At 36.3% G+C, this 288,358-nt stretch overlaps 3 long non-coding RNA genes across 4 annotated transcripts, besides 1 other annotated feature; 1 reads left to right on the top strand and 2 right to left on the bottom strand.

Annotated features, from left to right (window-relative positions):
* Nucleotides 1–55,500: 55,500 nt before the first annotated feature.
* LINC01695 (long intergenic non-protein coding RNA 1695) lies at nt 55,501–168,074 on the top strand. Its single transcript, NR_126012.1, has 6 exons — nt 55,501–55,806; nt 58,177–58,284; nt 71,820–71,928; nt 114,025–114,090; nt 120,451–120,566; nt 164,294–168,074. It is a non-coding gene; the product is annotated as a long intergenic non-protein coding RNA 1695 (long non-coding RNA).
* LINC01697 (long intergenic non-protein coding RNA 1697) lies at nt 146,559–235,754 on the bottom strand. 2 transcript variants are annotated; one of them, NR_126010.1, is made up of 5 exons: nt 235,631–235,754; nt 181,399–181,618; nt 153,546–153,638; nt 148,460–148,854; nt 146,559–147,478 (listed from the first exon to the last, which is right to left on the bottom strand). It is a non-coding gene; the product is annotated as a long intergenic non-protein coding RNA 1697 (long non-coding RNA). The 2 variants fall into 2 exon arrangements; NR_126011.1 differs by lacking the exons at nt 146,559–147,478; nt 148,460–148,854; nt 153,546–153,638; nt 235,631–235,754 and adding exons at nt 182,849–182,902; nt 193,647–193,765 and having other exon boundaries at nt 180,904–181,618.
* Nucleotides 235,755–260,958: 25,204 nt separating this feature from the next.
* Nucleotides 260,959–270,805, bottom strand: LINC00314 (long intergenic non-protein coding RNA 314). Its single transcript, NR_027246.1, has 2 exons — nt 270,736–270,805; nt 260,959–261,471 (listed from the first exon to the last, which is right to left on the bottom strand). It is a non-coding gene; the product is annotated as a long intergenic non-protein coding RNA 314 (long non-coding RNA).
* Nucleotides 265,823–265,989: a silencer, noted in NCBI's record as "fragment chr21:29390498-29390664 (GRCh37/hg19 assembly coordinates)". NCBI's record gives its function as "represses an EF-1alpha promoter that drives an FKBP-Casp9 reporter gene in an ReSE screen in K562 erythroleukemia cells {active_cell/tissue: K562}" and the evidence as "EXISTENCE:reporter gene assay evidence [ECO:0000049][PMID:32094911]".
* Nucleotides 270,806–288,358: the final 17,553 nt, after the last annotated feature.

Here is a 288,358-nt window from a genome sequence, read left to right as displayed (position 1 = left end):
TAACAATGCAACAATAACTACTAAATCTAGATCTTTTTATCTTCTGCCCAACCTCCCCCAAAATGCTGATGTTCAGAGTATTGTACAGTAGACAGACAATCCATCATGTCAAATGTGCTGGCAGACTGGCTGACTTCTGCCTTTATGGAATTCAATGCCTTGCCAAGTAAATAAATATAGTAAAAAACACAGCCAAAATTAGATATGCCTTTAAATAAGTTATTATAGGAAATTTGCCAAGAGCTTTTTCTTTCCCGTCTCCCAGACTGCCTGTGTGTAAGGTCAAAAGGTCAGAGTAGATTCTGCCTCGCCAGTTCTAACATCACATCATCACATAGTTCCACTCTGCTTCATGATCCTTCCTGCTAATCAAAGCAAGCCTGTGGAGTCTGTTCGAAGTTACTGAAGAATTATTTAGCAATCCTGCCAGAGCTCCTCGCCTATTGTTCACAACCAGGAGTGTTATCTCATCTTTGGGCCAAAGAACAGTTTATCTTTCCTCAGAAAGACAGATATGAAAGCACTTAAGGGGCACACACTCTCTAGCCAATCATGAAAAATCACATCCAAAAGCTATTTTGCAACTTCTCAGCTACTGGGTCAATTTGTCCGATATCTAAATAGTTCCTCCTTTTGTTAAAGAAATTTCCTGCTTTGAAGAAAACATTAGAGATGAAAGGTTACAAAAACTTGGTGGAGTGAGAAGAAACTTGCATTGGACAGAACGCATAAGGAGATGCATTCCCTTTAAAATCAAACAAGGAGGAAGCTTTTGTTGCAGTTAAACTGATCCAATTTCCATTATGTTTAAAATGATTTTTGTTCAGAAGTGTACAAACCAAAGGTGTTTACTAAAAAACTTTACCACTTATGGTATTATTTTAAAAAAGATAAATAAACGTACCTCTTCTAAATATTTAAAACATGAAATATTTATCTCAAATGCGAATTGATTTTTGACGCTGATTATCAAGTAGAGGTCTTGACTGCCGCACACTGAAGTGTAACTGCCTTTCCATGCAGGCATGACCAGAGCATAATTAATATCCCACATATTTGAGGCACAGAGATCTAAAAATCTCTATGTAGCACTGCCAGGAGCTTGAAATCGAGGAGCGAAAAGTATTTGAATAGCCAAAATTAACATTGCAAAGCCCTGACTTGAAAGCCAATGTAAATCCTACAAGTGAATCCCATGCCATAACTCATCTGATTAACTTGATTTTTACATTTACTTTCCCCATTTTAAGCACAGAAAAGGACAGAGAGCAGGCTGGGTCCATATTACTATACTTGCTTTACAGATGAGAAAAGCCCAGACTTAATGAGGTTAACTATGTTGCCCAAGTCCAAACATTAAATGTTTTAGATTTTAGGGAATATGATCATAACTTGTTTAATAAAGAAGATAAATTCAGAGACCCTTAACCATCAGAAACCCCTTTCTCCGTATGTAAAGCGGAGGCATGTAAGTGTCTTTGCAGGTTGGTGTCTGTCCAAGCGAGAGCTGGCTTTCTCTGGCCCTTCAGCTGCCAGCTCCGTCTGCCGGTGTTGCTCGATCTTGGAGGTTTTTTACCAACTTGTGATAAGCTATTGAATAGGATCAGAATAGGGCTAAAGAAAGTCTATACCAGGGAAGTGGTAGCAGGATTAAAATGAGAGACTGATTTGAAAAATGTTTTAGAAACAATATTTGAGACTTATCAAAAAGTAAGTATCCATCATCTATTCCTTTTTGGGAAATATCTTATGGATGGATGATATGAGATTGACAGGTATAATTTCCAATGATTTATATTCATATGACTCATAAGTTTGTTTTTCATAAATAGCTTCCATTCATATTTAAACTATATGATTTTATAATAAATATTGAATTGTTCTGTACATATATAGATTTTATGACCAAACTATACTGTGACTGGATTTCTGCTTTAGACAAACTGAATGTTAGATTAGGCTACACACCACCTGATGTGTCTTGATGATACCACTCTTAATGAACACAGCCCTTTACGAAAGTGACCAGCATCACAGATAATGCTATTGTATTAGTCCAGCCATCAGCTATTTCTCTTTATTAGATCTCCCCTGAAGGAACCAAGGACTTTAATAAGTCATTCCCTTATAAAGTGACCATACAATTGTAACACATGCAAATACAGGCTACTGAGATTAGTCTTGTGTAATATTGATCTTGTAGTCTTTACAGAAATCAGAGACATGTAAAGAGGTCACAATCTCTTCGTCTATATTCTTACTGGCAGTATCTTCTTCCTCCATTCAAAAAGTCTCTTGCACACAGTGTCGTCGATATACAGTTAATCTTCATTATTCCTGAATTTGCCTACTTGTTACTTTATTTTATTTATTTATTGATTTTATTATACTTTAAGTTCTAGGGTACATGTGCACAACGTGCAGGTTTGTTACATATGTATACATGTGCCATGTTCATGTACTGCACCCATTAACTCATCATTTACATTAGGTATATCTCCTAATGCTTTCCCTCCCCACTCCCCCCATCCCACGATAGCAAAGACTTGGAACCAACCCAAATGTCGATCAATGATAGACTGGGTTAAGAAAATGTGGCACATATACACCATGGAATACTATGCAGCCATGAAAAAGGATGAGTTCATGTCCTTTGTAGGGACATGGATGAAGCTGGAAGCCTACTTGTTAAAATGTATTTGCAACCCCAAAATCAATACTTGCAGTGCTTTCATAGGCATTTGTGGACACACACAGAGAGAAAAATTAAGTCACTCCACAGGTTTCACAGGTTCCCAGCTGATGTTGAAAAAGGTGATGCTCTGCCACCTCTTTGCAGCCCTGCTTTTAGTAAATGAGTGTCTTTTTCCCGATCTTTTTTAGCGTCATGTTTTTCACATTTTTGTGCTTTTTGTCGATAATTTCTCTGTTTAAATTGGCCCCTCAAATGTAATGCTGAACTGCTATCTAGTGTTTCTAAGTGCAAAAGGTGTGCCTTCTGGAGAATATATGTGTGTTAAAAAGGCTTCATTCAGGCATGTGTTATAGTACTCTTGGCTGTCAGTTCAATGTTAATGAATCAACAGCATAGTACATCCAGAAAAAGGAAGAGAAAATTTTCTTATCTCGATAAGAGGTTACTCTGGAAAGAGCTAAAGTTAACATTTATAGTTCATAATGAAACTATAGAAAAGATGGAAAACTGGCTAAATTTGTGGGCTCATGAGATGACAACCAGTAAAAATGTGTAGGGGACAGCTTTGTTGTGAGGCTGAAAGTCAAAAAACTATGGTCATGTAACCCAGGGTCAGGACAATGTTAAGCTCTTTGTGGCTCATGCTGAGAAGTTTACATATTTTGAAAGGCAATGTGTCATGAATATGTTAAATTTTCAGGTGAGAAAGGTTCTGCAGCTTAGGATGCTGTGGAAGAATTTTAAGAATACCTGCTAAGTGGGATACAGAAATAGGATTAGGTGGGAGAGCAGGTTTTCTATTCTTATGAGACTGACTAGTTTTAGGAGGATGTTGACAAACAAATATTTATACTACAAATGGTGTTTAGGTTGAGGAAAATGTCTTGGGCAGAGGCTTGTGGGAAAATAACTCTGGATTACCCTAGGAGCAGTAGTTTAGTATTTTCTAATTCAGTGTTCATGGTGGCTTTATAGAACCCATTACAGCAAATAGTAAGAATTGACTGTATTTGTCTTAGATATGAAAGAAATACTCTCTATTCTCCAAAACAGATTTCCCAAACTGTATCACAGAATATTAATAAGTGCTATTAAAATTCTTAGTTCTTCAATCAAATAATAAAGAAATAAATAATAACAAAAATCTGAAATCCCATAATTTTGTAAAACGCTGGCTAAAGTAAAATTAAATTACTTTTTCTTTCTTTCTTCTGGATTTTTATTTTTAGAAACAGGGTTTTGCTGCCATCCCAGCTGGAGTGCAGTGGTGCGATCATAGTTCACTCCAGCCTCAACTCCTGGGCTCAAGCGATCTTCCTATCTCAACCTCCAGAGTAACTGGGACTACAGGCATGCAACATCACACCAAGCTAATATATTTATTTTCCTGTAGAGATGGGGTCTCACTATGTTGCAGACTGGTCTTAAACTGCTAGCCTCAAGCTATCCTCTCCTGTGGCCTCTCAAAGCGCGGGGATTACAGACATGAGCCACCACACTTACCTATTCTTTCTTTTTTTTCCTTTAATTTTTAAATTGACAAATAATAATAATTGTGCTTATTCATGGAAGGTACCTAACATTGTTTCAATACATATAATGTATAGTAATCAGATTAGGGTAATTAGCATACCTATTATATCAAACATTTGTCATTTCTTTATGTTGGGAATGTTCAATGCATTCCTCGTTTTAGCCATTTGACTCTATATAATATATAGTAATATATTATTGTCAATTATAGTCATCTTACAATGGTATAGAATATTAGAATGTATTCCTCCTATCTAACTGTAATTTTGTACCCTTTAACAAATCTCTTCCTTTCCTTCTATCTTTCCCAGCCTCTGGTATCCTCTGTTCTACTTTTTACTTCTATGAAATCAACTTTTTTTTTTTTTTTTAACTTCCACGTATGACAGAGCGTGTGGTATTTCACTTTCTGTTCCTGGCTTAATTCACTTAATATAACATCCTCCAGTTCCATTCATGTTGCCACAGTATTTTATTCTTTTATTTATGACAGTATTTTATTCTTTTTTATGGCTCAGTAGTACTTTTTTATGCATTTTCTTTATCCATTCATCTGCTGTTGAGCACCTAGTTTGATTCCATATCTCAGCTATTGTGAATAGTACTAAAATAAACATGGAAAACAAATTTTCCCTACTAAATTTCTCAAAGCTGTTGAAATAATAATCTGTAAAGGGAAATCACATGTAGCTTTGCCTGAACTCTTTTCAACATCTGTGTTGTGTGGAATAGTAAAAAACACTTCTTTAGCACTTTTTATGTGCCAGTCATTCTTCTAGACACTTTTCTATATTAACACATTTTATCTTCACAGTCACTGTATTAGGATAAGATCTATATATAATCCCATTTTCAAGATGAGGAAATTAAGGCAAAGAACCAAGCAAGCTGGCTTTCCTCCCTGTACTCTTAAGTTCTATATCGTGCTAAACATTTTTGAGAAAATAATGTCTTAAACATAGAAGAATCAAATACTAATCACAGAGTGCAGTGTTCAGGCTTTTCTGTGATCTCGACCCCCCTGTCCAATCACAGGTCCCTTTCCCCTTATACACTGCATTTACTAAAGTCTGTCACCCACTGACCAAGTCGTGTGCCTTATACCATTGCCCGTATTCCATATTCAGGGACTCAACATCCTTTTCTTCAACATTTCAGCTCCCAGTTGTGCAATGAAACCTTAAGCTGACTCTTCCAAAAAAGATACGGAAGTAAAACAAAACTGGAATCTGACTTGTTATGATTGCAGTTTGGAGAATGGTTTAAAGAGAGGGTATAGTACCTTTAGGATATTTTGGATTCAGGGATTTGTTTATGAATTGTATTTCGACAATATATTCTGATTTCCTAACCAAACTCCTTGAAAACAAGGGCTATGGATTGGATTCTTCACTCACTCCAAGCCCCAGTAAAATCTGAGAAAGTATCTCAGATATTGTATATCTTAATTGTATATTGTATATCTTAATTGTATATTGTACATTTTAATATCTCTGATATTATATACATTATTAAGTCAAAATAAGGCAAATATTTTTATTAATAAAAATGCTGATATGTACAAATATATTTTTGTTGAAACATTTATCTCTCTTAAAATATTTTATTTAACTCAGAAATAAATAGATTATATTGAGGACTTAAAAATTTTATTTTATTTTAGGCTCAGGGGCTACATGTGCTTGTTTCTTACATGGGTATTACATGGGTAATTGTGGGGAACGCAATTCTAGTGTGCCCATCACCCAAGTATTAAACATTGTACCAAATAGGCAATTTTTCAATCCTCACTCACCTCTTATTGTCTACGCTTTTGGAGTTCCCAGTGTCTATTATCTCCATCTTGATGTTCATGTCTGCCCATTGCTAAGCTTCTACTTATTAGGGAGAATACATGATATTTGATCTTCTGCTTCTGAGTTAGTTTACTCAGGATAATGACCTCTAGCTCCATTCATGCTGCTGCAAAGGATATGATCTTATTGTTTATTATGGCTGTATGATATTCCATTATCCAAGCAACCATTGATGGGCACTTAGGGTGGTTCCATGACTTCTCTATTGTGAATAGTGCTGCAATAAACATCCAAATGCAGGTGTCTTTTTTTATATAATGCTTTCTTTTTCTTTGGGGAGATGCCAAGTAATGTAATTGCTGGTGGAATGGTAGTTCTATTTTTAGTGCTTTGCGATTTCTCTATACTGTGTTTCATAGGGGTTGAACTAATTTACATTCCTACCAACCATTTTTAAAACTAGAATTTGGCAATAAAAATAAAACAATGATTATTAAACAACATTTAGTAGAAAAAATAATTCTTAAGTTGGTGTAAATTTGAGGCTAACCATGAGCTAACAGAGTTTAAGTAAGCTTTCAGAGTTTTGTGTACATACAAAAAGATATATTGTGCAACAAGTCATACAGAATTAGAAAATCAATTTTTATCTGCTTAGGAGGTAAGCCAACCATAGAGAAGACATTGAAAAAGACTTGAATAGTGATCAAATTTGAGTCCACAGTAAAAGGATATATGTCTGGTGAGAATTTAAGCTTAACAAAATTGGATGAACAGTTTTTCTCTCGGTACTTAGAAACAGGTAGCAGTTTTTCAGTCATATAGATTTATCTGGTTCATTTTTTTCACCATTATTGGCAGCATGTTAAAAATGCCTAATTCCTGTTAAGTAGGTTGAGACACTTCCATTTTACAAGTGTGGATTTATCTATTTTCTGAGTGACTTTCCTGCTACTAAGATGGGAGAAATGACAAAACTCAGTGTCAGAGATGCCTGGGTTTCAGCTGACCCTCACTGAGAAAATGAGATCATTGAGAAAATTCCTTAATCCTTCTGTATTAAGGAATTAATTTCCTATTGTTGCTGTAACAAATTACTATAAACTTTGAAATATAAAACAATACAAATTCATTGTATTATGTTTGTGGAGGTCAGAGCCCTAAAATCCAGATATTGTCAGGGCTGCATTGCTTTTGAAGGCACCAGGGCAACATCTGTTCCCTTGCCTTTTCCAGCTTCTGGAGGCCACCTACATTCCTTGGCTCACAGCCCCACTCTCTGTCTTCAAGATCAGCAGCATAGCAACTTTAACTCTCTCTTACTCTTTCTCTCTGAACTCTGCTCCTCTCTTCACATCTTCTTCCTCCTCTCATTACCTTATAAGGGATTTTGTGATAACATTGGCACACCTGGATAATTCAAAATAACTTTTCTATCTCAAGACCCTTAACTTAAATCATGCCTGCAATATCCATTTTGCCATGTAAAGTAATATATTCACAAATTCTGCTGATCAGGACAGGCATGTCTTTGAGAGAACATTATTCTGTGTACTATACACTCTAAGTCTCATTTTCATCATGTATAAAATGGGAGTCATAATTAGTGCCTCAGTCTAGCATTGAAATAAGCTCTTAACATACAACCTGGCATATAGAGGGTATTCAATTCCACATAATTATTTTATGAGTCTGTGCGGTGATGCCTTATTTGTTTCGCATTGTCTCAGAATATTTTATTTCTTGCTTTCTTCTTATATGTCTCACTATGTTGAATCATCATATTTCAGGCTTTTATTTATTCAACAAACAATTATTGACCAAATCAAATGATTGAATGTTTGTATTTCCCTCCTACTCCAAATTCATATATTGAAACCCTAATCCCAATGTGATGATATTTAGAGGTGGGGCCTTTGAGAAGTAATTAGGTCTTGAGGGTGCAGCTCTCATGAATGGGTTAGTGCCATTATATGTAGTGCAGAGAGCTAGCTCTCTTTCTGTCATAGGAGGATGCAATGAGAAGTTGGTGATCTGCAACCTGAAAGAGGGCCCTTATCAGAACTCAACCAAGCAGACATTCTGATCTCAGGCTTTCAGCCTCCAGGACTATAATAAATAAATTTATATTGTTCACAGGCCACCCAGTCTATGGTGATCTTTTGTTACAACAAAGTCTGAGCTCAGGTATCCAGTTAGTACCAGTGCTGGATTAGAAGCTAGTGCCCTATGCTGGGTCCCTAAGTTTTCCAAAGCCGAGTTATTTCAGATTGCACCTTTCTTCTTGAGATTTATCATGTCCTTCACTGGTCTCCCATTTTCAAAACTCTCTTTTCCAGAGTTTGGTTCCTCACTGCTTTCATCCGTGTACCTTGCTTGGTCTGGAGGAATGTAAGCATTTCCCATGCCTCAGATGGCTCTTTGACTAAGAGTGGCTTCAGGCTTAATTTGGATAGCAGGATGCTGGAGCGCTCCCCTAGCATTACCAGCTCAGCACTCATCAGGAGGTCCTGCCTCATCCCTCATTGTTGGGGGCTGGAGTCTTGTTTTGATATATGCAAAGAGATAGGCCAACAATTAAAAACACTGGTGATTTAGTAATGCAGTCTAAGAGCTGAAAACATTGGAAAGAAATATTAGGGAGGAAGAGGTGTCCACATAGGCAGCAACGAATGAAGGAGCCCAAAGAGGGAACACAGTGGTGTGCTGAGGGAGATACAGGTATTCCATTTGATGCCATGAACTGGGTGAGGTGAAAACAACAGGCTTGTGCAATTTCATGAGCAATTTCATGCACTGTGTGTGGTGGTGGACTCAGGCAGCACCTTCACCTGCTCAGAAGGGCACAATTGAAAGGAGTTTTTCTTTGCTCTTCTCTGACTCACAGTAAGTCCTTGGAGGTGTTAGCTGATTTCTTATACCTGTCCTCCAAGCAGGCATGTAATCAGAAACTCCCCAACAGGAGAGAGTTCTAGAGGAAGGTCTGCTAGATACAGATTTTTTGTAATATTCTTGGTGAAGATTGACGCAATGAAATGGAATGCCCCATAAACATACAAAATCTGCTTGGGCAGATGTGAAAATTTATCAGTAGGGATAGGAATTAATCAAATAATTATATAAATATGTATCAAATTGCTAGATTCTAAAATTTACATTATTCTTTCTTCTCTTTTAACATCTCTGTAATAGTATTGCATCTCAATTATTGACGGCTTGCCAGTAGTTGTGCCATGGTAGTTGCGATTAATTGCCTATGCATAAGCATGAAAATTTTCAGAATGGATGACAGCAATTTCCCAGAGACAAAAGTGGAAAACACTTTTAAGAAGTACTACACTATCAATACTCCTGATGACACAGCAGATATTATTGTATGAGCAAGCACAGGCATCAACCATTCTGACTGGAAAAGTAGTGCAGATTATTTGGGCTCTGAGGGATAATGAAGATATTTTATACATACTTTAATCAACATTTTTGTTTTTTGAACAAAGAATGCAAAGTACAAAAGAATGTAATATTATAAAATACAAGTAGATAGGGCTAAACAGCTCATTCTTTAAGATAAAACAAAAATTCTAACTAATAAGAATGTGAATGTCACAGTTTGATTGGCAATAGTTTTATTAAATAACGTAGACTTAGATTTGATGAAGTGTAGTGATAATTAGCACAATTGCATTTGCGATATAAAGAAGTATGAAATGGAATGAAAGTAAAAAATGGAGAGATAAATTTAGGCCTATAATTTAGAGAGAGCTATCCAGAAGAAGTGGCATTAAGATAAAATTAAGTAGCGTTATAGACAAAACTTTACAGATAATCAGGGTTTCACTTACTGATGAAGTAGAGCGGGTGGTCATTGCAAGCCAGAGAAGCATTCTGTGTAGAGGCCCATATGAAAGAAGGTGTCATGGTCTAGAGCAAGTAGGGCTGTGTTGGGCAATGAGCCTAGAGAGGGAGAGAGTGGTCGCTTGCTGAAAGGCCATGTTATGTATTTTGGACTTTATTGTGAAATCATTGAAAAGCCATAAAGGCTTTAGGCACTTGTGTGATCAAACTAGTTTTGTGTTTTGTAAGTTCACTGTTTTTGCAAGGTGGAGGGTAGCTTGAGGGGTGAATGATGGTGAGGCTGGGATTCACTTAGGCGCTTCTACAATCATTCAGGGGAAAAATAATGGTGACTGCACTAGAACAGTGACAGTGGAAACTAATGGAAGTGGAAAGACTTGAGAGGTCATTGAAGGTAGTGAAGGCCAGCCTTATTTTTCAGAGTGGATGGCGGTGATGGGATCCAGACTTCTGATAATGGACACTTCATCCTTAAAGTTGCAATGTTCTCCTTTACTCTTAGTGGGTGATTTCGTGTTCTAGTAGAGTGATAGCATTGAGAATGGTTAGAAGTGGGGAAACTGGTGAAATATTTAAGAAGTATTAAATACAGGATATCTTTGTATATGCAGATTGTGAATAAAATAATTAACATCTGTAAACACATGCAAAACAAGGTGAATTATGATGCCATTTTTGAGATAAGAACTGGAGGAGCAGATTCAGGAGCATCTACAGGGAGATTCATTTTGAACAACTGTGTTAGGAATCTTTCTGATATCTAAAGGAGATGTGAAACAGGTTTTCATGTTTATAAATATATAGATGTAGAACTCAGAAGAGACACCCAGAAAGCTGGAGATATGAATTTCTAAGTAGATGGCAATTAAATCCACAGAATAGGCTAAGTATGCTGAAGTGGACTGAATGGTGTTTATGGTCACCACCCCAAACCAAATATGTCTGTGTCCTTATCCCTAGGACTTGTGAATGTTAACTTATTTGGAAAATTGGTTTTTTAGGTATAACTAAGTGAAGGATCTCAAAATAAGATCATCTAGGATTATCCAGGTGGGCCCTAAAACTAATGCCAAGTAACTTTATAAAATACCTAGACCCAGAGAAGAAGGCCATATGAAGATGGAAGCAGAGATTGGAGTAATGCAGCCAAAAGCCCAGGAATATCTGGAGCCACCAAAGGCTGGAACAAACAAGAAACAGAAGCTCCCTTTGATCCTCTGGAGGAAGTATTCCAGGCTTCCGTCCTCCAGAGCTGTGAGAGAATTCATTTCGTGTTTTAAGCTAGCAAATTTGTGCTGATTTGTTATAGCAACTTCAGGAAATCAACACAAATGTCTAGGATGAAATTTCAAGGTGAGAAGGCAAGAGGGCCTGGGTTCTTGAGAAACTTCAACATATCAAGCCCTCTATGGGAGGTTGAATTGATGAAGAAACAAGATATAAACAGAGAAGAAGGAGAAGTGTGGTGTCATGGAAGCCAAGGGAAGGAAACGCTTCAGAAAGGAGAAAGTTGGCAGCTGTATCAAAAGCTGCCGAACTATGAAGTAATGGGGCTCTAAGTAGTGATTCACAAGTTTAGCTATATGGATCATATTAAAGCTCCTCTAGGTATAAGACAGGAGAGTTTAACAGAAATTAAGGTGTAGCAAAGTACCTCTCTGATTATTATTCCCTTCTTGTAATGTCAGGCTTATGACTTGCTTATAACAAATAAAAGTGGTAGAAGGGATGCTGTGTGACTTTTGTGGTTAGTTCAAAAAAGATTAGTTTCACTTTAGTTGCTGGAACCCTTGTGCAAGAGCCTTGAGCTGTTATGCTGTGAGGAAGCCCAAATAGCTCACATAGAGAGACCATATGAAGATGGCTTGAGAAAACATAGAAAGAAAGATATTTCTAGGCCTACTGCACCAGGCCCAGCTACCATCTGAGTGAACATCATGAGAGACTCCAAGCCAGAAGCGCTCAGCTGCAACCTTTCTCCTGACCCACAAAATCCTTGAGAGCTGATATTAATAAAATAAGTGTTATGTTTTAAGCCATTAAAGTATTTCATACAGGAATAGTAATCAAAACATGAGGTAAGCAGTTCTCATGTAACATACTGAAAAATATGTTAAATGAAAAATTACATTGCCATTATATAAATCCATTCTCCATAAGAACACAAAAGGGAATTTCAGAGCCAAATTATCACTTTAAAAACTTTTCCCATAAAGGTTTTGGTCACATTGCATTCTGGGAAACTTCAGAAAAGTGCTTTATTTTCTCATAAAATTAATAGTAGATCAAATATAAATGCATAACTTAATAATTTACCTTTTAATTTTCAGCACACACATGGCATTATTCCTGAGGTAAGGTTGTCAAAAAGTTATGGAAAAATTAAGCCCTCTGGCAAAATGTCAAATCTGAATGGATGCTTATGCTGAATCTACAAACCTTTGTCAAAAAGCCCTTAAAACTAAACATGATTCAGAATTCAAATTTTTAAAACATTACGTAACACCTCTAACAGTCTGAGACAGTACCCCATAATATAAAACAATAGACATATTTAGCAAAATGTATTACATGTACTCTAATTTAAATAAATATAGACTATACATGAGTTCTTATCAGAAAATTGGTTTGCAGCCAAAATAATTTGGAAAAAAATGGTTTTCAGGACATTTTGGAGTTTGGAATCATGGATAAGGAATTGTAAACCTACTTCTGTCCCATTTTTCTTCCCTCACTTATTTTCATAAGAAACTGAGTGCTGATGGAGAAAGCTGCAACCACAGGGCAAATGGTTTGATTATATGTCAATAATCATGATGCTCAAAGGAGACCTTGAAACCACCTGGCATTTCTATCAAGTTTCTCTTGTGTCTCATAAAAATTCAACCAACTTTTCCTATTCATTTTTGGTAGATGAATTCATGTTGTAATTTACACTGAAAACAAAAGCCATTCAGTAGAGAATTTCTCATTTTTCTGATATCAAACCTGACTCTGTTACTATAATAAAAAGATTTCCCATATACCTTGTGTTTGAGGCCACTTGTACCCTGTGCTTGAGGTCCTAACCCCTGCTACCTTCTCAGAACCCCCACACTATGTAGTAGCTCTTTCTTGTATTGAACAGGGTAACTCTTAATTCTCTGTTTTTCATTATTGGATGGGTGATGATGAATTAGCTAGCATTGGAACATTGGAAGATAAAATAACAAGATCAAGTTTGTTTATGTGTTTGTGAGATATTAAGTAATTGTTGTATAGATAAATTATTTCACACATAAGTTATCTGTGAACGTTATTATTGAAGATTTGGACATGGGTGAAATTAACTCTTTTGAAAGTGTAGAGTGGAAAGGAAAGAGGGCTTAGATTGGGGCCATGAGTTTAGTGACAGGAAGAGTAGATGCTTTTAAAAGAGACAGAAAAAATAGCCAGCTAGGGTGAAATCCAAGACATCATAATTCATACAGAAATTAGACAAAGCTTTCCAGAAATTTGATGTAAAGGGAAAGTTAAAGCTGTAAAACTGTAACTGGAGAGAAATGAGGCGAATATGTAGGCATTGTTTTTCTTAATCCTTTTCATGTGGGAGCACACTGTACCATACAATTATGAATGAGTTTCTTCCAGGGGACTAATGCACTCCTAACTTTGGTTTCCTTCATTCAACCAATAGATTTTTGAGTCCTCGGTTCTCTGTCAGGCTGGGAAACTGAAGCTGAATAAGACATACTTGATGATCTCAAAATGCGCAGAGTCAAATGCAGAGCTTGACATCTGGTAATTTTTGTTGTAGGATCTTGTTACCATATCTGTATGACTATGGGGGAGTAAAGGTTGAAGACATCTTTAAAAAGTGAAGAACAATATAGTTTTATAAAACAATTTATAGTGTGATTCATGATAAAGTCTAAGACACCTTTGAAATTAGAGAATGAGTGGGGGAAGTAGCATAAAGGCAGCAAATCACTCTAGTTATCTAAAAATGGTCACTGAATGGACAGACTGCAAAACCTGAATTTTTCGCTTTTAGACTTATATAGTTCAGGGTATCTGATATGGTTTGGCTGTGTGCCGACCCAAATCTCATTTGAATTGCAGCTCCCATAATTCCCACGTGTTGTAGGAGGAAACTAGTGGGAGATAATTGAATCATGAGGGCAATTTCCCCCATACTGTTCTTGTGGTAGTGAGTAAGTCTCACGAGATCTGATGGTTGTATAAGGGGAAACCCCTTTCACTTGGTTCTCATTCTCTCTCTTGCCTGCTGCCATGTAAGACGTGCCTTTTGCCTTCTGCCATGATTGTGAGGCCTCCACAGCCACGTGAAACTGTGAGTTCATTAAACCTAATTTCTTTATATATTACCCAGTTTTGGGTATGTCTTTATATAAGCAGGCTGAAAACGGACTAATATAACATCTTCCTTCTTAATATACTATTTTTGGCAAATAGTGGGCTCATCAATAAGTGTTTTCTCCGTATTCTCACCATAAAAATCACATTTTGAGCTAAAATATCCCGTTATGATCAGAGGAATCAATATCATGATGCAGACAAAGCACTTCTAATGTGCTATATATTCCGGCATTCTCCAGTGCATCTGTGGGATAGTCTAACAAATTAAAAATGTTATTTATCTTCCTTCACTTTGGGCTCATTTAATATTGTGCTACAAACAAAGACAATTTCAGGAGAGTTATTGTATGTGAATTTATCTCTGGTTTCTTGAGTGTTCAACATTTATGTTCTAATTTATTTCTCAGTGGAACAGATATTGCTCATCTTTTGGATTTAAAGCTTTTTGGAGTAAGTGACATCAGAAAATGGGTTTCCTTTTCTGTTATCTTTAAGGAAGGATAATTATCATGTAATATATGATGTGTTTATGGTTTTCTGTGGATGTTATCTAACCTAAAACATGAGTGATCAGCAAGAAGAAAAGCAGATGGTGAAGTATCTGGTTTGTGTCTGAGAGCAAGTATATCAGAGGGCTATAAAGTCTTGAAGTGTGGGCCACTTGTCATGCTCACTGGCATTTGGAAAAGAGGCCCTTTAAACCTGAAATCATTAACAGGCATTTATTTGGGAAGTTTGAGAGTAGAAAATATATGACAAAAATATTATCTTTCTCGTGCCTTTCATTTGGATTGTTTTGCATTTAATATACACACACACATACACACTGAGATAACAATACAGAGACTGCAATGAATTGATTATACCAAATTTAAAATATAGGACATTTAAACTTTAGTTACCATGAATTACAAGTTTTATAGAAATTAATGTGGAATTTTGTTTTTAAAGTTCATATGGATTTCACTTTGTCGTTACATTTTTAAGTTCTTTGGACTGGAACTGTGTTTTATAGACTTTGGCATAGAACTCTCCATGAGCACATAGCTCTGACCCAATTTCAACATTGAATTATAATGATATTTGTCTGTCTGCCCTCTCACTATGAACGCTTGAGAGTTTAATCTCTGTCTCGTTGTATCCTGATGCCTTTTGCATGCCATGGTTCATAGTGTCTTCAATAAGCGTTTTAATTAAAAAATAGGTGTTTATACAATTATTATAAATAAATGCATACTAAACAAATATATCAAGGGTTACCTTGTAATTTACAAGGTATTTTTCATTTCTTATAGTATCCGGAGTGAGAATATGTAGGCTACATTTTAACTGCCCTTTTTGCAGTGCTTTTATCATATCAAATTCTAAAATAAACCTGAAATCCATTGTTTAATAGTTACATTAAGCTTTATATATGTTTACATATGTTACCAAGTCAGTGGGTATTTATAGAGCTATTAATTCATTAAAAAGTGCGTTTATAATTTTATTTTTAACAATAATATATTGTAAATATGAACTTTCTTCAGTACATTTCTTATGAAGAGTGAGTAAACTGAATCTTATCGCAACTTCATATTTAAAGTTGAGCTATCTTAAAACTACTATATCGCTAAATATAGCAACAGGAGACATCATTACCACCTGTGGCCTTTAACTGAAGATACTAGTGAATTCAAACTGTGGAGCTGAACTTATATCTGATCAAAATGATTACATTCTGTCTCAAAATGCCTTCCCGGATGACACTCCCAGATGATCTGCAGTATCTTCCAAGAGTTGTTTGCTAATTGAGGTATCTTACATGCATTTACATGCCCAAATATTTAATAAACTTCCTGATTATTTTTAAATGTGTATGCACCCATGTAATCACCACTCAGAGCAAGGCATAGAATATTTTAAATATCTTAGAGGGCTCCCATGTGTTCCTTCCTACTCAGTACTCCTCTCCAGAGTAGCTACTTCCTGGCCAACATAGTGAAACCCTGTCTCTACTAAAAATACAAAAATTAACTGGGCGTGGTGGCAGGCCTGTAGTCTCAACTACTTGGGAGGCTGAGGCAGGAGAATCACTTGAACCTGGGAGGCAGAGGTTGCAGTGAGCCGAGACCGCGCCACTGCACTCCAGCCTGGTGACAGAGCGAGACTCCATCTGAAAAAAAAAAAAAAAAAAGAATTAATCCATCCAGCTGTATGCAGCAATAGTTCATTCTTTCCCGTTTTCTGCTTTAAATTTCATTCTATACTACCAACGTGTGCCACAATATATTTACTTATCATATTATTCATGGATATTTGGGATGTTTCCAGTTTTGTACACAATGAATAAACTCTATTATGAGCATTCTTGTGCATATATTTTGTTGAATGTTAAGTACTCATTTTGTTTAGGGACATACTCAAAAGTGAAATAGCCAGGACATAGAAAATAATACCAAAATTTTTTTTCAAAGTGATTGTATCAGTTTATCCTCTCATGAGCACTGTAAGAATTCTAGTTGTTTCATATCGTTGTTGACACTTGATATTGCGAGTTTTATTTTAGTCTTTTTTGTGGATGTATCTTAGTATGTCGCTGTGGGTGTATTTTGCATTTTTCTGATGACTAATTATGTTGATTACCTTTTGCCTGCTTTCTGGTTTTATGATATCTCATTTTGTGCAGTGCTTGTTCAAATTTTCCATCTCTTAACTGGATTTTTTTTGTCTTTTTCTTATTTACTTACAAGAGCCCTCTATGTATTCTAGATACTATTTCTTTGTTGAATTTATACATTGCAAATACTTTCTCCTAGTCTGTCATTTTTCTTTTCACTTTTTAAATGGTGATTTTCAGTGAACAGAATTTAATCCTAATTAAGATCAGTTACTGATAATTGTAATGAGGGCCAATTTATCAATCTTCTAAAAAATGTATGTATGTCATATTTAGAAATCTTTGTCTATTCATATATATGGATGTCTTTAAAAATACAGTAATATCTGGCTGGGTGCAGCAGCCCACGCCTGTAATCCCAGCACTTTGGGAGGGCGAGGCAGGTGAATTACCTAGGATCAAGAGTTCAGGACCAGACTAGCAAACATGGTGAAACCCCATCTCTACTAAAAAAAAAAAAAAAAAGAATAAAACAAAAACAAAAACAAACAAACAAAAAACCCCCACAAAAATTAGCACAATGAGGTGGGCCTGTAGTTTCACCTACTTGGAGGCTGAGGCAGGAAAATTGCTTGAACCCGGGAGGCAGAGGTTGCAATCAGCCGAGATTGCGCCACTGCACTCCAACTTGGGGACAGAGCAAGACTCTGTCTCAAAAACAAAACAGAATAGACCCCAAAACCAAAACAAACAAACAAAAAAATACAGGAATATACAATTGGCCCAGTACAATGTTTGCATATATGCCTCATGAAGAAATCAAATATTAATACATGCAACAACATAAATGAGTTTATAAAGAATTATACTAAGTTAAAGGAGGCAGCGTAAAAGACTACATACTGAATAATTTCATTTCTTTGTAATTCTAGAAAGGGAAAAACCAGGATTTTAAAATATAGGGCAGTGCTTTTCAGGGACCAAAGTATGAGAGAGGGGAGGGATTGCAAAGGGCCATGTAAGAACTTTTTGGAGTGATAGGGATATGCTGTATCATGTTACAGTGTAGGCTGCATGACTGTATACATTAGTTAAGACTTTGAACTATGCATTTAAAATTGGTACATTTTATTTTAAAGCAGCAGTACTTGCTAAAGAACAGTCCAGGGCATGTTACTTTATTATATTTTCTAATCTTTGAGTATTTTTTTAACATCCAATTTAAACTGGAGTAAGTATCAAATATAGAATAAATATCACTATTGCCAACAATTAACCTAAGGAATGAGAAAGTTAAGGTTGTCTAGGATAACACAGCTAATAAGTGGCAAAACTGTGAATTTGAACCTGGATATATCTTACACAAAGGACTCATGTCATTGATTACTAGGTGATTTTTGCAAATAGGTTTTGTACCTTGATGGATACATTTTTCACATCATTCTATTTGTAAAAATAAACTATTATTCATATAGCATAGAAAAATGACTTAGTTCCCTCGTATCAGACAGTAAATATTGTGGAATTTTAGCTGGGCAAAGAACAAGAATGTTGAGGGATTAAATATCTGCTTTTTTGGATCCATGAAATTTGTTGTTCAGATAGACTATTTTGATTTGTTTTGTGTGTTAAATAACCTTAAGCCTCTTTAATGTGGATTCACCTAATTTAAACAACAGTTGATTTTTTGAAAGTCATCAGCATTTTTCAATTCAAAATAGCTATACTAGTAAAAGTTATAATGTCCATATAATAATTTCTTTATCTCCTAAACCTCTTAATGTCTACAAAAATATGTGCTCTACCTATAATTATAGCAAGACTATCTCTAGTCAGTTGTAAACTCATCAGTAGTGTTGCTGCAGGACTAAGAATCAATGTATCTTTTGAAAATTATAAATCACATATTTAAAATTGGCATAAAACTTTTTTTTTCTATTTCTAAAAGCCTGATACCATGTTAAAGATGTGTGATTGTGAGGTAGGTTTCTATTTTTTATTTTTCCCTTCCCTGACTTACATGCAATATTTGTTTTTATTATATAATTTTTATTTATATATATTTATTTTATTATTATATTTTAGAGACAGGGCCTTGCTCTGGCACCAAGGCTGGAGTGCAGTGGCACTACTATAGCTCACTGTGACCTGGAACAACTGAGCTCAAGCAATCTTGCTGTCTAAGACTACAGATATGCACTGCCAGATCCGGCTAATGAAAAAAAAAGTTCGTTTTTGTTTTTGTTTTTTTGTAGAGATGTGGTCTTTCTATGTTGCCCAGATTGGTTCTGAACTCCTGGCCCTAAGTGATCCTCCCATCTAAGCCTCCCAAAGCAGTTTTTGTTTGCTTTTTTTTTTTTTTTTAACTGAAAAGGACCTGCCTAAGTTTCTTCCAAGTCTCAAGGGAAAGTTTTATTGCTGAATAACAAACACTTCAAGTATTAACCTATAACTATGTCTGTTTCTTGTTTTTTTTATCTTTTTTTTTTTTCTGACATAGGGTCTTGCTTTGTTGTCCAGGCTGGAGTGCAGTGGCCTAATCTCTGCTCACTGCAACCTCTCCCTCCTAGTTGAAGCGATTCTCCTGCCACAGCCTCACAGGTAGCTGGGATTAAAGGCACCTGCCACCATGGCTGGCTGTAAAACTATTTTTTTAATGGCTTAGTTACATAAACTGTTTTTAAATAGTTGTAACCAAAGTTTTTTTTTAAATTTTATTTGTATAGGAAAAAAGCTAGTGCATTGTATCTGGATTTTATTTGCTAAATATATTAAAGAGTAATGTTAGAATTATATATTTTAAATATTTATTAGAAAGCATTTATTGAGTGTTTATGACACTTTTTCAAAAACATATTGTCATGGTTAATTTTAAGTGTCAACCTGGCCAGGTTATGTTGCCCAGTGTTTGGTTAAGCACCATCTAGTTATTGCTGTGGATATTTTTTAGATATGATTGACATTTAAATCAGTAGACTTTGAGTAAAGTGGATTCCCCTACGTAATGTGGGTGGGTCTCCTATAATTATTTGAAGGCCCCAAGAGCAAAAACAGGATTCCTGAATGAGGAATTCTCCTTCAGAATGAAATAATACAAATTCTCCTTGTGTTCTAGCCTGCTGCCCTTTGGAATTTACACCCAAGGTTGCCACATCAACTCTTACCTGAAGTTTTAGCTTTCTGACCTGCTCTACAGATGACAGGCTTGCTGGCCCCTACAATCACATGAGCCAATTTCTTAAAATAAATCAGTCTTCAGGCCGGGTGTGGTGGCTCACCCTGGTAATCCCAGCACTTTGGGAGGCCAAGGTGGGCAGATCACCTGAGGTCGGGAGTTCGAGACCAGCCTGACCAACATGGAGAAAGCCCATCTCTACTAAAAATACAAAAAAATTAGCCGGGCATGGTGACACATGCCTGTAATTCCAGCTACTCGGGAGGCTGAGGCAGGAGAATGACAAATCCAGGAGGTGGAGGTTGCAGTGAGCCGAGATCGCGCCACTGCACTCCAGCACTCCAGCCTGGGCAACAGAGCGAGACTCTCTCAAACAAACAAACAAAAAGTTAGTGACGGATAGCTTAGATCAGCTGCTGTAGCTGAAGTGAAGAATTTCTTTCCATGTTTCTATGGGTGATTTTCCTAGAGTTCATATTTTGGAGTCTCCATATATTATATGTATGTAAATATGAGGTTGTGGCTATAAGGACAAAACACCAAAGATGTTTATAGGATAACAATAAATCTAGAGGAGCAAAACAAGAGTCTTGGAAGTCATTGGTGGCACAACTCACCTGTTTCATGGGGTTTTAGGACCAAACCATATTGGTATGAGCCACGTGAATTTGTCTGAATGTTCTTCTACATCTGTCTTGGAAAGCTTCAGCAATGATGGGTGTTGAATTGGAGATTTGTGGCTATACCACGAATGTCTTCTACCAGAGACATGACTAAAACCAAAAATAAAAAATATACCTTATTTAGTTACTTGCAAGAAATCAAAAATTGGACTCATAGACAATTCTTCTTGAATTTAATGTGATCTTAAATGTCACCTTTTTGCTTTCATAAAACTACAGCAATGCCATTTTGACAGTTCTCACAGGAACTCACTAGTTATCCATCTTCCAATTGCCACACACAGAAAAGGAAATATCCACTGGAAATGAACCTGATCATCTGGTCACCTCTTTATTTAAAAAACATCAAACAACTGTTAAAAGAAAAACTTCAGCTGAATTAAATTTAAAGGAGTTGAATTGAGCAATGAATGATTTGCGAATGGCGCAACCCCCCGAATCACAGCAGATTCAGAGAGACTCCAGGGATGCTCGTGATCGGAGCAAATTTGTAGACAAGAAAAGGGAGGTGATGGACAGAAATTGGCAGTAAGGTACAGAAACAGCGGGATTGGTTACAGGTTGGCGTTTGCCTTATTCGAACACAGTTTGAACACTCAGCAGTCTATGAGTGGTTGAAGTATGGCTGCTGGGATGGGCTAAGACTCAGCTATTGTTATAGGCGCATACTCCTAAGTTAGGTTTTCAATCTTTTCTGCCTGTTAAGCTAGGTTACAGTTTGTCCACAAGGACTCAAATATAGAAATACAGACTCTTTCTCAGGGCATATTAGTTTGCTTTAACACAACAAAACCAAATAATAATAAATAACAGCAACAAATGTAGATGTTCTTAACATTCCCAAAGCTGTTGATATAATTAAATCATCTTTTGAAATTATTGAAATTATTATTATTTTTTTAAATTTATTTTTATTTATTAATTTTTTTTGAGACAGAGTCTTGCTCTGTCGCCCAGGCTGGAGTGCAGTGGCGCGATCTCGGCTCACTGCAAGCTCAGCCTCCCGAGTAGCTGGGACTACAGGCGCCCGCCAATGCGCCTGGCTATTTTTTTTTTCACCTTGTTAGCCAGGATGGTCTCGATCTCCCGACCTCGTGATCCGATCGCCTGCTCCTCCCAAAATGCTGGGATTACAGGTGTGAGCCACCGAGCCCGGCCTGAAATTATTTAAATTATTGACTGAGGTTGTTGGTTTTTCAAAGTAAATGTATCGGCTTAGTGGATTCTTATTTCTCTGAAAAAGCAGTAATTTGGGGCATTATGTTTTCTAAAATGAAAAAAACTGGATTTTGTGTTCCTAGTCATACTTCAGTGCTTATTTTGATTTTTAAATAAATACACCATCTGGAAGTTGATGGAGTCAAAAGAAAAAGTTTAATGACTAAAGGCAAATCAAATATATTCATCAGATATTATGATATTGCTATAGGAAAAAGTTTATAATATATATTTAGGTTTATTTCAACTGAGAAAAGAGTGACTGCCTATGCTTCTAGATTACTTACTACTAAAAAGTTTCATAGAAAAAAATAGCTGTTATTTAAATCAACATGACTCAAATCCAATTTCTTTTAGTCAACTTTATTAATGCGTTTCAAAAAAAAAGTAAATCGTTGACCAATTCTTGGGAAATTAATGAGTCTGTTGACAACAATTGATTTCAAAACAATCCCAATTCACTCATCAGCCAACTGACAGGAACTAATTCAAGTACCCTGGTATTTGAGGATTTGAGAAAAGGTTTGGAAAATTTTATTGAACTTTGTATTTCCTTTACCCTTTTCTTATTCTTTAAAGCACTGAAAATTTTTGTTAGATGCCAAATTCTTGGGGAAAAATTCACTTTTTATTACACATGCACACGATTTCTAATCAACTTGAGCCCTTTAGGGATTGCTATGTTTATAAATAAAAATGAAACCATCATTGCAGCTCACTCTTCTTTTCCATGATGTGTAACTTTTTGTTTCTTGGCTACAATTAATAACAATTCACTCAGGCTTCTCTTATGTAACTGTCATTTTATTGAACTAATGACTCAGAAAGTTTTCTCTTTATGTGGTGAGGTTTAATTCTGCTTGATTAGTTCCTTTACAAAGATTCCTTTGAAGGTTTGAATGTTCTCCTATAAATCATAATCTTAAAAAAACTCTGCTGATCAATCATAAAACAGAAATCTAGATTATCAATAGACTATTGAAATGATGATTTAATTTTATTCAACTTTAATGATCTTAGTATATTTTGGTGATCAGAGATATAAAATTAAATAAGGTCTCTTAGGAATGAAACTTAAATTTTTAAAAGAATGATCCATTTCTTTTGCAAGTAAGTCCTCCAGGACAAAGTGAAAATATGGATTTATATTTATTAGGGATTTTAGGAATGTTAAAAGTTTTTGTCATTGACTTAATTGTTTACCAGCTTCCTATAAATAAAATTGATTCTATAGAAGCCAACATGTGGAAATAAAGTAATTTCATATAGTTAAGATCATGGGTTCAAGAGTTATAGTCTTGAGGCCTAATTCTGTCTTCGTCACTTACCAGCTGTGTGACTTTAGGTACTTTAACTTCCTTGTGTTCCATTGTTTTTCTTCTGTAAAATGATCTATTTCTTAGAGATAGATTTGATGATTAAATGAGATAATACAGGTACCTGGAGTATGACAAACCTCAACTCTATGATATCTGTTATTATTACATCAAAAGCTAACTGAAATTGTTAATATTTTCATTAGGTGAGATACCAAATTTTTAGCTTTGCCAACATAAGCATAATATATTCATGTGGATAGCAATTTGTTTAATTTTTATTTAACCTTCATAATAACTCTAAGTCATAATAAATGTTATCCATTAGACTCCTAACATCCTAGTGCATCATACAATGACTTTATGTCAAGAATATTAGAAATTTTAATCACCGACAAGCTGTAGATATTCACTGAGCATTACATATAAGACACCATGTTTTAACAAGTTACTTTAATATTGGCTAGTTATTGAGCACATCCTTTTGTAAAAGCCATTAATAGTACAGAACATGTATTTTTTTTAAATGTCTCTAAAAGTATTGAAGATTAGATTAGCCAATGAGGAGCAACTGGGACAAAATTGTAGGGGAAGCAGGTGTCCAGATATGTGAGCAGGCACGTAGAAATAAACCCACTTTTGTCCCAAAGGCATTGAACGATCTAAGTAGATTTGGGCTTCATATTTGTGGCCTTGAAGAATCAAGGTCTTGAACCCATCAAGGTGGGAAATGTAGTAAAGACCCTCCCATCATTAAGCTGGGTCATTAAAGAGTTACACGCTTAGGGCATATATGAGCTTAGGAGACAAAGAAAGGTAGAAAACAGTCCCTGAAGTTTTGCATTCACATCCTGAGATTAGTGTTTTCAGTGTCCTCAAACTATGAACTTGAATTGAAGAATTCTCAGACTCTTAGTGTACCTAGAAGCAAAGCCAAATCATCTTGAGGAGGGCAACCTCATCTAGTCCTTAAAGAGTCCTGTAAATATTCTTTTTGTAAAATGGGCATATCCTTCTAAGACAACTGAGTACACAATAAAACAAAATATCATGAGCAAGAAACAGCAGGAAAAAAAAAGAAACAGAAGAAATAGATCTGCATGTATTTTAAATGTAGTGATTACAGATAATAAAAATTCACTATTCTTACTCTTTTAAAGAAATAAAACACTAGCTTTAAAATCTGGAAGAAATGGGAAATATGAAATGAAGCATAGCAGATTTGGGGAAAAAATCAAATTGGGGGCTGGGCACAGTGGTTCACCACTATAATCCCAGCACTTTGGGAGGCTGAGGCAGATGAATCACGAGGTCAGGAGTTTGAGACCAGCCTGGCCAGCATGGTGAAACCCCATCTCTACTAAAAATACAAAAAATTAGCTGGGCATGGTGGCATGTACCTGTAGTCCCAGCTACTTGGGAGGCTGAGGCAGGAGAATTGCTTGAACCTGGCAGGTGGAGGTTGCAGTGAGCTGAGATTGTGCCACTGCACTCTAGCCCAGCCTGGGTGACAGAGCAAGACTCCATCTCAAAAAAAAAAATTGAGTTTCTGGAAATAAAAAATCAAATAACTAACAGAAAAATCTCAATGGTTTGGTTGAACATCAGAATACTACAATTAAAGAGATAATTAGTAATCTAGGATCTATATCCAGAATGGTGCACAAGGGGCCAAAAAAGATGGAAAACATGAAAAAGTGGTTATGAGACATGGAGGTTCTGAATATGCTCCAACATGTTTAATTGGTCTTTAAGAAGAGTAGAGAGGGGAGAAACAGTGGCAAAATGTGAAGAAGAAGTAATAGTTAAGAATTTTCCAGAAGTGATTAAATATACTTGTTCGCAGATTCAAAAAGCCCAGTGAACTCCGAGCAGGAAAAATAATAAGAAATCTACACTGTGATACACCATAGTGCACATCAGTACATCAAATACCTGAAGGAAGAGCTGCATAACAGTCAGAGATAAAAGGGAAGGTTTCTTTCAAATGAGTGAGTACTAAGTTGCCAGCTTATTTGTCCACAGTTGATGTGTAACCCAAAGAAAACTTCCGTTCTATAATTTCATACTTTGCAAAATAAATTTCAAGGATAAAGATAAAGTTAAAAGAAGCTGAAGGAAAGAGAGAGAGAGAGAACAACAACAAAAACTGAGTTTGTTGAGAATATACCCTTGATTCATGTAGAGGGACAGTGAGCTCAGACGTAAAGTATGGGAAGCAAGAAAAATGAAATGCAAAGAAAGTGGCAAATATGGCTAAACTGAAACCAGAGTTTCTCAAGATCAGTGTGATTGACATTTTGAGCCAGGAACTCTCTGCTGTAGGGAGGTGATATAGTTCGGCTCTGTGTCCCCACCCAAATCTCATCTCGAACTGTAATCCCCATGTATCTAACAAGATACCTCGTGGGAGGTGAATGGATCTTGATGACAGTTTCCCCCATGCTGTTCTTGTGATAGTGAGTTCTCATGAGGGCTGATGATTTTATAAATGGTAATTTCTCCTGCTCACTCTCTTTCTCTCCTGCTGCTGTGTAAGATATGCCTGCTTCCTCTTCCATCATGATTGTTAGTTTCCTGAGGCATCCCCATGCATAAGGAACTGTGAGTCAGTTAAACCTCTTTTCTTTATAAATTACGCAGTCTCCAGCAGTTCTTTTTAGCAGTGTGAAAACAGACTAATACAGGAGCTGTCCTGTTTATTGCAAGTCATTTAGCAGTATTCTTTTCCTCTCCCGCTAGATTCCAGTATCACCTTTTACCCTTAGCTCCCAATTGTGGCAGTCAGTAATGTCACTGTGTTTTGCCAAATATTCCTTGGGGTCAGTTTTGAGAATTCCTTATCTAAATGTAAGAATCACTAATCAAAACAGATATTCATTTATAAAACAATAATAAAATGTCATATAGTTAAAAAAGATTGAATTAAAATTTACAACAGTAATATAGAAATCAGAAGCAGGAAAGAGATCCAGTAGAAGAGGATAAAAAATAAAATAAAAATTAACCAAGGGAAAGGAAAAAAGGAGAGAAAGATAAACAGGACCAGCCAAAGATAGAGAAGTCACCAATTAGGAGCAGGGACTCAGGCCTAGATAAAGGAGTATTAACATTAAAGGAAAATTTAATAAATGCTCCTGTTAGAGACAAAGATTTGCAGATTAGGCTAGCAAATAGAATAAAACTGTAACTTTGTCCTGCTAATGACAAACAAATCTAAAACCAAAGGAAGTAGATAGTTTGAAGGTAAAGAAAGAAAGAAAAGATACATCTTGAAAAAAAGGAAGCGAAGAAGGCTGGTGTAAATATTATTATCAGACAAAATAGTTCTGAAGCATCGTGGATTAATCAACATTTGTCTTCATTGTCTCAAATCTGTGATGCAATGGAAAGAGTTAGCCTTTTGTTGTCCTTTCCTGACGTGTTTGTACAGTCTGTTTTGTGCATGTAAAGCCAGAAAAGAAGCACAGCAGAGGAAGAACAGGATTTTACTTTAGCCAGGAGCAAAACTGATAACATTGATGGCCACAACACTTCCAGCAAGTCCAACACCAAAATGGACTGGCTTTCCTCTTAATGACAGAAATAAAAACATTTTGGAAAATATACATCAAAACTTATTGAATGAGAAAGCAGGACTGCTTTGTATTGAAAACATTTCTTAATTAAGAAGTCACTTATAAAACTGTGTTAAGTAACTTTTAATGACTCTATAATTATGGTCTGTCTTTCTAACTCTCTCTCTTAGCTTTGCCTTTCTCTCTCTCACACACAATAATAAACAGGAACCAGCATATGGAGACATTTATTTCGTACTCCGTTCAGAAGAAATCTGAACCTGTTTAAAAAATTGTTTAGCATAACCCACAGAATCATCTTCTTAATTTTATTTATTTTGGCAAAGATGCTGTCACAGATGTTCATTATTAAAAAAAGAAAACACGTTAGTAGAAGAAGGCTCAAAGTGGAGTAGAGGAGCGACACGTGAAGCGAAGAATCCACATAAATTTTATAAGCAAGTTTATTTGTGACCTGGTCATGGGTTAGCAAGTGTATTTTAGCAACTTGTAGGAGTCTGGTTTCCTTTTAGAAGGCTGAGGTAAATTCACTTATCCCTAGTAGAAGCTATTGAGATAATTGAGTAATCTTTAATGGAAGGGGGACAAAATTGCACCTAGGTAAAAAGGCCTTCAAAGAGATGTTCCAGAGGATCTGGGGAAGATAAAAAGCCCAGCCTGCTCTGTTATCACTTTCTCATACCAGTGTACCTCCAACACAGCCTAGGGAATTTGGACCTTGAGGTTACAGTCTCTCTTCACACGAAAATTCTGCATGACCTTGTCAACTCAGAGCAGTATGATAAACAGCCCAGAACTCCTAGGAATGACCATGTTTTAAAAATACTATAAATAGACTCTGGTTAATTATTAAGCTCTCAAGGCTGTCTAGTTAGTGAGCAATGAAACTAATAACCTGAAAACTCATTCCTATGCAGTTCCAAAGCCTCTGAAATTTGGATCAACTTCCTCCCTCATACTCATTATTAACAGTGCTTCTCGGTTTCCATCCTGTATTACTGAAAGTGCATGTTTCTTTACATGTCTTCATACTCTTTGCATTGCTAATAAGAGCTCTGTGTATACGGGCAGCTTCGAATTTGATGAAAGCATCAAAATTACTTCCTCACATATAAATATAATTTTAGTAAGGACCTACATTAAACATTTCATATAGACCCATATGGTTTTAAAAATTTGTTTAGGATTGCTAAAATGTGCAGTTTCAGTTTTATATTATATTATATTATATTATATTATATTATATTATATTATATTATATTATATCTTTATTATTCTAGTTTTACCACCAAATATCTTTTTTGTTACAAACATTAGACTTTTAGTCCCTAAAGGAAGTTATTTCCACTGTTATGAGTGCCTTAGACCTTCATTCTCTTCAAACCTCAACTCCCCAAATCTCAACTCAATATTTTTTAAAAGCCTGTTTAAGAATAGCTTATATTATATTCAGATACACCAATCCAAGAATGATAATATGAAACAATGTCTTTGTTTTAGAGACCTGTTCCTCCATAGCAGGACTGGTGAATGCATTTGTTAGGCAGAACTTTTCACCGAATAATGTTCACAGTAACTGGATCAGGCAACCACTCTTACCATAGGCTACTTTCCAGGACATATTACACTTGTTATATGGAACCAGCCATGACAATGGTTTTTGTTTAGATGAATTCTGCTTTTGGGTCCAAAAATATGTTTAGGCTCACAAAAATATCCACTCTCTTCCTGATATGAATAGGTTCTGCACAAAGTTACCACACTTGTTTTATCTTTTCTCTAGTCAATATCCATATTTATCCTAGCTCTAAAATGATGTCCTCTCTCATAAAAGATGATGAATTTTTCAGTTATTTGTTCTGAGTTATCTTTCCAGGAATGGTGATTACTACTAAGCTAATTCTGCTGTTACCACATTATGTGAAAGGTCTGCTTATATCTTACATTAAAGAAACAATCTAAGTGTCATGTTAGGTGTTAAGCAGCCCTGATACCTTGCCTCTATTTGTCTCACCTTGACACATACATTTTGTGTTGTCTAATATTCTTGCAGAATGAAACTACTTTTGTGTGTGTGTGTGTGTGTGTGTTTATATATATTCAAGAATAAGGGGTAATCAGAAATATGACAATAGTATTTCAGAGTGGTAATCAGAAATATGACAATAGTATTTCAGAGTGTTTGGCAGAAGGCATTTTAGTGATCAACTTTTTATAGGTATGATGTATAAGACCCAGACAGAATAGAGATTTGTATTTGCATTACATTCTGTCTTGATATGCAGATTAATTCAACAAGTGTACATAGAGTCCTTCCTTTGTTTTATACCCTATTCTTGGAGGTAGAGGAAAAAAATCATCTTCCAAAGGTTGACTTTCTAGTGGGGAAGTTAACTGTGTTCCTTTGGTTTGATTTCACATATGTGGCTTTTAGACCTGAAGCTTTATGAAAATAGAAATTCCTGTCTTTATTTGCTTATGCATCTTGAATATCTACAAATGGCCCTCGAACATAGTATATATAGTTGTTCTTTGGCATTCATGGGGGATTGATCCAGGACCCCCACAGATACCAAAATCTGTGAATGCTCAAGTCCTTTATATAAAATGGCATAGTATGGGTGTGGTGGCGCACACCTATAATCCCAACTACTCAGGAGGGTGAGGCGGGAGAATCACTTGAACCCAGGAGGCAGATGTTGGGGTGAACTAAGACCATGCCACTGCACTCCAGCCTGGGCAATAGAGCAAGACTCTGTCTCAAAAAATAAACAAACAAACAAACAAACAAATAAATAATTTAAAAAGGCATAGTATTTACATATAACCTATGTATATTTTCTCATATGCTTTCAATCATCCCTAGATTACTTGTAATAACTAATACAACGTAAGTGCTATATAAGTAGTTGTTATGGGCCTGTGAGTTTAGCCCCATTGAAGGTAGATTTAGCATTTATTTGAATTGCATAGATTTCTAAAGCACTTTAACATTCATTTTGGTTAACACTACTAAGTGATTATATGCTCTGGATGAAATATACCTTAAATGCATAGGTGAAATTATAACTTCATTATTGCTATTTAAAAATCAAAGCTAATAAAACAATGTATTTTTTTTCACAGTGTAAGACCAAATGTAGACTTGAAAGTTAGTCACGAAATGCCATCAGCGGCACATCTGCATAGCGTGCTGAAAGGAGGAGGCAAAAGAGGCTCAAAACACGCCCTGAAATATGTCAGGGTGTCCACAGCACAATACTCCACTAAGTGAAAACATTCCAGAAAGTGATAATTCTGTCCCATATCCATAATAAGGATGGAACAAACATGCAAGACGAGGGGGATAATTTGGAGTTTTTAATTTAAAAAAAATTTCTTTTCCTTGCTATCTTCTCCTCTGGGAAAATAAGTTCAGTCCATTATAGGCAAAGTCAAAATCATAATAAGGAGCCACTATATGGTAAAAATGTATGCATAATAAGTGCAGAGTATTGTTTCAAGCATTTGAATTGTGTTTTTAATGTGGAGGCAATGGATTGAGAACAGTGTATGCTACAAAAATAAAATTCGAAACAGAAAAATACCTCCTCCTCATATATTTCTATGGGAAGTTTTACAGAAAACCTTCAAAGATGCGTTAGAAACGCTTATAGATTGGGAAGTAAAAATGACTCTTAATTGCTAAGTGAGCTACAACTCCATTGATAGTATATGAATAATCATTTTCTGGCTGTACACTTGCTTTCAACAATATCTCATGCAGTGGCCGGAATGACTGGAATTACTGCTCATCAATGAGTCATGTTTCAATTAGTTACACTCCAGAATGTTCTGAAATTGTGAAAAATATCTCTATGTACTGAGTATGATGAATTAATTCTATGACAAGTTTATGTAATTAAGTTCCACTCCCATCTCTCTTCTTTTTCACACATGGAGTTAACACATTTTCCCCCTTTTTCTCAGTCTGATCTTGAGATGAAAAACATGGTTTATGTCTCTCTAAGACATTTGAAAGGTCATCCATTTGCCACACACTGAGATGATTTGACAGCAAAAGACAGACACTATGAAACCCGTTGTTTTTTTCTAAACATCTTTAGCTTTACATTAATATTATTTAAAAAAAGGAATGCATTTTAAACATGTTTACAGTGCGTGAGAAGAGTGGAACCAGTCACAATACTCCACTGACTAGACTTTCTTCCCCAGAAGACAGAGCCAGTAAATGTTTCATGATGCTGTCAGTTTCAGTGAAGTTTATAGGCACAGCCTGCATACTGACTTGAATAAGGTTACCAGACTTAACAAATAAAAACACAGGACACCTAGTTAAATTGGGATTTAAGATTAATAATGAATAATTTTTCAGTAAAAAGTTCCAACTACTGACTGGTATCCTGAGTATTGCATGAGACATACTGAAAAAGTATTGTTGTTTAACTCATATACAAATTTAACTAGTTTTTTTTTGTATTTTATCTGACAACTCTAGAACTGAAATACACAACGAAATAAGCTATTTTCAGCAATATTGATCAGAATGACCCTCTGGAAGAGGAAGCAAAATGCCACATGTGAGAGGCTTTGATGTATGATTGGGCCAGTACTATGGCAAATTAATTGAGACAAAGCTAAGTTTTCCAGAAAAGGCTTACTTAGCTCAGTATGTATCATTTGCTACAGTGAAAGTCTGCATGCAACATTCCCCAATGAGTATATATTGTTTGCTAGTAAAAATTCATTTCATTCAACAAATATTTATTGAGTGTCTACTTTTGCCAAATCTTCTAAAAGCAGTCTGTGGAGTTTCTTATGAAAAAAAGAAAAAAAAATACAAATTTAGAATTGAGATGTGTTCACGTCACCATAAACTGACAATGTGGCGATGTTCACACATATCTCTTCGTAACTAAACACTTTGCCTTCTTTCCTCTTTATTTATTTCTGATTTTGATTTGCTCGTTACCCTATGATTTAGCTTCCCATCTGCATGAAAATGGATGACGTGATAATACTTCCATATTTCACCATGGTTATTTTCACTATCGGAATTTCATTTTTTATCATATATCTTAGATGATTTTGATCAGATGGTTGTATGTGTAAGGTCTTGCCACACAAATAAATTACAATTTTCTTAATTACTTTAGTAACTTGTGGTATCTGCTTTACTGAATGTAGAATAAACTTTGAGAAACATTTTAATTTGCTTGAAATTTTACTCAGAAATGTTCAGGATAATTGACAAGTCAGTTAACATCGGCTTTATTTTTAGAAGAGAAAATGTAATCACGGATAGCCAAGAGAGATTTTCCTCATGTTATTACTTTAATTTTTGTATTCAGATGAAATCACACACCTTCCTTATAGTTGGCCTTGTAGACCAGCCTGGAACCTAGAAAGCAGACGAAAATTACATTTCATTCATTAAATAGGAATTGTCATTGATATATAATGATAACTCATTTTGATTGTTTTTAATTTTTATGACTTCAGCAATGACTTAAATGCCCAATGGAAACTTCAATTGTACCAACATGAAGAGTTGTCTAATAACCACAGCCATAACGTACTGCAACTGGAATAAGTAGTGTGGAAGCCTTTCATTCAGATCCCTTGTTGCATTTACAGTTGGCGACTTTCCTATAAAATTGGCAAATGCACATGGACTTCTCTTTTCCATTTGGTTCTTATCACCGTACCTTTACTTATTTATTTTGTCATGCTTCTCATAAACTATTGGATTTTCTTTAAAAGGTAGTTCATTTTTTATTCTTTCTTGAAGCCTAATTTCATTATATGCATTGCCCTTTTACCCACATTATTCTTTAATGATAGGATCATCAATAAACTTAGTGACTTTACATTTAATAAATCATTAATTAAGTACTTTAAATTATTCTTTTGTGAAAGAGACCAGAGAGTCTCATATGCTGATTAAGACTGAGTAAAATAAAGAGTAACCTGAATCTTGAAACAATTTTGAGGAGCTTTTGACCCCAAACACCAACCCAAAAGGAGATAATCCTTTGCTGTGGTTTTAAATAGTGTGGTGCCTAAACAACATGATAAATGTACTGACATTTACAGAGGCCCCAATTAGAGCCAAGATATCTTAATGCACTCTTTGGCATCTCAAAGCACACATACTCCATGTGAAGAACTTTTCGTTTTACAGTGCGAATGTAGCCTACCATATGGGCCACAGCTCTTTCCTGTTTAGCACTTTCTTCCAGCATCTGTTGAGACATGCTCTTTTGTTTTGATCTCTTCTTTCTTAACTATACGTAGACTACGTATTTTTTTCAACAGTCTTTTATCTATTTTTTTCTCATTCTAATCTTCCAATATCCATCTGAAATAAAACAGGAAAGGCATTTATGTCCATCTCACTATTTGTAGCAGTAGTTCTTACGTGTAACTAACCTACCTACAATATTTTCCCCCATAGCACTGAATATATCTGCTTACTCTTAAGTTTATTTTCAGGGAGAGTGGATTGGGGATATGAAAAAAAAGAGGTATATTCATTTTTTCTCAATGTTGATCTAGACAACATGTACTGCAGAGTGACTTTCACTTTGGGAAATACCACTTAAAGAAGTATAAAATTGAATCGCATAGTACAAATAACTTTCTGAGAATCACTAATATGTGTGGTGACTGTTTCGTTTCAAAGATATTCTCAAAAACAAAACCCAGAGATTCTTTCTGAATCGAGTGTTTAGAATTTGATGTGACAACCAATCATAGTGCATGGCAATCTTTATCGAACAGTTTAGTTGTTAAAATGCCGTGAATGGTGGCAAGTCAATTAGTTTGATAATGGATGTATTTACATGTTTTTTGAAAGTTTTAACTGTTCTTAAATTGTTGAAAATCATACTGAATTCGAGTTAATTTTCCTTAAAACTGTCACTGATATGTTGAACTCATGTGGATTGGATATCTCTTTTAAATCCAAATGGGCAAGTGTTCATTTAAATTTAATACATTTTGAAATGCTCATTGATGTATAAATTTACAAGACTTCTTTCATGATATTTTGTGATTTCTCAAAATTACCTGTGTAGGAATTCTTTTTAGTGTTTATTAAGTTGTAAAACTTATGATGGATTTGGAAGTAAAATGTAAAATCAAATTTGTAAAACAGATGTAATTAGCATTGTATAAATAATTCAGTCATGTTTGGTATATTTAAATTTGTTATTTTAATTGAGTTGAATTTCATCACATCATATTAATTTCATATCCATTTTACTGTAATTACATACATGTCATATGATACATTTATTTTTGTGATATAAACAAAAATTAGTGCTTTAAAATAAGCATGCTTCCAGAAAAAAATAGGTTTAAGGGAGCTGATTACACACATATAGAATACCAAGTATAAAAAAAATAAGTTTAAGGGAGCTGATTCCACATATAGAATACCAAGTATTTGAATACAATACTGGTTATTTTAGGTCACATATTTAAAGTATATTTAAAATATGTTATCTTCATTATAGTAATGTTATGTCTATAGAAGACATTGATTGACATTTTTTAAAAGTAGAATAAGAATTTAGGTATATTGCCCAGAAATTTAAGCACAGATTTTTTTCTAGGTTTTAATTTTTTCTCTAACTTTTGCACTTGTCTTCTTTCCACATCTAAAATTAAAATCAATTCTTTTAGAAATTCATTTTTATTTTGTTTTATATTTGTTTTCCCAAATTATTTAATCTTTTTTCCATTGAAATGACAAATTTTCACAATTATATTTAATCTGTTCATATGTAAATTAATGTATATGATTATGATAACAGCTTTGAAGAGAATGACAAATGTAGGAAAAACAATTGACTTGGGAGCTACCACTAAAATGAGGAGGGGAGCAGTCTGCAAGCAAACCAGCACAGGAAGTGTGATGGGGGAATAGAGAGGAGTGAGCAAATGGTTAAACAGAATTCCATTAAGAGAGTTCCTATTCAACTGAAAAAATGTGAAGGGAAAAATAAAAATGTAATTTTTCAAAAATAAATACTGGATACTTTTGATATTCCTTTTCAGATGTATATGGGCTATACTTAGCTGATATTTATTGTGTTTATCCTGTGAAGTGGTGGTGAAATATTTTATCTTATCTAAATCTCAAGAAAACAGAATACAATTCAAGAATGCCTGTTTGAAATCGAATAAAATATTAGCAAAAGTTGTAGTTGAATAATATTTATTCCCTAGAATGAGTACTCAAGTTATAGGTGGCGGCAATGTTTTCAGACCAGAATATTTCTTAATAACCCCCATAACTTCAAAACAAAGTTATTAAACTTAGAGTTACTAGATTGAAGATAAAACCTTTTCATGTATTATTATAATCATATATTGATGTCATAGATTATATCCAAAGTTTATTAGCATTATAAGAAAAAATTGATAATGATTTCAATTAATCTGAGCTAGTTAATAAAACTAAGTATTTTTTTGTAGAAAGTTGAAAACCTATAGAAAAGCATAGAAAACAAAATAGAAGGGGTTACCTATAATCCCACCATCTAGTTATAACAGTGATTACTATTTTGGTCTTAGCCTTTTTTCCTATATGTATATGTATGTATGCATGCATGTGTATATATGGATATATATAACTCTGTTTATGCATGTGTGTGCATCTGAATTTTTTAGTAGAACATACTTCTATGCAGATGGTTTTTTACATCACAGTTACCACTGTTTTGTGTGGCTTGAGAACATATCTCAATAATACATGATATTTTAAAGCTTCAGTTCTGAATTCTGACTGCCTGAGATGGAGTGCTGATTCATCTTTTGCTAGTTGTGTGGACTTGACAAGGTAAAGGGTCTTTGAACCCTCAGATTCTTATTTGCCAATGTAAGAATAAAAGAAGAATAATAATAATACCTAGCTTATAGATTTCAATGAGATGATGCATAAGAAATATTTGGTTTAGGAAATATTAAATTGCTCTTTTTAATGGCAACTTAGTGAGCCAAGATTATCACATGCTTTAGGTACACAAATACTTGCCTTTTCACATAAAATTCTTTATAAGTTAGAGGGCAAATATGTACATGATGATACACTAATTCTCAAAAGACTGATCATTCCATTTTTTTCTAGTCATTTATATAAAGCAACTAAATCATGAAAGAATAAACTTTACAGTAAACAAAAACAAAAATAACAACCAACTCAATTAAGAAATGGTTTCTTTAGAAAATTAAACCATAAATTCTCTATTATTTATGTGGACTTGTATTTTTCTATGTTATATTTACTCTTTTTAAGGAATACCTGTCGCCTATTATGACAAAAGAGACTGTATCTTTAGTATTCATAATCTGAATTTCCAGAATGTGATCATGGTTTTCAACTGGTTGCTAAGCCTATGTTGATAGAGAATTTAACTGACTAACGAAGCATAAAACATTGTTGAAAATTGTCATTCCCAGTCTAACACAGTGGTTAATATTTTACTGACTTACCTGTTTTTCCTGTTCATGCTTACTGAGTCCTTTAAATCCTACAATTCAAAGAAATCAATTGACTGAAAGTGTAACTATTTGCAAGCATGTCACTTCTGGGAATTTTTGTGTCCACAATAAAATCTATGTTATTTTTTACACCAACTAACATTATTGGAAAAGATTGAGTCATGCAATTTCCCTTAATTTTTAAATGCCTCAATAATGTATTACAGAACCAGGAACTTCAGGTATTCCCGAAGACAATGTGGTGAAATCCCCATGGTGGGTTACCGGCTGAGTTTTCAAATATCACAACAAACAATTATTTTAATTTCTTCTTCTTCTATTAGATCATAGCTGAGCATGTAACTTACAAGAACATCTTTCTTTTCCCATCTTCACGTTCTTCTGACTTTCTTCAGTCCTGTGAGCCCGTTGCCTCTTCTTAGTGTACCTATTCACAAGTGTTATATGGAATAAGAAAGATCTGGAAGTGGTATTATAAAGCATTGAAAACTTCAATAATCTAAACCATAATGATTCATGTTGAAGGATTCAAACTATTTTTTCCTTTGTGTAAAACATCTTTGGGCTGTAGGTATTCTCATGGAATTATCTGGAAGGCTAATGTGGGGATACCATGATCAAAGGCTCAAAAATCTCTAAGGCAGTAATGAGCAGGGATAAGAGCCTAATGATAAAGAACTTTATTTTAAGCATGCATCTATCTTGGATTAATAATCTACTAATTTATGTGCTTCTTGAAGGCTGAGATGTTTTATTTTTCTTTGTGTTATGAATATATTGTCTGGCCCATGATATCAACACAATTAATACTTGTTGAATAATTAAATGAGTAAAAATTAATGTTTGAATCTAACTTTTCCCTTGATAAGGAATGCTTTAAATATCCTGACAAATGGTTATTCAAATTAAATTTAAATTTAGTATCAGAATGGACATAAATCTGGGACCAATAGACACTGTGGACTACTAGAGGGTGTAGGGAGGGGGTGTGGGTTAAGAAATTATCTATCAGGTACTATGCTTACTATCATGGTGATGGATTCCATATTCCAAACTTCAGCATTACACAATGCTCCCATGTAACAAATATGCACATGTGGCCACTGTATCTAAAACAAAAGTTGAAAATGTAGAAAAAAAATTAGTGTTGGGAATCTTAACATTAAACAATGAGCCCATTTTGTCTTTGGGCACTGGACCCCATTCCCTTCACTATTATCTGGAAGGCCTTGGGAAGGAAATTTAAATGTCTAGAGCATCAGTTTCATTGTCTGTACATTTACTATCACATCATAAATATTTACTTCAAGACTATTATGAGAATTAAATTATTTAACATATATAAAACATTCTAGTATTGTTTTGGGCTCACAATTTGTGCTAAGTTCATTCAATGGCAAATGAATTATTTTTTCTTTTTAATTCAGTTGCTCAAAACAGTGTCTTCATATTTCTTTTTTAATTTTTAATTTTTGTGGGCACATAATAGGCATATCTATTTATGGGGTATGTTAGAAGTTTTGGTACAGTCATGTAATACGTAATAATTACATCAGGGTAAATTAGGTCTCTATCACTTCAGGCATTCATCCTTTGTGTTTCAAACAATCCAATTATGCTATTTTAGTTATTTATAAATGTATAATTACATTATTTTTTACTATAGTCACTCTGTTGTGCTAGCAAATACTAGGCCTTATTCATTTTTCCTATTTTTTGTGTGTGTGCACATTAACCATCTCTGCTTCTCCCTACCCTCCTGCTAACCTTCCCAGCCTTTGGTAACCATCCTTCTACTCCCTATCTCCATGAGTTCAATTGTTTTAATTTTAGCTTCTGTAAATAAGTGAGAACATGTGAAGTTTGTTTTTCTGTACCTGGCTTATTTCACTTAACATAATGACCTTCAATTCTATCCATGTTGTTGCAAATGATGGGATCTCATTCTCTTTATGGCTGAATAGTACTCAACTGTGTATATGTACCACATTTTCTTTAACCATTCATCTGTTGATGGACACTTAGGTTGCTTCCAAATCTTGGCTCTTGTGAATGATGTTGCAATAAACATGAGTGCATATGTCTCTTGGATATATTGATTTTCTTTCTTTTGGGTACACACCTAGCAGTGGGATAGGTTTTTGGTGGAGTGTTTAGGTTTTTTCAAATATAAGATCGCATCATCTGCAAACAGGGAAAATTTGACTTGTTCCTTTTCTATTTGGATGCCCTTTGTTTCTTTCTCTTGTCTGAGTACTCTAGCTAGAACTTGCAGTACTATGTTGAGTAACAATAGTGACATTGGGCATCCTTGTCTTGTTCCAGATCTTAGCTAAAGCTTTCAGTTTTTCCCTCATTCTATATGATACGAGTTATGAGTCTGTTGTGTATGGCATTTATTATGTGAGATATATTTCTTCCATACCCACTTTTTTGAGAGTTTTTATCATAAAAATATGTAGAATTTTATCAAATACTTTTTCAGCATCAGTTGAATGATCATATGGCTTTTGTCCTTCATTCTGTCAGTATGATGTATCACACAGATTGATTTGTGTATATTCAACCATCTGTGCATCCCAGGGATTTATCCCACTTGGTCATGATGAATGACCTTTTTAGTGTGTTGTTGAATTTGCCTTGCTAGTATTTTGTTGAGGATATTTGCATCAATATTCACCAGAGATATTGGCCTGTAATTTTCTTTTTTTGATGTGTCTTTTCTGGTATTGGTGTCAGGATAATCCTGGCTTCATATAATGTGTTTGGAAGTATTCCTTCCTCCTCTATTTTTCAGAATAATTTAAGTAAAGTTTCTTTATATTTGGACTCTGTCATTCTTGAACAATTGGTTTTTTTACTTGGATCTTTTGTTTGCCTTTATTGTTTAAGAAGTTATATATATGTATCTTTAAATTATCATTAAGAGGTGACTTAATCAAACAATTTAGGGAATGAGACCTATTTTCTTCCTGAAGAATTTTTGGTGCTATATTACCTACTGTTCAAATCACCTTGTGATTTCTTTTCACATTACTCTTCACTTGGATCATTCTCTCATTGTCCAACTTCTTGTTTACCTAGATTATATGTATGTGTATGTATGTTTGTGTGTGTGTATATATATATATATTCAAAAGATACTTGTGGACACTAGAGCTTTGCAGCCTAAAATATTTTCTTTTTAAATCTTTAAAAATTTAATCTAGAATTCTAGATTAAATCTGTTTTTTGTTCTTCCTGACATGCAGTGGTACTAATGAAAAGTCTGATGCCAATCTGATTCTCTTTTCTCTGTGTTTTTTTTCTCTTGCAACGTATTTTATTATTTTCTTTTGGTGTTTTGAATTCTGAAACTTCAGAATTATCTCTCTGGCTTTCATTTTTCCGATAATCCATGGTGTCCTTCAATTTAAATATTCTTCTTATAGACTTGTTTTCTATTATTTCTGTAATTATTTATACTCACCATTTGTCTCTTTTCTTTCTTCTGGTTCTCCAGTAGGTATATGTTATACTTTCTTATCAATGGCATTTAATTTCCTAACATTTTCAATATCTTAGTGTTTTAAATTTTCTATTCTGGAATATTTCCTTGTCTTTATCATCCAAATTATTAATCAAGGACTACCCACTTTATTAAGTATTCCTTTTGATTCTTTTAAAATTAATGTTAGCACTCATACTTTTCATTTCCAATAATTATTTTATGTTCTTTTATTGTTCTTTTATATGTCAGCCTGTTTTTATGTTAGAGATGCAATATGTGCTAAATCTGAGTTTACTACCATGGATTAAACACATTATTCCAATTTTTTCATTATCTCTGTTGACATTTTATAACTGTTGAAGCTAATGTATCACTCATATCTGTGAATTAGCTTCTATGCTGATTGATCCCTTTGCTAGCAGGGTTTGCTTTGCAGTTTTGTAGGTCTGTTGCCCTAAAGGCTCCCTCCTGGGTGATCAGAGGCCTGATTGTGAGCCATTCCAGTTGTCAGGCAAGTTTACCTTTAGATTATGAGGCTATAGAACTTGCAGGCTAGAAATACCATAGGGTGGAGGACTTAGTTCAGGGGTGGTGTACTTTGATTAATTTTGTTTCAGGTAGAGCTGCTTTTCCTTTTCTGTCCTCAATAACTAGCTCCATTGAGGAGATTCAGAGCCATCCTCTTCTGTTTTCTACTCCTCTCACTGACTACAGCTGCCACTGTAAGACATTCAGAAAAATCTTCTGCTCAGATTAAAGGTGAGCTCTTCAGCTGGAGAAGCATCTATGCTCAGCTGCCCTGCACATGCTGAGGAGGGGGTAGAGGCTGAATGACTTAGAAGCTTTGTAAATGAATCTTTACTTAAGTTCTATCACGGTCATCTCAAGCTCTTTCCTGATCTCTGTAACTAAAAACTCCACATTTAAAGCCATTATTTTATTTTATTTTATTTTTATCACTGAGAAAAGTTTCAATCACCTGCAACCCTCATCCATGCATATATTAAGATGTGGTTCCTTTGATCTAGGTTATCCTTCCGTACAACCCTACACCCTTAATATTTTCTAAAGTCAACATTTCTTACCTTCTCATGGCAGAAACTCTTTTCAACTTTTAGCACTTTCATGGATCTATTTACTTTTTTTGGTAATATGCCTTTGTACTCATTTTAATAGTATATTGAAAAATGATTGTTTTGTATGATATATTATAAAAGGAAAAGTAATATTTGATAATTATCATTTAGTTATGGACACAATTTGCAGATGTTGACGTCTGTGTATCAGACAGGTTTTTTTTTGGCAGAAAGAGATGGTAACTGAAGAAAGTTTAATAAATAGTGATTACTTCCAAACGTTTGGACCAAGTACAGGGAAATCAATGTAAGATAGAGTAATCCCATTGGGCCTGGTAAAAATGGGGAAGTATTATACCCCAAGGCCTTAAAAGGCATTAAAGTGATAAGAAAAAAGAATGGTTATTAGAAACCAACAGATAATGGATGAAAAGTTTGTCTTGTAGGAGCTGTGGCCTTTGGTAGGTGCATGAAATCAACCCACAGGAAGGAAAAGGGGAAATAAATATTCATCCCACTCTTTTCCCTTCCTCTGACCTTCTGATGACTCCCATTAACTGAACCCCACTGGGAGTCAAAGGGCAAGAGAGCTCACTGATGTCTTTTACACTGGTTATCCTGTAGGAACACAGGGCAGGGTAGAGGAAGATGGAGAGCAGATCAGGAGGGTCAAATGGGAAGTATCAAGCAGAACTCACCTTCTGTACTCTTGTATTTTGTCCAGATGGAGTGTTATGTGCCAAACATACATTCCCAGCAGCTGTGTTGCTAGCAATGCAATGATCTGTTCATCTGAAGCTTAAAACAGAAGGCAGCACCAGTGTTCTCAGATAAGGTCGGAAAGTGAGGAAAAGGGAAAGTGAAAAATAATTACAATAACATTTTCCCACTGTGGTCCTATTTCTGATGCTAGTTATGAGGCCTAAATTTGATAATTATAGCTTCCTTTCTCCACTACTCAGTCTGTGTTATTTTACTTCTGCCAGCAGCTCAGATGAATGGAACTCTTTACTTGCTGGAGTGATCCTGAATGATCTGGGTCCATGGTGGTCCCTATCTTTACTGTATTTCTATAGCTGACCAAGACCCTTAGGCAAGAAGGTACTGAGAAGTACCCCAGTACATCCCCTGGGCTCCATGCATAGGCCTTTTTGTCCCAATTGTGTAGCAGAAACCCAGGTTCATCTTGGGAATTGGAATCAGTCACTTCAGTCAATGAGTAACCTCCTTCTCTTTTTGTGGGTTCAATCATATGGGGAGCCCTGACTAGCCAAGACGAAGTCTCAGCTTGAAAATAAACAGACTATGACTGTGTTCTCTGGTGGAAGTATTTCTTTCTTAAGGACTATGACTCCAAACCCATTTAACCAAAGGTTTTGGGGACTGGAAGTAAATATTTTTTTTTAGTGAGTTATTTTGGTGATAGTAGAATGGCCCTCAGACTCATATTTTGGTGGCTTTTCCTATAAATTCTGGTAATGGGAGTGATGGCTCCATATAATAAGAGCTAGTTTAAGTCATATAACATCCTGTAGGACAAAATTTCAACCAGACTGCTCTCCATTTCATGAGTTAATTTAGTTCTTAGTTGGCCATAACATTGTTATATCAAGCCAGCACCTTTTGGGTTTTGGAGCATGTGGTAAGACCAGTAATATTTATGGCTATGAACCCATTGTTGTTTCCTTCACTTTAGAATAAGTCTCCTTTTTGGGGATGTTATTTGAGTTGGTGATGGACAAACTTCATAATGGAGACCCTTTTGGGGACAGAGCAGAGCAAAGTAGAGAGTGCGTGTGTAAGGGAAAATGGAACGTATTCTAGCACACAAGGAAACTTTACTGGTTGGAAAGAGAAAGAAAAACAAGGAGGAAGAAGAGGAGGAAGAAATATATTGGATTAAGGTTGATTAGAAAATGCCATTTTGTTAGGGGAAAGAGCAGATAGGTTAGCAGTAAGACAAAATTCTTTTGACTTTTTTTTTAACAATGAGAAAAAAAGACAATATGGGTTCCAGTTAAGAAGCAAATGTTAATGGAAAAAAATAATAATAGATCAACTCTCCTGAACTTCTAAGAAAACATGATAGTAACATGAGAGCAATATGGTCGTTGCCCTAAAAGTAGTTCTGTCAAATTGTTGTTATCCAAGACAGTAGTCCAAGAAATTTCCTTCAATTATTGAAAGAACTTCCATTCAGTCAACTGAGTACCTATCATGTGCCATATACTGCCCAATGCTCCTGGTATACAGGAATGAAATGCCCTTGTCCTCAAGGAGCCAACAGTCTGGTAGGTAAACAGACATGCAAACCAACATACATGAAACGAAGTGTTTATTCCTTTGCTCAAGTTGTTGTATGACCAAAGAGGGAAAAGTTAGCTCAACGTGCTGGGATGGGAAGGGAGAAAGGTCATGTGGTGAGTTCAGGACAAGTTGTATATAATATTTGACTATTGGGGAAAAAATGTATTATATAAACAATAAAGGGAGAAAAAAATTACAAGCCAAGATAAAAGCAACTGGAGTCAAGGGAGATATGAAATATTTAGGCCAGCAGTTCAGTATGACCAACATAGATAATGAGAGAAAGAAAAAAGTAAGGAGAACAGGCTGTGGAGGAGGGAGGAGGCAGGAGGCTCATATAAATTGTCCTTGTTCTTTCCTTCACTATTATGTACAAATGACTGGGATCTGAATGTTCTTAAAATCAGTATCTATGACAATCAGAAAAGCCAGGTATATATCTTCCCTCTCATTACATGTTATAATGAAAATAACATTCTAGATCTTGCAGTGGTTATTATCTTTATACTCAGGGACCTGTTGTTGAAAATAATTTGTGTTGTAAGGCCCCTAAAAATTATTAGGTGAGTCATTTGATTTGCTAAAAGCTCAATCATATTATATTCTTAAAAACATAAATTTGTCTGTTATATTAATCGCTGATAAAAGTTATTGCATTGTTTTTCAAATTGATTACAAATATTTCAAATATATAGCAAATATGAAATTACCTAATATTAGACTGGGTTATTATTTGTTAATAATAGCATCAATCTAAAATAACATGTAGAATACCTAAAAGATTTGAGGCAGAGAAAATCTGGAAGATGGTATGAGAGTTTGAATCTGTTTCTAGATTTCTTTGTCAAAGTCTCTAAGAATGTAAGTATTGCTATGAAATTATGAGGGCATTTATATATTAGGAATGTTTAATGTAATTCATTTTTTACCATGATTTTAAATTTTTATTTCATGTAAGATTTTAAAAAGCAAAGCCAAAATGCTTTTGTGACTAGAATGTTATTGACTATGTGAAAAATAACTAAGCAGTTAATATTAAAAAGGTACTTGAAGTTCTTAGAATTTACATTTATCTCTGGCATATTGAACCTACTCAATATGACTTACCTATTTTGAATGTCAGCTTTGATTAATGCATTACTAAGTTGAGTGATGCTTCCTGGCTTCTATTTATAAAATCGCAATATATGGCAAAGATGAACACAACAATTTACTCAAAGCACTTTATGAAGTTTCGAAGAATTCCATTATATTGTTTCAAAACTTCCACGAACTACTATCTATCTTCTATGTCAAATACTTTGGATCACTGAAGACAAAACTAAAACGTGTCATTTTTGGAGGGACATGTGAAGACTGTTCATAGTTTTTTCATGTTTTCATTACAAGAGTGTGAGCAGAGTCCCCAGGGCCTGAGGCTGTGACATTTGGCCATGCTTACATTCTCCAAGAGAGCTTGAGAACAAACAGTTCAAGTGCAGACATGACATATTCCTAAACTTTATTTGGCAAGGTTGCAGAAATGTTTTTAGCAACTGCCATATTATTTAGTTTTTATTTTTTTCTAACACCACTGTTGGCAAAATATGCCTACATAACTGCTCCTTTTTTCCTGTTGTAATGTCTTACATGTGAAAATATATTTTGTACAGACACAGAGCATGTTTTAATCTATAAGGAAAAACTGTAAACATGACCCTAGAGTAACAGTTGTGGATTGAGTTTTCTTTTCTTCTGCCTGACATTCTAGTGCCTGAATTAACAGAGTTCAAAACATTTTAATATACAGCATTTGTGTACATATTTACACACACATACATACACACACTCTGCCTCTCTCTCTCACACATACACAGACAAGAATTCACATATTTGCATACATAGTTAATGCACTTCACTTTGAAATGTCTGCATAAAATCAAAAGAGGGAACAGCTTAACTATGAAATTATGAACATCAGGGGTAATACTCATGAAATATAATGTTTTTCTAAGCCAGTTGTCCATTCAGCACCTTCCAAATGTAGATATTCTATGTAAGCAGTTTATGTTTTCCTTTTCCTTGTAAAGTCTGCTGTTTGTTTCCTTTAGTGATTTTAAAGACAGAGCCAATGTGACGTTAGCTTCTTTTTAGGAGGCTCTCTTCAGCCATTCCTTTTCACTTTGTACCATGCATGCCACTTGATCTGGATTTTTTTTTTCTGGAAGAAGTTGAAGTATTTATTCTTTTTAAAAAAGTAAAAATAAGAGTTTTGTCCAAAAATATTTGATCATAAGTTGTACCCTGGGAAAAGTCACTATATAACCATTTAGAACATCCTCATCTAATATATGAGCAACATAATGTTGGTAGAGGATTAATTCTCTATCCATAAAGTGTTGTCTAAGAATACTTGTATATTCCACTAATATGCAAAATTATAACCTCCCAAATTATATTAAATATTAAATAAAATCTGTGAATTGTATTCTTTTTCTGATTAAAATTTCAAGCTTTAGATCTACTTTTCTAATTAAAAATATTATGACATATTATCAGTTTAATGAAACCTCAAATAACCAACATTAAATAACCATACACATTAGCTGACACAAAAGTGATTTTTAGAAGTACATGTAGGAGAGTTACATATAACAGCAAATTAACACATTTCTATTTAAAATTCTTTTAACATCTGGACACTACAGCAATGTCAAGGTAAAACTTCAATATATTTCAGTATCTTTAACAGTGCTGTAATATAATGGAGTATGAGTAGTTTCAATGCTACTAATAGGAATTTAATATAATAGCCATGATTGGTGAAGAAAAGAGACCTAAGAAATGACATTTCAGTATTTCTTCTGGGACCACTAGAGTATTGACTCACAGTTCTGCCCATTTGCTGCCAGTGTGGAATTTGTGAATTCAATATCAGCTTTATAAATGCTTTCAACAGACAGACTAGTAGAGATGGGTGTGTGTGTGTGTGTGTGTGTGTGTGTGTGATATAACCTCTTTGTACGTGCTCTACATTAAAGCAAGAGAACAGTATAAGGAGAGCTACTCTCTCTGACTCCCATGTTGCTGCCTTCTGGCTGAGTTGGACGGCTGGTGGCAATGAAGAGCATCTGGATGTGCTTCAGTGACTTCTGGAATATTCAGCCTCAGTCCTCTCAGTGTCACAGTTCCAAGAATGAAGCAAGGACTTTGAAGGATGTCTGGCAGGCCTTTGGATAAGTTATGTAATACAATATGGGTTGTTTTTTTTTTGTCTTTCAAGCAATAATGTTTAATGAGATTTTTGTCAATTATTTGTTATCTGTGCAAACTTGAGCTTTTGCCCCACTCCTGGCTGCTGGTTTGGTCTATGAATTGTCCTAATCATGCCATGGTGCATTGAGCGTTCATTTATGTTCAGCATCTGGACCTACTCTATAAACCTTTGTCTCTCTCAGGGGCTAGAGAAATATGTTTGCTCCTACCCCAGCACCTAGGGAAACACTTCACTTAATTGGGTATGTGCTGGAGTCTGGCTCCGTCAGCGATCATTTGGGCATTTATTTTTAAGGGTCAACTTTTAAAACAACCACAAATATTACATAAGTGTGGAATTTATGATAACTGAAAAGTAGTACCGCTGTTAAAGAGTGATTGGATAATCATGTATGTTGTGTTCATACATTTTACATATTTCACATACTATAATTAAGAGACTGGACAAAGCCATTTTTTATTCTTTCTTTTTTTTTTTCTTTTCTTTTTTGAGACAGGGTTTCATTCTATTGCCCAGGCTGGAGTACAGTGGTGTGATCATAGCTCACTGCAGCCTCAACCTCTTGGGCTAGGGAGGTAGTGATCTGGTAGTGGTCCTCCTACCAGATTACCTCCTCCTTCCTGGTTACCTGGGACTAAAGGCGCACACCACCACGCCCAGCTAATTTTTATAGAGACGGGGCTTCCCTGTATTGATCAGGCTGGTCTCGAATTCCTGGGATTAAGCCATCTACCCATCTCAGCCTCCCAAAGTGCTGAGATTACAGGCATGAGCCACTATGCCTGGCCCATTTTCTATAGCAATCAATCCAACATTGGAAGAATGCTATTTCTTGCATGAAACCATCCTGATTATCTATATCTATAATCTAGACAGAGAAATTTTTTTCGTATCTTAAAATTTTTGATATTGAAATATTAAATTTTATAAATAATAGTTAATATGTCTAAATATGACTTTAAATGTACAAATAGGAAAAATAATAACTAACAACATATAAAACTTACTATGTTTTATATGTATGTACTACTTACTTAAAAATCTACTACTTACTAGATTTTTTTGAGTCAATTTTACTTATACTAATTTGTTTAATCTTCACAACAACCATATGACAATAGGCATCATTGTTATCTACACTTTACTATTGAGTATTTGAGGCACAGAAAGATTATGTCAACTTCTCAAATTGCACAATTAATGAGCTATAGAGCAGCAGTTCCAACCCAGGTTGTTTAGTACCAGCGTTGATGTTTTTAATGACTGTGCTACAATGTCTCACCACAGAGTGAGGGCTAACATAAAACAGAAAATTCAATACTTGGTAAAAAATAAATAAGATAGATAAAGTCATTAATATTGGTTCTGTCCAAGTTTGACCTTTGAATAATTTGAGCTATATCACTGTCTCTCTCACACACAGAGATGTAATGTGGTTCTTAATTACGCAAACAACCTTAAGCATTGCTAAATATATAGGAAAATAAATTTAGAAAGTAAGACATACTTTGAAATATAAAGTACTTGATATTTGAAAAAGGTGACTGACAATGTTATAAAAGGTAAAAGTAAATAATATATTATTTTACTTATTGGTTAATTAATGACTAAAACAATCTAATTCCTACGTGCATACTACTGTAGTTAGTTGAGTATGGTCATTTTTGACTTTCAAAGTTGTTCAAACATAGTGGCAAGTGTCCAAAATGTTCATAATCTTTTAAACTTGATTCACATGTTGCTTCTTACAGAAGAATACATGTTTCTTAAGAGGTCCGAAGTGAGTTGGTATTCTTTAATGTGTCAAGTTTAATTTTCTGCATCAAACATAGCTTGAAAATTTTAAAAGCACCTCATATTAGAAATTAAGACCTAAACACCAGAAGATATTACATTCAATACTCTGGTGTTTCATTTATTTGTAATAGACACCAGGCCATTTTTACGTCTTCAGAGTATATCATCTTAGCCCAATGTTCCTTTTTAAAGAGGAAACTTCCCCTTTGTTATTGCAAGGATAAGCAGTTTCTGAGATAAGTTCTTGGCTGACACACATCTAGGAATAATAGAAGTACATTTCTGGAAACAAATACAGTATTCAGATTTTATGCTATTTTATGTTCTTCCCTTCAGGGCGGCAAGGTCTCCCAGGCTCTGGGTGGGTCTAGAAGTCCAGTCTAGAAGTCAGGGACTAGAGTAAAAAACCTTAGAAGTTTACCTTGTGGCTGAGCTGGCACTCACACCACAAGACACAGCCCTTCCCACTCTTCCTTCCCCTTTTCAAAGACAGAGGAACCTCACCCCATAGACCCCACCACCCCAGGCCACAGAGAGTACTGACAGACTACCACCTATGTTCCCTTAAGGATCAAGGTTTTAAAAATCAGCTTGTGGTGAATGCTGCGAGGCCTGGGACTCACCCTAGATGGCAGTGGACTCCCTTCTGGCCTAGGGCAGGTCCATAAGTGTCATCCAAGAATCAAGTCCTGGAATCAGGGAACCCAAGTGGCTGCTTGGTGCCCTACACCCCTGTGACCACCCTGGCACCTAAGGTGCAAGACAAAGTTCCCTTTACTTTTCCCTCTGCTTTTTGCAGGCAGAAGGAGTTTTGCCCCATGGCCACCACAGCTGTAATGTGCTGTAATGTGGATTTATATACCTTTGATTTTTGATGCTATTGACCATTGGATGGGGTTTTTGGGTGGGTGTCCCTTTTCTTGATATTGATGTTATTGTTTCTGTTTGTTAGTTGTCTTTCTAACAGTCAGGACTCTCTTCTGCAGGTCTGCTGGAGTTTGCTGGAGGTCCACTCCAGACCTTGTTTGTTTGGGTATCACCAGCGGAGGCTGCAGAACAGCAAAGATTGCTGCCTGCTCCTTCCTCTGGAAGCTTCATCCCAGAGGGGCTCCCACCTGATGACAGCAGGAGGTCTCCTGTATGAGGTGTCTGTCTACCCCTGTTGGGAGGTGTCTTCTAGTCAGGAGGCATGGCGATCAGGGACCCACTTGAGGAGGCAGTCTGTCCCTTAGCAGAGCTCAAGCGCTGTGCTAGGAGATCTGCTGTTCTCTTCAGAGCTGACAGGCAGGAACGTTTAAGTCTGCTGAAGCTGCGCGCACAGCCACCCCTTCCCCCAGGTGCTCTGTCCTAGGGAGATGGGAGTCTTATCTATATGCCCCTGACTGGGGCTGCTCCCTTTCTTTCAGAGGTGCCCTGCCCAGGGAGGGGAAATCTAGAAAGGCAGTCTGCCTACAGCAGCTTTGCCAAGCTGTGGTGGGCTCCACCCATTTCAAACTTCCCAGTGGCTTTGTTTACACCGTGAGGGGAAAACCACCTACTCAAGCCTCAGTAGTGGTGGACACCCCTCCCCTTGCTAAGCTCAATTGTCCCAGGTTGACTTCAGACTGCTGTGCTGGCAGCGAGAGTTTCAAGCTAGTGGATCTTACCTTGCTGGGCTCTGTGGGAGTGGGACCTGCTGAGTGAGACCACTTGGCTACCTGACTTCAGCTCCCTTTCCAAGGGAGTGAATGGCTCTGTCTCACTGGAGTTCCATACACCACTGGGGTATGAAAAAAAAAAAAAAACAACTCTTGCAACTAGCTCCATGTCTGCCCAAACAGCAGCCCAGTTTTGCACTTGAAACCTAGGGACGTGGTGATGAGGCACACGAGGGAATCTCCTGGTCTGTGGGTTGCAAAAACTGTGGGAAAAGTGTGATATCTGGGCCAGATAGCACAGTCCCTCACAGATTCCCTTGGCTAGGGGAGGGAGTTCCCCAGTCCCTTGCACTTACTAGGTGAAGCGACACCACACCCTGCTTCTGCTCGCCTTCTGTGGGCTGCACCCACTGTCTAACCATTCCCAATAAGATGAACCGGATACCTCAGTTGGAAATGCAGAAATCACCCATCTTCTGTGTTGATCTCACTGGGAACTGCAGACAGGAGCTATTCTTACTCGGCCATCTTGCCAGATCCCAACACAATTTTTAAGTTGCGCAACATTTTCAAGCAAATCTACAAACGTTATTTCTGACACTTTCTCATACAAAAGCCTCATTCATTCATGATTTCAACGAACCAATCAACACATTTATTTGTCATTTATTATATGCCAAGTGTCAGACAGTCTGGAGATTCTGGTGAATAATAAGCTTTCTGCCTTCATACAAAATTCTTTTGAGGGATACAAACAACTAACTGTACAATTACAATACAGTCCATTAGGAATTGTGCTTTGTAACATGGGAACGTACACACAGAGTCTAGACTGCCTGAGAGGAACTGGGGGTAGAATTAGCCAGTGAAGGAGGCTCTGGGAACAAGGATAGTTTTCCAGACACTTTGAAGAATAGAGAAAGAAGGCATATTTGAAAATTCAAAGAGCAAGCCCCGTAATGCAATGGTGAGAATTAGGGTTTTGGATTTAGACTTGTCTGAGTTCAAATCTGAGCCTCATCATTTCGTAACTGATGTGGTATTGTGTGACATGACAAACATGGCAAAGCTTCCTTTTCTTTTCAAATGATCAATTTGTGAAAAGAAAAGAAAATTCATTCTATCTGGAACATCTTTAGCAGGGATTGAAGGTGATTTGTTCCATAATGCATTAGGGACAGTATCTGTTATATACCAAGATCTTGATGAGTTGTGGCTAAGCTGGAGAGAGCTGGTATGAAGAACCCAGAGAGGGCCGACTGGAGGGCTTGGCTGGCAGTGGTCTTGTGGGTCATGTCCAGAATTTGGATATCATCTTAAGAGTCATGTGAAGAATCTGAAGGGCTTTAAGCCACGATGTTACACAATCAGATTACTATTTTGGAAAAATTTGATATTCAGATGTAGTCACATGGCAACATAAAAATGAAAAATATTTTATTTTGTAAGAAATTGCAAAGATAAAACTGAATAAAAACAAATAGGTAAATGTCAGCAAAAAGAATTAATACTGTTTAGAAATTTATACGTTATGTATTATTTTCCTATAAATAGAAAAGGCTTGACAGCCAAATCGTATCTTTAGAGACCCACACATGTTAGAGGATGTCTTTGGACCACCAAACTGTTACATAACTTGTTTATAATTCTAAGAAAAGCACATTACCATTCCAGTTGTTGACATATCCACATATGCAGAAAAGTAAAAGTCACATACCCAGAAGATGGTTAGAAATCTTGCTTGCAGTATTGTAACATTTGCAATTTTTACATATTAATACTTAGTTATTTTCTTATATTCTTGAACCAAGGTTTATGTGAAAAAAACTTTATTTCTACTGTCACATCTTATTTATTTTATTTTTATGTGTTGTCTTACCACATAATATAAAAGTATATATTCCCTGTTGGATTATTTGTTCTTTTCTATTTCACTGTGTAGGATACATATTAAATATTATTGATATTGCACTTCAGATGTGTCCACATCATAGTTCTCTGGGTTGAAATTAGTACATATTGTTTTCCTTCCATAATATATAACTTCCAGTGTTTTTCAAAAGTATGGTTCAAGGATCAATCATGTACAAAAAACCTAGGGAAGTGGAGTCCCTATTGTAAATGTAGATTCATTATTAACCCCACAGGTTTACTGAATCAACATATTTTGGGGATGGTGTCCTGAGACCTGCATTTAGAAATTACGTAAGAATCCACTCAAACTAATTTAGTGGATTCTCATCAGCTCTCTAAAGCTTATTTAGTGGATTCTTATGCAAATTCAGGTTAGCAAACTACTTCAGAATATGTGTGCAGCTCTTTTCTATTAAATAGACCTGGACTATCTCATAGTTGTTATGTCTGTAAGTCTTACTTAACTGGTAAAACAATAACCATGATAGAGTATCTTGGTTTCTGATAAGTTAATCAGAAATACAATCTCATAAATCATTGGTGGATAAGCTGATAATATATAGACTGATTAAATAATGTTTGCAAGGACAGAGAGATGAAAATTTGAACATTATCAACTTGAAAAGCATCCTCAGATGGTACTATGGACTAAATGTTTATGTTCCCCCTAAATTCATATGCTGAAACCCTAATCCATAATGTGATAATATTTTGAAGTGAGTCTTTTGGGAGTGATTAAGTTATGAGGGTACAGCCCTCATAAATGGCATTAGTGCCTTCATAAGAAGAGAGAGGAGAAAGATATTCTGTTTGTCTACTACATGAGGATATAGCCAGAAGCTGGCTGTCTGCAAACCAAGAAGACAGTACTCACCAGAAACCAAATGCGGCAGCACCTGGATCTTCAGAAGTGTGAGAATAAGTCTATAATTTAAGCCACTCAGTCTATGGTATTTTGGTATAGCAGTCCAAACTGGCTAAGACAGATGAAATGCATGTGGCCTCATCTAACTTATTTGTGTGCATGTGTGTTATTTTATTTAAATAAATTACATGTAGTATTTTCATATTGCCCAAAGCTAGAAGGGATAGCTAATTTGTAAGAATATTTAAAAGGATATCCATAGGCTGAAATAAAATTGACTATATGAAAATTAAACTTCAAATGTGAAATCCTATACTATTTTGAAGACATTAGCTATATAAATCCAGGATGTGTAAAGAGGTGGACTAAGGACAGTTTATTTGCAAAAGACAGGTAGATGGCTTTTGATCGATTTCAAACTCCATATAAATTAATAATATGAAGTAGTTACCAGGCATAGAGAAATTGTTTTAACTTTAATTATAAGTTTGTGCAGCAGTAGGGATAAAAATTATCATAATGCCATCAACATTACATAATTCTAATTGTTGCATATTCTCTTCCAAACCCTGGCAACACAAGTAAATAAGTCAAATAGTTTAATCATAATGTATACATCATTGTTTAAATGTAGCTATGTCTATTTAATATCATATAATTAATGTGATTTTAAGCTTCATTTTTTCTAATGTAATGCCCTAGGTAAGGAAAATCATAACAGACTCTTGGGCCATGAATCACCCTAGCATAAAGAAACTTCTGGAGATGAGCTATGAAATGGCATGGAGTTTGGAAAGAAAGGAAATAGACAACATCCTGCCAGGGCAAAAAAGATTAGGGAATCGTGAAAGCTGTTTCTATTAATATCTACTTGAATGATCATTTTGTGAAAGAGAAATTACCAAGTCTTTCAAATTTTTTCTTTTCCCTGTTTCTAGAAAGCATAATAAGGATCAATTGGTTTCAATTCAACAAATTCTCATTGGTCCTCTATTAAATTCCAAGCATTGGGCTTGGTGTTTAGGGCTACATACAGGAGAACACAGATCTGTCTGACTTCATAAATATTACAGACTGGTAGAAAAACAAACTTAAACTCTTTGTCAACTCCTTTTAAAACTTCTAAGGTGAATTTCCAAATATTTCCGTTTTATAATAGTATCTTAATGTATGATTAATGTCTGTTATTTTATATATTTGTCATACATATTTCTGTTTATATAATAAAATACATGTTAGTAAAAATGAGTCTTCAGAAATGTTCACATACATTTATGGAAAAGATATGTTTTAGAGGCAAAGGGAATTTAGCGCACAATTACTACAATTGGCATTAATATTAGGATGTGATAATAGTTCCAAAGGGGTTAGTAAAATTAAAACGTTAGGCACTGATTGATACGTAGGAAAATTGAATTGGGCAATCTAGCCACTAATGACAAAACATGTTTGCAATAAGGATGATTCAGCAAAGAATTTACTCCTGCTTAGTAACAGTTGCAATTTTATCTTTTGAGATATAAATGTGCATATTTGCTTTATAACTGTTGTATGACTCAGAGTTTAGAGTTATCTTTTATCCTTAGCTTTATAAGCAGTGTATCCAATAGCAACATATGTAAGACTTGCGTTTTACATTGTATACATTTTACTTTGCATTACATTTCAGTATGATATCATTACAACAAAACAGAGGTTCAAAAATACAGCATGATCCTATATTAAATACAGACTTCTGGCAGTTTTAAAAATATTAAAGATGTGTAGTTTATTGTTTTAAGAAGTCCTCAAAATGTATTACCTAGTAAATCCTCTTAACTATGTTCTGTCACATCTTCTATTTAAGAAAATTGTTTTTTCAGTTTGTAATCACTCTATACAATATGTTCATTTTATGAAGCTTTGATTAGAAATGTAAGAATTTTATATATTATAATTTAATTGCATTATTCTCATAAAACATTACAAGATTGACATTGCATTACCTCACAATTTGTTTTATAAAATTTTAACCTTTGATCTTTAAATTGATATGCTGAGGGGATTAAATAACATTAACAAACTTGTCATGGATATGAAATTCACTTAGATAAGACAATAAAATATTGTTTTTTTAAATCAACAAAGTAAAATTCTTAGAAAAATAAGCTTTGCTCTTTAAATATATTTCTGAATTGTATTCCTGTCTGATAACTTTATTTACTAGAGTTGTGGATCTGTAAATGCATGATAAAATGCCAGCTAGTTAGCTTAAATTGCCACTATAAAAATGAAGAAGGGATACATGAAGCTACTTTTAAAAAGTCTTTATAAGCATGTTAAAGTATACAGCATTTGCTGGATAACATTCTTCTCATGGTTCTTAAATTCACTACCAACAAAAAAAGTAACAGCCAAAAGTAATTAACCAAAGAAACACAATTTAAAATTATGTAGAGAGTATGAAAAATCACCAGTATTTTACCTTCATTGATACTTACTCTATACTTTGCACTGTATACAAGCATTACCTCATTTAATCCTCACAAGAGCCATTTGAGGTAGCAACCATTATTACCTTCATGTAACTGAGGAATCTTAGGTTAAGTATTTAGCTGAATGTCAAGCAGTTAGAAAGTGTTATTAACAGATAGGTCCTTTAGCCCCTAGAGAATAAATTCTCTATGTCACTTTCACATGCTTCATAGCCCTCGGGCTACTGGGCACTAAGAGGCAGCATTCAAGGCATTCACCATTCAATAAGCCTTTAATGAAGTCTTCTTTGCATTTATACCAAACTAGGAGATATCCCTGTTTCTAGTTCTCCTCCCTCCCTCTGTCACCTCATCTAATATAGATCATCAAGATAGGTTGAAAGGGGAGTTCGTAGTCATCTCTTCTAATCAGGAGATCCCTGAAAGCCGAACATTTAAATGTTCTCTTCTTGAAATAAAAATACCATAGTTTTAGTTAGGAATGTGCTATGTTGAAAATAACAGAAAAACTGACCTCTGTGGCTTAAACAAGTAAGGATTTATTTTCCTTCCGTAGCTGGAGGAAGGGAGGTGCAGCTTTGGCTCAGCTCTTAACAGTGCAACATCTAGTGCCTCTATAGTTCTCTTGGACACAGATGGCTGCTTTCGAAGAAGAAAGAAGTGGAAAGTGATGGTGAGTTCTATGATGTCATCTTTCATTAGAAACAAATAGCTTTCCTAGAGCAACTTCACATTTCCTTTGAGGTTTCATTGATTAGAACTGGGTACTCTCGCCATGTGTAAGCTGCTAGAAAGGATGGAAAACTAGGGGTGGAGTGCAGCTTTAGGCTTATACCAGTGTTTCTCCATGGAAGCACTTTTGATGTTTTGAATGAATAATTCTTCAGTATGTTAGATTGTCTCATGTCATGTTCACCAAGCTAGTTCCTCTTCCCAATAATTTTGAAACCAAAAATACATCCACAGTATTCAAACCACTCCCTAGGGGTATAGAATTGTCTCATTTGTGACTCACTAGATTACATAAATTGTCTACTATCACTTAGGTCTGGGCACTTTGCTAGCACAAATAAAATAAAGATTTGTAACAAAAGAAAAAGAAAAAAATATATACATAGGGGAGGCAACATTCCCTGCCTCATCTACCAGATTGTGTAGATTTCTTATTCAAGTAATAAAATGTAAAATTTTAGTGTTTTAAAGCATTTCATACCATTTAAATGTTTAACATTATACATAATAGATTCCCCTCTTTTCCTCTCCCCTTCCTTCTTCCTTCCTTCCTTCCTTCCCTCCCTCCCTTTTTTTCTCTTTCCTTTTCTCTTTCTCTTTTATTCTTTTCTTTCTCTTCCTCTTCTCCCCTCCGTCTTGATTTTTTTCTTTCTCCTAACAAAGCAGGCTTATTACTATTCACACTTGGGGAAAAACAGTCCAAAACGGTTTACTTCTGACCTTTTATTTCTGTTTTTGGAAGCAAATAGAAATTATAAATTATTCTTGCTGTTAGTAGAACTTTCCTGTGTTTTTCATGATGATCTATTATCATGAAATGAGCACTTAGTGTTAAACTCTGCAATCTATCCTCAAATATGTTTCAGAATTCTTTCTTTTTCCTTCCTCCCTCTCTTTCCCTCTCTGAACATTGGGTCCTAAAAATACTGGGTGAAGCAGGACATAGACATCCACAAGGGAGTTGGGGAGAGGTGTAGTGGCTCAAGGTGAGGTTTCAGAGTGAGAGGACAGCCCGTAACGGGTGGGTTGCCCTGGACCAGGTGGCGGAGCTGAGGAAGGGCCTGGCGAATTTCAGGCTGGCTGGACGTCACAGCCCAACTCAGTGCAGGGTGTCACAGCACACAGTAGAATGAGAAATTGTGTCTCACAGAGGGTCAGCTTAGCTGGGGGAGCCAGAGTGCTAAGGTGAAGGGAAGGGACATGTATATGAAGCGAGCAGCAAGTGAATACAAAGTCGGACCTATGCTAAGAGAAGCCTGAACTGTGGTGTCAGAACACGAGACCCCCAGTTAAATTTAAACTTCAGATAAACAATGAAACTATACTGATGCTTTTAAAGAAATAATAGTTATACATATAAGCAGTATAACTTTTCTTGGGACACACTGATACTACAAAATAATTCGTTGTTGCTCTGAAATTCAAATTTAACTGAGCATCCTGTATGTTACCTGGCAAGTGTTCTACAAGGGGATAAGGGACTTCATGTGGCAGGCAGCCCAGGCTTCCAGGGTTGGGTAAGCAGTAAACCTGGATGGATCAGGGGTCATGGCAGAGGCAGGAGTTTGGTTATATACAGGGCATCTTATCAAATAGGTAAATATGTAAGCACAATGAGATCTGGGTTTCTCATTGTTGGAGAAGGAGTTTGCATTTATGGAAAGAAATAAAGAAAACCAGAATAGGCCCTGTGAGGTTAGATTGGAATTAGTTATTGGTATGAACTCACGGTTTTCAGGATTTATAGCTAGATCTAGAAATACATATAGATGTAAAACTCTGTGTCTGTATATGTGTGTGTGTCTGTATGTGCATGTGTGTATGTGTTTGTGTGTGTATACATATATTCACGAGGCTTCCTTCCACTTGGAAGGACTGGAGTAGCAATACTTCAAAAGCAATAAGCACACACTGTACACCCAGATCTTGGCTTCTCCAGGGGCTCTTGAGAAATGACTGATTCCAGTGTTGGAGCAGGGCAAATATTAGATGAACCTGGTATATCTTGTTGAGCCAGGAATGTTGGAAACATGGCAAAAGAAAAAGAAAGCACCTTGAAAGAACTGCTACTGGCCCAAAAAAGGTTCATTTGAAGATTAAAATAAAAATTTTGTTAAATAATTATAACCCACCTAATAAAAATTGGAAACTATGAACCAGTATAGGTATAAATAAATGATATGGTTTGACTCTGTGTCCCCACCCAAATTTCATCTTGTAGCGCCCGTAATTTCCACGTGTTGTGGGAAGGACCCAGTTGGGAGATGATTGAATCATGGGTCTCATGAGATCTGATGTTTTTTAAAAACAGGAGTTTCTATGCTCCAGCTCTCTTTGCCTGCTGCCATCCACGTAAGATGTGACTTGCTCCTCTTTGCCTTCTGCCATAATTGTGAGCCCCCCTCAGCCATGTGGAATGGTGAGTACAATCAACCTCCTTCTTTTGTAAATTGCCCAGTCTCAGGTATGTCTTTATCAGCAGCATGTAAATGAACTAATACAATAAGTAAATGAATAAGTTGAAATTTTTGCTGAGGAACAGGGTGTTTACTTCCCACAAAATACTAATTGCAAAGGGATAGAGAATACAATGGAGAGGCCTGGCAGATATCACTTTAGTCAAGTGATAAAGGTAATAGGAAGTTGGTGAGAAGACAAATCAAACTTGGGCACAATGTGATAGAATGAAAGGACACCTCATCACTTCTGTCTTATGCCTACCAAAGATGCTAACCTGAATCTAATATCAAGAAAACAGCAGGTAAACCCACATTGAGATAAATTCTACAAAAGCTAATGCTTGTAATATTCAAAAGTTCAAGGTCATGAAAGTCAGCAAAACTGAGCAGCTGTGTCAGAGTGAAGGGGACTAAAGGAAATATGGCAGCAAAACATAACATGCCATTCTGATTTGGACTTTTCGGTACACTGGATATTATGGGGATAATTGGTAAAAGTTGAACAGGGTCTGAGAATGAGACTGTAGTAAGGTATCAACATTAGTGTCCTGATATTGATGGTTATATTATGAGTATGTATTCTCCCTCCCTCTTTCTCCCTTCCTCCCTTTCCCTTTTCTTTCTTCCTTTCCTTTCCTCTTCCTTCCTTCCCCCTTCCTTTCTTTTTTCTTTCTTTCTTTCTTTCTTTCTTTCTCTTTCTTTCTTTCTTTCTTTCTTTCTCTTTCTTTCTTTCTTCTTTCTTTCTCCTTCCTTCCTTTTTTCTCTTTCTTTCTTTTTCTTTCTTTCCTTCCTTCCTTCCTTCTTTCTTGTTCTTTCTTTCCTTTCTTCTTTCTCTCATTTCCTCTCTTCCTTTATTTCTTTTTTATTTGTTTGTAAAATCCCTTTTTCTGTAGAACACACACACAAATTTTCACAAATATCTGAGTGTAATGAAACATCAGGTTGGCAACTATTTTTAAATAATTCAGAAAAAAGTGATTTCTACCATACTTGCAAGTTTTCTGTAGGTTTGAGATTCTTGTTCACCTAAATGTTTTAGGTGTTGACTGCTATAATTGCTATTAAATGCTTGAATACAGGTACAATTTGATTAACTGGAATGCATGAGGTATGGTATTTTCATTAATTGAACTTAATGGTTAACCAAGAGAGAAATAGAAATTCCCTTTTCATTCAATCTTTGTCTGGCACATTTCCAGATATATTAATATGTGTCACTGCCTTAGAAAGTTGAGTAGAATGCTCTTGCAATAAAGGTACTTGACAATCCATCCGCCCTATGGCATGTCATCTATCAATGTCATTTATAAAGTCATTCAGAGGTGCTACTCAGGTGAAACAGACGGCGATAAATCTGTGAACGTTCAAAAGATATGGCTTCTAAAACTGCTTTCATGGGTAAATCCTTGATACTGGCTAAGGCAAGCAGGAAATCTGGTTATAGTTCAATGATTCAGAAAGTGTGGTTGTCTTATCAAAAGTGGTGTCGAAATTCTCCTCCCATCTCAATTTGATAAAAACTTCTGGCAATATAGACATTAGGTCTTCCTCTAATTCCTGAAATGGAAAGTGCTATGTGCGTTATGTTATTGGGGTTCTGTGCCTCAGGGTCTTCATTGTAAAATAAAATATTGATAGTATTTATTTCACAGAGCTCTTATTCAGGTCATGAGAATAAAGTACTTGGATTGAAAGAGCTTAGTAAAAAGTGGCACAATTAGACAAATAAGATTAGTTGATAGAAATCACTACAAGTACCTCCACTTACAGTTTTTATCCCACTGAGGATGTCAGAATCTTAACTTTAAGTTAGTCAAGAGTTTAAGAGTCAAGATATCAAATAGTCTGATATCTGAAAAGGGTCTGTTTATAAAACTTGAAGAAAACAACAGAAGGTTTTTTTTTGGATATGAATGAACATGCTCCACAAAATAACCAAATTTACTTTACTGAAATTCAGAATAAGAAATGAATGCTGATTATATGGAATAAGGCAAGACAATATGTAACAGGTTTTTAAGTTAATTTCTTCCTTCTCCGTTTTGATGAAAGCACTGCATTTGCATGATTTGATTTTTATGTAACAAAGCCTATATTCATTATGTTGCAAAGGAGCAATTCACTCTGCCGACACCCTGACATTTGTCTCTGTTAGCCTGGGGAAGCATCAGGCCCTCTCTTTGCATGGGTTGCCCCTGAGCTCAACAGTTCTTGTTAATCTGGAGGATCTGTGATCCTACAAGTCCTTACACTGTTTGGCATGGGCTTTTGCTATCATCTGACAATAGGAAGAGTGTCTTCCCCATTAAGGGCAAGCACAGGTTTACATATATTGATCCTTATTATTAATTGTTGAAAATATTGAGGGAAATTTCATGGGTGAGATTGAACAGGGTAGGGAAGTATTTTCAGTTTCTGCTCTGTAATATGGACATTCAAGTCATTATTACTGCTGAGTTGCTAGCATTTTTCAAGCTGTCTTTTAGCCCAGAACAAGTCATAGTTTTAATATTTAAGTCACAAAGATCAGCCCATATAAAGAGAGAGTTTTAAGATTAAAAAATAATACTCTTCCTATCTCTGCGGTGCTTCCCTGAAATTTTTGCTCATCACTCAGCCTCTTTCATTGTTGTAGTCATCATTCAGGGATCACTGGGTGAATGAATAAGTTTTATGCCATCCCTTTCCACCCCTGATACTTCCCAAAAGGAAACATCGTTAGGTACTTATGCCAGTGTTTATACATAGAATTAGAAAAGCAAAAGTTCTTTGTATAATTTATAGTCATCATTTCATATTTAATAGCGTACAATCTTTTTTCAAATTGAAGTTTTAAAATAACTTAATTTGTTTCAGCTTGAATTAATTTCATTGGGATTATTACAATGCCATATCTGCAAAATTTAAATGTTGAAAGATGGAATTAGAGAAAAGAATAATAAGATTTTGTTTCAAAGTTCATATGAATGCTACTGATAAATCATAAATGAAAAAAAATTAAACAAACCAGTATAAAATTTTTCTGTCATGACTGCATTGAATGTGTGGTAATGGAAACTTGGTAAGCAGAGGCTGAACTGGAAAGTGGTTTATTTTAGATATAACAAAAGCCTGGAAGTGGAGTGTTCAAGGCTAACACGGCAAATGATAGATGTGAAATACCCCTGTTTTATTCAGTTTCTCAATCGGCCATCCTTAGCACATGGCCTTCAACCTCAGGCTTCTCTGCTTCAGCCCGTCATGTCTGTGTTCCAAGGGGAGAGAGAAGGACAAAAGCTTAAAGGCTAAGTGTGTAACTGTCAACTGAGGCAAACTTTCTCACCAACTTGAAGGGAAGTCACGCTCAAAGACTTCTTAAATCCTGTTGGCAAGAAGCACGGTATATGATTACTCCAGTGGCATTGAATTTTGCAAAGCTAAGTATTTTAAACTGGGCGTATTTCTAACTCCCAGAAAAGTAGAATTCTCTGATTAAAAGAAAGAAGAATAGACATCTGTCAGGACACTAGTAGTGTTGGCCACGAATGTCTGAATTTAGATAGATCCTAATAAAAATAACAATCATCAGGTTTCAGAATCTTTCTTCAAATTTGATTAGTGAAATATGTATCCCTTCCTACTACTTACTGAGTGAGAGAAATTTTCCATAGATAAGATAAAGTGTGACTTCATACATGATCATATTTACTTGGTAATCAGAGTTGCTTGTTTATAATACTTATAATAATTCATTTCCTGATAAATGGAGAAGAAAGTACATCCAAAATGACCTCTGTTGTTTCTTTTACATTCTTCTGTAATTTAAATGTTCTATGTTTCTGGGATTAATAGATAGAAGGAGAAATTTATGTATTAACAATTATTTAATGGTAACTCAAGTATTTGCCTTTACATTATATATACTATTATTTAGATTTGGAAGGACAGCAAAATTTGAATTTTATTTGTTACTTTATGTGGTACCAACAATACAAATTTAAATATATTTTTAAATAGATTTTAAAACTAATGTGATTCATTAGAAATACATGAAGTGTTGACTTTATAAGTGTTGGATCAATTAATATTTTTGTGTGACTTACCTTTACTATTGACAGCTTTTATTCTGATTTACGAAGCAAAACAAAATAGCAAATTTGGGGTACATTGGAGCACTTATGTTGAGTTACTCCAGACAAATTATTAAATAAAGTTAGTTATTCATGTATGCATTAATCAAATAATGTATCTCTTTTAAAATTAATTATAAAATTAACGAACTGTTTTCTATTGTCTCATTTAAATATTTGTTCTAACTGACATTAAGCTAAGTCCTAACAAATAGAATATAGTCTAGTTTTCAGCAATAATCAATTGTTTGTGTGTGTTAGTGTGTTTTGAGTAGAGGAGGTGATATAGCAATTGGTAGTTTGGTAAAAGAAAAGATAGAAAAAGAAGCAGCTCTAAAGTAAAAATTTAAAGCTGTGATGCTATCAAAGTTGCACATATTAACTATAAGAAAAAGCCATTTAAATTTGCATTGTGTGTGTGTGTGGGGGGGGAATGAAGTCAAGAGAAAATATTAAGTTACAAAAATAGGGGAAATATAAAAAACTTACAATGCTCAAAGGTAAAGAAAAAACAGAGTTTAAAGGAAATAAAGGTAGTAAGTATATATTTTTGAAAAAGAAAATCCTAGTTAATGGTAATCGCTGTCCCTGAGATATAATACCCAAGAAAAAATAGAAAATTAGGACTGAAAGATATAACAGATGAAAGTTTCCCTTACATGAAGGAAGGACTAATTTTTTTTTAGGTCAAAGAGAAACACTATCTTCCAGAAAGTATGCATAAAACCTGACTTGTATTGGACATATCTTGGCAAGTTATCAACATTCCAGGATTAAAAAAAAAATCTTCAGGAACCCAGGCAAAAAAGCAAGACCGACTTCAAGAATGAAATAAAAAAAAATTCTAGCTATATGCAGAACCAAAAGAAAATGGGTAATTGTTTACAACGTTCTGAATGAGCTAAGAACATCACATGAGCCAAATTGATGTCATTTAAGCATGAAGTCAACATTTTCAGTATTCTAAGAATAGCAGCTAGCACCCACTGAATAGTTGCTCTGGGTTAAGTCCTTTTCTTTGGCCTTTACAGGTATTATTGCACTCAATCCTCATAATAATCTCACGAGAGAAGGTACAGTTGTTATGAACAGGTAACTCAATAGACCTCTCTGTGTCACCTAGCATTTCTCTGCTTAAACACTGGGAATTGGGGCCTGTGGTCAAGCAGAGCCTAAATTTGCAGAAATGGAAAAATACAGAACTTGCAAACAGGTTGTGATGGTTAATACTGAGGGTCAACTTGATTGTATTGAAAGATACAAAGTATTGATCCTGAGTGTGTCTGTGAAGGTGTTGCCAAAAGAGATTAGCATTTGAGTCAGTGGGCTGGGGAAGGCAGATCCACCCTTAATCTAGTGGGCACAATCTAATCAGCTGCCAATGGTAAAGCAGGCAGAAAAACGTGAAAAGGGGAGACTGGCCTAGCCTCCCAGCCTACGGCTTTCTCCTGTACTCGATGCTTCTTGCCCTTGAACATTGGACTCCAAGCTCTTCAGTTTTGGAACTTGTACTGGCTCCCCTTGCATGGTCTCCACTCCTGCCACCCTGCCTTCTCTTCCCCAGCCTGCAACAATGGCCTCAGAAGGAGTTCCCTATGATCATTTGACAGAGGAAGAGAAGACTATGGCCAGGTTCACAGATGGTTCTGCATGACATGCAGGCACCACCTGAAAGTGGACAGCTGCAGCACTACAGCCCCTTTCTAGGACATCCCTAAAGGACAACAGTGAAGGAAAATTTTCCCGGTGGGCAGAACTTCGAGCAGTGCACCTGGGTGTGCACTTTGCATGGAAGGAGAAATGACCAGATGTGTGATTATATACTGATTAATTGGTTGTAGCCAATGGTTTGGCTGGATAGTCAGGGACTTGGAAGAAGCATGATTGGAAAATTGGTGACAAAGAAATTTGGGGAAGAGGAATGAGGATGGACCTCTCTGAGTGGTCAAAAACCATGAAGATATTTGTATCCCATGTGAGTGCTCACCAACGGGTGACCTCAGTAGAGGAGGATTTTAATAATCAATTGGATAGGATGACCTGTTCTGTGGACACCACCCAGCCTCTTTCCCCAGCCACCCCTGTCATTGCCCAATGGGCCCATAAACAAAGTGGCCATGGTGGCAAGGATGGTTGTTATGCATGGGCTCAGCAACATGGACTTCCACTCACCAAGGCTGACCTGGCTGTGGTCACTGCTGAGTGCCCAATTTGCCAGCAGCAGAGACCAACACTGAGCCCTCGATATGACACCATTCCTTGGGGTGATCAGCCAGCTACTTGGTGACAGGTTGATTATGTTGGACCTCTTCCATCATGGAAAGGGCAGAGGTTTGTCCTCACTAGAATAGACACTTACTCTGGATATGGCTTTGCCTATCCTGTATGCAATGCTTCTGCCAAGGCTACCATCTGTGGACTCATGGAATGCCTTATCCACCATCATGGTATTCCACACAGCATTGCCTCTGACTAAGACACTCACTTTATGGCTAAAGAAGTATGGCAGTGGGCCCATGCTCATGGAATTCACTGGTCTTACCTTGTTCCCCATCATCCTGAAGCAGCATTGAGAGAATGGTGGAATGGCCTTTTGAAATCACAATTACAATTCCAACTAGTGACAATACTTTGCAGGGCTGGGCAAAGTTCTCCTGAAGACTGAGTTTGCTCTGAATCAGTGTCCAATATATGGTGGTGTTTCTCCTATATATCCAGGTTTCATGGGTCCAGCAATCGGGGGGGGACGTGGAAGCGGCACCACTCACCATCACCCCTAGTGATTCACTAGCAAAATTTTTGCTTCCTGTTCCTGTGACATTACGTTCTGCTGGCCTAGAGGTCTTAGTTCCGGAGGGAGGAACGCTGCCACCAGGAGACACAACAACAATTCCATTAATTTGGAAGTTAAGATTGCCACCTGGACACTTTGGGCTCTTGCTACCTTTGAGTCAACAGGCTAAGAAGGGAGTTACAGCGTTGGCTGGGTTGATTGACCCGGACTATTAAGATAAATCAGTCTACTACTGCATAATGGAAGTCAGGAAGAGTTTGCATAGAATGCAAGAGATCCATTAGGGTGTCTCTTAGTATTACCATGCCCTGTGATTAAAGTCAGTGGGAAACTACAACAGTCCATTCCAGGCAGGACTACAAATGGCCCAGACCCCTCAGGAGTGAAGGTTTGGGTCACTCCTCCAGGAAAAAAACCATGACCTGCTGAAGTGCTTTCTGACGGCAAAGGGAATACAGAATGGATAGTAGAAGAAGGTAGTCATCAATACGAGCTCCAACCATGTTACCAGCTGTGGAAACAAGGACTATAATTTTCATGAGAATTTCATTCTTCTTTTGTTAAAAACATGTTTGTCTATGTATACACTTGTACTAAGAAAATATTTTTATTTTATTTTATTTTATCATGTGACATAAGGTTTATTGACTTCATATCAGCATTTAAATATTGTTAACTTTTTGTATTAGTATTTGGGTTGGGGATTGGTGCATTTCCAGTTGTATGAAGGATAGTTGTATTATATCAGGCAGAATTACGACCTTATTATTATCTTTATTTGGAGATTATGATCTCAGGAGATGTGTATGGGTTCAAGTTGAGAAGAGGTGAAGTTGCGATGGTTAATACTGAATGTAAACTTGATTGGATTGAAGGATACAAATTATTGATGTTGGGTGTGTCTGTGAGGGTGTTGCCAAAAGAGAATAACATTTGAGTCAGTGGGCTGGGGAAGGCAGATCCACCCTTAATCTGGTGGGCAATTTAATCAGCTGACAGCAAATATAAAGCAGGCAGAACAATGTGAAAAGGAGAGACTGGCCTAGCCTCCCATCCCACATCTTTCTCCTGTGCTGGATGCTTCCTGACCTTGAACACTCGACTCCAAGTTCTTCAGTTTTGGGACTCAGACTGGCTCTCCTTGCTCTTCAGCTTACAGACAGTCTATTGTGGGACCTTGTGAACATGTAAGTTAATATTTAATAAAGTCCCATATATATATAATGTTATATTATATATGTTTATTTATTCTATTAGTTCTGTCCCTCTAGAGAACACTGACTAATACACAGGTCAATGGAAAAGATGAGTGGGGCCAATCCTACATCTGCCCTTTGGATATTGGAGTCAAGTAGTCTAGCATATGGGTACACACCATCATATATTGGCCATTGGTTCAGTGCATAAAGCATCTCCTGGACCAGAATGTCCAGCTCCACAAGAGAGGCACAATCAAGGCCTGGCTTAAAGACAGTTCTCATCTCAGGTCAAGAGGGACACAGCTGGTGGTGTTTAGTAGATAAATTGATAGAAGTGGAGCCAAGGCATTTATAACTATAAGACAAGCACTTGTCATTACTGGGTTCCCTGCAGATGGAAAACAGAACAAGCCATGGAGGCCCCAGGGATCAGGCAGGGCCAAGAGGATCTGATGGCGGAAGGGGGAGCACATCAACAAGACCTTACAAGGCAACTTGCATGGATGCTCTGAAGCAACTTTGAGGTCTCCTTGATGAGGAAAGTTGGCTCAACCTGCTGTAGAGGTGAGTCATTTGTTTGAAGTTTATTCATATTTTATGGCCTCTTTTCAGGTGTCTGACCCTCTTTCCACACACACAAAAATCTTATTTACTTACTTTATTGATATTCCTCTGCAGTTGGAATACATTTATTCTCACCATCTTGGCTCCCAAAATCTGTGAATCTGATACCATTTCCTATTCTGATAGTATAATGCCACTCATACACGTTATATCCTTATTTCAGCATAATGTTTGATGGGATCTTTTCTGGTATCTTTTTTCACAATCTCTAACACTAAAACTTAGTGTGTCTTGCAATTTTTTACAAACATATTTTTCATTTATATCAAGAGGACTTTAATTTTTGTGATAGTATAGATTAATTTCATCAGTTCCCCCGCTACTCCGGGTACCATTTAGAACTATTCCTAGACTAAAGTCTGCACTGAACTACAGTAAATGTTTAGTCTAGTTTTAGTAGTTATTCCTTTTAAGGACAAATCCCATCATGTACTGGAGTTCACACAAAATGTTTTGAGTTCTGTAGATATCTTCCTGCTAAGAATTTTAAATTCCAAGGTATAATTTGGGGAGATAATTAATTACACCAACATTGTGTCCTATTGGAGGAAAGACCATTTGCCATTTTTCCCTATGCATATTCTACCTATGCTCACCTAATTCTTAGCAACTTCCTCTTGCTAGCTCCATTCCCAACCCAAGGAAAAAAGATTAACCTGCTTATTCAAATTCATAGATATTGATTGCACACAATTACTAGAGGACATTGCCATTGCATGCACAATCACTGGTTATATCTTCAAAGTGAGGAGTCTAGGTCTGGAACTTCTCATTGTCATTTTTTTTTTTTTTGTATTGTGTTGTAGAATTGGTAAGCAATGTTAGGAAGTCCTCTTAAATTTTGGTGGCCTTTCTCTGTCTTTCATGCTGTGTCTGAATGGGTAAAAAAAAAACCCCTCCAGCTATATGTTTTTCTCTCACGCAGGTATACCTGAGCCTTCTGCTCTCAATATCTAAAATGTGACGTCTTAACATGAGAGAGGTGTTTAGGAGGTCCCTTTCTGACTTAAAGCCTAAGTCAGAGGCTTCAATTTACTTTTTCACCAGCAGAATTAGTTGCAGAATCTTGCAACCAACAAAATGACCTTTATTCCTGTTCTGTTTTGTTCATTCGTTGCCTTACTTAGTAACCACTTGGGAGAGATTCTTGACAGTGACATAGGATTTAAGCTTTCCTAGCCTCCTGACTGCAAAATGATCATAATACCATCAAACGCTATCCCTGACTTCTAAAATTGCTTCAAACATTTGATGAGCAGTTCTGTAGTTATATATAAGTCAAATTTCTACGTTAGCTTTTGCTACCTGAGGACAGAGAGCATGAATTTTATTTCTTATCCCAGGCAGCAGGTATAGTGCTTGTACACAGAAGGTATTTTTCCAGTGAGTCAGAACATAATCCCAAGTATATCATTTTGAAATCATATTTCTCAGATATTTGAAGTTTCTTATAAGGAAGTATTTAATTTATAATACCCCAAAAGGGATTATGCTAATTTTAAAGATGAGGAAATTGAGACCCCAAGAGATTAAAGGGTATGTTTAAGTTTCCATGAAGAGGAAGTGGCAGAGTTGAAATTCCAATGTAGATATGCCCAGCTCTAAAGCCAGCTCTTGGCAGAGCATCGCTGTTTCTAAGCTAGCCCGAGGGTACAGGGAGTTTTCAAATTCTCATCCTTAGTCAGCCAACATTATCTCATGCGACTCCATATCAGTTCTCCTGGTTCTGGGCAGCCACTTGGACATTCTTGATGATGAAATATTTTGGTCTGTTGGCTGTTATGCAACCATAGTCAACTAAAAAATATCCTTATGAGAAAGTGTCTTCTCCATTATGCTGTTTATTTACAAAAGTCTTGGAGTAAGATGAGAGGGAAAAGGGGAGACAGGAAATCAAGAAGTTCCGTGAAGGCAAAGCAGGAACATTTGGGAGAAAGAAATGAAATTCCAGCATTTTATTAATATTTAAAAATTGTTACATTGTATTCTATTGGTAAGAAATCTCTATATTCTCAGGCTGGTCACTTCTGTATGGCAGAAGTCAAAGGTTGAGTCTCCACCTTCAGCAATTGCCTCCGGCTTGTGTAAAGTTTTCTCTCTACAAGTATTCATGATTGAAGGCTGACTAGAGAATGCGCCAGGAAGAAAATAAAAGCCAGTTCTATCCTGTGCCTTTAGTTATGTACAGTCTAAATTGCACATTAGACTTGTCTACTTTGAGATAATCCTCTCTATAGTTACGATGAGCTAATGGAGTGTAGAGGATTGGCTTTTATTGTTAAATAAATATTGCTAATTTTGGTCACGTTTCCTTAGTCTAACCATTCTCTGAATCATTGTAAATAAGCAGAAAAGCAAGGGATGAGTAGCAAACCTTTTGTTATTGTGTATTTATTTCTTTGTTGACTGTTATATGATTGAGTATATTTGTTTTAGTTCTACAAAAACAATGGAAGCAGTTTATTAGAATGCAAGCAGTAAATAGGGGAAAAACATAATTCAGGATGTTAAAAAATAGAAATACAAACAACACATCAGGAAAAAATTGTATAAAAATATATATGTCATAATTTTTTAAATGGTTGCTAAAATTATGCCTACAGATTTAGCTCCAAGCACTCTGGCAGCAAAAGAAGAAATGAGAAAATATATTACTTAAAAAATTTGTATCATCTAGGAGAAGCATACAACTTCTTTTAGTTGTTATTAGAGTGGCAACCATACCTAAGCCCTATTGTTTGTGTACATGGGTTCTTAATGTTTTCTCAATGAATGCTTTTGATTTGCAGGCTGCAGCCAGTTGAACTCGTGCTTTCTAGGGCTTTAGTCCCCTCTTCTATGAAGATTGCTCCAGACCAAATGTGCACCCCTCTAGTTACTGTGGAACACAACACATGAGCAATGGCCACCAGGTTTCATTTGAGATCACGTGCCATTGAAACTCTTTAGTGATACGAGAACCAAGACTGCTTTTTGTCTTCTTGCTTCCTATTTCTGTCCTATTTCTTCTGGAATTCTAGATAATTATGAGCTACGATTTGCCCTATCCTTCTAGATTACAATGTGATGAATTCCTGCTGATTAATTTATATCTCAAATGCATGGCATTGTGAATTGGTACTATTTCTGTTCCTTTGAAGGAACACCCAATATTTGAAATCACTCTAGAGCTAGAAAAGACAGCAAAGTAAAACAATCTGGTCCTGGAATATAGTAACTTTTCCCAGGGAACAGTAAGAGGGAAATATGCACCAAAGAAAAATTCTATTTTTTTTACTTTCATTATTATATACCTGAAGAAGATATTCTTATTTACAGGTGGGTAATTAACTTATAGCAATTCTAGGACATCAGGAAGCTCATCCTGCAAATTCCCTCGATTCAAAAATAATTTGAGTCAGTAGCTGAGGTTTCAATTCTTTCATTTAATTGGTTGAATCTCATTGGCTTTTTTTTCCAATCACTAACACGTTAGTGTAAATATGTTGAACAGATTCTCTCAAGCCAGAGAATTTGTTCAGAAAATCTCTCTTATATAATGAAGGACACACGACAAATTAAATAGATTTGGATGGGAAGAAGTTGGAAAAAGTGCGTTTAGAATTGATTTAATGCATAACAGCTGAACCCTTAGCTATAGGACAGCTCAGCCAGGGTTCTGATTAGTATCTGATTCAATGTCAGATGCATGAATGATGTAAACTTCTGTACTTACTTCATATCTTTTGAAAGTCCTGACTTGTAGAAAGATTTGGAAATTTTGAATCATCCCAAAGCATTTCTAAATGCTCATATACAAAACTATTATTTTTTGTATTTTTAAATAGCATAGAAGTCAAATGAAAAAATAAATGATAGAGAATATTACCTTAAGTGTGCCATATTATTGACCTTCTTACATGAAAAGTCATTTTCTAAAAAAATACGATACAAATCTTTTCTTTAAAACAACAGGAAACTTTAAATTATTTAAATAATCATACCTACTCTAAAATAACTAAGTGACTTACTCAAGCTTTCTTGTTAGGGATGTCTAACAACTCTAGTGAGTTACATATAGTAAGCTGTCTTTTATGAAGTCAAAATAAGAAAGATATTTCTATAATTCTTCTTTGTTTTCTTTATAACAACCTATATTATAAAAAACTTTATCTTTTTCTTTTTCTTTTTTTTTTCTGAGACAGAGTTTTGCTCTTGTTGCCTAGACTGGAGTGCAATGGTGCGATCATGGCTTACTGCAACCTCCGCCTCTCAGGTTCAAGAGATTCTCCTGCCTCAGCCTCCCGAGTAGCTGGGATTACAGGCGCCTGCCACCATGCCCAGCTAATTTTTGTATTCTTAGTAGAGATGGGGTTTCACCATGTTGGCCAGGCTGGTCTTGAACTCTTGACCTCGTGATCTGCCCGCCTCAGCCTCCCAAAGTGCTGGGATTATAGGCGTGAGCCACTGAGCCGGGCTGCAAAACCTTTATCTTTAACAGCACATGGATGGCTATTGACAGTTCATAAACAAACAAAAAATAAACATTTCACCTAAAGATTTGATCATCTGTAGGAGGCCTATGTAGTATAGTCATAGAACATTATGACATTATATGAGCATTATAAATATAAATTAAACACAGTCTTTAATATGATTAATATTGTCATCTGGCTTTTGTTAATAATTTTGATAACCACTGAATGGAAACAAAATGAGATTTCAAAAGTGCAAATAATGTGCAATTTTTAGAGAAGGTAAAAAACACAATTTCTTTTTTCCTTTAGTAGGCCCACAGCCAAGCCATTGAGAGACAAGTCCATGGGAGACAAATTAGCTCATGCAGCTGAGATGTCCTGGAGATTTTCCACAGCACCACTTGGCCAGTGCCTAGACAAGGTAATTTACCGTATCTCTAAATGTCCTACTCCCAAGAGCACATTCATCTTGCCTCCCCTTGAAGCAGATCCCTTGAAGAGTTTCATGTTTATGAACATGGAGTAGTATCGTTTGGCCAGCAAAATTAGGAAATGAATTGTGTTTTCAGTAAACTCATCTATTACCTTACTTCAGAGTGATTAAACTCATAGTGCTTGATGAAAATAACCAACTTAAAATGAGGAATGAGCATAAAATATGGTTATGCCCTCAGAGTTCTACCTGTGACAAGAAATGATAATCAAATCAGCTGGGCATTATCAAGCAAAATGATGGTAAGTAAAATAGATATAATTTTAGAATCATCATAAAATAATGAAAGAGAATACTTTTATTTAGGTTTGTTTTGATACCAACAGGAATCTTTTTTCAAAGTCTGAATCTCATTAGAAAAGGCATGAAAATACACTGAAAGGCATTTATAGATTTAAAAAGATGTTAGAGGGCTTGAGGAACTTATAGACAAACATTATTATTTTGAAAAGAAAATTGGCCAAAACCTTTTGAAATGCTAACCTCAAAGAGAGAAATGAGTAATGTTAGTTAAGAGTTTTGATTCTAATCAACCTAAATGCCCATCAATGATAGACTAAATAAAAAAAAGTGCTACATATATATACCATGGAATACCATGTAGCCATAAAAGTAATGAGATGGTGTCCTTTGCAGGGACATAGATGGAGCTGGAGGTCATTATCATTAGCAAACTAATGCAGGAACAGAAAACCAAATACCACATGTTCTCATTTATAAGTGGGAGCTAAATCCTAAGAACACATGGACACATAGATGGGAGCAACACACACTGGGTCCTATCAGAAGGTGGAGGGTAGGAGGAGGGAGAGAGGATCAAGAAAAATAACTGTTGGTACTAGGCTTAGTACCAACAGTTGAAATAATCTGTTCAACAACCCCCCGTGACACAAGTTTACATACATAACAAGTTTACGTATATAACCAACCTGCACATGTACCCATGAACTCGAATTAAAGTTAAAAAGGAATTTTGATTCTTAAGAAAGTGGGAGAAAAGTTAACGAGATTAAAATATTGATGAAATACTTTGAAAAGATATTATATAAATATGTATTGTTTTTCTGTGTCTAAACTTCTTAAAACTAGAAATAGTTTAATATTAGAAATTTCCTAAAATATTAATGATACACCACAACACTCTGTTGAGTATTTTTTTTTCCAATTTATACCCAGTTTAAAGAAATCATGGTTTCTACTTTGTACTTAGAAAACTACCTCTTTTTATCTAATCCATTATATGTAGTCAAACTAAGTGTGTCAAATGCACATTTATAGTGCATTTGCACTATAGTCAAATGCACATTTGACACATTTAAGTGTGTCAAATTCACTTTGTGGGCAAAATAAAGTATGGGAATGGTGTGTTTTTCTCCTGACACAGATCACTACTTCTTCATGATAGACACAATCATTTCTTGTGTCTTATTTATCTGCCTTTCTTTCACCTGCATGATTTTTTTTTATTTCTGATAAAATTACATTTTTTAATTATTGAAATGTTTATCAACATATCTGTTCTGATCCAGAGCAAAGATATGGATGCTCATAAGTTTCTTATAGCAGAGAAATTACAACGGTTTGTGGGGAGGGGGTTACTAATAGCAGCTTCTGGAACAACTGCAAAGGCATTATAGGAGGTGGGGAAAACCACGGTTAAGGCAGGCTCTAGATCTTTTATTTATGTATGGTTCTAGAGGTTCTGATCCATTGGGCAGAAAAGCAATGAAATAAAAACATTAAGAGAGAGATACAGAGGTAGGTGTGTGGTGGGTGTGAGGAGGAGAACCAGATGGATGATGGTTCAGGCACAAATTTGAAAATGTATTTGAATTTCAAATCCAAATACATTCCCCTAATATGAAGAAAAATCTATTTACATTAAAAAAATATCTGTAAGAATATGCAACACATCTATTTCTTTCCTTCCAAATCAAGTAGTACCTAAAGGACCCAGCAAATAAGGAACAATGCGTCTATTTTTAGAGAAGTATATTTTCCGAGTTTGTTCCTTGCCAATCCAGTATTCCATACTTTTCACTCTGACTTAAGGTATCTGCAACCACATTCTTGTCATCCAGACGATGGCATGGTGATATTTTCTCAAAGCCTTGGTTTAATTACTTGATTAGTTGTTACCTACTCACACATTGGGCTTTTCTCACGTTTTCTTTTGTTTCAGAAAATGTATTTTAATGTAAAACATACCAGGCTATTCTTTGGTATGACACCTGACGGGAAGCTTGGATCAGGTTGAGTATGGCAGAAAGTCTCATGCATCATTCCTGTGCCTAAGTGACAATCTCAGTTGAGACCTTCAGGTTTTCCCACCTTATCTATCTCAACGACTGGGTTCCTTTCCACTTTGCCATTCCTCATCCCTCCACTGACTGCCATATTGATTTTTCAAAATGTAAATATAATTATGTCACTCATCTTCCAAAAGTTCTTAAGTAATTGCTTATAACCCACAATATGATAGAAAAACTGAGAGTGGTGTAGAGGATCCTTTAGGCCTTGGGCCTGCCTACCTGCTCAGCATTATCTGCTCTACCCTCATTAACCCCCTCTGCACTGGCTATACTGAGAAATTTGGTATCCCCCAAAGTTATCATGACATGCTGCCCTTTTGGCTGGCCAGCTCTTGCTACCTGCTGCAAGAGAACAGCTACTCTCCCTTCAAGTCCAAATGTTATCTATCCTGTTGAATGAGAAATATCATTAAACACATCTTTTTCCCTTCTGTGGCATCTTGTGTGTAATTCAGAACACCAGTCATTGTTGTCTTGAAATTCTTCTAATCCAGCACTTTCACATAGGGGTCTTTCAATAATTCCTTGCTGAAATAAAGAATAAATGAAAAATAAACAGGTGCTTAGCAAATATTAAGAACATCAGAAGTTTTGTTGCTATCTTGTACCAAGTTGCTGGAAACGTTTGAGATCACATATAATATAATCAATATCTGCATATGGCTGGAAATTTCACTACCAGATTGTCATCCTACGACGAAACATTTTTTGAAAAAGATTGTCTATGTCAGATACACCTTAGTTTGAAAGCATTTTAAACTTAATTAATCTAACTTCTATATTATATTCATGAGAAAAATCAAGTTCAGGAAGGTGAAAGCAATTCACTGTGACACAGCTGAAATTAAAGGTGGGGCAGAACTAAACCAAGGTATACAGATATTCAGGCAATCATCATAATAAAAAATGAGGTCTTTATTATGAAAACAAATAGATGAAAAAAATTACAAACGGGTTCTTATTTTTATTCACCTAACTTATATAGTCATTAAATGTCTATTGTCGCTATGTTCAGGACACCATGCTACCTACTATGAATGTTACGGTGTTATGGATACAAAACAAATAGCACATAGATTCTTCACTTAAAAAATTCATGTTTCACCTCTCGTCTCCTTTCTCTCTCCCTTCCACTATCCTTCCTCTCTACCTAAGAACACTTCATAGTGTCCTAAGTTGGACCTTCAGCTAAATGATTTAAGTAAATTTAATGGTGGAAAAAATAAATAAGCACAGCACAGAGAATCCTTATAGTCAGGCTGTGGATCAGATTCTATCTCTAAGCTCTGAGGCCTTAATAAGTCAATTTATTTTTATGAGCTTTGGTTTATAACTCTGAGGGGTCACAGTGATCTCTGCTTGTCTCTGCCACAGGCTACTTTGAAAAGAAATGATGGAAATGCTTCATTTCAAAGCATTGGCTTTGGCGTCAAAGAAGCTGGTTTTGAATCTCTGCTCTGTTACTTATTAGCTGTATGAGTGTCTCTTCATGTTGAAAATGGGTTATATTTTCCACCTTATCATTGTTAGGATTACCAATATCGTAAGTAAGGATAAAGGTCTGATGTTTAGGACAGTCTCAATTAATATAAATCTTACTCATTTTAGGAATGTTTGGGAGAACTTTATCAGTCCTAAAGTTCTGTAGACACCTTAGAAATTATTTCTCCCCAGACACATACTATCTAAAGCCTGCCATTGACGAGATGGCTGGCCGAGTTGCATTAGTCTGGATATTGGTGGTCTTATGATTTCCTTCCAGAATCCACATCTTAACTACAAAGATCAGCAATAATGCTGGGTGCACATAAATGGCCTAGGAGCCTGAGGCTATGTGAAATGAGGACTACTCTGGAGTAAATTGTCATGTTCAAAAAGTAAATAATGAGTCAGACCATGCCTAATTCCACAGGAAAGAGATTAGTTGCAGCAAAAAACATGTGGAGTTAATTTAGTTAGAAAAGAAAAAATTAACATCTTGAATTCCACACAAAGACTCGTACTCCTTGGAGTTTGTGGGATTATTTACAGAGCCCCGCTGTAACCCTGCATAAACGTAGTAGGTAGGTTATAAAGCAGCAAATCAAGGATGACTATTGTTCTATTGTTACAGTGAAGGTTTCTGTTTTATATACATTATAAACCTTATTCCACATATGTAGCCTTTACTGATATGGGACCTAGGGACTTTTGAGGGAATTGAAACAAGAAGTGAGATTTACATAATGCTCTCTCGAGTTCCATTTTGGCTAAATTTTAAGACATGATTTAAAAATAATGTATACTTGGAACGAGTCAGAAGAGAGCGCTTGTTTCTACAATGTGGACGTCAGCTGTAGCTTGCATAATATAAATCTTTTATTAATTCAGTGTCCCAATTGACTGCTAAATTTTGTCATTCAGAACTTGAAGTTGCTTTCAAGTTTGCTTTTTGGGATAGTTCCTGCAATTACTATGAATTTTCATAGTTGTATAGATCCTTGGCTTCATCACTTTTACTTTCTTTTGTATTTGATGCAGGAAGAATAGAATTTGCTTCTGGCTGATTCCATCTGTAGACTTGTCCCTAAGCCTCTGTTTTATTCTGCCATGTTCTTGGACTTTTCTTTCTCTCCAGCCTTAGATAAAAGGCATCTTTTCCCAAGTGCCATTTTCAGTGTTGTTGTTGTTGTTGTTGTTTTAAAGAACTTTCTGCAAATGGTTGTCAAAGGATCTTCTATGACACAACACTGGAACAGACAAAAGAAGCAGTACTTCAGAAATAACCAAATCATCACTATTATGCACTAATCTAGCTCATCTAGCAAAAGAATTACATAGGACCGGGCGTGGTGGCTCACGCCTGTAATGCCAGGACTTTGGGAGGCCGAGGCGGGCCGATCATCTGAGATCGGGAGTTCAAGACCAGCCTGACCAACATGGAGAAACCCCATCTCTACTAAAAATACAAAATTAGCCAGGCTTGGTGGCACATCCCTGTAATCCCAGCTACTCGGGAGGCTGAGGCAGGAGAATCGCTTGAACCCGGGGAGGCAGAGGTTGCAGTGAACTGAGATCGCGCCATTGCACTCCAGCCTGGCAACGAGAGCAAAACTCTGTCTCAAAATAGAAAAAAAAAGAAAAAAAAAAAAAAGAAAAGAAAAAGCAAAAGAGTTACATAAAGAGATTGTCTAATTTATTATATTTCCCAGGGTTTTCTCCATAGCTGAAGACCCTTGCATTTTCTTATAATAAATCCAAGGTAGTAAAATCCTCCTTTACTTGAATTATTTTGTTGTTCTTCAGTAATACATTTGGCATTCGTAAAATGCTTTTTTTTGCAAACACTTTGAAATTAATTTTTTTTTTTTGAACAGAGTCTTGCTCTGTTGCCCAGACTGGAGTACAGTGGTGCAATCTCAGCTCACTGTAAGCTCCGCCTCCCGGGTTCACGCCATTCTCCTGCCTCAGCCTCCCGAGTAGCTGGGACTACAGGCACCTGCCACCACACCCGGCTAATTTTTTGTATTTTTAGTAGAGATGGGGTTTCACGATGTTAGCCAGGATGGTCTCGATCTCCTGACCACGTGATCTGCCCACTTCGGCCTCCCAAAGTGCTGGGATTACAGGCATGAGCCACTGCACCTGGCCTGAAATTAATTTTGTTTTAATCAAGTAATGTATTTTTTAAGGTATTAAAACTTTAGATGCATATTATTTTTTCTTAAATTCCTGAAGTTTAAAATGGAAAGATTTTACAAAAGTGGATTAAAATTTCGTTATATAATGCTATATGTTTACATAAATATTATTTGCAGCCATATACACACACACTATATACATGTACACATATACATTAATTAACGATTTAAATTCTCACAATCCAAAATAAATGGTTCTAGATTCATAATTATGTCAGTCACAATAATCTTTATGTTTTCTGTTTTCTCCAAATTCTCAAATAATACTTTAAAAATTACTACTTTTTTTTTTTTTTTTTTTTTTTAAGACAGAGTCTCACTCTGTCACCCAGGCTGGAGTGCAGTGGTGCGATCTCAGCTCACTGCAACCTTAGCCTCCTGGGTTCAAGCGAGTCTCCTGCTTCAGCCTCCCGAGTAGCTGTGATTACAGGCTCGTGCCACCACGCCTGGCTAATTTTTTTTTAATTTTTATTTTTAGTAGAGACGGGGTTTCACCCTGTTAGCCAGGAAGGTCTTGATCCCCTGATCTCATGATCTGCCTGCCTTGGCCTCCGAAAGTGATGGGATTACAGGCGTGAGCCACAGCACCTGGCTAAAAATTTCTACTTTTTTATTAGTGCTATGTAACAGGCAATACATCATGTGCTTTTCACATATTCATTCATTCATTCTTCACAATAATTCTCAGTCATATGAACTATTATTCCTATTAATACCAAGCTGAGAGACAAAGTAACTCAACTTCCTACAGCTTTTGAGAGGCAGAGAGGAATTATATTCTGTCCTTTATCTTAACCACTACATTGACCATTTTGTTTATCACATTAACTTTTATTATAATCAAAGGGATGTAATGAAAAACACCTTAAGAAACTCAAATACAACACAATCGTAGTAAGCCCATAGAGTATACATCAGTAATACAGAAGGAATAAAGGACAGTAAAATATAGCTATTTTTTATTCTAAGCAAATGATGGAAAAACACTATTTCATGAAATAGAAACATTGGGTTGAGATTAATAATTTGAAATATGGAAAGCTTATTGGTATATTTTCAAATAGCAGTTAAGATCTAGGCAGAAAAATAAAACCACTTTAGGTTTTTCAAACTGAGGTTATTTGATACAGGAATTGGGGAAAAGACTTGAGAGCGGGGCCACCCAGAAATCAGCAACAACAAGGAAGCTGTTAACATCACACCTGAAGGTCAGTGAGAGCAGGTGTTGTTACCATTGGAATCCAGAAATCATGGCTGCCTCCCAGCTGCTTGTAAATAGGAGTGATGGGCTGGAGAAAAGAGCTAGAGGCACAGAGGAAGCAGCTACAACCAGAGACATCACAGGAAGAAGAGAGAAAGGGAAATGCCCTATCTCCTGCCTCTAGAATTACAATCATTGCATCCAGCCTTCTGTTTCAGATCCAACCTGGAAACCTGACGCCAAGGGCTTCATAAACAATGTAAGTTCCTGAAAAATGCAGTAAAGCTAAAGATGGGCACAATGTAGATCTGAGAGAAGGCAGTTCAGTTATCCTCCCTCCTCCACAGTTCACCAAAATGTAACGGGGTGAATTTGGATAAATCGTCAAACTACTGTGAAACTGCTTCTTTATGTAGAAAATAAAAATATTAGATGCTACCCCTGCCTCATAGGAATATTGAGTGAAGCAAATGAGATGATTGGTATGAATGCTTTGTCTATGTGGCAAGGCTCAATAAAAATATAAACTTTTACCATGTTGGTATTTAATAAAGTACAACAGTTCTTGTTCTATTGATTAAAGAACTCTAGCAACAATTGCAACTGGCGAGAGCTTTTATTGATCATTTTATAACAATTTTTAAAGGTATAATTATCTTTTTTTAACTTTTATTTTAAGTTCAGGGCTACATGTGTAGTTTTGTTACATAAGGCAACTTGTGTCATGAGGGTTTGTTGTACAGGTTATTTATCACCCAGGTATTAAGCCTAGTACCCATTAGTTATTTTTCTTGATCCTCTCTCTCCTCCCATCCTCCACCCTCCAATAAGCCCAGTGTGTGTTGCTCCCCACTATGTGTCCATGTATTTTCATTACTTAGCTCCCACTTATAAGTGAGAACATATGGTATTTAGTTTTCTGTTCCTGTGAGTTTCTGAGACTACTGACCTCCAGCTCCAGCCATACCCCTTTAAAGACATGATCTCATTCATTTCTGTGGTTGTGTAGTATTCCATGGTGTATATGTATAAATCAATAAGTTGTAGATTTTAAAATAACTTCATGAGCTTATATACCTACAAAAATATATGATTATTTTTATTTTCAATTTTTGTGAGTACATAGTAGGTGTATGTATTTATAGGATGAATTAAATGTTTTGATGAAAAACATGAAAAACACGAAATGTTTTAATATAGACATGCAATATGAAATAAGCACATCATGGAGAATGGTGTATCCATCCCCTCAAGCATTAATCTTTTGAGTTGCAAGCAATACAATCACACTCTTTAAGTTATATTAAAATCTACAATTATTATTGACTGTAGTCACCCTATTGTGCTATCAAATAATAGGTCTTATTCATTCTTTCTACCTATTTTCTTTGTACCCATTAACCATCCCAAACTTTTCCCCAACCCCTCACTACCCTTCCCAGCCTCTAGAAACCATCCATCTACACTCTATGTCCATGAGTTCAATTGTTTTGATTTTAAGATCCCACAATTAAGGAAGGACATGCAATGTTTGGCTTTTTGTGCTTGGCTTATTTCACTTAATGACCTCCAGTTCTATCCATGTTGTTGCAAATGAATGGATCTCATTCTTTTTTATAATTGAATAGCATTCCGTTGTGTATGTGTACCACATTTTGTTTATCCATTTGTCTCTTGATGGTCACTTAGATTGCTTCCAAATATTAGCTATTGTAAAGAGCGCTACAACAAACATAGAAGTGCAAACATCTCTTCAACATACTGATTTTCTTTATTTTGCTTATATACCCAACAGTGGGATTACTAGATTATACGGTAGCTCAGTTTTTAATTTTTGAGGAATCTCCAAGCTGTTCTCCATAGTAGTTGTACTAATTTACATTGCCACCAACAGTGTTCAAGGGTTTCTTTTTCTCCACATCCTAGCCAGCATTTGTTATTGTCTGTCTTTTGCATATAAGTCATTTTAACTGGGGTGAGATGATATCTTATTGTAATTTTGATTGGCATTTCTCTGACGATCAGTGATGTTGGGCACCTTTTCGTATGCCTGTTTTCCATTTGTATGTCTTCTTTTGAGAAATGTCTATTCAAAATCTTTTGCCCATTTTTGATTAGGTTATTAGATTTTTTCCTATGGAATTGTTTGAGCTATTTATATATTCCAGTTATTAATCTCTTGTTCAGATGGGTGGTCTGCAAATCTTTTCTTCCATTCTGTGAGTTGTCTCTACACTTTGTTGATTGTATCCTTTGCTGCACACTACAGCACTACTGTATATTCTCACAAGCAATATATGGTTGTTCTAGTTTCTCCATATTCCTGCTTTTAAAGCTTTTTAAGCTTAAGCTTTTTAACTTGATGTAATCTCATTTGTTCATATATGCTTTGGTTGCTTGTGCTTCTGGAGTATTGCTCAAGAAATCTTTGATCAGACCAATAACCTGGAAATTTCCCCAATGTTTTGTTGTAGTAGTTTCATAGTTTGAGGTTTTAGATTTAATTGTTTAATCCATTTTGATTTGCTTTCTGTATATGGTGAGAGATAGGGATTAACTTAGCCAAAGAAGTGAACGATTTGTATAATGGAAACTATAAGACACTGAAGAAAGAAAACACTGAAAAATGGGAAAATAGTCTATGCTCATGGATTGGAAGAATCAATATTGTTAGAATGTCCAAAAATGTTCCAAATAAATCTACAAATTCAATGCAATCCTTATCAAAATACCAAGGTTTCATTGGTATTTTGTTTCATTCTTTTGCATGTGTATATCCGGTTTTCCTGGCACCATTTGTTGAAGAAGAGACTGCCTTTTCCCCAGTGTATGTTCTTGGCACCTTTTGACCAAGAACCGCATTGGCTATTCTGGGTATTTTGTGGTTCTATATAAATTTTAGGATTTTTTTTCTATTTCTGTGAAGAATGTCATGGATATTTTGATAAGGATTGCATTGAATTTGCAGATTGCTTTGGAACATTGTTGGACATTTTAACAATATTGATTCTTCCAATCCATGAACATATACTATTTTCCAATTTTTTTCAATGTTTTCTTCAATTTCTTTCTTCAGTGTCTTATAGTTTCCATTAAACAAATCGTTAACTTCTTTGGCTAAGTTAATTCCTAGGTATTTAATTTTCTGTGTGGCTACAGTAAATGGGATTACTTTTTAAATTTCCATTCCACATTGTTCACTTTGGTATATAGAAATGCAACTAATTTTTGTATGTTGATTTTGTATCCTTTGACTTTACTCAATTTGTTTATCAGTTCTAATAGTTTTCTTTTAGAGCCTTAAGGTTTTTCCAAATATAAGATCATATCATCTGCAAACAAAGGTAATTTGATTTCTTCCTTTCCAGTTTGGATTCCCGTTATATCTTGATCTTGTCTGATTGCATTGGCTAGGACTTTCAGTACTATGTTGAATAACAGTGGAGACAGTGTGAATCCCTATTGTGTTCCAGATCTTAGCAGAAAGGCTTTCTGCAATTATCTTTATTTAATGCTAGAACTAAAGGATATATAGATATATATGTTTCTATATTTATATAAACACATAAAAGTTTGAGATCTAACATGAGGTTATAGTTTTATTGAATATAATATACTGATTTAATATTTGTATTTTGGAGGAAATTAGACTACTTTGTAAATAACATGAATTTTGATGCCTCTACATGATTAAGTTAGACTATCTGATAACTTACATTAATAATTTTAGAAACACTTTCTGGAAAATTTGTACTGGCAGTATGCAGGCAATATAAAATGCATTAAAAGTTGTATTCTGTAAGTTAATGATGTAAATTTAAGCTGTGTGGTGAACTTGAAATGCATTTTTGCATAAAAAATCACAAAACATTCTAGTAATAGCAAATTTTATCCACAATGAATTACAAATACTGTTTGAACCTAGTGTAAAATCAAATGTCATTAAGTAACTTGTCTTTTAAACATAAATATGTTTAAACACACAAAAACACTACTCAACCAAAGAAACAGACGGTAACTAAGATTAGCATTTTGAGGAACTGCCAAACTGTTTCCCAGAGTGACTGCATTACTGTATATTCTCACAAGCAATATATGGTTGTTTCAGCTTCTCCACATTCCTGCTAACACTTGTGATTGATTGTCTCTTGTTTATTATAGCCACCCCACTTGGTCATGGTGTATAAATATTTTTATGTATTGCTATATTCAGTTTGCTAGGATTTTTTTGAGGATTTTTGCGTCTATATTGGCTAAAGTTATTTTCTCTAGTTTTCTTCTAATGTCTTCATCTGGTTTTAATATCAGTGTAATATTTGATACATAGAATAAATTGGGAAGTCAGTTTATATATTATTTACATATTTTGAATTATATATAATTTGAAAATATTTTATCCCATTTGGTTTGTAGTTGTTCTTTTCATTTTCTTTTTTTAAATAAATAATTCTTTTTAAAAAAAATTTAGCTTTAGGGGATACATGTACAGGTTTGTTATATGAATATATTGTGTAATGGTGAAGTTTGGGCTTCTAGAGTACCCACCACCAAAATAGTGAACACTGTGCCAATAGGTAATTTTTTAACCCTCATTCCGTCTCCCATTTTGCCCCATTTTAGAGTCCCCAATGTATATTTTTTTCATCTTTATGTCCATTTGTACCCATTGTTCAGATCCAAATTCTAAGAATATGTAATATTTAAATTTATATTTTTCAGTTATTTCACTTAGGATAATGGCTTCCAGTTCCACCTATGTTGCTACAAATTACATGATTTTATTCTTTTTAATGGCTGTATATTATTCCATGGTGTGTGTACATTCCATGGTGTGAGACATTTTCTTTATCCAACCAACCATTGAGAGACATTTAGGTTGATTTCAAGACTTTGCTATTGAGTATAGCACTGCAATAAACATACTAATATAGGTGTCTTTTTGATATAATGATTTATTTCACTTTGGGTAGAACCGAATAGTAGGATTGCTGGGTTGACTAGTAGTTCTATTTTTAATTCTTTGAAAAGTCTCCATACTGTTTTCCATTGAGGTTTTACTAATTTACATTCCCATAACTGTGTATAAGCATTACCTTTTCTCTGCATCCATGCCAATATCTGTTTTTTTTTAACTTTTAATAATAGCCATTCTTACTGCTGTAAGATGGTATCTTACTATGGTTTTAATTTGCATTTATCTGATGATTAGTAATGCTGATTATATTTTCATATGTTTGTTGACTGCCTGTATGTCTTCTTTTGAGAAATGTCTGTTCATTTCCTTTGTCCATTTTTTAATGGGGTTATTTGTTTTTTTCTTGTTGAGTTGGTATTGAGTTGTTGGATATTAGTCATTCATCAGAGGTATAATTCGCAAATTTTTTCTCGCATTCTGTAGGGTGCTCATTTATTTACTCTGTTAATTAGTACTTTTGTTGTGCAGAATCCTTTTAGTTTAATTAAATTTCTTTTGTTTATTTTTCTTGCATTTGCTTTTGAAGGCTTAGTTATAAATTCTTTGCCTAAGGCAATGTCCGGAGAAGTTTTTTCTTGATTTTTTTCTAGGATTTTTATAGTTTCTGATCTTCCATTAAAGTATTTAATCGACCTTGAATTAACTTTTGTATATGGTGAGAGATAGGGGTCTAGTTTCATTCTTCTGCATATAGCTAACCAATTTTTCTAACACCATTTATTGAATAGGGTGTTCTTCCTACATTGTTTATTTTTGTCATCTCTGTTGAAGATCAGTTGGTTGTAGGTATGTGGCATTATTTCTGGATTTTCTATTCTGTTCCATTTGTCTATGTGTCTATTTTTGTTTCAGTACCCTGCTGTTTTGGTTACTATATCTTTGTAGTATAATTTGAAGTCAGGTAATGTGATGTTGTTGGCTTAGTCCATTTTTGCTCAGGATTGTTTAAGCTATTTGGGCTCTTTTTTTTGGTTCTATATGATTTTTAGGATTTTTTTTCTAATTCTGCAAAAAATGACGTTGGTAATTTAAAAGGAATAAAATTGAATCTGTATATTGCTTTGGGCAGTAAGATGATTTTAATGATATTGATTCTTCCAACCCAAGAACATGGGATGTTTTCACATTTGTTTGTTCCAAGTATGGTTACTTTCATCAGTGTTTTGCCGTTTGCTTTGTAGAACTCTTTCATCTCCTTGGTGAAATATATTTCTAGGTAATTTTTTTTGTGGCTCATGTAAATGGGATTGTATTCTGGATTTTGCTCTCAGCCTGAACATTATTGGTGTATATAAATACTACTGATTTTGTAGATTGATTTTGTATCCTGAAACTTTACCAGTCATTTATCAATTCTAGGAGTCTTTTGAAGGAATCTTTGGGGTTTTCTAGCTATAAGATAAGGTCATCATCAAACAGAGATAACTTGACTCCTTCTTTTCCAATTTGAATACCTTTTATTTTTTTCTCTTCCATAATTACGCTGGCTAGGACTTCCAATATCATGTTGAATAAGAGTGGTATGAATGTACCGGCTTCTTTTGTCCCAGGTATTTATTTGGAATGTTTTCAACTTTTCCATATTCAGAATGATCTTGGCTGTGGTTTTTGTTATACATGGCCCTTATTATTTCAAGGTAAGTTCTACTGATTTGTATGTGATGAGTGTTTATATCTGAAGAGAAGTTGGATTTTATTGAATGCTTTTTCTGCATCTATTGAGATGATTATGTGGTTTTTGTTTTAAATTCTGTTTATATGGTGAATCACATTTATTGATTTGTGTATGTTGAACTATCCTTGCATCTCTGGAAAAAAACCCACTTGATTGTGATGTATTTCTTTTTCATGTAATGTTGGATTTGGTTTGTGACATAGTTTAGTTCTGAGCCCCCAACCAAATCTCATCTTGAATTGTACTCCCATAAGTCTCATGTGTTGTGGGAGAGACCTGGTGACAGATAATTTGAATCATGGGAGCAGTTTCCCTTCTGTTATTCTCATGGTAGTGAATAAGTCTCACGAGAGCTGATGGTTTTATCAGGGGTTTCTGCTTTTGCATCCTTCTCATTTTCTCCTGCTGCTGCCATGTAAGAAGTGCCTTTCACCTCCCGCCATGATTCTAAGGACTCCCCATGTGGGATTCTAAGTCCAATTAAACCTCTTTTTCTTCTCAGTCTTGGGCATGTCATTATCAGCAGCATGAAAACGGACTAATACAGTAAATTGGTAGCAGTAGAGTGGAGTGTTGCTGAAAATGTACCTGAAAATGCGGAAGTGACTTTGGAACTGGGTAAGAGGCAGAGGTTGGAACAGTTTGGAGGGCTCAAAAGAAGACAGGAAGATGTGGGAAAGTGTAAAACTTCCTAGAGACTTGTTAAATGGCTTTGACTAAAAGCCTGATAGTGATATGAACAATAAAGTCCAGGCTGAGGTGGTCTCAGATGGAGATGAGAAAATTGTTGGGAATTGGAGCAAAGGTGATTCTTGTTATTTTTTAGTAAAGAGTCTGGTGTCATTTTTGCCCCTGCCCTAGAGATTTGTGAAACTTTGAACTTGAGAGAGATGATTTAGGGTATCTGATGGAAGAAATTTCTAAGAAGCAAAGCATTCAAGAGGTGACTTGGGTGCTATTAAAGGCATTCGATTTTAAAAGGGAAGCAGAACATAAAAGTTCAGAAAATTTGCAGCCTGACAATGTGATAGAAAAGAAAATTCCATTTTCCGAGGAGAAATTCAAGCCAGCTGCAGATATTTGCATAAGTAATGAGGAGCCTGATGTTAATCCCCAAGCCACAATGGAGAAAATAGCTCCAGGGCATGTCAGAGACATTTGTTGCAGCCTCTCCCATCACAGACCCAGAGGTCTAGGAAGAAAAAATGGTTTTGTGGGCAGGGCCCAGGGTCCCTGTGCTGTGTGCACTCTAGGGGCTTAGTGCCCTGTGTCCCAGCTGCTCCAGGCATGGCTGAAAGGGGCCAATGTAGAGCTCAGGCTGTGGCTTCAGAAGGTGGAAGCCCCAAGGCTTGGCAGCTTCCACATGGTGTTGAGCCTGCAGGTGCAACGAAGTCAAGAATTGGGGTTTGAGAACCTCTGTCTAGATTTTGGAAGATGTATGGAAGTACCTGGATGCCCAGGCAGAAGCTTGCTGCAGGAGTGGGGCTCTCATAGAGAACCTCTGCTAGGGCAGTGCAGAAGAGAAATGTGGAGTTGCAGCCCCCACACAGAGTTCCTACTAGGGCACCACCTAGTGGAACTGTGAAAAGAGGACCACCAGCCTCCAGACCCCAGAATGATAGATCCACCTGAACGGTGCACCTGGAAAAGCCACAGACACTCAACTCCAGCCCATGAAAACAGCTGGGAGGGAGGCTGTACCCTGCAAAGCCACAGAGGCAGAGCTGCCCAAGACCATGGGAGCCCACCTCTTGCATCAGCATTACCTGGATGTGAGACCTGGAGTCAAAGGAGATCATTCTGGAGCATTAAAATTTGACTGCCTCGCTGGATTTTGGACTGGCATGGGCCCTGTAGCCCATTTGTTTGGGCCAATTTCTCCCATTTGGAATGGCTGTATTTACCCAATACCTGTACCACCATTGTATCTAGAAAGTAATTAGCTTGCTTTTGATTTTACAGGCTCATAGGCTGAAAAGACTTGCCTTGTCTCAGATGAGACATTGGACTGTGAAATTTTGGGTTAATGCTGAAATGAGTTAAGGCTTTGGGGGACTGTTGGAAAGGCAGGGATTGGTTTTGAAATGTGAGGACACGAGATTTGGAGGGGTCGGGGTAAAACGATATGGTTTGGCTTTGTGTCCCCACCCAAATCTCATGTTGAATTGTACTCCTATAATTCCCACATGTTGTGGGAGGGATCCCTTGGGAGATAATCTGAATCATGGAAGCAGTTTCCTCAATACTGTTCTCATGATAGTGAATAAGTCTCACGAGATCTGATGGTTTTATCAGGGGTTTCTGCTTACCATGTTTCTCATTTTCTCTTACCATCGCCATGTAAGAAGTGCCTTTCACCTCCCACCATGATCTGTTGTATCATGATTCTGAGGCATCCCCAGCCATGTGGAACTGCAAGCCCAATTAAACCTCTCTTTCTTCCCAGTCTCAGGTATGTCTTTATCAGCAGCGTGAAAATGTACGAATACAGTTTGCTAGAATTTTGTTGAGAATATTTGCATGTATGTTCATCAGGGATATTGGCTTATTGTTATCTTTTCTGTTGTGTTTTTGAGTGATTTTGTTATCTGGTGATACTGGTTTCATAGAATGCATTAAGGAGGAGCCTTTCTCCTCAATTTTTTGGAATACTTTCAGAAATATTTGTACCAGCTCCTCTTTGACATCTGGTAAAACTCAGCTATGAATCCATCTGGTCCTAGGCTTTTCTGTTGAGAGATTTTATATAACTGTTGGAATTTAATTAATCATTATTAGTTTGTTCAGGATATTTATTTATTTCTGATTCATTCTTGATGGTTGATATATTTCCAGAAATTTATCCATTTACTCCCGGTTTTTGGTTTTGTGTATGTAGAGATGGAGAGATGTTCATTGTAGTCTCTGATGAGCTTTTGTATTTCTGTGGTATCAGTTTATCAGTTGTAATATTACCCTTATCATTTCTTATTGTGCTTATTTGAATCTTCTTTCTTTTTATCTTGGTTAATCTAGCTTGTGGTCTATCAATTTTTTTCATTCTATGGAAGAACCAAGTTTTCATTTTCTTGATTCTTTGTATCATTTTTCTGGTCTCAATCTTATTTACTTCTTCTCTGATCTTTGTTATTCCTTTTCTGTGTTAGCTTTGGATTTGGTTTGTTCTTGTTGTTCTGTTTCCTTGAGGTACAATATCATGTTGTCAATTTGAAATCTTTCTATCTTTTTAAAATAGGCAATTAACACTATAAACTTTCTTCTTAGTACTGTTTTGGCTGTATCCCAAAGGTTTTGGTCTGTTGTATCTCTGTTTTCATTTAATTTTTTTAAAATTTCTGTCTTAATTTAGTTATTTACTCAAAAGCCAATGAGGAGCAAGTGTTGTAGTTTTCATGTATTTGTGTAGTTTTGAGAATTCCTCTTGGTATTGATTTCTTTTTCTGTTTTTTTTTTTTTTTTTTTTTTTTTTTTTTTTTTTTTGAGTCAGAGTCTCACCCTGTCGCCTAGGCTGGAGTGCAGTGGTGCGATGTTGGCTCACTGCAGCCTCTGCCTCCCAGGTTCAAGCCTCAGCCTCCCAAGTAGCTAGGACTACAGGTGCGCACTGCCACGTCTGGCTAATTGGTATTGATTTCTAATTGCACTGTGGTCTGAGATGATACTTGATAAGATTTTGATTTTTTTTGAATTTATTGAGACTTGCTTTATGGCCAGGCATACAATGAATTTTGTAGAATGTTCCATGCACAGATGGGAAAAATGTATATTCTGTGTTTGTTGGGTTGAGTGTTCTGCAAATGAATATTAGGTCCATATGGTCTAGAGTACAGTGTAAGTCCAGAGGTTTTTGTTGTTTTTGTTTTTGTTGATTTACTGTCTCTGTGATCTATCTAGTGCTGTCAGTGAAATGTTGAAATTCTCCAGTATTATTGTATTGCCATCTATCTCTTTTCTTAGATGTAATAGTATTTGTATTATGAATCCATGTGCTCCAGGGTTGGGTGCTTATCTATTTAAGATGGTTGAATCTGCTTGTTGTTTTCAATGTTTTATTATTATATAATGCCCTTCTCTCCTAGAAATGCCTACACATCATAGGTTTGGTCACTTTACATAATCCCATATTTCTCAAAGTCTTTGTTCATTTAATTAAATTCAATTTTCTTTACTTTTGTCTGACTGGGTTAATTCAAAAGACTGGTCTTTAAGCTCTTCATTTCTTTCTTCTGCTTGTTCTAATCTGTTGTTAAAGTTTTCAATTGTAAGTTGAAATTTCTTCACTGAATTTTTCATTTCTAGAGGTTCTGTTTTTTTTTTCTTTTTTTTAACCTATATCTATCACATCTTTCATATCCTAAATTGCCTTTTTGGTTTATTTCTGTTGGTTTTCAACTTTCTCTTGGATTTCACTGAGCTTCCTTACAATTCACATTTTGAATTCTTTATCTGCCATTTTAGAAGTTTCATTTTGGTTAGAATCCATTGCCATAGAGCTAGCATAGTTCCCTGGGGGTGTTGAAATACTCTGTCTTTTTGTATTGTCAAGAGTTTTTGTGCTGATTTCTTCTCATCTGAAGAAGCTGTCACTTCTTATTTTTGGAATTGCTATCATTTAATTGGGACTTTAAAAAAAATGTTTCTCCCTTGAGGGGCTGACTGTAATGTATGTTGTATGTGATCATTTGGCTTTGTTTCTGGGTGCTTTCAGGGGACCAAGGCTCTGTGTGGGTTCATTTGTTATAGATAGCTTTTGCCTCATGGCTTCCTCAAATTCTACTTGTTGTAGCTATGTACTGGGTGGATGAGCTGACTCACTATCTTCTGTGGGGCTGGGAATGCAGGTGTCTCAGGAAGCTTCTTTTGTACCCTGGTACTGTGGCCTTCTGTCAGCAAGGTTTTTATTTGGTATTGCAGTTTGGTCTCCAGTCCAGTAGGTGGTGATTTAAGAGCAAGGGTTAGCTTGCCATCGGGAACACTGATGATGAGTGGAAGCACCCACCCCGACAGGATAGCAGAGGAAGTTCTTGGTGGGAGGCACTGAGGTCTGGGGTGAGAGAGAAGGGGCTGTCTCAGCTCTTTGTCCTGAGCAGGAAGAAACATGATTTAGTTCACTATCAGGCCCCTGTTAGTGAATAGGGCTCATGAACTTCAGTTTAGATATACCCTGTCCTTTCTCTCTGGGCCTCAATGCATCTGAGGTCTGTGGGAAATGCCCCTCTTGTGGCTACCTCTGACATGGACTCAGGGCAGAACACCTTCCCCCCAATCCAAAAAAAAAGGAGCTCTGAAGCTGCCCTCGATGGCAGGAATGCTGCCACTTGGTGTAGGGAGCAGGAGATTATCCTACACTTCCTGACACCCAGGACCACAAGCACACTTTCAACCTGGGTGCAGCAGCCATGAATAGCACTGGAAAGGCTGTCTCTAAGCGCACTTGTGCCAGCCCCCAGCAGGAAAGGCCTCAGCTGTGTCTGCAGCAGTGTGAGGGAGTAAGAGGTGGTACCCTCTCCATGTCTGCTCCCAGCCACTAGTGCTGCTTGTCTGCTGGTGATATGGTTTGCCTCTGTGTCCCCACCCAAATATCACCTTGAATTGTAATAACCCCACGTGTTGTGGGAGGGACCTGGCTGGAGGTAATTGAATCATGGAAGTGTGTTTTTCCCATGCTGTTCTTGTGATAGTGAATAAGTCTTATGAGATCTGATGGTTTTATAAAGGGGAGTTCCCCTGCACATGTTCTCCTGCCTACCTCCATGTAAGACGTGACTTTGTTCCTCATTCACCTTCTGCCATGATTGTGGAGCATCCCCAGCCATGTGGAACTGTGAGTCAAATTAAACCAGTTTCCTTCATAAATCACCCAGTCTCAGGCATGTCTTTATTAGCAGTGTGAGAACAAACTAGTACAGCTGGGACAGAACAATGCTTCCCCTCTTGGGAGAACTGCACTATGCTGTGATTCCTTTATCCCAAGGGGGATTTGGTGAGGCACGCTCCCCTCCCCTAGGGGCTGTCCATCCTAAGGGCTAGATCTCCAGGGAATCACTGGTCCCCCATGACTGCCAAAGCCAGAGCAGATTCTGGAGAACATTTGTGGGGCATCTGGGGATAAGGCAACCCTGAGATTCCCCAGGTAGTTGTCCTTGATGGAGGCACAACCAGTACAGTGTCTGCTGCCTCAATTTGGGTATGACGGAGTGCTAGTGCACTTGCAGGAGCTGGTCACCTGGTGCTCTGCCCCCAGGAAGCTCGCAAATTGTCAAGGACAGTAGTCCTTGAGTCCTGGGCTCAAGAGGGCAGAGAGGCTCCTGGACAATTCAGTGGTCAGCAGTTTGTTGCAGGGGAGAGGAGAGAAAAGAATACCCACCCCTATCCTTTGCATGGGACTCCAGGTTCCCTGGAGTCCAATCTCTGCCAGATTCTTGCTGCCTTCCCTTTCTGCACTCCAGCTTCTTCCCATGGGTTGTCTGACAGGTTTCAGCACTCTTTCCTCAGCTTTCCACTCCTGGAATGACCATTCACTTATAATTTTGATCTTTCTGAGGGAAGCTTGCATCTTTTGTCTCTAGTTGGCCATCATTTCCCTGCTTCCAGTACCACATTGTCTTGATTACTGTAGATTTGCAGTAAGATTTGAAAGTAAAAAGTAGAAGCCCTCCAACTTTGTTCTCCTTTTTCAAGATTGTTTTGGCTACCTGTTGGTCACAGGGTGACAGACGCTGTGGTGGAGTTATCTTGATCTCCTGCAACAGAGCACATGGAGCAGTGAAAAATGGACCACTGTTCATTTTCTTGATGATATTCTTTTGCAACTCGAAAGTTCAATTTTCATAAAGTTCAAATTATCATTTTTTCTTTTTTTTACCTCAAATCATGATGTATGCCTATGTTTCCTTTCAAGAATTTTATAGCTTTTATATTTAGATTTCATCCACTTGAAATATAAGGAAGCTGACCAAATTCATTCTTTTGCATGTAGATACCTTTTGCTGAAATGTCTGTTATTCTCCCCATTGAATTGTGTTGGGATCCTTGTTTGAAATAAATTGGCTGCAAATTGTAAGGGTTTACATCTGGACTCTTAATTAGATTATATTAATGTATTTGTCTATTCTTATGCCACTACAGCACTGTCTTGATGACTGTAGCTTTGAAATAAGTCTTGAAATGAAAAAGTGAAACTCCTTTAACTTTGTTCTCCTTTTTCAAGATTGTTTTGGCTACCTTTAAATTTTCATGTGAATTTTAGGATTAGCCTGTCAATTTCTGCAAAAAAGCCATAAGTTACTTTGATCGACATTTTGCTGAATCTGTAGGTCAATTTGAAATGTATTGCCATTCTTCACAATATTGTCTTGTGATCCATGAACATGAGTGTTTCTAATTAGATGTTTCTCAGTTTTCATCAACAGTGTTCAGTAGTTTTTACAATATTTATTTTGCACTTCTTTTTTACATTTATTCCTAAGTATTTTATTCTTTTTGATGGTATGGAAAATAAAATCATTTTTGTCATTTCATTTTAGATTGCCCATTTCTAGTGTGTAGAAATACAGTTGATTTTTCTGTATTCATTTTGAATTTTTTTAATGAAATTCATTCCTAAAGATTTTATTATTTTTATGTTATTCTTAATGGGATTATCTTCTTAATTTTGTTACTTATTCATCAATAGAAATAAAATTTATTTTGTTTATTGCTTTATACTCTGCAAGCTTGTTGAGTTCATTTCTTAGTTCTGATAGTTTTTTTAGTGGCTTCCTAAATATACATATTTTTAAAGAAGAGTTATGGAAGCAGAGACTGCCGGTATACATCAATGCCTATTTTCTCTTCTCTACTTGGTTCCATGTCTAAACTGAATTTCTCAACTGAATTTCTTGTGTGGCCACAAGTCTGGGTTCTAGCCAGACTTATGTAGTGGGTTAAAGTGGCACACACTGCTTTCAGGTAGGATCTAAATTCTTCTGGGCCATCCCATGGTGCTCCACATCCCTTTACTGCAGACAATGATGAGGATGTAGTAAAGAGTTCTGATGTCTGAGAAAATGGTAGATAATACAAACATTAAGGAGCCAGAATTTAAACTCTAATGGAGTAGACCCTTTCACTCCACTATAGACTAAATGTTGTCACTTACCCCCACCCCCATCAAATTTATATGTTAAAGCCCTAACCCCCATAGGGACTGTATTTGGAAATAGGTCTTTAGGTGGTAATTAAGATTAGGGTGAGGCCCTAATGTGATAGAATTGGTGGCCTTATAAGAAAAGAAGAAAAATAAACAATCTGACAATGCATCTTAAAGATCTAGAAAATCAAGAGCAAAACAAACCCAAAAGTAGTAGAAGAAAATAAATAATAAAGATCAGAGCAGAAAGAAATAAAATTGAAATGAAAAAAAGAACAAAAAAGATCAATGGAACAAAAAGTTGCTTCCTTGAAACCCTAAGCAAAATTGACAAACCTTTAGTCAGATTAACTGAAAAAAAGATAAGTTTCAAATGAAATCAGAAATGTAAAAGGAGACACAACAACTCATACTGCAGGAATTCAATGGATCATTAATGGCTACTCTGAGCAAATATATACCAATGGATTGAAAAATATAGAAGAAATAAACAAATTCCTAGACACATGCAACCTACCAAGATTGAACCAAAAGGAAATCCAAAACCTGAACAGACCAATAACAAGTAATGAGATTGAAGCTCTAATAAAAGGTCCCCCAGTAAAGAAAAGCCCGGTACCTGGTGGCTTCACTGCTGAATTCTACCAAACATTTAAGGAAGAACTAATACCAATGTTACACAAATTATTCTGAGAAATAGAGGAGGAAATGCTTCCAAACTCATTCCATGAGGCCCAGATTACCCTGATATGAAATCCAGACAAAGACACATCAAAAAAAGAAAACTACAGACCAATACATCTGATGAATACTGATGCAAAAATACTCAACAAAATACTCGCAAACCAAATGCAACCATACATTAGAAAGACCATTCACTATCAATGGGGATAGGAGAAACATACCTCATCATAATTAAAGCCATATTCTACGGACTCACAGCTAGTTATCATAAAGAATGGGGAATAACTGAAAGCCTATCCTCTAGATCTGGAATTCTGTAGTAAAAAATCTAGTAATTCAATGAAAAAGTGGGCACAATATTTTCATAGGAATTTCTCAAAGAAGACATACAAAGGCAAACATAGATATGAAAAGGTGCTCAACATCACTGATCATCAAAGAAATGCAAATCAAAACTACAAATTACATATAACCTCACCCCAGTTAAAATGGCCTATCTTCAAAAGACAGGCAATAACAAATGCTGGTGAGAATGTGGAGAAAAAGGAATCCTTGTACACTGTTCGTAGTCATGTAAATTTGTACAGGCACCATGGAGCACTGTTTGGAGATTCCTCAAAAAAACTAAAAATTGAGGTACCATATGATCCAGCAATACCACTGCTGAGTATATACCCAAAAGAAAGGAAGCCAGTATATCAAAGAGAATCTGCATTCCTATGTTTGTTGCAGCACTGTTTACAGGAGTTAAGATTTGGAAGCAACCTAAGTGTCCATCAACAGAGGAATAGATAAAGAAAATGTAGTACTTATAAACAAGGGAGCACTATTCAGCCATTTAAAAAAAGAATGAGAACCTGTCATTTGCAACAACATGGGTGGAACTGAAGATCATAATATTAAGTAAAATAAGCCAGGCACAGAAAGACAAACATCACATGTTCTCATTTATTTATGGGATATACAAATCAAAACAATTGAACTCATGAACACAGAGAGTGGAAGGATGGTTACCAGATGCTAGGAAGGGTACTGCGGGATTTAGGGGGAGGTGGGGATGGTTAATGGGTACAAAAATTAGAATGAATAAGACCTCTATTTGATAGCACAATAGGGTGACTATAGTCAATAATAACAATTATACATTTTCAAATAAAGAGTATAGTTGGATTTTTTGTAACTGAAAAGATAAATGCTTGAGGGAATGGATATCCCATTCTTCATAAGTGCTTATTTCACATTCCATGCTTGTATTGAAACATCTCATGTACCACGTAAATGTATACACCTACTATATAACCACAAAAATTAATAATAAGAATAACAAAAGAAAAGGGAAAAAGAGATCTCTCTCTCTCTGTCTTTCTCTCCACCATTGAGGACACGTCAAATAGTGAGAAGGCAACTGTCTATAAGCCAAGTAGAGAGCCCTCATTAGAAATCAAATTGACCAGCATCTTTGTCTTGAATTTCTAATCCTCCAGAACTGTAAGAAAATAATGTTCTATTGTTTAAGCTCCCCCATCTGTGGTACTTATTATGGCTGGCTAAGCTCACTGGTACATACTCCCATAGTGCCAGTCTGCTTCAGACCATGACATGAACTAGCAGTAAAGCTAAATTGTCTGAAACCAATAAGACTTGGAGTTGTTTGCTAAAGTAGTTAACGTGCTCTGACCAATATGGTAACAGAAGCAAATATGTGGAAAGATAATAATAAAAGAACATATGATAGCTGCCACAGATTTCAGTATTTTGACGATGACTGTAACTCAGTGAGCAGGAAATTTACCATAGGATTTGAACATGCAGAATATTACCTCTAGGTTCTTCAACAAAGTAGATAGTCATTATGTTGCCTCATAAAACACTGAGAGGAAAAAGAATGACAATTTTTATTTAGAAATTCTTCAAAAGAATGTTCTGTCAACCATTTGAAAGGCCAAATTCGATCTAGCAATTCTGAGTCTAGAACACACCAGCTGTTTGTTCTTTCATACTTGTCAAAATAAGAAAGTCAGGGAAAATTATGAACAGAGGAATATGTTCTAGCAAGTATACTCTTGGTGTGGGGACTGAAACAAAAGCAGTAAAAGAAAAATTGGGTGAGCTGTTGCACACCAGTTCTTAAATTTGAGGTCCATGCCTGATAAGTCCATTTAAACCATGGCTACAGTATTGAGTTGGAAATTTTTGTTTATTTCTCAAATAAAAAGGTATGTTTTCAATTGTATGTTTTTAAGAGGGGGAATAATCATAGCATATTTGAGCCATTGCATATCTACAAAGATTTTCATGTTGACATTTTGGTGAATAAAACTTGATTAGTTTGTTAATCACAATAGAGTAGGCTATGCTTTAACAGTAAATATGACCCCAAATCTTAATGGTTACATAAATATGTGTAGGCCGAATAATGCCTCCTCCTTGCCAAAGATGTCCATATCCTAATCCTAGAAACCTGTGAATATGTTACCATGATAACAGGAAATTTGCAGATGTGATTAAGTTAAGAATCTTGAGATGAAGAGATTATCCTGGCATACCTGGGTAGCCCCACTATAGTCACAAGGATCCTCCTAAGAGGGAGATGGGAAGGTCAAAGTCAAGAAGTGTATGTGGTTATAGAAGCAGAGGTTGGAGGAATGTGCTCATGAATTAAGATGTGGGCAGCCTCTAGAAGCTGTAAAAATCAAGGAACATCTTGTCCTCTAAAGTCTTCAGAGACAATGCAGATAGGCCATCATCTTGATTTTAGCTCTGTGAGAACTGTTTGTACTTTTGGTGTCCTCCAGAACTGTTAGATAATAATGTGGGGTTTTTTTTTTTTTTTTTTTGTATTTTTAACTCACTATAGATTTATGATAATTTGTTATAGGAACAACTGAAAACAAATACAGGAAGTTTATTCTTATGAAGATTACAACACAAATACATGTCTGATTGTTTTTCTTCCAGTAGTAATTTATGATTTTATTTTATTTTATATATTTCAATTTAATTTAATTTTAGACAGGGCTTCACTGTGTTGCCCAGGCTGGAATGCAGTGGCTCAATCCTAGCTCACTGCAGCCCCGAAGTTCTTGGCTCAATCGATCCACTTGCTTTAGCCTCCTGTGTAGCTGGTACTACAGGTACACATCACCACACTTGGCTTATTTTTAATTTTTTTTATAAAGGAAGGGTTTCACTAGACTGCCCAGGCTGGCCCTGAACTCATGGCAAGTAATCTTCCCACCTCAGCCTCTGAAACTGCTCACATTACAGGCATGAGCCACCATGCCCAGCCACTTTTCTTAGAATTGATCTGCATTCCTTTGCCTTTTGTATTATCCTTTAGAATTTGATCTTTCTGATGTCTTTTCTCTACTTTCTGAAATATTTCATTAAGTTGATTTTCTCAGAATCATATAGTAGGTTGGTATAAAAGTAATGGTGGTTTTTGCCATTACTTTTAATTTTACCTATTAAAATGTAACTATTTTTCCACAGTGTTCATTATGCTGATTTTTAAAATATAGATGTTAAATATAGTATTAAAGTTTAATCTGAAGTGAATATGTAATATTTATGCTTACCTGTCATCATTATAAATAATTAGAAAAACCATTAAATATTTCATAGCATTTATATGAAGATACAATTAGGTAATATGTGTAAAGTGTTCAGCACCAAACCTTCAAGCTTAGAAATGGCTGTTGATTTACATTATTTACACTTGGGATTATGGCACTTATTGAACTTTTTCTGGGAATAGAGATACAAAGATGAATAGAACACCAGTCCTTTCTTTGGAGTGCACAGTTGTATAAGAATAAATGGACATTTAAATAGATAGGTATAGGACATAATATGTGTTAGGTGTTAGAGAAGGGTTCTATGCTACATATATTTATTACCTCAAAAATTAATGTCTTAATCAGCTGGGTTTATAGTAAGATGGTAAATGTGTCCCAGGTTTTTCAAAACTCTTTAGTTAAACACTTTATTTACTAAAAAATCAGTATCTAAAAGCAGCCAAAGAGTTTCCATTTGAGTAAAACCTGAACAATGTAATTCATAATTCATTGTTATAATTTGAGAACCATTTTCATGTTCAATCTCCAGTTTTGTTATTTCAACATTTGTGAGTCTTTGGATTTTGCCCAAACCTTAAAGCATTGTTATTTTTACTAATTATAATTTAATATAATTGGCAAACTACAATGTCTAGTTCAGCATATCTGAAATTAGGTGACTCTATCCCACTGATTTTAATAAACTTGCCAAATTTTTCTCTAAAGCATATGGATAACTATTGAAGCATGATTTCAAAAGGGTGATCTAGCATTCACCTCTTGAAGAGATTTCTGTTTTTGACACATCCTGTTTTCTCATATGGTATATATTACAGAACTTAAAACTATTATTGCAATAATTATTACCTCTTGTGACCAAGGGAGTATTTATAAAATAAGTGTTAGGGTTTAAAGAAAAACAGTCCTGAAGCACTTAAAAAAGCAGATTTTCAGTAATCTTTGCAACTTTACCCTATGCAGAATTATTTTCCAGGATGACTGGAATAAAGCCAAAGCAAACATTTTCAAAAGTATATAAGTAATATCTATTCCTCTTTTATTTCTACAGATTGAGTTATTTAGTCATTATGGTGTCTATTACCTAATAATTAATAATGGCAAATGACCACAGTTAGATTTAATTATTTTAGACCTTTTAATATTCTTAATAATCATATAAATGAAATTGATAAAATTAATAGTTGTTTGAATACAATAGTTTGCATTTAATCAACATTTTATAATTTTCAAGCCAGTTACATATCCAGCATGTTATTTCACCTTTACAATTACTCTGTAAGATAAGAAATATGTTAAAATACCTATTTTACACAAAAGCAAACTCATGCCAAAGAGTTAAGCAACCTAAAATAGATCCTAAACAAATTAGTTATACATTTGAGAATAGAACTACTTTTGTTTATTCCAAAATATAAAATAAATCCCAGTGGTCTTTGTAAAAAGTATACCCTAAAAATGTATATAAAAATACATACAGTAACTTGAGCCTGGGCAACAGAGTGAGAGAGACTCCGTCTCAAAAAAATAAAAATAAAAATACATACAGTAACTTTTGAAGCAAATGGTGGTTCTATCATGTTGATCTACCCCAAAATTCTCAATATATCTCATTATCCTTATTTCATTATTACATCCTCATTACAAAACACAGCCACGCTCCAGATGACTAAACTCCTCACAACTATTTTTAAAATTTTATTTTTTATTGATACATAATAGATGTAAATATTTTCGAAATACATGTAATAAGTTAATTCACGTAAACTTCTTGCATTTGATAAATATCAAATCAGTGTAATTGGGTACATCCATTGCCTTAAATATTTGTCTTTTCTTTATGGTAGGCACATTTGCATTATTCTCTATTAATCACAATAGGCTAGGCTATGCTGTAACAGTAAATATGACCCCAAATCTTAATGGTTACATACATGTTTGGTAGGCAGAATAATGCCTCCTCCTTGCCAAATGTCCATATCCTAATCCCAGAAACCGGTGAATATGTTACCATGGTAACAGGAAATTTGCAGATGTAATTGGGATACATCCATTGCCTGAAATATTTGTCTTTTCTTTATGCTAGGCACATTTGCATTATTCTCTACAAGCAATTTTGATATATAAAATAATTATAAATTATAGTCACTGATTTATCAAACACTGTCTTATTTCCTCTATCAAACTGTATATTAGTACCCATGAATCAACCACTCTTTAACTTCCTCTTCCCCTTAATTCTTATGTATAACTACTAGAAGTGTCATATTTGCTCCAGTTGGGTTAGGTGTTTTGTATACCAGCATAGTTAACTTTTAAAAAAAAAACTACAAAACTCTTTTTCCAAAGTGGTCGTATTTGTCCATTTTCACACTGCTATAAAGAGCTTCTTGAAACTGGGTCATTTATAAAGAAAAGAGGGTTAATTGAATCACAGTTCTGCATGGCTGGGGAGGCCTCATGAAACTTGCAATGATGGCCAAAGAGGAAGCAGGCATGTCATACATGATGGCAGGAAAAAGAGAGAGCAAGCAAAGGGGGAAATGTTCCTTATAAAACCATCAGATTTCATGTGAATTTACTCACTATTATGAGAACAGCATGGGGGCAATGGCCCCCATGATCCAATTACCTCCCCTCAGGTCCCTCCTCCAACATGTTAGAGATGAGATTTGGGTGGAGACACAGAGCCCAATCATATAATTCTGCCCCTGGCCCCTCCCAAATCTCATGTCCTCACATTTCAAACACAATCATGCTTTCTCAACAGTCCCCCAAAGTCTTAACTCATTTCAGCATTAACTCAAAAGTCCAAGTCCAAAGCCTTTTTTGAGACAAGGCAAGTTCCTTCTGCCTATAATCCTGTAAAATAAGAAACAAGTTAGTTACTTCCAAGATACAAATACAAAACAATTTAGTTGCTTCCAAAAGAGTACAGGCATTGGATAAATTCTCCCATTCCAAATGGGAGAAATTGACCAAAACAAAGGGGTTACAGGTCCCATGCAAGTCAGAAATCCTATGGGGCAATCACTAAATCTTAAAGCTTTGAAATAATCTACTTTGACTCCATGTTTCACATCCAGAGGATGCTGATGCAAGGAGTGGGCACCCACATCCTTGGGCAGCTCTGCCCCTGTGGCTTTGCAGGGTACAGCTCCTGCAGCTGCTTTCTGGGCTAACATTAAGTGTCTGCAGCTTTTCCACACACATAGTCCAAGTTGTTAGTGGATCTGCCATTCTCGGATCTGGAGGATGATGGCCCTCTTCTCACAGATCCATTAGGCATGCCCCAGTGGGGCCTCTGTGTGGGGGTTCCAATTCCACATTTCCCTTTTGCACTGCCCTAGCAGAGACTCTCCATGAGGGCTCTTCCCCTGCAGCAGACTTCTGCCTGGACATCTAGGCATTTCCATACATTCTCTGAAATCTATGTGGAGGTTTCTCAACTTCAATTCTTGAATTCTGTGCACGCCTAGGCCCAACATCACATGGAGACCAAGGCTTATCGATAGCACCTTCTGAAGCAATGGCTCAAGTGTTACCTTGTCCCCTTTTAGCCATGGCTAGAGCTAGAGTGGGTGGGACACAGGGCACCAAGTTGGGATACTGCACAAAGAAGTAGGCCCTGGGCCTTGCCCACAAAACCAATTTTCCCTCCTTGGCTTCCAGGCCTGTGATATTAGGGGCTACTGTGAAGGTCTCTTACAGGCCCTTAGGAGACATTTTCCCCATTGTCTTGGCTATTAACATTCAGCTCCTCATTACTTATGCAAATTTCTGCAGCCAGGTGAATTTCTGCACAGAAAATGGCTTTTTATTTTTGTAACATAGGGTCGGGCTGCAAATTTTCCAAACTTTTATGCTCTGTTTCCCTTTTAAGTATAAGTTCCAATTTCAGATCATCTCTCTCAATTTCAAAGTTCCACAGATGTCTAGGGCCGGAGCAAAATGCTGCAAGTGTTTTTGCTAAAGTGTAGCAAGAGCAACCTTTGCTCCATTTCCCAATGAGTTCTCTCAAACTGTTCCCAACCTCTGCCTATTACCCAGTTCCAAAGTCGCTTCCACATTTTCAGGTATCTTTATAGCAGTGCCCCACTCCTGGTACAAATTTCTCTATATTAGTCTGTTTTTACACTACTATAAAGAACTGCCTGGGACTGCGTAATTTATAAAGAAAAGAGGGTTAATTGACTCACAGTTTTGCATGGCTGGGGAGGCCTCAGGAAACTTAAAATCATGGAGGAAGGGGTAGCAGGCACGTCTTATATGGTGGCAGGAGAGAGAGTGAGTGAAGGGGGAAGAGCCCCTTATAAAACCATCAGATCTCATGAGAACTCAATCACTATCATAAGAACAGCATGGGGGAGACTGTCCCCATGATCCAAACACCTCCTACCAGGTCCTCCTTTGATACATGGGGATTACAGTTCGAGATTTGGGTGAGGACACAGAACTAAACAATGTCAGTGATTATACTATTTCACATTCTCACTAGCAATGTATGAGAAATCTAGTTGTTTATATGCTTACTCACATGTGGTATTGTCAATCTTTTTAACTTTAACTATCTTAATAGGTCTGTGGTATTATCTCATTTAGATTTTTATTTTCATTTATCAGATGGATAATGTTGTTGAACTTATTTTCATAGGCTTGTTTGTTTCTTATTTGTTATCTTTGTGAACTGTCTTTTACAATCTTTGTCCATTTAAAAAGAAACTTGTTTTGTCTTCTTATTGAATTTTAAGGGCTCTTTATACATTATAGATACAAGTGCATTGTCAAATATATTTGAGATGTATTGAATATAGTTTGTCCTAGTCTGAGGCTTTCATTTTTAACAGCATGTTACAAAGAGAAGAAATCTTTAAGTTTGATTAAGACTAACGTCATTTTTTTGTTTTTGTTTTCTTCTTTTACAGTTTGTGCTTTTTGTGCCTTCTAAAAATTTCTTGCTTTTAAAGATTTGATCAAAAATAAAAACTACCAAATATTGTATAATACTAAGCATTTGAATCTGGGTTTCTTGGTGTAGATTAAAAGAAAAAAAGACATGCACAGTAGCAACTACCAAATCTGAAAATAAGTTAATCCTTTCTGTGTGTTTGCTGCAATTAAACTATTTTCACAAACAATTTATACTGCTCTAAAGGTCTATGTTTGTTTACATAGGAAGTGTTTATTTTTCCAAGAAAGTAAATTTATTGATTTTCTCATATGTCTCACAGACGCAAAGAAAAAAAAAAGGTTTCTTGAATGGTAGAAACACATTGGTGCTCTTTAGAATCATTTTAGTCTCAAACATTATACTACACACTATACATAGAAGCTAGTCCTCTGATACAATGTGACAGTCAATACACAGCAACATCCGAATAAGAATAATGCCAACAACTACAACACTATTCATCATTGTACACATACAAACTACTGTGATTACTACGAGCAGAGTACCTGGTAGCAAAACTCTGATTTCTATTCATTATTACAGTCAGATGGCAACTATCCATATTCAACCACAAACGTGTGTTCTTGTGATTTTTATCTTGTCTAACTCTTCAGACACTTGGCCACATATCAGATAAACATCCAGGTAAGTGAGTCTTTTACTGAAGTGAGACCAACTCAAAATCTTTCCTTATTTAGCAGTTGTACAACGAATACAACTCCCTCCAAAATAAATATAAGTATATATATATTTTTCAATTATACAGACTACTCCAATAGCATTTTTGGTTTTTGATTATTTTGTTTGTCTGTTTGTATAGAATATAGTTGGACCAGAAAAGGTATCCAATATAGGTAACATTTATAAAATTAAAAATAATGGTCAACCCAGCAATCCCATTACTATATATCTCTATCTCTATCTCTATCTATCTATCTATCTATCTATCTATCTATCTATCTATCTATCATCGATATATATGTATATATATAGAGAGAGAGAGAGAGAGTAAATGCAATCCAAATCTTGAAGAGGTATCTGCACTGCTATGTGCAGAATAAAACTTCTGCAGCTTTATTCACAATAGCCATAATATGGAATCAAGCTAAGTGTCCATCAACAAATGAGTAAATAAATAACATATGGTACATATACACAATAAACTACTATCTAACCTTAAAGAAGAATAAAGCCCTATTGCTTGTGATAACATGGGTGAACATGGATATGTTATGGTAAGTGAGATATACTAGGCACAGAAAGACAAATACTGCATGATCTCACTTATGTGTGGAATCCAAAAAAGGTGAACTCATGAAAGAGTAGAATGTTAGTTACCAGAAGTTGGGAGGGGTGAGGGCATTTGGGGAGATGTTGGTAAAAGAATACAAAATTTCAACTGGAAGAAATAAGTTCAAGAGATACATTGTACAACATGGTGACTACAGTAATAACAATGTATTAGATTTTTAAAAGAAAGTAAGACAGTCATGTTTAAGCCAAATCCCAGAATGTAGTTGTTGGGTGTTGGTGATATTTGACTAAGGCTTTCTTCAAGTCCTTGATAGGGTATGTATTTTATGGGCAATTATGTTGTTAGCAATTTTTCCAAAGTAATGATTCTTGATAAGTGATGCAATCAGAATCCTGTAATTTAAGATTAGTCTGTATGTGTGATGTGATATACTGTTGTGTATGTGTGATGTGATATATGCTGTTATACCATTATAACAATATCACAGATAAGTGACTTGATAAGTTATTTGATGTGTGATGTGATATACTGTTAACAGTCACTTATTAAGGAACAGTCACTTATTAAGAACTTACAAGTGCAACTAGTAACTTCATGTTCTTTTTTGTAAAGCATTTAAAATACTTGTTTACTATTCTTTTAAAATAATATAATTACAAAGTTAATACACATTCATTTCAAACTCTTAAACAGTCAATGATGCATACAAAATATATTAACTATTTTCCACATCTTGAGTACAGAAATGTGAATATTCCCAAACACTATAGGTTTTTTTGCCCTATAGAACATTAAACAAATGTCTCATTTGAAAAAAAGAAAAGTATATCAATAAAACAATATATCACATCACACATATTAATATGCTGTTGTATCTCTATAACAGTATATCACATCACTGTTATATAAATATAACAGTATGTCACATCACACATACAGATTAAAACTGATAAAGATAGTAAGAATTAAAAAATAATAATGATCAAGCCCATTTCCATAGCTGAAAAGAGAAACAAGTTAATTCAGTGGTTTTTGTTATCTTCCATAACAAAATCCTATCAGAAAGGTAATCCTGAAAAAGTTAAGTCCCCTTTTCCTCAAAGTGGTAGGTATAAATGAACATTTTGGGCCTTGTTTACAATAACTAATAGCTATAAAGTATCAAGAAGACAACCTCTGGGATTATTGTTTCTATTGATCATAAAGCAATTGCATGTCTCCTTAAAATATTTAGTTGTATTACCATTGCATGAGAATTGTAAAATAGCCTAATGGGTGGTAAGCAAACATAGTTACATACGGAACCATAGAGAATATGGCAGTATTTTTTAAATTACAATTTGAAAGTCACTGTTTTAAGTTTTAGAGAATTTAGCCTGTTCTCATTTTGTATTGTAAGTGAAATTGTTTTAGTCCTTTTATCTTTTTTGTGTTTATAATTTATTTTACTATGTTGTCAATTTTCTTTTTGTCTTATATAGTCTTTGCTTGCTTGATTAGTTCATTTTCTGTTTCATTTTTTAGATTCTAACTATGCTTTTAAATGTTTGAGCCATAACTTCTATTCCAAAAAGTCAAATTAAGCTTGTTCTCTATTGTCGATGAAAATTGAAGAAAAAAACAAACCCCCTCCAAGATGTTTTATTTTTCAACTGTTTCCACACCATTGATATTAATTTTTTATAACCTCTTTACTTCTTTACTACCAGAATAAGACATTAGGAAGATTTTAGCATTTAATCTATTCTTTCCATCAACTCCCAGATTTATTCAAGAGAGTTAAAAAAAAAAAAAACCCAAAAAACAAAAAACAAAACACATGCACACACAAAACCTGGCCTTACTCCCAAGTCTCCCTGGATACACAAGGAGTTTCTTTTCTTTTTTTTTTTTTTTTTTAATTATACTTTAAGTTCTAGGGTACATGTGCACAACGTGCAGGTTTGTTACATATGTATACATGTGCCATGTTGGTGTGCTGCACCCATTAACTCGTCATTTACATTAGGTATATCCCCTAATGCTATCCGTCCCCCCTTCCCCCACCCCACAACAGGCCCCTGTGTGTGATGTTCCCCTTCCTGTGTCCAAGTGTTCTCATTGTTCAATTCCTACCTATGAATTTACAAGAAAAAAATAACCCCATCAGAAAGTGGGCGAAGGATATGAACAGACACTTCTCAAAAGAAGACATTTATGCAGCCAACAGACACATGAAAAAATGCTCATCATCACTGGCCATCAGAGAAATGCAAATCAAAACCACAATGAGATACCATCTCACACCAGTTACACAAGGGGTTTCTTTCCCTGATTCAGACTCTGTGACTGGAGTCTGCCAGTCAAAATATTCTCTTTCATTCTCACTCCATTCCATTTCCAATTCCACTGGTATCAGCAGGGCTGCTTAGGTCTTCCAGTTCCAGACTTTGTAAGTGGGAAGATGTTGCCTTCAGAAATGCAATGATTTACAAAGGCATCTTCTCTGCAGCTGCACTCCCTGCTTGTGCCAGAAACGAAAGGGAAAACATCTCCTACCAACAGTTTTATTTAGAGTTCTCAAAAACAATTCAGACTTGATATGCTGAAACAAAAACTATCTTACCTGCCCTCATTTAAACCTAGTTCATTTCTGGTATTCTTTTTCTCAAAAAAGTAAAACCATTAAATTATGCAAGCTAGAAAGTTTGACAGTCTCTTCCTTTTTCTTCCTATGTTCAAACCACTGCCATGACTTGTTGAATTATCACTCCTAAAGCATGTAGCCTCCATGAATTATATACTGCCCTCAGAGGATTACAATTGGTACTTTTTTGGAGGGGGATTAAAAAAATGTTTTAATGTACAAAGAACAGTCATACACACACTACTTAATCAGATACACTTTATACCTTTGTATTAAAATTTTCATAGAGGAGGGGCTATTAAAAATGTCTAAGAAGTTGAGTGTTCCAATAGTTTGGATGTTTGTCCTGCCCAAATCTCATGTTGAAATGTGGTCCCCAGTGCTGCAGGTGGGGCCTGTGGGAGGTGTTTGGGTAATGGGAGCAGATCCCCCATGGCTTGGTGCTGTCCTTGCAACAGTGAGTGAGTTCTCATAGGATCTGGTTGTTTAAAAGTGTGTAACAACTCCCCACTCTCTCTCTTGCTCTCACTCTTGCCATGTGACTAGCCTCCTCCTTGAATTAGCCTTTTCCATGAATTAAAGCTCCCTGAGGCCTCCCCAGAAGCCATGCAGATGCCAGTGTCTTGCTTGCTGTGCAGCCTGCAGAACTGTGAGCCAATTAAATCTTTCTTCCTTCCTTCCCTCCCTCCTTCCTTCCTTCTTCTTCTTTTCATTCTTTCTTTCTTTCTCTTTCTTTCTCTCTTTCCTTCCTCCCTCCCTCCCTCCTTTCTTTTCTTTTTTCTTTCTTTCTTTTTCTTTCTTTTTTTTTCTTCTTTCTTTCCTCTCTTTCCTCTTTTTTTTCTTTTTCTTTTCTTTTCTTTTTTTTTTTGACGGAGTCTTGGTCTGTCACCCAGGCTGGAGTGCAGTGGCATGATCTCGGCTCACTGCAACCTCTGCCTCTCAGGTTCAAGCGATTCTCCTTCCTCAGCTTCCTGAGTAACTGGGACAACAGGCACCTGCCACCACACCCAGCTAATTTTTGTATTTTTAGTAGAGACAGGGTTTCACCATATTGGCCAGGCTGGTCTCTAACTCCTGACCTCAGGTGATCTGCCCGCCTCGGCCTCCCAAAGTGCTGGGATTACAGGTGTGAGTCACCGCACCCAGCCAAACCTCTCTTCTTTACAGATTACTCTGTTTCAGTTATTTCTTTGTTGCAATGCAAGAATGGACTAACAGAGAGTGATTAGAAATAAAGGTGGTAAATACTGTCCAAAACATAGGTAGAATTTGTCCATTTCGTTCATATCCACTGCTACCATCTTGAACAAGGTTACTATTATTTCCTGCCTTGAAACTGGTAATAATCTCTCTATCATAGTCTCTCTTTATCCAATCTGGTTTCCTTTCAATCTCTTGGAAACATGCCATCGCATTTTCACATCCAATTATCTCACTAACAGCTTAAAACCTTTCAATGGCTTCCCATTGCTCTGAGGCTAAAAACCAAATTCTTACCTGGCTTATATGGCATATTATGATTTTTCTTGTATTTTTGCAGCCTTGTCCCACATTACAATAACCTCTATATTCTGCAGTTGGGCCATATTGCCCTTCTTTTAGCATCTCACATGTGCTATGCTCCCTGTACAACAGTGATGACAGCGCATGTATCTCCTCACATCCTCCAGATCTCAGCTTCATGATTCTTTCCTCTAAGATGCATTTCCTGACTTCTTAATCTGTGTCAGATTCTATATTATAATCCTTTTGAAACCATATTTCTTTCATTCAGAGCAAATATCAGTTTGGATTTACATATGTATATTCGTTTAATATTCCAGTCCTCGCTAAACTGTAAGTTTCATGAGAACAAAATGGTGTTTTTTGTTTTTTTACATCATAGCCCCAGCACTTACCCAGTGCTGGGCACATAGGAATGAGGCAAATTTCTTTGGAAAAAACAAATGAGTTAATAAATGAATACATTTGCTACACTTTATTTTTTAACCCCGTTAATGTCTTTCTGGTGCTACTGGAGTATAACCAAACATCCTTCATTTCAAGATTTTCATGATCTTGGCTCCTGTATGCCTTCTCAACTTCTCATGGCACTCTTCTTTTGCTCTCTTTTTGCTCTATTTTATTTTATTTTTTTTTTTGATACTTTTTGGCTCAGATGCATCATATACACTCTTACCCTGGGGATTTTGCCAGCATTCTTTATGTTGCTTCTAATTTTCCTATGGATGTGAGCCACATGAGTAACATAATATTGGCCCATGTTTAAGTGGTCCCTCCCAAAGAGGCATTTCTTTATCACTTTATTGTAAGTTGTCTCAGTCACTCTCATCATTTTTTTCTATAACCTGTTCATTTTTACTGTTTTATTTATTAATTTATTTTCAGCAAGTAACATTATCTAGTAGGGTGCAGGCTAGTTGGATTTAAATACTAGGCAGAAGACCTGAAATAGGACTCAGTAGAGGAGAAAAGAAGTCCAACATCCAAACGACACTCAGAGGGAGAATCATTCACAGAGAAGACTAAGAAAGGGCAATTTAAGAGAGGTTACTTGAGAGGTTGGGGTGGGAGAATCCCTTGAGCCCAAGAGTTAGAGGTTGCAGGGAGCTATGATTGCACCACAGCACTTTAGCCTGGAATATAGAGACCCTGTCAAAAGAAAGAAAAAAAAAGGAAAGAAAGAAGAAAAGGAAAGAGAGGAAGAGAAAGAAAGAAAGGAAGAAAGAAAGGAAGAAAGAAAAAAAGAGAGAAAGAGAGGGAGGGAGGAAGGAAGGAAGGAGGGGAGGGAGGGAGGGAGAGAAGGAGGGAAGGAAGGAAGGAAGGAAAGAACGGAAGGAAGAGAAAAGAAAAAAAGGAAAAGAAAAATAATAAAATCTTGAAAGATTCCTTTAGTAATGCATCCCAAAACATGATGATCGCACAAGGTACTACCAACCCTCAGGTGAATTACACTTCTTACCTAGTCATTATTATTTTATCCATTAGAATTATTCATGTAATTGTGTTTATCCAGTTTACCTTTACATTTTTTCATCAAATATTCTCTGAAACTGGAGATTTCTCCATGTAGACACAGTTTATGCAGACACCAAATTCTTTTAGAAGTGTACATTGCACTACAGCCTTGAAAACAAAAATGTACATAAATATACAAGAAATTTTCTATTGTATTTTACTCTAGAGACAAATTTGAAAAGGATACAATATTCTATGTAAAAATTTTAACTTTCATAAGAAGTTATATAAACATTTGTTCACACATTAAATTTCAACAATATTCATTAATTGAAGTTTGACAGTGGATGAGTGAAATGTGAATTATTTGAGTCTAGTGGTATCTTTTTTCTTTTTATTTATATCCTCCAAAAGTCAGTGAGGATCAATTTCTTCTTTTATTTGACCAATTGGAATTTTGAAAAGTTTGATCTTGAATAAAATGTTTACCACGATCAAGCTAAAGGCAGATACCATTTTCTGCAATCCTAGTTGAGCTGGTTTGGCTGTTGCTGTATTCACTGACACTTTTCCCTTCTTATTATACCATTAATACAGCAACACTGATAGCCCTGCATTTTAAAGGAAAGAAGTCAATCTTAGAATCTTAAATGCAAGTTTCAGGAGTACATATCTTTCTTTGGGTACTAAAACAACTTGGCAAATTAAAGCTTAAAGCCCGTTATTAAAGCTACTGTTCTGCAGCTTCTCAGAAATATAATTGTTCAATTATTTTTGGCTTCATAAAGGTTTTGTGTGTGCATATTTTTAAAAATACCACCATAGATGTAAATCTTTTGAGTTTCATTTTAAAATGAGAAATGAGATTTAAACATTAACACAATGTCTTTAGTAAACAAGCTAGAGAAATACAAATGGACCATCACCATTAAATTAGTTTTAAAACTAGGTTTAAATTTACGTATTTGGTAAATCAAAACTCATGGAAATAATAGCTGTTCCACAGTAAGCTGTGGCAGGTCTATTTTTTTCCCACACAAACTGACAAAATGTTTAGAGTTAAAAGGAAAAAAAATGTTAAAGTAGTTATATATATATATATATATATATAGTGGAAAATTTTCATGTATTAATATTACAGTGGGATAATTGGCTGCTTTCAGCCCTTAATCTTACTTCTTAATATGTGCCTTTTAAATTTTCTTCATTTCCTGGAACCAGAATGTGTTTATAACTTTTAAACATGCTTTGCCTTTCTTTACATTTCTTCTTAGCACAGGTAATCAACATATCTAGAACACGTGCATTCTGGGAATATTAATTCTGAAATGAAGGTTAGCGAATCCTCCTAGCTCTGCTTCACATTGAGACAAAGAAATTTGAAATGTTTCAACTGACGTAACTTCTAGACTACTCTTCTCCACACTTTTGAATGGGCTCTGGAAAGAAGGGCCAAGAATTTTTCTTCTATTTTACATATCAGGGTTATGAGCTTAAGCGATAAGCTCTCTGAAAATATTTGAAGAGTCATGGAACCCACTGGATTTGCTAAGCCTCCTGGCTTGTGACTTTCTTAGTTATGGTACATTTTGAATCCTGTGGATTTGTAGTGCTGGCCAGTTAAATCCATCATCATGTTTTCTCTCTCATTGTTGAAAGACTGAAATAAGATGCACAGTGAATGTGTACTCAGTTTTTCCTTTTTAAAGTGAGAATGTGTGTTAAGCAATGCTAAATTATTCACCCTCCAGGAGGAATTGTGTTTTCTAGAAGGGGAAATCATGGTTTATTAAGCCACATTATCATGAAATTTATTTAAACTCACAGGAATATTATTTAAGAATAATCTTCATGCTTCAGAGAGCCAGTATCAATTTCATGGAGAAAAGGGAGGGCTTTATTATTGATGCTTTCCAAAACCAAAATAATGTTTCTATAATCAAGCATAGCTAATTCTAAGAATAAATGTAAGTTAAAATATCAATTGATTTTCTATGGAAGGTGTGTGTGTGACACTAAAATTGTTTGAAATAAGAGAAAATTGGTTATATATGTTTTGCTGCTGTTTGCAAATAGAAACATGTCTTAGCATTTTGAGGACAGCTTAAAATGCACCTGAAGTCTTCATTAGTTTTCTAGCATTCACTATGTCTTTTAGAAAATTATTTTATTTTTTTTCTGCTCTCTCACATAATGTCTTCCAAAGCTGTGATAGCAGTTTTGCGTAATTGCATTCAAATTACTGTAAAGTACGCCACACTATTGATGAACTACCTGGAAGCTTTGACTTGTACCTAAAATAACACATTGAGTAAAATTTTTAAATTTTTATTTCACAAGATACTTGGAAAGAAATACTGTATTATAATTATGCAAATTTTAATATTTAATATTTAACATGCACTACTTTTCCACTTTTAAAATTATACATTCATATAATGTTCACATTTTCAAATAGGAGAAGGCTCTCTCAACTGAATAGTACAATGTAACACGTGATTTAGGAAACTCATTTACTCTTTAAGTTATGAAAGTCATTCGTAGCTTCCAATTATACCTCTCGGATCATTAATGGATAATAACATACAAACACATATTGTTTACTTTCCAACCACTTGAACCAGTTCATTTTTTCATTAGTACCATGCCAGTCTGTTCATATCTGCCAATTCTCCCTCTCTGGAAAATATCTGTGTTAAGCCAACTTCAACTCACAAAACTTTAACATGAAATTGCAGAACTTGGCTGTCTTAAAACACATCAGTACTTTCTTGTGCCTTTGGTACACTTTCTGCTTTTGATATTTTTCTTGAAGGCAGAAAATAGCTATTAGTAATTAAACTTTAAAAATATATTAAAAAGTTGTAGTATTGCACTTGCAACTTTTAGAAAATAATCATATTTTACAACCAAATTATGGACACCTAGACTTTAAATAAATTTAAAATTTCACCTTATTCTTCATAAGTGACACATACATTGGACAGTCAAGAGGTCTGAAAATTTCAGACCATATTTAGATGGCTGAAATCAGAGTAGCTGCTATCATCACCAACACATGGAAGCTCAAGGAAGGTTTTTATTTGATGACAACAATGCAACAAATTGTAACATCCTGTCCAGCTGAGATTCTTTTGTAGCAGGGTTATGAGTTTAACAATGTAATGAAGGTAATCTAATATTGACACATTCAATAGCGTTTTTCCTTAAGAAGTTTACCGATACTAATACAATAGTACATTAGTTAATCTTCAGTTTCTTCTAAGGAATCAAAGTTGAATTGAATTGCCTACTTAAATTATGGGGCACTGCTTTTATTTAAAATAAAATTTGCTCTGGAGAGGGAATAACTCACCTGTTCTAGTTTTGCTCTTTCTCATGGAGATTGGTGCTCAGGAATAATATGATTCTTTTCATTTAATTCATGAAATATCCTTGTAAAAATAATCACACTTGTCCCTCAAGCCCGTTAAAGGCTGCTGGGCTGCTGATTTTTGCTTATTAAAACTAAAACTCAGCACTCAGCATGCTGATTTTTTTTTTTTTTTCTGGGAGGAGGGTGGTGAGATAAAGTTTGCATAAGCATAAAGTCCTACTATGTTAAACTGCTGTTTGCTAAAACATTCTGACCCAGAAGCATAAAATTATACCTCCTTTACCCCTAGAAAAAGGGAACTTTTCTGAACAGTCTGTGGTCCAAGCCTATGCTTTTAGAAACGCTGTATTAATGATTTTGTTGAAAAATGTGCTTATAATGCAAATGTGCTTATGCAGTTTTCATCCTTCTGTTCGGTGTATTAGTGATAGAACCACAAAGTATTAATCGGAACACTGGTTCACTCAGCTTAAGACTCTATCAGCCTTCCTTGCATGTAAGTTTGATCAAATGACTAAGTTCTGGCTGCTGATTTATAAACAAAAAATGATCTCTGCAACTGAAGTGTCATGTCTTTAAAAGATAGCTTCTTATTACATCTTTTTTTTCCCTCCTTCTTGCTGGTTAGAGGCCATCTTTGAAGAAGTAAACAAGTACCATACACTAAAGGGATGACAGAACAACGAAACAAAAGGTATTCTGATCCTGGATGATACCTAGGTCTTTTAGATCTACGTAAGATTAGTCTACATTTTAAGGTACACAGTATCAACCTTTGTAATTGTGAAACATTTGAAACACAAAGAAACGCACATATAAAACATAATAAGCACGCATGTCTGAATCACCCAGAATTAGTAAAAGTTAACTTACTACTAAATAACATAAACCGCTATAAGTAATTTTTCTTTATCTTTCTTTTCTAAAGAGTAAGTGTTGTTTAGTATTTGCTGTGTATTTTTCCTACCGTGTTTTTGTACAGGTATTCCAAATGCATGTATCCAACAAAAACATAGTATTTTTATTCCGTTCAAAATATTTATATAGAGCATGTTATACTTTAGATCTTACAACTCTCCTTTTTTTCACCCACTCGTGCATTTAATTAATTAATTAATTAATTAATTTTGTGAGACAGAGTTTCACTCTTGTCACCCAGGCTGGAGTACAATGGTGCAATCTCGGCTCACTGCAACCTCCACCTCCCAGGTTCAAGCGATTCTCCTGACTCAGCCTCCTGAGTTGCTGGGATTACAGGAACCTGCCACCATGCCCAGCTAAATTTTTTTTGTATTTTTAGTAGAGACGGGCTTTCACCATGTTGGCCAGGCTGGTCTCGAACTCCTGACCTCGGGTGATCCACCCGCCTCAGCCTCCCAAAGGGATGGGATTACAGACATAAGCCATCATGCCCAGCCTAATTCATTTATTTTTATCATGTTTATAGAGGTATTTTGAATCTCTTTGTCATACTTTGTTTACTTACCTTGATTTCCATTGCTTTTCATTAATACAAACTATTTTCTGTTCATCTAGTAAAATAATTTGGTTGATTCTACTACGTAACTTTACTTATTTGTGTTACACTTTCTATATCCATACTTTTAAAGATGAATTTTAAAATACATACATTATTAATAAACTATAAGGTAAATTTAAACATATCTATTTTACTCTTGAATGATGTGACAAAATGAGTATAGATTTTTTAGACCCACCCAGCTTATTTATATCATTTTGATGATTAATACTTATATAGGCTTATCAAAAATCTTCCTTGATTTTTTTTCACCATTAATTCTTGTAGACTACATCTTTGTGGGTTTAATTTACTTTTCGCCCAAGAACACGCTTTTGTACTTCCTTCAGTGACCCAATAGTAATCAAAGTCCAGCCACAGGAGAGGAAGTAATATGTTCACTTTACAATTCTTCCCCTGAAACACACACACACACACACATACACACCCACACACACACCAATTAAAAAGTAAGATATTACCTGTAAGTTAATGACCTTTATCAATGTTTAAAGGGGCCCTTGAAACTAAACCCCTCCAAGAAAATATAAATGAGTGGATGTTTTTGATAAAAATTTTGCTAAATAATCATAAATCTCATAGAGAGGGTTAATTTCAGAACATTGAAACCATATAAAGCAAATTTATAACATTAGATAGAAAGTAACAAAGTACGTTTACAATAACAGAAATATATCTCTTACAAGAGCTCATAAAGAATGCAGAAAGAAATCTACAACAAATTGAATGAAAAGAGCAATTTTTCTGTTTCTCATTTTTCTAAAACATTAAGCATTTTCATAAAACATATAATTAAACAGCAGTACCTACTTATATTTTCACGCTGCATTTTTATTTTATTATTCTTTTATTTGATTATACCTTTTATTTTAATGTAAATTATTATCCTATAAGTGGTTCTCCATTCTAGCTATGTCTGAAATGCAGAAATATGTATCATTGTTGCGATGTCAAATTGATTTTATAATTGTTTTGCTTAATTCTTTGTAGCTTAAAGAGCTTCTTGTTAGTCTACTACTCTGCATTCAGTTGAATTGAAATTAACACAGTTCTGTAGTTAAAATTATTCAAACAATTATATCTGTTTGTTGTTAATTATATGGATACAAAGAGGTCCATATGTCATTTTTAGCTTTAAGGTTCCAATCAAGAAAGAGCAAGATGTATGACTACTTAAGATGAAGGACATACTATTGTTAATGAATAAACATGAAAGGATAACTTGTTTTCCAAGTATTGATATCTACATTTTATAAAGCCAACCCAGGTAGATGGGTATTGTTACATATGTCTAATTATATTATCAAAGCTGCTGAGTTCACTCATTTAAAAAATTATGAACACTCAGAGTGTTCCTGCTATGACTAATTTCTACTTTGTTTAAATAGAATAAAACTTAGGTAAGTGAGAAACATGAGAATTATCCTCATTACTTTCTATCTCTTACCACTCAAATCTAAATGATCCCTAAGTTAGGTCTGCTTTAGAATGTGTCAAACATATATATGACTTGCACAGGAAGTAGAATATTATCTTCTTTCAATTCATCATAAAACATATGAAAGTATTCCTCCACAATCCTTGCATCTCTAAGGTACCCTCTATCCCATCCTACATCTATTCTTAACAATTTTTAAAATGCAAACTTAATTAGTTCCCTTTCTTGCCCTCAAGACATAATAATTTCTCTCAAGAAGATCCTTTATCACACTAGATTTTAATTACCTGTCTGTCTACTCCATTATATTTGCAGTTAAAGTGTCTACTTTCTTGCTGGTCCTTTATACCTTTGGAGTCAGCACACTGGCTTCCATATCTTAGATCTCAATAAACAGTTTTGAATTACTGAGTGTACTGATTGCCTTGAAATTGCAGATGGCTTTAGTAAACCACTTTGTGTTTGTGTGTGTAGATTACAGCAAAGCTTTCTGCTTTCCTTTCTTGCTCTGATACCCTCAAAATTATACTCTGTTCCTGGGATTCCAGAGTCTTCTGCCACAACCAAGGTATGATAAAGCCTCCTGGCACTTGGTCATTTTACAGAGTTTTATAGCAATGCAAATCTGTTGGGTTTCAGTAAAATTTCCTACTTTTCATTGGATTAACCCAAGTCTGAGTTTAGAGATAGATTCAAGCAATAGACTCTGTATTGTATCTAGAATTTCTCTTCCTTTCGAATATCAATGCCTTCCCGTCAAGGTGCACTTGTTGTAAGTAGGCTCTTACCAGTTAGGATGTGGATTTTCCTGGAGGCACTTTACTTCCTAAAAAGAAAAGGAAATATCTGACAACCAATAATGGTACATTTCACTCGCATCTGTGTGAAGAGACCACCAAACAGGTTTTGTGTGAGCAACAAGGCTGTTTATTTCACCTGGGTGCAGGCGGGCTGAGTCTGAAAAGAGAGTCAGCAAAGGGAGATAGGGGTGGGATAGGTTGAGATAGCCGTTTTATAGGATTTGGGTAGGTAAAGGAAAATTACAGTCAAAGTGGGGGGTTGTTCTCTGGCTGGCAGGAGTGGGGGTCACAAGGTGCTCAGTAGGGGAGCTTTTGAGCCAGGATGAGCCGGGAGAAGGAATTTCACAAGATAATGTCATCAGTTAAGGCAGGAACAGGCCATTTTCACTTCTTTTGCGGTGGAATGTCATCAGTTAAGGCAGAAACTGGCCATCTGGATGTGTATGTGCAGGTCACAGGGGATATGATGGCTTAGCTTGGGCTCAGAGGCCTGACATTCCTGTCTTCTTATATTAATAAGAAAAATAAAACGAAATAGTGGTAAAGTGTTGGGACGGCAAAAAATTTTTGGGGGTGGTATGGAGAGATAATGGGCGATGTTTCTCAGGGCTGCTTCGAGCAGGATTAGGGGCGGCGTGGGAACCTAGAGTGGGAGAGATTAAGCTGAAGGAAGATTTTGTGGTAAGGGGTGATATTGTGGGGTTGTTAGAAGAAACATTTGTCATGTAGAATTATTGGTGATGGCCTGGATATGGTTTTGTATGAATTGAAAAACTAAATGGAATAAGAGAAGGAGAAAAGCAGGTATTAAAGGACTAAGAATTGGGAGGACCTAGGACATCTAATTAGAGAGTGCCTAAGGAGGTTCAGCATAGCCTTGCCAGCAAAGATTATTTATTTACTTTAAGAGTTAAGAGTGGCGGTTTGGGGATAGCACGAGGAGATCAGCTGTGATGGCTTAGAGAAACGGTGTAAACCGGCAGTGTAAACAAGAGCAGGGCATTTATGAGTAGTTGAGAATGGTGAATAGGAGTATGACTAGACAGAAGATAGTAGGGATGACAAGTTTTTTGGGGCGCAGTCTAGGTTGATCTGGTGTCTGGGATGAGACTGGGGCCTAATAAAAAGCGTCTATACATGAGCTGAAATGGGCTGTACCTTGTAGCATTCCGAGGACAGGCCTGAATTCTGAGAAGGGAGAGTGGTAAAAGTATTGTCCAGTCCTTTTTAAGTTGGTGGCTGAGCTTGGTGAGGTGCGTTTTTAAAAGACCTTTAGTCCGTTCTGCTTTTCCTTAAGACTGAGGAGTGTAAGGGATATAAAGGTTTTACTGAATACCAAGAGCCTGAAAAACTGCTTGGCTGATTTGACTAATAAAGGCCGGTCTGATATCGGACTATATAGAGGTGGGAAGGCCAAACCGAGGAATTATGTCTGACAGAAGGGAAGAAATGACTGCGGTGACCTTCTCAGATCCTGTGGGAAAGGCCTCTACCTATCCAGTGAAAGTGTCTACCTAGACTAAGAGGTATTTTAGTTTCCTGACTCGGGGCATGTTGAGTAAAGCTAATTTGCCAGTCCTGGGTGGGGCAAATCCTCGAGCTTGTTGTGTAGGGAAGGGAGGGGGCCTGAATAATCCCTGAGGGGTAGTAGAATAGCAGCTGGAACACTGAGAAGTGATTTCCTTGAGGATAGATTTCCACAATGGAAAGGAAATGAGAGGTTCTAAGAGGCGGGCTAGTGGCTTGCACTATAGCATAGCCTGCCTTTGCTGGTGTGTGGCGATTAGGCCTGGTGGAACTGCCATCAATAAACCAAGTGTGATCAGGGTGAGGAACAGGAAAGAAGGAAATATGGGGAAATGGGGTGAATGTCAGGTGGATCAGAGAGATACAGTCATGGGGGTCAGGTGTGGTATCCGGAATACTGTGGGAGGCCGAATTGAAGTCCGGGCCAGGAACAATGGTAATTGTGGGAGACTCAACAAACAGTGAGTACAGCTGAAGGAGCTGGGGAGCAGAAAGTATATGCATCAGGTGTGAGGAAGTAAATAGATTTTGGAAGTTATGAGAACTGTAGAGAGTGAGTTGAGCATAGTTTGTGATTTTTAGGGCCTCTAAAATTATTAAAGCAGCGGCAGCCACTGCACGCAGACCTGAGGGCTAGGCTAAAACAGTAAGGTCAAGTTGTTTGGACAGAAAGGCTACAGGGCGCGGTCCCGGCTCTTGTGTAAGAATTCTGACCGCACTAACCATGCCTAGGAAGGAAAGGAGTTGTTTTGTGGAAGGGATTGAGGTTTGGGAGATTAGTCAGACATGATCAGCAGTGAGAGCACGTGTGTTTTTATGAGAATTACGCCAAGATAGGTAACAGATGAGGAAGAAATTTGGGCTTGACTGAAGTAATGGCGGCTGTCTGTGAAGCCTTGAGGCAGTACAGCCCAGGTAATTTGCTGAGCCTGATGGGTGTCAGGGTCAGTCCAAGTGAAAGCAAAGAGAGGCTGGGATGAAGGGTGCAAAGGAATAGTAAAGAAAGCATGTTTGAGATCCAGAACAGAATAATGGGTTGTGGAGGGAGGTATTGAGGATAGGAGAGTACATGGGTTTGGCACCATGTGGTGGATAGGCAAAACAATTTGGTTGATAAGGCACAGATCCTGAACTAACCTGTAAGACTTGTCCAGTTTTTGGACAGGTAAAATGGGGGAATTGTAAGGAGAGTTTATAGGCTTTAAAAGGCCATGCTGTAGCAGGTGAGTGATAACAGGCTTTAATCCTTTTAAAGCGTGCTGTGGGATGGGATATTGGTATTGAGTGGAGGGGTAAAGGGTGATTAGGTTTTAATGAGATGGTAAGGGGTGCATGATCAGTCACCAAGGAGGGAGTAGAGGTATCTTATACTTGTGGGTTAAGGTGGGATGCAAGAGGAGGATGCAAAGGAGGCTTTGGATTGGGAAGAAGGGCGGCAGTGAGATGTGGCTATAGTCTAGGAATAGTCAGGGAAGCAGATAAGTGTCTCCACCTAATAAGGGAACTGGGCAGGTGGAGATAACTAAAAGGAGTGCTTAAAAGAGTATTGTCTAAGTTGGCACCAGAGTTGGGGAGTTTTAAGAGGTTTAGAAACCTGGCTGTCAATACCTGCAACAGTTATGGAGGCAAGGGAAACAGGCCCTTGAAAAGAAGGTAATGTGGAGTGGGTAGCCTCCGTATTGATTAAGAAGGGGACGGACTTACCTTCCACTGTGAGAGTTACCTAGAGCGTCTGTGATGGTCTTGTAGGCTTCCGAGGCGATCCGGCAACATCAGTCTTCAGCCGCTAAGCCAAGAAGATCTGGGAAGGAGTCAATCAGAGAGCCTTGGGCCAGAGTTCCAGGGGCTGTGGAAGTGGCTGCCAGGTGAGTTGAACAGTCCGATTTTCAGTGGGGTCCTACACAGATGGGACACAGCTTAGGAGGAATCCTGGGCTGTGGGCATTCCTTGGCCTAGTGGCCAGATTTCTGGCACTTGTAGCAAGCTCCTGGGGGAGGAGGTTCTGGAGGAACCCCTGGCAGCTGCGGTTTGGGCGTTTGGAGTTCTTGTGTGCTGGAGATGTGGCTGGGGTTTGTCTCACAGTGGAGGCAAGAAATTGCAACTCAGAAATACATTGCTACTTGGCTGCCTCTACTCTATTATTGTATAACTTGAAGGTGAGGTTAATTAAGTCCTGTTGTGAGGTTTGAGGGCCGGAATTTAATTTTTGGAGTTTTATTTAATGTCAGGAGCGGATTGGGTAATAAAATGTATATTGAGAATAAGACGGCCTTTTGACATTTTAGGGTCTTGGGCTGTAAAGCGTCTCAGGGTTGCTGCCGAACGAGCCATGAACTGGGCTGGGTTTTTCATATTTGATGAAAGAGCCTAAATGCTAACTGATTTGGGAGAGGTCGGATAAAGAAAAAGAAGCATTAACCTTGACTATGCCTTTAGCTCCAGCCTCCTTTTTAAGAGGAAATTGCTGGTCAGGTGGAGGAGGGCTAGTCGCGTCGCGGAACGAAACTATAAGCCGGACTGGGTGTGAGGAGGGGAGGTGATAAAAGGATTATAGGGTGGGGGAGCAGAGGCTGAGGAAGAATTGGGACCTGGCTTGACCTGGCTTGGCCTGGCGAGGAGCAGCCTGGGGAGGAGGAGAGAGGTCAGATGGGTCTGTAGAAAAGGAAGATTAGAAAGACTCAGCGACGCTTGGGGTTGGGACTGAGAGGACAGGCGGGAGGGAAAGAAGGAGGATTTGGGATGAGTCACATTGGGAACAGAGAGTACGGAGAGAACAATGTGTAAAAGAATGCCTGGACGTCAGGCACCTCAGACCATTTGCCCATTTTACGACAAGAATTATCGAGATCTTGTGGGATGGAAAAATCGAAAGTGCCGTTCTGTGGCTATTTTAGAGCCTTTGTCAAGTTTGTATTGGGGCCAAGCGGTGTTGCAGAATAAAATAAGATGCTTAGATTTTAGGTCAGGCGAGAGTTGAAGAGGTTTTAAGTTCTTAAGAACACAGGCTAAGAGAGAAGAAGGAGGAATGGAGGGTGGAAGGTTGCCCATAGTGAAGGAGGCAAGTTTAAAGAGAAGGGTAGAGACACGGAGAAGGGGGTGGGGAGCAGCCCTGGGCTGCAACGTGGGTGAGCAGCCAAAGCAGGCGTCCTTGCAATTGACTTGCCACCAAGGGAACATGGGCGAATGATCAAGGAAGGCACCCCTGCGGAGATCAGACACCAGTGGAACGTGGGTGAATAATCCAAGAGGCATCTCGGCGATGATTAAACACCAAGGTAAGGCTGTCTTCCCGAGTCCGTGACCGGCGCCGGAGTTTTGGGTCCACAGATAAAATGTGTCTCCTTTGTCTCTACCCGAAAATGAAAGGAACTGAAATTAACAGAAGGGAGAGATTGAAGTGTGGCGCCAAGCTTGAAAGGAGAAAGAGGTTGAGGGATAGTGAGGGAGGTTGGAGAAGAGAGTAAAAAGAGGCCGCTTACTGGATTTGAAATTGGTGAGATGTTCCTTGGGCTGGTCAGTCTGAGGACCTGAGGTTGTAGGTGGATCTTTCTCATGGAGCAAAGAGTAGGACAGGGGATTGATCTCCCAAGGGAGGTCCCCTGATCCCAGTCACGGCACCAAATTTCACTCGCGTCCGTGTGAAGAGACCACCAAACAGGATTTGTGTGAGCAACAAGGCTGTTTATTTCACCTGGATGCAGGCGGGCTGAGTCTGAAAAGAGAGTCAGTGAAGGGAGATAGGGGTGGTGCCGTTTTATAGGATTTGGGTAGGTAAAGGAAAATTAGTCAAAGGGGGTTGTTCTCTGGCTGGCAGGAGTGGGAGGTCACAAGGTGCTCAGTAGGGGAGCTTTTGAGCCAGGATGAGCCAGGAGAAGGAATTTCACAAGATAATGTCATCAGTTAAGGCAGGAACAGGCCATTTTCACTTCTTTTGTGGTGGAATGTCATCAGTTAAGGCAGGAACCGGCCATCTGGATGTGTATGTGCAGGTCACAGGGGATATGATGGCTTAGCTTGGGCTCAAGGCCTGACAGGACACATAAATATGATTTTCAGGAAGAAAGTCATCAAATTTTAAATCACCCCTGAACCATGGAAGGCAAAAACTCTGGCCTTAATGTTTTAGGAAATAAACAAATAGTTTCTTAATATGCTGCTGAATATAAAATTATTTTTATTTTCTTTTTTTTCCATTCTAATCTTTAAATTTTTCTCCTTTTGCCCAAAAAGTTAACAAAGACAAATTATAAATCTTTGCATATACAAAAGGCTATCAAAATGATGGAAAAAAGGATCTCATCATTTAAGTTTTCATGATTTATGAAATATTTCAAAGATTTGCAAATAACTGACATTGTTATAATCCATAAAATAGTGTAATGCTAAAACTAGAAACCACAGAGTAATACTGTCCAGGTATGAATTCTGTATGTGCTACTTATTCATTGGTGACCTTTGACAATGTATAGCATCTCTCTAGACTCCATTTTACTCATCTGTAAAATGAAGGGTATCTTTCACATAGAGTACTCATAAGAATTAAATGCATTATAGAACAATGAAGGAAACATAGTAAATTCAATATAAGTGTTAAATAAACAGGTTCAGTGGCATTCATGTACCTGCCACCTACCCTAATTTATCCTATTTTCACATATTTGCTTTAGATTTTCTGAGCATAAAACATTACAAATATTGTTTTAGTTAATGAATTGCTTCATAATATATCGCTCCCAAAATAAGTGATGTAAAACCATAACATTTATTTTCTCACAGTTTCTGAGGCTCAGGAATTTAGGAGTTGCCTAGTGGGATGCTTCTGGCTTGAAGTCTCTCACAAGTTTGCGGCCAGAGGTGCAGTCATCTGAAACTTTCACTGGGGTTGGGAAATCGAGCTTCAAGTTTGCTCACTCACATGACTTAGCTAGGAAGCCTTAGTTTCTCCCCACATGGATCTCTCAATAGGGCTGCCTGGGTGTCCTCACAAGTCAGCTGGCTTTCTCTCCAAGTGAGTGCTCTGAGAGACAAGATGAAAACTACAAATATCTTGTATGGCTTATCTTTCTGTGTCACATCTATCATTTCAACAATGTTTTATTCCTAAGGAGTCAGTAAGGACAATCAGATTCAAGGGGAGAAAATTAACTCTGTCATTTGATGAGAAAGCATCAAATAATTTGTAAACATGTTTCAAACCACTATAAATACAATTGAGCCTCCTATTCCATCCTGACCATCCATTTCCTTTACCTCCTTCTGTAGAAGTGAGTGCTATCCTGAAGTTGATATGAGTTGCATAATCTCCCAAATCAAGCTGGGTACAGGTGACATATATGCCCAAGATGCAAATTCCCTACTGTATCTGATTGTGAGTGCCTTACACAGCCAGAGCTATTGCTGCAAATTGAGACTAGCCTCTTCTATTAGCCTGGGTATGCAGTACAATATCATTAAGTGTATCATGAAATATTAAGGTTTATCATATGTGCTATGACATAAAAACCATTTTTAAAGAAATAAATAGTTCCAGTGATCCCTGAAGCCAGAAACATTGCATCTTTAGCCCTTAAGAGAGACAGAGAGAGCAGGAAGAGTGGCAGCTTGGAGACTGTAGGTGGGAGGAAAAGGAATTGCCAGTTCAGTAAACTTTGTCAATGCATTATTCTCCCACTTCAGACTTCCGAGGGCCACATTAAATTTCATGGCATTTAAAAATACGTTTTTTAAAACAAAAAAAGTTCTATCCTAGAACTTTATTGTTGTGGTGTTACAACTTAAAGAACCAGAGAACCAGATCATCTTAAGGTAAACAACATTCTTTTGAGAAAGACACATGATGATGGGAACAAGGAACTAATTAATCTTGAGATTTAAATCAAGGAAAGAGCAATGGGTATGGTTTCTGTCACAAGGAACTGACAGGAAGTACATAGATAAGAAGGCTACTACATTTTTGACGGAAGTATATTGTGATTTTGTTGATGATTCCTGGTTGATAACTCCCATAGCCCCTTTTATACCCTTCTATTATAATGCTGGGGCACTTTAGGCCTCAGGAGCAGACCTCATGGAACAGAAACTCTCTTTCTCTCTCTGAAATTCTCCTGTCCTTCTTCCACAGGCAAGACTCTAATCTGATTGTAGTTCAAAATATTCTCATTCCATCAGGGCATGGTGGCTCACACCTGTAATCCCAGCATTTTGGGAGGCCAAGGCGGGCGGATCACTTGAGGTCAAGAGATCGAGACCATCCTGGCTAACATGGTGAAACCCCATGTCTACTAAAAAATACGAAAATTACCTGGGTGTGGTGGTGTGTGTGTGCCTGTAGTCTCGGCTACTCGGGAGGCTGAGGCAAGAGAATCGCTTGAATCCAGGAGAATCGCTTGAATCCAGGAGGCAGAGGTTGCAGTGAGCCAAGATCGTGCCACTGCACTCCAGCCTGGCAACAAAGAAAGACTCTGTCTCAAAAAAAAGAAAAAAAAAAAGTTCTCATTCCAAAGAAGGTCCCTGCTCCTACCCTAGAAGAAAGAATGCTACACAAAGAGGCCAAGAAAAGTCTGAAGAGACAAGCCTCATTGGGTTTAGATTATGTGTTATTTGTCCAGTCACATTTCTACACGGTTGTCAATTGTGACTATGTAATGAAGCCTCCATAAAACCCCAAAAGGATGGGGTTCAGGGAGCCTCCAGATAGATGAACATGTGGAGGTTCCTAGAGGGTGGCAAGCCCAGGGAGGGCATGGAAGCTCCATACCCCTTCCCCCATACCTCACCCTATGCATCTCTTCATCTGTATCCTTTGTAATTTCCTCTATAATAAACTAGTAAAGAGAAGTATTTTCCTAAGTTCTGTAAGCCACTCTAGCGAATTAATTGAGCCCAAAGAGGGGATTTTGGAAGGCCCAACTTGAAGCCAGTTGGTTGGAATTTCTGGAGGCTTAGATTTGTGACTGGTGTCTGAAATCAAGAGAAGTTTAGGGGACTGAGTACTCAACATGTGAGATCTGACAGGTAGATAGTGTTGGAGTTAATTGGAGGATACCCACTTGGTATCCACTGAGGAGTTGCTTGGTGGGGGGAAAAGCTCCCTCCGCTCACATTTGGTCACAGAAGCCTTCTTTTTTGATGTTTGCTGTGGGTGAGAGGAGATGAAAAACATAGTTTGAGAGTTGTTTCTAAACAATTGTCAAGGAGATCTGGCTGTTTCACATCTAAAGCAAGACTTGGGTTTCCATTATCATGAGATGGTCACCTTCTAAGGAATTCCCATTTCAGATGTGGACAGGCAGATTCACGGACAAGGAGTACCTTATCAGAACCTAGGGTTTACATGGACATGTGTAAGGGAGATTTTTCCCCAGAAAAAGAGACAAAGGTCCAATCAAGAATCTCTCAGAACCCTAAAGTAAAGTGTTTTCAAAATAGCTACTCAGTGAGATTTCAGAATATCACCAACCAGTGACTGCTGTATGCCTTCTGACTTTCTCCTTTGGATTGGGCATGTTTATTGTGGGTATTCTCCCCCCATGTCAGGTATGTGGTGGCAGACAACTTGCCATTTTAGTTGATAGGTCATTGGACCAACAGGGGCCATATCCAGATGCATGAGAAACTACTATACATTCTTGATGACCCTGGTCTTCAGCCATATGCAATGATGAGATAGGACAGAATAGAACCGATTCCTTTGTGGAGATGGAAAGTATGTTCAAAACATGGAAGGAATGTAATAGTTTGGCAACCAGAATAGTGGACTGTTGAAGAGACAATGTCTTTGATTCAGCATAGCATATACCTGGGTCTGGCCAATAGGAGGTGGAGGGAAGTGATATAAGTGAATTTCAGGCCTAGATTCGAACATATCTCACATGACCCTCCAATTTGACAATGGACATGAACCTCCTGTGTTTTAGGTGGCAGAGCTACAAGATCACTAGAACTTTGGTAGGTATTGTGCATAATGTTTGTTACATAGAGACACATGTATATACTTATACATACATATACTTAGATTTGTAATAGGAACACTTCCCTATTAATTTTATATGTTCCTTATAGCCAATACTGTGTGGATGTTGAGAAAGTAGGAAATATTTCTGAAGACCATATTACTAAAACAGTCATCACTGGGAACTTTTGGGAAGGGTGAGCCTGTTGAGTTTCTTCTCTGTAAAATGTGGATTAAAAAGACATAATTTTCCTGCTATTTGGAGGATTAGCAATCATACATGCAAAACACCAAGCAGAAAGCCTGGTATGTGCAGTGTTGATAATTGCTAAGTATTAGTGGTAATGCTCTTGTATTTTCAGAATTGAGAGAAATTATGAAGAATATATTATTTTTCAAATGGTGCAAACACTGTCTCATCAAATGAGATATTAGGTTCAATTACTATTCTGGCTCTCATAGAATGCATCATTTGACAATTGTATTTCTTGAATTTTCACATCTAAATGTTAGAAAATAGTTGCATAGAGCTTACAGGACATATGTTCAACAATTTTGAACACAAAGTGAGATTTCATCTTATATTTGTACTACTTGGGGGTCCGACTCAGTTGGATCCAGCTGTGGGGCGCAGATGTGTTAAAGGATGGAGCAAAAGGAGAGGAGTAAAGATGCAGATTGCAGACCTGCTGTGGTTTGTTTGAACAATTATTCAGAACTCTGGCACAGTTCATCCTTGAACAACGCATTAGTTATGGGCGCCAACCGCCAACATAGTAAAAAACACCACATATAACTTTTAACTCCTCAAAAACTGAATTACTAATAGCTTACTGTTGACTGGAAGCCTTATTGATAACATAAACAGTCGATGAACACTGATTTTTATGCTATATATGTGATATACTGCATTCTTACAACAAATAAGCCAGACAAAAAAAGTTAATTAAATCATAAGGAAGAGAAAATATTTTTACTATTCATTAAGTGAATAAAAGTCTTAATTCTCATTGTCTTCAGGTAGAGTAGGCTGAGGAGGAGGAGGAAGAAAGGGGGTTGGCTTTACTGTCTTGGGGTTGGCAGAAGGAAAGAAAGTCTGCGTATAAGTGAATCTGCACAGTTCAAATCCCTGTAGTATGAGAGTCAACTGCACTTGCTCTCTATTGTATGAATAGAAATTCTTCATATTCCACATCTGAAAATATAAAACCAATTTATATGCAAGGTTGTACAACATGCATTGTTTAGGAGAATTGCCTTTGGGGCTGGATCATTTGGCTGTTTCCTTTTATTGTACATTTTTCTCATTTTTTTCCCCGTCTGGTTTAGATTGTTCTGTCTTCCTTTGATTGCTTCTTTTTCTACTGTTATTCCTATTACTTTAACTATTTAGCAGTTTTATAAAGAATATAAGAAAACTGTAAACATTGATTAGTCTTCTAACAATATGTTACTTACATGTACAAAAAGAATAAGCAAATAAAAATATTTTTTTCAACTTTCTATAGTTAAAAATAAATTATTTAATGATACTTTTGAAAATAACTGATATCAAACCCTTATAAAACATTGTCATCAGCTAATTGTAAATGGATGAGAAACATATGAATTAAGTTTCCATCAAAAACACACACATTTAAAAATTTAAGCACACTTTATTTGGCAAACGTCTTTTTGTATTTTTCCAACTTCAAAATATTTGAAAATAATTTGAGTGATTTTCTGAACATAAAAAGTCATAAGATATTTATTTTTGTGAAAATTCAAGGAAAAATGCTGAAAAAAGTCATGATGTGATTTCTACAGGAACAATTATCAAGCAAGTAATGCTGTCATCCTGATAACTTCTTGGATTGTTTCAAATGTAATTACCTGAAGGAAATGAACAGCCTGTTTTGAAAACCAAGGGCAGGTTGGAAAACAGGAAACTATTATGAACCAAAGTTATGAAATTATGCTGCTTACTTTCAAATATGAAAGAACAGAATCTTCCAACTTATTTAAAAATACATTTCATATTGCTAATAGCATTTATTAAACTTAATATAAGAAAATAAAATGTACTGTATCATTGGCTTCAAATAATTGTTAACCAATTTGACTTTGCCTCTTGTGATATTAAACAAAATTCCACTGGAACTAGTGGTGACCATATCAGTCAGGACCCTCGTTAAGGGATAGAAATCTTCCTTCACCAGTCTTAGACACAAATGTTCAATACACTTTTAAAAATAAAAAGAATATATGGGATCACACAATTAAGAACTCCTGGTCCTGGGCTGATTTTTGTTATGGCAGCATCCAGAGTCTCACTTTCTGACTAATTTTTCCTCATTTATTGGCTCTTTCTTAAGACAGTATTTCACAAAACAGCATGAGAAGCTCCTGGCTCCTACGTTCCCAAAATAATAACATCAGGGAAAAACAAACACCTCCTTTTGTACAGTTCTAGCAAAGAGCCTAACATGATCGTGGCCATGCTGTGTGATGTGTTCATCTGTTCTATTTGCCTCAGTCATCAGGAGATCGTGGACACACAGGGAGCAGGGGCGGTGCCAGCCAACCAGATGTCCTGGGGGGTGAGGGTCATTAATTTCTCAATAATTAGGACTAGTATTTCCAAAAGAAATAAAGGATACTGGACAGGTAATAATCTCAGTGATTATTTAATATTGTTCTAATACTCTCTACTTACAAAGTCTATAAAATTATTTATACTATCTATTATTCTGATGCAGTGTGTTATAGCAGTTACTTTTCTAAACTGTGACAAAAAGGAAAGATTTCATTTTCCCTGTCTGGTTAATTGTATTTTCTTTCAAAACAACCTGATGTATTTGAATTGAAAAGAGCTAGAAAGAGTTTACCCTTCATGGGTGGAACTTTTTTCTTAGTTCCTATTTCTTTTTCTTTGAGATTTCCTTTGTGGTTCTCTTCCCTCTTCTCTTCCCTTCAATTCATCGATGAGGCTGGTACCGGAAGCCTGGCCCTGAGTATTCATTCAGGTAAGTAGGGCTTCCGCCTCGAAAGGCTCCAGGTTGAGATAGACAGACAGGACTCTCAGAGAAGGGAGATGTGGATAGAGTGACTGAGGCTACTGCTTGGGCTTAAGAAGAAATTTCTTCTTGGATATTTGGTGGTTTATTTGTTTTCCTGTACTACTCACATCATCAGAGTGGTAAGATTAAAAGCCAAAGTCAACAAAATCGGAGAAAGTCCAGGGAAAAGCAGCTTAGGGAGTAAGGTATTCAGCCTCCAGAATATGTGAAAGGCATTGTGGAATCTTGTGCTATTAAGATTACAAAAACAGATTGCAAGCCATGGTGTCTTAGTCCATTAGAGCTGCTATAACAAAATACGATAAACTGGGTGGCTTATAAACAAGAGAAATTTATTTCTGTCAGTTTTGGTGGCTGAGAAGTCCAAGATCAAGGTACCGGCAAATTCAGTGTCTGGTGAGGGCTCATTTCTCTCATAGAAGCCTTCCAGCTGTGTCCAAGGAGCTCCCTGGGGTCTCTTTGTTATGAGGGTGGAACCCTCATAACATCATGACCCCCCAAAGGCCTCACTTCCTAATACTAACACTTTGGAGAAGTAGGATTTCAACATAGGAATTTTGGAGGGGCACAAGTATTGAGACAATAGCACCTGGCTACTGATGAAGTGTCCTGTGTGTTTATCTCCTTTTACCACTTCTGTGATCAGAAGAAGACTGGGGGAGGATTCTGACCTCATATTCGAGATTATCATATCCTCTTCGATGATGGAAATACTAGTCATATAAGTTGCCCTTTATGTAGTTTTACAAAATATCCCTTTGGAAAGAACTAGAACACATGAAAAGGTAGTGAGACTTGGTTTCTGTGTCACTATACTCCATGAATGTGATTATTGAAACAGTTTCCTAAAGTCTTTTCCCACTTGGAGTAGGCAGCTACTGACTCTCAAGACGTATGTGTTTTATAGGTCTTGAGTATTTGCATACACGTCAAAAATTAGGTCAAAGGGAAATGGCATGAAAAAAACAAAAGCACAGTTTAAATTTCTAATAACCAGACCAAGCTATCAAAGCTATTTTTTTATTATAATCAGGTTAAGAGATTATATGTTTTAAAAGTTTGGCATTTTTTAAAAACAAGTGATCAAAATTATGTATTAAAAATAAGAGACCACAGGTTATAAAAGGAGGATTATCCTTAAATATAAAGAGCTTTTAAAAAAGTATAAATAAATCAGGGTGTATATTAAGTATTCAATTTGCTTTGCGGCTTCTTGAACAATTTAAAAGGGAACATTTTATGAAGAAAAGGAAATTAGTGGTGATTTCTTAAAAAATAAAATTTAAAAGATATTTTCTGACATTTTTGTCATATTTTGAAAGAATTCTATTTGTATAATATTAAGTATTTTAATCCTCTTTGCTTATTTTACATTCCATTTTTAACAAACTAGGCAAACAATGTTTTTGTTAGTGGTAATTAATCTACACATCCTGTTTGTGTTTTAATTTAAACTGTTCTCATGGAGTTAAGCAATATTTCTGTAATTCCTGTTTTAGTTTATGAGTGAGTCAGAAAATATTTACTATGCCGAAATAGGTATAAGAATAACAATTGTTGTAGTCCTTAAATCATCAATCATTGTCACCTACTGTATTAGCCCATCTTCACACTGCTATAAAGTATACCTGAGACTGGGTAATTTATAAAGGAAAGAGGTTTAATTGACTCACAGTTCTGCATACCTGGGGAGGCCTCAGGAAACTTACAATCATGGTGGAAGGCAAAGGGGAAGTGAGTACCTTCTTCACGACGTGGCAGGAGAGACAGAGAGACTGAGGAAGTGCCGCACTTTAAAACCATCAGCTCTCTTGATAACTTTCTTGCTATCAGGATAATGGCATGGGGGAATCTGCCCTCATCATCCAATCACCTCTCCACTACAATTTGAGATGAGATTTGGGTGGGGACACAGAGCCAAATCATATCACCTACACTTCTTGAAAATCTTGTTAGTATAGATATATCAACACTTAAGCACTCTTTATTAGTATGACATGTATTTTTTAGTATAGTATATAGACACATAATAAGGCAAATAATTGCTATACTAATACTAGCTAGCATTTCTCTAACACTTTTTTGTATGATAGGCACTATTCTAAATGTTCTAGATGTGTGAACCTATTTAATCCTCAAGGCAACTTAATGAAATAGTTATGATTATTATCTGGATTTTGTGATGAAGAAACTGAGCACAAAAAGTTTAAGCACTGGCTAAAAGTCATGCAACTGTGTAAAATCCCATCATTTTATTTGCCATACTTTATTATTTTCTAAAGTTGTTTTGAGCATGCATTAGAAGGGTGTTTAAAATTAAAGTGTTACTTTTATAACAATTTTTGTAAGTAATATATATCAATTATATCACACAAAATATACTAAATTTGCTTTCTAACAATAATACAACTTCCTAAAATTAAGAAAAATAAGGAAATAAAAAACAAGTACTGCCATGTGTCACTTAGTGATGAGGATACATTCTGAGAAATGCCTCGTTAGGCAATTTCATCACTGTACAAACAACATAGTGTTACTTATGCAAACCTATTTGGTACAGCCTACTACACACCGAGGCTACATGGTGTATATAAGTCTATTGCTCCCAGACTACAAACCTGTACAGCATGTTACTGTACTAAATGCTATAGGCAATTATATCACAGTGGTATTTGTATACCTAAACATATGTAAACATAGAAAAGTACATTAAGTATAAAGTATAAAAGATAAAAAATGTTATACCTCTAATAGGGCACCTACCATGAACAGACTTTACTGAACTTGAAGTTACTCTGGGTAAGTCAGTGAGTGACTAGTGAGTGAATATGAAGGCGTGAGGTATTACTGTACAATACTGTAGACTTTATAAACACTATACATTTAGGCTACACTAAATTTATTAATATTTTTATTTAATAATAAATTAGATACATAACATTTTTGTTTATAATTAACTTTTTAAACTTTTAACTCCTGTAATAACAGCTTAATACATGAACACATTGATAGCTGTAGAAAAATATTTTCTTTCTTTATGTCCTTATAAGCTTTTTTCCATTTTTAATTTTACTTTTAAAACTGTTTTTGCTAAAAACTAGAAAACAAAAATACACATTAGCCTGAGACTACACAGGGTCAGGATCATCAATACTACTGTCTTCCACCTCCATATCTTGTCCCACTGGAAAGTCTTCAGAGCCAATAACGGGCATGGAGTTGTCATCTCCTTTGATAACAATGCCTTCTTCTGGAAACCTCCTGAAGTTCCTGCCTGAGGCTGTGGTACAGTTAATGTTTTTCTTTTTAATTAGTAGAAGTACACTCTAAAATAACAATAAAAACTATAGTAAATACATAAACCAGTAACATGGTCATTTATTATCAAGTATTATATATTGTACATAATAGTGTGTACCACTTTTACATGTCTGGCAGCCCAGTAGGTTTGTTTATACCAGTATCACCACAAACATGTGAGCAATGCATTGAACTGTGTAGGACGTTACCATCGCTACTGTGTCACTAAGTGATGGAAATTTTTCAGCTCTCTTATAATCTTATAGGACCATTGTATATGCAGTACATTGTTGACCAAAATGTCATTATATAGTTCATGACTGTTAAATATTTCCACAGATATACATGTATGGTTTATCAAGCTTAGAATTAAAATAATCTCATTTAATTAGGAACCTATAATCATTCAACAGACATTTGTTAGACATTGCTTTTATTCATGCTTATTTTTGGATAAAGCCCATATTTGAAGCCATGGTGTATTAGATTGGTGCAAAAGTAATTGCTGTTTTTGCCATTACTTTCAATGACCACAATTACTTTTGCACAAATTACCTTTGCACCAACCTAATAAATAGAAAGATAATTCCTTCTAAGTAGACGGAACAATTATGCTTAATGTTTTTTTTTCTTTTTCTTCTTTGTTTCCCACTATTCCTTTATATTTATGCAGTATATATTTTATGTTTACAGTCCTTTTGTGATATTACAACTCTCTGGTAATCAAAAGATCTTTGGTTAGTTATAAAAATGCCCACTTCCGTGTAATAGTTAAAACATTAGCTACTTTGAAGATAGGGTTTATCCGTTCTCCTTGTTCAGACCTGCCGCAGAGGGGGAAGCTGGCAATCCGAGTCAAGTGTGCAGCTGCTACTACTCTTTCTCTACTTTGTAATTCTACTACTTTCCTCCATAGCAATGAGGTTTCGTCCCCCATAAAGGCCAGCATCCAGGGAGCGAGGGGAGGGGCTTGTGTCCTACTCCTCTGGGCCTGAAAACAGTGTGAAGCTGACTACGTTTCTACTGTGAATCCTTTCTTGTCTTCATTCCTTACCCTTAGAGTCAAAGATGCTCCCTTTTCTGGCCTCTCCCTTGCTTCTTTCTCAGGCCCTGCACATCTGACAGCAATTGTAGTTTTTCTGTTTTTCTACTCAAGTCTGTTTGCCCTTTGGGCATCCCTCCTGAGCACGCACACACACACACACACACACACACACACGCGCGCGCGCGCGTGCTCGCCTTCAGTACTGAAGCTGGGAGTGTGGACCTCCCTTGATCAATCTCACTTTCTTTGGTTCACCCATCAACAGCTGTCTTGCCTTTTCCTCACCTGTTAGATATGATAGGCAGAGCCCAACATCAATTGACCTCATCTAGCAATTATAGGAAACACATGTCAAGCTCTCTGAGTTGTCCCATTGAAGATTCCCTCACTAGGCTTGAGGCAAAAATGGCCACCCTCCACATCTCCTGCATTGGACAGAATTCTCTGAAGAAAATTTCTCAAAGTTCAACTCTCTCTTTTAAAAGCAAGGACAAAAATCGTTACCAGGTTTGGCCAACTACTTTGTAAGCGCTACATAGAATCTGGGAACTTCTTTGCGATGGGATATTGCTTCCTGGTATCTCAGCAAGGTATTTTAACATCATGCTATATATACAGCATGATGTTCAGGGTATTGGGCCACCAAAATGATATATATCATTTACCAGTGTTTAGGCTGAGCCCTAGACTAATCACATTGGTGCAGGTATGGCTTAGCAAGTCCTCACCCCTACGCCCCCACTCCCACCCCCTAGCGTAGCTTTACACACCGGCCTCCAATTATTACCACTCTCCAGAGCACACACCTTGGCTGGGAGCAGCGCCTCACTTAATCAGCATCTGCTCACTGAGTAGTGCAGCATATGTAGCACTAGTACTGATTAACTTTAAAGTGAGTTCATCTTACATAGATAAGTAGGTGAGAAACAACGGATTTTTAAAAACCCAACCAAAAAAATGAGAGCAGCTTTCAGCTCTCATAATATCTTCTGAAATGTGACCATGAAGACTAGTTATAGAAATTCAAACCAACCCAAACTGAGTCTTTCTTCCCAAAATAGCATTGCCAGTGTGCATGTGTGTATGCATATGAGTGTATACCTAAGTGTAGGAGAAGGAAGACACTTAACCAATCACATACAGTATTAGTTAGAATCGTCACGTACTTTTTAATTAAAGGACTGAATCCCAGCTCAAACTTGCTTAATCTAAGGGCCAACAATATATTATTGCTGAGTAATCCAAGTGTGGCTCTTCAACCTGGATAGAAGCAGCAGCAGGACAGACAATATTGGGTTTCTTCTGTTCTTCCTGTCTTCTGTTCACCTTTTCTTATCTCTAATCTCTTTCCTAGTTGTCCTCCCAGGATTTCTTTCTTGTGGGTGCCCTTTTTGCAGCGTAAAAACCCCAGGGGAAGAGGTAGCAGTCACAAAAGAAATCCTAGGGAGGAGTTATCAGCCTGCAGGCTCTGTTTGGCCAGGCAGGGGACATGTGCCAACATTGTGCTGGAAATACTCCAAATACTCTAGAGTAGAGGAGGAGTGTGCTAGGGAAAGTGTGTCAGTTTGCAGCGGTTACCATGACAGAGTACCATAAACTGAGTGGCTTCAACAAAAATGTTTGAAATGTATGGTCTTAGAGTTCTGGAGGCTGGAAGTCCAAAATGAAGCTGTCAGCAGGCTTGGTTCCTTCTGAGGTCTGTGAAGGAGTGAGCTGTTCGAGGCCTCTCTTTTTGGCTTATAGATGACTATCTTCTCCCTGTGTTGCTTCATATTATCTTACCTTTGTGGGTGCCTGTCTCTTTGTCCAAAATTCCCCTTTTTATAAGACACAAAATTCCCCTTTTTATAAGTCATATTCAATAAAATCCCACTCTAGTAATCTCATTTTAACTTGATTACCTCTATAGAGATCCTACCTCTACATAAGATCACGTTCTGAGGTACTGGGAGTTAGGACTCCAGCATATCTTTCTAGGGGTACACATTTCAACCTACAACACACTATAACTTAAAAAGGGAAGTCAGCATTGACTGTATGAGGACAAATCTCAACTATCATACTCTATTATACACAAATTTACAGAGTGGCAAATGTGCAAATGAAAGCAACTAAGGAAGTGGTAATCATTCATTCTCTTTCTCTCTCCCTAAATATATACACAAACAGACTTTCCTCATTTTTGAACTTATAAAATGTAGATGGTTCCCAACTTAGGACGGTTCAATTTACAGTATCTTGACTTTATGAGGAGTTTTATTGCCATTAAATGTATTTTCAACATATCAGTTTATTGAAAGTAATTCCATCATAAGTAGAGGACCATATATATTTATGCATATATGTATATGTATGTATACATACATATGTATAATATATATATAACATTATATGTGTTTGTGTGTATATAAACTTCTTTTATTTGTGTGTGTGTGTGTATATATATATATATATATATTTTTTTTTTTTTTTTTTTTTTTTTTTGAGACGGAGTCTCATTCTGTCTACCAGGCTGGAGTGCAGTGGCACAATCTTGGCTCACTGCAACCACTGCCTTCTGAGTTCAAGCGATTCTCCTGTCTCAGGCTCCAGAGAAGCTAGGACGGCAGGTGCCCACCACCACACCTGGCTAATTTTTGTATTTTTAGTAGTGACGGTGTTTCTTTTGTATTTTTAGTAGAGACGGTGTTTCAACATGTTGGCCACGCTGGTCTCAAACTCCTGACCTCAAGTGATCTGCCTGCCTCAGCCTCCCAAAGTGCTGGGATTACAGGCATGAGCCACTGCACCTGACCCATTTTTATATGCATTTATGGTTTCTAGTTCTAAGAAAATCTTTTATTTGATAGTGTTCTGTGTATATATCCTCTACAATTTTTGCCTCTGTTTATTTTAAATGTTCTTCTTCAGACTTTGAAAACTATTCAAAAGCAATAGTTCTTTATAAGTATTTATATAACAAAATAATCTTACAGCATTCATTCTAATAAAATCAAGTATTTATGAAGAAAATAACAGTATGTATTTCTTCCCCATATCCATCTAAACATTTGTTCTACAGTTTCTAAATTAGAGAAGAATTAGCACCTCAAATGAAGCATGCAATTACATCAATAAAATTGAAGACTTTTTTTTTCAAGAAATCATACAAAACATATTGAATAGTGCATTATATTTGTTAGTATGTATGATTCTTTTCTATTAATTCCTTAACTGTAAAGTCCAGACCTTCTTTATCAGAGGCAAGGTATTGAACTTTACTTTGCCCTTAACAGCTCCCCAGGAAATATTTTCATGAATGAATGAAAGAAATGACAAGTCATTCATCAAGTAAAATGAAACAGCATTCTCATCTTTATTTTTTCTAAAGGAAAAAGAAGGTAATTAAGGGAGAATTGAAAAATACACACACATGCACAGAGTTTAGAACTTATTTTCCATTAAGATAAATCACATCTTATTCTGAAGAAACCTCTGGGTATTTTTCTTGTTGTAGTTGCTGTTTGTTTCATTTTGTTTTTGAATAAGGAACTCAAACAATACATGTTGAATTGAAACTTGGCCATTTTTGGATACATATAAAATACGATTTAAACATAATGTATGTGGAATGGCTTACTTCAAATGTTAATAGTTGTATGCCCATGGACTTAAAAAATTTATTATTGGAAACTGCCTTTCCAAATAAAACTCTTTCAAACAAAATTTCCTCTGGAGGTGTTATGAATTATTACGTGCCAGAAGATGTGCCCTCCCAGCATGTGATGATGTTCGTCTTATTTCCAGATGTTCATATCATCCCTCTTTACATAAAACAGCCCCAGGAAAACGACCGTGTCAAAGATTGGAAAAGCAAATATCCAGGCATCCAGGTTCTAGCACTATCTACCAATAGACTAAGACAAGATGGAATGGGTGATCCCACGCTCCGTTTTTTCCCTCTGAGATACTGTAGTCCTCTTGATTTCAAGTCCACTGTTAAAGTCTGTGCTATGCACATTCTGTTGTTGTCCTGTAATTAACATTATTGTCATAATCTGGGATTAATGATGAGTCCCGTTGTCCTCAAAATGCCTTGCGTTATGCTTTAGCAGTTTCAATGTATCTAAACTTTTATTTTCTGGAGTCAGTTTTATTATTTAAATCTAGAAGCCTATTACATTGTATTAAATTTAAAGGAGCCATTACCCCCCTCTGTGGGAAGAACACAATGAAAGATAAGAGACTAAGCCTGCTTCTAAAACATATCATCAGTTCACTAAAGGTGATATATGAAAAACACATGAGCCTAGAATTCACAGAGATCCGAGACCCGGATTCCAGACACACTGTCTTCTGGTCTATATCATTTTAGAGCCAAACAGCAAACATTTTGCAGGACAGAATTCCCTTTAGTAAAATAGAGATTAAAATAACTATTCACATTGTGATGAAAAGAATTATATACAATGACAGAAAGGGGCCTGGCTCACAATAGTTTTCTAAATGTCCATCCTTTCATTTGCCTTATAAAACAAAAGAAAATTATCCTAGTAAGAGTAAGAAAACTTATTAGTGATGCTTATATAGACTTTCATTTACTCTGTCAACCTTTAAATGCTTTGATTTTTAATCACAACTATGAAGTCTTGCACAATTAATAATATGGAAGAGTGAAGAATGAATAAAACATAGAAAAAAGTAATGAAGACCTTCAATTAAGTCCAATGCATGTTGAAAAAATTTGAATTGGGGAGAAATTTATGTATTGTAGTAAATTACAAAACATAGTTTTGCTATGATTCTGTTTATATGAATTACTGGTAGAGAATATGGCCTTGATCTGAGTGTCAATGTCATTCTTAATTTTTTATAGAAAAATCAACATAGATTATTAACAAATGATTTGATACATTTTATGTAGGTTTTGTTAGTCTTTGGATTTACAATTTGTATTCACCTATGAGATTATTCCTGGAAAAAATATAAAATTTGTCTACATATCTTCACAAACTAAACAAATTGTAGAAAATTTAAAGACAAATCTAATACATTAAAGAAATTCTGTGAATACTTTATAAAACATGAAACACCCAATGTCAAATAACGCAACCTTAATGCAATAAATCAAATGTTTGTGTGTCCTCAAAATTCATACATTAAAATAAAACCTGAGTCCCAGTGAGATGGTATTTAGATGTGGGGACTTAGGGAGGTGATTAGGTGGTAAGGGTGGAGCTCTCAGGAATGGGACTACTTATAAAAGAGACCATGGAGAGTTCCCTTGTCCATTACACCATGTGGAGACATAGTGAGAAGACAGGAAACAGGTTTTCCCCAAGCACCAAATTTGGTGGCGCCTTGATTTGGACTTTTCAACTTCCCAAAATGTGAGAAATATATTTCTGTTGTTTATATTCTGATAGAAAATTACTATAGTAAATATCGATTGAGTCTGTATTACTAAATAAATACGTTACTAAATTAATACGTTAATTAAATCATTTTAAACAAATAATTTCAACTGATTAATACTTTAAAATTGTTTAAAAGAATATGTATTTAATTTGAAAATTTTTTTCCTCTACAGTACTTATTTTAAGGGAAATCTTTTAAAAAGATATTATTGGAAAGTGTATGCAAATTGTACCCCACAATATTAATTAAAATGTGCAGATATATCTTGGCAATTACAATATTGAAGGCAGAAAATGACTTGAGGTATTTATTTTAGCATTTAGTAAAGGAAGAGATACTGAGAGAAAAATCATCTTTTTTCTCCCCAGTAAGTCTATTTCATAGCAAGCTTCCAGCCAAATCATTTTCCTTTACTTAATTTTTTGCTGATCTTTCATTCTCTTAAAAATCCTGAGAACTGATAAAATTCCTAAAGAGTAGAAATCAATTTAATTATTGTAGTATGGATATATTCAAGGTGATCAAATATGTGATAATCAGTCAGATTTAAGCAATATCTTTTAAATACAAGTGCTATAATTGATGCATAATTAAGAATGATTAAAAGTAGAATTGATAAGGTGGTGCAGTCTATTTCAGCTGCTATAATTCATAACCGTAATTTAAAAAGTACAATATCAGTGTGATTGAATTATTAAAAATTCACTTCTGCATATAGACATATCTTTAATAATAGATTTTCTGGTAAATACCTTAATCCCTCTGGTTATAGCTAAAAAAATTATTAATATTTCACATCATGGCTGTTTACAGCCCAACCTTTAGAAAGATTTCATAATAAATTGCCATACTGGGCCAACGAAATGGCTTGTCTAACCCAGTGTTCTGTTTCTGAATGACACCAAAGGACATTTAATTAAGATGGTATTAAAATTGGCCATAGAATTTATCCCTGGAGAATCCTACTGTTTATATTTTTTCATCCAAAAATAAATTTTCTCTTATGTTTACTTTTTCTTAAGCCAGTCCCTTAATCATGTCAAAATATTTTTCATAATCTTGTGACTTTGCTTTAAAAAACACTTGTGTGTGCACACAATACAGATACATGCTTATTCTTCTTTTCTCACTCATTTTGCCCATTTAAAAATATGTAGACAGACTAGCATGAGTTTTCCATGCATGTATGACCATGACTTATATTAGGGTTAGTATTTTTAAAAATTCCTAATGAGAGTCTGAACGCTACTGCTGGGAACAAGCTGAAGAACACTCACCCCATAGTTTCTACTGACTAGAAAAAGGCAGATGGGTAGAATGAGGCTGGTTCCTTTTTAAATAGATGGCAACGATGGGGAAAAGGGCCCCTAAAGGCTGTCATTGGGAGCACATTCCTGAAGGACATGTTGAAAGATGAGAAAGTCTTCACCCAGTAAATAAGCAATGTAAGTTCCGATGGAGATTGCAGCCTGAGCAATTTCACGAAACTCAAGGTATGTTCAGGGCAGCAGAAAATGTTTATAGTATGATTGGTGTATAAGGTGCATTTGAGATGTTGATATGCTTTGCCTTTGTGTTCCCATCCAAGTCTCATCTTGAAACTGTAATCCTCAGTGTTAAAGGAGGTACTTTGTGGGGTATGATTAGATCATGGGGGCAATTCCTCTTGCTGTTCTCATGATAGTGAGTTCTCAGGAGATCTGATGGTTTAAAAGTGTTTGGCAGATCCCCACCCCCCAGCTCTCTCTCTCTGTCTCTCTCTCCTGCCACCAAGTGTGATGTGCCTTGCTTCCTCTTTCCTTCAGCCATGACTGTAAGTTTTTGGAGGCCTCCTGAGTCATGTGGAACTGTGAGTCAGTTAAACCTCTTTTGTTTATAAATTACTCAGTCTCATGTAGTTCTGCATAGCAGTGTGAAAATAGCTAATACAGATGTGTAACTGGAAATGTAGATAATAACATTATTCAGATGCCATCTTTACCAATGTTTATCAAATTTTTAAAATTGAAAATTGTAGTAAAAAATGCATCTGACTTTGTAACCCAGGACTTATATACATATAGCTCTCTCTATAGCCAGAAACTCTTTGCTTTCTATAGTTCTGATAGACACAGATTTCAATTATCAGGCCTTATTTAGTTAAATAACATCAGTCCCCTGGCAACAAGGTTCAAATTTTAATTACCAGGATATATTACCTGGAAAAAATTGCTTAAAGGACAAACTTTACTGCTAGCCCTACAGTGCACAAATCACTGTACATCATTACCAGTGACCAGTCATTGTGTCATTTCTTTCGAAGTCTGTCAGTGATTGGTCAATGAAGATCTGTTACTCAGTTTACCCTTAAATACCAAGGCATGTAGTTGTGTCCCTCCTTATTTCCCAGTGATGGAAGTTGGTGACAGCTTACAACAAAAGTATGAGCAAAAAAAATGAGTTGGTCAGCAAAGGTAAATGTGCAGGAAAAAAAAAAAGTGGTAACACTGTAAGTAAAATTTAAATTAAATGTAAGCAAAGTTATAGAAGAAATAGCTAAGGGTGAAAATATTGACACAGCTGATGTTTGAGAGACTTTAGTATGTAGTCAAAGACACTCATTGAAGATGAACTTATTAATGTAAATTAAGAAAATGGTTGTGAGCCGGGCACGGTGGTTCATGCCTGTAATCCCAGCACTTTGGGAGGCCGAGGGAGGGGTGGATCACGAAGTCAGGAGTTCAAGACCAGCCTGGCCAAGATGGTGAAACCCCATCTCTACTAAAAATACAAAAATTAGCCAGACGTGGTGGCGGGCGACTGTAATCCCAGCTACTCTGGAGGCTGAGGCAGGAGAATCGCTTGAACCCGGGAGGTGGAGGTTGCAGTGAGCCAAGATCACACCACTGCACTCCAGCCTGGGTGACAGTGTGAGACTCCATCTCAAAAAAAGATAATAAATAAATAAATAAATAAATAAATAAATAAATAAATAAATGAAAGTCATTGTGAAGGCAGTTATGAAGATGTCTGAGAGAAAGTGATGTCAGGAAAAACCTTCACATGAAAGGAAATCTCAGGATTTTTTTCCAGATATTGAAAGCACAAAGGATAAAATCTTGAGAGTTGGTCCAAGGTTAGATAGGAATATGAGAAGTTGTCAATGCATAGAAAAAAATGCTCACTCTGTATCATTTGTTATAAATAAGAAGTAGAGGACAAAAACTGTTGATAGATTTTATTTATATTTTAAAATAAGTATAGATTCACAGAAAGTTTCAAAAAACATACAAGGAGCCCCCATGTACCCTTCACCTAGACTCTGCAAATGGTAACATCTTGTATGACAATAAACATAAAAACATATATAAACATGTACATATGCAGTTCTATGCAATTTTAGCACACATGTAGCCTTCCGTAGCCACGACTCCAATCACAACAGTTCCAGCAGCATAGGAACCATGCTTCCTTTATAATCATACCCACCTCTTTCCCCCGAAACAACTAAGTCCTATGACCATTAATCTATTCTCCTCCTCTACAATTTTGTAATCTTGTGACTATTTTATAAATGAAAATATACAATTTGTTACCTGTTGAGATTGCATTTTTTTTCATTTAGTATAATTCCCTTAAAGTAATACCCAACAATTTCCATCCAAGTGTTGAGTGTATCAACAATTTATACTAAGTTTTTTACAAAGAAGTAAAGTACTTCAACCTCAATGTTTCAAGTGTTTTAAATTAAAGAGTACTAGGTAAGACTAGTTTTATTACCTTTTAATTCTTTGTAAATTTATAACCAACAATAAGAGAGATTGTAAAGTCTTGACAAACATCATTAAAGATTACGGTACAATTATAATTTTTCCCATTGATTATTAAAATCACTTTTCATGGTTTCAGTTTGTACAGTCCATTTGCATACTACTTTGAGGAGGGTGAACTTTCTGTAGCATATATGTATGTGTATGTATGTATGTACCTCTTTATCTATATGACTGAGATATATGTATATATACATTACTGAAACAAAGTTTTCATGGGCAATAATTTTTACATGCATTTGTTTTCTATTGCTGCCATTGAAGTTACCAAAATATTAGTCGTATAAAACTACAATAATTTATTACCTTGTTGTTCTATAGGTCAGAAGTCTGACAAAAGTTTCACTGAGCTAAAATCAAGGTATTAGTGGGATTGCATTTCTCTTCAGAAGATCTAGGGGAAAATCTCTTTCCTGCCTTTTCCAGCTGCTAGAAACCAACCACATTTCCTGGTTTGTGGCCCCTTCCATCTTTAAAGCAACCAATGGCGAATAGAGTTCTTCCCACACACCAGGCTTCCCTGGTTCACTGACAACAGGGAAGCCTGGAAAGGTTTTCTGCTTATTAGGACTGCTGTGATGAGATTGGGACCACCTTGACAATAATCTACTCATATCAAATTATTTAATCGTAATCACGCCTGCCATATATGTTAACCTATGTATAGGTTCTGGGAACTAGGACATGTACATCACTGGGGGATTTTTATGCTGGGTAGGACATTCCACTTTCTAAACTCTAAAGATTTAAGACTATCTCACCTACAAAATTCATTAACCGAAACCAAGTTCCGCAGAATTCTGGACTCACTACGGCACCAACTCAGCATCCAAAATGTCACCTCACCCACTCAAAAGCTTCAAATCACATAACCTAAATTATTTAATTTATGCATGAGGAAAGCTCTGGTATAATCCATTCTGAGGTACAATTTCTCTTTATTGTGAATCTTTGAAAGTGAAAACATAAGTTACCTGTTTCTGAAATATGATGGTAGGGCAGGCATAGGATAATAGTTACAGACAGTCCTGTTTTCAAGAGGGAGAAAATCCTAGGTAAAAAAACAATCACTTGTCCCAAGCCATTTCTAGATTCTGCTAGAGAAATTAGGTTCCTAGATCCAAGACTAATACGATGTTGCTTTTAGCTTTTCCTTCTAAACCTGTGGCTTCCTCCTCTGAGTCCTTTCATGTATATGAAAAGTGGCAGATCTTTGCAACTGAGTAGCTGTGTAAGCTTCTTTCCTGCCAGAATTTTGGAGGTTTAATAGTCTTCTTTAATTTCGTATTTTCTCTGTTCCTTTCAATACAGACTGACAGTGTTTCTCCTGATATAAAATTCTCAAGAACCAAGTGGGTCTCCCATGTATGCCACAGGGGTTCACTCCATAATATGAGACTCTTTCAGAGATCTTTCTTAGATAATCAGTCTTCTATTTTTGCCTTCTGCTGAGATATGTGAGGGACAGTAACCTTAAGCTTCCTCGATGCTCTTTGGTTTGATTGAGGAAATCTAATCTCTTCAAAGAGCCCTTTATATTTGAGTACTTTTGATCTTTTTGAGGCATTAGCAAATTGCTGAGGTATAAAAACAGAAGGTTACTACAGCCGTGTCCTAGGCTTTTTCTTTAGATTATCTATCCCTGTTACTGAGTTTCTTTATTTTAATATCTTTTGCAGTCTGAATAAACTGAGAATTTCCAAAATCATTATGTCTTGGTTTCTTTTTGTTTAAACGGTTCTTTTCTCAAATTATCTCTTTCTCATTGCATTTTGCTATGAGAAGAAACAAGAAGCCAGGCGGCTTCTTCAACCCTTTGCTTGGAAATATCCTTACTTACGTATTCAATTTCATCATTTACAAGTTCTATTTTTCACCTGAACGTAGGACAACTTTGCTAAGTTTCTACCGCTATATAATATGGAAATTCTTTCTTCAAATTTTTAATGTGTTTTTTATTTCCTTCTAAGCCTTCACCAATAGTACTTTTTATGTCCCTATTTTTACTAAGTCTGTTCATGCTGATTCATGTATGCTCTAACGCAGTCTATGCCTTCTCTACCATGCTCTTCTCTTCACTTTCTTCTAAGTCCTTTCTAGCAGAATCATTAACAACCACATTTCTACTAACAATGTGTTCAAAACAATGTAAGTTTTTCTCGGATGACCTTCAACATTCTCTTAGCCTCACTCACTGCCGAATTCCAAAGCCACTTTGACATTTTATAGATATTTGTTACAGCAGTATATAACTCTCAGACATCAAAATTTGTATGAGTTTCCTAATGTCGCCATAACAAATTACCACACATGCATGCAGTGACTTTAAAAACACAAGCAGCTGGCAATACACTCTTCCTAGCAATGCTTCCTAAACAGAATGGACAGTATTCCCTCAAGTTTCAGCTGAAGTCCACCTGCTCCAAGGGACAGAAGCAACAGTGATTTTCTCTTCTGTCCACATTATGCTCATTAACTGCATGACTCAGTGCTATTTACCATGGGTTCTGCTGTATCGCTAGTTATTTATCTTCATAATATGTGAAGTTATCTAAAGAATACAATTAGATAGTTGAGGACAGGAACTTCTGGCATTCCTAGAATTTATGAGTGTTTTTATATGGTAGCCAGTCTGAATCCATTTGTGATGATGATGAAAAACACAACAGATAGCTGGATAGTTAATGTAGGAAACTTTGCTTTATGAAATAAAATTTTGAGAAAGCTAAATATATTTTCCTAACATTGAATCGCTTACGTGTGTTTTATGTAACAACTTATTAATCTCTAATTTTTAATAAGTACAGCTATTATTTATAAAATATTTTAGCTTATAAATAATTTTAACACACTATATCATTTGATCTCAAACATGTAAAAATACTTATTACACAAAGGAGGAACATAGAGTTACCACTTGATTTCAGTTGTGTTTGCTGACTGACGTAGGGTCAAAGAATACATTAGTAGCACTACTGAAACATAACTCTATGGTATATGATTCTAAAACCTGTGTTTTTCCCACTATGCTATATGTACATTCTTATTTCATGAATTTAGACTACATTTAATAACTGACACACGTACTATTTGTTCAACAACAGTTAAGTTCTTAAGAAGTAATGATGGTGCAAAAAGAAAATTTTAATCTTGCCTAATTCTTAATGTAATCAGTAAAAATATAATAATATTGTATCTGACAGAGAGGGCAATTATTCAAATTTTAAAAGACATTCACATCATGAGTAGTTGAGATAAATAACTATCCTGAAAAACCACTGACCATAATGAGTTATTGTTAGCAAGATTTATATTGTACTTTTGAAGTTCTTCTAGAGGCACACAATCAACCATAGGTTTTATCTAACAATAGTAAAAGTAATCCCAAAACATAAAAAGTAGTTGCTGTATTGAAAAGTATATTATAGGACAATAATTAAATGGATGATAAGGAAACCTTGTTACAGGTGATTCACACCACTTCAAAAACAGCAAAAGAAAAAATTGATATTAACATGTACCAATTATAATGCATTATTATGAAATATTTAAAATGGGGAATCCAAGATGACATAGTTTTTAACTCATCCACATACTGGAAGTTTAGAGAAACTCAGAATTTCTTATTTCTTTTTCTTTTTCCTCCATAGCATAAAAGCTTTGCTAATAAGAATAAATATATATATTGGAGTTTTAGTGTTTGATCCTGTGATCAGTTGTAACCGTGTGTCATAAAACTCTCTCACAGATTCCATCTTTCCCAAATCTTCTGATCATAACACAGATTGCCATATAGACTTCCCTTGTAAGAGAATATGCTGGCCATAAGGCAGCAAAGTGAACTTGCAGTTTCACTTCTTGTAAATTAATGCATTTGCATTGACTTCTATAAAATAATCTCTCCTGAATTTTTTTGCTTAGTCAACTTACTGTGTGCAAGCAACAGAAATTGTCTCTGGTTAACTTTTACAGCACAATTAAAAATTGTATGAAGAAGCATACAAAATTTGTATGAGGCTGAATCAGCCTCATTAAATGGTCAGTGATTAAGGGAATTTATGTAGGACACTTCTTTTGGATTCTTGCTGGCACCACAGGACTGTCGATGCTGTCAGCACTGCTGTGCTGTGCTGTGAATAATTCTTCGTTGCTCATGTTCTCTGTGTTCCCCATTCCAGATTCAAAGTCTTAGGCAGGAACATCTTATTGGCCAAGTCTGTTGGGAGGTAATGGGAGTAAATATCTCAGAAAGAGAAAGTTCGTTTGGATGCTGAGTGGCCAAAAAATGACAATTTTCCATGAAAGTAAGGTCGATCTGACGTAAAGTGGTAACAATCATCAAGTGTCTGGATTTAAAAGGTTGAGGACCAAACATTTTTCTTTCATTTTTTATTTCCATCAAATGACAAGTTCCCAGTGATGGGAGGGATCTTAAATATCATATAGTCTGATACTTCTCCAAGCCTCGATTGGGCAAGAAAAGGGTAGTAACAACAAATGATTTCCCTTTGATAGTCTATTTTATCTATTTATTTTAGGTGAGGGGATGATTCCATTTTGAAAAAAAATTTCTTATGTTAAACTTTTGTTCTTTAATATTACTTTTACCTCTCAGAGCTACAGAGGAAATAGATCCAATTACTCTAAACCTAATCATCCTTTTGAATAAAACTTATGCATGGCTTTCGTATCATTTGTGCAAGTAATAAATCCCAATTTACATAATGTTTTTCCTATGACATGATTTTGACTCCGTATTTCTGCTTCTGCCATTCCTGTATTGCCTTTTTCACACACACACACACACACACACACCCCACCACCACCACCACTACCACCAGCACACACACAACACATGTGCATGCATACCAACATTTGCAATACTAAGATGTGAAAATACCAACTGGAAAAGGTTTGACACGTACACAGTGTGGAAGGGCTAGCACTTTACATTTCTTTTTTTTTTTTTTTTTTGAGCTCTGTCACCCAGGCTGGAGGGCAGTGGTTGGTTTCAGTTCACTGCAGCCTCTGCCACCCAGGCTTAAGCAATCTTCCCACCTCACCCTCCTGAGCAACTGGGACTACAGTCACATGCCACCATGCTTGGCTAATGTATTAGTCAGGATTTTCTAGAGGGACAGAACTAATACAATATGTGTATATATGAAAGGGAGTTTATTAAGGAAAATTGACTCACATGATCATAAAGTCAAGTCCCGTGAGAAGCCATCTGCAAGTTGAGGAGCAAGGAAGCCAGTGGTGGATCAGTCTGAGTCCCAAAACCTCAAAATTAGAGAAGCTGACAGTGTAGCCTTCAGTCTGTGACCAAAGGCTCAAGAGGCCCTGGCACACCACTGGTGTAAGTCCATGAGTCCAAAAGCTGAAGAACGTGGAGTCTGATGTTTGAGGGCCAGAAGAATCCAGCACGGGAGAACGGTGAGGGCCAGAAGACTCAGCAGGTCTGCTCTTTCCAACTTCTGCCTGCTTCATTCTAGCCACACTGGCAGCTGACTAGATGACACCCACCCAGATCGAGGGTAGGTCTGCTTCTCCCAGTCCTCTGACTCAAATAATAATCTCCTTTGGCAACACCTGCACAGACACACCCAGAAACAATACTTTGCATCCTTCAATCCAATCAAGTTGACACTCAATACTAACCATCACAGTTAATTATTTAATTTGTTGCAGAGACAAGTTCTCACTATATTGCCCAGGCCATTTTTGAACTACTAGGCTCAAATGATCATTCCACCTGGGCCTCCCAAAATGCTGGGATTATAGGCATAAACCACCATGCCCAGCCTTAAATTCTATATGTCTATTAATACCTTAACATTATTTAGGTTTTCTTGAAGGCCATATGACACCATTCATTTCTGTTGGGCTTTTCCCCACATATTTTTTAAGGGTTCTCTTCTTGAGTCGTGTCTCTCGTTTCCTGTATTTTATTTTTTTAAATCTCCATTTATGGTGTGGACTGAACCTACAAACTAAATCAGTGGTGTGGTTAAAATTCTAGTCTTGGAAACTGAACCTGCAATCTAGCTTGGAGGCATTCTTTCCCCAAATACTGTCACCTAAAAATATGTTAAGAAAATTGTCCATGTCTTTATTAGCTCTTGATTTAAAAAAAACTGAACAGGACAAGTTCAATTATAAATTCCTGGGACATGTCCTTCAAAGTCCCTGTTGGTTGATATTATAAAAGAATGTAATGGGCATCTTTTGGAAACAAAGATCCATCACATTTTGTGTGGTGTTCTCAGCTGGTGGAGAGGTGTCAATATCCCTGCAGAGATTTAAAATATACACGTTTCTTTTACAACCTAAAGATCAGAGAGCCTTCCTCAGAACCTTCATGATTTATGCGGTGTGAGAAATGGGTTGGTATTCGATTATTTTCTGTTCTAACTCATTCATTCATTCATTCATTCATTCATTCATTCGCTTATTACATGCCAAGGCCTATTCCATAGTCAATATTATGTAGTTAAAGAAGGGTCATCTGGCCGGGCAGGGAGCCTTATGCCTGTAATCCCAGCACTTTGGGAGGCCAAGGAGGGTGGATCATGAGGTCAAGAGTTCGAGAACAGCCTGGCCAACATGGTGAAACCCTGTCGCTACTAAAAATAGAAAAAAAAAAAAAAAAAAGCCGGGCATGGTGGCACTTGCCTGTAATCCCAGCTACTCAGGAGGCTGAGGCAAGAGAATTGCTTGAACCTGGGAGGCGGAGGTTGCAGTAAGCTGAGATTGCACCATTGCACTCCAGCCTGGGCAACAGGACAAGACTCCTTCTCAAAGAAAAAAAAAGTCGACTTTTTACCAAATTGATATTTCTTTATGAAACTTCAAGAAAGAGTGAGGATTTTCCCCTGATTCAGGGCTAGATCGATAATGCAAATTAAAAAGCATTAAATGTATATGATTGTTTCTCACCTAGATAAGAAAATATCTTTTTTTAAAAATTATACTTTAAGTTTTAGGGTACATGTGCACAATGTGCAGGTTAGTTACATATGTATACATGTGCCATGATGGTGTGCTGCACCCAGAAACTAGTCATTTAACATTAGGTATATCTCCAAATGCTATCCCTCCCTCCTCCCCCCACCCCACAACAGGGCCCGGTGTGTGATGTTCCCCTTCCTGTGCCCAAGTGTTCTCATTGTTCAATTCCCACCTATGAGTGAGAACATGCGGCGTTTGGTTTTTTGTCCTTGCGATAGTTTGCTGAGAATGGTGGTTTCCAGCTTCATCCATGTCCCTACAAAGGACATGAACTCATCGTTTTTTTTGGCTGCATAGTACTCCACGGTGTATATGTGCCACATTTTCTTAATCCAGTCTATCATTGTTGGACATTTATCTTTTTTCCACTTTCAGATCTCACTTTATATTATCCTGATCTTGATTAAAGCATAGTCTTCTACAAAAAAATTATATTTCTGTAGAGTGTAAAACTTCATGGCAAATGGCGATACATAGCAAATGACGCTCAGGTCCAGGATTGGAGAATATGAGGGAGTGGTGGGGACTGTGTTAAGCAAGAACACATTCTTTGCTTTTTGGAGAGAAGCTGCATAGATCCAGCCAATTGTTGTCATATAGGAATGTCAGCTCAGTATTGCCAGATCTTCTGATTTTTTTTTTCAACAGAATCCAGAAGTCTGGGTTTTTTCATAAAACTTCCCAGTTTTAAATGTTGGTAATATTTTTTAAAACAGTGTAAGAGCCAAATAAAACATATCTGTGGGCCAGGTTTAGCTTTCAAGTTGCTAGTTTGTAACCTTTATTCTAGAGGTATAGAGCTAGAGCCCAGCTACAGTATCAATCTGCCCAGTACTTGTTGCTTCCTGAGGACCTGTGGCTCCCAGCAGAAACAGAACCTTAATACGACTTCCCTGCCACTCTGTCTTCATCTATCCAGATTCCAGTGGTGGTAAGCCTAATACACCCCTTGGGGATATCTCACTACATAGAACTTTAATGATTCCCTTCTCCATCAGACCATAAATTCTTGAGGGAAGAGAAAATTTATTTGTTTTACAAGCAAATTACACAGCAACTGGGGCCACATCAGCTACAGTGAATGAGCTTCACTTTTTCAACAGTTTTTTTTTTTTTTCTGGTCAGCATTGTATCCATAGTAAAATTTACAGCATTTCTTTCCCTAGACTCTAAGACATGACCCTCCTGAAACCTGTTTTTTGGTTTTAATATAAAAAGTGAAAGATGATTTTTGATATTTTGGCCCCTGCAGTTCTCATGACTCAGAGGAAGAATTAAGTCTTCACTATTACATGCACAGCATGGTGGCATGCATAAAGGAATTAAGTGGCTTCAAGGTCAGTGATATAGTTTGAATATGTGTCCTCACCCAAATCTCATGTTGAAACGTAATTCCCAATGTTGGAGTTGGGGCCTGGTGGTAGGTGATTGGATCATGGGGGTGGATTTCTCATGAATGGTTTAGCATCATCCTCTTTGTACCGTCCTCCTGATAGTGAATGAGTTATCAGAAGATTATTTTGTTTAAAAGTATTTGGCACCTCCCCCACTCTTGTTCTTGCTCCTGCTTTCACCATGTGATAGACACACCTGCTCCCTTTTCACCTTCTGCCATGATTGGAAGCTTCCTGAGGCCTTTCCAGAAGCAGATGCTGCAGTGCATTCTGTAAAGCCTGTATAATCATGAGCCAATTGAACCTCTTTTCTTATAAATCACTCAGTGTCAGGTATTTCTTTATAACAATATTAGAATGGTCTGATACAGAAAATTGGTACCGAGGAGTGGGACATTGCTATAAAGATACCTGAAAATGTGGAAGCAACTTTGGAATTGAGTAACAGGTAGAGGTTGGAAGAGTTTGGAGAGCTCAGAAGACAGGAAGATGAAGAAAACTAGAACATCTTAGACATTGGTTAACTGATGGTGACAGAAATAATGATAGTGATGTAAACAGTGAAGTCCAGGCTACCAAGGTCTCAGATGGAAATAAACAACTTACTGGGACCTGGAGCAAAGGTCACTTTTGTTATGCCTTAGTGAAGAACTTGGTTGCATTATGCCCCCACCCTAGGGATCTGTGGAACTTTGGATTTAAGAGTAATGATTTAGGGTATCTCGAAGAAGAAATTTCTAAGCAGCAAAGCATTCAAGATGTGGTATGGCTGCTTCTAACAGCCTATACTCATATGCAGGAGCAAATAAATGATTTAAAGCTAGAACTTATATTTAAAATGGAAGCAAATTGTAAAAGTTTGGAAATTTTGAAGCCTGTTCATATAGTAGAAGAGAAAACCTCATTTTCAGGGAAAATTCAAGTAGGTTGCTGAGTGACCACTTGCTGTGGAAATTTGCATTAGTGAAAAGAAAGCAAGTGCTGCTAGCCAAGACAATGGGAAAAAAGGCCTGGAAGGTATTTCAGAGATCTAAGGGGCAGCTTTTTCCATCACAGGCCCTGAGGCCTAGGAGGAGAGAATGGTTTTGTGGGCCATGCCCAGGGCCCTGCTGCCCTGCACAGCCTTAGGACATGGCTCCCTGTATCCTGTCAGCTTCAGCTCCAGCAGTGGCTCAAAGTAGTCCAGGAACAGCTTAGGCCACAGCACCAGAGGGTGCAAGCCATAAGTGTTGGTGGCTTCTACATGGTGTTTACTTTGTAGGTGCACAGAATGCAAGAGTGTTTGAGGCTTGGGAACCTCTGCATACATTTCCTAGGATGTATAGAAAAGCCTAGGTGTCCAGGCAGAAGCCTGCTGAAGTGGCAGAGTCCTCATGGAAAACTTCTACCAGGGTAGTACAGAGGGAAAATGTGGGTCAGATCCCACAGACAGAGTTCTCATTGGTTGAGCTGTGGAAGAAGGTCACCATCCTCCAGACTGGGTAGATCCACTGGCAGTTTGCACCCTTGCTGTGGAAAAGCTGCAGGCACATAACAACCTGTGAGAGCAACCTCTGGGGCAGAATCCTACAAATCCAGAGGGGTGGCACTTGGGCAAGATCTTAGGAGCCCACCCCTGTATCAGTGTGCCCTGGATGTGAGACATGTAGTCTGAGGATATTGGTTTGAAGCTTTAAGATGTAATGACTACTGTGCTGAGTTTCAGATTTGCATAAGACCTGTAGCCCCTTTCTTTTAGCTGATTCCTCCGTTTTGGAATAAGAGTGTTTACCCAATGCTTGTACCATCATTGTGTCTTAGAAGTGACTAACTTGTTTTTTTTTTTAATTTTTAGAATTTTATTTTTATTTTACTGGCTCATAGGTAGAAGGGACTTACCTTGTTTCAGATGAGACTTTGAATTTTGGTCTTTGAGTTAACGCTGGAATGAGTTGAGACTTTGGGAGATGATTGGGAAGGCATATTTGTATTCTGAAATGTAAGACAGACATGAGATTTGGGAGGGGCCATGGGAAGAATGATATAGTTCGAATCTGTGTTCACACCCACATCTCATGTTGAAATATAATCCCCAGTTTTGGAGGTGGGGCCTGGTGGGAGGTGATGAGATTATGGTGGTGAATTTCTCACGAGTGGTTTAGTACCATCCCCTGAGACCCACATAGGTCTCAGTTTCTGATCCTCTTGGGCAGAAGCAGGTCTCGTACTTTGTGCTCCCTGGATCTCTTCCAGGAGCACAATCATCCACTGTGCAAAAGCCTGTGCAAAGTGGGTGAGGGTGCCCAGAGATAGCTCTGTGTATGCCCACTCCTGACATTCCTAAATTCTCAAATCTCCCCACTTTTGCCTCTTCATAAATCCCAGTGGCTACCCTGGGTCACATGTATGTACTTTTTAAATGAAGTGGAAATATGAAAGATAATAAATGCAAACCAGCTATTTATATAATAGACTATTAGGTACTCAAATCTGGAAATATATTTTTAGACTTGTGTCATTCATAAATACAATTTTAAAATTAATACACTAGTGGCCAGGCACAGTGGCTCACGCCTGTAATCCCAGCACTTTGGGAGGCCTAGATGGGTGGATCATGAGGTCAGGAGATCAAGACCATCCTGGCTAACACAGTGAAACCCTGTCTCTACTAAAAATACAAAAAAGTTAGCCAGGCGTGGTGGTGGGTGCCTGTAGTCCCTGCTACTCGGGAGGCTGAGGCAGTAGAATGGTGTGAACCTGGGAGGTGGAGGTTGCAGTGAGCCGAGATTGCACCACTGCACTCCAGCCTGGGCAATAGAGTGAGACTCCATCTCAAAAAAAAAAAATTAATCCACTAGCATAGCTACTATTTATAGAGTGGAAACTATACGTGTTAGATGCTATTTATGTGTTACTTTTTTGAGTCCTCACAAAGAATTTTCAACAAATGATTGTATGTGTTGGATGCATTGTATATTACCTCCTTATTAGTCACCAGAAATTATAAAATTAAATAAATAATGAAAGTATTATTAGTTCTCTTAACACTTAAGGAAAACAAGACTAAAATAGGCTTATATATTTTGCTTAACTTTACCTTGCTGGCAAGCGACTAGGCCTGGATTTGAACCCAACCTTCAGGAAAGATCATGTGTTTTCATCACACTACAAAGTCTCTTTTGTGGGAGTCTGCCAGTTAGTTTTACCAGTCTCCCAATTTGCTTGTATACTTACGTGCAAGTTAGGAATAATTTTGGAATCCCAGCACTTTGGGAGGCCGAGGCAGGCAGATCACCTGAGGTTGGGAGTTTGAGACCAACCTGACCGACATGGAGAAACCCCATCTCTACTAAAAATACAAAATTAGCCAGGCATGGTGGTGGATGGCTATAATCACAGCTACAAGGGAGGCTGAGGCAGTAGAATAGCTTGAACCCGGGAGGCAGAGGTTACGGTGAGCCGAGATCGTGCCATTGCACTTCAGCCTGGGCAACAAGAACGAAACTCCATCTCAAAATAATAATAATAATAATTTTGGCCACAAATAACAGAAAATCTAAAAGTACATTATACAATATTGTAATTTGCTTTCTGTCAGAAGCTGTGAGACAGAGACTAGTGTTAGAATTTTTCACAGGGAGTGTTCTCAGAAGCTTCACCTTAGGGGAAATTAAGGAAGCAGAACTCTGGGTAGAAGGAAAGTTGGAGTGAGTTTTATCTATAACAAGGACCAGCCAAGTTTGAGGGATGCCTCACAGAAGAGAGGGCCCTTCAGAGTTATCCTGTTTTGAGGAGAGTCACTCAGATTGTTATATTTCCCTACCAAATAGTCATTAGATGTGGGTTTCCCCAAGAAGGACACATCTCCTTAGATGGGGAAGCATTCCTCAGCTGATAATAATTCTGGAGGAGGTCTTGACCTCTGAGAGATATCAACACATAATCTTCATAGCGGCTGGGAGAATAACTATCTCAATCCTGATGGGGATATCTAGGACGTCCAGCACTGCATCTTCTACAAACAAATGTCTTGATTTTCTCTGATATGAAGAAAAGTTTAGATATGAATGGTTGTTGTAATTTTGGTTCAGCTATTCAATGGCGTGAGGCCTTCTTTACATCTATTTTTCTCTTGGCCTTTCTTTATGATCACAAGATGGTGACTACAACTATAGGTATCAAAACGAGAAGGGAGAAGTCAGTGGGGTGTATATCAAGGTTCCCTTCATTAGGGAAGGTAAAGCCAGCCCCACAGTTCTTCAGCAGACTTACCTGTTACTCTTATTGTCTATAACTAAGTCACAGAGCAAGAGAGATGGGCACATTTCATAGTTTCTGGAAAGAGAAAGCATTATCTTGACTGATTTAATTTTCTGAGATTGGAAATATTTTTGTCTGATGAGGTTTACTGACAAAGGAGAAGGAGAGAATGGATATGTTGAAGGCAAAATGCAAAAGCAGGGTTAGCCATGTGTCATTTCATTCTTAACTTGTAACCACATTGACTTCTAAGAAGCATATGCCTTATAACCATACATGGGGCATCAGAGCATTTGGGTACGGGAAAAGAGAAGATATGAGGTGTGGACAAGAACAAATGATTCTTTCCTTAAACCAGTACTTTTCTCAACTCATTTGAATCTACAGAATATGATAGACAATCAAAAGTAAAGTGGAGATGGAAAAGAGAACAGGCATAATACACTGAACTTAGGTGGGAATTCCAACTTTATATGTAATGGGTAACAAAAAGAATGACTAAACAAATTCAGTTCTATCTAGTGAGAACCAAACTGTGCTTTCATTTATATCAATCTCTGTTTGCACCATCAGAAACATTAGCTTGTTATTAGCTGTTTCCCAATGCTAATGTTTATTGGCACTGAAAGTGAGTAAGAATACATCTGTGGTAGATTAGCTTAGTGAGGCTTGTAAATGGGGTCACAGAGTCCTAGAAATTAAGGGCTGGAGAGACTTTGCAAATCATTTAATGCAAACTCATCATTTTACACACAGGAAACTGAGGTCAAGAAGGGGCAAATTGCCCAAAATAAATATAGGTGTGAACTTTTGAAAGATTTTGTTTTGTTTTGTTTTGTTTTGCCTTTTAAATTAAGTAACAGTTACGTGTTTTGCTAGTCTTGGACTTCTCTTTGAACAGATTTGAGCAGAGTGTGATCCTGTTCATCACCAAAAACGTTGAAAAGACTCATTCATATTCAGGGAAAAGAAATGCAGATAGCTTAAGTAATTTCAGTAAGATTGAAGCCTACCTCATATGCCAAAACTAATCAAACATCAGAAGTATCATCTTTTGACAAAGTAATTATTTTAAAATAATACTTGTTGATTGTTACTAAATTCACAGAACAATTAACATGTTTCTGAGTCAGCAAAAATGAAACATATTTCAGCAAGCATCTATTTAACTTTGTGATGTCCCAACGGACCAAATCTAAACATAGATTTCAATGGCAAAAGTTTGTTTAATGGGAAAACCTATCCAAAAAGAAACATTTGTTTCATCTGTAGTGGGGAAATATCCATCTGCTCTTAGGTTGGTACAGAAAGCCAAGAATTTTGCAAAACTTTCCACTGGCTGGTTGTTGCTTGTGATCCAAGTGAAGAAAATATTTGAAAAAAAAATCAATGGTCAATCACTTTTAAAAATGCAACTTTGACAAAAATTTATGTGGGGATTGGGTAGTTCAACAACTAAATGACATTTTGCTGTTATTGGATAAACTATGTTTGGGAGTATAAATAGAGCTCCAGCATGAGTGAGTTGGCAAAGATGAATAGTGTATCTAAATAGCAAAATCATGGTTACCAGAGGCTGAAAAGAATAGTGGGAAGTTGGGGTGGAAAATGGAGATAGTTAATGGTTAGAAATACAGTTAGATACAATGAATAAGATCTAATATTTGAAAGCACAACAGGATGACTAAAGTTAGCAATAGTTTGTTGTACATTTTGGAATAACTCAGGGACTACAATTGGAATGTTTGTAACACAAAGAAATGATGAATGCTTGAGGTTATGGAAACCCTATTTACCATGATGTGATTAATACACATTGCATGCCTGTAGCAAAATATCTCATGCCCCCATTAATATATACACTTACTATGTACTCATAAAAATAATTTTCTTTTAAAAGAAGAAACTAAAAAACATAGCAAAATTATTTGAAATAGTGACTATCATCAGATGATCTCTTAAGTTGGGAATGCTTTTTTATATTACCTTTTTAAGTTTACATTAATTAGTAAACTATACAAATTATTGTTTGTTTCTGCACTCATTGTTTTAAAATATGTAAATTAATTCATTTTTTAACTCCCTCAAAGGAGCAAAAATATGTATTAATTCTGATTAACATTTATATCACTTCTAGACTTCACCACTATGCAATATATCCATGTTACAAAAATGCACGTGTATCCCTTAAATCTATACAAATAAAAAAATGAAAAATAAAGTTTGATCATAAAATTTTATGTTAAAGAGGGTACTTTAGAGACATTATTGGTTAGAACTATTTATTTTACAATAAAAAAACAAAGCCATGTAGATTAAATAACTTTGTCTGGATCACAGAGCAAGTTAGTGATCTTCCAGATTCTTTTATTACATTGCGTTAGTCTATAAAGAAAGAAGGCTCCCTCAGTCTCTACTGTCTTAATATAATCTATAAAATTAGAATTCACTGAGCCAACATGGCTTTTTTGTTTCTTTTTCAAAAAAGGGCAGGTTATAAAAAACAGACCAATGGACGGTTAAGAATTGACCGATAAAACAGAAAACAGATACACTACAAAACATGGAGATTTCGTATACTTATTAGAGGATCAAATAACTTCACATATTTCAGTAGTCCTTGAGAATTTATGTGTACATTAAACACACTTTAATAGTTGAGATTCATAATGCATATTTTGAATTATGAAGGCATTTCAGTATATGTATAGCACATTTAGTATATGCCTAAGTCATTAGGGAAAGAAAGACTACAGGGGGAATTTAAAATCTGAATAGGACAAATTTTGCAAACAACTGCTAGTACTTAGAAATAAAATGCAATTCAGTGATACGAAGACATTTCTTAGGACTTCTGATAGAAAAATATGTATTGATATAATTAAAATCAGTATGGCATATTGTTAAAATATATTTTGTTATGGCGATTCTAATATTTTGACTTTTAGTAATTCAAGTTTCCCTTCTCCTTGACTTCAATTACAGATGGATTAATCATAATAGTAATTAATTATTAATTCAAATGAACGTAATTTTTTCTCTTTCAAATTATAACTAGGAATTTGTTTTAAGTCATAAAGTCATCATATAAATCTTCTATTTCTTTGATGTAGGCAGTTTCAATATACCACACTTGTGATGTTGTTGCTTATCAATCATTATTTTATAATGAAGTATACTCTAGCCAAATTTGAAAAGTAGGAAATACTATCGCCCAAATTATTTTAATATTTTAATGGAATATTTAATTATCTTTATTAAGTATTGACCTTATTAAATTGGTAAGTGGAACTCTAGGAAGTCATTGATTAAAACAACTCCTCCAATCAAAAGAGAACTAGAAAGTTTTATTCATATTCTCTTCACTTCTCCCTTTCCTTCTCTCTAAGACAAAGCTTGACATGATCCATTTGTGTATGTGCATGTGTGAGATAAAAATTTAAACTATTTTATTTCACACACACAAGTATGTGTGTAAGTACGAAAATATCCAAACTGTTCCTTGAAATTTTAAACAAAATCAAGATTTACAGAGTTAGAATATCAGTGTTTGGAAAAAAGATTCTTAAGACTCATTATGAATTCCTAGCTAGATATAATATAAGCAAATAATGTTATTGTTGTAGGCGTTTATATAAATTTTGTTTGTTCTTTTGTGCAAATCTAGAAATACACATTTCTACATTTGTTTATTTTTACTATAAAAAATTTAAATCAAAATACTCTAGGATTATTCTATGCTGTTTATTCTGTTAAATCTTTCCCCTTGACCATCTTTTCTAGTGACAGGAAGGGTCATAGTCGAGGAAGGAAACTATTGCTTGTCCCCTACATTCTTTATGATTGATCTCTACAATCAATTGGAGATGACATAGAAACCTCGACCAATACCCAATCCTGAGATTATAATAAATCATTTTATGTTAAAATTGTTACAAGTTAATTCTCCAACATAATAGTTTAAACTATGAAATTATCTTAATCAAAGCTCATTCATGGAAAACAATGTTGCACAAAGCTGGAGGGGCAGCTGAATAGTCCAAGAAAAACATGAACATGTGACCAGCCCCATGCCAACAGCAAATAAGCCAAGATATTTGATGCTGCCCATTGGAAAATAGCTTCCAATTTCTATATATTAGCCTCTCAAAGAAAGGTAGAGCAATAAAAACATGGAAAAGCAATGACAAAAAAGGATGAATTAATATACTCTTTAATACAATAGTTCACGTTCCTGAAATAATTTATTGAAAAAGGACACCTGATGTAAATTTATTTCCATTGACAATTTTGAGATTCATTTGTCAAAGTTACGTGTGCTTGTTATAAGAATAACTTACATATACTATGTATTGATACTTTATTTTTGTAATATTCAAGTAACTTTCTCATCTTTTACTCTTGCAGTAACTACCTTGATAATCACTATATATTTTCCAAGAGAAATAAAAGAATGTGGAAATGGCTCTGTACTGTGAAGGTCAATTCGTGGAATAAAAGTGATGGGAATAGTTTATGCTTTGTAAATAGCTGATCTGAAAATTTCTTATTAAAATAACATTGGCTTAAACATGGATGGTTGGAATAATTTATTAAACACCGTGGAATATTTGTGCTCTATATTTTCTATCTTTGCAGGCTTAAGTTATTCTAATGCTATTGGATGTTGCTGATAATATGGTTTTATTACAGTAAAACTACAATACAACACCAGAATAAAACTAATAAAATATTTTATTTTTAATGGAAATTTATAGTATCTGTAGTTTCATGGCTCTTTCTCACATTTTCTCTCATTCATACATAACTCTTTGTTTAAAATACTCACAATTTGAAAAAAGATGAGGTTAAATATATAGAATAGAAAAAAAGAAAAGTGAAGAAAAATGGATGGGAGGAGTATAAATTTTAAGGTAAGCTTTCATTATGAAATCAATAAAAAATGAAACATATGTAATAAACAATAAGTCATACAAATCAGAGCAATGAATGGTTAAGTAGCACCTTTCTTCCACCCCAGGTTCTTAGTGCAGCATTCACTGGGTAAAACTCACAAGCTCCACACTCATTCCAGTGCTGTAGGAGATCTGGCAGGGTAGGATGAAAGGCTCTGGGAGAAGAGTGCAGCCCTCAAGCTGTGGAGCTTCTAAGCTTCAAGATTACAGAAGAACCTAACTTTTTCTCTAACAGCCATTTGATATGACAGAAACAAACCTCTGCTCTTGTTACCTTACCATCCATCCCTTCCCCTGGCATGATCAGGATTAGGGTCAAAGCCTTTCAGATGACCAGAATTGGTTGACTTTATTACTATGCTGAAGTTAGTTTATATGGTGGTTTGTGGGATGGTAGTAACATATATTCTGACAGGCCAACAAGAAGGGCCCAGGTAGCTTGTGGTTACTTCTGCTTTGGTTATATTGGTGAGCAATGGATACTGTATTGTATACTATGTTCAATTTCAGTCAGAAGAAACAACCACTTCTTATTATACCCTGTTTTTTTGGAGGAATAGTAGGCCAGATAGGAAATCTAAGTTTGAGTGGTATGGGCAAGTATTAAAAGTGACAAACTTGAAGTTAAACATTTCTAGAAGTGGTAACTTTTTTTAAGTGGGTGTTTTAAAGAAGAGCAAATATTTAAATCATGAAGCAGTAGAAAATACTTGAGAAATCAAAAGCGTAGCTTACTACAAAAAACTAATTTTAAAATTTCTCAATCACCACTACATATGTTAATAATAATGGTAATACTTGTATTCAGTATTGTGGTCAGAAAATAATAGTTTTTGCTTTTCCTTCTAATACTAAAGGCTTAAAATCAGGTTTATGATAAAATTTAATTTGCAGCATGACATTTAAGAATACTATCCTTAATGATTCCGGGTAATAGAAATGAGTAAAGTACATAAGAAGATGATGTATCTGATATTGACTTGTCATTTTTCCACTCCTACAAGCCCTTTGAATCCATGTGCTTTTAATAATCATCTGCCAAAGACTTTATTTGGCACATCAGCTATTATGCTTTGAGTATTTCATAATAAAAGCAGGTTAAAAATAATGCCTGCCCCCCTTTTTCCTCTTATCAAAAAATAGAAAAAAAAATTGGTTTGAACTTGATAGTATTTTTATTTTATAAGGTATAATTACTTCTTAGTCTAATGGATTCCACTGGAAGAAGATATTAACAACAAGGCTCTCTACTTAGAAATCTAAAATTCAAGGGAAATATCATTACACCAAATACTGTTTTTCACAGAATTTTGCCTAGCCCTGGACCATGTTTCATCAGGTGAAAGCATGGCCAGGGAATAGAAATCAAGAGAGGGAGGGAAACAACTAGGGTAAGAAATAACCATTTTACTTTGAAATAAGCCAAAAAAAAAATATAAATAAAGATAATAGAGGTGAGTGATGTCTGGAAAGTCATGGGATCCCACAGAAACAAGAAAATAATTTAAACCGAAGAATCATCCACGACTTAACTCCACATACATCTACTACCAACTTATTGATGTAAAGCAAAATACACCAACAATATGAGTCACAGTTGGTATTAATTTATTCAAAAATTTAACTTCGTGGCTTAAAACAGTCTTTTCTAACCCTAAATTTCTAACCTATATAGGAAAATCTTGGCCCATTAAACACTTGAGTCCATCTCTTTTAAATTATAATGTCAAAATATGTTTACTAGGAGAAAGTATAAATTACATAAAAATCATTTTAGTTAAAAATTATTTTTGATATGAAGTACTCCATAGACCATAAAAACCATCCTAAAAGTGAATTCACTGTGGATCAACATTTAGGCTGGACTCTGCTGGGGAAATCTTTTCCTCACATGTGAATGTGTTAAATGGCTAGGGGATGATCTGCAAATGACTTATCTAGGATGGCTAGGAAAAGGGAGCTCTCTCAGGCCTGTCTCCCTTCTATACAGAATTCCAGCCTAATGAATTTCTTTTTGTTGAGTGCAGAGTCATTGGAGTGAGTAAGTGCAGCCAAATAAGAGTGCCAGAGCAGAAATGTAATGCAAACCTCAACTTTACATTACATTGACTGTCTTAACATGGGTCAAATGAAGTGGACGAGCACTACAAAGATATGGCCCAAAGATCTCATTCAAACTACAGTCAACAATAATTTGTTGTATATTTTAAAATAACTAACCGTGTATAATGGGATTGTTTGTAACACAAAGAAAGGATAAGTCCTTGAGGTGATGGATACTCCCATTTAACTCGATGGGATTATTATACATTGTATGCCTGTATCAAAATATTTCAAGTCTCCCATAAATATGTACACCTACTATGTACCCACAAAAGATGAAAATTTAAAGAAAGATATAGCCCGAAGTGCATGCGTAAGGGAGGGTCATTCATTGGGGATAAGAGTGCTGCCAATACCACGCACAGCTTGTGAGCTTTGTATTCTTGCTATTTCCAAATACATCTTTTTTTTTCTAAGTCAACAATCACCAAGTCTACCTAATGCCCCCCCTGCTAAAATATGCCTTTGAAATTATTTCTAATCAAATTTATTGAAGTGTAATTAAAATTCATCCATTTTGAGTGTATGGTTGTGTAAATTTTAAAAAATATATGCACTCACGTAACCACTACCCTAATCATTTAGAACATTCCCATAATCCCAAAAGTGTCATTCATGACTCTGTAGAAAAGACTAATGCTTTCTGTCAGGCAACCGTAAAATGATTTTTCCCCTTTTAAATAGGCTTTTTTTTTTTTTTTTTAACAGTTTTAGTTTCACAACGATATTAAGCAGTAAGTACAGGGAGTTCTCACATATCCCCTGCCCCCAAATAAGCGTAGCCTCTTCCATTATCAATATACCCTACCACTGTGGTACATTTATTACAATTGATGCATCTAACTTGACAAATCATATCATCCAAATTCAGGGTTTACATTAGGGTTCACTCTTGGTTTATATATTATATGGCTTTTGACAAATATACAGGGAGACGTATCTACCATTGAAGTATCGTTTCGAGTAGTTTAACTGCCATAAAACTCTGTGTTCTGCTTATTCACCTCTTTTTATTCATCTCTTTTCTCTACTCATCCCTGGCACAGATCCTTTTACTGCACCATAGTTTTGTTTTTTTTTTCAGAGTGTTGTATATTTGGAATGATACAGTATGTATTAATAGTATTTTCAGATAGGATTTTTCCACTCAGTAATATGCATTAAGCTTCCTCCATTTATTTTTTATTTTTTGCTTGATAGCTTCTTCTTTCCCCTAAGTTGAATAATAGTTCATTGTCTGGATATACCATTGTTTATTTCTCCGTTCCTCCACTGAAGGAAATCTTGGTTGTTTTCTAGTTTTGACAATTAAAAATGAAACCGTTACAGGGTGTGGTGACGCAACCTGTAGTCCCAGCACTTCGGGAGGCCGAGGTGGCAGATCACTCGAGCTCAGGAGTTCAAGAGCAGCCTGGCAAAATCCCGTGACTCCAGAAGTATGAAAATTAGCCGGGCGTGGTGGCGCACACCTGTAGTCCTAGCTACTTGGGAGGCTGAGGTGGGAGGATTGCGTGAGCTCGGGAGGTTAAGGCTGCAGTGAGCTGAGATCGCACCACCACACTGCGGTCTGGGTGACAGAGTGAGATCCTGTCTCAAAAAACAAAATAAAATATAACAAAACTGGTATAGACATTCATATGTAGGTTTTTGTATGGATTTGGTATGATTTTTATTGTTAAAGTTTAGTTTTTATGTTTTAGAGTTATATATATATATGAATCATTTAATTTGTATGCTTATGTGTTTGGCTCCTTTTCCTCAGCATAATGTTTTAAGATTCCTCTATGAATCAGTTGCATATATCAGGAGTTTTTTCTTATAGTTCAGTAATATTCCATTATGTGAATATAGTATAATTTCTTTATCTCTTCAGCTGTTAATGGACATTTAGGGTGTTCAGTTTGGGGATATTTGAAATGTTATGAACATTTTTGTACAGATCTTATGATACATACATTTTTATTTTTCTTATCAGAATGATATTACTGAGTCATGTGATATTTTTATTTTTAACATTATGTAAACTGTTTTAAATAGAACAATTGTTTTCCAAAGTAGCTGTGCTATTTATACCTTCAGTCAAAATATACAAAAGTTTCTTGTTACTGCACATAATCTCCAACAGAAAGGACTTATGGTAAATCTTTAACAAATTTTAGTCATTCTACTCCCTGTTGGTGGTATCTTTTTGTGGTATTTTTGAAAGAAATTGACTTTTATTGAGATATGATTTACATATAATTAAATGACCACATTAAGAGTACACTTTGATAAGTTTTGCTAACTGTACATATCAATGTAACCACCACAATTGAAAATTAGATCTTTTTTATCTTCTCAAAGTGTTCCTTTATGCTCTTCTGTAGACAATCTTCCCCAGTCCTCAACACAGGCACCAATGGATATGAATTCAGTCATTGTCGACTGGTGTTCTGCCTGTCCTAGATGTCACGTAAATGGATTCAAATAGATGTGTGCTCTTGTGTCTGACTCCTTTTGTTCAGCGTGGTGCTTTTGAGATTTATCTGTGTCATTTGGGGTATCAGTAATTCATATCTTTTATTTCCAACTAGGGTTGTGTGATTATACCACAATGTCTTTTGCAAATTAGTTGTTTCATTTTATATATTTTATATGTATCAGCAGTTTATGAGTTATAAATAACTTTTCTTTATAAATTACCCAGTTTCAGGTAGTTCTTTGGTGGTGTTTTCCTGTTGCTCTCCGTTCTAACACCTGATATTGTTGGTCTTACTTTTAGCCATTTTAGTACTAGATGCTCCCCGACTCACGATGGGGTTATGCCCCAATAAATCCATTGTTAAGTTGAAAATATCACAAGTTGAAAATGCATTTTTAATACACTTTAACTATCAAACGTCATAGCTTAGCCTAGCCTACCTTAAACAGGCTCACAACACTTACATTATTCTACACTTGAGCAAAATCATCTGGCAACACAGCAAACTGTAGAGTATCTCTTGTTTACTCTGGTGATCTTGTGGCTGACTGGAAGCCTTAGCTCCCTGCCACTGTCCAACATCCCAAGAGGGTTTTCTACTGCTTTCTACTGAATGTGTATTGCTTTTGCACCATTTTAAAGTAAAAAAAGTTATATGTCAAATCATCAAAAGTTGTTTTGATGAGATTTTCTGTTTGTGTAGTAATATTTCACTTTAGTTATAATTTCTGTATACCTGACAGCCAATTATATTGTGTATGTTTATATTTATTTACTTATTTCATACCTTCTTGTATGAAATTGTTGTCCAAATTTTTTGTCCAGTTTCTAAATCACAGTTTACTTTCTCATTATTAATATGTTTTTTATTTTTATTTTTTATTATTTTTGTTTTTAGACGGAGTCTCTTCTCTGTCGCCCAGGCTCGAGTGCAGTGGCGCAATCTCTGCTCACTGCAAGCTCCGCCTCCTGGGTTCACGCCATTCTCCTGCCTCAGCCTCCCGAGTAGCTGGGACTACAGGCGCCCGCCACCACACCTGGCTAAGTTTTGTATTTTTTTAGTAGAGACGGGGTTTCACCGTGGTCTACATCTCCTGACCTCGTGATCTGCCCGCCTCGGCCTCCCAAAGTGCTGGGATTACAGGCGTGAGCCACCGCACCCGGCCAAGTTTTTTCTTTTGTAAAATTTGAATATATAAGTCCCATATAAGGTCAATTTATTCTTTTTTCTCGCATGGTCAGTGCTATACAAGATGATAAAGATATATGCCTACCTTTTCTTTTGTTAAGTTTATATTTCAGCTCATATGTTAAATCTATAATCCATTTTGAGTTAATTTTGTAGATGGGGTGAGGTAAGAATAGATACACAACTTTTAGGCTGATATTCAGTTGTCCTAGCACTAGTTTATTGAAGATACTTTTTTCCCCATTAAATGTCCTTGAACTTTTTCAAAAAAGCAATTGACTATATGTGTTTGGGTGTTGATACAGTTTGAGTCTGTGTCCCCACCCAAATCATGTCAAATTGAAATCCCCAATGTTGGAGGTGGGGCCTGGTGGGGAGTGATTGGTTCATGGGGACAGATTTTCCCTTTGGTGTTGTTGTTATGACAGCGAGTGAGTTATGAGATCTGGTTGTTCAAAAGTGTGTAACACCTCCCCACTCTCTCTTCCTCCTGCTCTGGCCATGTAAGACGTGACTGCTTGCCCTTCACCTTCCGTCATGGTTGAAAGTTTCCTGAGGTCTCCCCAAACATGCTTCCCATACAGCTTCCCAACTGTGAACAAATGAAATCTCTTTTCTTTATAAATTACCCAGTTTCAGGTAGTTCTTTACAGTAGTGAGGGAACAGACTAATACAGTTATATCCTGTTCCATCTTTTTTCTAATGCTTTGCTGCATTGTCTTATAACACAGCTTTATAATCTTAAAATCATAACCTGTAGGCCCTCAAAATCTTTTCTTTTTAAAAATTATTTTGGCTATTGAAGGTCCTTTGTGTTTCCGTATAAATTTGACAATTGTCTGGTTGATTTCCTCAAAAATTCTTTTGGCTTCCAAAATTTGAAAGCAGCCTAAGTGTTATCAAGAATTGAATGGATAAATAAAATGCAGTACAGATACACAATGGAGTACTATTCAGCAATAGAAAGAATGAAATCCTGTCATTTGCAACAACATGGATGGAACTGGAGGTCATTATGTTAAGTGAAATAAGCCATACACAGAAAGACAAACTTCATATATTCTCACTTTTTTGCGAGAGCTAAAAATTAAAACAATTGAACTCATGGAGATGGAGAATAGATTGATGGTTACCAGAGGCTTGGAAGGATAGTGGGAGTGGGGAATGTGGATGGTTAATGGGTACAAAAATACAGGTTTATAGGGTTAATACCTGTTGATACAACAACATGGTAGCTACAGCCAACAATAATTTATCATACATTTAAAAATAACCAAAACAGTATAATTGAAATATTTGTAACACAAGGAAAATGATAAGTACCTGAGGTGACGGGTACCCTATTTACCCTGATGTGATTATTACACATTGTATGTCTGTATCAAAATATCTCAGGTACTGATAAATGCATACACCTACTATGTACCCATAAAAATCAAAAATTAAAAATTAAACAACATAATGTTTCTACTGGCTTCTATTTTTTTCTGGCAATCTTTGTCTTCCTTGGCTTGTCAACTCATCCCTCCAATCTCAGTCTCCGTATTCACGTGGTATTCTTCCCTCCCTGTGCTGGTGTCTCTGCATCCAAATTTCTTTCTTTTTATCAGGTCGAGCCCTACTCTAGCATGACCATATTTTAACTTGATTATATCTGCCAAAACCCTATTTCCGAATAAGATCACATTCACAAGACATGAATTTGCAGGAGAATTTAACCCAGTACGGTACTGTTTTAAGAGATGTGTCTTTGTATCTCATTTTGTAATTGTTTATTATTATTATATTAAAATATATGACTGTTGTATATTTACCACATACCTGTAATCTTATTAAATTTACTTATGGGTTGTAAGATATATTTTGCAGATTATTTAAAATTGTGTATATAAATTATTATGCCATTTGCAAACAAATATGTATTGTTTTGATTTATTTTTTTCTTACCTTCTTCCACTGGCCAAGTCTTTTAGTGCAGTGCTGAATAAAAATGCTAAAGATGGACATTATTGCCCTGTTTCTGATCTTAAGCAGGATGAGCTTTTTCACCATTAAGTATGTTCACCATAAGGTTTTTTTTTTTCTGCAAATACATTTTATCAGGCTGAGAAAGTAATGCATTCAGCCTCCAATGATGGCTTGTTTCCTTTGTTTTTGTTTGTTTGTTTTCTCCCTACTTTAACTTGTTTCTTTATTGCTAAGTCTTCGGTTCTTCTCAATGCGCTTCATTTTTTTGCTTGTTTCTCTTGGGATTTCTCATGTAGTTGCATTGAGAAAGTGCCTGGATTGGCTGTCGTTACAAGCTCAACTGGAACATGGAGACAACTGTGTCTTTCTCTTTGTTACATGGTGTGATGGTTAATATTGAGTGTCAACTTGATTGGATTGAAGGATGCAAAGTATTGTTCCTGGGTGTGTGTGCGAGGGTGTTGCCAAAGGAGATTAACATTTGAGTCAGTGGACTGGGAAAGACAGACCCACCCTCAATCTGGGTGGACACAATCTAAACAGCTGCCAGTAACGGCCAGAATAAAAGCAGGCAGAAGAATGTGAAAAGACTAGACTGGTTTAGTCTTCTGGCCTACATCTCTCTCCTGTGCTGGATGCTTCCTGCCATCGAACATCAGACTGCAAGTGCTTCAGCTTTGGGATTCGGACGGGCTTCCTTGCTCCTCAGCTTGCAGATGGCCTATTGTGAGACCTCACCTTGTGATCGTGTGAGTCAATACTCCTCAATAAACTCCCCTGTGTGTGTGTATATATATATATATATATATATACACACACATCTATCCTATTAGTTCTGTCCTTCTATAAAACCCTAATATACATGGTCTTAGGGTATCTCACACAGTATCTCCAGCAGGTGTAACTGGACATCTTTTATGGCTGCTCAACATTCCCAAGATCTCAAAATTAAAAATCAATAGCCTTTCTTAAAGTGTAGGTACAGAATTATCTCACCATTCTTCGTGGGCAAAAACTGCACAGAATCTGGAAGGCTGGCTCCTTTGGTGCCATCTTCGGAGACAAACTATCAGACTACCTGCTGGTGTACATTAAGTTAGTAATATTTTATGTGCTTTTGTTAGCTAATTATAGAATGTGGATTTCAGATAACATCTTTGAAGTGTGATCTAAAAGCTCTAGGTTGTAGATTGCAATTAACTTTTCTACCTATACACATGCCGCTGCTTACTTTGAACTATTTTAAAGTAAATTGCAGAAGATGTAACATCATAGATTTACAATTTTATTAATTTTGTTTTATATATTAGCATTAAATAGTAAAATGATAATGCTGAAACACTAGAAGAAAGATTTTTAAAGAATATTAAATTAATTGCATTTATATAAACATGTAAATTTGAAAGTTATATACTAAGCCCCAAATAAAAAATAGAAGAAAAACTGAAGAATGAATTAAAAATATTGAAGTTACATTAATAGAAAAAAATAAAGAAAAATATGCCTAATTTAAAAATAATGTTATTTATGTAAAAAGCAAAACAAACTGACAAAAATACAAGCAAACACTTCTAACCCAAAACTCTGGACCTAGCCTTGAACTATAGAGTGGTTTCTATTGGTGTTTGCCTTTAGAAAATCTGTGCAAAGTAGACATAGTGAGTCATCAAAGATTCTTATCCTCAGGGCATAATTGATTTCTATTGAAATAAATATAAGAAAAATTGTATAGATAAACAAGATAACATAATTGATGAATATCATTTGCAGGAGTAAAATATGCTACAATATGTTGTCACTAAAGTCATGTCTATATTATTTAGAGGCAATTATCCATTTGTGATTGAGATCTTCCATAAATATGTCAATCCATAATCAGCCCTTCCTTCTTCCTGCTACGGTAACTGCTATTTGTGAGCACTCACTTTGGATTATTAGCCATCTTTTAATGCTACTTCTTTATTATTTTTCTATGGAAAATTTTCATGAGAATTCTAAATTCCCTTATGACTAGAAACTAAGCCTTCTATCTTTCGTGTCTCCCATATTTCAAACTGTGAAAATATTAAGGCTATAAATATTTGTTAAGTTAAGCAGAATTAAATATTTTTGCTACCCTAAATTTGGTAGTATATTTTTCATTAGCTTTCAATTACAAGTCAGCAATAAAAAAAGATCTGTAAGATAATTTGAACATATGTTACACCGTGTTCTTCAGAGTCATTTAATAGTGTGTACACGCACAAGCACATGTGTGCACACACAAACACACACACCCCATATTCGGAGTCTTTATATTGAAGAACAGTGAAATACTCTATGCATTACTTAACCAAATGATATATTGTGCTCATTTTAAAATACGCTCTACAAAATGGACTGTGTTTTGGCATTCAATCGCAGTTCCAACAACTGTGTAAATTTAGAGGTTGAGCTGGAGGAGCACATAAGTCATCTAGGCATAGTAGTTAGCTTTGGAAGAGCAAAGATGCATATCTAAGCATTACTGTATCCTTAGCAGTTACCAGGGACATTACTGAAAGAGTACTCTAGCTGACTTTAGGAGCCAACGATCAATTGCATTCAAGGGACTCTTTGGATGTAAACATTATTAAATTATTTTATCCACAGTATTCATACCATTTTTGACTATCATTCTAAATTAACAGAGATATTCATTTAATGGGAAAATCTACCTGGAAAAAAATTCTTAATTCTTGTGACTTATGTAAAAGTTTTCTATAATAGGACTTCAAATAACTTTTTATCTCCGAATGAAAAAGGAAACAAAAACCCAGACATTCCTATTAACAATAAATCTTGCTTGTAAAAAATTTAAGCATGTGAGGCCAAAATAGAAGACTCCAAGTGAAGCAGAAAACGCGAGGCAAATGTAGAGTAACATTTTAACTTACATTGTTTTAAACAAGAAGTAACATTTTATGACAGACCGAAGTCAAACCTACATTAAAGAAGTGACATGAGAGTTTCATGACTCCAGTAGCAACTGAAGAACTGAGGTCAAAAAAGAAACCTCTTGGAAACAGTTGCGTGTTTTTTGGTTTTTTTTTTTTTTTTTTTTTTGAGACGGAGTCTCGGTCTGTCGCCCAGGCTGGAGTGCAGTGGCGAGATGCAAGCTCTGCCTCCCGGGTTCATGCCATTCTCCTGCCTCAGCCTCCCGAGTAGCTGGAACTACAGGCACCCGCCACCACGCCCAGCTAATTTTTTTTTATTTTTAGTAGAGACGGGGTTTCACCATGTTAGCCAGGAAGGTCTCAATCTCCTGACCTCGTATTCCGCCCTCCTCGGCCTCCCAAAGTGTTGAGATTACAGGCGTGAGCCACCACTCCCGGCCGCAAACCGTTGAGTTTTAAAGTTCAGCATGAAATAGTTGCAATACCTTGCCCTGGGCCACATGAAGAGAAACACCCAGTAAAAGCAAAACTTGTTTCACATGAAGCCAGAACATTAGCATTATTGAATATGGCATTACTCTTGCTATAGAAAATTATCATTTGCTATTGTTCTGTTAGCTTCTATAGAGTACCTTCCGTTTGCTATTCACCAGTAGCTTGAGCTTAAATTCATTTTTTTGCCCTAGAAGTAAAAATCCGCATTGTTTACTAGCAGATCTCTTTGGTTGCTGAGGGCAGTTAAAAGTCCTTGATTGTGTATGTGTGTGTGTGTATGTGTGTGTATTTATGGTTTATGTTTTAACCAGACTGTCAAAATATTGCTGTTGGGGTGAGAATCCAGATTTTGAAGAAATCTTATAGTTTTGTATTTATGTTTACTTATGTTTTAGATAAATGTGGAGAGAAAAGAATGGTCAAAATATTGGCCTCTCTGGTACTTTTTCCTCAGCGTATCGTTCTGCAACTCTCAGGACATTTTAACCTTTCGATTTGATCTTATTTTGTTTTGAATGGATAGTGTGGTACCGGTAAGCCATAAATTGCATTATTGCACACTAAATACTTTTAAAAAGCATGGTAGAAACTAACAATTGCAGGAACTATTATTTATCCTAATTGATCCCAGCTGAGCTTGGAAGGGAGTCTGGCCTGAGAGCCTTCAAAGGCTTGCCAAAAGGCTGTCAGGTTTGATAACTCACACCACGCTGAACTTGGCTCAGAGAGGTCAGTTACAGAGTGAACACTAAGCTGCCCCCGATATCCAAGCCTGCTTTAAAAATGCAGAAACACTGCCAGCTGACTCGAAAGCCGCTAGATTTTCAACTTTGTTTTAAGAAGCTCATGTTTTCTTGGAACTGGGGATGGGCTGGTAAGCAAAGAGAAGACGGTCCCACGTGGAGCTACAGAGCAGCTGTAGCTGTCCTGTGTGCTGGGAGGCATCTGTTTTTGTGAAAACATGGTTTACGCATTGGCCTGAAGATTTAGGATGCACTAGGGATATAACAAAATCTTAAATTATGCTTATTTGATTGAATAACTAAATGCATCCAGGAATTTGTATTTCATTGTTTTATATAATGATTTTCACATACAATTCATTTACAGATTATACGAAGAATTTTGTTGTTTTACATTATCAAAACTTCAGCTGAATAATCTCATGCATTAGAGTAATTTGTAACATTAAGTTGTAAGCACAGTTAAGAAAACAAAACAATATTTTTCTTTTCATTGTTACAGCCTCCTTGCCTAACAAAATCCCTGGGCTCACAATGGGATATCAAGAAATATTTGTTGGATGAATGAATAAATGAAAAAATAATCGCATGAATGAAGAAACTGGCCAATCTATTTTAAGGCTTTTCTTTTTCTTAGTTCAATAAACTTCCTTACTCTCGTCACTTTTTAAGACATTTTGGTAGGAAGATACTATTTAAACCATATACTTACAGCATTCTCTTCAAATTCTAATAGCAGCTTTCTGAAACTTTCATATTATTCATAGACAATATTTTTAAAGGAGCCTAGAAATTGGCAAGACAATTTTATAATGAAAGTTCTTTTTCTTCTCCATTTTCTAATTTATAAATATAGGTAGTAGCTTCTTTATATGTTTAACTTCATATCAGAAATATGGTCTAAATAGCATAATGGACTAAAGATGGCCACAAATTATTTGCCACTTTTCATTGAAATAAGGGGTTTCTATTCCCCTTGAATGTGGACAGGCCTGAAGACTGACTTTGACCAATATAATGGTCAGAAGTGACGTTGTGTACCTCTCAAGGTTGGGCCTAAAGATGCTTGCAGCTTCTTGTGTCACCTATGTTGGTACACTCCCTTTTGGAAGCCAGATGTCATGTAAGAGATCCAGGTGACCACCATTTTGTGAGGAAGCCCAATTTTCCCAGATGGTGAGGAAGAGAACACATGAAGGAGTACATGGGCTCCAGACATGTGAGTGAACTTTTTCTACCTTCCAGTGAAGTGAAGAGAGAGAGTGAATGGTGCTAACACTACAGGGCACAGCTGTCCAGCTGATTCCTTCTTATGTTCCTGACACATTGGAACATTAGGAAATAGAGATGTCTTAAGCCAGTAAGTTTTGAGGCACTTTGTATTCATAGCAGCATATATAGAAACATGCATTTTCTTTATTAAATATAACTTTGAAACATGCCAAATACGGTTATAACATATTCGGAAGAAAATAGTAAGTAATTCCACATTACAGTAAAACTTCTTTTTTCAATGTGAGTGTGATCCCCCTGGGGATAAATAATTCATTCCGATATGAATTTATAATATTAAATTTTCACACCTACTTAAAAATCAAACTGATTGAAGCTTTATTATATCATGACAACACTTAATACTAAAAAATCTAACTTTAGAAATACGGTTTTTAAATTTAGGTTTTTACTATAGTTTATTTCATAAATGTATAAAAAGCATGAATATAGTCACATCAGATTTTAATTTATTACATTCTTTTTACCATAAACAGATATCACATGTCAAGGTCCTATGTAGCTTTCTGTGGGATTTTACTTAGTAGACCCATTAAGCAAAATAGTTTCCTTTATTTGTTATGAAATGCATTAAATGATGAATTTCTTCATTTATTATCTCAATAATACTTAAGACTTCAAGCTGGGTTTAGGTCTGAGCTTTTTATCAACATAAACAATTTCCTTGAAATAGCCATGCTGACATACATTGATCATCTTAGGATCATCACTTATCTAGTTTAAGAAAAGATAATCCTTTGTATCAGTTCACTCATATTTAGCAATTTTGCAAACTATTAGAATTACATAAGATGCTCAAGAAGAAATGATGGATTTCAAATATTGATTATTTAACTCTCCTTCAAATACACTATTGGATCAAATATGTGGACATATTTCTTAAATACTTGTAAAACAAATGAAGTGTGACATATCCCCCTTACCACCTCTCCCCACTGCCACACAACAATTGAAAAACACTTTTTTTTTTTCTGTGACTTGGTATGAAATGATTCAATAGACTTATCAGCTGCTCATATGGATAGACTGGGCTGAAGCTGTAAGAAATGTTATACTTCTTCATGCTCTCTTCCTTTCTGTATTAGTTCGGCTATGAGTTTAAGCACGAGACAATCCCAAATGTGAGTAGAATTAACATGATAGAAGTTCATTTTTTCTCTTTTGTAAAATGTCAAGCAGTCAACACAGCCCCACTCTGCAAAGTCAAAAGTTTTCTCTACTTGTCTATATGGTAACTCTGCTGCTTCCCAAGATGCTATACTGCCCCTTCAGTGTTCAATATGAACAAGTGAGAAGAGGAAGAGAAAAAAAGGATGGCACACCTTATCAAAGGGCATCTCCCGGAATGCAGATGCATACCCATTACCCACATCCTAATGCAAGTGTTAGTTGCTTGGCTATGCCCAGGTGCAAATTTGGAAAGTATTTTTTATTTCCTGTATCTGTATGTAGAGCTAAAAATTTTTATTACGATGGAGGAAGGGGGTACAGAAATTTACAGACAGCTGTCTCATGTTTTTTTGATCACTTATTCAATTCTTTATGACCATTTAGTAGAAAACTAGCATTTTCTGCCTTTGTGGTTGTTTTAGTCAGTTTGGACTGTTATAACAAAATGCCATAGACTGGATGACCTATAAATAATAGAAATTTATTTGTCACAGCTCTGGAGGCTGGAAGTTCTAGATTAGAATGCCAGCATGGTTGAGTTTTGGTGAAGGCCTTCTTCTGGGTTGCAGATAGCCAGCTTGTTGCTATCTCCTGACAGAGTAGAAGGGAAGAACTCTGGTATCTTCAGCCCCATATAAAGGCACTAATTCCATTCATGACAGTTGCTACCTTTATAACCAAATCACTTCCCTAAACCCCATCAAATTTAGGAATTAGGTTTCAACATATACATTTGGGGGAGGACACAAACATTCTGACCATGGCAATATAAGACACTAATTGTAGATAATGTTCCAAGCTCTGTCTTCCTGCCTCCATTCTTATATAATTTAATATAAATAGATTTTTAAAACACTTAACTTATCCTTAAATCTGTCTGTGAGATGATATTACAGAGAAACAGGTTAGTATGTGTTTTGAAAGATTATTTAGAACCACATAATGTTAAATAGAGAAGCTATTGGTGAAAGTACAGACACTGTATTATACAAGCGGCAGAAAGTTTCTCATTACAAATGATCTTTACCTTTTGTCAATTATACCTTGTAGTAAATGTGTAAAGTAGGTCTTAATAAATAACCTCATCTAATATTATCAGGAATTATTCACCTTTCTATTTTTCTTTGTGGTCTATATCTCTCCCCCCCTCCCACCCTTTCTCTTCTGTATCATCTGTCTCTAGTGAAAGTACCAGGAAAAAGGGTAACCCAGCATAGCAGAAATATTTTAACCATACTTATCTTTCTTCAAGAGGAATACTATGAAAAAAAATGTGTTCTATCTCCACCTCAATGAGTGCTATAACTGTGGGACTGGGGATAGAACCCTGTCTTCCACCCTCTTCCTGGAGTAAGGAGGTAGCATCCCCCCACCATGGAGGTTGTGGGTGGAACTCACATCTACCCACCTTCTGCAGGAATGAGATGGCCTTCCTTCCCCGTAGAGACTATGACCCCTCTGACTTTCTCCCTTCTTCTGCAGTAACTGGGTTGTACCTCTCCCCAGTGGAGCTTATGTGCACAGCTCAGACTTCCATCTCCCTCTTCCATGGTATTCAGGCAGTCTCACCATCCCTGCAGAGATATGGGGCGTAAGCCTGTTCTCCACCCCATCCCAGTATCAGGAGGCACCGCTATCTACTGAAGCCTGTGGGTGTCACTCTGCCATTCATTTCTGACCAGTTTTAATGTGTAAGTGCCATTTCCCTATGGACATGTGCCTGGAACTCTGAATTCCACCATCCTCTGTGGCAGTGAAGTAATTTTCCTCTGTCTCCCCAGTCCATGATGAGAAGATTGTGGGGCAGAGTCCTGTCACCTGAGTCACATACAACTGTGACTGGGGGATACTGGACTCCAGGGGATTTAGAAACCAAATTGAAATTTGAACAATAGCTAACAAAAGTGAGCTAGGACATGTATTTTGAAACTAAACAGGTGGAATACCCACTTAAGTAAAAGATCGAAGTAATAACTTTAGTCTTACGTCATAATACATGTAGTGTCCAAATTATAGTCCAAAGTCACTTGACATACTAAGGACTAGGAGAATCTCAAATCAAGTAAGAAACGACAATCAATAGACTATAACACTAAGATGATACAAATGTTAAAATTATTGAGCAAGAATGTTAAACAAGGTACTGTAAAAATATTCCAAATAGCAATCTCAGCATATGGACAAAATCACAAAATGGAAATGACAGAGGAAAGGATCAGTAAGATTTAAGGTAGATTAGTAGAGATTACCCAATCTAAACAACGAGAGAAAACAGATAAGAAAAAAAAAAACTGAGCCTCAAAGACTTCTGGAGCAATAATGACATAGTTAATGTTTGTGTCACTGCAGTCCTAGAATGAGAGGAAAAAGGATATGGGGCTTAACAATTACTTGAGGAAATAATGACTGAAAACTTCCCAAATTTGGTGAAAAACTAATCTATAGACTCAGGAAACTGAGTGACTCCGAAATAGAATAAACGCAAACAACTCCAGGCTCAGACATATAGTCAAATCTATGAAAACTAAAAGAGTAATTGTATTAGTCACTGGTCTAATTTTCCAGAGATAATGCTAGAAAAAATACCATACAGAATTTAGTATGCTAGAATTTTAGTAGAAAAAACAGAAACCATGGACAGTTAGAGCGGCACACACAACACTTGGTAACTTAAAAAGATCTATGTGGAGTCTTATCTTGTTGGCTTATGTTTGACTGAATTGAACAAGACAACCAATGAACAAAAAAAAAAAATGTATTTTTAAAATCACTTTGGTATTACCACAATTGTTGGTATTTTTTTCTTATTTTCTGATGAGGAATATTACCTTTATTTTTAATATTTTGGTTTTACTTTTTCTTGTTAATTTTGTTTCTCCAAATGTTATAAATACTTCTTTAAAGTTGAAACCTCATGCAACACTCTGAATCCAATTGATGCACATATTTTAATGTTAGAGCTGTTTTCCTATATTTACACAAATAGGTAATTTTCTATAAAGTATAGATCACTTTTCAGGAATACATATTCCTTTTTCAAAAATACTTTAATTCACTGACAGCAAAGATCTACAGACACTAAAACTAATCATGCTTTCTGAAATAATTTTAAATCCTGGTATCAGAGAAACAAAAACCTTCAGATGTAATCAGTACTAATTTAGAAGTAAAAATAATTTATTTTGATAATAATTGTTATCAAAAATAACCATACTCTTTCACTCTTTATGAAAGGATTCGGGTTCTTATGGCCTATTTAAGGACTCTTTTTTAATAGAATATTTGTCTTCAGCGTAAGGAATCTCAGAGGTAACTTGAAATAGGTAACGAACTTCGTATTATCTGTTCTCTTTTGTAGACATCTGGAATGAAAATTTCAGCATATGCTTGCATGTTTGTGTGTATGAATGTCAGTATCCTGTTTTCATTTGGCAAATATAGCAGCCTAAAATACACCTGTGATTTTGATAAGTGTTTGAGAGGAAGCATTTCTAGTTGTAAAAACTAGACAATTTTCACCTAGCCAATATTGGTTCATTACCCATAATCTCATTTTTTTAGAAAAATATATTAATTTCAATTCAGCTGTCAATATTATATATTCTGATTACCTCTCCCATGATCAATATGAATATTTACAGATAATGTATATTAATATTATTATGTATTCAATTAGAAAAATAAGTACTATTACTCCTTTTCTTGACCACATTTTGTGTGAGAATATTTTCCATGTCTCATCTGCAACTGAAAGTGTGTTGTCTCTGATGGATAAAATTCTCACTACCATTTTGATGGAGGCCCTTTTTCTACTTAAGTAAGGAAGAGATGTTAAAGATTAATTACTCACAGCTGCCAATTTCAGGCAACTTTTGTTCCACCATCCACTTTTTTATGTTTATCATAACGTATATTCTCTCCATCCTTAAAGCCATCAACCTGTAACCTCCTAACATTCTCATTTTCTGAGTACTTGCTTCATAATTTTTCTCCACTCCAATCTTATTATGAACTCCATCATTTAAGTAGATGGTCCTTTTAGCACTCTGGCTCAGAGTCCCTCCTATGATGCCAAGGACTCTTCATTTTATCTGTTAATCACCGGCATAAACATGACCTTGATCAAAATCATCACATTTGTTTTCTCATTCTCTGCAATTTTGAATGCTGACATTTCCTTTCCTTGAACATGAGAAATTACAAGAAGAGAAGTTCTTTTTCACTTGTTTCGTCTCTCCCACTTCCATAACTCCAGCAAGCCTGTTTTTTTCTGTCTAAATCCTAACCTCTATTATTCTGTTATTCTCTAACCTGAAGCCTAATTCTGTGTTTATTTTTCTTCATTGCCAGCTAGGATGCCAGAGGCATCTGTGTCTTCTGCTGCCCATAGCAACCGAGGCACTGATACTCCGGCCACACCACTGTGACTGCACTGATATTTATTTATTATCTCTGCTGTCTGGTGTAATTACATCTGCTCTCCAAATAGAAGTTGTTGATTTAAAACATTTTCAAAAATATGCCGACTGCATCCACTTCAAGTTAGTGTTATTGTGGTCATTCCTCACTTGGTTTTCTTTTTTTTTTTTTTCCTCCCCTTGAATCATTATCACGTTTCTTTCAGCAGGTGTTCCAATGGTCTCTCAACTAACTGCCAATTTCCCTATTCCCAGATGAGCCAATATACTCCAACTTCAGGAATAGTGATTCATATAACAAGAATTATTGTACCTCCATAGATCCATATCTTAATTATATATTGAGAGACCTGCCATACGTCAGGTGCTGGAGATAGAAGGTTATTAAGCCACAGATCGTCTATTACAAGTTTCATTTCTGGAAGGAGAAATACATAAACAATAATTTTGATTTAGGATGTTCAGGATTACACCTGTGATTCTTCTTTATCTCCCAATACTTTTTTCTTTACAAATTTCTACTTTTTGCTTCCTACCTAGGAGGAATAAATGTCTCTCTTCTTTCCAATGCTGTCTTCTTATTGAATGGCATTGCCACAAAAATGCTCCACTATTTTAATCCCCTGCTAAGGTCTCTCATCCTCCACTGCATCTTTTCCTTCAGTCTGCAAACATTATTAAGCCTTAAAATGAAAATTGTCTTCCCTGGGTCTCTAGTTATTTCTTGACAATTTTTAAATAATTTTCTTTATTCAGCATAATTTGCTCATTTTACACTTAAAAATCAGCGTCTATCCTACCACTTACTGAAGCTTGGCTTGTGAATTACCAGATCAATTGTCTTTATTCATTCTTCATCTTCTTTGAATATTTTGCTTCATGAAATTATTTTTAGCTCTAATTTTTATTGCTCCTGTTAGGAAAAATCTACTCATCTTTCACATACGAGATTTAGTGCTTTGCTTTTTTTTTTTTTTTTTTTTTTTTGATGGAGTCTTGCTCTGTCGCCCAAGCTGGAGTGCAGTCGCGCGATCTCAGCTCACTGCAACCTCCGCCTCCCGGGTTTAAGCGATTCTTCTGCCTCAGCCTCCTGAGTAGCTGGGATTACAGGCGTGTAATTTTTGTATTTTTAGTAGAGACGGGGTTTCACCATGTTTGTCTGGCTGGTCTAGAACTCCTGACCTCCTGATCCGCCTGCCTCAGCCTCCCAAAGTGCTGGGATTACAGGCATGAGCCACTGCGCCTGGCCTTAGTGCTCTTCTTCTGTGAAAATCCTGACACCTCCTTCCTCTCAGAATTAATAGGTCTGATTTCACTTACTGTTTGTGCATACTGCTATCATAGTTAATTCACAATTATTTAGATTCTAGAAAAAAATCAATAGTATGAGCAAACAAATTGAGAAATAATTTTTTTGAGTGCAGTACATTGTTGGAATTTATATTTTAAGTTATAAGGTATAACAAGGTGAATCTGGGAAACAGAGGTGAATGGTAGGTTACTGCCTAATAGTGAGAGTCCTAGAAAGCCACACTAAGCCTTCTGGGATCTAATCTTACTTGGAATTCTCTATATTGAAGGTACCAGCCCCATTTCTCCTTTGGCTTTTCAGCAGAGTATTTTTGAAAGAAGCAGGAATTGACTGGACAGAGCTTTTGATCAAATGTTAAGCAGCTTCTGGGATATTTGGCATTTTTAGTAAGTTTACTATTTATTTCACCAGATTCTGATCAAATTTTCTAGTAACATTGAGCTGGATTTTCGAACATATTTATCTCTACCGTGTGTGCGCGTGTGTGGTTGTGTGTGTATCTTAGATAGCTGGAACCAATTTTAATAGCCTTCTGAACTTTACACATTTAAAACTTCCATTAAATGAAACTAAATTGACGAGAAAAGTTTGTTGTCAGGATTGATAAGGCCTCTCCTGAAGCTTCATCCTTAGGAAATCTGGGCTTCAGAGATTACTTCTCATTGGGCTCTTTCTCCAGGGGTAGATGTCTAAAAGAAGGAAGAAAATTTCTTTTCAGCATCCTTTATTGTAACACTTTTATAATGCTAACAGCAACACATAGAATATGCCTCGGGGAAATTTCAGGTAGATTGCTAATTATACACCAGCTTTATTGAATGAATGATAATCAACTATTAATTTATTTTACTTTTGCTTGATATATTTTAGAGCAGAGTTTCTTTAGAATAGATTGAAAGTAATCTTTCCATTCCCTATACCACAGATGTGGTTATTCACCTAACTCCGGAGAGAGATTATGGAATTATAATTTGTTCTCTTTATTGCATAACTACATATGCTGACACCAAAGTTACACCGTTTACTAAAATGATCTTTTAGGGTCTGGGGGAAGCTTTTATTTAATTTCATACAATCAGATGTTATAAAGATTTAAATCAGTCTTGACTACAACATATCTGGGCAACAATCTATCCTATATTCTGAATTGCTGAAGACTACTGGGAGGCAAAATGAAAGTTTGTCCTGGCCAAATCAGTAAAATAATGTTATGAAATACTTTTAGATTAAGTCAATCTAAAGCTATTAAGTTCAAATCATTGTCGTCATCATCATCATCGTCATCATCATCATCATCATTATCATTTTAGCAAATATCCTTTGGGAGTGGAAAGTAATGGGGTCACAAAAGTTTCCCCTAGGATACTTTGGGCTGTAGTATGAGAACCTGAAATAATATAGGTTTGCAGCTATTATAAAGTATGCTATAGATTCTACAACACAATACGTAGTAGCATTTTTTTTATACTGGTGACTGACAGTTTACTTGAGCTTAAGTCTTGATGTGTTCCATCCACAGTTTATATACAAGGATATAAGATTTTATCTCATAAATCAATAAAAACTGAAGCCCTTCTACTGCTAGAATTATTATTCTGCCTAATTTTATGAGCCTCAATTATCATTTAAAAATAATATTACATATTGTATTGAAATATGTTGTTTATTTAAATATATTATTTAAAATAATGTTTTATTTAAATATATTATTTAAAATAATGTTTTATTTAAATATATTATTTAAAATAATGTTTTATTTAAATATTAAAAATAATGTTTTATTTAAATATATTATTTAAAATAATGTATTGTTTAAATAATAATAAAATGCCATTTGATTTATTATGAATATTATATTAATATTTATAATATACATATTATATTTTATAATTTATTATATAAATAATATTAATATTCACCTTTAATCAATAGGTAAAGTTCCATAAGCATGTAATATTAATGAAAGAATATTTCTGCAAAAAAATGGAAAGTTATCAAATACATTTTTGAAGTTATCATAAGTCTAAATACCCACGTAAACATACATAGACACATTAAAAAGCACACACTGGCACAATCAAAAGACCCAGTCTGCAAACTTCTAATCAAAATAGTGCCAAAACAAGTTTAATAAAAATGTCTGAAGAGCTATTCACTATGGCTAAGTAAGAATCACACATTAATAGATTGTTTTCTTTCAGTTTGAGTATTCTTCTTACATATTCTTTTCTTTAGAAATTCTTACTTGACCTCATCGAGTGTAAGTTGGATGCTTCCCTAATATACTTACAAAGCAACCTGAACTATCATTCTATGCCCATTTGAATGCCTAAAATTAAAACAACTATCAATCCCAAGTGTTGGCTAGGAAGTGGAGCAGCTGGAACGTTCATACATTGCTTGTGGGAGTATAAAGTGGTACAATTACTTTTGGAAGATTAATCCATTTCTTGAAAGGTTAAACATATGCCTGCTCTACAGCCATGTAATTCCACGCAAGGACATGAACAAGATGCTGCCTAGAAGCTTTACACAACGTAGTAAAAGACAGTAAATAACCCTAATGTTTATCAGCAGGAGAGTTAATAAGCAGATTGTGGAATAATGCTTCCTATTGAAAAAGAATGAACTACCCATGCATGCGACTGCGTGGATGAATCTCATTAGCATTATGTGGACAGAGAGACGACATTCACAAGACAGTACATATAGTGTGATTCCATTCATAGGATATTTAAGAGTAGATCTCTGGTTTGCTGGTGCTGGGATGACAGAGTGGGGATTGTATACAAAGGCTTAATGTGTAGTGGGTATAAAAATCTATGCATTTGTCATAATGCATCCAACTATACACTTAAACAGTGTTCATTTTATTATTTTTGCTTTAAATTTTAGAAAATTAATTGCTACTATAACACCAATAATTCTAAAGGAAAACCTATAAGATCATTTCAATGGATGTCGAAAGTAAAAAAAAGATACTCATTTCTATTAAAAAGCAAAGCAGAACATAAGAAAAAAATGGTTTAAGTAGGACTAGAAAGTTAGTTTTTGAAATATGGTTAAGAAAAACTATATGAAATCAGTAGCCATTGGTAAATATAATTATGTGATGGTTATAAAATATAACTATTATTATAGTTAATTAAATTTATTAAATATATTAATAATATTAATATTTTAATATTTTACATTATGAAATTTAATTATGTTTAAGTATTGCAAACAAATAACTATTTCAGGACATTTTAATTAATATTAGAAAACTAAAGATAGCTAACTAAAAACAAATGAATTACCAAAAGGTTTCAGATAGGCATTAGGAGAATAAGAAGAAAGAGAGAAAATGCTGAAGTTTTCTTATAACTGATGACTTAGACTAAAATATCTGTACACAAATCAAATGCAAAATATAAGCAAATCTGTACAGCACACATAAAAGACCTGTACAAACATGATTATAAGAATTATGAATATATATATGTGTGTGTGTATATATATATAAAATTTGGAATATATTGAATTTTGCTTAAGCTAGTTAATGAAGGTCTAAATATTATTAAAGTGTCCTATTTTTTCCTAGATTAATTTACACTTATGGTAGGCAGCCAGCAAAAAAAAAAAAAAAAAAAAAAAAAACGACAGAGGATTTTAGTGTGACAGCTGCAAGGAACTGATTCTGCCAAGAACAGAAATGAACTTGGAAAAGAATCCTCACACCAGATAGCAACACAGCCTGCTGTCACGTTGACTTCAGCCTGAACAGTGAGCCCAACCACACTGTGCTGGACTTGGGACCTATGAGCTGCTAACGTTGTAGTAATTAATTACATAGCAATAGGAAACTCACATGACGTTTAAATATGACATTAAAGCCACTCATAGTCTTGAGGAGACTCTTAACTTTTAACATAATATGGTTATTCATCTGAAAGAATGATCCTTTTTTATTTTAAAGTTATAAAGTAGATGAAGAAAAGTTGGAATTAAAGAAGTGTACCCCCAGATATTTTAGACATAATTAAATGTGTCCTGTCATCGCAATGATTTATAGATGTATTGTGAAAGCCATTAGAATGTCCGGAGACAACTTCTGCTTTCCTAAATTTTTAATATATGATTTAAGAATCATCAAAACTCATGAGGCAGATATTTCTTATTAAACAAAATGTGTTTGAAAATTTACCTTGGAAACAAAATCAAATGAGGTCCAAACTACACATGAATAAGATCAATTACAGTTAGATTACATACTTAAAAAATTTAAACCACAATAATCTAAGATAAAATAACAAAATCAGCTTTGAATTTGCAATGACTTTCTACATATAAAACACTGTGAAAATCAAAACTTTCTTCATGGTAGAAACATAAATAAGGCCCGGACCAGTGGTTCACGCCTGTAATCCCAGCACTTTGGGAGGCCAAGGCGGATGGATCACCTGAGATCAGGAGTTTGAGACCAGCCTGACCAACATGGAGAAACCCAGTCTCTACTGAAAATACAAAAGTAGCTGGGTGTGGTGGCACATGCCTGTAATTCCTGCTACTCGGGAGGCTGAAGCAGGAGAATTGCTTGAACCCAGGAGGTGGAGGTTGCTGTGAGACGAGATTGGACCTTTGCACTCCAGCCTGAGCAACAAGAACGAAACTCCGTCACACACACACACAAAAATTAAATTAAAAAAATTAAATAAATAAAAAAGACAAAAATGGAAAATACTTGTAAGGAATTTATGTTTAATATAAAAGGAACTCTAACATGATTATTGAGTTAAAATAAGAAACAATTTGGTAGACATAAATTGGTTCTCAGGACAGGAGCCATTGAAATGGATAAAAGCATGTTAGTAATAAAATAAACTAAGTGAAAATACTAGTTTACATTTATTCAACTGACAAGCATATTTTTAAAACAATAATGCTGAGATAGACTCAGCATATGCAATATAATTCAAGAGTGTTAAACCATTCATATCCTTTGACAAAGTAATCCAACTCTTAGAAAACCTTTTATAAGAAAATAATCAGAAATTTTAAAATTATTTACCCACATATTATTTATACTAATAAGACACTGGAAATAATCGAAATATTTCACAGGAGAGAAACTGGGCTAATAAGTTATGGTATAACTAAATGGCCAAATATTCTGTTGGCCTTAAGGTGTTTTATGAAAAAAATATTTACATGGGGAAAATGCCCATGGTTTCTTAAGTAACAAAGTTAGATGTCAAAATAGGTAACTATTAGTTAACTATATACAAACAAAAATAATTGGAAGGAAATGCCTCCATATGGGAATGATTATTTCAGACTTTGAAGACTATAGGAATTATTATTTTTTTCTTTAGAATTTTCTTTCTTTCTTTCCTAGCATTCCTATAGAACACTTTTATTAACTTTTAAGTCATAAACAGATCTATGTGAATTGTTACTTTAAGTGGTGCCTGTACTCTTGCTATTGAAAGTGTGACCTCGTGCATCAGCACTCGCATCGCCTAGGAGCCTGCTAGAAACTCAAACCCTATGCAGGGTAGCGGGGAGAAAATGCTATTTAAAAATCTGATGGTTCTCAGGGATCATGTTGAAATTTTACTATTGTCAAGGAGGCAATTTTTCATTCCCTGCTTCCTAACGTTTCACAGTGTTCATTCATATCTACCATGTGTTTTCCATTAATATTGTTCTGTCATAATTATTCCCATTTCTAAGCAGAGCAAAGTCCTTTTTAAAAAATTTTTTTTTTACTCTGAGTTCCAGGATACATGTGCAGAATGTGCAGGTTTGTTACGTAGGTATACATGTGCCATGGGAGTTTGCTGCATCTATCAACCAGTCATCAAGGTTTTAAACCCCACATGCATTAGGTATTTCTCCTAATGCTATCCCTGTCCTTGCCGCCCACCCCCTGACAGGCCCTGGTGTGTGTTGTTCGCCTCCTTGTGTCCATGTGTTCTCATTGTTCAACTCCCACTTATGAGTGAGAACATTCAGTGTTTGGTTTTCTGTTCCTGTGTTGGTTTGCTGAGAATGGTGGTTTCCAGCTTCATCCATGTCCCGGCAAAGGACATGAACTCACTCTTTTTTATGGCTGCATAGTATTCTGTGGTGTATATGTGCCACATTTTCTTTATCTAGTCTATCATTGATGGGCATTAGGGTTGGTTCCAAGTCTTTGCTATTGTAAATAGTGCTGCGATAAACATACACGTGCATGTGTCTTTATAGAAGAATGATTTATAATCCTTTGGGTATATACCCAGTAATGGGATTGCTGGGTCAAATGGTATTTCTAGTTCTAGATCCTTCAGGAATCACCACACTGTCTTCTACAATGGTTGAATTAATTTACACTGTCACCAACAGTGTAAAAGCATTCTTATTTCTTTTTTAAAGAAAATCATATTGGTAGTTGGGTCATGGCTTTTAGATGAGAGTGGTCTTTGCACAAGTCTCCTATTTTGTTTAAAATAATAATGGTGATGACATTATTAGTAGGCTTAATATTTTACAAATAATTTTACTTTGAATGGAAACAGAATATTTTTCTTGTAGGCCCGTATACAGTTAATTTAGCAAAGAATTAAATAAAAAGTCACATTTAAAAAAATTAATTTTCTTAATTAAAAATCCTTATAATTGGCTAGGCGTGGTTGCTCATGCCTGTAATCCCAGCACTTTGGGAGGCTAAGGAGGGCAGATCACGAGGTCAGGAGATTGAGACTATTCTGGCTTACATGATGAAACCCCGTCTCTACTAAAAATACAAAAAAATTAGCCGGGCATGGTGGCGGGTGCCTGTAGTCCCAGCTACTTGGGAGGCTGAGGCAGGAGAATTTCTTGAACCAGGGAGGCGGGGCTTGCAGTGAGCCAAGATCGCGCCACTGCACTCCAGCCTGGATGACAGAGCGAGGCCCCGTCTCAAAAAACAGAAACAAACCAACAAACAAAAAATGCCTTATAATTAAAAAAAACTCAAAGGGTTCTGTTAATTTATCATTACTTGAGAATCCATAATTTTAATATGTGTGTTAAAATGTATGATTTAAATTCCCCACGGACACACTGCATCCTTGGCTTTTACAGAGATGTTAAAAATGAATTAATCTTATGATATTCACCATAGTGTTATTCAAGCCAGCATAAACAAAACATCCCAAGAAAAATATCTTCCTGCTAGAAAAAGAGGTCTCTGTTTCCTTTTATCAAAAAATTTGAGCCTTGTTGAATATAATACATGTTGTATATTGAAATGAACTTTATTGTATAGTTTTGTTCATCTTGGACATCTTGTACACGTAGTTTTTTCATTCATACTCCTTTTAACTTTTTCGTCTAATCTATGCAGATTCCTCCTATGTAAAATGGAAGGAACAGTGATTAACATGGTTTAAGTTGTGAGAATTTAATAATAAAACACACATTCCTCAAGAGTTCAACTCACTGTCAGATACACAGTGATGTTCTGTGAACAGCAGCTACTTTTATTATAAATTTCTTCTTTTCAAAATATTCTGAAATATAAGCAAACGTGTAGTTTTGGAGGTGGATATAAACACAAATATCACTATTTTTATAAAAGTTGTTTTAGAAACCCTTCAAAGAATCTCCTAAATACTGTGATGCATTATAAAATAGTTATGATATTTTGAGGTTTAAAATACTTATTAAAAGAGGCATATTCATATCTAGACTATTAATCTTAAAACAAATTATCTACAAGTTAAAAATAAACCACAAATTGAATAGTAAAAATGTGTGAATTGGGGAGAAATAATAAATACACACATTTTGATTCTGGTTATAAGCTGGTAAGTAATTAGATCTGGGTTTTAGACCTGATTCATTAGCCATAAATTTTAGTATCTTTAAGGCTGAAGTTCCTCATCTGTATTGTGATAAAATGATACTAGTTTTTTGCTAAAGTTTTCCTGACTCAAAAATTTCAAAAATTAATTAATACCCCTCTAATCTGAATTTAATTTCTAAAGTTAAGAATGAGGATTTTTATTTCTGTTGTATCATTCTAAACATATATTGAAAGTTTTAAAGTACATTTGTATTCTAAAAGTCTATTTACTGAAGAAGATTTTGGAAGAATATAGCTATCTGTAATCAACTATTCTAAGTACATTCAATTTTCCAAATTTTGATCATTTTCCTCATAGGGCTACAGCTCATCTCTGCTCTTAGACCTGGTCTCTTATTCAACTAGTTTGTCAGAAAGCTGGAAATTTTGAAATATTATAGCTCTAGTTGAGAGATTTAGTCAAAAGTACAGAAACTCTTCAATAGAGAGTTACATTAATGTCACACAGGAAGTTAGATTAGGTTCATAACCAAAAGCCTGGTTCCCCTCACTCCCCCACCCCCATCTACCATCTATCTGTCTGTCTGTCTGTCTGTCTATCTATCTATCTATCTATCTATCTTTTATCATTTATCATCTATATGACTTAATAGAGTGTCTAATCTGCTGCACAGAAAGCCAGCCACTGCATTCTAAAGAGGAGAATTATGGTCATGGCCATAGCATGTGCATCTGTCTCTAGAAATGATAATATAGAGATTGATATTATGGCAATGAGACCAAAGCTGGCTGTCAGGAGTATTTGTTGGAAATTGGGATAATCGTGAATGTAACTGCTATAATAATATTTTACTTTTGACTTAAATGAAAATTATCATATTGAATTGCTTCGTGAATGAATGTGTTTAATACCAGCTGTAGACCATGGAATACATACTAGCAGGATGGCAATTCTGTGTGGAGCAGATGGAGATTTTGGGTGGTCTTCAAAGTGAAGCCCAGTATATGACCCATTGCAGCAAGGTTATTTGAGGGGGTTCATAAAAGCATGGATCAGTACTGCATGGCTTGTATGACACTGAAAAATCCTCAATATTTTTTGTAGAGATACCTAATATAACTATTATCATTTGTCACACAAAAATCCTGGTTACAAGATCAGTTAATGGATTCCTTCAAAAATATTTTAAATTATGAATTTAGTCTAATCACATTTCAAAACTTGGACTAAAATCAACTTAAATAAATATGAAAATTTAATTTCCAAATTAGGGGTTAGACGTTATATGTCACATTCATTCTTAATTCTCTAGGAAAAGGCAGTGAAATTGATGTAACACTTCTAAAATAGGTTTGTTAAACATCCCCTCTTATTAATACAATTTTCATAAGATTATATAAGCAGAAATAAACATCATCATAGACAATTTTTTAATAAGTATGAACTCATACCATAATTTCTTAAAGAATGGCAGACTAAAGATGTTTCATCATTATCAGTTTTGTGTATAGATGCCATTTGTGAAAATGTCTTAAAACCATGAAAAAGAATGCCTTACACACCAGGCACATTGGATTCTTTGATTAAATGCTCCTTTTAATTAGCATTTTAAGAAAACTTTCTTGATAAGAAGATCAGAAAGCTCTTCAAGTGCAGTTACAAAGTTTTTTCAGTTTTATTTCCAACATATCTACATTGCATAGAAATATAGCTAGTATTTTGCAGATATAACTCTAGTTTTAACAATGCTGTGTGCTGGAAATTATACTATTATTGAGAAATACAACTGGTTCTTATGATCCCAAATTATTAATATTTGCTCTTTTCACCAAACCATAGGATGTACCCTCAGGAGTCTCTCATATTAATGCAATTAATTGAGAAAACAATGACAACAACAGTAACAATCCATTTAATCAATGGTAATTTCCAATTTGATATCTATCCATAATTAATTTTCTTTTTTCTTTTCTTCTCTTTTTATTTTTTATAGAAGGGGGTCTCCCTGTGTTGCCCAGGCTGGTCTCAAACTCCTGGGCTCAAGTGATTTGCCCACCTCACCTTCCCAAAGTGCTGGGATTACAGGTGTGAGCCACTGAACCCAGCCCATAATCAATTTTCAAAGGAGACTCAGGTTTCAGTCTGACTGTGAGCATATTTACTGCTAGTAGCATCTTTCCTCAATTTACCTGCTGTTCATAAAGTTGTAAAGTTATCTTTTCACATATAAAATAAATCATATTATTATGTGTTTCTATGTAATAACTGTCAAATATTAGCTGGAACATAAATTAAACAAGTGTTTTTGAATACTTTATACTATGACTGGCATAAGGATAACCCATTGGCTTTTGGCTATTTTATATTCTTCTCAATACGTATTCTGTCTTTTAGAATTCTGCAGCTTGTTCAAAATGTCCTGAACTGCAGGATTTAGAGAGCCAATAATCAAGATCTTAGCATTTTTAAATAGATCAAACTTTTAGAAATAACTTAATGCTGGCTTTGCAGAAAAATATTTGAAATGCTATAAACTATACTCCTAAAAATCTTAACCCAACACAAGATCAATAGTATTTGAACATCATAACGTCAATTTATATTTTCTGCAAAGGAATACACATTTTACAAAATATGCTTCAAATATCTGTTAATACATTTCACTGCCAGAATTTTTATTCTGTAGAATACTTTTCATTGCATATTTTACTTCTTAAAAATATTATGCACGATGTATACAAGTAGAATAAAGTAAGCGTTCAGGACCAAAAGTCATTTTATCATTACCAACTAATCTAGAATGTCTGATTCGCGATGCCAAAAATGTTATGCCCACAGTTGCTACTAGACTAAGCAGAATTTAAGAAAAACTAATTAGCTACAGAATGAATCTATGAAACGTTAAGTCAAGTTATCAAAAATCTCTCATTCTTCATGCATTTGTACTGCTTATTTTATATGCCATTAGTGTCAAGAAATGTAGTCCGTATGAATTACTTTTATACAGTAACTTTAGTAAGGGCTTTAAACAATTTAGATATTTTATATGAAACAGACCATTTAAGAAAACTCTCACTTAACAAAGTGAGTCTTAATATAAAGAACAGTATCAGATAGTTTGTCTTAAGCAAAAATAGAGCAATTTACCAGTTGAACCAAACTTATCATTTCACTCAGCTCATAGTAAATATTTTAGTAAAGCTTAAACTAAAAACATTTGAAAGGACATATGCACAAAAAAGTAATGATCATTAACAATGGAATCATTCATATTGAAGGCATTTTTTAATTTTTTCTCTTAAATTTGATATAGACCTAAACTACTAACTAGAGATTTTTGTAATAGGTATGGATTTAATGTGTTTAGAAACAATATAACCAAGTAAAGTTTTAATTTATTTATTCATAAATTAGTAGGATTGAAAGGATATGAAAAACTATTCATACTGAACTGTTTATGATAATAGGAGTGGCGTGTGAAGGCAGAGGAATTGTTGGTTTCTATCTTGGTATTTATAATTGCTATTTTAAATAGGGATATTATGTTTATATGTTATATAATAATTTAAGCATATGGTATTTAAAAACAATGAACATTAAATACACAAATTACATTTTTCATTGTCCCCCTATTTATTAACCTGGGACAGAGTGTGATGATAAGAAAAGGAAGGATCTGGGCAGCTGTCATAGATGTCCCAGGCCACTCCTTGCTTTTCTGGAAGTGGCTTGTGTTTACTTGTACCCTTGTACTTATCAGTGAAGTTTGACATGGGATAACAGCACTAATCCATGTGAGTCTGCCTTGACAATTTGACCTTTTTATGTTCACAAAAATAACAGGTAATTCTCCAAAGAGTAAATTTAAATTAGCACAGGGAGAAAAATCAGTTCGCTAATGAGAAGAGAAAAATCCAATAAGCACACGTGATAAACCATTTCCCTCAAAATTTAAAAAGGTAACTGTACCAGGTGAAGATACAGATGTAGAAAAGAAAAAAGAAATAAATTCCCATATCTGATGGGAATATAAATCAGTATCAACATAAGAGAAAGCAGTTTGGCAACACAAATCTAGGGAAAAATCCACTAACCCAAAAAGTAAAAAATTACATGTGTATGTGTGTGTAGGTATGTAGCCTAGTGAATCCACTGCACTTTTATATAAAGACTTGTATATAAAGCAAATATTTTCACTGTAGCACTTTTTGCTATGAGGCAAAATTAGAAATGACCATCAGTCAAAAATTAGATAGACAAATTTTGGCGTTTTCATACAATAGAATACTGGAATTTAGCAGTTGTTTAACCATACCTGAGCAAAGCTTTATGAATCAACATGAATCAATTATTACAAATAAAGATGAAAAACAAGAAGTTTCTAAAAATACGTATATATTTTGTCAGTGCAATACAAGATAGTGTTTTTGTATTAGATATTTATGTAGTGTGTGAAATAACAAAAATGGTAGTACTGAACACCAAGTTTAGAAAATTAGTTAACTCTGGGATATGAGGAAGAGAAATAAAATTGGTGAAAATAAATTTAAATACATAGGATCTTCAAAACTTCATGGAAAATATGTATTATCAAAAATACTATGTGTGCTGAGATTCAGGGGATCACGATGGACAGGAGGCAGGACTAGATTGAAGCTCCAGGCAGAGCAACCTACGGAGGCTTGCACTGTGAATTTTAGCTCCAGATCAACTTCAAGAATAAAGTAGCAATCCCAAGAAGACCCACAGCCCCTCTGAAGGAAGCGGACTGCTCCTGCAGGACCCGGGAGACACCCCAAATACTATGAGTGTCCCAACTGTGCAAGTGGGAAAGGGAGTGTCCCGAACACACACCCCCACTGGAGAAGCTGAAGGTGTTTGTGGGAGAAGTTTCCGACTTTACCTGGAGCTGAGTCAAGTCAGAGAGCTGAGCGAAATACAGGGGTACAGGAAGCAGCAGAAAGGCCCTCGGAGCTCACTGGGTCCCCAAGCAGCCCATTCCTGCCTGGCAACACAAAGATCCATCCGGAGGGCGGCCAGAGGAGCAGGGGGTAAAACTCTACAGGGAGAAGGAATTCTCTAGCTGAACTTTGTAACCATTTGAACAGGGCAAGAAGCCTCCTGGCCAGAACTCAGGGGAGGGCGCGAATCTGGCCTGCAGACTTCACAGGCAGGGGGAGGAACTAAAGCCCTTTTCTCTGGGGGCTGGGAGATGGATAGCATTCAGCAAATTTTCAAGCCATTCTCACCCTCCGCCTAAAAACTGACTCTGTTACGGGGGCATAGTGAGAGTGAGACCAGCCCTTCAGTTTGCGTGGGAGCTGGGTGAGGCCAGTGACTGTCAGCTTTCTCCGACTTCCCTGACAACCTGCATGACTCAGCAGAGGCAGCCTTAATCCTCCTGGTACATAACTCCAGTGACCTGGGAATGTCACCCCCATCCCCAACAACAGCTTCAGCAGGACCCACCCAAAAAGAGTCTGAGCTCAGACACGCCTAGCCCCACCTCCACCTGATGGTCCTTCCCTATCCACCCTGGTAGCAGAAGACAAAGGGCATATAATCTCGGAGATCTAGGCCCACCCACTGCCAGTTCCTCTCCACACCACTACAGCTGATGCTCTCTGGAAAGCACCACCTCCTGGCAGGAACCCAACCAGCACAAAAATAGAGCATTAAACCACCAAACTAAGGACCCTTATGAAGTCCATTGCACCCTCCACCACCTCCACCAGAAGAGGCGCTGGTATCCACAGCTGAGACCCATTGAGTTCATATCATAGAACTCTGTGCAGACAACCCCCAGTACCAGCCCAGAGCCAGGGAGACTTGCTGGGTGGTGGGGCCCAGAAGAGAGACAGCAATCACTGCAGTTCAGCTCACAGGAAGCCACATCCATAGAAAAAGGGGGAGAGTACTACACCAAGGGAACACCCAGGGGGACAAAAGAATCTGAACAACAGCCTTCAGCCCTAGACCTTCCCTCTGACAGAGCCTACCCAAATGAGAAGAAACCAGAAAACCAACCCTGGTAATATGACAAAACAAGGATCTTCAACACCCCCCCAAAATCATACTAGTTCACCAGCAATGGATCCAAACCAAGAAGAAACCCTTGATTTACCTGAAAAAGAATTCAGGACATTAGTTATTAAGCTAATCAGGGAGGGACCAGAGAAAGATGAAGCCCAATGCAAGGAAATCCAAAAAATGATACAAGAAGTAAAGGGAGAAATATTCATGGAAATAGATAGCTTAAAGAAAAAAAAAAAACATAAAAAATTCAGGAAACTTTGGACACACCTTTAGAAATGCAAAATGCTCTGGAAAGTCTCAGCAATAGAATTGAACAAGTAGAAGAAAGAAGTTCAGAATTCGAAGGCAAGGTCTTTGAATTAACCAAATCCAACAAAGACAATAAAGAATAAGAAAATATGAACAAAGCTTCTAAGAAGTCTGGGATTATGTTAAATGAGCAAACCTAAGAATAATTAATGTACCTGAGGAAGAAGAGAATTCTAAAAACTTGGAAAACATGTTTGGGGGAATAATCGAGGAAAACTTCCCTGGCCTTGCAAGAGACGTAGACAGCCAAATACAAGAATCACAAAGAACACCTAGGAAATTCATCACAAAAAGATCTTCACTTAGGCACATTGTCGTCAGGTTATCCAAACTTAAGATAAAGGAAAGAAGCTTAAGAGTTGTGAGACAGAAGCATCAGGTAACCTATCAAGGAAAACTTATCAGATTAACAGCAGATTTCTCAGCAGAAACCCTACAAGCTAGAAGGGATTGGGACCCTATCTTCAGTTTCCTCAAATAAAATAATTACTAGCCAAGAATTTTGTATCCAGTGAAACTAAACATCATATGTGAAGGCAAGATACAGTTGTTTTCAGACAAACAAATGCTGAGAGAATTTGCCATTATCAAACCACCACTACAAGAACTGCTAAAAGGAACTCTAAATATTGAAACAAATACTGGAAACACATCAAAACAGATGCTCTTTAAAGCATAAATCACACAGGACACATACAACAAAAATACAAGTTAGAAAGTGAAAACAAAAAGTAAAATCAAAGTACACAGGCAACAAAGAGCATGACAAAAGCAATGGTACTTCACATTTCAATACTAACATTGAATGTAAATGCCCTAAATGCTCCACTTAAAAGATAAAGAATTGCAGAATGGGTAAGACCTTACCAACTAATTATCTGCTGTTTTCAGGAGACTCGCCTAACACATAAGGACTCACATAAAGTAAAGGGATGAATAAGGATATTTCATGTGAATGGACACCAAAAGCCAGCAGGGTAGCTACTCTTGCATCAGACAAGACAAACTTTAAAGCAACAGTGGTTAAAAGAGACAAAGAGGGGCAGGATATAATGGTAAAAGGCCTTGTCCAACAGAAAAATATCATAATTCTAAACATATATGCACCTAACTCTGGAGCTCCAAAATTTATAAAAACAATTACTAATAGACCCAAGAAATGAGATAGACAGCAGCACAGTAATAGTGGGGGATGTCAATACTCCACTGACAGCACTAGACAGGTCATCAAGACAGAAAGTCAACAAAGAAACAATGGATTTAAACTATACCTTGGAACAAATGGACTTAACAGATATATACACAACGTTTCATCCAACAACCACAGAACACACATTCTATCCAACAGTGCATGGAACTTTCTCCAAGACTGACCATATGATAGGCCATAAAAATAAGCCTCAATAAATTTAAGACAATTGAAATTATATCAAGCACTCTCTCAGACCACAGTATAATAAAACTGGAAATCAGCTCCAAAATGAATCTTCAAAAAAGAAAACTGCAGACCAATATCCTTGGTGAACATAGTTGCTAAAATCCTTAACAAAATACTGGCCGACTGAATCCAACAACATATCAAAAAGAGAATACACCATGATCAAGTGCGTTTTATACCGGGGTGCAGGGATGGTTTAACATACAGGAGTCAATAAATATGATACACTACATAAACAGAATTTAAAACAAGAATCACGTGATCATCTCAATAGATGCAGTAAAAGCATTTGACAAAATCCAACATCCCTTTATGATTAAAACTCTCAGCAAAATCCGCATACAAAGAACATACCTTAATGTAATAAAATCCACCTATGACAAACCCACAGCCAACATAATACTGAATGGGGAAAAGCTGAAAGCATTCCCTCTGAGAACAGGAACAAGACAAGGATGCCCACTCTCACCACTCCTCTTCAACATAGTACTCAAAGTCCTAGCCAGAGCAATCAGACAAGAGAAAGAAATAAAGGGTATCCAAATCAGTAAAGAGGAAGTGAAACTGTCACCTGTTTGCTGACGATGTCATCATTTACCAGAAACCTCCTAGAACTGATAAAAAAAAAATCCAGCAAAGTCCTGGATACAAGATTAATGTATACAGATCAGTAGCTCTCCTATAACACTAGCAGTGACCAAGCAGAGAATAAAATCAAGAACTCAACCCTTTTTACAACAAAAGCTACAACAAAACAAAAGAAAACAAAAACATAAAATACTTGGGAATATACCCAACAAAGAAGTTAAAAAACCTCTACAAGGAAAACTACAAAACACTGCTGAAAGAAATAGATGACATGAACAAATGGAAACACATCTTATGCTCATGGATGGGTAGAATCAATATTGTGAAAATGACCATACTGCCAAAAGCAATCTACAAATTCAATGCAATCCCCATCAGAATACCACTATCATACTTCAGAGAATTAGAAAAAAAAATTCCAAAATTCATATAGAACCAAAAAAGAGCCCCCATAGTCAAAGCAAGACTAAGCCAAAAGAACAAATCTGGATGCATCACACTACCTAATTTCATACTATACTATAAGGCCATAGTCATCAAAATAGCATGGTACTGGTATAAAAACAGGCGTATAGACCAATGGAACAGAATAGAGAACCCAGAAATAAACCCAAATACTTACAGCCAAGATCTACGACAAAGCAAACAAAAACATAAAGTGGGGAAAGACACCCTTTTCAACAAACGGTGCGGGGATAATTGGCAAGCTACATGTAGGATAATAAAACTGTATCCTCATCTCTCACCTTATACAAAAATCAACTCATGATGGATTAAGGACTTAAATCTAAGACCTGAAACTAAAAAAAATTTCTAGAAGATAACATTGGAAAAACCCTTCTAACATCAGCTTAGGCAAGGATTTCATGACCAAGAACCCAAAAGCAAATGCAATAAAAATAAAAATAAATAGCTGGGACCTAATTAAACTAAAGAGCTTTTGCACAGCAAAAGGAACAGTCAGCAGAGTAAACAGACAACCCACAGAGTGGGAGAAAATCTTCACAATCTATACATCTGACAAAAGACTAATGCCCAGAATCTACAACGAACTCAAATCAGTAAGAAAAAAACAAAGAATCCCATCAAAAACTGGGCTAAGGACATGAATAGATGATTCTCAAAAGAAGATATACAAATGGCCAACAAGCATGAAAAAAATGCTCAACATCAGTAGTGATTAGGGAAATGCAAGTCCAAACCACAATGAGATACCACCTCACTCTGGCAAGAATGGCCATAATCAAAAACTCAAAAAACAGAAGATTTTGGCATGGATGCGGTGAACAGGGAACACTTCTACACTGCTGGTGGGAATGTAAACTAGTATAGCCACTGTGGAAAACAGTTGGAGATTCCTTAAAGAAGTAAAAGTAGAACTACCATTTAATCCAGCAATCCTACTACTGGGTATCTACTCAGAGGAAAAATAAGTCATTATTCGAAAAAGATACTTGCACATACATGTTTATAGCAGCACAATTCACAATTGCAAAATTGTGGAACCAAACCAAATACCCATCAATCAGTGAGTGGATAAAGAAATGGTGATATATATCACAGCCATAAAAAGGAATGAATTAACAACATTTGCAGTGACCTGGATGAGATTGGAGACTATTATTCTAAGTGATATAATGCAGAAATGGAAAACCAAACATCATATGTTCTCACTGATATGTCGGAGCTAAGCTATGAGGATGTGAAGGCATAAGAATAATACAATGGGCTTTGGAGATTTTTGGGGAAGAGTGGGAGGGGACAAGGGATAAAAGACTACAAATATGGTGCAATGTATATATGGGTGATGGGTGCACCAAAATCTCACAAATCACCACTAAAGAACTTACTCATGTAACCAAATACCACGTGTAACCCAATAGCTTATGGAAAAAATACTATGCATGGATTTCAAAAACTTTTTGCATCAAAATAAACTTGTACTAAGCTGTTACAACATATTTGAACAGGATCTAGTTGCATCTAGCTTGAAGCACAAAGAGAAGGATAAGACATTAGTTTGAAAAGAGCCCCTATCAGAGCAACAGGAATTCTGCTAAAGTTGAAGCAAGAGCAAACATCGAATTTATGGTAGATCCTGTATAAAAGAATGGTAAAATGATTGATACATTAAGAAAAGTTTATGGGGGCAATGTCTCAAAGGATTCAGTGGTTTATAAATGGAAAACTAATTTTAAAACGGGACGAGACAATATTGAAGATGAAGCCTGCAGGGGCAGACAATTCATGTCATTTTTTGAGGAAAAAATTCATCTTGTTTGTGCCCCAAATAAAGGGGACTGAAATTAACAGCAGAAACAATAGCCAATAGCATAAACATCTCAATTGGCTCAGCTTGCACAATTCTGACTGAAAAATTGAAGTTAAGCAAACTTTCCACTCAATGATTGCCAAAACTGTTGCACCCATATCAGCTGCAAAAAAGAGCAGAGCTTTCAATGGAAATTTTAAACAGGTGGGATCAAGATTATGAAGAATTTCTTCAAAGGATTGTAACAGGAGATGAAACATGGCTTTACCAGTATGATCCTGAAGACAGAACACAATTGAAGCAACTACCACCAAGAGGTAGAATTGGTCTGTTCAAAGCCAAACTGGGCTGGTCAAGAGCAAAACTCATGGCAAAAGATTTCTTTGAGATTCTTACGGCATTTTGCTTGTTGACTCTCTGGAGGGCCAAAAACCAATAACATCTGCTTATTATGGGAGTGTTTTTGAGAAAATTAGCCAAAGCTTTAGCAGAAACCACCCCCGCGCCCGGGAAACCTTCACCAGAGAGCCCTCCTCCACCACGACAATCCTCCTGCCCCATTCCTGTTATTGAACAAGGGCAATTTTATGAGTATTTTCATAGGAAATTTTTAGACATCCGCATTACAGTTCTGATTGGTTCCTTCTTTGTGTTTCAAAATATTAAAAAAACCTTTAAAGGGCACCAATTTTTCTTCAGTTAATAATGGAGAAACGACGGCATTGACATAACTATATTCTCAGGACTCACTTTCTTAGGAATGGACTAAATGGCTGGTATCATCACTGGTATCACTTACTTATTTTGAATTTGTTGGAGCTTATGTAGAAAAATACTATTTATATTTTTTATTCTTTTAATTATATTTTTCCATGAACTTTTTGAGGTCTCATATATAGTTTTTAAATAAAATATAGTAACAAATATTTGTAAAATTTATATGGTGTATAAAAGGTGCTTAGTTATAATATCCTTATACTTTTCTTTATGTGTTAACTATTTTTTATTAAATGAATCAAAATAGTTTGAGCTTCTCTCAGAAGTCACCCAGGAGGACATCAATCAAATTGATGTTATTTTCTTCATTATTCTGGCAGAATATTGGGCTTCTTTGTCTGGGCTTAGAGTTCATTACAAATTTCCAGAAACTTCTTTCTTGGCTTTGATCCTTTGTCATAATGTGCTGGTGAATGTTAAACAGTAGGCTCTCTGGAATGTATGTAGGGGGCGATATAGTAAGGGGAGTTCTGACAGGTTGCATTTGCTGATTTTTGTGGTGTAAATTTCTCTAATATGGTCACTTTCGAGCTACCAACACGATGCCACTGAATGCAAAATTTTAAAAAGTACTGTGGCACATGAATATGATAGTCATAACCTCAAGAACACAGATAATAAAGTATAGTAAAATAATTAGAACATGATGAGTTTGAGTCTTTCTTACCTTTTTAAAATATAATTTATTTAATTCTATGCTTATGTAATTTATGGTAGCCACCTTTCCTCCTTTAGAGCCACATATCAGTCATAATTAGCACCTTGGCCATGGAGTGAGGCAGAAAACCAAACCAAATCATACAGAAAGTATGGATCCAGGTAGAGGAGTATTTGTTTTTCTGATCTAATTGCCATTAATGGGATTCTTCTGATATTAAGAATACCAGAAGTATAAATGCTTCATGACTGAGCGATCATCTTTTTCAGACGAGGCAAAACAGAGTCATATACATACATCTCATCTCATCTCATCCCATCCAATCCCATCCCATCCCATGCCATCCCATGCCATCCCATCCCATCCCCTCCCATGCCATCCCATCCCATCCCATCCCATCCCATGCCATCCCATGCCATCCCATCCCATCCCATCCCATCCCATCCCATCCCTCTCTCTCTATCTCATCTATCTATCTTATCTATCATATCTATCCCATCTATCTATCTATCTATCTATCTATCTATCTATCTATCTATCTATCTATCTATCATCTATCCATCCATCTACCTATCTCATCTATCTATCTATCTATCTATCTATCTATCTATCTATCTATCTATCTATCTATCTATCTGTGTGTCTGTCTATCTAATCTATCATGTATAAATGTTGTTGACATTACTGCTGTTACTTTGTGTTGTCTTAACTTCTTTTGTATATTCTGATTCTATGTTGAGTCGTGAAAATTAAAGCTGTAGTTCAAAAAAGTGATGGAAATGTTAGTGATACAGCTGAACTTCAACATACTCTAGGTTTCTTTTAAAAGCTGTCTGCAGAGTGCAGGGGCTTATGCAACTAAGTGGGCTGTTTGGCAAGATAATAGACATAGCAGAGAGAGAAATTTATATCTCCTACCTGAAAGTCTGTGTGTTTACGAGAGTAGATGTTTGACACATTCCAGAGTCCGTACTATGTCAGCTTATCTTCTGAATTTTTTTGGCCTACTATAGTCTACTTAGAATACACCCAAGTGTAAATAAATTTCTTCTCTGTTTTGAGTTTAATGTGACCATTGTCCTTATAGACATGCTTGTAGGTACAGCCTCTTGAAATGATTTAATTAATACAATGTTATATATAAACTTTAAAAGTATTTGACAACATCTGATCATGAAGATTCCTATCAGTATAGAAAAGTGTCAGCCGGGCACAGTGGCTCACGCCTGTAATCCTAGCACTCTGGGAGGCCAAAGCAGGTGGATCACGAGGTCAGGAGTTTGAGACCAACCTGGCCACCATGGTGAAACCCCGTCTCTACCAAAAATACAAAAATTAGCTGGGCGTGGTGGCGGTTGCCTGTAATCCCAGCTACTTGGGAGGCTGAGGCAGGAGAATCATTTGAACCCAGGAGGTAGAGGTTGGAAAAGTGTCAGCAATGTTACCAGTTGCCATTTAAGTACACTTTCTTTTACTTTCAAAAGGATTTTTTATTCTATAATAAACTATAAAAGAATCATCGCAGTTGCTTTCGATCGATTCATATAATTCTCTGCCCAGAGAGAAAATGCAAAGCATTAAAAGGACAGAATCATAAAATATGATGCCTCCAAGCAAAAGGCAGGGAATTTCATCCTCCTATGTATTTTTAATTTAAGAGGGACATGAAAAAAGACATGACCGGTGATAGAAAAGGTGAATTTGGGGCACTTCTGTCCTTTTTTTTTTGTTTTACAAAATGGCCAGAAACTTGTTTGTGACAACATGTCTAGCAACTTGCTTGGCTTCAATCACTTGCAAAAGAAATAACAAAATTATTAAAAATGGAAATGAAATCTTTCATTTTGTTTCACCAATGAGAAAAGCTGGTCAAAGAGATTGTCCTGAGAAGTTTGTTTCCTCATCTCTTAAGAAAGCTGTGATATGACTGAACAAGTGACTTGTGTTTTTCATCATAATTATAAAGATTATGAGTAGAATGGTCAAATTAGAAGACATTTTAAAATGCTTACTTGATGTACTACAACTTGAGAATCAGCCAAGTATTTTAAAAGGAGTATTTAAATTAGATCATAATAAATTGATAAAGAAACAATCCCTCCAATTTAAAAATTAAAAAACATGCTGTGGCCAGGCACCATGGCTCACGCCTGTAATCCCAGCAATTTGGGAGGCCAAGGCCGGTGGATCACGAGGTCAAGAGATTGAGACCATCTTGGCCAACATGGTGAAACCCGTCTCTACTAAAAAAAAAAAAAAAAATTAGCTGGACATGGTGATGGGTGCTTGTAATCCTAGCTACTCAGGAGGCTAAGGTAGGAGAACTGCTTGAACCCAGGAGGCGAAAGTTGGAGTGAGCTGAGATTGCACCACTGCAATTCAGCATGGGTGACAGAGAGCAAGGCTCCATCTCAGGAAAACAAAAACAAAAACGTGCTGTGAGGTTCATTCTTTTTAAAAATATAGCAAGAAGGAAATGGATCAATAGATGTCACAAATAAGTGCTATTTCTGCTAGAACAGAGACTCTGATGTTACTTAGACTCAAAGTGTTGCTATACACCAGGAGTTTCTGAACTTCAGCATGCATTGCAATCACACAGATGCTGAGCTCTAGCCCTGGAGTTGATGTGGTACATCTGAGGTGGAGCTTAAAAATTTGTATTTCCAATGAGTTCCCAGGTAATGATGATTCTGCTGAATTGTGGATCATCCATTGAGAACCACAGCTATAAACAATATCACATATTGAGGATAGATGTGATGATATGAAATTATAAAGAAATGCATGAACATGAAAATTGCCAGATTCACAATAGTGTGTGTTTATGTTGGAGAAAGTAGTGTGGAAAGGTGACATAGAATGTTTAATTCTATTAGAAGACAATATTTTAAATAATTAATCTAAGTAGGTAGATGGGTATTTGTTGCATCACTTTTTATAGATTTTGCATGTCTTGAACATTTCATGATTTACTTTTTAAAAATAAAGTTGTTAATACTGAACTAAGGTTTGTATAAATTAAGTACGAATGATCGGGTACATTCTGTTAGCCAAAAGGTACAGAATTGCTAGCATTTGAATTTCCTTTAATCAAATAGTTTAAATAATACAATCTTAAAAAGCTTAAAATGTTGTTATATACATGATGTAATAGAAAAAATATTACAGTGACTGTTCGGTTTTAAATCTATTAGTTTAGTCAACAAATATTTACTGAGTTACTACTATGTTTCAGAAAATGTTCTAGGCACTAGAAATACAATGATCGAAATGGACACAAATGTTGGCCTTATGGGGCCTCCATTCTGTAAAAAGTCATATATTCTGTTCAGTAACAAACATGATGTGATGTAAAGGTTGGCAAAAGGACAGAAAAACCTGAAATATCAATCCAGTTTTGATATCTAAAAACAGTAGTGAACAAATAAAGTGAATTCTAAGCTAAGGAATTGTTCAGAATATGCTAATAAGAAATATACTCAGCAAATTATAAAATTAAAATAAAAACTACAAGTTTAATCTGATTTTCATGGGGAAGACTCGTAGGAAGACTGTTGGGAGAATTTCCACTCATTTCTTTTTTTTTTTTTCCTGAGTATCTAAACCAGTTATATGCAACATGGTTTTTCCCTCTATGAATGTCTCCTTTACACATATACCATATTTTCCATGGGAACATGTCTAAATAGAGACAATGATTTGGGGGTGAAGTTGTACAGATGATTCCTCCCACTACTCAGCAAACATCTTTCCCGAGAGTAATGCTCCCTTTTCATTTGGGAATTAATGAAATAATTAAGTCATAAAACATGATTGTACATATTTATTTAACTGCTTCACTAGTTTATTTACTTTTCAAGCATGTTTAAGATTTCTAATAAGTTATTAGCTCAGGACACAGCATCGAAGTTCAGATTACTAGACTGGGTTCTGCTCTCACATAGCTCGGAGGAGGATGAAGGAGATATGAAAAATGCGGTCAGAGAAGAGCCATGATAAAAGGACTTGCCAGAGAAGTCTTTGAGTGACAGCCCATGTATACTACTAATACATGAAACAGGCAAGGATTCCCAGAGGATGTAATGCTTTGAGCTGAGCCTTGAAAGGTGAATAGAGTTAGCTAAGTGAGGAAAGTAAAGATAAATTGAGAGGTGAAGACAGCCAACATGGAAATTATTGCAGCATTTGCCTTCATCATGTGTGTGACCAAAAAACTCAGGAAAAAAAAAAGATTCAAATACTTGTGTGTATGTGCGTCTGTGTGTGTGTGTGTGTGTGTGTGTGTGTGTGTGTGTGTGTGTGTGTGTGCAGTGTTCTTTGTGGTGTCTGTTGAGTCTCAACAGCCCCCCTGGTGGGGGCCAGACACTACCATAGTTATCAAGCATTCAAAGGTGAATGAGAGAGACATGGTCTTCCTTTCAATGAATTTATACTCCCATAGGAGATTTGCAAATTACTCTTTGCTTTCGGGGCACTAAGTGATTCAATTTTACTGGCTAAAAACTGTAAAATAACCTTTAGCAAAACTGTAAGTACTATTCTTGCTCTCAATTTTTATGTTTTAATGTTATGAAAACTCAGTTTAAAATATCACACTAATTAATTAATACATTTTTTTCTGCAGGTCAGGTACTTCTTATGTACATATTGAGTGTATCTTTTACAAAATTTTAGATAAAATTTTAGTAGACCTTTAGTACACATCCTTAGTTATATATTACCTGAAGGGAAAATCAAAACCAAACCAAATAAATAAACATACAGGCAAAACAAAACCTTTAATTTTTCTCCAAGCAAAAAATCTGTCAGTGGTGTCTCCTTTCTCTCAAATATAAAATTATGTTTATAATAGATGTTAAAGGATATCTACCAGCTATTGTTTGGGGTTATTTTTATCTCCTACTATTACTAACACAGATAGTGGTTTATGAGTAAAAGCATGTATTCTTTTCTGCTTTAATTTAATTAAATATAGCGGAAATGGTGGCCATTAAAGAGGACTCATTCACCCACATACATTATAAAATTGTTTATTTAAAAGCAATCTATGGACATGGTTCATAACAGAATTTCCCTCTCATAGTACATGGAGAAATTAAGGACCGCATTTTAAAGTTTTGTGTTCTAAATTAAATCATGTTGTGCTCTAAATTGAATCCCTTAAAACTCAAATGTATTTTTTCTCTGTTGGCAATTTTAAATAGCTTGCATAATTTTTCTTAATTAGGTTTTAAACTCAACAAGGCCAGTAACTATATTTGGTATCCTTTATACAATTTATACTGAGCTGTCATTGCAAGCAAATCTAATTCTGTTTATCAGCATATGAAAAACAAGTAAAGCTTTCTTTTTTTTTTTTACTTCTAAAATTTGGGAGTATGATTGATAGTACTTTATTTATAAAGCAAATTTCAGAATCATGATCAGAATTATGCTGATGCCAAATTTCGTGTGAATTGACTTTATGGGAAACACACTAAAATAAGTGTCTTGGTAGACGAATAAATGAAAAGGAATAATAACACATGCTCCTTTAATTTTATAAACACTTTTATTCTAACCAGGAATTAGAGGTATGACAAATAAATTTTTAAGTTATATGATTATTTATTTAGTACTAATATTTCTGGTATAGCCAGTTCATTAAAAAAGAGCTACCCAGAGCCCCTGACATAAAATACTCAAAAACAAAAGCTACTATGCTCAAGACATTATTCCTAAAGAATTGACTAGAAGCACCAACACTTATTATACCAAGGAAAATGCAAGTTTGTTAACACACTTCTTGATGTATTATTACGTTTATAGGGTAAACAGCCCGCTTTTGGTTCTAAATCATTGACTCACACTTGTGCATAGCATAAAATCTGATTTATGTATGAATGACAAAACACTATATATATATGTGTGTGTATATATGTATATATATGTATATATGTATACATGTATATATACGTATATATATACATCTATATACTATATATGTGTATATATATGTGTATATTTATACACAAATACACACATATATACATATATTTACTGGTATGACAGAAACCTACTGAAAAATCAATTATAAACATCTACTAAAATGAATTTAAGTTAATATTGAAAAACAAATACGTTACAAACATAGCTCAGGGCCCTTCCTCCATTCTCATTCTTAAGTAAACAAGTTAGTAAGAAAATGAGTTTGCTCTCAAGACTTTTCCAGCCCATTTCTAGGTTGATACTGTTCTAGGGTACCTGCTGGTCTGCTGTGTTTAAAATAATGTTACTAATTCCTTAAATATTTAATGGAAGCAAATCCCCATTTGCCTGGCCTCTTCCCCCAACATAATTTTCTGTCATTTTAATCTGGTTTGCATCAACTTTCTATTTAGATTGCTGTAAAGACACTGCTGAGTATTAGTTTTCTTTTCTCCTGGAAGATTTACCTCTAATTTTCTGATGATTTTCTTTTTCTGTTTTTGTAGAGGTAGGGTCTCACTATGTTGCCCAGACTGCTCTTGAACCCCTGGGTCCAACCAATCCTCCTGCCTCAGCGTCCCAAGATTTCTGTTTCTTACTAAAGGTAATGCATTGTATTATTCCGAGATTATGAGTCCATATTGGTGGTCACAGTAGATGGCCCTACTAGATGGCCAAAGAACCATCCTTCTCCCTTCTCGTTCCTAAATAGGATGACAGAGATTCTAAAATGAACCAATACATGGTTTTCATCCTTTGTATTTATGCATAATGTTTAAATGTAATATCTCATGTAATTGGAAACATTTGGAGGTCTTACTAAATGTATTTCTTACAATTAATTTTTATTTCCTAAAACAGTAAAACAGATTATTGGAATCTACTTGAACTATAAAAACTTTTGACCCATTCGGGATCCAGGGCAAACTGAACCTTTTTGCCTCTTAGAACTAGCCCTTCAGCGTGCTTTCATTTTCAAATCCTTAATCCATAAAATTAGGTGAAAATGCCCTGCTGTGTCGATTGATAGCCTAAAATAAGAAGTTCGTACCCTCTCAGTTTTCTTTCTAGTAGAGCTTGCTGCTTTCTGGAATGAGCTTAATTTCTCCATTCTCTGTACTATGCCTATCATTTCTTGTTCTGCTACTTTAGCCAAAGCATGGAAATTAACTCATTCCAAACCAAATTCTTGCATATTTCGAAGATTTGCTTCTGAGAGTTGTTTTGGACTACAAATCTCACATAATGAACTCCATTGGTGAAGTGAAGACAAGATAGTGTCAGAGTCTATGCACATCTGATTCAGGTGCCCTGGTACAATATTCCATATGGAAGGGGTAGGTTTTAGAATAAGTGACTAAGCCAGTAATATAATATTCTTTTGTATCTAATTCATCTTCTACTTTTCCTCTTCTTTTTTAGTCTTTTCTTTTTAATCATTATGAGGATTTTTCTGTCTATGATTCTGGCCAGATAGACCTATTCATTAATTTGCCTAGAGCTAATGCTTTAAATTTGCATTACTTACACAGAAGCAGCTAACTAATCTTTGCAAGGTTAGTGGGTAGCAAGTTAGTTGCTTGAATATTAGAGAAAAATGGTACAAGTATTTCTTTACAAACTTAGAATCTGGATGTGAAAATAAAATTTGTATTCCTCTTATAGCCATATCGCTTCATATTTCTTATATAACACTCATTTGACAAAATGTAACTTTGATTTTTTTAAAAGGAAAACATTTTAAAAAACCCACAGAATACTTTGAGGTAATAATACACTGTCAGTATATTTTGCCAAATTTCAAGAAGAAAAGTAATAATATAAGAAGTAGATTTATTTTCTCACTGACTCAGTGTTTTATTTTCGTTGTGGTGTAGGGCTAATGCAATTTTTAAGGATTTTAGATATTTGTTTTGTGTGATTTCCCTAGACCAAACTGTATCCTTTTTGAATTTTGGTACTTTATAACAGGAAGCAATTTTGCAGCAAATTGAACTGGTTGGATTTTACAGCTCTTCTTTAGAACATCTCCTTCCCCACCCCCAACTTTTCTTTCATCAAACAGCAATTACCCAGCATCCACACAACATATTACTTGATTCTTCTGAGACCTTCTAGTCACACAGAAAAAAATATTTTTCCTCCTAAGTGTTCTATTATAGAATTTTCCTTTCATAAAGCATCTATCTATGTCCCCTATTACAGTGATTAAAATCAGTTTCATGCAGTGCCAACAAGAGGATCATTTCTCTCCCTCAAAGAACTATTGTAAACACTTAATCTCCTTTATTTATATTATTCCTACTGTAGAAGGCTTCTTTTATGATATCTTATTCTAGGGTCACATTGTCATGTCTGTGATCTTTATAGGTGCACAAATTCTTTCATCTTGTTCCAATATTTGCTTTAGACATGGATAAGATTTGATTTTGACTTGGGTAGTCCACACTACAGCAGCAACTGACTTATCAGGATCCAAACACGCTCCCCACCATCTGTGGGGAGTTGACACATCCAAACTAGACAAGAGATCAGATTATGAGGTCTTCTCTGACCACATGGATTCAAAATAAAATCTAACTTCTCTTTATAGCCTCCATCACATTAGGAAAATTCCAGAATACACTGCCTTCTAGTCCTTTTTTTTCTACTCCCTACAACCAGTATTTAAGCAAATACTTTAAAAACATTAAGAAACATACACTTTACTGAACTTTCCACCTTGGGCAAAATGTTACAGACAGTTCCCTCATGGCATCAAGTTTGCCAGCTTGCCAGTAGGAAGTCTCAGGGAATAGCATCTCATCCCCCCTCTAACTGCATGCTTACTTTAGAGGCTAATGCTCCTGTATCAGAGGTTGGTCTTCTAACTAGGTAGAGCCAGGTGTGTGTTATCACATTTAATTCTCCTTTGAAAGGACAGGCTTACTCAAATAGAAGGTGACTCTCCTCCTCCACTAGTTAGGGATTCCAAGGGTTACGTGAAGAGGCCTTCATCTCAGAATACGAGAATTCAAATCTAGGTTTTCTTATATATTAACTATGTGACTTTGGACAATTTTGCCACTTAAACTGTGAGTCTTAAGTTCCTCATCTTTAAAATGAGGCTGATGATATGTTACTTATGTCATGGAGTTGTTAGAAGACACAAGATATGGTATAACAGTACCTGGTGAAATGTAGGCAATCAAGTATTACTATTATTTTCTTTTTAACATCAATAACTCTGAGTTAGCTAGGCATGATGGCTCACGTCTGTAATCCCAGCACTTTAGGAGGCCGAGGTGGGCAGATCAATTGAGGTCAGGAGTTTGAGACCAGCCTGGCAACCACGGTGAAATCCCATCTCTGCTAAAAATACAAAAATTAGCTGGGCTTGGTGGTACATGGCTGTAATCCCAGCTACTCAGGAGGCTAAGGCAGGAGAATCAGTTGAACCTGGGAGAGGAATGTTGCAGTGAGCTGAAATTGTGTCACTGGACTCTAGCCTGGGTGGCAGAGTGAGACTCCATCTCAAAACAAAAACAAGCAAACAAAAATCCTCTGAGTTACTCATTCTTTCTTTCTGGGGAAAAGAGGTTGAATAATGATAGAGCTTTCTGGAAAAATGATGGTTGAAATGTACCTCAATAAGGGTCCAACCCAGACATATCTTTAACAGATTATTGTATTTTTATTTACATCTTAATATGTGTTTTTACAGCATGGAGGTAAATATATCCAATATCCATTATTCTATAGTATTTTTCTATCACACTGAAACATACCTGCTAATGAGTTCATTACATGTTAAATTATTAGTTTATTGGCACTTAGTTACATTGTATTACACAAATTTTTGCTAGATTGTTTCTGGTGTTGAAGTATGTTTTGTGTTATTGGGAGTATGGATTAGAAGGTGGTGTTATTTTTTCCCCAAATTAAAAAAATGGAATATGAGCTGGTGCTGTATGAAAACTCACTATCAAACATAATTTTAGGAATGGAAATATTTAGGTAACAAGGATCACATTTTCTATCTCATTCAGTCCCCCTTAAGCTATGAAAATCTCTGTTGAGTATCTTTCACTTTCAAACCCCAAGGAATAAAGTATTATTCGATATCAGGGGATCTAGCCCCCAGTATTTCAACGTAGGTTCTTTTCTATTTTCTTTAAGTGTCGGCCGGTGTGGGAAATAAAGGGAAAGAGTACGAAAGAGAGAAATCTTAAAGCTGGGTGTCCAGGGGAGACATCACATGTCGGCAGGTTATGTGATGCCTCCTGAGCCACAAAACCAGCAAGTTTTTATTATGGATTTCAAAAGGGGAGGGGTGTACAAATAGGGTGTGGGTCACAGAGATCACAAGCTTCAAGGGCAATAAAATATCACAAGGCAAATGGGGGCAGAGCGAGATCACTGGACTAGGGTGAAATTAGAAATGCTGATGAAGTGTCATGTCCCACAGGGCACGCATTATTGTTGATAACATCTTATCAGGAGACAGGGTTTGAGAACAGACAACCAGTCTGACTAAAATTTACTAGGCAGGAATTTTCTAATCCTAGTAGGCCTGGGGGTGCTACGGGAGACCAGGGCTAATTTCATCCCATACCTACAACTGTATAAGACACACATTCCCAGAGTGGCCATTTTAGAGACCTATCCCTGGGAATGCATTCTCTTTCTCAGGGCTCTTCCTTGCTGAGAAAAAGAATTCAGCGAAATTTCTCCTATTCACTTTTGTAAGAAGAGAAATATGACTCTGTTTTGTCTGGCCCCGCAGGCAGTCAGGCCCAATGGTTATCTCCTTTGTTCCCTGAAAATTGCAGCCATCCTGTTCCTTTTGGATGCCCAGATTTCATATTGTTCAAACACACATGCTCTACAAACAATTTGTGCAGATAATGCAATCATCACAGGATCCTGAGGCTACATACATCCTCAGTTTACAAAGATGACGGGATTGAGAGATTAAAGTAAAGACAGGCATAGGAAATTATAAGAGTATTGATTGGGGAAGTGATATATGTCCATGAAATCTTCACAATTTATGTTCAGAGATTGCAGTAAAGACAGGCATAAAAAATTATAAAAGTATTAATCTGGGGAACTAATAAATATCCATGAAATCTTCACAATTTATGTTTTTCTGCCATGGCTTCAGCTGGTCCCTTCGTTCGGGGTCCCTGACTTCCCGCAACAATTCCTGACTTGCTCGCTATTTTCATTCTCAAATCCAAGCACTATGACTTCTTTTGCAGCTAACTCTTTACAACTTGCTTCCTTAAAGTTGACCAGTTTCCACTGAGTGGTGATCTTCTATTAGTTATTTTTATTCCTGGACACCTGTCATATACAACAGGGGTCTCCAGTCCTGGGGCCACGGACTGAACCGTTAGGAACCCGGCTGCTTCCTAATATTGAAGCTTCAGCATATTTACAGCCACTTTCCATCACTCAAATTACTGCCTGAGCTCCACCTCCTATCAGATCAGCATCAGCATTAGAGTCTCATAGGAGCGTGAACCCTATGCTGTGCATGCAAGGGATCTAACTTGGGCACTCTTTATGAAAATCTAATACCTGTTGATTTGTCACTGTCTCCCATCACCCCCACATGGGACCTTCTAGTTGCGGAAAAACAAGTACAGGGCTCCCACTGATTCTACATTATGATGAGTTGTATAATTATTTAATTCTATATTATAATGTAATCATAATAGAAATAAACTGCACAACAAATGTAATGCACTTGAATCATCCACAAACCACCCTCCACCCTGATCTGTGGGAAATTGTCTTCCATGAAACTGGTCCCTGGTGCCAAAAAGGTTGGAGACTGCCAGTAAATAACATTATTGAACTCTGTGGCTGTTGATACTCTTTTCCTAGTCTCTTCAATATAAGAAAGTTTTTCTTCTGAGTCCCTTGGTTGCTTGCTCCTCAACCTTTTCTTGTTCTCTAGAGATAAATGTTTATCAATGTTTTTTCTTGTTGGCCTCCAGAGTCTCATAATTTCAAGCATTGCTTTCCAGCAGGATGCATTTGCACCATGCACCATAAAGCTTAGTTATAGCTCAGCTCTAACATTCTCCTATATTTATTTATTTATTTATTTATTTATTTTGGAGATGGAGTTTAGCTCTGTCTCCCAGGCTGGAGTGCAGTGGCACAATCTCTGCTCACTGCAACCTCCATCTCCCAGGCTCAAGCGATTCTCCTGCCTTGGCCTCCTGAGTAGCTGGGATTACAGGCACATGCCACCATGCCTGGATAATTTTTGTATTTTAATAGAGACAGGGTTTCACCATCTTGGCCAGGCTGGTCTCGAACTCCTGACCTCAGGTGATCTGCTCACCTTGGCCTCCAAAAGTGCTGGGATTACAGGTATGAATGACCATGCCCAGACTAAAGTTCTTCTAATTTTTATATGTTTTTATGATATTTCCAGGATGTCCCATAGACATTTTACATTTAAAATAACTAAACTGATCACCTTTGTCTCACACACTGAACCCGTATTTTTGACATCCCTATTTGTATTCACGGCATTAATCTTCTTTAGTCACCCAGATTTGAAATCTTCATCATCACAAACACCTGATTTCCCTTCATTACTCACGGATAACTAATGTCTACCTCTTACATTTTTCAATATAGTAGAATCTATTGAATCTATTTCTTAATTTTTACCTCAATTTTCATCACCCTAGATTAGACCCTAATTGCCACCATGATGACCACCTGCAATAATCTACCAGTGAGTTTTATCACATCTTGAAGACTGCAGAATTTTGACAGTTAAAGATGGAGGGAGGTATTATATACAAAGGGCATATATTTTGCTGAAGATCTAGGATTCACTTTAGAATCTTTAAACAGTTGTACTGGGAGAGGGTCACACAGGTAGAAGAGTAATAAGATTTGAAATGCAACTTGGAATAAGATCTTGAATCCCAGACTATTGAGAAATATTCACAAATATGCTTCTCTTCCATTTTATTTTTTTCTTTAGTATCCGTAGTACCTACTAAAATGCTTTGCATATTTTAGATGTTCAGAAAATTCTTATTTCAACAAACAAAAGTATTATAAGCATGTTAAATTACTAAAATGCACCTTGATTTATTTCTTTTAAAAGTATGTAGGACACATAAACTATCATTTTGCTTCTACAGTTCATCTTGTATTTAAACACAATAAAATATCAATTTTAATGTTTTTCTTAATTATTCACTAAGTGTCATATATACATATCACTGAATATATTACAGACATACATGTATTGTATATGTAATATATTAAAAGATAAGGATTAATTGAAGGGGCTTATCTGGTGCTAGAGTTTTGCTTTGCTTTTGAATTCTTATTTAATTCTGTTCTATTTACTGAATGTCCATCTCTGCATAATATTTGAAAAGCCTCCTGAGTTAAAAATAGTTAATTCTGGGAAAGAGCTCAGCTCTTGGTATTTAGCCATATTATTCATCTTATATGGCTGATACATTTATCATGCGTTGATTCAAATACATGCAGCTTTTAACTTTTTGCAGAAACTATAAGGTCATACATCACAGATTAATATTCTTCTCATGCCCTCCCCCCACATTCGTACACAAAGGTCTCTTGTGGTTAGTGATATTAATCCATTCCTGTGGTTTTGCAGTCAAGAGGAATATAGTGCAGCGTGCCTCCTCGTTTAAAACAAAAAGGCTTACGGTGTTCTTTGGCTTTATGCTGCTTGGCTTTCGCCAGAGGACAGCATCCATGAGAGGGATTTGCTTTGTTTTTCTAATTATCAGCAGCTGGGTGAAACAGCTTCCAAAGGGGGAGAAAACAACACAGAGAATTTTAAGCCATGCTACTAACAGGTGTTCCCAGGGATCAAGTTCTTAAACAACCCTAAGAGTAAGATGAGATGCACTTTGTTGAACTGTTGCTGATGGTAGAGGGAAAATAATCAGGAATTTGCATACAACAACTCATTAAGTCCCCTTCCCAGTATATTAAATAGACTTAATTTTTCGAAAGGCAATTTTGGATAAAGATAGTGAATGGTGTGCTGATATGAAATGACTACACAGCATAATTTCATTTTGCCTTGGTTTGTTACTCCTCCTCTCCTTGCCATATCTCCAATATAAGCCCCCCCCACATACATACATACACACTCAGATGTGTACACACTCATGTGAGTGCACACATATTGCATATTTACTGATAACATTGTCCAAGCTGCTGTGATGACATCCAGGGTCATTCACCTACAGTTTTATGCAATTATAAATAAAATAGAATTCAAAAAGAGCACAAGAACATATTGTGAAATAGGTGAGATAGCTCCGTGGGCTAATCCTGAATGGCGAGACTCATCAAATTATTTAGATTCTATCTTGAACTTTAAAAGCTGGTATAAATCTTAGTATGAAAGATTTAAGCAAAGAGAGATGGGTACTGGGTAATATAACTGCATGAAAGTATTCTTAAATAAATATAAGCCTATCTCAAGTTTATAGAAAAATAACAATCCCAAAGAGGTTATCCCTCACATAAAGGTTACAGTTTTAGCAACCGGGGCATTCTACCAGAGCTTTCAGGAGGTGATTAAAGTAGACTTTAAGCTTCAGTCACTTGCTGGGCTCTTTCACCAGCATGTGAAAATTTGCCACCTCATGGTGACCTGGAGTTTATCAAAGGCCAGTCAGTGTTAGAGAGAGAAGTAATGGCAGTAAGAGAGAGGATCACAAGAACAGTTAAGCCAAGACACTCAGTCTGTAGGCTCACGTTTCTTCCACTCCAGCACACTGGAGGAGCTACTCCCAGAAGAAGGCAAGGAAGAGACAGCTCTGAGCCAGACCTTGCTTAAGACAACTTCAGCAGCCTTCTGTGACCATTTGAGCTTCAGCTCAAATCCAGGCTGGTGTAAAAGGAGAAGTTGATTTTTACATTGAGTTTACATTAAAATTTAAAAGGTATAGATTTTAGTAATTAAAAGTGCCAAAACATTTTGGATTCTGCTCAAATGGCACTGAAGGTTAAGAAAGGAAGATTGATGGAACATAGCTGAAGGTAATGATCACAGAAAAATAAAATCACTGAGTGGGAATACTAGACCATGATTCTCTCAGGTGGATGACAGCGAACTGGCTGTCTACTGATAAAACTTGATATAATCTTAAAAAATTCCTGAAATAACCCTCCCCTACCTCTTCCCATTACCTCTTTAACATAAGTGGAAAAATAAAAAAAGACTAAAAAACTGCCTGCTTTTCTGGGCAAAGGCAAAATCTGTATTTAAGAGTGTTAATTATGACTCAATGACTAGATCTGAGTTCCACATCATTCCCTTTTTAATATCATCAGCTGTGTCTTGGCACTCAAGTTTTCTACGAGTTTGTATCATATGCAAATGTATTCTTTATTTCAGTTTTGTCTTTTCCTGTTATTTTTATTTTAAATTAACAAACTAGAAAGACAAAATATAGTTTACTATCCCCAAAATGTATGCCCACTTCTGTTATTGCTTTACCGGTTTTTTCTCTTTAAAATTATTTTTTAGGGTGAAGGGTTGTTACTGGTGGTAGACAGTATCATGGCACAATTGCTAGTAAAAGCTATACTTTTGGCTTTTAACTAAAATCTATGCTTAAACAAATACTATTTAAATAAAAAGATTAACTTTCTCAATAGATATGTTTTCTATACAATTTGAATACTTTCTTTGTGTATAGGTGTCATCAATAGGTAACATTTATATCAACAAATTATTATCATTTACTAGAATTTCCTGGAAATAAAAATAATTTTTAAAGACTTTAACCTATCTCTGCTTTACAAAACAAGCTGTTTATTAATATAAGAGTTCAGGACAAATATTTCTGAAAGAACTAAACATTATGTTGGTTGACCTACAGGTTCTCACCTACAGAGGGAAGCTGAGCTACCCTAAGCTGGAGAAGGGTGACTCCCAAACTTCTCTTTACTATGTAACATCTTTACTCTCTCTTCCAATTGCAGCTTTTTCCCTATCAGAAAACTAGGTCTCCTAGACTCTCTAAATTCAAATTCTTCACTCCACCAAAACCTGAATAAATCTGAATATAAACATGTCTCTGCAAATGAGTCATAAATAATCTTGCGTGCATCCATAGGTATTTTAAGACACCCTAACCTAAGCACATTACAGGTGCAGTGAGTAGCATGGCTTCTATGACGAAGTTGGCAGAGCCAACAACTCACATTTTTTACTCATATTAACATCTGTGTTCACAATACGGCATTGAATATTCATATCTGCCCGGCTTTTCCTATCTCTAGAAGTTTTCCAACCCCTCTGCCCTGCTGTACTTTGGCCATTTCTAGTTGCCACTCGAAGTTTTTCAGTCTTTGCAATTTTTATTTTTCTTTTGTCAGCATTTTCTTTTATCCCAGATCTTCCCCTCAGTACACAGATTTTTCCACTTATTTTTAGCTTTCCTTATCTTCTGAGCTCCAGCCCTTGCATGACTGTTTTTCTAGACTTTTGTTCAGTGGTTAGCTAACCGGGCCCACTACTCCTTTGGATTTTGGATCTTCTTGGTTAGTGAACTGAATGATTACCATGTTTTCTTTACTTCTGCTCTAATGAACTTTATTTGAACTACAGTCTTTAGTTCTCCTTCTGGCTGCCACTTCTGCCCTGGGAAAGACAACCATTACTTGAGAATTCTGGTTAATCAAAATGTTACCGTCCTTGAAAAATGGTCTAACATTAATGAATCTGACACCCAAATAGACACATAATTATATCTGCAACCTGGCTTTTGCAGAATTTAAAAATACAAATAAAGACTATGGTCGTGTTTTTTTTTTAAATTTTTAATTCAGTCAACCAAATCAAGGCTGCTTCCTTTTTCTTTTTTTTTTATCAAAAGGCTTGAGCTCGATAAAATGAACATGATTTTTTGCCAAGCAATTCTTTTTTTTTTTTCCCCTTAATTTTTAAGCCCATGGGTATTTCAAGGGAAATTCAACCCACATGTTTCTGATTCATTTACACTTAATTCATTAAAATATTGTTTTGTAAGAGTTATTTGATGTCCAAGGGCCTTATGAGTCTTTTTATATGACTTCTTATGCCATTTTTTTCCTCAAAAACAGGAAGTGGTATTTTGCTAAGAACTGAAACTCCAAAAGGGTTGAATTTCATATGAATCACATAAAGCACACTAAGATGATTGTATCTCTCCTGGGTCATCCTTGCTTTGAGGAAGCACCTGAAACAGTTACCTGCATTGACTATATGTTGTTAATGAAATTCCAATTTCTCCAACACAATTCTAAAATCTCCTAAAAAGGGAGACTTCCAAAGTCAATCTTTAAAAGGACACACAAAATGAATCAATTTAACTCAATATTCATGTGAATATAATGTTATTTATTAAGACAAAGTTTTATAGCAGAGGCATCCACCATGTGATAGCCTCAGGAAACCCCTACAGTCTGTTTATTTAAATCTAAACCTTCCTTCATTCCCTCATCTCACTCCAAGAAAGGAACTTTGGGTAAAAAGGGGCAGAGAAGGAGACTGCAATGGATTAAGCAAACAGAATGTGTGTGTGTTGGATGACAATAAGAAACACTGTAATGTATATCTAAGCTATGCTTTCTTATATAGAAGCAACAACTTTTTTAGCCAGAGACTATTTAAATAGCAGATGTGCACGATTTTCTTTGTGACAAAAAAAATTGGAATGCTTATGTAATGAGTCTGAACTTGCATGGATACACAGTTTTTACTAGCAGAGCACTGAAGTGTCTTCTTGAGAACGCTTGAGTTCAAGAGCAGCTCTGTGGTCCCTGAATGAAATCCAGAACCAAAGTCCCACCAAAGGGTTCTTCTGACTGGTTTAGTTTCCAGTGCAGGCAAATTCAATGAAGGAATCCGAATACCACTGAGAATAAGAGAACCATTTTGGATCAAATATTTGGCAGCTGAAATCAAAACTAGAAAAAAAATTATTAGGAAAAAAATTATCTGGGGTAAAAAGAAATGAGATTGGAAATAAAATTTCTTAGTAAAAGAACATAATGATGTGGAGAATGAGCAGAGGATGACAAGTCCTAGAAACAGAATGGATAAAGTACTTAAAGTAGAAGAGGAAGTTTTAAAAGAGAGAAAGAAACACAGTAAACTGTCAGAGGAAATACAGTGACAACTACTAAAGCTGAAGTTGTATTTACTTAAATCCAGAATACCTGGCTTACTTACTGGAAATATTCAAATTTCTAAATACAGCAAACACATGAAGTGCAGTAATTAGAACATCCACAATGTTCTCCCCCACCCAATTATTCACTGTAGAGCAACTAGATGGATACCTATGCAAAATCTTTGATGTAACATCATGTAACAGTACTGTACTGAAACTAATATTTTACAAAACATCCAAGCTTGACGTTTATTTAGAAACCTACTAACCATGATGTGTAGATTGCCTGAAAATAGAAAGGAATTGCCCTTTAACACCAACTCTGTTGATTCTGACATCAACATAGTTCTCTCAACCCCCAAACCATAAATACATGGGATAAACATCAATATTTATGTGTGCTCTTTTGCTCCACAATATCTCATGATGTGTGCCTTCAACACCTGTTCACAATTCCGCTTTCTTCAGAGAAAGCAAATCTTGAGTAAAGAGAGAAGATGAGTACCACATGATTGGTATAGCATCATAACATTTTTATAATGCCTTAGAAACATTGATTAATTTCCAACTATGGACAAGCTATTTTTCTAAAAACTTCAAGTAGTAAAATTAAATTTAAGACTCATTTCTTTAAGTGGATTACAATTTACTGGGGGTGAGAGGCACTAAAGAAATTATAATCCAAGATACTACATTAAATGTTATACAAGGGATGCAAACTATTTATTTTTTTGGTTTGAGCTAGGATCTTGCTCTTTTGGCCAGGCTGGAGTTCAGCTGCGTGACCTTGGCTCACTGCAACCTCTATCTCCCAGTTTCAAGCAACCCTCTCACCTCAGCCTCCTGAGTAACTGGGACTATGGGTATGCCAGCATGCCTGGCTAATTTTTAACAATTTTTTTTTTTTTTTTTGTAGAGATGAGATCTCACTATATTGTGCAGGCCAGAAACTTATTTTAATAGATACTAAAAATAATTAGGGTAGTATTTCAATTGGAGATGTTAGAAATGGTTTTATGTAAGAATTAGCCTGTGAGTTAGTAAGAATTTTAATAGGTATGAGTGAAAAAGAAGGAAGAAAGGATGAATGAAAGCGGGCAAGTAGAATGAGGTAAACTAGGATAGTTAGAATAACAGCTCTACTGGGAAATCATATTGGAAGTTTAATTGGAGCCATGCTGTTGGTGACCATGTGTGCCAGACTGAGTAATCTGAATAAGTACATAGTGCATAGTTCATTAGACCCTGGGAAAATGGAAAATAATTTGAAAATGGGGAGTGCGAAGGAGGTGGCACGGCTACATTTGTGTTTTAGAGCTTGGCAGTCAAATGTAGAAATTCTTAAGAATCTATGAGTGAGCTTCAGTAGCTTAAAAACCTTCAGAAAATTGATTTGTTTTCTGGGACAAGTTTTCTATCTTTTGTCAGTTTCTTTAAAAAGCCATGATGATTCAACAGTTTAACAATTATTGGGACCTGTTGGGAGGCAATGTTCCATGAATAAGTCCTCGCATCTACATATTCAGAGCTTTCTAAGCAAAGAGTGCTGCCACCTAAGTTAAAAGTTGATTGAATAGCAAATAATCCTTGGAAGTCAGAGACAGATGCTTCCAGAGAAATATAGAGATATATCTCCCCGTATCCATTTGTTTGTATTTCAGGGTAGTAAAGCAGTGACACATGTCTTGACTCTGAGAAACAACTTGTTTAGATTCTGGAACAAAGGTTTCTTTCTCTCTCAGGGAGCATGGGCAGTTTTGCTAGTAGCTCCTGCACAGGTGCTATTTTCATAACTTGGAGCCTCCTCTCCTGTGGTGTGAAGCTTGCTGCATGACATCTTGTAGTATCATGGGGAACTAGCACAAGTTCCTCTGTGAGAAAATAATCGTTTCCCCAATCAGAATACTTGTAATTATGTGTGTGTGTATATATATATATATATATGTATATATATGTATGTATATATGTACATATATAGCTCTCGCATACTAATTTTTGATCTTGCAAAGTAACATCTCAGACTACAGTTTTGAACTAAACAGAATCAAATATAAATTAAATACCAGAATAATACTGAGTATCACAACTAAGATAACTTCCATTATACAAGTATGTCTCAACATTATTAAATCTATTGATATAATTCATCGCATGAAAAGACTGAAAAAATAAGGCAATCATATTATTAAATGTCAAAATAATTTGATAAAATGTTGTATTCATTGCCAATTAAAAAAACCCTTAAACTAAAAAATAAGAAATTTTAACTCTATTACTATAAGCCACAGGTAGAAACCTACTATAAACATACTTAAGAGAGACAAAAACAAACATTTTATTATACTTAGCAAAGGAGAAAGATTCACACCATTGGAGCCCTACTGCAATAATACATAATAAAATAGTAGAAAAATTTTTATTATAATGAATAATAAAACATGCATACTGCTATCATTCCTTTATATTTTTCTATAAAATACTATAATCCTACCTAACTCTGAAGATAACACTCAATATTTGTATATTAAATAATTATTATACGAAAATATAGTTTTCAAAGTGTGGCCCTAAACCAGCAGCAGCTGCAGGTTCTAGACTTATTAGAAATGCATTGTCCGGTGGCTCACGCCTGTATTCCCAGCACTTTGGGAGGCTGAGGTGGGCAGATCACAAGGTCAGGAGATCGAGACCATCCTGGCTAACACAGTGAAACCCCGTCTGTACTAAAAATGCAAAAAAATATTAGCCGGGCGTGGTGGCGGGCACCTGTAATCCCAGCTACTCGGGAGGCTGAGGCGGGAGAATGGCGTGAACCTGGGAGGCAGAGCTTGCAGTGGGCCGAGATCGCACCACTGCACTCCAGCCTGGGTGACAGAGCGAGACTCCGTCTCAAAAAAAAAAAAAAAGAAATGCATTGTCTCAGGCGCTCTATCACAGACCTGCTGAACCCAGTGATTTGTGCTGTAACAAGCATCCTGGGTAATTCCTATGCACCCTAAAATATGAGAACTACTAATATAGAAAATTCAAGAAATTTTAATACACTTCAAGATAATTAAAGATAATAAACTGAAATAATCTTAGAACAATGTAAAATCCATAACATACACCGGAAAAATAGCTTTATAAATACATATATTAATGTCTTACTAAATGTCAGAAAGACATACAGAGCTAAAAGCTTTGTAAAATATGTGAGATAATATATCAACATCACCAGTATATAAAAAATACTCAAATAACGCAAAACAAAAAGAGATAAAATGTTTGAAGAAAATAAATGAATGACCTATCAAATATGTAAAAATATTCCAAATCAAACACTCATGAAAATTAATGCAACATTATAACTTTTTTTATTCATTAGATTGACAACACTGAAAGACCTAATACTCAGTATTGTCTAGGCCATAGAAAAATTCACACTCTTTGAAGTTATTGTGGAATTGTAGATTGTTAAAGCTTCTCCTTGAAAAGGGATAATTTAGCATTACTCATTAAAATTAATGTCAGATTTGTTCTTTGCCCCCAAATTTATACTTCTAGCATGTTATTCTATAAGGATTCTTAAACATGTGTGAAAACATGAACTTCTGTGTGTGAATCAAAGTATTATTCACTGATAGCAAAACACAGCAAGAACCTAAGTAATCTTTAAGAGGAAAATTATATAATAAATTTGTGTATGTGCATGCAAATGTGTAGAAATGGAACTAGCAGAAATGACCTCTGAAAAATGAATAATTCATTGATAGAAGGGGAAAAAAGAAACAGCATAACCAATTTGAGAAAGAGAATGTTTCTCTTTCCAGTGTCATTGATCAATTTCAAGACCCTGTCTTTGCTCATGGGCTGGGTGGGGGCATGTGCCCCAGAAATTGAGTTTCATGGATCAGATGCAGCTTGTTCATCTTGTTCGCTGGTACAGAAAATGATGTGGAGCTCTTCCAGTGGATTCAGAAAGAGTCACAAGTGGATATTAAATTTAAGTGGATTTTAGCTGTCACCGAAAAGGAAGAAGAGGTCATGTAAATAAGTTTAAAATGATAGCACTTAAAAGCCTTCATAATGAAGGAATGTACTCCAACTTAGATAACAGGACCATTTTAATAGATAATTTGTTAACTTTTCTGATTTCTTACTAAGTTCACAACATTCATTAATAAATTTCTTTAAAGGCTTTACGTATGCAGTTGTTGAAACAAGACAAAAAGAAAGTCAACCGCACAATAGCAATGAATACCTCTATCCTTATTATATCTGAAATAGTTTTCAGAATTATCATAACTAAATGTACTAATATTAAACATGTTCAAAATATATAGCTACTGGATTATATGAATAAGTGTCACAAATTACAAACATAAGTGACATTTGTTGATAGAGCAAAGCAGAGCTTTTTGTTGTTAAAAATACTCACATTTTAGAATAATTTGTGGGTGTTAAGTTATTCTGGGGTGAGAATAGCAGCAACTGCCCAATTCTAGATCACAAAAATTGTGCACCCATTTCCTCTTGTAATGCTATAGGATTAGCTGTTACATTTAAGTCTCTGATCTATATTGAGTTAATTTTTGTGTACAGTGTAAAACAGTTGTCCAATTTTGTTCTTTTGCACATGGATTTTCAGTTGTCCCAGCCTTACTGAAAACACTATTCTTTCCCCTGTTGAATTGTTGCAGCACCTATGTTGAAAATTAATTGACCATAAATGTGAAGTTTTATATCTGGATTCTCAAATATATGCCATTATATAAGTATAGCATTGTCTAATTATTGTAGTGTTGTGGTAAGTTTTGAAATCAGGAATAGTGATTCTACCAAATTTGTTCTTTTTCCAGATCATTTTGACGATTCTGGATCCCTTAAATTTTCATATAAAATTAAGGATTAGCTTGTCAATTTCTGTAAAGAAACCATCTGAGGTTTTGACAGGGATTACTTCAAATATGTAAATAAAATTGGAAAGTACTAATACATTCTAAATACTAATATTTTCTTAATAATGCAAATGCCTTAGTTCATGGACATATTGATCTTGTATCCTGCAATCTTGTTGAACTAATTTCTTAGTTTTAATAACATTTGTAGATCCATTAGTATAATCTATATATATATTAGTCTGTTTTCATGCTGCTGATAAAGACATACCTACGAATGGGTAATTTACAAAGAAAAGAGGTTCAATGGACTCACAGTTCCATGTGGTTAGGAAGACCTCATAATTATGGTGGAAGGCAAAAGACACATCCCACATGGTGGCAGGCAAAGAGGGAATGAGAACCAAGTGGAAGGGGTTTCCCCTTATAAAACCATCAGATCTTGTTAGACTTACTCACTACCATGAGAACGATATGGAGGAAACTGCCCCCCATGATTCAATTATCTCCCACTGGGTCCCTCCCACAACACGTGCGAATTATGGGAGCTACAGTTCAAGATGAGATTTGGGTGGGGACACAGACAAACCATATCATTGCGCCCCTGGACCCTCCCAAATCTCATATCCTCACATTTCAAAAACAATCATGCCTTCCCAACAGTCCCTCAAAGTCTTAACTCATTTCAGCAATAACTTAAAAGTCCATAGTTCAAAGTCTCATCTGAGACAAGCCAAGTCCCTTCTGCCTATGAGCCTGTAAAATCAAAACCAAATTAGTGGGGTTACTTCCTAGATAAAATGGGGGTACAGGCATTGGATAAATACAGCCATTCCAAATGGGAGAAACTGGCCCAAAAACGGGGGATAAAAAAACCCATGCAAGTCCAAAATCCAGAAGTGTAGTCAAATCTTAAAGCTCCAGAATGATCTCCTTTGACTCCATGTCTCACATCCAGATTACACTGATGCAAGAAGTAGGCTCCCCGGCTAGGCAATGCCCCAGTGAGGACACTGTGTGGGGGCTCCAACCCCACATTTCCCTCCCACACTGCCGTAGCAGAGGTTCTCCATGAGGACCCTGCCCCTGTAGCAAACTTCTACCTGGACATCCAGGCATTTCCATACATCTTCTGAAATCTAGGCAGAGCTTCCCACACCTCAATTCTTCACTTCTGTATACCTGCAGGCTCAACGCCACATGGAAGCTGCCAAGGGTTTGGGCTTGGACCCTCTGAAGCCATGGCCGAAGCTGTACCTTGGCCCCTCTTAGCCATGGCTAGAGCGGCTAGGATGCAGGGCACCAAGTCCCTAGGCTGCACACAGCAAGGGGGCCCTGGGTCCAGCCCACGAAACCATTTTTTTTCTCCTGAATCTCTGGGCCTGTGATGGGAGGGGCTGCCACAAAGGTCTCTGATGTGCCCTGGAGACATTTTCCCCATTGTTTTGGCTATTAATATTTGGCTCTTTGTTACTTATGCAAATTTCCGCAGCCAGCTTGAATTTCTCCTCAGAAACTGGGTTTTTCTTTTCTATCACCTCAGGCTGCAAATTTTCTGAACTTTTCTCTGTTTTCCTTTTAAAACTGAATGCTTTTAACAGCACCCAGTCACCTCTTGAATGCTTTGCTGCTTAGAAATTTGTTCTGCTACATACCTTACATCATCTCCCTTAAGTTCACAATTCCACAAATCTCTAGGGCAAGGGCGAAATGCCACCAGTCTCTTTGCTAAAACATAGCAAGAGTCCGGCCGGGCGCGGTGACTCACGCCTGTAATCCCAGCACTTTGGGAGGCCAAGGCAGGCGGATCACAAGGTCAGGAGATTGAGACCATCCTGGCTAACATGGTGAAAGCCCGTCTCTACTAAAAATACAAAAAATTAGCCAGGCGTGGTGGCGGGTGCCTGTAATCCCAGCTACTCGGGAGGCTGAGGCAGGAGAATGGCGTGAACCCGGGAGGCGGAGCTTGCAGTGAGCTGAGATCGCGCCATTGCACTCCAGCCTGAGTACTCAAAAACAAACAAACAAACAAAAAAAAACATAGCAAGAGTCACCTTTATTCCGGTTTCCAACAAGTTCCTCATCTCCACCTGAGACCACTTCCACCTGGATTTCATTGCCCATATCATTGTCAGCATTTAGGTCAAAGCCATTCAACAAGTCTCTAGGAAGTTCCAAAATTTCTCACATCTTCCTGTCTTCTTCTGAGCCCTTCAAACTGTTTCAGCTTCTGCCTGTTACCCAGTTCCAAAGTTGCTCCCACGTTTTAGAGTATCTTTATAGCAGTGCCCCACTACCTCGGTACCAATTTACTATATTAGTTCGTTTTCATGCTGCTGATAAAGATATACCTGAGACTGGGTAATTTACAAAGAAAAAGAGATTCAGTGGACTCACAGTTCCACGTGGATGGGAAGGCCTCACAATCATGGCAGAAGGTGAAAGGCACATCTCACATGGCAGCAGGCAAAGAGGGAATGAGAGCCAAGGGAAAGGGGTTTCCCCTTATAAAACCATCAGATCTCGTGAGACTTATTCAATACCATGAAAACAGTGTGGAGGAAACTGCCCTCATGATTCAATTATCTCCCACTGGGGTTCCTCCCACAACATGTGGGAATTATGGGAGCTACAATTCAAGATGAGATTTTGGTGGAGACACAGGCAAACCATATCAATATATAAGACAATGTCTTCTGCAAATAGACAATAAGTTTGAACATTTCTCCCCCTTGCTCTCTCTGCTGAGTTACCACTTATTCTCCACATTCATCCACTGAATGTTGCAGCCCCTGTCAAGCAGCTCTGACTATGGCTATTTTCTATGTGTGCTACTAATCAGTCTCTCTCTTTGTCCCTTTAGGCCCATGGGTGCCAATGGCTTTTTGATTTTTTTAGCCCTAAGGGACCACATTAACTATTATACATTTCTTCTAGCCTTGCCTGTACAATTTTCCTACCTTAGAATATCTTTTAAATTATATGTTGACATACTAATATGTATAAAAATCTAAGACATAGTCTAAAATGATAAAAATAATTTGCATTGTTAAAAAATATATTACTTCTTTCAATCTAAGTATGGGAAAACTTAAATATCTAAGGCCCTAAATCCTATACTACTGCTAATTTGCCTTTGCTTTTAAGGATTTAGAAATATTAATGCAAAGCACAGTGAAACAATATGTAACATTTATACTGAGAATCACTATTTTGAGAAAATTCTAACCTTAGTGTATGTTGGGAATTTAGAATCTATTAAAACGTAATGAAGAGTGCTGCATTTGTCTTTCAATAGTTCGTTATATATGTAAGGCAAATGCATTAATTGGCTTTTGAGTCAGAACAGTTTCTTTACGAATTACACATTAGCTGCAATTCAAATTAATCCATATGCCTCAATTTTATTTGAGAGCAGAAAATGCCAGGCTTGAATAACTACCAGTAAGTGACACGTCAAAATAATTCATATTAAAGTATTACATATACTTCAATATCCTCAAACATATCAGTCAATTTTACAATAGCTTCTGTTGAAATTCATCATACTTTTCAAAGAAAATCAGGCATAGAACAATTATTCTCTCCTTATCATTGTGTTTAGTGTCTTAGAAATAAGCCAGTTATTGAGTGAGACAGATTTTGAAAGAAAAAAGAAGGCATTGTAAAACAGCACCTTAGGTGGAAGAATTACAGATTTTAATTTAAAAACATTATGCTTACATTTCAATAGCTGGCATTTTTCACTTTTATATAAAATTTTAATAATAATGGGTGTTATTGAAAACACACTTGGTAATAAGATTTTGCATTTAAAATCTACTAAAATTTTATTAGTTTCTGAAATCCAGGAAGAAGATATTTTTGCACATAAGGTACATATTTTCCCTCCTGTTGTTGCTCCAGTGCTATTTCTTATAAGAAACTCAAGCTCTTTAGCATTTGCGTCTGACTTATGAAATTTACTACTTTTTTTTTTTAACTTTTCTACTTATCTTCTCGGTTTCATTTCATTTTCCTCACCTCCTCTCCATAATTCAGCCTGTAGAGATGTATTACTAGCCTGTGGAACATTATCTTTCAAAACATGCAGCCAACTGTGCAGAGGTCTGTATCTTTGTTGCTTTGATATTTCCAAGCTAAAATAATGCAGATGTCATTATTGGGGATCACTTTGAAAAGATCTTAAATCATGGGTAATTCCTTCTTTTTGTATGAGGAATGATTGTCCACGGAAACTAGGAAGGCGAAGATACATAAAATCCCTGGGCCCACGTATGTTGATTATAAGAAGGTTGCAGGACCTGAACAATGACATTATGTCTGTGGATAATAAATACAGATGACTTTATAGCTTCCAAAATATGTTCCAGAAACATAATTTTATATTACTTTATAGTCCTCATTTAATTAACAAACATATAGTTGCAAAACTTTCCCCAAAACTCACATATACCCAAATTCACAGCATTCTAAAAACAATGCTAAACCATCCACGTGATACTTGCCATTATGGCCCCAAAACTATTCTGCTGACATTAACGCATTACCCATTATATAAAGAAAGGGACAAGGATGAGACGGGAGAGGGGAGGGAGAGAGTTTATTTTAAGGGAATAATGTGAATGACATTCAATTTATCCATCACCATCTGTGGCTGAAAGGAAGAGGACGTTTATCTTTTAGCTTAAGTCAAGTGAGGAGGAGAATTTCAGGAGAATAAACACACACACACACACACACACACACACTCACCCATACAACCATACAACAAAACAAAACAAAGCCTTTGAGACCTCGATTTAAGCCCAGGATTTCAGGAGATACGAGTATGTTGTAGCTTACTGAACAAGGATACAGCGATCTATGTGTTTTACAATGACAAAGCAAAAGCATGGATTTCTCAAGGACTAGATTTAAGAACATGCTAGGCTTGTGTTATTGTAAAAGGATCTTGATCAAGACTACCATCAAGAGAGAAAACGCAGCTGCAGCAAGAGCAAGAGACAAGGTGAAGTCCAATGGCTCACTTCAAAAAATAGTGGCCAAAGGACCCCAGAAAGAGTCTAAGAGTAACCTTCACTATCATCCTACTGGAAGACAATTCCACTTTCAACATTCATTCACCAAGTCCAGAGAGTACCAACACCATCTCTGGTGTACCATACGCGTAAGCCTGTATTCACTACTCCAAATATCAGCTTACCTGGGCCCTATCTGTTAGGCAAGGTAGCAGAAGAGAAAGTAAGGTAAGGAGAAGGAAACAAAGCCATCACATTTCTCCCTCCACTACAGGCTCCTAACACTGGAGTGAGCCCAAGTTAGGGGAGAAAAGAAACGTTAAACAGATACATGTTTGTCATTTGGACTTTTTATGATGGATTGGACTATGTATTGGTACTGAATGAGTAGGACCATTTGAAATGTGAAAACATCAATCGCTGAGCATGTAATTATCAGGAGTGGTATGTTCTGCTAGAGATTTTATTTAGTGAGACAGAGAAAAAAAGAATAAAGTTGCTTTCTCTGCATACTGGTGAATCCAGGATGATTTTTTCTTATAGAAACAATACTTTTCACATCCTGCTCTTTAGACAAATTCACATCAACCCTTTTCTCACAATATAAAATACATATCTGTTTTGGCACTTACAAACACTGAGAAGCAGCAATTTCCTTTCTTCCCTCATCACGTTTTTTGACATGTCAATATATCCCTAATCAGTTGATCATTGCCAACATGCTAATCATAAGCACTAGCTCAGCCCAGGTTTATTGCAGTTAAGTTATTTCACAAGTTGAAAACATCCCCTGGTGGATTTTAATAAAACAGGGAACTTTGCTATGAAACTCTAGTTGTGGTATGATCAAAAAGTACATACTATTAAAAATGTTAGGGATCTAAAATTTATATACATATTATGTGTTAAAATTAACATTTCAATACAAATACAATAGAAAAAGGGGAGCAGATAAAAAAAGAAACTGGCAATACATAGATTTTTTACATGTTATCAACATACGAAAATAAAGTACTGAATCTGTTTAAAATATCAAATTCTACTCATGTGTTAAAAGCGTGTTTTGAGTAGTTAGGACACTCAAAATGCTGATTACATCTCCAGCACGTAGCCCGTGCTGGATATTTATATATCTGATCCTACCTATTTACAAGAAAAATAAGAAACAAAAAAAGAAGCAGAAATTAAAAGGATAAGGAAGCTAAAAAGGCAGGCAACGAAGAGTTAAACTCTATGATAGTGTTATTATTTATTTCAGATGTAAAGTTATATTACATATTATTTTTAAGTCTATTTGTCCTCCAGCAGCAAATGTACTCCTACTTTTAGGATTATAAATCAAAACTATTTATTGAGAAACTGTCATAAGTCAGGCACTATATTCAAGCTATGATTCTTTTACTATTTGAAATAAGGTTTAACCAGAAGGTTTACATGGAGTTAAAAAGTGACCAAATATTTAAAATGACTCAAACTGAATATGCTTTGTTTAGTTCAGGTCTGTTAAACATCAAGGGTAGACATGCCAGCGTTGCTTGAGTTCAGCACTGAGCTTGGTCAGCTATCTCCTGCTGATAAATAACAAAGAGGCAAAGATGACATTGAAACTAAATGATCCTGAGAAGGTGAAGGTTGAGCCTTCTTGAAGCACATCCATAAACATATGCACACACACACACACACACACACACACACACACACACAGGCCCCAAGTCACTTGGTCACTTCATAGGAAATAACTTCAACTACCAATGTGTATGTTTTGGGAAATAAACATGGAAGAAGATAGGTCAGAGTCAGATTAGTGTCATCATCAAAAAATGCCTGTACTACTTGGCTCTTCTTTAAATACGATACTTGGGTTAGGAACAAAGACTCTGCTGGAAAAGCAGTTTAATTATCACCAACCTTCTCAAAGCAAAGGACAAAACAACTACTGTGGGATTTCAAATCTGTCAGCAATCTCTCTTATACTTCATTCATCACAAGGCCCCTGGATTTAACAAGCACTAGGCCTCACCCACTTCAAAGACCATGGGGAAACCCACTTCAACAAAAGTCTCCTTTGAGCCTATGTGGAGTGATTTTACTTTCTTCTTACTCTTCATCCCAGAAGTTAATTCCAGAGTTGGTTGATACCATAATCTTGAGCAATCGACTGCAAACCTAAACACTTCTTGGCTGACTTTATCCCATTTGAAATGCATGAAGTTACTGTGATTCAAGTTATGCCCTAGGTGTTGATTTTTTATGAGCCTATAATCCCAGAGATGTAACATTTGATTTGTTCACATGGTGTCTATAAGAGTACCTTGCAGTGATAGAAAATTAGAAACAACATTTATTAATAAGTGCCAGGTTTCAAGGACTCCTGATCCATCCCCATGACATAAATCGTGGAATCTGCAGCATGTATATTTGAAATACATTACCATAAAATATTTATAATTACTTTTTAAATTCTCTTGGACTTGTCTTGGTGTCAGAAATATATTTATTTGTTATTAGTTATTTTTCTCTTGGCTCATTTCTCTTTGTGCATTTTCAGAGAATAACACTTGACCTAAACATTTGCATTTTTAATTTATTTATAATAAAAAGAACTGATAATTTGCCAACCGAGACATTATACTGATCTTCACCACAAGAAATAGATGCTATGTGTCTATGTATGTACGTACTGTGATGCAAATGAAGAAAGTAAAATGTGGAGCAATTAGATAGTTTGTCCAAGGTCACACTGAAGGAAAGCCAACACCCAGGAATCTCACTCTGTTGCCTGTTTGCTTAACAATACCTTAAGCTGCCCATCTATCAACTGTAGCTCAGTTCAAATCCATCCTCCTTCGTGATCCCTTCTCTGACCTCTTGGACTCCAAATCCTTTGCGGCATCCCTACGATATTGGCTTGTCATTTATTTAGAACATATCATGTACTATTTTCCATTGTCAGTTATCTAAGCTGACTAAAATTTCTGGTAGGCAGATCCTAAATCTTGGATTATCAAGGACCTACACCCAATATTATCCTAAGACTCAAAGCTAAGCAGTTACTTGATTTTATAACCTCTTTAGAAGAATCAAAACTGGAGTATACAAAAAGTTTTCCTAAATACAGTTTTGAATAATAGGGTCATAGATTTAGTATCATTAATACTTGCATATAAAGAAAGAAAACCAAAGGGTTTATTTACTTTTGAATCTTATAATTATCCAACTCATATCCATCAAAAGTAGGTACTCATTACAGACCAATGTTTCACAAGCCCCAGTGAGCACGGATTGCTTAACACAGAGAGAAATTGTTATTCCCTGATACACAGACTGAGAAACAGAAATGATTAAGAAAGGCCTACCCTCCGGTGGCCAACCTCTTTGGAAGTAAAGGATATCTACATCATGTTTCCTTTGATGTTAGGAATGAGGACTCCAGACTAACACAGATTGTATTTTCCCTGGTACAAATCATAATTTCCTCAAATTTTCCAGTTCCAACCACTAGATGTCATGCAGAGACCATAAAGTAGAACATCTTAGTGGTTTCTGTTGTTTTTTTTCCCCCCACGTCGAGCATTACCAATTTTATGAACTTCAACATTTAAGGTGGTTTGGAAAAATTTTAAGTGACAGGCATTAAAGACACAGGTCAGTGCAATTTATTTCACAGTCTGGGTGCATAGACATTATGGCAAAAATATATAGAATTAAAAGTACTACCTCATTCATTGCAAAGCATTATTTCCGGAATCTGAAAAATTCATGCAAGTGGGTTCCAAAAAAATAAAAAATAAAAAAGATAGAAATTCTAAAGCCTCCCTTCTTTAACAATCACCTACTTTACCCTGGTAGACAAAACTGGAATTCAAGAAAATGGAAAGAAAGCGTGTATAATAGAAAAAAAATCAAAAGTTTTGGATTAAATACTAGCTTGGACATGTGCTAATTGAGTAAACCTGCTGTAATACTTAACTTCTGTAAGTATCTGTTTGCTGGTCTGTGAAATGAGAATACCTGACATGCAATAATTGGGAAGTTTCAATAAAACATTGTGTATATATATATTTTATATTTTATATATATATATATATATATATATATATATATATATATATATATATATATATATATCTCAGGACCTCAGAAGATAATTAAAGAGTTATAGATTCTGGAGTCAGCAAGTTATGAGTGAGAGGTGAAGCGACTGGAAGAGGACTAAGTTGTCCAAAAAGACTGCAGCAGATTAAAAAAAAAAAAAAGCATCTGGCTTTAGGTATAGGAACATTTCAGAAATGGGTAAGCAAAAGATAAGAAAGAATCTACAGATACCTGTTTGGGTGTATAAGTAAAAAGATAATTTCAAAATCATTTCTTTATTGTTTATAATTAGATAAGCCTCCTGTAGTGGGAAATGAGAGTAAGAAGACAGAAAAAAAAATTGACCTCTTGAGAATAAAAATTCTCAAGGTGAAAGGAGATGGGATTCAGACGTGGACAAGGCTGATTGGAAAGATAAAGGATCCCTCTAAGCATACAATTAAAAATACAAACAATAATAAACCAAAATAAGTTTAAGGCAGGCCAACAGAGTTTGAAGAAGTAAACAATATAACATCTCACCCACCACCACACAAAGCTAGTTTTTTAATCGAGAAAACTTATACTATGGGAATCATGGCCTTTATCCTAAGAGCCATACTAGATGTAAAAATCTCTCTAAAGTACATGATACATATTTAAATATACACACATACATACACACATACACATATGCATATATAAGTTTTTGAAAAACAAAATTATGAAAAAGTTTTCTTTTTTATGCATCTTTTGCTTGTATCAATAAATCCTACAGTCAACTTACAATGAAGGCCAGTTTTTCTCAAACGCCGTAATGCTCTGCCTAAATCATTCATTTTAAAAATGATGGGTAAAACTTTACAAATAAAATGAAGTATACTTTATGTTAAATAATTTTGAATTCTCTATATTTAAAAATAATATTGAGATTATTACTCCAGTAAACAAAACTGAAATGCTAAAGATTACATTTAAATAACACATTCTTTATTATTATTATTTTCTTATTTTAAATTTTACTTTAAGTTCTGGGATATGTGTGCAGAACATGCAGGTTTGTTACATAGGTATACATGTGCCGTGGTGGTTTGCTGAACCTAACAAACTGTCATGTAGGTTTTAAGCCTCGCATGCATTAGGTATTTGTCCTAATGCTCTTCCTCTCTCCCCTTGCCCCCCACCCCCCGACATAGTGCATTAAAACATCAAGTATTGTAATTTGCAGTTTGTGATACACCGTGTAGGCTAGAATAAGAAACCTTTTAAGTATGAAATAGGAAGATATAAAGAAATTAATTAATTTTTAAATTTAATTTTAAATTTTCAATTAATGTTTATATTTTAATAATAATGCTTATAGTTTAATATTAGCTATTGATGTTTTATCTATAAAGGTAGACTATGAAATTTACTTTTTGCATATTTCAACTTTCTTAGTTTTCAAGATTTTTCAAATCATGTACATATTTGATGATTTTTATGATTCATTGAGGTAACTATTTGATAATATTGTTCAAAATGACCACATTAATTATGTTTTTAGTAATGATTTACTCCCCAAAAGGTATATGTTTCCACCTTAAATTCCTGTAAATAAAATTCTTGTGATAGCTTCTTAAAAAGTAAGAGAAAAGAAAGAGAAAACTGATTCGTTTCTACTTGGAGCTTGATTTCAAATATGTAAACCCCAACTACGTAATTCTGTACACAGGAATCTCATTATTTATTTTCATAGTTGCTGCTTTATTTAAAATTTTGTCTCTAAAGTTTATATTTGGCAAGACAAATAAAAATAAGCTGGTTTATAATTTTTCTTATTCTAAGATGTGCATGTGTATATGTGTAAATATGTTTTAATTTCTAATGGCCTGTCCAGATGAAGGTATCACTCCTGGAGACATGGCAACCCATATGAGAATGTTTATATACACTGGGGTGGAGAAGAACAGCCATGCCCAAATCCTAATTTAAATCACCTTCACCTTTGAAATGTTAAAACTGTATGTGTCTTTTTCAGTTTCTCTCTGCTCCTCCTTTTCTCCTATGCTCTTGCTCAGAAAACATTTAATTTCAACTCAGGTGTATTTATTAGAAAGAATCCTTCCATTTTAATTTTTTTGAAAGTCATTGGAAGCAGATCCTGTGTCCTTATAAAATTCCACAATAAAACATTTACTTTTGTAAGCTATGTGTATCTAGATGGTGATATTATTGTTAGGAAATAAAAGGAGAGCATTTGGTAACTATGGCAACATGATATGTTTCAAAAGAAATATGGACTCTTTTTCCTTGAAGAAATTAGATATTTTCCTTGACTGGTACTTAGGGATCCAAGTCTAGAAGAGAAATAGGATTTTTTAAGGCTCACTATTTTAGTCTTTTTTTTTTTTGGAAATTGTTCACCTAGCCACATCTGACAAAATAAAAGATTAAATTTGAGGCTGCAGAAACAAAATTGCAGTTGTAATTTGCCAGCACCTAGTCCATGTTAGGGTAAACAAACACAGTCAATTCCCATTTATCTAAAGTTTAAGCAATAATAATTTTCAAAAATGGAATTTCTTGCCGTATTATTTTTTCTCCAAAACGCACAAAATGAGAATGTGTTAGTCTAGTCTCATGCTGCTGATAAAGACATACTGAAGACTGGGCAATATAAAAAGGAAAGAGGTATAATGGAGAACTCACAGTTCCACATGGCTGGGGAAGCCTCACAATCGTGGCAGAAGACAAGGAGGTGCAAGTCACATCTTACGTGGATGGCAGCAGGCAAAAAGAGAGCTTGTGCAGAGAAACTTACATTTTTAAAACTATCAAATCTCATGAGACTCATTCACTGTCATGAGAACAGCGTAGGAAAGATCCACCCCCATAATTCAATCACCTCCCACCCGGTTCCTCCCAGGACATGTGGGAATTGTGGGAGTTACAATTTAAGATGAGATTTGGGTGGGGACACAGCCAAACCATATCAGAGAATATTCTTTATATAGAGATATATTGAAAAATGTTACTTCTGGTTTCAGTCATTACACAATAATAGAGTCCGACTTCTAAGTCAATAGTTTTAAACGAACAATTTATTTTCACCACAAAGATTCCAAAACACTATGTGACTGTGAATTATCATCCTAATCAGATTAATTTTTTGATATAATTTTAGGGTTAGTTTGGATTATTAGTGTGTGAGTTCTGTGAAAATTATGACAGTAAAATATGCCTGTAGCCATCAGCCTATAACAGGAGATCTCATTGTGAGCTCAAGGAAGAAGGAAACACACTGAAATTTCTATATTGGTGCAGGATGATGGTAATTGCAAGAAAGGGCTTAAATAAAACAGTAGTATAAAACTCAATCTGATACAAAAAAGTCAGCGGCAAGACAAAAATAGTTTATAAATATAAAATAAGGAATCAAATCTAAGCTTGTGCGTGAATAAGATTAAAAAATTATCAAATTCATGTTCAGTATGGTAGGAGTGACCTAGACAAAAGATGAGGAAGAAAGAGTGACTATCTAAGTAATTTTATGGGATTATTATGACTTTTAAAAATATTTGATCTTTTGAACATCTCACAGGATAAAATATTGAATTAATTAGAATATTTAGTTGACTGAAACACCCATTTTCTTACTTATTTTAAAAAACTGAATTTTAATGTATATAAGTATAGATTAATGAATGTATACATAAACACAGAGAAAGAGAGAGAGAGAAAAAAACATTCTCTGCATATTGCTTCTTCTTGCAAGAATGTTAAGAACAAACATTTTTCTTTATGTCTCTCTCCAATTAAGTTAAAGATGGTGGAGCTGCATACTAGTTGCTATTATAATAGCTTTTTCATAACATTTTGTTCACAGTTGGGAAAAACAAATGAGCAAATAAACATTGAGATGTAAAAGCAGTGTACCACTACCTTTAACGTACCAGTCTTTATTAGGTAAGAGAGTGTTTTGATGTGTATATTATCTTCTGCTTTATAAGGTAGCTTACTTTCACCTGCTTAGGTGGGAACAGATAGATGATAGATAGATAGATAGATAGATAGATAGATAGATAGATAAATAGCCAGATAGATTAGGTAGATATATAGACATATAGGTAGATGGATAGATAGTGTCTTAGTCCGTTTTGTGCTAATGTAGCATGCCTTAGACTGGGTAATTTATAAAGAACAGAGACTTATTTCTTACAGTTCTCGAGACTGGGAAATCCAAGGTTGAGGAACCTACATGTAACAAGGACCTTCCTTCTGTGTTATCCCATGGTGGAAGGCAGAAGAGCAAGACAGCATGTATGCATGTGACAGAGAAATAGGAATAGTGCTGAACTAATCCTTTTATCAAGAACTCACTTCCTAGGTAGCTAACCTACTCTCAAGATAATGGCATTAATCAATTCATTCAGCAGAGCACTTGTAACCTAAGTTACCTCTTAACAAAAACATTTTTGTCAACTAAAGTACAGGGTTCATGAGACAAATAAAATTCATTTATATCGTATATAAAGTAACTTAGGTTAGCACATTTTCTTCCTCTACCAACTTCAGTGAGGTTGTGTCACACATGTGAAATACAGTTAGATTTTTTTTTTGCTTAGATGGTGTCAGGGATCTCCAGACATACTATATGTTTCTTTTTAAATTTGCGTACATTAAGGTTTACTATTTCTTCTGTAAAGTTCTGTTGGTTTTGACAAATACCTAATGCCATGTATCCACCATTACAGTATCATACAGCATATAATCATAGCTTTATTGACAGAAGAATCATTTGTGCATCAATTATTCTTCCATCCTCCTTTACTCCCCACAAACATTTGGCAACCCCTGATAGGTTTCTTTCTTGTGGAATGTCACATAATCAGAATCACTAGTCTGTATCCTTTTCAAATTGGCTTATTTCACTTAGAAATTTGCATTTAAGATTCTTTCATTTTTTTCATGATTTGATTGCTCTTATCTTTTTATCATTGAATATTATCTCACCATATGGATGTATCACAGACTATCTGTTCTCCTCTTGGGGAACGTCTTGATTGCTTCCAGTTTGGGGTAATTATGAATAAAGCATCTATAAAAATATAAATAGAATTTTTGTGGGCAAAAATTAACAAATCAGTTTAGTAAAAATCTAGGAGCATGCTTGCTGAATTATATGTTTAGCTTGATAAGAAATTGAAAAGCTCAGGAGGCTGAGGCAGGAGAATGGCATGAACCCGGGAGGCAGAGTTTGCAGTGAGCTAAGATTGTGCCACTGTACTCCAGACTGGGCGACAGAGTGAGATTCCGTCCCAGAAAAAAAAAAAAAAAAAAAAAAAGAAATTGAAAAGTTGTCTTCCAAGGAATCTGTACAGTTTTTCATTTCCACCAGAAAAGAATGAGAGTTCCTGTTACTCTGCATTCTTCTCAGTATTAAGTATTATCAGATTTTTAGATTTTAGCAATTCTAATAAATAAGTAGTGGTTCCTAATTGTTTTAATTTGCAATGTTCTGGTAACAAATGATGTTGACCATCTTTATTTTCTATCTGTGTATCTTCTTTGATGAGGTGTCTATTTAAATCTTTTGCCAACTTTCAAATGTGGTTTTCTTATAGTTGAGTCTTAAATGTTTATTGTATATTTTGGATACAAGCCTTTTATCAGATGCATGTCTTGCAAATTTTTTCCCAGTCTATTACTTTTTAAAAATTATCCTAACAGTGACTTTCACAGGGCTGAAGCTTTTAATTTTAGTAACATCTAAGCTTTCACAGAATCGTTTTGTGGTTGTATCCAAAATCTTATGGCCAAATTCAAGGTCTTCTAAATTCTCTCCTATATTTGTAGTTTTGCATTTAAATCTATGTTCTATTCTAAGTTGATTTTTTGTGAAGCTCTGAGGTTCGTGTCTCCAGGTTCATTTTTTTATGTGTGTGCAGAAGGATAGCCCATTGTTGCAGCACCACTCACTACATTTATTGCAAAGACTATTCCTTTGCTATTGAATTGCATTTTGCTCCTTTGTCAAAGATCAGTTGATTATATTTGTATGAGGCCTATTTCTGGACCCACTAGTTCCATTGAACTATGTGTGAATTCTTTAGTCAATACCACACTGTCTTGACACTGTGCCTTTATAGTAAGTCTTAAAATCGGGTAGCATGCATCCTCCAACTTTATGTTTTTTCAGTTTTTATTGAGTATTTCAGGTTTTTTGGCTTTTCATATAAACATTATATATATGTTTGTTGATATCTAAAAAGGAGTATTTTTCTAAAAAATTGGGATTGCATTGAATATATTCATCAAATAGGAAAGAATTAACATCTTAACAATAGTGAAGTAATGTTGAACTTATCACACTTTATTTAGATCTTCTGTAATTTCTTTTATCAGAATTTTGTAGTTTTGCACATGTAGTAAAAGACATGTAGATTATTAAAAAGTTTTGTCAGATTTATATCTCAGTATTTATTTTCATGTCTGTGCAATTGTAAATGGCATTTTTAGAAACTAATATTGTTTCTCATTGCTCACTGCAAAGGATGAATTTCTTAATAAGTAACTAACTTTTGTATATTGACCTTGTTTTCTGAGATCTTATAATTAGATTTAAAAAACTACTTGTTTTTGCAAATTCCTTGAGATCTGTTATATAGATAATAATATAAACTCAGCACAGATAGTTCTAATTTTTCCTTTTCTATCTTTTTTATTTCTTTTATTGTCTTATTGCACTTGTTAAGACTTTTAGTACAATGTTGAGTAGAAATGATGAGAGAAGTTATCTTTGCCTTGTTCCCAGTCTTAGGAGAAAAGCTTCCAGTCTCTCAACATTAAATATGATTCCACCTGTAGGATTTTTGTAGGTGTCTTCATCAAATACAGGGAGTTCCCATCCTCTCTACTTCTAATTTGCTAATACTTCTTATTATGAATAGGTTTCATGTATTTTCAAATGCTTTTTCTGTATCTATTGATATAATTATTCAATTTTCTTCTTTATTAGTCTTTAATGTGGTAGATAACACTGACTTCTGGATGTAGAACAGTCTTGCATACCTGGAGTAATTCCTTCTTGATCATGGTGTAGAATTATTTTTATATGTTGTTGTTTGATTTGTTAATATTTTATTGAAAAATTTTGAATCTGTATTCATGTGAAATTTTCACCTGTGTTCATAATCTTTAGTTTTCTTTTCTGTAAGGGCTTTATCTATATTTAGTATTAGAGTAACACTGTCTTCATAAAAAATGTTAGGAAACATTCTCATTTTTTTCTACTTCCTGACAGGGATTGTGGAAAATTTTACAGTTTCTTCTTAAACAATTGGTGTAATTCAGCAGTGAAACCATTCAAATATTGTGGTTTTTCATTTGAAAAGTTATTAGTTATTGATTGTCATATTTTATGTGTTAACTTTCCTAGATCATGGGATCAGGACATCTATTTAGACAATATTTCTGAGTGTCTCTGTCATGGTATTCATGGGAGAAATTAGCATTTTTATGAATAGACATAGTAAACTTCATTGCCCTTCTCTATGTGTGATATCAACTAATTCAGTGAGGGTCTGAATAGAAGAAAAGGTGAAGGACAGGAGAATTCACTCTTTCTTTGCCTGATTGATTGAGCTGGAATATCTATTCCTCTCCTTTCTTTGAAATGCCAGGCCTACAAACTGGGACTAAAATTACACCATTGAATCTTTGACTTTCAGGCCTTCAGATTACACCAACTGGGTCTCCAGGTTTCAGAGGATAGATTTTATTGATTTTATTTCTCTGGATAACCCTGACTAAGACATATATTGGTACTGGGAGTGGTTTTACAGAAATAGAATTTTATAAATAAGTTTCCCAGATTGATGCTGTAGATTTTGGAATAAATTGTCTAATCTGATTAGATGTAAAGGTTTGGATGACTCTGTTTCCAGTAGTAAAGAGAGCACTAACATCCATGACATAATCTGGTAATAGAGATATACAAAATATCTGCCTTGGATACCACTTATAAAAAGCAAGGAACTGAATGACTGTGTAGATGATGCTTTTGAACAGTTTTGGAAAACTAACAAATATAATAAGGTTGGCCATTTGCTCCTAATGTCACTGGACAAAGTGGTGAAAGAAAAGGATGAACTTAGGATTTAAATTCCCAGAAGCATAAGTGACCTGAGGACTTATTGTCATCTGAAGATAACTCTTATTTTTGGTGTCCACAGAGTTGAGATTGCAGAAAGTGAGATGCAGAATCTCATCCTATGAATGGCTGAATTATAACGGAAATTAAACTCCAAGTCTTTCAGCGTGTTCTTGCTAAAGCAAGAACATTTGTTGAGAGAGAATGGGGAAAGGGTTTCTAGAAGGCTGTGTATGTTCTGTATCAGCATCGGATATATGATCCTGTTTCTCCTACAGCCAGCATTCATGGTTCTAGGAATTAAGGAGCAGAAATGGGAGTGAAAACCCTCACTACTACCACTAATGACTCACTAGCAAAATATTTATTTTCTTTTCCCAAACCCTGTGCTGTGCTGGGCTGGAGGTCTTAGTTGCAAAGGGAGGAGTCCTTCCATTAGGAGATACAATAATGATTCCATTGAAATGGAAGCTAAGACTCACCTGGCCGCTTTGAACTCCTCATGCTTCTCAATCAATAGGCAAAGAAGGGAGTTAAAGTACTATCTGGGGTGATTGATCCTGACTACCAAGGGGAAATTGGACTGCTAGTCCATAATGTAGGTAAGGTAAAATACATCTAGAGTGTGGGTGATCCCTTATAGTTTTGCTTAGTATTACCATGCCCTGTGATTAAGGTTAATAGGAAACAACAGCCCAATGAAGACAAGGTTGTTAGTGATCACAGCCCTTCAGGAATAAAAAATTGGGTAACCACAAAAGACAAAAAAACACTACCAGCTGAGGTGCTTCCTGAAGACAAAGGGAATACAGAATGGATACTTGAATAAAGTAGTTATAAATACTAGCTATGACTACATGACCAGTTACAGCAATGATAATTTTGATTGTAATAAATATGATCTCCCCATTTTTTTATAAATGCATTTTTGGTTGTGTATATATTGTGTATATAATACTGTGGTTTTCTTCTGTCTCCTATTCTCTTATCATGTAACATAAGATATATTGGCTTTATATCATAGTATTTAAGTATGTAAGGAGAGGAATATAAGTGCCACATTGACAATTAGAGTATTTGTGAAAGTTAATTTTGTTAACTTGACTGGATCACAGGATGCCCAGATAGCTGATTAAACATTATTTCTGGGTGTGTCCATGGGAGTGTTTATAGAAGAGATTAGCATTTTAATCAGTAGACTGAATGAACTGAGTTGGCTTCCCCATTGTGGGTGGGTAACATTTAGTCCCTTGATAATTGAATAGAGCAAAAAGATGAAAGAGAGAGGATTCATTCTCTTTCTGCCTACTTGAACTGAGATATCAATCTTTTCTTGCCCTTGGTCCTTCTGTTTCTCAAGCTTTCAAACTCAGACTGAAATCTATACCATTGGCTCTCTGGCTTTCAGGCTTTTGAACTACACCACTGACTGTCCAATGTCTCCATCTTGCACAGATGGGATTTCTCAGACTTTATAATTCCATAAGCCTATACCTCATAATAAATCATATATATATAAAAATCATAATATATATTATATATATAATATATATATAGCTATAGCCAGATCATAGATAGATAGATAGATATTAGTTTGTTCTTAGGCTGCTGTAGAGAAATACCTGAGACTAGGTAATTTATAAAGAAAAGAGGTTTAATTGACTCACAGTTCCACATGGCTGGAAAGGCCTCCGGAAATTTACAAGCATGGCAAAAGGCACCTCTTCACAGGGTTGCGGGAAACAGATTGAGTGCAAGCAGGGGAAATGTCAAATTGTTATAAGACCATCAGATCCCATGAGACTCACTCATTATCATGAGAACAACATGAGGGAACTGCCTCCATGCTACAGTTACCTCTACTTGGTTCTGCCCTTGACACATGGGATTATTACAATTCAAGGTGAGATTTGGTTAGAGACACAGAGCCAAACCATATAATTTCACCCATGGCCCTCTCAATTCTAATGTCCTCACATTTCAAAACACAGTTATGCCCTTCCAACAGTCCCACAAAGTTTTAACTCATTCCAGCATTAACTCAAAAGTCCAAGTACAAAGTCTCATCTGAGAAAAGGCAGTCCCTTCTGCCTATGAACCTGTAAAATCAAAAGCAAGTTAGTTACTTCCCAGATACAATGGAGTATAGTCACTGGGTAAATATACACATTCTAAGTGGAAGATACTGGCCAAAACAAAGAAGCTACAGTGTAATGGTTAATATTAAGTCTCAACTTGATTGGATTGAAGGATGCAAAGTATTGATCTTGGGTGGGTCTGTAAGGGTCTTGCCAAAGGAGATTAACATTTGAGTCAGTGGGCTGCGAAAGGCAAGCCCACACTTAATCTGGGTGGACACAGTCTGATCAACTGCCAGTGTGGCCAGGATATGAAGCAGGCAGAAAAACGTAAAAAGCCTAGACTGGCTTAGCCTCCTAGCCTACATCTTTCCCCTGTGCTGGATGCTTCCTGCCCTGGAACATCGAACTCCAAGTTCTTCAGCTTTGGGACTTGGACTGGCTTCCTTTCTCCTCAGCTTGTAGATGGCCTATTGTGGGACCTTGTGATCATGTGAGTTACTACAACATAATAAACTCCCTCCCTTTCTATATATATATCCTATTAGTTCTGTCTCTCTAGAGAACCTTGACTAACACAGATTTTCATATCAGGAGTGGTTCTAGAGGAACAGACTATTAATAATGGAGTTCTTCTGTTGTTTTTAGGGTTTCTAGAGTGGCTGCTTAATATGATTAGACCCCAAAATGCTAAGGACTCTACTCTAATAGTATGGAGAACACTGATAGTCCTTGGCATGGACTGCTTAGATAGTTATGAAAAATAAAAGCATTTGGCACCCCTGATTCACTGCTCATGAGAGTCAAGGAGTTTAGTGACTATATATGGAGAATAAAGGAACAAAATGAAGTTGGTTGGTTGCTCCTAAGTTCACTTGACAAAAGGATGAAAGAAAATGATGAACTCAGGGATTCTAACTCCCAGCTTCAGAAGCAGATGCTAAGTATCAAATCTGCTAAGATTACCACTCAGGAGTGGGAGTCTTATCTCCTGTAGAGACAGAGCTGAAATTGTGGAAAAACAGACACAAGCTCTTATGTGAGTGGCTGAACTGCAATGAAAGGTGCATGCACAGCCTCACCAGGTGTCTACTGTTAAAGTGAGGGCATTAATTGGAAAAGAATAAGACCCTGCAACTTGGAAGGGGAATGTGTGGGAGGACTCTGATGAAGGTGGGCACACTGAGATTGTCAACTCTGATGAACACTTTTTGCCAGAAGAAACAGCTTCTCCATGCCCAGTAGTGGCAACATCCCCTCCCCAGTCCATGCTTCCATCAGCCTTTCCACCTTTGTCTGAGGAGATAAACCCTGCGCTGCCTAAGGCAACAGTGATGGCCTCCCCTGAGGCAGTCGTCAGGCAAGATAATGTTGATTCTCCTCAGGAGCCACCCCCAACACCCCTGTTTGCTTCTGGGCCTATAACTAGTCTAAAGTCCCAGTTGGCCCCCCCTAAGGGGAGGTTGAGAGTGTGACCTATGAGGAGGTGCACTACACTCAAAAGAACTGCTTGAGCTTTCTATTTATATAAGCATAAATATGGAGAACAGGAATGGGAATGGATATTAAGGGTATGGGATAATAGTGGAAGGAACATAGAGTTGGATCAGGCTGAACGTATTGATTTAAGCCCACTAGGTAGGGACTCTGCATTTAATGTTACAGCTTGGGGAGTTAAAAAATGGTTCTGATAGTTTATTTGCTTTGTTGGCTGAAATATGGATTAAAAGATAGCCTACTGTGAGCGAGCTGGAAATGCCTAATTTCCTCCCTTGGGTTAATGTAGAGGAAAGAATCAAAAGGCTTAGAAAGATTGGGATGATGGAGGAGATTAGTCACTTTACACCTACCTATCCGAGCTGGGTGGGTCCAGAAGATATATTCTTGGCCAGTGTTTTGTGAAATAGACTTGTGAGAGCAGCACCTGCATCTTTGAAGAGCCCTGTAATTGCTCTTCTCTGTATATCAGATCTAACAGTGGGAACTGCAGTCACTCAACTACAAAATTGAAATACAATGGGAATACTTGGATCCTGAGGTGGCAGGGGCCAAGTGGCAGCACTAAACCATCAAAGGCAAGGTGGGCATAGCTATTATAATGGACAGCAGAGGCAAAGCAGCAATTAAATAGTGCAAACTCGTGTAGAGCTCTGGTATTGGCTAATCGTGATGTTCCTAGAAATGAAATTGATAGGAAGCCTACTGAATTCCTGCTTAATTTATATAGGCAGAAAACATCCAGGTCAAATGGACAAAAGACTAATTTGAATGATAAAAACAGAGAACCATGGCCCCTCAATTAATTTCCAGATTGGAGCCAGAACCAGAACCCCTTGAATAAAGGGGAGGCCAGGTCCCTTTGATCAAGAACCCCACTATACTACTGACAATTTATGCTGTTATTCTTTCTCCCATTCTTCCCCGAGGAGGCTTCTGACCTGTTACCAGGGCAACTGTGCATTGATGAAAGGGAAATGATTAGACGTTTCAGGGACTATTAGACACTGGCTCTAAGCTGACGTTGATTCCAGGAGACCCAAAATGTCACTGTGGTCCTCCAGTTAAAGTAGGGACTTATGGAGGTAGTAATTGATAGAGTTTTAGCTCAGGCCCTACTTACACAACTCCAGGGGGTTCCCAGACTCATCCTGTGGTTATTTCTTCAGTGCCAGAATACATAATTGGCATAGACATACATAGCAGCTGGCAGAACCCCCACATTGGCTTCCTGACTGGCAGGGTGAGGGATATTATGGTAAGAAGGGCCAAATGGAAGCCATTAGAGCTGCCTCTATCTAGAAAAATCATAAATCAAAAATAATATTGCATCCGTGGAAAGATTACGGAGATTAGTGACACCCTTAAGGACTTGAAAGACGCAGGGGTGGTGATTCCCACTACATCCCTGTTCAACTCTCCTATTTGGCCTGTGGGGAAGACAGATGAATCTAGGAGAATGACAGTGGATTATTGTAAGCTTAACCAAATGGTGACTCCAATTGCAGCAGCTCTACCAGTTGTGGTTTCATTACTTGAGCAAATTAACACGTCTGCTGGTACCTTGCATGCAGCCATTAACTTGGCAAATGCCTTTTTCTCTATTCTTGTCCATTGGAAGCAATTTGCCTTCAGCTGGCAATGTAAGTATACCTTTATAGTAAATATACCTTTACTGTTCTACCTCAGGGGTATGTGAACTCTCTGCCTTTGGATCATAATCTTATTCAAAGAGACCTTGATCACTTTTCACTTCCACAAACATATCACACTGGTTTATTACATTAATGACATTATGCTGATTGGACCCAGTGAGCAAGAAGTAGCGAACATACTGGACTTATTGGTAAGACATTTGCATGCCAGAGGATGGGAAATAAATCTGACTAAAATTCAGAGACCTTCTACCTCAGTAAAATTTCCAGGGGTCTAGTGGTCTAGTGGTGTTGGACATGTTGAGACCTTCCTTCTATGGTAAAGGATAAGTTGCCGCACTTGGCCCTTTCTACAAGCAAGAAAAAGGCACAACACTTAGTGGTTTTGTGCCTATTTGGATTTTGGAGGCAACACATTCCTCATTTGGGTGTGTTATTCTTGCCCATTTACTGACTGACCCAAAAAGTTTCCAGTTTTGAATGGGGACCAGAACAGGAGAAGGCTCTGCAACAGGTCCAGGCTGCTATGCAAGCTGCTCTGCCACTTGGGCCATATGACCCAGCAGATACAAAGGTGCTTGAGGTGCCAGTGGCAGATAGGAATGCTGTTTGGAGCCTTTGGCAGGCCCCTATAGGTCAATCACAGCAGGGGCCTCTAGAATTTTCTAGCAAGGCCCTGCCATCTTCTGCAGATAACTACTCTCTTTTTGAGAGACAGCTTGTGGCCTGTTACTGGGCTTTGGTGGAAACTGAACTTTTGACTATGGCACCTCTGGTTAGCTCTCTTCTAAGCCGAGATTAAGTCCTTGATTTTGTTCCCAAAGAGAGAAAGAAAAAGCAAGGAGAAGAGTACAGTGAGTTTTAGGAGTCTGACCTGTAAATGGCCTGTATTTTTCCTTCCCACATTTCAACAACTACTGCTCAGTCTCATGACTAATCTATCTGTAAAGAGATAAATTCAGAAGCACAAAGCTAGCCTAAATATTAGAATGCCCCCTGCAAATCTCTGCCACATTAGCCCCCTGCTTTCCTCAGAAAGGCCAGGAAAACTTTTTCTGGCTACCCTGCTTACAAGAGCAACACTTCCTAAATTAAATGTTGCTCAGTGATCTTCAATCCTGCTTGTTTGTTTGCTGGTTTGAGACAGAGTCATGCTCTGTCACCCAGGCTGGAATGCAGTGGTGCGATCTCGGCTCACTGTAAGCCCCACCTCATGGGTTCAAGTGATTCTCCTGCCTCAGCCTCCCAAGTAGCTGGGATTACAGGTGCCCAGCACTATGCCTGGCTAATTTTTGTATTTTTAGTAGAGACGGGGTTTCACCATGTTGGCCAGGCTAGTCTCAAACTCCTGACCTCAAGTGATCTGCCCGCCTCGGCCTCCCAAAGTGCTGGGATTACAGGTGTGAGCCACTGCGCCCGGCCTAATCCTGTTTTTTTAATGCCCCTGGATACCCAGCTCAACTGCATGTTTTGCTTTTCTTAAAGTTAGGTGAAGTCAGGCAATGGAGCTTTTAGAGAAGAAAATGCATATAAACTGAGTGGAATTGATCAAACCTTGTAATCCTGCTTCCTTAAAATGCCTGTGTGCTGTTCTCTACTCCCTTTCTTCAACCACCAACTGAACACAGGGTTCTAGAGTTCTCAGGAGGGCAGATACAAGAGAGCAGGAGGGTGGGTTCCTGAATGACCACATGGAAGGCTTCCCACTAATAAGAAATCTTAGTATTGGGCTTCACATAAACACTGAGAAAATGGCTCTTTGGGAAGCCACTAAAATTTTTTGATTTATCTGTTATAGCAGTTAGTTATAGCCTTCCCATTTGAATGTCCTATTTCTCTGAATGTGCTTTATTTAAAACCACATCACTTATCACCATCTGACATATTCTGTATTTGCCTGTCACTTTTTCTCCTGTGTCTTCTGTCCAGAGAAAGTGTTGGCCAACTATAACCCCAGAGCCAAATCTAGCTTGCTTCCTGTTTTCATGTGTAATTATTTATTGGAATATAGCCACAGCTATTCATTTTTGTATTTAGAGAGGAGGAGCTGTGTCTATGCTACAACAGGAGAGTTCAGTAGTTGCAACAGAGAAACTGTATGATCTACAAACAATATTTACTATCTGGCCCTTTACAGAAACAGTTTGCCAATGTTTGTACTAGAATGTAAACTCCAAGAATGTAAAACCTTTGTCTCTTTACTTTGCTGTTATATAACCAGCATTAGAACAGTGTCTGATCCATTGCAGGTGTTCATATAATATTTGTTAAATGCATAAACGAATAAGTGAATGAGTGTGCAGTAGGCCAAAAATGTTCCAGAAAAAAAATTCATATCTAAATTTCTTGAACCTCTGAATATTACCTTATATGAAAAATCAGACAAACAAAAAATCAATCATTGCATGTGATTAAGTTAAAGATCTTGACCTAAAAGATTATCCAGTATTAGCCAGATGGACTCTAAATACAATCACATGTATCTGTATAAGAGGGAAACAGAAAGAAATTTGACCACACAGACAGAAAAGGAGAGGGGATGTGATCACACAGGCAGAGGTTAGACTGATGTACCACAAGCCAATGAATGTTGGTGGCCACTAGAAATATTATCTAAAGGATTAGGAATTATCTGTTTAGAACTTTCCTGATGGCCACACCCTACAAACCCCCGATACTGATTTCAGATTTATGACATCGAGAACTGTAAAAGAATAAATTTCTATTGTTTAAGCCACCAAGTTTCCAGTAATTTGTTACAGAGGCAGCAGGAAACCAATACACAGGGGAAAGTGACTTAAAACTACTTCTAATTCCAAGATAATACTCAAAATGCTCATGCAAAAACTACTTCTTGTGTCAACATTCAGTCTATATAAGTGCTCTTGAAATTAATTATCACTATAATTCAGTCTCATGAGGAAAAATATTTTGGTTTTTTTTGCTAACCAAAAATTTATAGCAATTCATAATTTATAGTTTATGGATGAAATTAAACATATTTGAGATTATTTTTATATTAGCACTTTATAAATCAGTTGCTGAAATAGCCTGTTTTGAAATATTAGATATAAGTGCCAGGAATAATTCTGATATTTTCTTTAACATATTTTAGTCATTTCTTGAATTGCATTTTTTATGATCATAAATTGTCAAACTAATAAAATTAATTGCTATTGAAAAATAAGAATTGTGAATGTCTTCAGGGTGAGGGCTGCTCATGTAAAAAGTTTTTTTTTTTTTTCCTCAATAAAATGAGACTCAGGGGAGGAAGTTCCCTTCTTCTCCTTCAGAGAATGTGGTCATGATCATTTCTCCCTGCGAAGACTTGGAAAGGCTGCAGCTGTTTTGGAAATATGGACTTACACTTGGCTGATAGGCTGTGTCTGGGAGAGTGCAAAGATGAAAAAACACCTAGCACATGGATCGTGTCACTGAGCTACTGAATCAATCATGGAACCACGCTCCGTCTGTACTTTGTGTTCTCTCATAGAAAAAATGTTCACTTTGGGTTGTGCATCCATTACTTGAAGCTAAAAATCTCCCCATGTAGGCAATGATCACTACAATGGGTTATTTATGTTTCTGAGTAATGTACTCATTTAATGTAAAAAAGATAGAGCAAAGTCCTCAATCATATTTATCAATTACCAAGGGTCTGACTAAATCTACTTGAGGTTCCAGGGAAATAACGTGGGAACCAAGATATTTAATTGTCCATCTGCCATTTGAGGATTTTTCTTTTTCCCCACATAAGGAATCAATTTGTGTAGCCATGATGGTGACTTCAACTGATGCCTCTATTCAGCACTGGCTGTCCTGTTTAAATGATATACTGAAATGGACAAATGGGCAGAAGCTTCTTCACAAAGAGCAAATGTATCTCTGGTTTGCGTGGTAACTTTCATGCCTGTAGTAGAATAAACTTCAGTATATCCTTTTTATAAAATTGCTCTGAAAATGGAAGACATCTTAAAATGTTGGCATGCATTCAATAAAGTGGTGTTCTCTCCAAATTTAATATAAAATTAATGTTTTAAAATTGACAACATCTTTGAATCTACAAAATACATGTGCCCCACTCCAGACCTACTGCCACATTGACTCTATACCTACGAATCTAACAAATAGTGAGCTTGTTTGGATTTTGCCAAAAGCAAATATTTAAACATGAGAACAGTTGATATTCCCAATTGCTGCTTCATATAAAACTAAGCTAGCATTAATTTTATCTGCCCGTCTTGTTCTTTGTACACCGTTCTGGCTCTGTAGGAATACTAGACTTTGCATGAGAAAACTAAGGATTCAATCGAAGATGGTTTATTAAGTTGGTGATTTATTTAAGTACATTTATTGTCATTGTTTTGCAACACATAATACAATTTCCATAATAACCAGGAATTGTTTTCTTCTATTTTATATTGTTTTCTGAATTTCCTCTATGAAGGAATCATTTAACCTTCCAATTTAGGCACTATATTTTTTACCTCATTATGCAACAGAAATGTTTTGAAAGTTGTAGTCTGAAACCCAGAATTCAGTCTTAGCTCCACAACTTAGTAGTTACTTAGCTCTTCCAATCTCTGCATTTGCATATGTTTAGGGATAACCGTAATTAAGATACCTTAAGCGGTAAGATTTGGAGATTAAATGACAAAATCGGAAAAGTCTTTGTTTGTGTTTAAGTTCTGTATACAGATGCTCCTAGGTTTTGTTACAATTGTAATAAAAATAACAAATAAAATCAATGTGGTGATAATAGTGTCTTATGTATAGTAAGAAACTGAGTAATTAAATTTTGTGTTCTAATATCCAAACAATGACCAAATTGGGTATGCCCCAAATTTTTTGTTGAGACTGAATAGACAATGTAATAATATTAAGAGATGGGGTATTTAGAAGGTGATGAAGGGATTCAGGCCCTTATAAATGGGTTTGAGGGTGTGGGTTTGTTCCCTTCTGTACCTTCTGCATGTGAGGACATGGTGTTCCCTCCCTTCTGAGGAAGCAGCAACAACGCTCCATTCAGTTCTTTTACAATGGTTTCTTCATTTGTCTCTTACATAGTTTCATTCTAAGACAGAATAAGGAATGACATATTCTGTGAGTTTTTGCATGATTAAGTATGCCAGTACTGCCATTTTGTACTTGGATAACAACTTGCCTGGTTATAATATTCTTGAGACACACTTGTTCCCTTAGAATTTTGTAAATATTGTTCTATTATCTTCTGGCACTTTATTTTTCCATGGAGGCATTTGCGCCCAGCCAGATTTATCCCCTTTGTAAGTTCTTGGATACCTGATGAATTCTTTCTTTATCCTTGAAATTCAATCACTTTACCAGAATGTCATAAAATTGTTTCTTCTAATGAATTTCTTGAGAACAGTATGCCTTTAAGTCTATGAGTATTATTTTACATTTTAGAAATATTTTCTTCTATTATATGATTATTGTTTTTTAATTTTACTTGTTGAGCTTTTTTGCTGGTGAATCATTTACCTTTATTTTGGATCCACATTTTCTGTATACCATTAACATTAACTTCTTTCTGATTACTTTTTTTTACCCCTTTATTTCACTGAGACTACTTCATGGCTTTTTCTGTTACTAATTTTATCATCCACATTGTCTAATCTGTTTTCTATGGTTTCTATTTAATTATCTGCGTAATATTGTCATTTTGGTTCTCTGTTCAATTAACTTTACAATTGTCTGTTGAGTTTATTCACATTGCTTATATTTGATGTCTTTTTAAATTAAAGACTACATTCTCTTCCATTTTTCTTTTGTGAAAACATTCTCCTGTTTTTTCTCAGTTTTATAAGAGTAAGTTAGGCTCTTTTTGTGCTTTGCATCTGTCTTTATTTTTAATGTAGTATTTTGGATGCTTGCATGACTTGCATGCTAGCATGACAACCAAAGAAAAAATTACCAATATTAGAAATGAAAGTTGGAACATCACTAACAAGTCTATAGACATTAAAAGCATATTAAAGGGATAATATTAATAACTCTATGATAAAAAATATTATAACTTAGATAAAATAAAACAATTTCTCAAAATACACAAGCTTCTGAAATGCAAACAAGAGTCATTAGATCGTCTAAATAGGTCCATATCTATTAAATACATTGAATCAATTTATTAGTCACAATTCACTAGAGAAACAGAATCAAAATGAAAATCAAAAGAATAATCCACCTATCTATCTGATATGGTTTGGCTCTGTGTCCCTACCCAAATCTCACCTTGAATTGTAATAATCTCCCTGTGTCAAGGGTGGGACCAGGTAGAGGTATTTTGATCATGGGGGCTGTTTCCCCCATGCTGTTCTCATGAAAATCAGTGAGTCTCACAAGATCTAATGGGTTTATAAACACCTGGTATTTCCCTTGCTTGAACTCATTTTTCTCTCCTGCCACCCTGTGAAGAGGTGTCTTCCTCCATGATTGTAAGTTTCCTGAGACCTCCAAGCCATGCAGAACTGTAAGTCAATTAAACCTCTTTTCTTTATAAGTCATCCAGCCTCAGGTATTTCTTCATAGCAGCATGAGAACAAATTAATGTAGTAAGTTGGTATCAGGAGTGGGGTGCTTCTGTAAAGATAACCAAAAATGTGGAAGCAACTTTGGAGCTAGGTAACAGGCAGAGGTTGGAACAGTTTAGAGGACTCACAAAAACACAGGAAAATATGGTAAAGTTTGAAACTTCTTAGGGACTTGAAGGGTTCATAAGACAGAAAGATGTGGGAAAGTTTCAAACTTCCTAGAGACTTGGTGAATGGCTTTGATCAAAATGCTGTTAGTGATTTGGACAATAAAGTCCAGGCTGAGGTGGTCTCAGATGGAGATGAGGAACTTCTTGGGAACTGGAGTAAAGGTCACTCTTGCTATGCTTAACAAAGAGATTGGTGGCATTTTGCCCCTGCCCTAGATATCTGTGTAGCTTTGAATTTGAGAAAGATGATTTAGGGTATCTGGCAGAAGAAATTTCCTAGGGGCAAAACATTTAAGAAGAAGCAGAGAACAAAAGCTTGGAAAGTTTGCAGCCTGGTGATGTGATAGGAAAACATATATATATTTTTTTCTGGGGATAAATTCAAGCCTGCTGCAGAAATTTACATAAGTAACAAGGAGCCGAATGTTAATCACCAAACAATGTGGAAAATGTCTCCAGAGCATGTCAGAGACCTTCATGGTAGCCCCCACCATCACAGGCTTGGAGGCCTAAGAGAGAAAAAAAATTGTTTTATGGGCCATCAGGGCCCTCCAGCTGTGTGCAGCCTAGGGTTTTGGTACCCTGTATCCCAGCTGTTTCAGCCATGGCTAAAAGGGGCCAAGGTACAGCTCAGGCCATGATTTCAGAACATGCAAGGCCCAAGTCTTTGTCAGCTTCCATGTGGTGTTGACCCTGTGGATGCCCAGAAGTCAAGAACTGAGGTTTGGGAACCTTTGCCTAGATTTCAGAGGATGTATGGAAATACCTGGAGGTCCAGGCAGAAGTTTGCTGCAGGGATGGGGCCCTTATGGAGAACTTCTGCTACGGCGGTATGGAAGGGAATTGTGGGGTCAGAGCTCTCACACAGAGTCCTCACTGGGGCACTGCCTAATGGAGATGTGAGAAAAGGCCACCATCTTCCAGACCCCAGAATTGTAGATATACCTTCAGCTTTCACTGTATGCCTGGAAAAGCTACAGACACTTAATGCCAGCCTGTGATAGAGACAGGGAAGGGGGATGTACCCTGCAAAGGCAGTGGGGCGAAGCTGCCCAAGGCCATGGGTGCCCACCTCTGGCTTTAGCATGACCTGGATGTGAGACATGGAGTCAAAGGAGATAATTTTGGAACTTTAAGGTTTAATGTCTGCCCTATTAGATTTCAGACTTGCATAGAGCCTGTACATATTAGACAGGGTTCTCTAGAGGAACAGAACTAATAGGATATATATATATGAGTTTATTAAGTAGTATTAACTCACACAATCACAAGGTCCCAGAATAGGCCATCTGCAAGTCCTCCATCACTAAGCCAGTCCAAGTCCCAAAGCTAAAGAACTTGGAGTCTGATGTTCAAAGGAAGGAAGCATCCAGAACAGGAGAAAGACGTAGGTTGGGAGGCTAAGCCAGCCTAGACTTTTCATGTTTTTCTGCCTGTTTCATATCCTGACCACAGGGGCCGCTGACTAGATGGTGCTCACCCAGATTAAGGGTGGGTCTGCCTTTCCCAGCCCACCGACTCAAATGTTAATCTCCTTTGGCAACACCCTCACAAACACACCCAGGATCAATACTTTGCATCCTTCAATCCAATCAAGTTGACACTCAGTATTAACCATCACAAGTCCACCTTTGTCAATTTGAACCCATCCACATCGCCTGAGATCAAACATAATCTTCAAATAAAGACAATAATAAGATCAGAATTACACCTAACATAATACAACTATCATTGGTACAACTGGAACTACATCAATCCCCAACGCAAATGCTATTACATAAAGTTAACAATACTTAAATGCTGGTATGAAGTCAATAAATCCTATGTAACATGATAAAGGAAAAAAGGAATAAAACGGAGATATTTTCTTAGTACAAGTGTATACATGCACAAACAGTTTTTAACAAAAGGAGGAAATACTTAAAACAATTACAGTCCTTGTTTCTGCAACTGATCACGTGGTCATAGCTGGTATTGATGACTACCTTCTACTACCCATTCTGTATTCCCTTTGCCTTCAGCAAGCACCTCAGCAGGTCGTGGGTTTTTTTCCTGGTGGAGTGACATAAATCTCCATTCCTGAAGGGTCCGGGCCATTTGTAGTCCTGCCTGGGTTGGGCTTTCATAGTTTCTCATTGACCTTAATCATAGAGCATGGTAATACTAAGAGATGCCCTAATGGATCTCCTGTATTCCATGCATACTCTTCTTTACCTCTGTTGTAAAGTAGTAGGTAGATTTCATCTTGATAGTCCAGTTCAATCACCCCAGCCAACACTGTAACTCCCTTCTTACCCTCTTGGCTGAAAGGTAGGAAGAGCCCAAAGTGTCCAAGTGGCATTCTTAACTTCCAATTTAATGAAATCATTGTTGTGTCTCCTGGTAGCAGCATTCCTCCCTCTGAAATTAAGAGATCTAGGCCAGCAGAATGTAATGTCATGGTAACAGGAAGCAAAAAATTTGCTAGTGGACCACTAGGGGTGACGGCAAGTGATGCCACTTCCACATCCACCCCTTGATTCCTGGACCCATGAATTCTGGCTATGAGAGAAATAGTACCATATGTTGGATGCTGATTCAGAGCATACACAGCCTTCTGGAGAACTTTGCCTCAGCCCTGCAAAATATTGTCACCTAGTTGGCATTGTAATTGTGACTTCAGAAGGCCGTTCCACCATTCTATCAATCCAGCTGCTTCAAGATAATGGGCAACATGGTAAGACCAGTGAATTTCACGAGCATGTGCCCACTGTCGCAAGTGAGTGCCTTGGTCAGAGGCAATGCTGTGTGGAACACCATAACGGTGGATAAGGCATTCTGTGAGTCCAAGGATGGTAGTTTTGGCAGAAGCATTGGGTGCAGGATAAGCAAACCTATAACTGGAATAAGTGTCTATTCCAGTGAGGACAAACCTCTGCTCTTCCCATGAGGGAAGAGATCCAATATAATCAACCTGCCACCAGGTAGCTGGTTGATCACCCCGAGAAATGTTGCCATATTGAGGGCTCAGTGTTGATCTCTGCTGCTGGTAAACTGGGCACTCAGCAGTGGCCATAGCCAGGTCAGCTTGGGGCAGTGGAAGTCCTTGTTGCTGAGCTCATGCATAACCTCCTTCCCTGCCACCATGGCCCCTTTTTCATGGGCCCATGGGGCAATGACAGCTGTGGCTGTGGAAAGAGACTGAGTAGTGTCCACAGAAAAGGTCACCCTATCCAATCGATTATTAAAATTCTCTTCTGCTGAGATGACACGTTGGTGAGCACTCACTTTGGATACAAATATCTTCACAGTTTTTGGCCACTCCAAGAGGTATATCCACATACCTTTTCCCCAAATTCCCTTGTCATTAATTTTCCAATTATGCTTCTTCCAAGTGCCTGACCATCCAGCCAAACCATTGGCTACAGCCCATGAATCAGTATACAATGGCGCTACTGGTCATTTCTCTTTCCATACAAAGTGCACAACCTGGTATACTCTTCAAAGTTCTGCCCACTGGGAAGATTTGCCTTCACCACTGTCCTTCAGGGATAGGGGCTATAGAGCTGCAGCTGTCCACTTTCAGGTGGTGCCTGCATATCGTGCATAACCATCTGTGAACCAAGCCCTAGTCTTGTCTTCCTCTGTCAACTGATCATAGGGAACTCCCCATGAGGCCATCAGTGCAGGCTAAGGGAAAGAAGGCAAGGTGGCAGGAGTGGAGACCATGGACATTTGAGCTACTTTCTCAGGTAACTTACTTGTGTCTTCAGGACCTGCTCAAGCCAGATCACATATATACCACTTTAATTTGATGATTTGATGCTGAATGCTGCTGTGCATGGCCCCCTTGATGGCTAGATGGGTCAGAAAGCACCCAGTTCATAATAAGCAATTCAGGTCACTTGGTGACTTGATTGCTGCCGTACTCTCACTGGACTGTAATGTTAGCAAAAAAAAAAAAAAAGACATTGTATTAAACCACTTAGGTTTGTAGTATATTTTTCAAATCAGCAAGTGTTATTTACCTTATATTCTAGTTCTAGAGCTATCAGAGAGTAGAATGTTCCAGGCAGAGGTTCTGAGTCTGGATCAAGTTTGAGGATTCTAGGGTATAAGGAAAAGAGCTAGAGAAGGAGAGAGGTAAGAAATGAGGTCAGGAGATAAGATGGACAATTATGAGGTGTCATTGTTAGACCTGGCTTTTACTCTGAGAAAGAGGGTTTATACTGAGAGAGAGAGAGGATCTAACTTTTATTTTAAAATGATCATTTTGGCTGCTGTGTTAAGAACTGATGTTGGAGGTGGTGAAGAAAAAAGAGCAGCTTCTTAGGAGGATATTGCAATAATGCAGGTGTAAAGTGATGATGGCTTGAAACACGTGGTACAGGGGCGGGTGAGATATATGTTGTAAGAGAAAAATATTAATCAAGGATGAACATTAGGTTTTCCACATCAGCATCTGGAAGAAAGTATTTGCCATTGTTAATGAGATTGTGCATGTTCAGGATGATATGGCAGTAGAGAGTATTTACCATTATTGAGAAGAAGACTTGAAAATTTTATTAGAAGAGGGAAGTATGAGGGAGATCAAATATGGACATTTTACATTTGAGATGCTTTTTAGGTAGCCAAGCAAATATTTAGAGTAGGCGTTTAAATGTGGAAATATAAATTGGGAAATCATCCATGTGTAGATGATACGAGACTGGATGTGTTCAGTAGGGCAATGGGCATTTTTAAAAGGAAATATCAATGGACTGAATTTTAGTGCATCCCAAATTTCAAAGGCTTGAGAGTTGAGAAAGATCAAATAAAGAAATCTGAGCAGAATCTCATGAGAAGAATCAAGAAAATGGCATCCTGGAAATAAATGGACAATGTGTTTCAAGAAGGAAAGGGATCAGCTAATTTAAGCACCACAGAGGTCAAGTAAGACAAGTACCAGGAATTGACCTGAACTTAGCAACTTTGAGATCAATGATGGTCTGGGTGGAGGTTCTCATTTTGAAGTCATAGGCCTGAGAGACTTCAGGGCTAGATTAAGGAGAGAATTGTGTGGGAGAAACTGGAAACAGTTGGAAAAACTTTAATGTAAAGGAAAAGAGATAAATGGGGTGGGAAATGGAAGGAGACCTTGGATCAAGAGAGGCTTTTTTCTGTTATCTATTATAGCTGTAAATTTATAGGAATTATCCTTTTAAAAGGGAAAAATTGGAAAGCCAGTGATATGGGAGAAAATGAGGGCAAATGCTAGAATGATACAACTGGGATCTAGTGAAGAGATGCCCTCCTTGGACAGAGGCATGGAAAAAATCTTCAGCAGTACCGAGAACAAAAATGCACGGAAAAATTTCTCCACAGTGGTAGGAAGGATGATCAAGAGTCGGGAGAGATACAGGTAGAGTGATGATTTTCATGGTGGTAGTTTTTGTAAGTACTCTTCTGATTTTTACTATTGTCTTTGTATAATAAGAATCAAAGTCATTAGGTGAGATAAGAATTGGACAGGAGTTACAGGAAGGAGACAGGGAAAAAATGGAAAATCTTTTAGGAACGTGAAAGAGTCAAAGGAGCAGACAACTGTTAAAGCATTGGTGCTGATCACTAATAGACCACTTGAAGTTCATGGTTAGTAATTTATGGTAATATCCGGCAAGCACAGTTGTGAGTTTTACCAAGTGAGGGTGACAAATATGAAGCACAGAATTAGATTCAATTGGATTGGGGATTTTGTAAGGCTTCTATGATGAAAGGAGTGCATGGCAAGGAAATTGAAATCAGATGTTGGGAAATGAATATAAGCTTGATGAGGATGAGGATCTTGTTTATTTTTTTCACTGATGTGACTTGGGCACCTAGAAGAGAGCCAAGCACATATAAGCATGTGATAAATACTTTTGGGGTGAATGAATTAAATCCAATGCCTTGACACATCAGTTGGGCTGGGAGGTACATGAAGACAGAATGGAGTTGAGAGACAGAGTGAATAATGGTAGAATTCATGGGCTGTATATCTCAGAGGCGTAACAGAGTTTTAAATGTGGGTGGGTGAACTGCTTGCCGTTTTTGAGGCTTATTTTCTTCAAATGTAAAATTATAATACATAATTACATGGAATCATGGCAATAACTTACGAAATATGCTCAGCACAGTGCCTTGTATATAAAGAGCACGCACTACCTATTCTCAGTCATTGTTGTACAGAGAGCACTATGTATTGTTTTCATTTTAATTCCTTAGCTTTAAACTAAAAACTTGCTTGCATCATACATACCTGGATATCACTATATATTATTACCAAGAGATTGATTTTATGACTAAAATAAAAGGCAACTTGTTGAATTGAGAGGTAAGATTAATTAAATGTACTGTCTAGGGACTTCCAGGAAAATCAGAGTTCTTTCAATACACAAAGACTAAACTAGCATAAAATATTATCTAAAATATTAGCATCATATAGTATGTAAAACCTTCTTAGAAGTTTCTCTTCTAGATTACGTGTTTTCTCAAAATGTGTCTACAAGCATAATGAACGAGTGCTAAGCATGGCAGCTGACAGCATCAGCTTTAGTAGAACAGATTAGATTCCATGTAACTAATACAGATCTCTCTGTAAGATGTGAAGACTGATTAGCGTTGTGCAAATCCATAAGGGAGCTGTGTTCCTCAGCTTCTCCTGCTCACTTGCCATCTCTCCATCATTCACTTTTAATTAAAAGATTAGTGGGTAGTTTTGAAAAAGAAAAAAGAAACAAGGGAGGAAGTTCCTGTCTCCTTCTATGGTTTCAAGTAGTAGGGTTATTGAAAGAAAGATTTGGATTGAAACACAGATCTCATCTTTTCATATATATAGCTTTTTTCTTGACCTGTTATTTGAAGTTATAAATCAGTAAGAAACAGGATGACAGGAGCTCTATATTTAGTGTTTTAAGGTAGGTAGCAGGTTAGTTTTTTTCTGTTTATTTGGGTTCTTTACTTGTATGTTTGCATTTAATGTCAGGTTGTTGACTGCAGCTGAGTTAAGTTTATATTTTGAATCTCTAAGTTAAAGTGGGTCAGGTGTGCTCACCCCACTTCTCAGCCATATCTAAATAATCTTCAATAGTGTTTTGATTTCCTTTATTCACATTTACCAACTACTGAATTTAATTGAATAAATAAGCAAAAGGTACTTCTGTTCTCAGGCCAGGAATGTAGAAAAATTTTACAGTGACTTAGAAAAACCACTGAACAAATAAGACATGGGACTCGGGTCCGTGTTGTGGTTCTGCAGCTGACACATTGGGGTCTTGTTTTCTTATGGTTTAAATGGGAAGTCGATCTTGAAGGTCTCCAGTGATCTTTAATTCTACAGGGGTTACATGAATGTGGATTGATTACTGGAGTTGATCTGAGAATGTTTACAGGTGTGCAATCTGTCCTGATGAGAGTGAAATTAGAAAGGCTAAGGCCAAATGTGTGTATGTGTGTGTATGTTTATATTTGAGAAATAGGCAAACCAGTGGCATAAGCTACATTACAATCAGAAGGCATTGCTCGGAAATGTAAGAATCATTTTTATCAGATAAGGCAGCTCAGGAAAGTGAAAAAGAATGTGTTTTCCTCTGGGGAATAAGGCTGAGATGGTTCCGCTAGTGGGCCCTGGTCTTGCCTCTCTCTCCTGTACTTCACATTGGCAGAGCCTTTGAAGACAAAGGCAAGAAGGAGACATTCCTCAGCCACTCCACAAAGATAGTAACATCAAGTCATACAAAAGGAAAATTATTTAGTGGGAATCACACACATTTTCAATTCCTCTTTGATTTGCGTAGTAAGCGGGAATCAGTTTTGAATATATTTAATTGAAGAAGCCACTTCCAGAAGCCTTTTTAAGAATAATCCCCACGTTATTATTTTCCACAAATGGATATGAAAATAATTAATATGTGTTGAATTTGATAATTCCTATATTAGGCATTTATTTATTTGGATACAGGATCTTGCTCTGTCACCCAGGCTGGAGTGCAGTGTCACTATCATAACTTTTTTTGTTTTATTTTTAGTAGAGATGAGGTCTCACTATGTTGCCCAAGCTGGTCTCTAACTCCTGAGCTCAAGCAATCCTCCTGCCTGGGCCTCCCAAAATGTTTGTATTATAGGCGTTAAGTGCCATACCTGGCCCATAATTCTTATCTTGCAGAAGGCAGAATAATAATGATTTACAAGGATCATTGTCAAACATATTTTAAGGTCATCAACATTATTAGAATGTTAAATAACAGAATACATAGACCAAAGTATATACACAGACCAAATGTATGTGTTGCCTTGCACAAAGGCAAATGTGTCCCTTTTTTAGGGAGAGGGGGACATGACAGTGTGGCCAGGCAACCTCCTTCCATACAGTCTTCCAGGCTGACTGAGACACTTCCATCACTGCAATCTTCAACATTCCTCAGTCATCTGGTTATCCTGGAACCTGTGAACTAGAAGTAGAAAGAGCATGAGGAACATTTGCAGGACTTTTTTGTCCTGCAAATTTTATTAATTAAAGTGTGTAACATAGTGTTTTGATATACATAGGCATAGTTAAAACTACTACTGTCAAGACAATTAACATATCGTTCATCTTATATTGTTAACTTTTTTGTGGCTAGGAGCATTTAAAATTTACTCTCTTAGCATACGCTATTACCAGGTAGAGTCATCATGCTGTATATTAGATCCTAAATACAGTTATCCTAAGTAATTGCAATTTTATACCCTTTGTCCTATATTTTCTTATCTCCAACCCACTTTGTCTCTGGTAACTGCTGTTCCTACTCTCTATATCTGTTTATTGACCATATTTTTAGATTCCACACGAGAGAGATCACGCAGTATTTTTTGTATGTGCCTGGTTTATTTCACATAGCATAATGTTCTCCAGGTTATCTATGTTGTCTCAAATGGTAGGATCACCTTCTTTTGTTTAAAGGATGAATAATATTCCATTATATGATGTGCATATGTATATGTATCATGATATCTTTATCTGGCCATTCATATACAGATACTTAAGTTGTTTCTATATCTTGGCTATCAGGAATAATGCTGAAATGAACATAGGAGTGCAGATATCTTTATGAAGTACCGATTTCATTTTCTTTGGGTATATGCCCAGAAGAAGGTTGCTGGGTCATATAGTAGTTCTATTTTTAATTAAAAAAATTAATTTCTTATTTTGAGATGGAGTCTTGCCCTCACCCAGGCTGGAGTACCCTGGCATGATCTTAGCTCACTACAACCCCCGCCTCTCGGGTTCAAGCGATTTTCATGCCTCAGCCTCCCAAGTAGCTGGGATTACAGACAAGCACCACCATGCCCAGCCAATTTTTGTATTTTTAGTAGAGATGGGGTTTCACCATGTTGGCCAGGTGGGTCTTGAACTCCTGGGCTCAAGTGATTCCCCCACCTTGGCCACCCAGAGTGTGGGGATTACAGGCGTGAGCCACTGCGCCTGGCCCTCTATTTTTAATTTTTCGAGAAACCTCCATACTTCTTTCCATTATGGCTGTACCAATTTACGTTCCTACCAACAATACACAAGGGTTTCCTGAGAAAATCTTTCCTTTTTTTTTGGATGAAGATAGTGGGCTTTACTTGAAAAGAATGGAAGGATCTATTAGCAAAAAGTTGTATAAAATCCAAATTCGTAAAAACGTCTATAGGTCAGATATATAACATTCTTCATAATTAGTGATTAAAGACACTAGAATTTCATTTTAATTTTACTAAGACACTAATTTGAGAAACTGTGATACTCTTGTAAGAGATTCTGGGAATTAGCTCAAGGCCTATGCACACAATCTGCCAAGCTTCTACATCTTGACCTGATTTTGTGGCACTTTGTTATGTCTTGTCCATATTTTAGGGAGAAAATTACATGCTTTGTGAATTTGAGATTTTATAGAGGTCTCAGGATTCCTTCTGAATGCCCAAAGCCTACTGTATTACAGGTTTTGATATTTGAGGTAATTTTATGAATAGCGATATATTTAATCTTTTTTGGGGGGGAGGCAGGGACAGAGTTTTGCTCTTGTTGGCCAGGCTGGGGTGCAGTGGTGCGATCTCGGCTCACTGCAACCTCTGCCTACCGGGTTCAAGTCATTCTGCTGCCTCACCCTCCCCAGTAGCTGGGATTACAGGCGCCTGCCACCATGCCCAGCTAATTTTTTGTATTTTTAGTAGAGACTGGGTTTCATCATGTTGGCCAGGCTGGTCTCGAACTCCTGACCTCAGGTGATCCATCCACCTTGGCCTCCCCAAGTGCAGGGATTACAGGCGTGAGCCACTGTGCCTGGCTGATATATTTAATCTTGAATGGAATTGAAATTATAGAAAAAATATGTCACTGAGAGTATATTGCTGAACATTTTGCAAAGGGGGATGGGCAGTGAAAAGAAGGCACCATGAGAAAACAGTGTGTTAACTTGAGTCCAGGAGTCTGAAGCTGTAGTGCACTATGACTGCATCTGTGTGTGTGTGTGTGTGCGTGTGTGCGCGTCTGTGTGTGTCTGTGTGTGTGTCTCTCTCTCTCTGTGTGTCTGTGTGTGTCTCCCTCTCTGTGTGTTTGTGTTTAGAACTATATATGTGGCCAGGCACGGTAGCTCACGCCTGTAATCCCAGCAGTTTGGGAGGCCGAGGCGGGTGGATCACGAGGTCAGGAGATCGAGACCATCCTGGCTAACATGGTGAAACCCCGTCTCTACTAAAAAATACAAAAAAATTTAGCTGGGCGTGGTGGCGGGCACCTGTAGTCCCAGCTACTGGGGAGGCTGAGGCAGGAGAATGGCGTGAACTCGGGAGGCGGAGCTTGCAGTGAGCTGAGATCAAGCCACTGCACTCTAGCCTGGGCAACAGAGCGAGACTCCGTCTCAAAAAAAAAAGAACTATATATGTTACGTAGCATTTGTAGTGTCAGACTATATCTTTATTAAGTATATTTAAATGTGGTGGATACAAAAGTCCCACCAAACTTTATAGTACAGTTTCTTAGGGTTGAAAAATATACTCACTGTTTTCTATTGTCTACAAAATACACTGTAGTAACTGCACTCCTGTTTATTGGTACCAAAATATCTAAAGGATTAAAACTTAAGACACAAATCAAACATATCTGGGGAAGAAAACAAATTTCTATCCACATAAAATGTTTAGGATAGTGTTGTTTCATTTTTAAATACAGATTCCAGAAGGATTTTAAAGAGGAAGTTGAAGTCAACATTTTCTACAGTGACCTGCACAGTTACTGACCCACTTTGACAGAGCTACTGGGTACTCCACACCTAACTTACGTCTTGGCCCCTTGTTTCCTACTGTCTTGTTTCTTCTCTCCTAGTTACTGATTTATTTTACTCAGATCTTCAGGCTCAGCTGCTATCTTCTAGGGCATACATTTTTTCAATTCATACAATAATTAGTTAAATCAAGATATGACAGTCTATCTTTGACCTTATGCCTCCATCTTTTTGTAATTTGGCTTCTGTCCTGTCTGAAACCGTTCTAAGCACTATGGCTTACTTTTACTTTCATTTGATTCCTGTGATGGTAGCAGCCCTCCAGACAACCTGCCACTGCCATCACCCGGCTGGAGCAGGGAGGTGCGGTTGGGGCTGCCTACTGTGTGGAGCCAGGGGACCATGGACAAGCTGGAGCCCCACCCCTTCTGAGTTGGGGTGGTAGCTCCCCGGGTGCTGCTGCAGCTGCCCAAACCACAGCTGCATACACAGCCTCGCTCCGTGGAGCAGGCAGGAGTCCTGCCCCACTCCCAGGCACAGCTGCAACTGCCCAAACAGCGGCTGCAGACTCAGGCATCCTCACACTCTTGGAGGCCTGGGAAAACCTCCCTGCACTCTCGCTCAGGAAGGCCCCTGTCCTTGCAGGTTCGGAGGTGCCTGTTCTTGATGTCTGGCTTCTCTCTTTTTTTGTGCCAGGAGATAGGAGCAAAGTCAGGCAGCCTGGTTGCCTTGAACAGCAGGAGAAGGATGGCAGGTTCATGGGCAGAAGGGAGCAGGTCCCCAGTGAAGCCCCACCTTTAGGCCGGGGAAGGTCTGAAGCCTGGCGGCAGGCTGCCAGTTCTGAGGGGGATCTCGTGGTGCTTTTACATGGGCCTGCCCATGGCTGCCCATGTAACAATCAGCATGCCCTTCCCCGCTCTGAGGCCCATAGAAGCCCTGGGCTTAGCCAGAGCAGAGCAGAGCAGAGAAGCAGATAACCAGCTGCAGAGAGGAGCTAAGAGCTACTCTCTCTGCTGATAGCTGGAGAGTGTTGGGACAACCAGCGGCAGAGAGGAGCTTCCACTCCAGGGAGACCTGTCTGCAGAGGGGAGCAACCTAACCCAGGGCTTTCTACACTCTGCTGAGGGCTGAACACTCGTCCAGACACCTGGCTACAGAAAAGAGCTATCTACAGCAGGTCTCTGAGCTATTCTACTGCTCAATAAAGCTCTTCTTCTTGCTCATCCTCCACTTGTCTATGTGCCTCATTCTTTCTGATTGCAGGACAAGAACTCAGGGCCTGCTGAATGGCAAGTCTAGAAGAGCTGTACCACAAACGGGACTGAAACATGCCCTTTGCTCACCTCGTTGTGGGTGAAGAGAGGGAGAGAAGAGCTGCAGCCCTTGTAGGATCCCAGACCCGGGAGCTCTCCGAACTAGGGCTGTTAGTCCCTCTTTGAGGTCCTGCGGTTCCTGGCATCTCAGAGCTTCTGGGTGCCACCACATTCCCCAGTGCCAGCTGCTTGTGGGGTACCTGTCCAGCTGCAGCCTTGCAGAGAGCTGGCACCGATGCCAGCACCTGGTGCTGCCTGCATTGCAGTAGCTGAAGGATCTGACTGCGTAGAGGCTGGACCTCACGCTTGTTGACACACCCCTCGCCACTCCATGCCTAACTCACCCTTGGGAGGCATGGGATACAGGCTAGTAGCTTGAGCCAAGCACAGCCTGCCAGGCCGAGTGGGTGGAACGAGCCCAGCGGGCCGAGCAAAACTCAGGAAAAGGCACCACTGGAAAGAGGTTTTAGGCCAGAAAAGCAACACCCCCAAGGATCCCAAAACACCATTGTGCCTGAAACCCTGACTTGGTTGTCTGACTCAGTTTTCCTTGGCCAATCCCCCTACTTGAGACTAGACACACGTCCTCCATCTGTAATAGTGCTGGACCTGGACCTCAGCTCCAGCTATGTTAGAAGGTGTACGTTTCCTGAAGACTTCTCTGTGCCCATACCTCTATTCTGTCAGTCCTAGAGCCGCTGAGTGGTTCTGATTGATTTACAAACTGAAAAATTAAGCCAAAAATAATATCTAGGAACATCTCTCACTCTCTCACAGATTCCAGTATCCTCAGGATAAATTAAGTTTATCATAGCTTTTACTTAAGCAAGCAAGCTATATCAAGAACCCCATACATGCTTTGAAGTTCATCCTAAGTGTTATAGATTATGAAAATTTGCTGTAATAAATGTTCAGTGGATGAACATCTAGTACCTTTTACCCAAGCATGATTATATTTGGCCTCAGAATAAATAATACAGTCTTTTCCAACCTCTCAACAGTTGCCAAAGTGTAGGAAAGGATAAGATTAAGGCGTGAAATAATTCATGTGAAACAGTTCATTAGGAAATACATACTGAGCTTTGAAAACACTTTGTGTGTGCGTGTGTGTGTTTGTGTGTGAAAAAGAAAAACAAGACAAGAATAAAATTGTGTAAGGTGATTGAAGAAGGAGCACACTAATGTTCCTTTAGGTATCTTGCGTATATACACAAGATATAGAGAAAAGAGAAGGTTAGAAGCATTGTGGCATTTTTCAAAGAAGTAGATATTAGTTTCTTTGAAATTTTTATTACATTTTACTCTGGTCTCTTGTCTAGAATACATTCAAGTGCACATGTTTGCTGCTGCTAGAAGTTTGCCATGAAATTCAGATTTATGGTTACCCTGGAATAAATTACAAAGCTGCTTTTCAAATCTCACAAAAAAATAACATGATGACATAATTGGGTTTCTGATCCTGCAGCCCCTGAACTTCTGTTTGTGAAATGTTATTATGAAATCTTATTTCTCTGTGCTATGGTTTTCTCATCAGTCCTGTCCTAGTAGTCTCATTTCACGTTAAGCTGACTGATGAGATACAATAACACTCCATAAGGATACATTGCCTTAATTTTAATCTCAGATTATTTTGATTTGTAAAATGAATTTTCTTTATGTATTACCAGGTATTATGGTGAATTTTATGTGTGCATTTGGCTAGGCATCAGTACCCAGATATTTGGTCAAACATGATTCTGCATGTATTATGAAGGTATTTTTTAGATAAGATTAACATTTAAAACAGCTGAGTTTGAGCAATTACATTCCATTACATTCCAAAGCAGATTACATTCCATTTTGTTGGTAGGCCTCATCCAATTAGTTGAAGGCCTTAACAGAAAACTGCCTTCAAACTCAAACTGCAGCATCAACTCTTACCTGGGTCTTCAGCGTGCTAGCCTATCCTTCAGATTTTGGAATTGCTAGCTCTCACAATTTTGTAATCTAATTCCTTAAAATCTCTCTCTCTCTTTCTCTCTCCAGAATTATCAATAGGCTATATGTGCCTATATATATACATATACATACACACATGTATATATGTATATATACAGCTGTGTATATATAAACATGTGTATGTAATATACATACACATCTGTATATATATGTGTGTGTGTATATGTGTTTCTGTTTCTCTGGATGATATTAATACACCAGTCAAAATGTTAGCTGCATTATAAATATAAATGGTTCTAAATGCCTCTTCTAGGCAAAATTATTATCACTCAATGATTGTACTTTCCTCAATTTTTTATAAGCACACTGAATTCTTATATATTTTGGGAGAATGATGCTATATTTTCTTTATATTCATTAGCAGGTTAGTGTGAATTAACTTGTCCTATCACTTTGATTCAAGTGTTGGCCAGGAGAATTGGTTAAATTACTACTAAGTGGTTAGAAAAAGCTGGATATACAAAATGATTCCTTAGGAGAAAGAGGATCTCATATGAATGTTTTTCTCAGGTAATGGATTAGGATCAGGTTAGGATTAGGGATGGGAAGAAAACAAGACAGACTCTCTGTGTGCTCAAGTAAGCCACAGTGGAGAATTAAACCAACAAGCAAATAAAACCTTGACCAAAACTTTAGGAGAAAGGGGGAGTGTTAGATAGGCTTGATGTAGTAACCCACAATCTAGAATAATATCTCCTGAGAAAGTGATACACATAATTAAACAAAAAAGTATTTCCATGGAAGGCAATTGTGGTATGGTAAAAGGTAGTATTGACCCCAAACTCCAGATGTGAGTTATAATTCAATAAACTTAGGCAAGTTTTATTATTTACTCCAAGTCATAGTTTACTCATGTTTCATGCTAATATTAAGGCCCCAAGATTTTAAGAAAATGTGTCATGTAAAATATTCATTAGTTCTAAAATCTTGCTGTGAAACAGGCTTAAAAAAAGTATGTAGAGTTCTTTAAAAGTGTAGTCTACTGGACTCTACCTCAGAAATACTGGTTTAGAATCTCTGAGAACTGGTACCTCTAAACTATCTCTGGAAAACTGTCTTCAGCTAATACTGATCCAGTTGTTGAATGTATATGCCTTTGAAATGTATTGAGCTCTGAAATGTTTTGTTCACTAAATGGCCTAGAGATAATTCTCCATGAAAAGATGATCCTGAATGGGCGGTATGAATGAATGGGTCTTCATGCCTTCCTGTTTCTCTTGCCATCAAATGGCAAATTTCCACTATGTGAAGGATTCTGTGTGACACTATGTGAGATACAAGCCCAATATATAACAAGAGACAGCTTTCAAGAAGGTACTATTTTTCAGTAAGGCAATATAAATTCACAAATACCTATAAAACACAATGAAATACAGAAAATTGCATAATAGACACACATGGCTGATTTCTAAGTATGGTATCTAAGGGGATAGATACCAAGGAATGAAAAAGAAATGTCAATTTCCATGAATTTTTAAAATATGTGCAGCATGTTTATTGAGAGGATTCTGTCAATTGAAGAATGATGAGGTTCATAAATTTGGAAAGGAGAGACTTATTTCTTATAAAGGGTTGCAGCCTGCCTGGTGGCTATTCTTTTTCTTTTTTCCTTTTGACACAGGGTCTCACTTTATTGTGCAGGCTGGAGTGCAGTTGTACCATGATGGCCCACTGCAGCCTCAATCTCCCAGGCCCAGGAAATTCTCCCACTTCAGCCTCCTGAGTAGCTGGGACAGCAGGAATGCACCACCATGCCTGGTTAAATTTTTAAATTTGTGTAGAGATGGAGTCTCACTATGTTGCCCAGGCTGGTCTTGAACTCCTGGGCTCAAGCGATCCTCCTTTATCAGCCTCTCAAAAGGCTGGGCTGGAATTACAAGAAGATACATTCCTTCTTGTATTAGTAAGGAAAGAGTATTAAGAGCAAAATTTCCAGAGAATAATTTCATTTTAGGTAATAGGAAAAAAATAATGATGAATGTAGAGATATTTTTATTTGTAGGTAAGATCTTGAAGAGCTGAGAGAGTTTTTTATAGAGAAGCTGTAGTATATAGACTGTGAAGTAGAAGAAATTTTACATAGGGCAATATCACAAAGTTGATTATTTTTTCATAATTTAGTTTTGTTTTCTTAAATAGATTACAATATGGGTATATCTCATACTTTAACAGTCTTTCCTGTATACAAAGTATAAGATTTGTAGTTTTCTTGGTAAATATATAAGTGATTGAATAAAGTGATTGTATGGACTATTAAGAGAGGATTCATTCCTACCTTAGTAATAATTTCTACATAAGATACAGAAGTAAACACTTTTTATTTATTTTATTGATTCATATTCTGAGAAAGTTTCCTGTAGAAAGAGTTAAAGTGAATCTACTATATCAACCTTCAAATTTATAAGATATTTTGCATTTTCTAAATTCCTTGTAGATACTTAAAAAGATAACTTTTTCAAAATCAACCTATTTGTTTATAAATTGATAAAAACCTAGTCTTATGTGGTTGGTTTTTGCCAGGATATTCATAGGCCAAATAATATTTTAGTGAAAAAAATTCAAATTTATTAATGCTGAATTCAATCAAGATAAAAATTAGATGTAAACATCCTAAGTGTTATGGATTATGAAAATTTGCTGTAATAAATGTTCAGTGAATGAACATCTAGTATCTTTTACCCAAGTATGATTATATTTTGGCCTCAGAATAAATAATACAGTCTTTTCCAGCCTCTCAACAGTTGCCAAAGTATAGGAAAGGATAAGATTATGGCATGAAATAATTTACATGAAGCAGTTCATTAGGAAATACATACTGAGCTTCTATAATATATGTACTTCCAATAATTGAGAACAATACTTACAGCACGATAGCATTGTGTGGGCTTTTAGCCTTCATTTAACTTTTCTACTTCATTTAACTGGTATTGCTAGAAAATACTTTTACAATCTTTGGCTAATTAATAGTCTCAAAAATATAATGATGGATTCCACTGATGGATTCCACTGGGTATTCTAAATAATTTTCTGCTTGTTCTCTGCCTATATCAAGTCTACAGCAACGAAAACAGCCATGCAACTCCCCCTGCATATTAAATTAACATTAATTTTAGGAATTGAATAGATCTAGTAAATGATTAATATGTGCTAACCAACTTACCATTTTAGGGCAATATTTGCACATGGCTAAACAAATAGATCTTTGCAGAAGATAATGAGATACATGTCTGTTCTTTGCTTTCTTCATTGATTTGGATCACTGTACAATCATTAAGCTGAAGTCTATCTTAAAGAGGAGAGAGGGCTGCTGGCAGGAAGCCACTTTGGCAGGCTCTTCTATGTTGTGGTCTGTTTGGTTCATCCACAGAGACATGGATTAAGATAGAATTGTAGGAAATCCTATTGAGTAAAGGCCTACTGGATGAGAAAAGGGAAAATTAATTTAAGCCTCTCTACTCCTTCAACATAACCTTTTAAAATACTAGGTTACAGCATATTCATTTCACTTGTGATTCTGATGTAAGATACTAATGGAAATGACATTTGAAAAGGGACTGATGTGTGTATAAACTGTCACTGGCAGGTCCTAAAAGTACCTTTTCATGTGGGCATTCAGTATGATGACATTTTCCAGGTTATGAGCATAGATTAGAAGTTATGAAATTCAGAGCCTATAAAGGCATGTTCAATCTGTATCTCTTAGAGGGTAAAGAGTTCTGAAAACTTGATTTATGGAATAAAATATTAACCCAGGACATTGTTAAGGATATCATAATTTTTTGTTTATTGTTTTGATCTGAGGATGGAGGCTTAAAAACGTTTTTGTTTTTTCTTGGCCTGTATGAAATCCACTGCGATGCAACCCTGGGATAGTGAATTGGATTCCTTTAGCTCGTGTACCCAGCATCTTGGTCAGTCATAGATGAGGGTCCATCTGACCTAATAGTAATACTAATACAATGCATATGTGAGAGTGCAGAATGTTCAAAGCTCTTCCATCTATATCAACTATTTTCTCCTCTCACACAATTCTATAACTGGTCTCATTTTGTAGTTAAATCAACAGGGGATGAGAGATTTAAGTGACTTCTACAACATTATAGAGTCAGAAATGGAGCTAGGAGATGCATTAAGGCCTTTGAAATCTGCTCTTACACATATGTTTCCTAGTAGTGTCAGCTGTTGACCATCAAATGTATGTGTAGCTTATATTGTTCTCAGAAATTTAAAAAAAAGAAAAGGAAAAGAGAAAAGAAAAAGGAGGAAAAAAAGAGAAGAATAGAAAAGAAAGAAACAACTTTTGGAGTTTTGGCAGAAATATTTCTAGTGCCCTAAAATGAAGACAAGGCCTCAGATTCCAAGGGCACAGATGTGTGGCATGCAGTGAAGTGGCCACTAGCCAGACAGCCAAATCCCCATCCAGGGAATCCTCGGTGCTGGTGCCAGGGGAATAGAGTGGGGGAGGGGCAATAAATGACCAGTGTGCCCAATAAAATGAAAAGGCCAAAATGTTGCTTGCTCAGCTTAGCTTACTATTTTAACCAAAAGTTTGGAAGCCATAGCTAATGAAGGTATCCAAAAAACGTTTGAATAGTTGCTGTATGCAATAGCCTGGAAAATGAGAATGCAAAGACAAACAGAAGGAATGATACTGTGGGTCTATGTGTCCTTCGTGCTGCAATGAGAATAACTCAGCTCACTGGAAACTTCCAGGGAAGATGGCAACTTTCCAGGAGCAATTGTTTTGGGATTCTTTTCCCAAGTGTTTTTATATTTTAACAGGTCTAACAATTTTAGTCATGAATGAGAAATCAAGCAACAGAAATCTAGTGTAGAAAAATCACAATTAATATTTTTAAAGACTTAATATGTCCTCTATTGGCTTAGTAGTAGCTTGTGTTTAATTAACTCAAAATGACTTTAGACTTGGCCATGAAAAAAACTTGTATCTTTTCCACTTACTGCTCACTGCTAATTCATTTCTCTTTCTCTTTTCTTTATTGATGTATACGGTTGGGGAGGTTAAGGGTAGGAGAGGAATAAAAGGGCCTGCAATGTAAACGTTTTAGCCTGTAACATGAAAGGTACATTTTATGTGCTTTATTCATGATAAAAAGAACAAACAAAAAGAACAAGTTTTCATTTGTCATGAATAAAGCACATAAATTTATCATGAATAAAGCACATTTCATTTATCATGAATAAAACACATAAAATGTAAAAAATCCATTTTTTGTAATGAAGCATTGTTAAATGCCATGAATAGTTGAGAATGTTCAAGTCATTAATGACAATACATATCTTTAGTTGGTGTATTAGGCTGTTCTTGCATTGCTATAAATACATGACTGAGACTAAGTAATTTATAAAGAAAAGAGGTTGAATTGGCTCATGGTTCTGCAGGCTGTATAGGAAGCACAGTGACTTCTGTTTCTGGGGAAGCCTCAGGAAGCTTCCAATCACAATGGAAGGCAAATAGGGAGCAAGCATATTACATGGAGAGAACAGGGGCAAGAGAGAAAGAGAGTGGGGGTGGGGGTGGGGGAGAGGTGCCACGTACTTCTAAACAACCAGATCTCACAAGAACTCACTCACTATCACAAGGACACCACGAAGGGGATGGTGATAAAACATTTATGAGAATCCATCCCCATGATCCAAACACCTCCAACCAGGCTCCACCTCCAACAATGGGGACTAAAATTAGACATGAGATTTGGACAGATCCAAGTCATATCAGTTGGCAACAGTGTTTGGAATATATCTGTGCATAGGTACCTATAATCTATATATCTACATATCTATGTATCTATCTATTTATATGTGTAGATTGCTATATCTACCTATTTTTCTGTCTAATGGGTGGTTACAATGGATATTATCCATTATTTTCACTCTCAGGCAAAAACTAGATTTTATGCATATATTTTATACAGAAGTACTAGAATATCATCTGCTAGATTTGCTGAATTTGTAAGTACTGTTTTCCGTGAAGATAGTTGTCTGCCTAACAGGAGGTGGAAAGAAGTGGATGCTTTCTACTTCCTAACCCACCCCTGGTAGAAGGATGATGTCAGAGAATGCTTTGGGGACCACAGTGAGAGGATGCTTTGAAGAACTGAGTGTGGGTCCCTGGGGTCCAGGAAATAGAAACCAGTGCCAATCTATTGAGGTGTCTGAATAGAACTTACAATTCTGGCAGGATATAGGCTCGGGAGTACATAGAAGAAAAGGCAGAGCCTTCACTATGAACCCAACTAAAGGTGGCCACCAGGTAGGACTAAGCAAGTCCGAGTCAGGGGCTGCATGTTGATATGCACATGGAGCAGAGGCTGAGTGGCAGGATGTTTGCTGCGGAGGGAATGCCTCAGAAAACTGCGGGATGGCGATGCTCAGTGGAGAGGTTGCCAAGGAGCCTGGAAGGCACCAACAGGAGATAGTCAGCTGGAGGAACTGACCCCCAAGAGCGGTGACATTTGACTGCTCCAGTGTCAATGTACAAGTGAGGTAGGATGTGCCCCTTTCCCTCCCAGCCCACCTCTCCTGCAGCTCATTAAGTGGGTAAGAAATAGAAAAGTAATGAGGAAAAAAAAAGTAAAAAACATGCAAACACACACACAACACACACACACACACACACACACACACACACGCACACACAAACAGCCCAGGCAGGCTGACCCAAGTAGTGGCTAAGGCTGGAATTTGTAAGTGCATTTCTGCATGTGTGTGTGTGTGTGTGTGTGTGTGTTTATGTGTGTATGTGTGTGGGTATCTAGAATGTGTGTGTGTGTGTGTGCATGTAGAATCTTTGAAATGGATGTAAGATTAAAGTTTAGATTTGAAGTTTGACCTTGACTAACTTCAATGCCATTTGAGAAACCTCAGCAAACATTACCAACTATAAAATGTATGTTGTGACACATACATATCACTTGCTTATGAATAAGCCATCTAGATACTTATGCTTATTTGTGCTCTGAATATATATCATAAGAAATATGTGCATAAAACAAATTTTCATGCAATAAAATTGTGCGGCTTTTTTTGTAACTTGTTGATATTTATGATTAATGCTTGCCCATAAATGTGTACATTTAAAATGTAGTGAGAATTTTCAAATTGCATTCCTTTTTTTAAATTGCTAAAAACCCATTTTATGAAATTTGCTTAGTAATTATCAAAGAATTTTTATTCAAATATAATAATACTGACTTTTAAACAAGTTTTGCTGCTTTGCATTTATACTTTCATAGTATATATAAGTTTTAAACAAATCTCTCATCTACGCCGTTTCTAGTTTGAAGTATTTCCCACTATATTAAATATGATTTTTATGTTTCTTAAATATAATGCTTAGTGGTTTTATCCTTCGACCATAATGGCTATTAGATTTTTTAAAGGTGGAATAATAATTTTTAAATCATTTTTCACTAAACTAAACTAATGAGCAATTAGGATGTGAATTTTAGAGCTAGCTGGATAATGGACATGACTAATCAGGGAAGACAGAAGAAAATGAAAGGCTTCAAAATACACACACAATCTCTTCACCATTATGCAACTATTCATTCATAGGTATCCCATCAATGAATCATGAGGCAAGAGTTGTTCCAGAAATGAGGAAAAAAATATATGTCAAGACCATTGCCTACAGTAAAAGCTTGTATTTTCCTCATTAACCAAAGTTTGTTTGAATTCAAAGCTCACTCACTTATTAATCATTATTTCCTGGGGAGAAATATGGAATGAATTTGATTTTCATCTACATTTGATTAATGTTTCCTAGTAAAACCACATTTTGCTAAATTCAAAATGTATCATTTGAAACTTCTTGGTTTTCTTTGCTCCTTTTTATCTACGTCAATGATGTCATTAACATATTTCACAACTTAATTTTTTTTATAGAGGGAAACATATGCCAAAGAAGCATGTATGCAAGTCCATATTACATCCATATTACACCCCCTTGCACCTTATTTTCCGTCTGAGTAGTTCTGATTCCTTTATCTACTGACAGAGTGTGGACAGTACCTCTAAGATTTCATTTTAGGCAATGTGTCTGCTCTCTGAGAAACAGGACAGCTTGAAGCACTACACTAGAAGGAGGCAGAAGTGCTATTACACAGGCACTGGCTGCTGATTGCCAAGAATCACCAGGGGCAGGGGATGAGACATGTGGAATTGACAGGTGGCGAGAGATTATTGCTGTTCTGCAAAGCAAGATGTCAAAAGATATTCCTAGCTGTTTGCCAGTTGACAGACCCGTTGGGGATATTTTGTGTGAAATGATTATTCTCAGTCACATTCAGAACTTTAAGCAATGGTGTCAGCATTATCCTAGAGATTAAGAAAAAAAAAAGAAAAAAGGAAAGAAAAGAAAAGGGCATGCAGAAGCAGACACCCAGTCTGTCTTCTAGAGAGCCATAAAATGTTTTCTTATTTCCTGGCTACATATAGTTCTTTTTAATGGTTTGCATTCAATGATCTGGAAAGTGTCAACCCATATACATTGTGTCTGAATTGAAAACCCTGAGGTACACTGCTAAAAGATGGACTTTGGAGTTCTACTTTGCTGGTTTCTCCAAACAAGCAAACAAATCAACAATAACAACAACAACAAAAACAAACAAACAACAACAAAAAAAACACCTTCTTCTCAAAAACTACCTGCTTTAAAATGACTATGCCATGGAATAAACTCTACCCGACTTTTCTACATGCTATTTTCTTTTCTTTTTTCTTTTCTTTTTTTCTTTCTTTTTTAATATTTAGGGTACTGCTGTCATCATTGCTTAAGAACTTGTGTGTAAATGCACAAAAAGAGACTTTCAAACAGATCGATGTTAGCAGCTCAACATAGGAATCAGCTGCACTAATTAGAGTGGCTCTTTCTTTTATAGCTGACTCCACGATAATCAACTGTGAAAACAATTAGGAATATATTCCAAGTGTCTGCACAAAGGTTTGTGGTGTGACTAACAGGCAGCTGAATATGTCCTATAAGTAAACGGATAGAAATTAAAGACTAACATAACCTAAGATACTATAAGAAAAGGCCAAGGAATTATACAGAAAGTTAAGAAGACATTAGTATGTGTGGGTGGAAGCTTAATGGAAATGAAAATCACATCTTGGATTAAAGAGTGATTTCTAGGTGCACCATAAGAACCTTCATTTAACAATTTTCGTAACTGCTATCAAGATGTAATAATGTTCAAGCTTCTCAATGTGTATCATTCTTAGACCTTGGTGTGCTCAGCAAATATGTGTTGCATACCTGCTTTTTCACAGGAAAGCAGAATGGGCTGCTCAGATACTTACCTCTACTCTAACTTACTACTAGGGTCCTGTACCCGCAGGTCCCTCATAGTAATAGTTCCTTTCTCTATGATTACTACAGATAACCACCACTTATTGAATTAACTTGAATATTCGATAACATCATAATTTTAGTAGCATTAGATATATATATAATACTCTGGTCAACAAACCTAAGATACAAAGATTTCATTTAAGTGTTATAGTTGTTTTTTCCCTTTTTCCCCAACTCTAAGTCCTAGACTAAAGATTTGTGTTCCATTTGTTGATACAGAAGCTATATCTGGCTTGAAAAAATGGCACATTTTCTTTACGTAAAGCCCACGTACGTCACTACTTACACACTGCTTCTTTCTAACATCTAGGAGAAGCCAAATCATAATGTTTACATAAACCTGTTGATTTACTTCAAAAGACCCACAAAAAGAAATGTGACACAATTTGAACAGCAATACTACTATTTAGGTATTTTTTCCATGAAAATTGAACTAAGTTATTTTTCCCAAAAATATTCCCCAAAGAAAGCAGAGCATTTTTTTATTATGGAAACTTGATAATTTTCCATAAAAGATTTTAAAGTCCATGTAGAGTTTAAAAGGTATATTACAGTATATTACTTATCAAAAATTGCCATTAAACCTGTTTTAAAATTCCAGTGCTGCTCCCAAAAGCCCTGTGTAACACCCTTAATTGCCTTACAACTCCTCTGTAATTCTGGATTGGAAATAAAGGCAATGGTGTAACAGGAAAGTGAAAAATTCATTCCTTCATGTTATAATCCATAAGTATAAGTTCACAATTAAATCAACACAATTTGTTGTTTGATTTCATTGGGGAAAATCTGACTCAAACTGCTTTTATCATATGCTGTACCTTCAATTTGGCAGTTTGTTATTCAGCAAAATGTCTCCATTTGGGAAAATTATGTGCTAAATGACACACTTGTAATTTCTGCATTAATATGATCCCAGGATTTAAATTCAAATACAGTGTATTTTCATGGAAAATATATCTTATTTGGATTTCATAGAAAATAAATAGAATCTACAACAAAATCTTCAATAATCTTCTGTTCTAAAATATTAATAAATCACTGTTAATCAATATTTTTTAATATTTCCTGAAGTGTAACCAAGTAATAGTATACTTTTGTGCTCACAAATTATTATGATCTACAACACATTCAATAATCTTCTATTCTAAAATATTAATAAATCACTGTTAATCAATATTTTTTAATATTTCCTGAAATGTAACCAAGTGCTAGTATAATTTTGTGCTCGCAAATTATTTAGGGTCATGAGAAATGTGTAGATATTTGAGCTGCAATCCATTCTTATCATTGTTTTCTCTTTACTAAATTTAAGTCTATGAGTGTGTGTATTTGCATTTTGAGTTGGTGACAAAAAAAGAAAATAAAAACATATAGTTTCTTCCATGGTTACAAATAACGGATTTAATTCATCTTATGTGGATATACTGTACACTCATGGTCTTAATCTTCCAACAGATCATCTATGCAATGTTTTCAAGGGCAAGTAATAAATAATACTCAAAATAGAATAAGTTTTGGAATTTCAACAAAAGAAATAAAAAAACCAAAGTAGGAAAACTTTATCCTTTTTTCTTGCTTTTTCCTTTGTTTATCCACTTATAATAGGTCTTTAAAAACATCCTGTTTTATTTTCTTCTTTTCTACTGTTGCCTGCTGTCTGGTCTCTCTCTACAAAGTAGACTGTGGAATGGAATGCTGTTTCCCCTATTCCCTACTTCCTAGTTGCCCTGAAGGAAAACCACCTAGTCTCTTTTTATTGTAAGGTTTTACTGCTCAATATCATGGGGAAACACATAAAAAATAAAAATATTTTAAATAAGGTTAAACATGCTCATAGTATATGCCTGAGAGCTAAGTCAGACTGACAAGATTATTGTTTCGGTTTCACCACTTATTATTAGCTTAGTCAAGATATTTAACTGCTTCTTTTTCTCTTCACTATGACCTTAGTCAAGATATTTAACTGCTTCTTTTTCTCTTCACTGTGAAGAGGATAATGGATCCCTACCTCACTTGGCATTATAATGATTGAATGAAATACCTGTAGAATGCTTAATACGGTGCCTGACATATAGTAGTGATTCAACGCTCATTAGCTCATTAGTTATCTATGTCCTTGAAATATCTACACTTCACTTCTTTTTTTTTCTTCCTTCTATTGTCGATCCTTCATTTGTATTTCAGGAAAATAAATAAATAAATGAATTCCTTCTTATCCTTGTTTACCACCCTTCATTATTTTCTTAGGTGAAGGCAAAGACAAGAACAACAATGAGTGTTCCCTTGCCTAATGGGAGCATGATAATCTTTAAAAAATCCTCAGATTTCATGACATGTATTCCCCTAAAATTCAGATCCTACAAAGAATTATTTCTGTAATGAATTATTGCAGGTAAAATAATTAGATCAGTGGCCATAGTAGTGCTCATTTAATGTCATCTATTACTATTTGCTATCATTACTATATATTTTTGCTATTATTACTGACATTATTATTCTTTAGAGGATGATATGCTTTGGTTGTGTTCCCACCAAAATTTCATCTTGACTTGTAACCCCCACAATTCCCACATGTCCTGGAAGGAACCCGGTGGGAGGTGATTGACTTATGGGGGCGGGTCTTTCCTGCACTGTTCTCCTGATAGTGAATGAGTCTCACAAAATCTGATGGTTTTTAAAAATGGGAGTTTCCTTGCACAAGCTCTCTCTCTTTTTTGCTTGCTGCCATCCACGTAAGATGTGACTTGATCCTCCTTGCCTTCCACCATGATTGTGAGGCTTCCCCAGTCACGTGGAACTGTAAGTCCAATTAAACCTTTTTCTTTTGTAAGTTGCCTAGTCTCAGGTATATCTTTATCAGCAGCATGAAAATGGACGAATACAGGGGACATTACTTTACAACTGTTGAAACTGCAGTGAGCAGTTCAATTTTAAATTTTGCTTAGTACATATTGGATTCTCTTGAAGTAATTCGTAGCTCTTGAGTGTATGTAGCTCCAGACACTCTGCTTCTTCTGTATGTGTAAGGGTCCCTTATCATCTCTGTTAACTTATGTTCTCACCCCCGAGGGTGCATGATGATAGGTTGCTAAAAATAATAGCAATACCAATAACTTCTCAATGTACAGACACTGTCCCCCTTATGCTGAGAAGAGATAATGGTAGGGGAAACTTTTCAGCAGCACACTCGATATATAATTAAGCCTAGATTGGGAAAAATAATTTTTACCCTTGATGAATTGTGTAATATGCTGAGCTATATGATACATCAGGGATATGAGGTGGTGGGCCGTATAACTAAATCCATAATTACACTATAATGGTGCCTCAAAACAGGGTTTTACTGTATTATTGTTATTCTATTTTTTAACATAATAAAATGAGATGAAAACTGTGTGTCAAAGAATTACTCAGTTAGCAAGCGAGCTTTTTCTAATCAATTGTCCATTGTTTAATTGTGATCAATTGTCCATTGTTTAATAATTGTCCATTGTGTTTGTTTCTTCTTTTATTGTTAAAAAGAAAACAGTCACAGAGGCTAGCCATTTATGTCTACTAAAAGCAGACATGCTCATACAGAAGATGACTTTTTGAGTATTCAGGGTAAAGATTTCATTAAAAGGTAGTGTGATAGAAATGTACTGTATTGGAGTGAAATTCCAGGATAGTAGAAAACACTAGTTGTCTGGAAAGATCTGTTTAACTTATTTTTGTGAGCCTTGCATTGGACAGAATTCAAGCAAGGAATTTTATTAGGAGGTAGCATAGGGTGGAGAAAAGCAAAAGAGGAGGAGTGACAAAAAAGAAGGAGAAGCCAAGAAAGATTTTGTTGGGCAGTATGGAGTTCATGAGTTCTTCCCTGGGGGTTGTTATCAGTCTTGCTAAAGCTTTCTGGATGAGCCAAATAAATTATCATTGCCTTATATATAGCAATAGAATGAGTAATGGTGATTAGGCTTTCCTGACATTCATGCATTCATCTAACAAGTACTCACTGAGTATCCTTTTTTGTTTTTTGGAGACGAAGTCTCGCTCTGTCACCAGGCTGGAGCACAGTGGCATGACTCGGCTCACTGCAACCTCAGACTCCCAGGTTCAAGCGATTCTCCTGCCTCAGCCTCCTGAGTAGCTGAGACTACAGGTGCGTGCCACCACGCCCAGCTAATTTTTGTATTTTTAGTAGAGACGGGGTTTCACCATGTTGACCAGGATGGTCTCGATCTCTTGACCTTGTGATCCACCCACCTCAGCCTCTCAAAGTGCAAGGATTACAGGTGTGAGCCACTGCACCCAGCCTCATTGAGTGTCTCTTACGTGTTAGGCATTGTTCTAGGTTCTGGAGGTATAGTAGTAAACAAAATTCACAAACATACCTGTCTTCCTGTAGTTTTCTTTCTGTCATGGGCTAGGGGAGATGTATATTAAAATCCACTAGATGGTTGTAAGTGCTATAGAAAAAAATAAAGCAGGAAAAGAAGATAAGGAATGCTAGAAAATGGGAAAACTTAAGTAGTAAGTCAAATAAGTCTTCTCTAAGCAGGTGACATTTGAGTCCAGTCCTGAAAGAAACGAGGAAATGAGCCATGGAAATAATTATGGGAAGAATGGTTCCAGGCAAAAGAAAACAGCAAGTTCAAAAGCCTGGGTTGGAAGCAAAACTGGCATGGTTAAGAAGTGGTTCACAAGCCAGTGTTTCTAGAAGAATGAGCAAAGGGAGGAGTAGTAAGAGGTAGGCTGAGCAGAAGAAAAAGGAAATCCAAGTTAACAGAATACAATTTTCTCATTGTATTTCAGTCAAAATCTAATTATATTGAGAGCAGTTGAGTTACAGAGTATCCTGCCTCTTTTCATTTCTCTCATCTTAACTTTGCTTGATGGATATTTGATAATGTTACTTAGTCATCTAGCTCAAGAGTAAATCATCTATGGCATTGAAGGCCATTGTAAGGCAGCCAATGGAGGCTTAGAAGAGAGGAAAGCCATGATCTGAATTAGGTTTTTTGAGGATCACACTGGGTGGCTATGCCAAAAGTAGATGGCACAGGATGGAAGTAAAGGCCAGCCAAGAAGCTATGGAAATAATCTAAGTGAGAGGTGATGGAGACTTGGATCACAATGGTAACAACAGTGCAGGTGGTGAGAAGGAACTGGTTCCATAAATATCTATTTTGAAGGTAGAACCTGAGAAACAGAGAGGATAGAGATGTTGATGATTGAAATGGGAAAGTCTGCAGGAGGATAATATTATGGTTGGGAAAAAAACGGAAATCAGTTTTGGACATGTGAAATTTGAAATACCTATTATTAGTCTACCAGCATTTATGAAAGTGAATATGCTGTTGATTGATGTGTAATTACAACATTGCAACTGATTTGTACCACTCAGTTACTCATTCAACAGATATTTGTTAAAAATTTATTACGTGAGTGACACCATGGTTGGCATGGGGTATGTCTCAAGAGCAATACAGATACTTTTATGCCCTCTCTAGTTCCATTCGTCAAAATCAGTATCAAAGACATAATTAGAGGAGCAATGAAAATATATTCACAGTGTCATTCGTTGTAGCTTGATGTTTAGTAGGTTTGAATGACATACATTATTCAAGTTGATTAACATATATTGCAGTAGCTGAATAACATGTAGAAAGGGGTCACCATCTGCTCCTAGACCTGTTTCTGATATCTTGCATTTACATATATCTTGCTCAGTTTGCAGGCTCTTCTGCATCTAGAATGGGAATTTCTTTGCCTCCTATAACCTTTGACCACAATGATTCTCTAACACAAGCAAGTTGTGTATAGCTTTTTCAAAATAAATTCCTACTGAAGACATAAGAAAAAAGAAAACAAACCTGAATTAATGCAGTACAATGTTCTTATTACAGTTTAACCAAAATCTAATTATATTGAGAGCTGATGAGTTATAAGCATGTTTGTCTTCATATCTCTCATCCTAAGTGTACCTGATGGATGTTTGATAATGTCATTCCAGTAGGTTGCTTAAGAGTGATTTAAAATTTATTTACTTGGGCCAGGCACGGTGGCTCATGCCTGTAATCCCGGCACTTTGGGAGGTGAAGGCAGGCAGATCACCTGAGGTCAGGAGTTTGAGACCAGCTTGGCCAACAGTGAGAAACCCAGTCTCTACTAAAAATACAAAAATTAGCTGGGTGGTATGGCAGGCTCCCATAATCCCAGCTACTCAGGAGGCTGAGGCAGGAGAATCACTTGAACCCAGGAGGCAGAGGTTGCAGTGTGCTGAGACCATGCCATTGCACTCCAGCCTGGGTAACAGAGCGAAACTCTGTCCCCTCCCAAAAAAAAAAAAAAAAAATTTCAATAAAATTCACTTATTTGGACTTTAGAGAGATTTCTGTTTCTGCCACGTTCTGATTCTGTCTTCTCTCTAGATACAGACTAGCTCTTAGGAAAAGCGTCTATTTGTACCCATTTAAAAAAATTTGGAATATTCTTTTTCATTTGTCAAGAACACATTCAATAGCCATATTTAAATGGAATCATTAACTTTGGCGAAACTTGGCTTTGACATCTAATCTTCTATGCTGATTTATATGCTTATTTTCATTTTGGGGGCCATTTATGAAGGCTGAGGCCATCTTGTTCTGGAATAAAGCTGTATTGCTCAAGCCTTTGTCAACAGCTATGTCAGAAACTTGTGGTTTAGATGCTCTCCTTTTCCACCTTGATAGGATACCCTATCAATAACCTGTTTTCTAACTGAAGAACACTTGTGATACTCAGGTCATTTGCAGGTAGACGTGATTCAGCTTTTCCTGGTTCATGTTAGTACCTCTACTTGCTTTCCCATTTTCTCTCCCCATTTTCCTCCAAGCAATAGTTTCACTTAGCTCAATATCTCTTCTAGAAATCTAATATTTTAAATATGAAACATGCTCAACAGACTACATTAAAAGATAAATGCTATTTTAAGAAATAATAAATATTGTTGTTCTTAAAAATAATAAGCATTTTTTATTTTTAGAAATAAACCAATGATTATGGTTGTATTAATCTAAAATTATAAAGTAGATGCACTATTTTATACAACTTATGAATTAATAGATTTAAAAAGTGTATTTTGGCAGGTATTGCTGTGTTTTGATAAGTTGTTTCTGATGGTAAAATAATTCAATGAAATGTAAAAAATTTGGTAATGATCATGAACAATGACCTACTTTATTGCCACTGACAAGAGTCACTTTACTGAAGTATATTTTAGATTACTATTTGAAGGAATTTCCCAGTGGCCATCCAGGGCTCTATAAATGCTAGGAACAACAAAAATCTTATTAATTTGTTAACAGCAATATATAATTCTTATACATTCCTTAAAGGGAAACTACTATACTACTACATAAGCAAGTAGTCTAGTTAGAGTGATATTTTACATAAATGTTATAAAAACATGTGAGCTCATGGTAAAACTGGAAAAGTTTTGGGTGCTTTTACCCAAAGAGAAAGAATTAGGAAGTAATCCTACAAAAATGCATTTTGAAATCTTTCAATTTAAGATTAAAAGTAGCTATAGTAATAATATAATAATAATAGTTTTGATATTAAAATTGTATTTCTTGTATATTAAATACATAGTTCAACATGGGCACACAAAAATAATCATTCACTTATATATTTATGCATCTAACAGACTTGTTTCCTCTTCTATCCAGGTCACTAGGATCACAAAGGATAGTGAATAAGTCACTCTACTGGCACTTAGATATTTATGATACACTGAAAACCAAATAATAATATTAGGGATATTGTAGAGATATCTATCGCTTCCATGGGATTAAATAGAAAGATTATATAATTAGTATTAAGAAAGATGGGCCCAGGAAGTCTTTATCACAATAGTTGTTTTGACTGAGGGACAGTGGGACAATTGGAAGGTTGAAGGGTACAAGAAACGGCAGAGAGATTCAGTGAGTTCCACAGAGCAGAGAAACTCATGTAAAAAACATTTCAGAGACCTGGAAATGAGAGTGCACACATCAAGGAGCTATGAATGTTTCCTGGAATTAGAACTCTGGTTCAGAGTTTAGGGTAATGGTGAGAAAATAATAAGACTAAACCAAAATCAAAGACAAATTTTAAGGACTATGTAAAATATTTTAAAGAATTTAGTCCCTTTTCTAAAGAATGTGTGTGTGTGTGCGTGCGTGCGCATGTGTGTATGTGTTATACATGATGTGTGAAGGGGAGGGTTACAAAGCAGATTAGTGTTAATAGTTATATTTCAGGAAAGACTCCTGGATGCAATGTAGAGAGTGGCCTGGGTGAATTTAGGATAAACAGATGTGATCTAGTAATTATCTATTTCAGAACTGATGTAGAGATAGTGAGAACAGAAAATGATGTTTGTAGAAGGAAGAAGTAATCCTAAAATAAATAACCAAGTAGGAATGACCAGTCACAACTAAAAATGGATGAAATTAGATACATTTAAAATTATACTTTCTAATAGGGTTTATTTGGAAAAAGCAGTGAGAAGCAGTCCATGGGGAGCTTTGGGTCTCTGTTAAACTGCTCAGTTGGTAGGAAATGCCATAGGTGGAGAATGTACATATATGTATGTATATATATACATACATACACAGAGAGAGAGAGAGGGAGGGATTTAAAATAGAGGGCATAAAAGACAAGTTTTACCTGCTTCAAAATTCGGCTTTGTGATGGCTCCAACTATATTACTACATAGGAAAGATCTGATAAGGAAACTCTCCAAAAATTTTCATAATTTCAAACTGACATCATCAATAATAATGGAAGATGTTCCGGTTAGCCATTGCTGAGTAACACTTCTCCCCTGAGAAATAAAACCTTAATGGATTAAAATAACAACAATCATTGATTTTGCTTATGAATCTACAATTTGGGCAGAGCTCAGTAAAGATAACACGTACCTGATCCCAAAGTTTGGAACCTCAGCTAGGATGACTCAAATCCTTAGGGCCTGAAACAGCTGAGGCTTGTTGGACGGCTGTGTCTTTCTCTCGCTTCAGGTCATCTCAGGGTCTTCCTGTAGTTTCTTAGGATAGCCTAACTTCTTACATGGCATCTCAATGATCTGAGAACCAACATTCTAATAAATCTAGTGGAAGCTATGAGACTTCTTCTGAGCTAGCCTGAGAAGTCTAAGAATGTTATCCCTCATGCCTTCTATTGGACAAATCATTAAGGCCAGCACAAATTCAAGGAGAGGGGAATTAGACTTCACCTCTCAATATAAAACATAGGAAAATATTTGTGGCCATCTTTAATTTACCACAGAGGGCCACATTTCACTATGGCAGGGTGCTCGAAGTTTCTGTTTCTAATGGTTGTTTACCATTGCCGACCCTGGAAAATAGTGTCTATTATAACACAACTACAAATTATTTATTTTAATCCCTGAACCGGTAACTGACCTGGCTGATTTTACTAAGGGAATGGGCAGATTTCTTTACAAATAATGACCAACTCTTTTCTTTTAAAAAGCTAAATATTTGGCCAGGTGTGGTGGCTCATGCCTGTAATCCTAGCACTTTGGGAGGCTGAAGTGGAAGAATAGCTTGAGGCCAGGAGGTCTAGATTGCAGTAATCTATGATCATGCCACTGCTCTCCAGCTTGTGTGACAAGTGAGACGGTGCTTCTAAAAAGAAATAAGATAAAATAAAATTAATTAATTAAAAACAACAACAAAAACCCAGAAACAAAAAAACAAAATGCCCATTAATAGTTGCTATCCATAAGCTATCATTTACGTTGAAGAAATTTAAACATTCTGTTAGTCACTTTAACGTGATTGGTAGAAATAGCCATCCTAGGCAGAGAGAGAAACACGCAGAAAGGTTAAAGACCCATGAGAGGTAGGGCAAGAGTGGTGTCCATCTGGCATGAGCCTCTGACAAAAAGAGGAGCTAAAAGGACACAGGGTCCCTGTTTTGAACGAATGGTGGTGATAAGGCAAGGACCTCAGTGACTGATTATCTGGAGTCAGGGTTGTTCTTTAGCAGTGGAATGCAGTTAGTTAGGACTATGTTGTTTTAAAGAGCATAGCAGAAGCCAAAAGCACATAAAGTTTTTGGGAGTCCTGGTCCAAGTAATTGGCGGGGAGTTTAGACAATTGTGCAACCTGGATGTCTTTGCCATGCATGTGTCAGGGTTGAACACTTCCTGCATTAAAGAAGTAAGAATTTTCCCAGTCGTAAGCAGTGTTCCGTGGTGGAATGTTCTACAACAGGACTTTAAATAAAATAAATGTTAAGTGTCAGTTATTATCCTGTTTGGAAACTAGAATGAGAGACACTTTATTTTTGTTCTAGGGTTTTGATTACAGAATACAATAGAGACATATCAAGGAATAAATATTCTTAAATCATAATTTTAATTTACAGAAATAAAAGCATATTTAGATTTTACCATGTTGGTTTTGAAACTTCTAAGTTTCTTCACACAAAGAAAATGCTTTCAAGATGTTCGTTGAAGAGAAAATCAATTGCTCTAAACTAATTGTTATATGATTTTCGAAGACCCTTGTAATTGGATTCACATATCTTATTTAGGGAATATTAATGATATGTAGTGTTTCTTTTTTTAACATTTTCAAGAAAGTAAAGTGTAATGGAGTCTTTCCACTCTCACTGCTGGAGTAAAAATAATAATGATTTTTTTCTGTAAGGCAATTTTATTAAACCTATTATCAAGAGTGTTCTATACAAAAGGTCTTTAGAAAATTATAAAAATTATGTTGGATATTAAAATACTTGTTGCAAATATTCTGCAATATGGTAGGTACAGATTTAGAGAATTGTTTCAGCTCCTGTGTTAAATTACTTCAATAGATAGAAAGTTTAACTGCCTTGAGGTCATATCAAATCAGTTCACTAATTCAACATTTTATAAATCCTTGTTTGTTCTTCACCTGATTCTTAGAGATTAAGCAAAGAACATACATCAGGCCTAGGCTTAATGACAACATTAAAAAGTTGCAGGAAGATTGTACTGGAAAATAAAAGGAAATATTTAGAAGTAAGAGAGGTAACAGTATAATGGAAGGGAAGGATGTCAAGAAAGAAAGCAAAATCCAAAATGGAAACATTACATAAAACTTACATTTCCTTACCTGTCACTTCGGTGCAGATATATTAACTACTCATTAAGCTCCAGCGAACCTGTGAGAATGTCCTTTTGTGAATTTTAAAGTGTAAATATTCATGCGATGGCTCCAGCTTGAAAGAAAAGCAAAGACCAAACTCTTTACCAAGGCATCATAAATTAATGCAAACGTATTCTTTTGAGTTGCTATATGTTGATAATTTAAGGAGTAGCACATGGATTAAATAAAAAGTAAATTTAAGCCAACCTAAGTCTAAATTGGCTTCACAAGAACAAATCCAGTTT

This window comes from Homo sapiens, chromosome 21 (genome assembly GCF_000001405.40).
Source record: "Homo sapiens chromosome 21, GRCh38.p14 Primary Assembly".
Lineage (NCBI taxonomy): Eukaryota > Metazoa > Chordata > Mammalia > Primates > Hominidae > Homo > Homo sapiens.
The sequence above is the reverse complement of the archived record's forward strand: the minus strand, read 5'-3'. Positions and strand labels throughout refer to the sequence as shown.